This window comes from Podarcis filfolensis (assembly GCF_964270895.1).
Source record: "Podarcis filfolensis genome assembly, chromosome: 13".
Classification (NCBI taxonomy): Eukaryota; Metazoa; Chordata; class Lepidosauria; order Squamata; family Lacertidae; genus Podarcis; species Podarcis filfolensis.
In genome coordinates this window covers 10013920-10275184 of record NC_139615.1, presented here as the reverse complement: position 1 = coordinate 10275184, position 261265 = coordinate 10013920, and the positions used below count along the sequence as shown (strand labels likewise).

The following is a 261265-nucleotide window of genomic DNA, read 5'->3' as shown; positions in this document are numbered from 1 at the left end:
ATCTAGTCCAGCTCCCTGCAATCACATCTAAAGAAACCCTGACAGATCCAATCTCCGTTTAAAAACTTCCAACAAAGCTCACCACCTTCCAAGGGTGTCACAGGCCGGCTTCACCTGATGAACAGCAGCCTGAAGAGGGAGAAGGCGGAGTGACTCCACCTGCAGCTTTCCAGGACTTAGAGGAGAAGGCACTGATGAGAACCAACCGGCTTCAGCCTTCTTAAGCAGAGCTTCCAGCAGCAGTCAGGTCTTGGAAACAACGCTTGCTGTTCCTGGCCCTACCTTGCTGCTTCCTGCTTGTCTTGGCCCTTGACCCCATGATCATTGGATTCTCTGAACCTTGGATTGTCTGACCATGCAGGTTGCTGTTTGCCCAACCTTTGGACTGGACTTTACTTTGGATGCTGATGCTGCCTTCAGGCAAGTACACCTCAGAGACTCTTCTGTTTGGCTGTCCTCCCACTCCACTGACAGCTGCAAATCGAGCCTCAGCAACGAGTCTGTCCCACTGTCAAACGGTCGGAGAGATTTTTCATTTAATCGGAATCTCCTGTCTTGTAATATGAATCCATTGGTTCAGGCCCAACAGCAGAAAGCAAGTTTGCTCCGTCCTCTGTGGCACAGCCCTTCAAATATTTGTAGGTGGCTATCATCACCTTGCCAACAAAGGTCCATATAGTTAAAGCTATGGTTTTCCCAGTAGTGATGTATGGAAGTGAGAGCTGGACCATAAGGAAGGCTGATCGCCGAAGAATTGATGCTTTTGAATTATGGTGCTGGAGGAGACTCTGGAGAGTCCCATGGACTGCAAGAAGATCAAACGTATCCATTCTGAAGGAAATCATCCCTGAGTGCTCACTGGAAGGACAGATCCTGAAGCTGAGGCTCCAATACTTTGGCCACCTCATGAGAAGAGAAGACTCCCTGGAAAAGACCCTGATGTTGGGAAAGATGGAGGGCACAAGGAGAAGGGGACGACAGAGGACGAGATGGTTGGGCAGTGTTCTCGAAGCTACGAACATGAGTTTGACCAAACTGCAGGAGGCAGTGGAAGACAGGAGTGCCTGGTATGCTCTGGTCCATGGGGTCACGAAGAGTCGGACACGACTAAACGACTGAACAACAACAACATCATACCACTCCTCTCGGTCTACTCTTCTGCAGCCTAAACTATACCTAACTCTCTCAACTGTTCCTCTTAAGTGGTTTCCTTTCCAGATACTTTGGCTTAACCAGGTCAAGGACTCTGGCCACTTGCTGGGTTAAGAGCTATGCTTGCCCTGTCCTTCAAAAGGAAGGTGCAGTGAGCATGTCGTTTGTTGGGTCAACATCTTAGCCAATGGTCAGAGATGATGGGAGCTGTAGACGAGCAACATCCCTTGAGGGCCACAGGTTCCCCATCCCTGAACTATTCCGTGATGGCTTCTCCTCTACGCTCCCCTGCTATGGGGCAAAGAGGTTAGTTCTACATATCCCACAATGCATTGTTGCAGTTTATCAGTGCTTTCTGATCCCCCTCCTCTCTCTTATTTACCAAATGACATGGTTTATGCCATTCTAACTTTCTTAATACAGTGGTACCTCAGGTTAAGTACTTAATTCGTTCCGGAGGTCTGTACTTAACCTGAAACTGTTCTTAACCTGAAGCACCACTTTAGCTAATGGGGCCTCCCGCTGCTGCCGCACCGCCGGAGCACAATTTCTGTTCTCATCCTGAAGCAAAGTTCTTAACCTGAAGCACTATTTCTGGGTTAGCGGAGTCTGTAACCTGAAGCGTATGTAACCTGAAGCGTATGTAACCTGAGGTACCACTGTACTGCAATTCCTTAAAAATTCCGGAGCAGTTAACAAATAAGAATATCAGACCAATAAAATGGATTTTCCTTTTGCCTGGCCTAGATATGCTTCAGATCATTCCTTTCCCCCAACTGACCGAATTTTGTTGTTGGCTTTTGATCTGATTTCATCCTGATGTTAATTCTGACCCATTGTTCCATATTTATTAATAAATATTTCCCCATATTTATTTCTTAATGTCCTGATAGGCGCTGGGGATAGAACCTGGGACCTGCTGGTTGCCATTGAGTTACAACCAGGGCTTTTTTTTTCCAGCTGGAATGCAAAAAAAAGCACTAGCTACAACCCTTCTTTGCAATGTGGGGCCTGCTGGAGGTTTTACTTTCTGGCCTTTTTGTGTCCTGATGTTGGCTTGCAGGGGGGCGGAAATGAAGTCATAGCCGATAGAGGAAGCCGTGACAGGGATTCCTTTTCTTTGCATGTTCCCTGCCCTACACAGATCTGCATTTGCAGGCCACTTCCTTGTTGAGGTTTGATCTCTGGTTCTTTAGAACTGCCTATTGTTCTTTTTTTGGAAGAGGAAGAGAGGCTCAGCTGTTCAGGGAGCGACAGCTCCTCTGAACTCCTAAAAAAGAAAAAAAGTAGACCCATCTGCGCTATATGTATAGCTCCTGGGAACTGCGGTTTCCAAGCGTTGATGGTACAGTCATACCTCAGGTTACAGATGCTTTAGGTTGTTTTTTTTGGGGTTATGGACCGCCGAAACCTAGAAGTACCAGAACAGGTTACTTCCGGGTTTCGGCAGTCGTGCACGTGCAGAAGCACGAAATCACAACCCGCGCGTGCGCAGACGCGCAGCTGCAGGTTGCGAACATGCATCCTGTACGGATCAAGTGCGCAACCCAAGCATCCACTGTATAGTGGTTAGCATAGCTGCTTTAAGAGTGCAGGTCAGTTCTGTGTCCAGGGCAGCTGTTTACCAGCTCCATCTGGTACGCCGGCTGAGACCCTACTTGCCCGCAGACCGTCTCGCCAGAGTGGTGCATGCTCTAGTTATCTCCCGCTTGGACTACTGCAATGCGCTCTACATGGGGCTACCTTTGAAGGTGACCCAGAAACCTCAACTAATCCAGAGTATGGCAGCTAGACTGGTGACTGGGAGTGGCCGCCGAGACCATATAACGTTGGTCCTGAAAGACCTACATTGACTCCCATTACGTTTCCGAGCACAATTCAAAGTGTTGATGCTGACCTTTGAAGCCCTAAATAGCCTCGGTCCAGTATACCTGAAGGAGTGTCTCCACCCCCATCATTCAGCCTGGACATTGAGGTCCACCTCTGAGGGCCTTCTGGCGGTTCCCTCACTGTGAGAAGTGAGGTTACAGGGAACCAGGCAGAGGGCCTTCCTGGTAGTGGCACCTGCCCTGTGAAACGCCCTCCCAGCAGATGTCAAGAAACAACTATCTGACTTTTAGAAGACATCTGAAGGCAGCCCTGTTTAGGGAAGTTTTTAATGTTTGTGTTCTCATTTTTTTAATATTCTGCTGGGAGCTGCCCAGAGTGGCTGGGGAAACGCAGCCAGATGGGCGGGGTATAAATAATATATTATTATTAATGTCGTGCGAATAATGCCAAAAGTTGCGGGTTTGATCCCTGTACAGGACAGCTGCATATTCCTGCATTGTGGGGATTGGACCAGATGATCCTCAGGATCCCTTCCAATTCTACAATTCCATGAATGTTTTGTTTCAATGTGTCTTTAGGGCATACGGTTTTATTTACATTTATGTACCACCTGCGCATAGGATGGAGGGGCTGTTTGCAATTAACACAGAGCTTGCCGACCGCATAACTGGCACAAAGAACCCTTGTTATCTCAGTTCGTGGAAGAAGGTGCTGTTTGGTCTCCAGACTACTCCTCGGTCCCAAAATACCTCATCCTCATGCTCTGTCCTTGTATCTCATTACTCTTCCTATATTTAGTACTGTAGAAGTGTGGGTTTGTTTTAATACTTTTGTATCCCACCTTTCCGCCAGGGAGCTCAAGGTGGCATACATAATTCTCCTTCTCCCCATTTTATCCTCGAGACAACCATATGAGGTAGGTTAGGCGGAGAAAGGCAGTGGTTGGTCAACAGTCATCTAGTGAGCCTCACAGCTTAGTGGAGATTTGAACCCTGGTCTCCCAGGCCCTAGCGTGACACTCTAACCACTGTGCCACACTAGCTTTGCCAGTTTGTTCCATCTTTGTTTTTCTCATGACATCAACTGACTCCCTCCCATTCTGACAACCAACTTTTGTTTCCTTGCTTCCCCCCCTCTTTTTCCTTTGCTTCTTGGAGCAAGCAAGGAGCCATGTGGTCGGTCAATGGCTCCCAACCACAAGAAAAACCAAGTGAAATGAATATCTCCAAAAGGGAGACTTTACAGCCTGCATCTTCGCATGATTCTTTTTGTAAGGAAACCCAGTTCTTTCTTTTCAGTCGTTCAGAACCCTTTTTCATCTTTATTTCACCGATGGAGACTTGTTTGCTGCAACGTGAAACTGTGAGCAGAACCTTTTTCTATTTGCTGAGCTAAGTGTCTGTGGTGTATTCTAGCATAAGTATTTTTCTGGGGAACGTTTGTTTAAAGGTGGATGAGGGCAGATGGAAATCTAACCCAAGTTTTATTGTGCTTGGAACGATCGCCATATTGCTATCTCTGCTGCGAGAGAGTACTGAATCTCTCTTCCAAACCTCTCTCTCCAGCAGAGGCAAGCAGGCTTTCGTCTCACAAACGGCAACCGGAGGTCCACACAGCCAGAAAAGTACAGCCTTCAAAATCAGCTTCTCCTTTTCGTGTACAGAAAAAGTAATCTCAAACCACAGCTTACAGCCACATCTGTGTTCGCTAAAACGAAAATTTCCACCAAACATCAGTCACATTTTGAACATCAAGGTGACATTTCAGTTCCCAAGACGCAAGTAACCCCTTCCCAAACTCAAACCCACCCAAAGCTGATATAAAAATCCTGCAAGCAGCTTCCGAGTGAAATGCACCACAGTTAATTTGAAGCCACCAAATGAAAAGCTGTGTTCATAATTATTTTGTAATCAACAACACAGCTACAGTCACAGCAGAGACAGTTCAACAAAGGACAGGCATGAAGCCCACATAGACAGTGTTAATAGCCCTCAATTCAGAAGCTGCAAAATAAGGAGGACCATTTTGCAATCGCATGCATACACTCATTTATCAATGTTCCTCTTAGCCAAAATTAACTAGGGCCAAGTGAGACAAAGGCAGGCAAATAAATGAACACATTCATCGATGCCCCTCATAGACGTGAATTAATCCCGGCCTTCACCTCTCATAATCTGATTTAATCAGCCGTCTTCAAAGGGTTCAAAGCACTTTTTCCCCCTAAGCACTGATGTTCTGTTGCTTCGGATGGTGAGACAGGAAGGGAAGGAAGCATGTGAATCAGAGCATCCTTGGTAACTACCGTGGCAGCAGATGCTCCAAAAGGCATGATTTTTCAGTGCACCTTAGGGGAAATTAAAACAACAGCACAACATCAACATAGAAAGAGATGATAAAGCCGTGATCTTGCGGGAGCCGCTAGGTGACTCGCGAGAGAGCATGGCTCCTAAAAATGGGATGCCCCGCTTAAATCAGGACAGTTGAGGGATATGTGTATGGAGAACCTCTGGCCTGGGGGTCCAGTCTGGCCCTCCAGGTCTCTCTTTCTGGCCCTGGGAGGATCTCTTTAGGCCACACCCCTTTCTCAGCCCTTCATTGTACCCTCCTTGAGGGTTTTTTGCCTGGCTAGAACATACGTTGCTTCTCTCACTTTGGCTTCTAGCCCTGTCCAGTGGGATGGATCCCTACAGAAGGTTAACTGGAGGGAATGTGGTCCTCAGGTGGGAAAGGGTTGCCCATACCTGCTGTAAGGACACTCAGTATTATCCCCCCCGCCGCCACAATATTGCAGATGTTAATTGCTTGGCATGAGATAAAGCAGCCTGCAAGAGAGGCTACCTGGTGAGGCATGACACACGTGAGATTTAAACAAGGATCTGCCTGGTCCCTGGATTTCTGTCTCCCTGATGCAGTGTGACAATTCAGACCAGGCCGTCACTTTGCTGAAATTCCTGGAGGGGATCATATTTGCGCCACCTTGGGTCCCATGTTGGAAGGAAGTTGGGGTGTAATAAATGCATGAAAATAAATCCAAATCAAACAATACATGAATAATAATGATAATAACATGCCTCCTATCTAACTGGGCTGCCCCAGCCACTCTGGATGGCCCCCAACGCAACATTAAAAACACCAAAAGTTAAAAACTTCCCTAAACAGGGCTGCCTTTGCATGTCTTCTAAAAGTCAGGCAGTTGTTAGTTTCCTTGACATCTGATGGGAGGGTGTTCCACAGGGAGGGGGCCACTACCGAGAAGGCCCTTTGCCTGGTTTCCTGTGCTTCGCTCCTCACAATGAGGGGACCGCCAGAAGGCCCTCGGCGCTGGACCTCGGTGTCCGGGCTGAACAATGGTGGTGGAGATGCTCGTTCAGGTATACAAGTGGTCTCTCCCCTTTTGCTCTAACACCCCCAGTCTCTTTGCACACCCCGGCTTCCTTTTCAAGTCTTCTGTGAGGTGGAAAGTGAGGGATTAATTGCTGCCATGTTAGCTGGGTAGCCAGCAGCTTGCCCATCTCTCCATCCTTCTGTTGCCCAAAGTACCCTTTCTCCTCCTCCTCCTCCTCCTCCTCCTCCTCCTTGACCCATTAATGAGCTTAGGCAGGCCAGGATTACCAAAGGGATTTTGTCCTTCCCTTCTGGGCAGCGTCTGCCTAACATGACTCACTGAGAAACCGAAATACGGAACCATCGAGAAGACAGCCTCTTAAGTGGCGCGGAAGGCGAAAGCGAACTGGGGCAAAAGCGTCGGAGGGATTGGATAGAACGCAAAGCCCCATCTCCGTCTCGGCCTGTATAAGCGTGAGCTGGAATCTGATTAATTTCAATATCCGGAGAGGGAATTTACAATCACAGCATGGTTTGGGGCGGGGAGCAGAGAGGAGAAGGTGACAGACAACAGAAGAAATTCTGCCGTGGCAGGTTCATTCCTCTGCATCTTCAGGTTGGGCTGAAAGAGACGCTTGCCTGAAATCCTAGAGCAGGCACCCCCAAACTCGGCCCTCCAGATGTTTTGGGACTACAATTCCCATCATCCCTGACCACTGGTTAGCTAGGGATGATGGGAGTTGTAGTCCGAAAACATCTGGAGGGCCGAGTTTGGGGGTGCCTGTCCTAGGGAGATGCTTCTAAGCAGGGGCAGGTGGACTTCAACCTTGCAAGATCTTATTTGGGCTTATTTCCCCCAAAAACCCTGAGGCTCATCAGCCACAACCAGAGGGGCATGGGCAACCCAGTCAGATGGGTGGGGTATAAATAGTAAAAATATCATCATTATTATGGAATAGGACATCTCTATTTTCATCGGAGAAGTGCTGGAGGGTATGTCTGTCTGTCTGTTTCACTAAGGGTACATTCAGATGTGGGGATATCGGGTTAGTTTTGCTGATTATACTGCTTCCTTTCACAGTGCAGGATGTGTTGTGTTACGTAACTGTGGCTTTTTGACAGATACAGCAGCGCATCATGCTAAATTTCTTTCACACCAGTAGGTGTGGGGGTGGTGTAGCAACAATAAACACCATTGGATGATGTCATTGCTCACCTACGCTTTTCACACATGCGTGTTTCTGTTCCATCATGGTTCCCTCATGAAAACGGCAGGAAAATGGTGTTTGCCGGTATACTGCCCCAAATTTTGTCACTTCATTCCTGTGATTTTTTCCCAATTGAGGGGGCTGCAAATGGATTTTTTTCTGGAATCAGATAACAGAACTGAGTGCTAAATGCGTACAATATACTCTTGGTTTTTCTGGAATGGACATTGACATCAAGTGAAAGCTCACATATAATGTGGAAATTAAGCAGCAGGGAAGCATCAGGGAATTGGAATAAACTGCCAAGTGAAAGCAGACTAACTCAGGCTCATTAATTTCAGCTCACCTTCTCTGAACAGGGCAGAATTAGAGACACTCTCCGTCTTTTTCTTCCCCTCAGAAACTGTTATCAGCCATTTATTGTCTACCTTTGCAAATCTCCCATAAACAATGTAAATGTCTTTTGAGTTGTTCAAAGCCTACCATCAGCAATGCAAATGTTTTGTGTTATAACAAAGCATGCGCGCACTTCTTGTGTGAAAATTTGCCCCCTTTCCATTCTTCCAGAGTCCTTCAAAAGGTTTGCATAGTCCAATGTGCCCGCCTGAATTTGCCCAACAAAAAGGATCATTTACCTAATTCCAGACAAGAAGCTACGCTAGCCTGTTGCGTCAAAAACAGCAGAGCCTTGTGTGACCTGAGAGACTCACAGTGCAATCCTATACACCAGAGTTACATCCACAATGTGTGATTAAAGCACTCTATTGCGTCTTTAAACAGTGATGGCTTCCCCCAAAAGAATTCTGGGAGCTGTAGCTTGTTAAGCACAATGAGAGTAGTTGGTAGACACCAATTCTTCTTACAGAGCTACAATTCCCAGAGTTCACTGGGAATTGAGATTGATACCACTCTATTCTACCTTGGTCAGACCACAACTGGAATACAGTGTCCAGTTCTGGGTGCCACAATTTAAGAAGGATATTGGCAAGCTGGAACGTGTGCAGAGGAGGGCGACTGAGATGATCAAGGGCATGGGTCGGCAAACTAAGGCCCGGGGGCCAGATCCGGCCCAATTGCCTTCTAAATCTGGCCCATGGACGGTCCAGGAATCAGCGTGTTTTTACATGAGTAGAATATGTGCTTTTATTTAAAATGCATCTCTGGGTTATTTGTGGGGCATAGGAATTCGTTCATCCCCCCCAAAAAAAATATATAGTCCAGCCCCCCACAAGGTCTGAGGGACAGTGGACCGGCCCCCTGCTGAAAAAGTTTGCTGACCCCAGATGAAGGGCCTAGAAACCAAGCCTTATGAGGAGCGGTTGAGGGAGTTGGGTATGTTTAGCCTGGAGAAGAGGAGACTGAGAGGAGATATGATAGCCATCTTCCAATATCATAAAGGCTGTCACGTGGAAGATGGAGCAAGCTTGTTTTCTCCTGCTCTGGCAGATAGGACTCGAACCAATGGCTTCAAGTTACAAGAAAATAGTTTACAACTCAACACCAGAACTTGATGTCAGTAAGAGCTGTTTGACAGTGGAACAGACTCCCTCGGTAGGAGGTGAACTCCCTTTCCTTGGCGGATTTTAAGCAGAGACTGGATGACCATCCTGTCCTGGATGCTTTCGTTGAGATTCCTGCATTACAAGGGGCTGGACTGGATGACCTCCAGGGTCCCTTCCAACTCTATGATTCTACTATTGCGAAACTATTCTGGGAAGCATCTGTGAGTCGGGAGATGCGGAGGACATTCAGTGCTATTTGTTACGATGCCTTTTATATACATCCCCTTGACAAAAATTCCTTGATTCCATCCTTTGCTCTCTTTCCAACCAAACTCCTCTTGAGCAAATCTCTATTTTACTGGCTGGCAATAATGCATTTATTACTGCACAGGCTGCAAAATTTGCCTTGGCTGCAAGTAAGTTGAGAGCTAGGCACGAAGACAAGTATCATAAGGGAGAGAGTGAGACGTGGAGTGCTTAACTTATGCAACAGGGATCTTTGCATTTTTGTATGTTTGCTTTGCTGCTGTTGTTCAGTTTTAAATCAATTATTTGTATCCGACGCATTGTGACCAATTGTGATGGCTTAAAGCTTTTACCAATAAAGATTCAGTCGTTCATTCATTCATTCACTCACTATTCTGGGAGTTGTAGCTCCAGCTTAGAGCTTCTTCTTATAGGGAAAAGGCCATAGATCAGTGGCAGAGCATGCAGAAGAAAATCCAGGTTTTATCCCTGGCATATCCAGGTAGGTTTGAGAGAGATCCTTCCCTGAAACCTGAGAAATGGACTGTTGATCTGACTTAGTATCAGACAGCCTTGGGCTCCCTGAATTTGCCGAATCCTCTTCTAAAGCCATCCAAGTAGGAGGCCATCGCTGTTTCCTGCAGCAACGAGTTCCACAGTTCCACCATGCACTTTTACAGCTCCTCCAGACATCAGCAATGTGGTAGCCTTGAGGAAGTGGAGCAGAACAACTAAAAAAAGAAATCAGAATAAATCAAACCACTGGTGCACTGTTGTTCTGTCAAAAACATGTTGCAGAAGACACCGGCGATAAAACGCCGGTGTGGCGTGCCTGTAAAGATGGGAACTGAAAACAAAACAGCCTGGACTGAGCTCTTTCTGACAGATGGCAAGAGGTTTTAGTGGGAGGGGAGAGAAAATCCGCAGTTGCTCTTGCAGGACTGTGTGGGTGGCGAGATCAAGTGCTTCTCCAGGCCGTGGCGGCTGGGCAGGGAGGGGGGAGATGGAAGAGGCCAGATCAAGAAACAGAGTGCAGTTATTTCCGCTGCAAGCGAGTGGCTGCAGAGGCAGCTTCAAAAGCATCCGGAGGCGGGAGAGGCCTTGATCTTCAACAAAGTCTCAAAGGATGCTTCGAAGACCGCCATTTTGGGGAAAGGATTCAGCCACACACTGGCCAATTTGGGCTGTGCAATTAAAGTTGATTGGGAACTCTAGTGCAGCAAACCTGCCTTCCAAAAGAAAAGGAAAATATGGACCTTTTTTTTTTTGCAACGGATGGGGAAAATGTACCAGAAAGCATGGGAGAACAACTGCTTGAGACGATGTTGCATCCTTTGGCAAACAAATTCAGAGTGAAGTCTCTGTAAATCACTGATGTTCTCTAGCTCTCTGCAGACAGGTGGTCTGGGAGCAACCTCAGGTCCAGAAAACCTCTCTCTCCCTCACTCCCGTTGAACTCTATCTCTTTGTCAATACGGGGCTGTGTTTTCCACTAAAATGAGTATGCATTTCTTTATGAAAAGGAAATATCTAGCCTGCCTTCCCACTATAAACAAAGTGGATTCTATCAAAAGTTTAAAGTGCTTAGCCTTAGGGAAGGCTGCATAGCTCAGTGGCAGAGCACCCGCTTTGCATTCGTAAGGTCCTGGGTTCAATCCCCGGCGTCTCCAGGTAGGACTGGGAACGCCCCATGTCTGAAATCCCTGGAGAGCTGCTGCCAGTCAGTGTAGGCAGTACTGAGTGGGATAGACCCGACTGGCTGATTTGTTTGTTATGGGGCAGCTACCTCTGTTTCCTAAGCACAGCAGACTGAAACCACACTACAATGATACAGCACCAGCAGGTGCCGTGGCAATCAGAAAAATCAATAAAAACAGGCACACATGGCTGTTAAGGAAATGTTTGCATTGTGTGGTTAACAAGGAAGGTCTCAGGCATGTCCTTTTCTACAGCGGGAATCATAGAATACTCTCTAAGTTAACTTAAGATTATAGAATCACAGAGTCGGAAGGATAATCTAGTGCAGAGGTTTTCACCCTTTTTGAGTCCATGGCTCCCTTGACCAACAACATTCTTTCTGCGGCACCCTCAGGAGCCCAGCTGTGCAACCCATCACCTGCAGAAGTGACAGCCTCTAGCCCCTTTCTGAACACCCTACCTTGTGGAGTTTTCCCTCAGCCTCCTCTCCTCTCCCCTCTCCTTGGGAGTCCTCCGGGCAGCTGCTGCCCCTGATCTCTGAGCTGCACCCCTCTCCTGCCCCAAAGAGAGATGCCTCCTCTCACTGCCCCACAGGGACCTCGGAAGAGGATATTCCCAACCTTAGTGGCCCAACAGAGACTGGCCAAAGGTGAATGTGAGGCCAGTACTTTACCTTGGGAGGCGGTAGGGTCAAAAGCTGGCACTCAACTTCCAGGCAGGCCTTGCACACAGCAAGCACAAGAAAGGCCAGCAGGGTACCCACTTGCCCGCCTCTCGCTGTTCGCCTTTCCCAACAGCAAGGACTGGCAGACTGGCTGGTGGGGCTCCCTCGCCCGCTTGCTTGCTTGCTTGCTTGCTCACTCTGAGGCCACCTCAGCTCCTGGCAACCAGCACCCCCTGGCCAGCCCCAGAGGCACCATTCGCCTTTGAAGCTTGTAGCCAGAGCTGCTGTAACAAACAGCTGTGCAAGCCTTTGGGAGGCAGAGACATGAGAGGGCATCAGGGGAGGGAAGGAAGGAAGGAAAGAGAGACAGAGGCCAGTGTTGCCCGCGGCACCCCTGACCATCGTTCAAGGCACCTCAGGGTGAAAACCACTGATTTAGTCCATCCTTCTGCAATGCAGGAATCTTTTGACCAAAGCAGGGCTTGATCTCACGACTCTAGCAACCCAAGGTATGTGCTGGGGTTCTTGAAACCTTTCACCACTTGGAAACTGGGGTGTGCCTAAGAAAGCCGCCGTGTTCCTTCCAAAGCTCTCTTCCTAAGTCCCATCTTTGTTATTTCAGCTTTGTTCCAGGCCTCCTTCCCAGCCATGTCGCTGCTTGTGTTGGACGAAACAGCAGGCGATCTGCCAGTGCGAGACACCAATCAGAAGCCCTCCGTGATAGCGGCTATACAAGGTCAAAATTTTGATGGGGAAGAGTGTTTTTTTAGGGCATTTGCTACAATAGTTGTGTTGCTGGCTCTTAAACTTTCATAAACAGAGCTGCGAATGGAATTCAGATTCCGTGTCAAGAAAAGTTTAATTCTGCAACCGGAATAAATTATGTCAATCTGCATCGATTTGATCATTTTGGGTTGTTATTACCACAGTCATGCAAATGGGTAAACTGTGCAGGATACTGAAATTCCACCATTTCTTGACCCATGAATTTCCTGATCTGTCCCCTCTGGTATTTCTCATTCAGTTTTATCATATTTTGACAGTTTATCTTTGCAGCCCAAAAGACTAGCAACTTTTCTTCCTTGCTTCCCCTGCTCAAGGAAGCTTCAATTCCTTAGAGACTACATTCTGACATTTCCACAGTGCAATACCAGAAATTGTAGCGTTGAGTTAGGTGTCCTTCACTGCACAGATAATATTTACAAAGAGTGTGGTGCAATGTGAAACTCAGGTTGAAATTCTCTCAGTTTCACATACAGTCCTGCCTTTCCAAAACTTAATGCAAACTCCCCTCAAGACGTTTGAGCTGCGTGCAAGCAGAGCATGAATATGTAGGTGCATAGTGATGAATTCAGGGCTATAGCTCAGTATGAGAGCATCTGCTTTGCATGCAAAAGGTTCCAGAGTCAAACCCTGGCATCTTTAGGTAGGGCCAGGAGAGACTTCAGTCTGGAACCCGGAAGAGCAGTTGCTGGTCAAGGTAGATAAATGGTGCAATTGTTTGGTTCAGCACAAGGCAGCTTCCTATGTTGCTATGTTTCTAGAATTGGAAGGAAGGTTCTTTGAAAATAGGGCTCAGAAACTCCCTCGTAGCTGGACAGGCTAAGAGGGTATGGCCCTAAAGGGTAAAGGGACCCCTGACCATTAGGTCCAGTCACTGACGACTCTGGGGTTGTGGTGTTCATCTCACTTTATTGGCCAAGGGAGCCAGCGTACAACTTCCAGGTCATGTGGCCAGCATGACTAAGCCGCTTCTGGCGAACCAGAGCAGCGCACAGAAACACCGTTTACCTTCCCGCTGGAGCGGTACCTATTTATCTACTTGCTCGTGCTTTCGAACTGCTAGGTTGGCAGGAGCAGGCACCAAGCAACAGGAGCTCATCCCATCGCAGGGATTTGAACCTCCAACCTTCTGATCGGCAAGCCCTAGTCTCTGTGATTTTAACCCACAGCGCCACCTGCGTTCCTTTCCCTACAGGGTACCCTTATGCAAAAAGAGGGTTGGTAAATAAAGACAAACCCGCTTCCTTTTGTGGCATGCCAAGAAGTATAGCGGGGGGGGAGGGTAGTCTACCGTGCCAGTGGCAGCGCAATACTTTCCTTGCCGTGGCTGCTGGCAACCCACATTACGACACTGTGCCCGCCACCCCCATCTCTGAGCTGTGCAAGATTCCAGGGGTTCCAGTCGCACACCTAGGGTTTGTGTTTCCTCCTGAGAATATGAGGCACAGCGGACCCTGTGGTGTCTTTAGAATATATGGTTTATTTACGTGTAGGTGCAACCTGGGTCTATGTTGTACAGGATCACAGCATCAGCACCACCAAAAAAGATGCTGCTTTTCCCATAGCCCCAAAAGCCTTGGATTCCAGCAGAAATCAGACATGGTTCTCTTGCCTCCACCTTCTAGCTCACGTAACTCAAAACTCCTTTATTTTTCTAACTATCAGCAAGTTGAGGGAGAGAGGCTCCCACCCATTTGTCATCTGGCACAGAGTCGCTTCCTTTGTTATTTTAACAACCCCTATGTAGGTCATTACCTCACCAGGAAGCTAGCCTGGCTATTCCAGGAGTTTGAATCCTTGCTTAGATTACAACACTTGCTGGATCCAGGAATTTGAAGGAGGCCCCCGCATATATCCTACCTGCCTCAAACTCTTAATACTATGTTGTTATGCAGTGGGTTTGTCTGTGCAATTCTTATTTCCTCAGTCTCCCCCTCTCCATGCATAAACCCATGTTCTTTATGCAAGATAAAGATATTGATAATTCTACTCTGTATTGTTTTTAATATTTGGTTGGAAGCTGCCCAGAGTGGCTGGGGAAACCCAGCCAGATGGGCGTGGTATAAATAATAAATTATTATTAAATTATTATATTATTATCTCCATCTCCAAACCCCCTTTCCTCCAGATGTGTCATCTTCTGCTGTCCTCCCTGCCAAATCCCAAGGGTTGAAAACATGGATGAAAGGTAGGCGAGGTCATGAAATTCACTGTCTTTATGCGTCGTATCAAACTTTTCACATAACCACTCCCTCTAATAGCAAACCCCAATGGTACGTGCCAAGAAAAATTGAGATGAAGCAGGACTACTGAGAAACAAGATGGAAGTGTCCACCCGACTGGGGAACTTTGAGGTTTCTAGAAGTACATATTAACTAGGGTTGCCATATCTCAAAAAGTGAAAATCCGGACAACAACATTGTTGAAGCCTTTTTTGGCAAGTTTTTGAACTATTTCTTAAAGAAGGTCACCCAAAACAACTCTGCCAACATGGGTTGCCATACGCCCAGATTTTCCAGGACATTTTCCCGATTTCCACCCGGACACTGCTTCCTACAGCGGTACTCAGGGTATGTTCAGGATATTCCGGACATATGGCAACCCTATATTAACCCTCCCCCAACTGTCCAATGAGAATTAAGCATGGTCAGCTGAGCACAGGATGTTGAGTGTGTTGGAAAAGGAAAAGGGGAAACTGAGGTGACGATGCCCTACTTCAGCTCTTTATCGCTTAGAGTATCATTGAGGAGAACATGGTTGGCCAACAAGAACCTTGTATCCTTATACATAATAATTCCCATGATGAAGAGGGCTAGCATTATGTAGTTAGAGTGTTGGGCTAGGACTGGGGAGACCTAAGTTCAAATCCTCCCACAACCATGAAACTCACTGTGGTCTTAGGCCAGTCACTCTCACCAGAGCCATTTTTTAGGAGCAGGCAGCCTAGGTGGCCACCTGGAGCCCTGGATTCTGCAGGGTGGAGTGCCTGGCCTAGTACAACTAGAGGGTGAAACTTAATTTTTGCAAATGCATTAAAAACCATCAGCTTACAGCCATGTTTGACCTCCACCCAATACATGGTGCTATCCTCCCAAGCTAGTTAACATTTGTAGAATCCTCTCCAATGGCCTGAAGACTGTCATGAATGATGAAATCACGAAATCTGCAAGATTTCTGTATGGGTAGAAACTTCTTCCTTTGTTAACAGACCACATAGAGGATGATGTTCTTCCCAATTCTTTTGCTGCTCCCCAGCATCAGGTTCACTGGCAAGGACTCGGCGCCAGATAAACCGAGTGAACCGCACAGAGCTAGAGGACGGGTTCTTGCGACTTCACGATGAAAATCTCCTGCTCAAAGAGTTTGCCCGGAAGCAAGAGGACAGGATCAAAAGGTAAAAGGGAGTGACAGCTATTAATTAAATTGTTGTCCGTAGTCAGAGTATATTATTGTGTGTTGTCCATTACTCACAATCAACTGGCGGATGGTTCAGTGAATAGGTGTTTAAAATCTAATGTCTTGCAGAAATGACTATAGTAAGCTAGAGTTCACATCTAAGACCAGCTTCAATGTGCCAAACAATAATAAAGAGAATGTTGCTGAGTCTACATAGGTCCCTCACCACTGAGCTATCCCAGCCTGTCATCATAGTTCAGAGTAGTCTATCGTCTCCGTAAACCACATCCCTCTCTCCTCTTCCACTTCCTGACCACCCTAATCTGGGTGGTGGCAGTTGGGTTTTGTGTTATATGTCTAGTTCAGTCAATAGAACTGGAAGTGTTGCATTAATTAAGATCAATTGAGCCGATGCTTTCCTTTGTTCCATGAATGCCTCTGTTCAGTGAAGACTAATGCTACATTCTGCCACCAGGTGTCGCTGTCGTGCTAATTGTGTTCTCTGTGTGCATGATGAAGCCAAGAGCACCATGGAGGCCTCTAGTGGCAGAATGCAAGCATTGCAACACTGCAAATTAAAAAAACAACAACACGGAAGGAAGGGGCTTCAGTCTAATGAGCATTTAAACTAGCCGTCACACAAGTCTTTGCGATAACAGAAAACACATATACAGATTGCACCATCAACACACCGTCTCACATCAGCCATATTTTCCCAAGTCTGCTAATAATAATAATAATTTATTTATACTCCGCCCTTCAGGCTGGGCTTCCCAGCCACTCTGGGCGGCTTCCAACAAAATATTAAAATACAGTAATGCATCAAACATCAAAAGCTTCCCTAAACAGGGCTGCCTTCAGATGTCTTCTAAAAGTCTGGTAGTTGTTGTTTTCTTTGACATCTGGTAGGAGGGTGTTCCACAGGGCAGGCGCCACTATCGAGAAGGCCCTCTATCTGGTTCCCTGTAACTTGGCTATATCTGGTTCTTTCTATCTTTCTTTCTATGACCCCTCTCTGAATCTTTTCCAACATGATTTGGCCTTCTTAAATGGTGCCCAGAACTTGAATCTCAAACATGGTCCTATGAACACCAGTTACAGAGGTTGTATTATTTCTTGAGAATGCCAAAACTGGATCTTTTCCTCCCTTTGCTCCATCAGGATGGGCACTAAACTATCAAGGCTCAGCCACGAGCGAATGCAAGTTGACGGGAGACCCAGGAGCTGGATCCGAAGCTCTGGAAGAAACCTGGACCTGGAGGAGGACCTGGAAGGGACTCGGGAGAGGGTTCGGGAACTGGAGAGACGAAATGAGGGTCTAAGGAACCGCCTGCTCTTCTACAAGCAGCAGCTCCAGCTGCAGAGTTTGGGTCGATACGGCCCTTACGGCTATGTCTCTCCCAGGGTAGATACAGGACTTCGGCGGGCACACACAGCCGCTGGACGAGTGCCTGAGAAAGTACGCAAAGGTAAAAAGAACTTGTGGGGAGGTATTGTGTTCATCGGCAGGGAGGTTCTGGGCTGAGCAATGGTTTTGCAATGCTAAAGGACGCATAATGAGTGTCAGGGACTGGCAGGATGCTGACAGGTGGGCAACAGTTGCACTAATGTACAGAGTATGGGAAAGAAGTAAGACGAATTTGAGTACAGGACAGCAAATATGACCTGGCAGGTGTTACTAAAACTTAGTGGGATGATGCAGAAGTCCCAGCAAAAGAAGAATGGATACAAAAACTTATGGGATATGCAGAAATGGCAAAACTTACTGGAAAAATAAGAAATCAAGATTTTTTATAAAAGAATGGAAATGGTTTATTGAATATTTACAAATAAATTGTAAAGAGGCAGGATTATTGTAATAACCTGCAGTTTTGTAAGAGTATATATTGAAAGTAGATGAATAAATGAACAAATTTAGTTAATTTGGATATGCAGAAAATATTAAAAAATCCATTTAAGGAACTACAGAAAGAGGAAGGAAGCCAAGTTTTGAAATGTTAAAATGATTATAAAATTACTGAAATGTATAAAATGGAAAATTATACATATTTTTTTTAAATAATAATAATAATAATAAAAGAAACTTAGTAGGATGATACTCATAACTGGAATGTAGGAATTGAGAGGTAAATCCTGTTCAAAAGGAATAGATGAAACAGAAAGGGAAGAGGAGTGGCATTATATGTAAAGGATGTGTACACTTGTGAAGACCCAGAGCATGGAAGGCAGGTTGAGAATTTGTGGTTAAATTTGGAGGAGAAGGAAACAACAGTGACTTTGTTGTAGATATCTGCTAAGGACCTCTAAGCCAGGCTGAAGAATTGGATGATGCCTTCTTGAGCAGATGAGCAAACATTCAAAACGGAGAGATGTAGTAGTCATGGGAGACTTCAATGACCTCAGTACCTCTTGTAACTAAAATTAGGCTAAGAATGCCAGGTCTAGCAACCTCTACCACATGTGGTGGACCTGTGGTAGAGTGAAGGGCTTCTGGGAATTAATTTACAATGAACTTAAAAAATCTTTAAGTACACTTTTCCAAAAAACCCCAAAGCCTTTCTACTGGGATTGACAGGGAAGGAAATTAAAAAGAAAGATAAAAATCTCTTTCTGTATGCCACGACGGCTGCAAGAACTATCTTGGCTCACAATTGGAAAACAGATGTAATACCTACCATTATGGAATGGCAGGTTAAAATGATGAATTCCGCAGAACTGGCCAGAGTATCAGGAAAACTACGAGATCAGGACAAACAGAAGTTTCAAGAAAGCTGGAGTATATATTTGGTGTACATAAGAGACGATTGTAAAACCTTAAAGACACTGGCAGGGTTAGAATGACTCTAACAGCGTATGGTAAAAATAAAGTTAAATATACAGAATACGCGATGTTAGAAAATATATGATACTTACCGAAGGGGTGGAGGGAAGTCCGAAGCTCGGCAGAGCTAAAGATAAATATGTGATTTATTTGTATAATGAATGTATGTTTAATGAAAAATTAAAAAAAATTATTGGGGGAAAAAGAAAAAAGAATGCCAGGTCTAACAAATTCCTCCATTCCCTCGCTGACAATTTCATTTCCCAGAAGGGTGGAAGAAGCAACAAGCGACTAGCAGGCTGTTGACTGGGGTGCAGTGGGGATGGGGGGACTCAGGAGAGGGGGGCAGTGAATTGTGGTAAACCGTATGAGCCAGGAGACAAAAGCCGGAGGCAGGGGAAGCATCACAGCTAGAGGTGGGGCGCAGGATGGATCAGAAGAGGCAGTTCAAGCAAGTGGAGGGCCAGGTGCTTCCCCACCCTCTCCTGCACCAATGTCTCCCAGAACCAGGAGGGAGCTGAAGAGAGAAGAGCAGAGGCAGCTTTCACACGGGCACAGCCTCCAGCTGTGTGCGTGCAGCCCATAAACTGAGGGAGAGGGAGTGAGCCCCTGTTGCTACCACAGAGCACAGACCTGGGAATAGTTGCCTAGATGCTAGAGTGGTGTGCATAGAAACAACTGTAAGTGTCTGCTTTTAACAATAAAGAGTTAACTATCTTCCATGTGCATTGCTTTGACCCATGACAGTAGACTTCATTGAAGCTAATTGCACTGGCTTTTCGTGGACCCTACTGGTTTTTCTCTATAGAATGGGTGACCCAACAGGGCGTGGGCTGAGGCGCATGATGTGTTGATCGTAATTATTTATATTGTTTGGCCCAGCAGGAATGCGGGTTCAAGGGCCGGCGATCAGACCAACCCACACAGCTCCTGCCCGCTATGGCGATCACACTCTGGAGGGATCTCGAGTTGAAACGGAGAGACTGTGAGTCTTGCCTGCCCATCCTACCCTCAACCGTTTGGCTACTGCGATTCTTTTCTTTTCTTTTGAAATAATCTTTATTTGGTTTAACAAGTATAAAATTATAACAATACAATCATAAAGGTAAAGGGACCCCTGACCATTAGGTCCAGTCGTGACCGACTCTGGGGTTGCGGCGCTCATCTCGCTTTCTTGGCCAAGGGAGCCAGCGTACAGCTTCCGGGTCATGTGGCCAGCATGACTAAGCTGCTTCTGACGAACCAGAGCAGCACATGGAAATGCCGTTTACCTTCCCGCCGGAGCGGTACCTATTTATCTACTTGCACTTTGACGTGCTTTCGAACTGCTAGGTTGGCAGGAGCAGGGACCGAGCAACAGGAGCTCACCCCGTCGCGGGGATTTGAACTGCCAACCTTCTGTTCGGCAAGCCCTAGGCTCTGTGGTTTAACCCACAGCGCCACCCGCGTCCCTAATACAATCATACACATCCACATTTACAGATTCCTCCGAATCTCTGGACTTCCCATCTCCCCTCCATGGTTCCTATTCTTAAACCTTTTCTCCTGCATCTTTTCCATGTTTTATATAACTCCATTGTCTCCATAGTACTTGCTACATTACAAGTGTTACTGTAATCCTGCTAGTGTTTTCATCTGCTTACAGTATGTCACTGTTTTATATATATGTCATTATATTGTAATTCACTTTGAGATGGGAGTAAAGGTAAAGGTACCCCTGCCCGTACGGGCCAGTCGTGTCCGACTCTAGGGTTGTGCGCCCATCTCACTTAAGAGGCCGGGGGGCCAGTGCTGTCCGGAGACACTTCCGGGTCACGTGGCCAGAGTGATGAAGCTGCTCTGGCGAGCCTGCACCAGCACAGCACACGGAAACGCCGTTTACCTTCCCGCTATAAAGCGGTACCTATTTATCTACTTGCACTTAAGGGTGCTTTCGAACTGCTAGGTGGGCAGGAGCTGGGACCGAAAGATGGGAGCTCACCCCGCCACGGGGATTCGAACCGCCAACCATGCGACCGACAAGCCCTAGGCACTGAGGTTTTACCCACAGTGCCACCTGCGTTTGAGATGGGAAGGAATGACATAAATAAATAAATAAATAATGTTAATGCATGCAAATGTTAATTGGATCCTCTCCTCTTCCCATTTTCCCAGGGACAATGAGCTGGAAACGAAGCAGCTATTTTTGTTTTCTTCCTTTCAGTACCCAGAGCCTGGTCCTTGCAGCGTTGGAGCTGGATCCTGAGTCGCTGAGTTCCACACACGGCAGAGATACGGACCCAGAAAGCGCCCGCTCCCTGCAGCGCCACCTAGAGGTCCGGGAACGCCGGTACAATGCCTGCACAATGCTTCATTCACGTATTATTTGGTCCATGTTAAATCAGTCTCTCTAGCTCTGTTTTAAGGTCTTCTCAACTCTTGTTCCATTTCTCACCAAAACACTTAAATCGAACTTAATCCGTTCCGGAGAGAGCCAGATTCTGGGATGTCAAAGTATATATTTTCCGGCTTGAGTTTAAAACGGGGGAAACCAAACATGACTCATTGATAAGATATAGAGATTTGTAAACTGGGAGTGTTGACATGTGTTTCACTCTGAGTTTTGGCTTGTCATTGATCTTAATTATTTTTTTAATGTTTTAAATAGTTGTTTTTCATGGGTTATTACTGATCATTTTATTGTTTTACTTACTGTAAACAGTTTTGAGATTGGTTGTTTTCCTACACGGTACATGTACCTACGTGGTACATGAATTTTGTAAAATAAATCAAACAAACCTTTATTTTAACTTCTTGCTTCATCAGGAACATAAAAATTCAGATACAGTGGTACCTCGGGTACCACATACCACATACGCTTCAGGTTACATACGCTTCAGGTTACAGACTCCGCTAACCCAGAGATATTACCTCGGGATAAGAACTTTGCTTCAGGATGAGAACAGAAATCATGCTCCGGAGGCGCGGCAGCAGCAGGAGGCCCCATTAGCTAAAGTGGTGCTTCAGGTTAAGAACAGTTTCAGGTTAAGTACGAACCTCTGGAACGAATTAGGTACTTAACCTGAGGTACCACTGTATCTGTATGCAATAGCAGAAATGGCTGGAAAGTATTTTATTACAACCACGCCCCCCCCCCCAAATTTATTAACCTAAAGTAGTTTCCAGCCCTTTTCTTCTCATGAGGGAAGGAGAAAGGAGGGACAGATAAGTGTTGGCAGGTGGGTTTCACATTTAATGCTGGTCTCTTTATCCAACACAGACCTAACAAGACAATCTATTTCTTTTTGATGAGTATTTAAAATCTATTTTTATTAATACAAAGTTCAGTACAAAGTACCTACTTAAAACACACCAGAATAAAAGAAATACTTTTTAAAAAACTAATCTAAAGAGGAACAGGGGCAGAAAGAAGAAAAAAAGGGGGGGAGAAAAAGAAAAAAGAGTGAGAGAAAAAGTAAAGAAAACAGGAAAAGATAAAAAGACTTCCGGTTCTCTGTCCGTCAGCTAAATATAGTATTGACTCATTAACATCCAGCTATTCTATTTTCTATGAGCCAATTTTTTTTCTTCAAATCCAGACATTACAAGCTCATTTTCTCTCCTACGCAAAAAGTCTGCAAGAAGTTCCCAGTCCTTAATAAATGTCAATAATCAGCACCTATTTGTCTGATTTGCTGTTCCAGAGCCGCCATCCAGGAAAACGTGGAGCTGATTCGTCTGCAGAAGCTTCTGAGAGCCAAGAATTCAGAACTGGTGGTAACCAAAGCCCAGTTTGCTGGCTTACAGGAAGTGAGTATTGCAAAATGCGGCCCACTGGGTTTCACTCTCTGGCCCCTGGGCTTCTCCCCAAGCCAAACCATTTCACACAGACATACCGATGATCTTCTGAGCCCTCCCAAGGGATTCAGGCCAGTGGCAACCTGGGGCCGTCAGAGGCAAAAGTGGATGGGATAATGGATGTACATTTTGCCTTTGTGCAGTAGGCTGGTTCCTACACACACACACTCACAAGGCACCTCCCTCTCTTCTCCTTCTAGGCAAGGAAGCGGCATTATCAAAATTCAAGGGCAAAGTCCAGAAAGGCAAAAACACTTGCGGCTGAGGGAGGAAGCAGTGCTAGTGAAGGCCACATTTGAGCCCTAGACCTAAGGTTCCTCATCCTCATCCCTGATCTCAACGGTATTTTCAGTTGTGCTTTACCACAGTTTGTGGTTTTTTGCAGATCCTTTTCAGAGCGTTTTTTAATAGCTGTTTAGATCTAGCCCAAATTATTTAAAAACAGGTCGTGAGGGAAACTGAGGGAACCTGATCCCCACAAACTACTGTTGCACGCACACCACATGACTTCCCCATAAGATTCCTGAGAACTGTTGGACTTCCGGTCCGCTGCGGAGGAGAATGACGGTGTGCTACGTTTCGTCCGCAACACAGAGCCGGCAGAAAGGCTTTGAGGGCAGCGCTAGAGCTCAGTGCACCCCAAAAAAAACCCCTACAGGAGAGTGGTGACCTGAGGGCTCCAGCGGAGCGAAAAATACATTCAATGATTCAATTATTTGACAGTATAGAACAAGGGTCAGCAAACTTTTTCAGCAGGGGGCCGGTCCACTGTCCCTCAGTCCTTGTGAGGGACCGGACTATATTTTTTTGGGGGGGGGAGAAAAGAATTCCGATACCCCACAAATAACCCAGAGATGCGTTTTAAATAAAAGGACACATTCTACTCATGTAAAAATACGCTGATTCCTGGACTGTCTGCGGGCCGGATTTCGAAGGCGATTGGGCCGGATCCGGGCCTTAGTTTGCCTACCCATGGTATAGAGACTCCGTTTTCCTTCTTATATGTGACTTCCGACAAGGAAGGTACTTTTTTCCTCATCCACCCCAATAATCCAGCCCTTTGCTTGCTATTCCTCCAGGCTTACGAGACTCAGCTCCAGCAGGTAACTTTCTCCAGTTCTGTTTGGTGGTGGCAGCATTGGGGGATTGGGACTCCATGGTCCCTCAAGGCTCTAGATCTCACGAATCTTTCCCTTCTTCTTTGCTTCCCCAGAACCAAGAGGCATTGAGGTCAGCTAGCAAGGCCTTGCTAGCTCAGGTTGAAAAGCTGAATGCCCACCTCAGGGAGGAGAGTCAGAAGGTGGCAGCCCTGGAGAGCCAAGTAGAAATCCTTTCTCCACTGCAGGGAATGCTGGAAGATGTAAGTCCTGTCACAAAGAATCCAGAAGAAAATGCTTCTCTCCTAGTTCTCAAACTTCACTCTTTTATTTTTATTGAAACCATTTCTATACTGAGATATACAGTGCTTTTTTTCTATATAAAAAAAGGGAGGGTACTTTCATATTTACTCAAGAAAATCACCATTTTATAGTTCAAATCAGGGAAAATAAATAGAGTAAATGGAGAAAAGTAGAAAGATTCACAAAGTGTTTAGAGGTATGTGTACCCCCAGAAAAAAAGCACTGGAGATATGTGTGATATGCCGCTGAGATGGTGCATTTTTGAATGTTGAAATCTGGACATTGGTTTAATTTCTGTTATAGGAATTCTAAGGTCTCAGATATAGAATAAACGTTGATAATTGCACAAGGAAAACACACACACGGTGCTTTTTTTCTTTAAAAAAATGTTTAGGGGTACTCTCATTTTCCTTCTCGTATTGAAATACTGCCCCTCAATGAGGCCAAACTTAGATTCACAAAATGTTTAGGGGTATGCGCACCCCTACGTCCCCCCAGGAAAAAAAATTGCACAAGTATATAAACCACATGTCTAAACAGTACAGGAGAGCAATCCAAAAACCATCTTGGCTCTCTTAAAGACTCTAAATATTTCCTCTGCCTCCTTAATCCCTCTTGCCTGAGAACACATAGGCAGATAGCAATCGGGGGACGTTCCTGAAGGGATTCCTCTCCTATATCTACGAACCTCCTTCGTATTAGTTGTCATTGAAGATCTGCCTTGCTGTCACTGTATTCTGCCTCCATTCATCTCTGACCGATCATGGACTTAGGAGGACTCCATCCCTTGGGGAATTGGGCAGCAAAAGCCAAACACCCCTATTTTTCTATATCGTTTCCAAAGAAGGATGTCAGTCATATATATGATTTGAGCTTCTTAGCTGCATTTTATGTTTCCTTTATATTTGACAAACCTGGGACCAGCATGTAAAACAGATGGTTTACCACTGAGCCACAGCCCTTCTGCATCCCATGGTTTTGCTCCTCTTGCCCGGCAGAATTATTCTGGTATTCAGAGACATACCTCTTCCAAAACGGAATACAGTGGTACCTCGGGTTAAGTACTTAATTCGTTCTGGAGGTCCGTTCTTAACCTGAAATTGTTCTTCACCTGAAGCACCACTTTAGCTAATGGGGCCTCCTGCTGCCGCCGCACCGCTGGAGCACAATTTCTGTTCCCATCCTGAAGCAAAGTTCTTAACCTGAGGTAATATTTCTGTGTTAGCGGAGTCTGTAACCTGAAGCGTATGTAACCCGAGGTACCACTGTATGGTATACAGTATAGCCATCATGGCTAGAAACCACTGGTAGAGTTATATCCTCTATGCATTCGTTTAAACCCCTTTTGAAGCCATGCAAGCCATTGGCAGAGTCAAAAATAAAAACAGAATATTTGCCCACCTTGTTTCCCATCCAATCTCTGGGCCACCACTGGCAGCTTGGATTCCACAACAAGATCCTGTATTGTGTTCCCTTTTTCAGTTTCAGGATAGAGTCCGGGACCTGGAGAAGGAGCGAGATTTGCTGAAGGAAGATTACGACAAACTGCTGGAGAGGTGAGAGATGGGCTGGCGGGAAAGGATAAGCAACATTCGTGCTGCAGTTGGGAACTTCAGGCACAGGGCCAAATGTGGCCCTTCAATTCTCTCTGTTTGAGCCATAGGACTTTCCAGGTCAAACCCTGTTATGTACTGAAGTTCTCACCCTGGGTCAGCAGGGGGATACTGTGGATAGTTTTCACTCAGGTCTGCATGTGCAAATAAGGAATTGAAAGTGACGTTCAGTGATTGGATAGTTACAGAAAGTTGTTACTGTTGCTTTGTAGTGGAACGCTATTTAAGCAGGTTGGCTGAACCCTTCAGCCCAGTTCTGTTCTGGCCTGTGAATAAACAAGAGCTGTTTGAAGAATTGCTGTGTCGTCTGATATGTTCACCCACAACTTAACAAACCCGTTCCTCAGTGAAGCCCACTTTCCCCACTTATTGAATGTTTTTGTTTTGGCCTGTTTGTTTTAGAATGTGTCTGTGAACTCTGATATTGGTCACATTCACATAATAATAATAAGAAGAATGTGGTACCTCAGGTTACATACGCTTCAGGTTACATACACTTCAGGTTACAGACTCCGCTAACCCAGAAATAGTACCTCAGGTTAAGAACTTGCTTCAGGATGAGAACAGAAATTGTGCAGCAGCGGGAGGCCCCATTAGCTAAAGTGGTGCTTCAGGTTAAGAACGGACCTTCAGAACGAATTAAGTACGTAACCAGAGGTACCACTGTAATAATAATATTTCTGACTCATTTATAGCGTCCCCCCTCCTTGTGTGTAGATCCACCTTGGGTTGCCCCAGTCACTCTGGGTGGCTTCCGACACATATAAAAACATTAAAAAGCATTACAGATTAAAAGGCTTCCCTGTATAGGGAAGCACTGACTAGGATGCCATTCAAAGCACTATGGTATCATTTTAAGCACTTATGGCTTCCCCAAAAGAATTCTGGGAACTGTAGTTTGTTAAGGGTCCTGAGAGTTCTTAGGAGACCCCTCACATTTTTTGCGGTGGTTGAACAATCAACCCCTCTTCGTAGGGAATTCTGGGAATTGTAGCTCTGCGATGGGGGGATACACTCAAGAACCAAAACAAACCGCAGCTCCCAGAATGATTTGAGGGGAGCCATAACTGCTTGAAATGATATCATAGTGCCTTGAATGTATGGTGTGAATATGGCCAATATCTTTGGGTAAACCTGGATGAAAGACAGAGGCGTGTAGAAATAGACGGGCATTTTTGGTATGGAAAAAGGGCTCCTCACTAGAATTTACAGAAACATAGGCAAGGATTTTGTGGCCCTTTTGGATATGCAGCAAATCTATGTGTCTCTTTAGCTGCCTCAGCAATACCCAGCACCCCCTAGACGTGGTTCCCCAGAAGGACAAAGCCCCTTGCTTGGAAGAAGAACTCAGCTCAGCAACTGCAGAGAAGCAGAGACTGCAGGAGAAGCTGGAGAAGGAAAGAGGTGAGGGGGCCAACGGGAGGCTGGCAGGGAAATGACGGAATAGGCAAAACACGTCCCCTTGCATCTCACACGGGTCACTAACAGTGAAGTTCGAAACAAGAGGTGGGGGACCGCAAGCCCAGGAAGCAGATGCGGCCCTCTGCACCTTTCTGTCTGGCCCTCGGGTCAGTGGCGTAGCGTGGGGGGTGCAGGGGGGGCGGGCCGCACCGGGCGCAACATCTGGGGTTAGGGCAAATCCATGGGTTAGGGGGCGCAAATCCACGGGTTAGGGGGCGCAAATCCACGGGTTAGGGGGCGCAAATTACTTGCCTTGCCCCGGGTGCTGACAACCCACGCTACGCCACTGCCTCGGGTCTTTGGTCAAGTTGGACTGCAGCCTATTGCAGAAATGTCGCCTCACTTGCCCCGCCCACTTTTGCCTCTGGCCCCACCCACCACTGGCACGCGGCCCCCAGAAGGCTGCCTGTGAGGGAATGTGGCCCTTGTTCTTGCTGCTGTTGTTTCATTGGCTTTTATAAATACCTTCCCCCTGCTCCAAGCTCAGATGTGGACTGATAATTAGAATTGAGGGTAAAAATAATTGACAAGTTGCAGGAAAGGAACGGTCAGGCCTATTGAGAACAGGTAGCAGGTGGCAACCTTGCAATTCATCTCAAATCCTTGCTTTCCCCCCATAAGCTCTGAACGAGGAACTGAAGCAGGAAGTGAGCCAGCTGCTGCAGGAACGCCCACAGGAAGTCGGCTTCTTGCGGGAGAAGGCGGCCATCTTGGATAACCAGACTAGAGAGGAAGACTTTCCATCCAGTCTAGTAGTTGAGGTAGGCACTGGGTAAAAGCACACACTTAGCAACTGGACCTTAGATACCGGCATTGTACATACAAACACACACATATATGCAGGTAGGCATCAATTTCCATTCCGACCTTTGTTTGTCACACGCAGCTCTGTTTCCATCCTGCTGCTGTTCAGCTTCCTACAAAGACTATGTTATTTCTCTCGCGGTTCATTATGTTACGATTACGTGATTCCACCCTGTTCGTTTCGATGCAAAGAAAGCCCAATGCAAATATGGCAGGAAAGTAATCTGTCATGTATTGTTTGCGAACTGAGAACAACAGCAGCGGTGAATACCAGTTGTGTTTGATGGATTGGTTTCCATTCTGGATATGGGATACACAAGCAAAACACTGGCAATTTCCATTCCCGTTTTTGTTTCTGTCAGAATTCTCCAGTATCCGCACACACGGTATCATAAGCATTGCAAGTCTTCGGCTGCCATTTCCTGGTCTTAATTAAATTGCAAGGAGTTCCAATCTGAACAGGCAGCTGAGCTCTTGCAAGGCTCATCTTGCTTGTGTTAATTGCCAGTGACATTTAGTTTAGAAAATTTTTTTGGGGGGGATAAAATACCTCTCCCTGCACAGATTGGCATTTTATGTAAAAATGACCCGATCCAAGGTAAAGCAGATACCAGCGGATTAAAATGCCGAAGCAATAGAGTGAGCAAGTCGTCAGTGATATAGATCAGCCCAGTTCCATGAAATGGATTTGCTTTTCCTCCATTTTCTGATTTGGCATGGTAGTCACGCACGCACGTCGAGCCCCACACATTTCCTTCCATCTCTCTCCCCCCTCCCCTTTTTTTCCTTGCAGCCCCTCTATGTAGAAGGTCTGGAGAGAGAGTCTGAGAAGGAAGAGATGTTTGCCCAACGGAGTCTAAAGCGAAGGCTTCACGAGACAGAGGCCGCCCATGCTGAGACCGTGCTGGAGCTAGAGAAGACCCGGGACATGCTCATCTTACAACACCGCATCAACCGGGACTACCAGGTGAAGCAAGGAGACTGAGTTGCCCACCTGGGAGATGGAACAAAGGGGGGAGGGTCTTTTTGGAGGACTCGGGGTGTGTGCAAACAAGCATATTCACTGTGTCCTCACCAGGGTCAAGCTCAGTGAAAACTAGTTCTGTGAGTTTGCATTAAGTTGAATGGGTACAGCGCTGATTGGCTAGCGCCCATGATGTCCTCAAGAAACTTCTCTCCACCCCACATCAGTGGAATAGTTTTGCAACTTTTACATTTTTATTTAACGGGAAAGGAATTCAGAATAGCCCAAATGTGCAAGGGCACAATTCACAAAGCATCCAAGGGAAAATGAGGAGATGCAATTTTTAGGTATAGAGAACTCCATTTTATTGGGCCTAACCTGTTCGAATGTGGATACTTTCTGGGGGGATGGCCAAATTCAGTCTTCAACAAATGTATCGATAGAATTCCTTTACTTACATTGGTGCCTTCACACATTTCCTGCAGAAACACAAGGCTTAGGAGGGGCAGGCAAGCAAAGCAGTTTTGCCACCTTATTCCCAGCCACCCACCTTATTCCCACCCTCTGCCTTTCAGCAGCTGCATGGCAGACAGAAATTCTGGATCTGATTCTTGCATGATTTATGTAGCTGTAAGGGAGCATTTGGGCACGATGCACGGTATTTTGTGAATCAATGATGTGCTTTGCCAAGCAGGAGGCTGAAGGAAGGCAGACATCCCTCACTAAAGCTGTATCAAAACGTTATAAGAAAAAACTGCTCCTTTTCCCTTATGGGGTATCCAAGAGCCCATACAGAGTCCTTAAGTAGGTTCCCTATTGGAAGGAGAAAATAAGAGAGGCCTACCAGAGAATATTGATAAGCAAGGCAGCTAGTAAGCCTGATCTTTATTCATCTGTTGCAACCAGGTGCTCACTACCACACACAGGAGGCAGGAGGGACCCAGAACAATGGTGCGCAAGCCCTTGTATAGACTTTTGAAATTGCCCATCCTGTAGCCAGAGACCACCTCCGAAACATCATACATACATCACAGGGGGCAGTCCACCACAAAAATCCTGTCTGCCAGGAAACCTGACAGTGGTCACTGATTGCCTTACCTGGGCAGCCTGGCCATTCTTTTGTGATGGTAAATGCTTTAATTCCTGAATCCAGGTCACAGGCTCACCCAATTCACATGTCCTTAAGATAGGTAAGCATAAGACAATGGAGAAGCTTTCCCATTTCCTTCCTCCTTGCAAAGAAATATTTGAGGTCAATTTGGGAGAGTCAAAATGGCTTCAGGATTGCTCTCCTGTACTATTTCAGATATACTTATGTATGTGTTTGCCTTGTAAATTTATGAACATATGATTGTTAGAATTCCTGCTCCGTGATTGCAGTCATGGGATTGTTGTCTTTCACATGACGGTATATGTTTTGACTCCACAGAGCGGGAAGTGACGGAGACAGGATGTTTGTGCTACTGTGTTCCTGACAATGATTTATATATATATGAGACCTTAGAATTCCTATAACAAAAATGTCCTCCTGTGAGCTTGCTTTCTGGGGTGGAGTTATATTGTTTTGTTACATCGCACTGTATTCTATTGTAGCTTCTCAGTTTCGTTCATTTGGTACATGTGTTTCATCGGCTATTTTTTAAGCCGCTTAAGGGACTAAGCGGTATATAAATAAATAACCTAAAGCAGCTGCAAGTGGAGGAGCAGGGAAACGAGAGTCCTCCTCATCTCTCTCCTGGCTGAGTCTTGAGGCTGACTGTCGGTACCGTACTCTCTTTGGCGGGCATGCCTTGGTTCCAGGCAGAGCTGGACGGGGTGCTGCTGCAGACGGCAAGAGAGAAGCAGGAGCACGAGGAGAAGGAGCAGCAGATGGCCCACCTTCTGGACCTGCGTGGGGCCCGCATCCGCCAACTTGAAGGTAGGCATGTGGACAGGCATACCTCCTCTCCATGCAATCTCTAGCTCCCTATCCACACCATAGATTGAAAGCACTCTTTAGATCCGCACAAGGTGGAACGTGTGCAGAGGAGGGTGAATAAGATGATCAAGGGTCTTGGAAGGAAGCCTTATGAAGGGAGTTGGGTATGTTCAGCCTGGAGAAGAGAAAGCTGGGGGTTGATACGAGAGGCACCTTCGAATACCTGCTGCAGAAGAGGGAGCAAGCTTGTTTTCTGCTGCTCCGGAGTGTAGGAATCCAACCAATGAGTTCAAATTACAAGGAGATTCCAACTAAATGTTTGAAGGAGCTGTTCAGTGGTGGAGCGGACTCCCTCGGGAGGTGGTGGGCATTCAGTGGAGGACGGATGGTCCTCTGTCAGGGATGCTTGAGTTGAGATTCCTGCATTGCTGTCAGGGACCGTGCTGAAGAGAGCTGCACTGAGGAGGAATGGTGGGAGCCTCCCCCTGCTCTTGCTCTACAGCCTGAATCTTCCCAGGAGCAGGAGGACAGTATAGATTTGGAACAGTGGTTTGCAGAGGGACATAGTTCAGAAGGCAGAAGCTGGGAAATACTGGATGGGGAACAGCTAGGAGAAGAGAGACTGGAAGAGAGAGGGTTAACAGATTCACAGTCTCTGGACAGCATTCACCTCCCTTCTCCAAAGTCACGAGAGCTCAGAAAGTGGCAGCACAGAAAGTACAGAGGGTACAAGCTCAGATTACAAAACATAGGTGTGATGTAGATTACAATAGGGACAGAAGGGGGTGCAATCCTTAACTGGGAGCACCGCCATTCTAGGAGATGTGTTCATTGTTCTCTTGCTATGATTATTAAAGTTTCTAACTGGTAAGAAGACTCCTATTACTTTGTTCTGCTTATCTACTGCCACGGGAGAGGAAGCCGATTCCCTGAAGCCTGACAATTGCAGGGGGTTGGCCTAGATGACCCTCGGGGTCCCTTCCGATTCTGTGGTTCTGTGAACAGGTCTTTGTGGCTCTGTCTTGTTTCCCCACCCTCCCACCCCACTCCAGCGCAGTTGAAGGACGTGGCCTACGGAACGAGGGCAGCCCCGTTTCCTCCTAGAGAGGGTGACCTATCCATGGAAGCAGTCCCTGACCAGGCCCCACAGCTGCGGCGCGGAGAGAACCTCTTCGAGCTGCACATCTCGGGCGCGGTGCTGTCGGCCGAGGCGCTGCGTCTGCTGGGGGACCCAGAGCCCCTCACCTTTTGCACGTACTCCTTCTACGACTTCGAGACCCACTGCACGCCAGTGGTGCGTGGCTCCCGCGCCCGCTACGGCTTCACCTCTCAGTATGTGGTGCAGGCCGAGCCGTTTTTCCTGCAATACCTGCAAGGTGCCACGTCCCGCCTCGACCTCCACCTTGCCTCGGCCGTCGAACACGCCACCCTGGCCTCCTGCTGGCTGCGCTTTGGCGAGGTGCTGGGCAGCGGGGAGAAGGTGCACGCCACGGCGGTGCTCCGCGGTAAGGATTGCGCCGCTCCAACTGTGGCAGATGTTTTGGAGTCGGAAAAGACTCAAAGAAGGGCAACCAAAATGATAAAGAGCATAAGAGCCTGCCAGATCAGCCCTGTGGCCCATATATATAGTCTGGCACCCTGTTCTCAGTGTGGCCACCAAGAGGCCCATGGGCAACCTGCAAACAGGATTTGAGCATGAAAGCAATTGCCCCCTGTAGGAATGTTCAGGGAGGCAGGAGAGGATATATTGTTTGTTAATATCCTTCCTAACATGCGCTAGCAAGTTCTATAACTTAGCAGAGTTTTACATTCCCCTTTCTAAACACACAGCGGATAACTGGCTGCAGGCTTGCTTAAGCCTCTTAATATTAGCTTCCTGGTAAGTTCCCTTATATCCCCCTTAAAAGAATAAACATGCCACAATCTTGCTTAAAGTATATAAAAGAAGTTTACAGAGGTATCTCGGGTTACAGACGCTTCAGCTTACAGACGCTTCAGGTTACAGACTCCGCTAACCCAGAAATAGTACCTCAGGTTAAGAACTTTGCTTCAGGATGAGAACAGAAATCGTGCTCCGGTGGCACAGCAGCAGCGGAAGGCCCCTTTAGCTAAAGTTGTGCTTCAGGTTAAGAACAGTTTCAGGTTAAGAACGGACCTCCGAAACGAATTAAGTACATAACCAGAGGTACCACTGTACTCACATCATCAGTTCACAGTTGGATCCTTGAAGGCAGACTTAGTTACAAAATATATACATGTGGATCTACCCCATATGGGGGGTGTTAATCCCAGTGACTGCAGACTGGCAGTCACTGCAGTTCACGCAACGAAAGGAAGATGGAAAAGAAGGAAGTAGGGGGGAGAGGGCTGCATGCCTTGTGCTTTTGTTACCTGCACAGGTAAGGTCACGCTCACCTCTAGTCACATGCAAGAGGAAGTATGTCCCAGGCCAGGAGGGAACACGAAGTTCCGACTGGCTGGACCAAACATCCCCTTGCATGTCCACTCTAGGAAAACAAGGAATGTTGTATTTGACTGCTACCTATGTATCACATCCCACATCCCATGGTTTCCAGCAACTGGTACAGTGGTACCTCAGTTTTCGAAGGTAATCCATTCTGGAAGACCATTCAATTTCCGAAACATTTGGAAACCAAGGTACAAAGGGTGGCCTGCAAATTCAATAGAGAAAATTGGGAAAAAAAACTCAGCAGAAGCCGTTCGACTTCTGAGGCGCATTAAAAAATGGAAGCATTTGCTTCCGGGTTTTCTGCGTTCGAAAACCAAAACGATCAACTTCCGAGACTTTCAGACTGTGGCAGCAAAGCCCTCTCCTCCATGAATTGGTCTAATAATTTGAATAAGGGGATGGAGTGATTCCCCTCTAAGAAAAAGTTGCAGCGTTTGGGGGGGGGGTTAGTTCAGAGACAAAGCAAGCAAGAGGTGGCATGATAGAATTTTATAAAATTGTGCATGGCATGGGTTAAGTGGATAGAGAAAAGTACCACCACCACCCCCGGCCATAACGCCAGCACTTCTGCAATGAAGCTGAATATTGGAAGATTCAGGACACATAAATTAGCATACTTTTTCACGCAGCACAAAGTTAAACGATGGACCAGAATGCAATGGTGGCCACCAATTCATAGAGGATGAGGCTATCAGCAGCTATGGCTCTATTGTCGGACTTTGACAGCACACATTCCTCTCTTGTTTTCCAAAGCAGGTTATGTTCTTACAGAACAGGGATGGAGAACCTCCTTCCCTACATCACTTAATCATCATGCTCGAGCAGCTGGTAGTCGTGGCCGAGTGGTTAAGGCGATGGACTAGAAATCCATTGGGGTCTCCCCGCGCAGGTTCGAATCCTGCCGACTACGTAATCGTGCTTTTGCTTCCGAACGAGGGAGAGTGGCTCTTGGGCTTGAATCCTGCTTCATGGTTTCCCCACATGTTCGGGGCAGCCACTGTGAGATCAGGAGGCTGGGCTAGATGGGCTTGATCCAGGAGGCTGCTCTTAAGTTCTTGGGATGTGGGGAGTCTGTTAGGGCTGGGGGCCACAGACCCCTGCTCCCTCCCTACCCAACTCCGGCAAGCTTCTGGAGGAGGGACTGACGCCTCTCTCTTGTTATTCCCCCAATCCTTACCGCAATCTCCTGCCCACACCCTGGCACCACATAACTCCAGGTTCCAACGGCGAAGATTTCGGCATCCTGGAATATTGGGCGAGGCTTCGCTTTCCGATTGAGCAGATCCTGAGACTCCACCGGCAGCGAACCAAAGCCTTGGGCTACCTGTCTGCGGGGGTCCAGCACGCCATGGTGGCCCATCAGGGCTGGAGGCAGGAAGAGGAGAAGGTGAGGACAGCAGAGCGGGGGGGAGCTGGTGTGTACATTGCCAAATAGCTCCAGTGTTCTAGTCCTCATGAGGATGGGCGAAACGGCAATTATGTAAATATTAATCTGAGATTGAGAGGAGAGGTGATAACCATCTTTAAATATCAGGTTTATTTTCTTCTACCCATCACTGAACAGCACCTTAAGCTTTGGAAAGGGGACTAAGGAAGCCATTTTAATGAACTTGTTACCAGTTCTTTGCAAGAATCCCAGGCCAAACCGAAGATCAAGGGTCTGGAAACCAAGCTTCATGAGGAATGGTTGAGGGAACTGGGCATGTTTAGCCTGGATAAGAGGAGACTGAGAGGAGATATGGTAGCCATCTTCAAATATCTCAAGGGCTGTCATAGAGAGGATGGAACGAGCTTGCTTTCTCCTGCCCTGGAGGGTAGGACTCAAACCAATGGAGATTCTGACTCAACATCAGGAAGAACTTTCTGACAGTAAGAGTTGTTTGACAGTGGAACAAACTCCCTGGGGAAGCTGTGGATTCTCCTTCTCTGGAGGCTTTTAAGCAGAGGTTGGAAGGTCATCTGCCCTGGATGCTTTAGCTGAGATTCCTGCATTGCAGGGGTTGGACTGGATGACCCCTAGGGGTCCCTCCCAACTCTACAATTCTATGATTCTAAGATGTGACGTCTGTTCCTCCATCCCCACCAAAGGCTCAAGGTGGGTAGGGGCACTGAAGAAATGAACCACAATAAGTAGATCCAAACGCATTGTGGGAGTCCTCTGAAGAGCCCCAGGCTCCCTACGTTGCTTTTTCACTCTTCCATCATCACCCTGAGACCTGAAGGAGTGTTGCCACCCCCATCGTTCTGCCCAGACACTGAGGTCCAGCACCGAGGGCCTTCTGGTGGTTCCTTCCATGCGAGAAGTAAGGTTGCAGGGAACCAGGCAGAGGGCCTTCTTGGTGGTGGCGCCCACCCTGTGGAACGCCCTCCCATCAGATGTCAAGGAAATGAACAGCTATCTGACTTTTAGAAGACTCTTGAAGGCAGTCCTGTATCGGGAAATTGTTAATGTCTGGTGTTTTATCATGTTGTTTTATCTGTTTTGAACTGCCCAGAATGGCTGGGGACAACCCAGCCAGATGGGTGGGATATGTATGTATGCATGCATGTATGTATATATAAATAAAATATTAAATTATTATTATTATTATGTATTTATTAGCCTGTCCTCTTTTTCCCCTGTAGCAGGCCCTGGGAGCAGGCTGGAACGAGGTTTGTGTGCGGATCGAAAGCTGCTCCAGCTTGCGCAGCCGCTGGTTGGGCTCTCAGCCCAGCCCCTACGCCATGTACCAGTTCTTCACCTTCCCGGACCACGACACCATCACCATCCCTTCGAGCAACAACCCCCACTTTGGGGACGCCCAGAACTTTGCTCTGCGCATCACGCCCGAGCTGCACCATTACTTGCTCCGGGACAGCCTGCAGGTTTATGTGTTCGACGATGAAGACGAGGAAGCAGGCAGCTACCTGGGAAAGGCCCAGATCCCACTGGTGCCCCTGGCACAAGGGCGTAGCATCGCAGGTGAGATGGGCATATCTCGCGGTGGTGGGATTTCTCTCGGGCTGCAGGTGCATGATACATTTAAGGCGTGTTTCAGGCACGTGACTTCCTCCCAAAGAAGCCTGGAAACTGTAGTTTTCCCCTCACAGATCTGCAATCCCCAGCACCCTTAGCAAACTGCAGGTCACATGATTCTTTGGGGGAAAGTTGTGTGCTTTAAATGAACTTTCTGTGTATGATGTGGATGCTGCCACAGTTTCTCATTTCACATAAATATTATCTCTCTATATAAATAAATAAATAAAAGTGTGGCAGTTTTTATTTATACTTTTCAAGTTTATACATTTCATTAGCTTTGCAATCAATTTAACATTTCAAAATTTGACTTCCCCATCTTTCTGCAGTTCCTTGATTTTTTTAAAAAAAATCTTCTGCATATCCAAATTCATTTAACTTGCTCATTTAATTATCTACTGTAAATATATACTCTTTTGAAACTGCATTTTATTACAATAATCCGGCTAATGTTTTTATCTGTTTACATTTTTGCAAGGAATTCCCCCCGATATAATGCATTTCTGTATGTCATTTTCACTACGATGAGCATCTTTCTAAACATTTTTTTTTTTTTGCTGTTGTAGTGGTTTTAGAGTGTTGAATTAGGACCTGGAAGACCTGTGTTCAAATCTACACTCAGCCATGAAGCTCACTGGGTGACTTGGGCCAGTCTCTATCTCTCAGCCTAATCAACCTCACAGGGTTGTTGGGAGGATAAAACAAAGAGGAAGGGAAATCATGTATGCCACCCTCAGCTCCTTAGAGGAAAGGTGGGAGGGGATTTTCAGTAGGTAAATAAATAAATCGGCTGCCTTATTGTGGAAACTGCACATTTTAAAGTCATCGGTGTCAAACCTGGGTTGCATCATCGTTCAGTGTGACAAAATCATTTCAGCTGAGACCCCAACACAAACCACCTGTGTCGACTCTTCCTCCCTCCTGCAGGAGATTTTGTCCTTATGGATCCAGCAGGGAAACCCAATGGCTCCATCTGCCTACGTCTGGAGTGGAAGCTCCTTTACATGCCCCCGGAGGACTTCCGCCATCAGGCGTCCGCCGACTGGGAGCAACAGCGGCAGTCTTTAGAGCTGCAGATCGAGGAAGAGAAAGCCGAGCTGCGAAGCCAGGTATGTAAAGTCAGTGTCAAGGGGCAGACTGGGCTGCCACGCTTTGCAGCCCCCTTGGCTGTCGCAGAGCAAGCGGGCCAGTAAACCACACAGTCCGAAGATGGAGTTAACTCTCGATTAGCAAAAACCCAGTCTCCACCGACTTGGATGAGTGTCAGGCCAAGTGAGATCAGCTGACGACATTAAAGGTCCCCACCTCCCCACAGCTGTCTGTGTCTCCTCCACTCTAGGGCTTTTCCTGTCTAAAGTCCGTTTTGGAGGCCTAATCCAGCCCCCTGGCTGGTTTAATCCATCCCCTGTGGCAGTTTATTTATTGAGGTCAAATCCTAAAGAAAGCTCAACAACTTTGGCCGGCCCTCACGCATGTTCACTTCATCAAATCTGGTCCTCTTTGAAAAAAGTTTGGGCACCCCTGTCCTAGGCAATCGGAGACTGTGTCTGTATGCACCCAGTCTCCCCTCCACTCTCTTCATGCCTCTCCTGGTTCTAGGAAATTGGGGGAGGGGAGCTTGTTGCAGAAGGAAGGGGAGACACCCATGCCTCTTCACCAACCAGGCTCATCCCTGCCTCTTAGCCTCCCTCCTCCCCTGCTTCAGATTTTCCCTCTGATTTGAATTTCCCTCTGCCATAGACTCTCCCCAGGACTCACTAAGCCCTGTTATCTCTTCAGCTTTTGACGCTTCTTCCCAGGTTTTTCCCTTTGACCACTCTTTGTCGTCCTACTACCAATCCCCTGGGTCTGAGTCGTCTTCCCTTGGGGGTTCATTAGCTGGTTCCTCCCAGCGTTCCTCTGCATCCGACTACGGCGGCTAATGATAGGTGGACCCAACTACTTCTAATTTTGTCCTCACCTGCCTCCCTGCTGAGTTCCACAAGGGCAGCACTGAGACTAAGGAAGAGCAGGCTTTATAGCCAGGGCCATAAATAGCTGGTTATAAGTCAGGCAGAGGGATCTGGCTGAGGGCAGACTAAGGTTGATGGGCCAGCACCCTAATGGATAAGATTCTGCTGCTTAAGGATCTTTGTAGCGGCCTCACCCTGGTTGGGCCATAAGTGTTCATCTGCAGGCATAGGCAAACTCCGGCCCTCCAGATGTTTGGGACTACAATTCCCATCATCCCTGACCACTGGTCCTGTTAGCTAGGGATGATGGGAATTGTAGTCCCAAACATCTGAAGGACCTGAGTTTGCCTATGCCTGATACAGCAAGGAAGAGGCTGTGTCAAGGCTTGAGGCTGCACCACCCAAGTGGAAAGACCCTTACAATCTCTCAGTTCCTTTTAACAAAACAAACTTATGAAAAGGCTTCCCGCCGTCCTCTCTACTTCTGCCATTCAGGCTTTGCATGTCATTTATCGTGTCAGGATGGCCGAGCGGTCTAAGGCGCTGCATTCAAGCCGCAGTCTCCTCTGGAGGCGTGGGTTCGAATCCCACTCCTGGCAAATAGTTGTTTGTTTTCAAATTTTCCACACGTACAAGAAAAAAGGAAAAACGTCAAAAATTAAAGATGAGCTTATCTTACATTGTATATTCTTAGACTGGCATAATCATTACAGTGTACATAATAAAATTGTTGTGAAATCTAAGATACGGTAACTATATAAATACAAATATGTAAATATGATAACATTACCAAGCATAAACGAAAAAAGATAGGGAGAGAGAGAAAAGATGAAAGGAAAAAAGAGAAAGAGAAAGAGAAAAGAAAGAAAAAAAGAAAACAGCAAAACCGAAAAACTATTAAAAAATAAAAGGGCTAGAAATCTACTGGGGTTTCCCTGAGTGCTGGCTTCTCTCTCTCTTTTTTAACAAAAAAAGAGACAATAATTACAGATCTCTTGTGTGTCGTTGTTGCAGTAGATGAGTGGAAAGGAGCAGTAAGCATTAAAATCAGATGAATATTTTAAGTAAAACAACTCTCTGATATGGCCCCTCCACAAAAGCCAGGATGGGCAGATGGAGATCATGAACTCTTTGAGATAAGTATATATGAAAGTTAAGAATGGAAACCAGAGGGTGCCAGATGGCTTAGTTATAGACTCTTCTTCTTTGGCGATCACTCATAGCTGAGTAAGATTGTCTTCCATAAACACAGTTTTAACAATGAGTCCGTAAGTGACTGTGGAGGCCAATTCTGGATCCACATGTCCTTCCACAGTGGGGACATTGTTTTCCAGGCGGGAGGTGGGGGTTATAGACTGGTCCCTCACTTCTGGTTTCTCTTATGCCCGTTCAGGTCTCACGAGAAAGTGGTAGTGAGCGTCTGCCTTCCAGTCTCCAAAGGAAAAAGCCACGTCTCTGTATGTCCGAGGCGGAGAAACGCATTCAGAAACATGCCAAGCCAGAAAATGGAGCCATCCAGCAGGTGAGAGATGAAGACTTTGGCCCCGAGTGCACTATATATTTAAAGCGCTCTTATACCACTTCAAACAGCCATGGCTTTCTCCCAAAGGATTCTGGGAGCTGTTGTTTGCTAAGGGCACTGAAAATTCTTGTTGTTGTTTAGTTGTGTCTGACTCTTTGTGACCCCCCTGGACCAGAACACGCCAGGCACTTCTGTCTTCCACTGCCTCCCGCAGTTTGGTCAAACTCATGTTAGTAGCTTCGAGAACACTGTCCAACCATCTTGTCCTCTGTCGTCCCCTTCTCCTTGTGCCCTCAATCTTTCCCATCATCAGGGTCTTTTCCAGGCAGTCTTCTCTTCTCATGAGGTGGCCAAAGTATTGGAGCCTCAGCTTCAGGATCTGTCCTTCCAGTGAGCACTCAAGGCTGATTTCCTTCAGAATGGATAGGTTTGATCTTCTTGCAGTCCATGGGACTCTCAAGAGTCTCCTCCAGCACCATAATTCAAAAGCATCAATTCTTCGGCGATCAGCCTTCTTTATGGTCCAGCTCTCACTTCCATACATCACTACTGGGAAAACCATAGCTTTAACTATACGGACCTTTTTTGGCAAGGTGATGTCTCTGCTTTTTAAGATGCTGCCTAGGTTTGTCATTGCTTTTCTCCCAAGAAGCAGGCATCTTTCAATTTCATGACTGCTGTCACCATCTGCAGTGATCATTGAGCCCAAGAAAGTAAAATCTCTCATTGCCTCCATTTCATCCCCTTCTATTTGCCAGGAGGTGATGGGACCAGTGGCCATGATCTTAAGTTTTTTTTGATGTTGAGCTTCAGACCATATTTTGCACTCTCCTCTTTCACGCTCAATAAAAGGTTCTTTAATTCCTCCTCACTTTCTGCCATCAAAGTTGTGTCATCTGCATATCTGAGGTTGTTGATATTTCTTCCAGCAATCGTAATTCCGGCTTGGGATTCATTCAGTCCAGCCTTTCGCATGATGAATTCTGCATATAAGTTAAATAAGCAGGGAGACAATATACAGCCTTGCCGTACTCCTTTCCCAATTTTGAACCAGTCAGTTGTTCCATATCCAGTTCTAACTGTAGCTTCTTGTCCCACATAGAGATTTCTCAGGAGACAGATAAGGTGATCAGGCACTCCCATTTCTTTAAGAACTTGCTATAGTTTGCTGTGGTCAACACAGTCAAAGGCTTTTGCGTAGTCAGTGAAGCAGAAGGAGATGTTTTTCTGGAACTCTCCAGCTTTTTCCATAATCCAGTGCATGTTTGCAATTTGGTCTCTGGTTCCTCTGCCCCTTCGAAATCCAGCTTGCACTTCTGGGAGTTCTCGGTCCACATACTGCTTAAGCCTGCCTTGTAGAATTTTAAGTATAACCTTGCTAGCGTGTGAAATGAGCGCAATTGTGCGGTAGTTGGAGCATTCTTTGGCATTGCCCTTCCCCTCTTCCTCTTGGGGCGCTACAATGCCCAGAGTAGTTTTAAAAATCAATCCCCCTTCCCTTTGCTGATGGTCACGTGTATAGCTTTGTTGTTTTTATAGTTTTTTGATGTGCATGGTGCTTAAAGTGCAAGAGAACAAGTCCCTTGCCCTTGCAATCCATAAGGTCTCATACACACTTCCACATTTAGAAGAAGCTAAATTATGGAGAATGTTCAGACCCTCCATATGAAAGCAGATTTGTATACTTGCTTATTTAACACCAGTGTTTCTGTTAGAAGTCAGAGGAGAGAAGCCCTGTTGCTGTGCTGTTCTCAGACCCTGACCTCGGTGGGGTTTGTGTCTGCACAGGTGGCTCTGGAAGGAGTACGAGAGGAAGCGGAGCACAAGGCAGCAGCAGCGGAAGAAGAGATGACAACCGCAAGTCGCCAGGAATCGGAAGGGAAATCAAGCCCACCGGCTGAAGCAGCCGTGCTGAGTGACAATGGTACTTTCACGGAAAGCTTACAATCAGTAGCTCTCCACTTGCTGCTGGACTCCAACTCCCATCAGCACCAGCCGGCATGGCCCAATGGTCAGGGATGATGGGAGATGGAGTCTAGTAACAGCTGGAAGACGCAACATTGGCTCTTTCTGTTATGGGTGATGTCAGGCTACTGTTGCCCCTGGAGCAATGAAACGAAATACGAGGTGCGACCAGAAAGTTCGGTGAATGGTCACAGAAATCAGACAGGGAGAAATATTCAAACATACAATTGGCATCGGTAACCCACAAAATGCTCACAGTTGTGTACAGAGATGAAGCTGCAACTTGACAGACAGTGTATGAGTGGTTTAAGTGTTTCCGCGAAGGGTGGCAAACCATCAAAGGTGACCCTCGGTCTGGCAGACCGTCAATGAGCAGAACGGCGGCAAATGTTGACAGAGTTTGTGAGTTATTGCTGCGGGATCAGCGTTTGTCCGTCCAAATGATGGTGGAAGAATTGCATATTCCCTGTGAAATCGTTACTGAGGGTACTGAATTGTCCTGCCCTCCATTTTCTCCCAATCTGGCCCCACCGGGTTTCTTTCTTTTTCCGAAACTGAAATCTGCACTGAAAGGGCACAGATTTTCCAACATTTCACATGTCCAAGCTGCTGTGACGAGGGAACTGAAAGCAGTACGAAAAGAGGACTTCTCCAGAAGTTTCCAACAGTTCTCTGAATATTGTCAACAGTGCCTTGTATCAGAGGGGGCCCACTTTGAAGGCCTGCAAGGCATGTATGTTCAAATATTTCTTGCTGTCTGATTTCTGTGACCATTCACCGAACTTTCCGGTCACACCTTGTAAATATTAGAACCAAGCCTAAGATCAGTTGTGGCATAAGCTTTCCTGGACTAGGTCTCGTTTTGCCACATCGCGGGGCAGTGAGATTGCAACAGGAGTGGGGGGGAAATAAGGAGGCTGTCTCTTATGTAGCTGTCTCTCGAATCTTGCCTCTAGCCTCAGAGAGACCAGATACTTCCAGTGAAGCCCAGACCACAGAGAGTGATGAAGTGGTGGTGCAATCATCTGGACTCCAGGAGTCTCTGGGACCGGTGGGTACTGGATTTTCTAACATAGTAGGGCGTGTGTTGAAAACATTGACCAAATACAAATTGAGGTGGGCGTATTCAATGCTGTATGTAGTACATGGGTCACGATGTGCCAAGGGGGTCTTCCCTGGGCCCCACAGGGTCTCATGCCAACTGCTGGAATGAGGCGTGACGGAAGTCTTATTTCACCAATAGATAATACATTTTTTTTTACACCTTAATTACAGTGCGGGAGGGACGCGGGTGGCGCTGTGGGTTAAACCACAGAGCCTAGGACTTGCCGATCAGAAGGTCGGCGGTTCAAATCCCCGCGACGGAGTGAGCTCCCGTTGCTCGGTCCCTGTTCCTGCCAACCTAGCAGTTCAAAAGCACATCAAAGTACAAGTAGATAAATAGGTGCCGCTCCGGCGGGAGGGTAAACGGCGTTTCCGTGCGCTGCTCTGGTTCACCAGAAGCGGCTTAGTCATGCTGGCCACATGACCTGGAATCTGTACGCCGGCTCCCTCGACCAATAAAGCGAGATGAGCGCCGCAACCCCAGAGTCGGCCATGACTGGACCTAATGGTCAGGGGTCCCTTTACCTTTACCTTTACCGTGTGGGAACGATTACATTTTGACATTGGGTGATAGGTAGGTGGAGTCACACATCTGATAAACATGGCCATGTGGGTGTAAATATATGGATCTGACCCACCCGCCTTCCTGATCCAGTTCCCCATCTCTCTCTTCTCAGTGAGCATCATTCTACTCAACTGATTAGCCTCTTGGTAAGCAAACGTTTTTGCAAAGATTTTATTCCATTCCTATTCCTCTCCCACCTTGACCGGCAGCCTTCAGACAGGATCCGGGTGGAGGTCATCTCCCTGAGCCTGCACGCAGACAGCCCACCCATTGCTGACGAGAACATCCAGCAGCTGTACGTGGAGTATCGCTTCCCTGGCCTGCTGCTGGAGGAAACCGAGACCCCCTTCTCTTTGCGGAAGCCCCAAGGAAACCAGGAAATCTACTTCCACTTCAGCAAAGGTGAGGAGGCGTGTGTCTGGTTTCCTGGCTGGTTTCCCTGATCAAGGGAAAGAGAAACTCATAAACTTGTAAGAGCTGGCATAGTCTACAAGGCTCTCTGCTATATTGCCAAACCTATATGCCTCTAAGCCAGGGGTGAGGAATTTCAAGCCTGGGGGCCAAATGCAACCCCGCAAGCCACATCTCTCGCTGGCTCTGACTTCACAACTCTCCTTGAGTATTTTTGCCTGGCTGGAATATGCCCTTGAACTCCCAGGCCTCTGATCTGCTGGGCTGGAGTTGAGAGAGAAGTGTGCAACTCCTGTAGCAAATGTGGAAAAATCACACCTGTTGCTCCACCCACTTTTGTATGTAGCCCCGCCCAGGAGTGAATGTTGCCCTCGGGCAGAGAAAGGGTCTATACCAGTGTTTCCCAAACCTGGGCCTCCAGCTGTTTTTGGACTACAACTCCCATCATCCCTAGCCAGCAGGACCAGTGGTCAGGGAAGATGGGGATTGTAGTCCAAACACAGCTGTAGACCCAAGTTTGGGAAACACTCACCTAGTAGCGTGGAACATTTTACAAAAGACCATTGAGGGCCACACTCCATCCAAGATGAACTCTTGGGGGCCACATTATTATTATTAAATTTGTATTCCACCCTATACCCATAGATCTTAGGGGGGTTCACATCGCACAGCAGCCCCCATTTCTTCTCCCACCCCCACCACATGAAATTCAGCTGCCCTATCCTTCTCTAGGTCCTACCACCTGTTTATATCAGAACCTAGTTCCCTCTACTGCTTTCGGATACAATGCTCAATAGCACCATCTAGTGTGCATCTGAAGGGCTCCATGCTAATTTATGCACTACCCTTACTCCCAAGAGTGGGGTGCACAATTCCCTTCCACCACCAAAACCTACCCAATTTTATCCCCACCGTAAAAACGACCCCGTGAGGTGTGTTAGACTGCAAAAGAGACCTGCAGAAGGCTACTTTTCTGTGGCCGTTTTAGAACTCTCCTCCCAGCCCACCCCAGATGCAGCCATTATCCCATGCCAGGTCTCACCAACAAAACCACTCTAAGCTGCCTCCCCAGATTCAAAGGCCAGCATCTCCTATCTTCATTTCCATTCTTGCAGATGGCTACACCATTGCACTACTTACGGGGATGGGGCAAGAGTCAGCTAGAATGTGTTATAAGCCACTGGCCGCCCTCCTAAATTTCTCCCCCTAGACCAGTTTGAGGAACCCATGTTCCACAAGGCCTGTTTCCCAGGCATAAGGCATGGGATGAAGAATTTTAAACCACAGAGCCTAGGACTTGCCAATCAGAAGGTCGGCGGTTCGAATCCCCGCAACAGGGTGAGGTCCCATTGCTCGGTCCCTGCTCCCGCCAACCTAGCAGTTTGAAAGCACATCAAAGTGCAAGTAGATAAATAGGTACCACTCTGGCGGGAAGGTAAACGGCGTTTCCGTGCGCTGCTCTGGTTTTCCAGAAGCGGCTTAGTCATGCTGGCCACATGACCCGGAAGCTGTCCGCCTGCTCCCTCAGCCAATAAAGCGAGATGAGCGCCGCAACCCCAGAGTCGGCCACGACTGGACCTAATGGTCAGTGGTCCTTTATAGCAAAGGACTAATTCCACTGTGGACCTCTCGTTCTGGAGAAGGCGTATTTTAGTATCGACAGCATGGTTTTTGTCGAACGCGTCTGCTTTTATCTGTCTCCCTGCACTCAACATGCCAAGTGCTGTATCAGAGAGCAGCAGCGGCTCCAGTAAATGTCTTCTTGAATCTTCTACTGCAGTGATCAAAGTGGACCCAGACCTAAAGAGCCTTCAGAGGCAGCTGCTCTTTTCTATGTTGGAGGCAGAGGAGCCCCAGCATAATCGGTTAGTATCGTGTTTCCCGTCCCCTGAAACCGCAGGCGAAAAAAGAATGAATGATCCCAGTGCCTGTATTCATGGAGCCCTCTTCCTTGACATAGGCTGCAATTTGCAGTGGTGAGCGAACCACTGCCAGGGACCGGAGGAGAATGCGAAGACGTCGGCTTTGCCTACTTGGACTTGCGGGAGATTCTTCTGACAGGTAGCGATTTGCTGGAGCGAGAACTTGAAGGTAAGAAGCTGGCGACTCGTGACAAAACTGAAGCGGTGTCAGAAGTAGCCTTCAGAGCCCTTCCAAGTGATGTCAGACTACAACTCCCATCAGCACTAGCCACGGATGCTGGGAGTTGCATCCCGACATCTGGAGAGCACCAGGTTTGGGGAAGGCTGGTCTACAACTATGCCAGCTTGCTATGCCACTTGTTCTGGACCCGCCATTTCAAACCAGCCCTAATAGCTGTAATGACAATCTCCTTTGGTTGCTGCATTTTATCGACAGTGGATTGTGCAATATTTAAAAACCATCATTTGCAAATCTCCAAATGGGTCCGAACTTCAATGTCTAAAACTCCTGGTAGAGGACAAGGATCTAGAGATCACGCTAAGGGTGGCCAAATTCTGTGCGACTGCCATAAAACTTAGGGAACAAGCTGTTCTACCAAAATTATTAAGGTTTTAAATGACAATTTAAAGTGATCAAGATTTAATATACAGTGGTACCTCGGGTTAAGTACTTAATTCGTTCCAGAGGTCCGTTCTTAACCTAAAACTGTTCTTAACCTGAAGCACCACTTTAGCTAATGGGGCCTCCCGCTGCTGCCGCACTGCCAGAGCATGATTTCTGTTCTCATCCTGAAGCAAAGTTCTTTACCCAAGGTACTATTTCTGGGTTAGCGGAGTCTGTAACCTGAAGCGTCTGTAACCTGAAGCGTCTGTAACCCGAGGTACCACTGTATATTTTTAACTGCCGCTATATCTGTATTATCTCTGTTATACCCAATTGGAATTCAATGTATTCCTGTTGTGTTTTATGATTTTCCTGATATTGTAAGTGAGCCGGAACAGGTCTGTGACCGTAATAATAAAATTCAAATTCACCAGCATTTGCAGGTTCCCTCATGCACCCATAATAGGAGTGGGTGCTAGAACCTTAGTCCTTGTAAATGAAGACTGAGACTCTCGTGCTTTCTTCAGTAATAACAGACTTGGTCCCACATCTCTTGCACACAAAAAACTATTTTAACCTTGTCATTCTAGTTATCAGTCCTTTTGATCCCGACGCCAACATTGGGAAGCTGAAAGTGTCCATGGAAGCAGCTTCTGCCCTGAGAGCCATTTACTGGGCAGGCAAAAGGAAGAGCAGTGAGGAATGATAAGCTGAACGGGTGAAGACTACAGAAACTTAACAGGATTCCATGACCGAAAAGATGCTTTGGGGCGTTTGACAGAAGACAAGGACGAAGCCAACGAATAAACTTTCCAAATACTTAAAAAAACATTTTTATTGATCAGTTTTTTTCCAAAGTCAAAAATACCGAGAGTGCTAACTGCTACGGGATGGAGGGGGTTGGGGAGAAAGGAATTTTGAGCCTTTCCCTGCCCTCCCATGGGTGGATCATTGACTCCCTCCCTTCCCCACAGGAGAGAAGGGAGGCAGAGGGCAGACAAAGCATTCAACCCCCTACCCCTTGTCCCTAAAACACTTGCTCACTGGAGACCAGACTCTGCAGCCAAGGAAACAGATAAATACAGACAGTGCCTGACGTTTTTGTCTTTTTTAAAAAAGAGACGAGAAAGCAAGAACCTTTGTCGTTCAGTTGCGTTCCCCTGGTCTCCCACCTGTTCAAAAACTCTTGCCCTCTTCTGTGTCACTGTTCCAAGGTGGGATTCCTCTACCACCCGGGGGGGTCTGCTTCAAAAACATGGGACGCAACCACCCTTGCCCCAGCACAAAATACCACAAAAAGTTGCACAGTTCATTTTGCTGAAGTACATGCTCTGGTTCTGGAGTAGATCTCAGGGCAACCTGCGCCTCCCTGCCCCCAATCCGTCCGAGAACATAGACACCGAGTTAGGGAAGAGATGTAAGTGGGAATGGAGAGGCCAAGGGCAGGTGACAGAAAAGGGTAGGTGGGAACAGCAGATCACGGACACCAGATTCCTGAGCCTCCCCCCCCCACACACCTTTCCTCCTCGGCAGAGTTTGCATCCGTGGTTGACGTAACCGCAGGGCCTGGCATTCCCTCGCAGCTGATTGGTCCGTACAAATGGTCAGAGAGGAAAAAAGAGAGACTCAAGGAACAAAAGCAAAATACTCCCCAGAGAAACAGAAAAAAGGGGTGAGGGTGCGTGAGGGAAAGAGGGGAGAAGTTTGTGGGGAGGGGCTGGCTGGCCGCCCCTCGTGCCCTAAACGTTGGCTGCTGGATGAGGCCTTGAAAGCCCAAACCCCCTAAAGATTGGCGGGTGGGAAGGGCTTGTGGTTTACTTCCTCTTCTTCTTGGAGGGGCCTGAGCTTCGGCCGGGGCTGCGACTGTGGGAGCTGCGGTGGTGCCTCGAACTCTGGGACGACGACGGGACCTTCCTCTTCCGGCTGATGGTGCGGCTTCGTTCCTCTTCCTCCTCGTATCGGCTCTCGCGGTCAGCTGCAGAGAGACGCAAAGGACAGGACTCAGTGGTGGTAGGAAAAGAAGATACCTACATTCCTGTAGTCAACTCATGGCTATTTCTCATGGTTGGGTACATATATTATGAGATACTTGCTGTGCGAGGCTAAGCACTTTTACTAATTTACTGAATCTGTATGCCGCCATTCATCCACAGATCACAACTTATTAAAAAAATCACAAAATGCACAGTAAAAGCAACAAACCAATAACCCACACAACACATTTAAAGGGGCATCGGATGTCAATCAGCCAAAGGCATGGTTAAAGAGGAACGTTTTCACCAGGCACCTAAAGGTATATAGCAAAGGTGGCAGGCGAATCTGTCCGGGGAGAACATTCCACAAATGGGGAGCTGTTGCAGAAAAGGCCTGTTCTTGGACCTTTCCTCTGGACCTTTCATGAAGGAGGTGCATGAAGAAGGGCTTCAGAGGATGATCTTGGGATCAGGGTTGGTTCATATGGAGAGAGGCAGTCCTAAAGTGTTTATAGGTCAAGACCAGCACACTGAATTGGGCCCAGAAACTAACTGGCAGCCAGCACAGTTGGACCTTTAGAGGACTACACCCTTACAGCCCTCAGAATGGTGGTGTACTACAAACTCCCATCAACCCTGAACACTAGCCATTGTGGCTGTGGGAGTCCAACACATCTGGAGAAGCACTGGCTTCCAATCCCTGATACAGCTCCCAAAAGTATTTTTTAAAATGTGTAGTGGTCAAGCAGGTGCTGGCGAGAAGCCTGCATTCAGGTCCTGGGTGCAACAGCAGCTTCCCTTGTGGCAGATTCCCCACGAACTGGGGATATATCCTGCCTTTTTGTTTCTTCCTTTGTGGAACCAAAGGTGGCATACATATTCCTCTCAGGCAGGCAGCCATCCAGACGTTGGCTAGAACCAAGGAAGCAGCCCTCATGCACCTCCAGGTCCTACCCTGGGACCCATTGTTGCTCCTGCGAACAGCCTTACAAATGATCAAAGCAGCGAGTCCAGAAGCCGCCCACCTCTGCATCAAGTTGGGCTGAGCAAAGGTTCTCTCACCTTTCCGCGCTTCTTCCTCCAGCTCGTCCCAATCTTTCCCGCTCTCCTCCTCGCTGCCCATGGACTCCTTGGAGTAATCTGCTGAAAGTGGGAGGGGCTCAGAATTAGTTGCTGTGCAGCCAAGGAGGAAGTGGGGTGACGATGGAGACCCTGATAGGGGAGCAACCTGCAGTCCCCCAGGTTTTGCCAGGCTCTGTCTTTGATTTCAGGTTCTCCAGTGATAATAGGATGAAAACAGACCAAGTTAGCGCCACTTAGCTCCCACTTAAAGATCAACGGGGACTTTGGTACCACGTCAGGCATGAGTGTTCGACTAATTTACAGTACAGTAGGATGCCTCTTTACTCAGATGTAAGACTCACTGGGATCAATGGGATTTGCTCTGTGTACCTGCGGTTAGGTTTGCAGCCTTAGAACAGCTCCGGTTCTATGAGTTTCCAAAGACTTTGGGAGTTAGAGTGTGTTGGCACATGTTGCATAAGAGTCAAAGAACAGAGATACTATTTCAAGACATTTCACAAGGGAAGGACTAAATAGCTCTCCCATGAGAAGATTTCTGAAGCTGGATCTGCAGTCGGTGCCCCTGTTTCAGCACATCACTGATCAAAATGTTTTCATACACTACGACACCCCGGGTCAACTTTCTGAGCAATAATGTGAAACTTTTGTTATGCTACAAAACCATGAACAATGCAGGGAAAGGGAGGCAGGCAAGGCAGGGCACAGAGCCCTTTTTGATGCTGCAACAGCATCTAGGACATATTATGCCACACAACTGGATCGCAACCCAAGCAGCTTTCTCTAAGTTTCTATTCAGGTCATGCTGGTGTGTGTGGGACACATACACACACAGTCCTCCATCAGTGACCAGCTCCCAAGGTTTTAAAAGGAAATGGTGATGCTACTGCTTTTATAAAAATGAAGAAAGCAAAGATGAGTGACTTCCCTCGGAAAGGAAGGATGGCCCACACAATGTGGATCGGGAGAACTGGCTGTGCAGAAAAGGTTGCTGGATATGGGTGCTTGAGCAGAACATGTTTAAAGAGCAAGAGGAACAGTGAAATGTGCATCCACACACAGGTAGGGAGTCGAAGTGCTGGAAGAAAACAGCCCAGGAACATCCTGAGTACAGGGTGCTTGTGTGTGTGTACTGAGTGTGCTGAAAAACCAAGACCCAAGGGGAAGCGAGGGCCGCTCTCATTGGGCCTGTGGCTGGCTGTTTCCCCTCACCAGAGTCCTCTGCCTCAGAAGAATAGTCCTCATCGCTGTCCTCCTCCTCATCTTCATACTCTTCCTCAGAAGGGTTGAAGGTCTCATCCTCGATCTCAGATTCTGACTCCCCGGCCTCAGCATCACTTCCCTGCGGGAGAAGGAAGAAGAGTCTTAACTACATTGCTGGAATCCCATGAGTTCCATTCCGCTAACAGAAAGTTTTGGATAGGAATATGAAGTCAAGTTTGTTGGTCCATCCAACTCAGCACTGTCCACCCTCAGCAGCAGTGGGTCTCCCAGGTATCAGAGGTGTTTCAGCCCTACCTGGAGATTCCAGGGATCAAAACAGGGACCTTCCGCCTGCAGAGTAGATGTTCTACCATGGAGCTACGGTCCTTCCCCTGCATTAGGGCTGCTTTCGTTTTTCGTGGGGATGCAAAAGTTGGGCTAATGCAGAATTCTTTATCCCGACACCCGTTTCCTGTTGCACCAGCTTCTGAGCAGGAATTTCCAAAAATCCCCAACTCTTGTACAAACCCATTCAGCCTTTCGAGAAAAGGTAACAACCTAACAGCTAAAGATGAGGTCTTGTTCCCTGTTTTCCGTCTGCCCCTGTACGTGCCTGCTCAACATACCTCTCCTTCGGGCTCGAGGAATGACCAGCCCCCTTGCTCAAAGAAGCCTTCTGGGTCGTCCACAATAGTTTTCATGATTTTGGTCCAGTTAAGGGATTGCACTCCTTCTGTGTACTTAATGTCACAAGAGCTGATGTGGGTGGAGAGGGAGGGAAGAGATGAATGCACAGAGTCAACAGAAAGGTGGGCTCACATCCACATTTCAAAATAGCACTAACTCGCTCTTGTAGCTACTCCCGTAACTTGCTTCCAAAGCTAGTTGACATGAGGGTGGAGTAAATATTCTCCCATAGCTTTTCAATTATGGCAAGTGGGGGAGGGGGAGGATATCTGCAGTTCCATTCTGCATTGCTTGAAGAGGCAATGCAGTCTTCATAGAGGACTCCTGACCCAACTACTTTTGCAGAGGTAAAAAATGGACATGTTCTAATCTGCAGCTGCTAGCACTGTCTCTTTTGAGCACTTTTTGGGGCTGTGATGAGACAGGAGGTAGCAGAAAGCAATTCCGAGGGGCCTTCCAGCAATAACCTAACACAGGAATGCTGCCAGCAGGGTGATCCAAGAACATTCCCAACCCCTAACCCTACCCCCCCGGGCCACTCACTTGAGCCACTCCTTGATGGGGTCGAGTGAAGCCACAGGAATAGCGTTGATCATTGTGACCTTTTTGCTGTAGTCTTTGTAGACGATGACCATGTCAAAGTTCTTCAGGTGGAACTGCACACGCTCAAAATGTATCAGCTCCACCTCATCCAGTGTCACCACAAATGGAGGCTGGAGGCAGAACAGAGAGGAAGTATTAGCTGTCTAAAATCTCCAAATAATTCAGAGGGACAGAAGTGTGCTGGGGTGAGGCAGCTCAATCCACAACCACCTTAAATTTCTGTTCTTGAACCTCCAGTGCTGTTCTGATCTCAACAGACCATGAAGAACAGTAAGCAAATATCACTACAGTGGTACCTCTGGATACAAATTTAATTCCGGGGGTCCGTTCTTACTCTGAAACATTCACATCCAGAGGCGCCTGTTTTGCGCATGCGCGCGCAGCGGAAACCTTTCCGTTACTTCCGGGTTTGCCGCATGCGTAGCCTGAAGGATATGTATCCAGAGATGTGTGCAGCTAGAGGTACCACTGTACTGAGAGCACAAAATAATGTCTGCGTAAAAGAGGGATCTCCTTGCCAGACTTTCGTTAGTAGGCCAACATACCCTCCAACGAAGACCAATCTTAAGGCTCATGGTTTCTTCATAAGTTTATTACATTTATATATTGCTTCCCACTATGAAAAGCCCCAAAGTGACTTACAACCAAAGTTAAGATGTTAAAGATATCTAAGCCTGTTTTTAAAAAGTCAGAATACAAACACCCAGTCACAGGTACTACCCAAATGCCTGGACAACAAAAATGAAAAACAGCTGAGCCTGTAACCATTTTGATTTCCTAGATCCGTTTCAGTCTCATGCAAGAGGGTCAAAATCATGCCAATTTCTGGTAATTAGAGTTTTCATTTTAAAAGGACTCTGTGGTCGAGAGAAAGCTGAGGATATTCCTCCGCCAGGTGTTCAACTTGTGCTCTCCCCAGTCAAACACAAGCTCATACTCACCCACTCAGTGCAATTCACCAGGGCGCTGCTGGTTGGTTGGAGCAGGCAAGTGCTTCTGTAGGGGGCGCCGTTGAACCTGCCGCAACGAATTGGGGATTGGGGGAGAGAGAGAAGAAGAGTGTGAAGCAGCTAGTGCAGGAGAAACTGCCAATTATCTCAACGTTTGCAACCAAGCCGCCCGTTCAAGTAAGGCCTTGAGTGTCTGCGAAGTCAGAATATGAGGGCGTGGAGTTCCTCAGGGACAAAATATGCCCCCAGCAGCTTCTGCTGCCTGATTTAGAAGTTAGGAAAATTCACAAATGTGGTGCATTTCCTCCTCGCCACCACTAGTTCCTATTCCTAGCCATAGTGCTTTCCTGGTTCCCTGAGGCAAAAGGTATGGTGGAAATAGACTGCGTGTATGCATGCACTCTATAGTCCATTTACGTAAGCTGGATATTCCAATGGCACAATTCCTTGCCCCCTGTGTATTTTCTCCTCGTGTAATTCGTCCCCTGATCCCCAGCCATCCCCTCTCCTACTCAGAAGAATCCTGGAAGTTCGGCTCAAACTATACGTGTTTTATTGTCCTGCAAAACAGAAGTTGCCCTGTCACAGGGGTCCTTACCCCAGCTCCCGGAAGGGCACCTCAAATTCCAGTTCCTCCTTGGTCAGAGACTCCACCTTCTCAATGAAATTCTTGAATGCCGTTTTCAGCTTGTGTCTCATCTCACGCTCCATCTGTGCCAAACAGGATCAATCGGGATCGGCCACGCAGCCCAGAGGTAGCTCTGCCGGGATCTGATTTCCGCCCCTGCTCCCCCCTTCCCCGGAACAGGGCCACAAGCAGCCCCCTCTCTCACCTGCTCGGCATAGAGGTCGTCGCGGTCGTGCATGTGCTGGTGCTTGCCCAGGTCGGTGGTGATCTCGCCCACCTCCGTATAAAACTGCACATCGGTGTGGCGCTTCTTGCCAAACATGATGGCATTCTGGGGTGCAGGGAGAGAGAACGGAGTTAAGCAGGGCCGGCACATTTGTGCGCGCCACCAGCAAATAAGCGGAATGCTGTTGCAAGGGCCACATAGGTTTTGCACCAATTAAAAGCTAAGGCCAGCATAAGGGATAAGTTTGCATTTCTGGGGCAGTTATTTTTCACACTTTATTATGCTTATACTGACTTGGGGGGGAGAATTTTAAAAATCAGAAAATTAAAGAATTGCAGAGTTGAAAGGGACCACAAGGGTCATCTAAGTCCAACCCCCTGCAGTGCAGGAGTTTTTTGTCCAACACAGAGCTTGAACCCATGACCCTGAGAGTCTCCTGCTCTACCAACTGAGCTATGTCAGAAGCAGTCACTCTTCTCTCTTCCTTCTTACACCCCCATCCCAAATAACAAAAGTTTTAATTAGCTATGACTTCATCAAAGCAAGCGACACCTACTACAAGCTTATTTCCAAGCTTCTTTTTACAAGGACACAGGTTTTCTGGGGGAAAGCAATTCTGCAGCGAATCCAAATTCTAGGAGCAAGGAAGGAGACCTGCACCTTTGCTTCGAGTAAGACATTGATGGGGGATGATCCACAACAGCCTGGTATAATAACGCCTCTTACGTCCTCCTAACTTAAGCTGGATAGCAGGTAAAGGTAAAGGACCCCTGGACGGTTAGGTCCAGTCAAAGGCGACTATGGGGTTGCGGCGCTCATCTCGCTTTCAGGCCAAGGGAGCCGGCGTTTGTCCACAGACAGCTTTCTGGGTCATGTGGCCAGCATGACTAAACCACTTCTGGTGCAACGGAACACCGTGACGGAAACCAGATCGCACGGAAACACTGTTTACCTTTCCGCTGCAGCAGTGCCTATTTATCTACTTGCAGTGGCGTGCTTTCGAACTGTTAGGTTGGCATGAGCTGGGACAGAGCAACGGGAGCTCACCCCGTCACAGGGATTCAAACCGCCAACCTTCTGATCGGTGAGCCCAAGAGGCTCTGTGGTTTAGACCACAGCACCACCCGCGTCCCTTTTAAGCTGGATAGCTACCTTGAGGTGAAAGTGTAGCACAATGATCATCTCCCCATCGCAGGGCTGAAACACGGCATGCTTGATGTTGTTGTACAGAATGTCCACTTTGTCCCCACGCACCGAGGTGAAGCGGAAACCTGCAAAGAAGGCGTGTCAGAGAAGGAAGCCACTTGCTTCCAGCTGATGGTTGGGCTGGAGTTGCTGGCATGGTGGGTGCTAATTACCGCCCGCCCACCCCCAGCACAAGCGGATGTGAAAGAAGCCGATGGGTAGAGCTGGAATGAACCTAGGTATGGGATCATTTGTGAGAGTTTGGCCAAAATCCCTTACAAAAGAGGTCCTCTCAATGAACTCCTCCTGGCCTCAAGGGTATGAACACTTGTCTGCCTCCAAAAGGCAGTTCTAGGCATCCCACAGACTTCTGTACCATTTACGTGGGCCTCCAGAGACCCCTGCATCCTTTTCTGGGCGATGTTGGGGCGGATGTAAAGGTCCTTCAGCTTGGGATTGCTGCGGTTTAGGTTGATCACTAGAGAGTCTTGCTTGACAATTCCCTGGGGAAACAGAAAACAAACAGCCATGTCAGGGCGGAATTCCCACAGAGCTCCACCAACTCCACCCTCGCCCTCCCCAAGAGCCATCTCCCCAACCCAAGGGGTCCTTTCCATCACTGCAGTTTCTCAACAATTCTTCGGAAAGGTGTGCAAGGAAGCTCCTCTGTGCCTCACCTCCTTCTCCTTCTCCTCAGCCTCACGGGTTTTGTAGCGCTTCTGAACCTCCTTGATGATGCGGAAGGCGTTCTGGAGGTTGAGAGCTGGCACCATCTGCTCCCCAGGTGTTTTTATATTGGATGCCCGATATGTTCTGGGAGGGGGAAGAAGAGCAGAGTTGTGTGGCTACAACACGCAGGCCCAGTTCCTTTTGGATAGAGGGGGAGCTTTGAGAAGACTCACCCAGAACCTGCTACTGGAAGGGCAGAAAGAATGACGGGACTGAAAAATACAAAACTCTACTGAGGCCTTTTAGATGCGGTTTAGGAGGCAGCCTTATACAGAATCAGACCACAGGCCCACCTGGCTCACTGACAAGCAGCCGTTTCAGACCCTACCTAGATATACCAGCATCGAGCCTGGAACCCTGTGTAGGCAAATCAGGTGCTCTGACAGCTGAAATGCATCATGCTCATCAGGCAAAGCTAAAGGAAAAGGAAGGTCATTGACCTCCATTGCATAAATGGGATGAGCCACTGGGCGTGCTCCCCAGACCCACAGCGATGAATCTGCAGAGCAAGACGTACAGACACCAAATCTCAAGCCTCGCAAAAATGCAAGAGGTGACTCATAAAGAGGTGTGGGGCTCGCAGGGCAATGAGGCTTCTTGACCAGACCCTGCGGTTGGTGCGGACTATGCAAGAGCGACTCACATTTCTTTCACAAAGGTGGCTTCTGGGTTGGGGAAGATGTTGCCTTCGTTGCGACCCAAAGCACTGCCCGGGCAGTAGAAGTTGATTCTCAGGTAGGTGTAGTCGCCCTCCACTGACATACTGATGTTCTGTAAGGAAGGGGAGGGGGTTTAATTGTTTATTGATTTGAGAATCGCCTTTCACATATGTATACCCCCGCCATGCAAAGCCCACTCCTGTCCCTGCCCCGAGCGCCTTTTCTACACACAAATCAGAGTTGCAACGACAACTTTGCGAAGAAGAGTGCCAGTGCATTTTCTTTGGGGAAGGTTTCGTTGGCTGCTAATCCCCATTTCAAAGCCATTCCGTCACCCAACTCAACTGTTGAGCTGGCGACCGGCATTTATCCCAAGACGCAGCAGGCATCGAGGCCCCCAGTTGCTGCAGCTGCCGTACCTTGATGGTGGCAATGTGGAAAGGGGTGGCGATGCCAAAGACAGGCATGATGACAGTCTCGTACTTCTTGTCAATGTAGATCTTCATCTCCCGGATGTGAGGCTCCTTTGGCATCAGAGACGGGTTTTTGTAGGAGACGTTCGACTTACGAGCCCTGCAAGGGACCAGAAAGGTGAAGAAACCTGACCCAAGCAGCGGGGGCTTCTAGGCAGCTACTCCTGACCTTGCCAGAAGGTAGCCACTTTACAAGCAACGGAAGCCCGCATCGCTTCTACTCACTTCTGGATCTGCTGCTCCCCCTTTTGTTCCGTCAGCCTCCTCCGGGCTTCTTCGTTTAGCTGGGCAGCCAGCTCCTTCTGGTGTGCCCGACGTTTCTCCTCAGCTGTCAGTTCATTCTGGACCGGAGGAAGGAAGACAGCAAGTCTATTATTTGCCCACATACCATTTGCCAGACACCCCCCTCTTCAAGCTGAACACAGGCAGCTTCCCTCCTTGAGGCACCCTGAAGACCTTTTCTCAGCCCTTGAATACTTAACCTCACCCCGCACCCATCCACTCAAGCCTTCTATACCCGAGTTCTTTCTGGCAGCAGAGCTGCCCTGGAACCACGGCCAAGCAGTATTCCCTCCGTATCGTCTTCTTCCTCCTCCTCCTCTTCATCCTCTTTCTAGAATAAAAAAGCAGAACTTAGAAACTATACCCACATAAACACATACACTTGTTTTGCCTTCCTCAAGCTAGGCTTTCGTTCCCAAACTTAATCCACAATATGCTTGTTCATAAATTTCCTTCAAAATGTTTTATTTAGCAGTTAAAAACAAGAAGAAATTACAACACTGGGCACCTCTTTTTGTTCTAAATTGCCTACATGTTATTTTCATGCTCAAAACAAAACCACGTCCTCAACAATGAGGGTTAGAAGCTTAAGAGAACTTATCAGGACTTCAAAATACCAATAGGTAACAACTCTACTCCTGCTCTCATCACAAGTTTTTCAAAAGTATCATGCTTTTTCCTGACCATACCACAGAGAAAAGCACACGTCAAGTGCCTAAGACTTGCCCCAGGACTTACCTTGAGTAAAATACTGACATTCTTGACCTTCTTCTTGACAGAAGTCAGGAGAGTAGCAGGACCATCCTGGAGGAGGAACAACAACAGTATCATCACAGACGATGTGAGCATAGAGCTCCCCGCCATCCTGGATGTTTAGGTGAGGGAGGTGTACTCAGGGGCTTAGAATCTAAATATTGGTCACCTGCAGATGGGGCGCATAGTGCGAGGAGAAACAGAGCAAGTCAGCTGGAACTCTGGGAATGAACAGGGGGCAAATGAGACAGGATGTCCCAAGCTATGTATGTCTGGCAGGACTCCATGGACTCTTTGTTTGTAGCTGAGGAAGGTGTGACCAGCCCCTATGCAACTTCCTTTCTCAGCTAAGCAAGAGTGCAGGGAACTAGGAAAGAGCAAAGTCTGGGAGAAGAATGAACGGAAAGGGGGTTGGGTGGGGTTGCTGATAATGCTCTCACAGTGCAGGCCTACTGAGAGCATTGAAGAGACAATGGCTTCTTTTCAAAGGCAGAAACAGAACTGAATATAGGAGGCGTCATCTCCCTGGATGAGACGTCACACTTTCTGAAGGTCTTGCTCCCTCTTGTCCACTGTGGTCTTTCCACCATGACTCACGTTCTTCCCACCTCCCCTTCCTTCTTCGTGCCCCTCGTACCTCTTCCACCAGCACCGTGTCCCCGATGAACAATGCGTACGTTTTCTCCTCCGGCTTCTTTCCTTCTTTGTTGGTGAGGTCTGAGAACCCTACGTTGAGGCTGAAAACCATTCCTGCATCAGACAGAACACAGCTTCAGAGGAGAGCGAGCCTCCGCAAATCTTTTCATGAGCAGAACTGAGCTACTCACTTCCAAAACGTAAATGAACTCTGGACAGTATAGATACTAATGAACTAATTAAGCAGGGCATCCTTGCCGCTGTGTTCCTGCTCTACAATCCTTTCTTTTTAAGTCGGGAGGAGGGATGTTCTCACCTTTTTTGAGCCGATACTGGTTTTTGCTATTGATCACGAGCGAACTCTCTCTGAACTCGATGCCCATGGCAAACCTGGGAAAGAAGAGCAGGGAAAACACTGAACCCTCCAACCAAACCACTCATGAGCCTGTAAACTGGCAGGAAGGATGCCTCTGTTCCAACGGAGAGCCTTTTTTTACCCCAAGTTCTTGGTGATTTTGCTCAAGAGCTCTGGCTTTTGCTTCTTCACCATATCCATGACAGCAGCGTAGACCTCACACAGCTTTACACCTAGGATAAGCAGAGAGGGAGGAGGAAGTTAAGGAGGGAAAGAGCAAGCTGGGTCCTACTTGAAAAATAAATGCTTCAACAGGTTTTGCCCCCTGCCCTGCCCCAGCCTACTCCAACCATCACTCACACCCAAACAGTAAAAAGGTAAAGGACCCCTGGATGGTTAAGTCTAGTCAAAGGCAACTATGGGGTTGTGGCGCTCATCTCGCTTTCAGGCCGAGGGAGCCAGCGTTTGTCCACAGACAGCTTTTGATTCATGTGGCCAGCATGACTAAACCACTTCTGGCACAATGGAGCACAGTGATGGAAACCAGAGCACATGGAAACACAGTTTACTTTTACCTTCCCGCTGCAGCGGTACCTGTTTATCTACTTGCACTGACATGCTTTCAAACTGACATGCACAAGCTGGGACAGAGCAACAGGAGCTCACTCCTTCTCGGGGATTCGAACCACCGACCTTCTTATCGGCAAGCCCAAGAGGCTCAGTGGTTTAGACCACAGTGCCACCCGCATCCCTTCACGCCCAAGCACCCCATTTCTGCCACTCACCGTGCCGCAGTTCTTTGAGCATCTCCTCCTGCAACTGCAGCAGGAAGGTGTAGTTGTCCTGGGTGTCCTGGGGCGGGTCAACCATGAGTGTGCGTACCAGGTTGGAGCAGTAGGATTTGTAGCGGATGCCCATGGCACAAGTGACGGTACCAAAATGCATGTAGCCCTTCTCACTGGGGACAAAGAGCAGATAGCTATATGGAGAGGCCAACTGGCAAGCCACACACAGGCAGCTTCAAACACAAACAATTGGCACTCCCATGCAGAACTTTTGCCTCCAACAAATCTCATCCTTTATTTAATTAGGAAAAAAGATCCACATATGCTGCTCTGAGCTTCCTGGAGGATGATGGGATAAAAATGTACTGAAAGAGATATAGAGTGGCAAACTGGAATCTATTAAGTTTCATCATTCTCTACTGTCCTGTTTCTTAATATATATTATCATAAAAATGCCAAATGAAAGGAGGCTGCATGACCAGAGGTTTTAGGATACAATCCTAAGTAAGCTGCATTTGAATGGAAACCAGTACAATAAAATCAAACCATTAGTAACTAACTAAGAGTGCCCGCTCATTCAGGAAGTGCATGAATTACAAACCGGGAAACATTTTCCCTTGGCGATCTGAAAACAGTCTGCACTACCCCCATGGAAATTTGCCTACCTGACAACGCTAAACTTGAGGTTGTAATTTCCTCCACTCTGGATAATGGGAGGGTAGCACATTTCCACAGTGGAGGGATCAGCTCCGGACAGGTATTTTTTCTCCTCGATGGCCTTCTCTACAGACTCTGCCAACTTGCTGTGCCGCACTTTCTGCCGGAGGACAGAGAGGATTCAGAGGTCAGTAGAGACTTGAGGATTTGGGGGGGGGGTAGGGGCTCAAGTGCCTAAAGGAGAATTATAACCCCAGAGGGTTGACACACATACACAGCCATCGCAAGACCAACACGCCAGTTTTCCCAATTCTTTTGCTGAAGAGGGGCATGCGCCTAGGGCACCATAGCAATGTGGTTTCTGCAGCGGATCTCTCTTCTCTGACCCTTAAATATTTATTTCCACTGACACAAAGAGAGCATGCACACACAGCCCATATACCTCAACTTTCTCTCTTCTCCCAAGGCAGCATTGCTATCCTAGCAATGAGTCCCATATTAAATGGACCAGGAGAGACAGGGAGAATGTGTTGGTGTCAAACTGCCCAGTATGCAGGAGGAGAAAGCAGCAAATAGGCCTGTTAGCCAGAGGCCAAACTGCTTGTGAAAACCCACTGATCCAAGAGAGAAAATGGGCCAAAGTCAGAGATGGTGGCCCTGTGGCCCCTCATTTGTTATTGGACTACAACTCCCATCACCCCTGGCCATGCTAGCTGGGATTGATGGGAACTTAGGAGTTCACAACCTCTGGATTCCCAACAGGTTTCTCATCCCCAGCCTAGGTAAAATAGCCTACCTGCCCCACTTTACTCAAGGCCTATATGTAATGCCAGCCTAGACAGCATTCTCCTTACACCCAAGCTAAGATTTCAAACTCATAGCCAGGCTCCTTCCTCACCTCATCAGCATCTACTATCTCCATGACACGCTCCTTCAAGAACTTGGTGAAGACCTCTGAAGTGATGGCGGCTGCTTTGCGCATCAGGGCTAGCTCCCCATCCTCTTTGACGGCAATCGTGTAGGCCACCACCGCACTGATGTCCACCTGCACCAGGTCAGAGGAGGATCAGCAAGAGCAGCATTCAACCCACCTTCCTAAACTCACAGCCGGAGCTGGTGCTCCTCACCTTCTCAAAGCCTTCCTTGCTTAGAGCATCATTCCAGCTGTTCATGAAGTCCCCGGGGAACTTGTCCTTGCTAAAGATCCCAATGCGTTTGCCATTCTTGCTGCCCTTTAGGGCTTCTATCATCTTGTCAAAGTTCCCCTTGTTGCTTTCATTCTGGAGTCGGGAGAACAAAGAGGAAACAGGGGGGAGTGTTAGCAGTTTCTAGACGTTTCAGCCCCAAAGCTCCCTCCTTCCATATTACCTGCAACTCTGGACAGGGCTAAAAACAGGCCCACTCACCTTCTCCCGCACAAGCAATGTGATAGCCGGCACCCCGTTGGTGCTTTCGTTGCTCTTGCTGTTTGCAATCTGCTTGAGAAACTCCACTTTCTTCTTGCTGGCCATGAAGAGGATCTTGTCCTCGCAGAAAACCATGATCGTGTCGGTGAGTTCGTAGCCAAACAGCCATGTCTGCAAGGGAAAGGGGATTCCAAGAGGAGCAAAGATACTCTTTTCTTTTCTGCCTAATAGTTACGTCACTTTGAGGCAGGAGCACGCCTCACCCCCGCTCACCTGCAAGGCAGTGGACTTGGCATAGACAATCTCTTCATCTACTCCAACTGAGACCACAATAGCATCAATGGTGGCATATTCGTCTTCTCCTTTCTGCAAGAGAACAAAGCCTCATATAGTGCTGTGCATACGAATTTGTACTAAACCCAGCCCAAGTGAATTTCGCCTCTCAGCTGTTGTCACATGAGAAGGATCTGATCTCCTCCCAACAACAGTAGTAGATTACAATTCCTAAGAAGAAACAAGACAGAAAAATGGGAAACAGCTGACCATTGTCTTCTGACAATGGAGCAGTTTCCAGCTTTAGCACCTTGTTATTTCCCTAGATCCTTCCCCCAACAGTCACCAAACACCATTACTTCTTCGGCACAGCCTTTTCTACCCCCACAGCTACTCTGGGGAAAATGTCACCAGTAATTCTGCTTTTGTCATTTCATTACGTATGTGAATCTCTTAAAGAAGCTACACCAAATAAAGCATATGCCTTATCACAGTAGAACACTTCCTGAAGGACTACCGCCTGAACTCGGAGAATGGGACCTGCAACAAAGTATTGCAGTATTGAGTGCTGTCATTCAGGATTCCAGCTATTCTTGTCCCCTCCTCCTATCCCTGCCCCCACTTTTCATACTTCTGAAAACCATTAGGGCTGCCCAAGCCAGCACAAACCTCAGACTTGTGTGTGGGTAGTTCTTTTTGGCCACATAAGCAAGAGCATGCACATCAGAAATGGGAGAACCAATGATAACTATATATTGAATTATAACACAATGTTCCCCAACCTGTTGCTCTCCAGATGCTTAAGACAGCAACTCCAATCACCCTCAGTCATCACGCTCAATGGTCAAGGATAATGGGAGCCTAACCTCCAAACATCTGGAGGGAACCAAGCTGAGGAGGGTTGTTATAAGGGGTAACACCATTTTCCTGTTTGGGTCCTGAATGTGCTTCTGGGAAAGGTAAAGAAATGCACCATGAACCAAATTTCCTTGTCCCGGCACCAAAAGGAAAGCTTTCAACAGCTAGACACGCTGTCTCAAAAAGACACAATTATCAAATGTGGGAGAAATCCCACTACCAAGATAGGACACAGCATCCAGGAGGGAGGTGAAGACAGGAAGTGAATGGAGAAGCTTGCTACTAGTATTTTTGGGATCAACATCCCTGGGAACAATCTGCAATCTGAAGCTGGAATGTCCAAGTACTCCCAGCTCATAAAAGAATTCTACATCAACAGGCAAGCAGGAATAGTGCTCTATGTCAAGACTTTCTCCCTTAAGCTGGAAAGATTCCATCACTCTCTGTAATTTGGCATCATACCAAATTTGGCTAGTCCAACAAACTACGCTTAAGAGCTACATATAAAGAATTTTGTACAGCTGAAAGCCACGTCCACTGTTTGATCTGCTGCTTATTGCCTTTCCTCCAAAAGTTCCTGCTTTCTCCCCAAATGATTATTCACTAACCCCTGCCTTGGCCCCAGTATTGATTACTGCTACCAACTTTTCTGAGTTGCCCCAACAGCAGGTTGGGAGGGCAATCTTATATTTTGCTGCCCCTTTCTAGAACAGCCCCAGCACCATACTATTGTTACATTTGATATTATGCTATTGTTTTATTATTCCTGTTACTATGAAATTGTTCTTGTGATGGTTGATCTTGATGCGTATTGCTGTTCTCCTTGCTAAGCTACTTTGGGCACAATTTTTGGGAAAGACAGCATACAAATAGTGATAATCATACTAGGAAATCTGGCTCATAAGTCAGTTTTGGCTACCTGTGTCCTACATGATAACTTGCAAGGTGTTTCTCCTGTGAAGCTTCCAATCACTGTGATTGGGTTTCACCTGCTGCACAGGCAATTTCTCCAAAACAGCCTAGAAGTGCTCTTCCGGGTACTCTATAAATTGACCCACATGGACCCGTTTGGCATTTCTATGTCCTGGAAGCAACGAATCCTACTTTTCATTTTAGGATGGTGAGAGTGGTAAAATAACAGGAACTGGGGGATAGGAAGAAATTCAACACTGTTATCGTTGCAAATTCTGCGTCAAAATGCAGCATCTCCACCCTGGGCACTCTTGCATTTTTGTCCAGAACAGCTGCAAGAGATTCTCCAACACTAGCTTGGTATCTTCTGCCAGTGTTACAAAAACGATTTGCAAGTTACATGCTAGTCACATGGAGCTAGATAGAAAATACGCACACTGCTACCTCCTGCAACTAATGTATTTTCAATGGAGTCGCTTAATGCTGATTAGCGGCCCATTAACATGCACTGCCCAACCACACTCACAATCAGGATAGCAGAAGGTGATGAGCAAAACAACAGCTGCAATCTGCACGGTCATATACTACGACACAATCACATGGTGAGTTAACAGGCAACACAGCAATAGAATGGCATATTGGAAAAGTAGCAAAACGTGTATAGTAAGCTCTCACATTACACACATGCACAGGGGGGTAGTTATGATCAGGAAATGCCGCCTAAAGCCAAAATTGCACATAGTCAATATATATTTGGTGCAATGACAGATGGGATTGCCAGTTTTTTCTCCCTTTGGACAGCTGCCCCCTTTCTAACTTTTTTTTATTTGGTTTGCCAAGCACGTAAATCTGAGTAAGATCACTGCACATTCAACTAAAGCCATACATTGGGATGGGGAAGCGGCAACCCTTCAGACGCTGTTGGACAACAACTGTCGTCATCCTTGATGATTGGCCATACTAGTTGAGGCTGATCTAGGAACCAACATTTGGATGGCTACAAGTTTCCATTCCTCCTGCTATACAGGATTATCAGTTACAATGGAAGCTACTTTTACAATGCAGAGCAAGAAATCTTACATTATGTACAAGTTAACTGGATATAGATAATTACTGGACATTACAGAGAGGGGAGACTGCAAAAGAAATGCAAAAATGTGACAACAGAGCAAAAGGAAGTGGAATTTTTTTAAAAAACGGGTTTATGGCAACAGTGAGAGGATTATTAGTAAGATAGACACTACCTAGTGTCTCTAGGCAAATCACTCCCTCAGTTAAAGACAGCAGCCACAATTGGACAAAAGCAACGTTTCTGAGCACTGTGCTATTGTAAGGGGACCAGAAATAGTTGAAAGGGAAGCCAAAATTAATTAATTATAATGCATGCCCCCCCACACTTTCAACTGTTCAACTAAACATTTTACATGTATTACCTTATTTATATCACTACAAGCACCTTGCAAGGGAGATCAGTGTTATTACCCGCCCCCCTACTTAGTCTCAGGACGCTAAGAGAGAAAGCGGCTTCTTAAAGCAAACCCTACGGAGAGTTCAGAGCAGAAGCACAGTGTTACAACACCTGTACTGCCCTCAACCTATTTTTTATTTTTTTTAATGCTTACATTCACTATCCCTGACCAAACCGGGGGTGGGAGGGGAGCCACTCGTGAGGGAATATTAAAGAGAAATGGCATTTGACAAACCGTAGAAGGGAAAGGAGGGAGGGGGACACACCATGAGATGCCAAGGAAGCGGGGCGAGGAAGGAAACGGAAATGCAAATATGTATTTTTAAGCTTTTTCTCGCTCCCCGCCCCCTTTCGTTACCGGGCACATTGGAACTTTTGCAAAGGTGCAATACCGGCGCCCTTATTTATTTATTTATTTATTTTGCTTAAAAGCGCGTGCAAGATAGGAATCCATCCCTCCTGCTTCCTTGGCGTCCATGGGGCACAAGGGGAGGGTCCGGTCCCCCTTTCATCCCCCCACCCCACCCGAGGTATGTGGTGGTGGTGAGGGGGGTCCCTCAGTCGGCCCAGCCTCCCGCCCGCCTCGCTCTCTCCCTCCGCCCCACCCCCGCCGCCCTCACCTGCCAGTTGCTGTAGAGGCGCTTGACGCGGCGGTAGTAGGCCTCGCGGTCCAGACTCAGCGCCATGGAAGCGGCTCCTCCGCGCCCTCCGCAAGCCCCGCCTCCTCGCACGCTCGCGCCCCGCCGCCGCGACCTCCCCGACCCCGGAAGTGAACGCTTCCCTCGGCCAACCCCCGCGGCCCCTTCCCTCACGCGGCCCTTTGACCCAGGACGCAACTTCCTGTTGTTGCTTATTTAGCGTATCCTTTAATGTTATTATTTGTTTATTTTGTTTATTTATTTACTTATTAAAAAACAACAACATAGGACGTCGTAAATAAAACCTGTGTGCCCATATCTAAATATAAGGAATATTGGTTTTACACCTAATAATAGTTTTGTATTTTTTTTTAAATTAAATTATATCTATAAACTGTGTAACAGCAGCAACGTTGACCTAATTGCTCCGTCACAGGGTTTCCTCCCCGCTCCTCCCCCACCACACTTTAAAGTGGGGCAGCCGCGCATGCGCCTCGCTTCAGCCCCGCCCCCAGCCAACGTCGCGCGCCTGCCTCAAAGAAGCGCGCGAGCCTTTACGGCGTCACGTGAGCCGGGCCCGCCTGCCTCCACTCAGGGAGCTCTGCCAGCGTTCTTCGCGGATTTCGCGCCCTCCGGCGCCAACCGGGCACGTGACCAAGAGAGCAGCTCGCTCCCTCCCTCCCTCCGCCCCCCTATCTTAGTAGCGGAGGTCGCGTAAGCCTTTCCCAAGCCCCGCCCCCGTTGCTCCTCTCGATCCCTTAGAGATAAGAGTATAAAGTGACACATCTGCTTGAACTTCCGAGGTCGATATGACTTCCCCCAATCTTCCGTGCTACCTACAGATAGCAATGAATTATTTTAGGATTTTGATGTAGCTATGATTGGGTCAGCAGCAACTTCCCTATTCAACCCCTCCACCCAAAACAAACAAACGCCAAAAGGCGGAAGCCAAGACAAGCTCCTACCACCCAGGATGATCCATTCATTATATTATAAATAACAGTTTATAAATTCCATCAAGTTTCCCTGCAAGCCAATGAAGCGACCGAATGCTGGACCTGGGGTCCTGTAGAGAAGCCGCTGCTAAAACTTAATTTTGCTGCAATCTTACGGGGTGTCACAATGGGTGACCTTTTGGCTAGAATAACCTGTAATATTAAAAGTGGACTGCACTGCAGGGTCCGTCTTTTGCAAGCCGAGAGGTAGGTAAGGCAAGAGCTATGCGGGCCATAGATCTGACTCAGTATAAGTTCTGGGCTTCTTGGGTCCCGCAACTAAGACTGCGGCCGAATTCGGAATTTGTCCACCGCTTCCTATAAGCGGCTACCATTTCCTCTCGCGGGGTGCTGCTTAAAAATGGCTTCTCTCATGTGAACCCGGAAGTTCCATATCCAGACAGCGAGATGGCTTGCTACAATTTCGTGGCTCTCTGATCAGCTTGACACAATCAAATCACCGCGCGGGTTTCAGGTCCCACCAGCTGGCCATTTGGCCGGAAGAGCGCATGCGCAGGAGCACAACCGTGAAGAGCGCTCAGCATTGCAAATAGTACACGACCAGTTAACCTCATTTGCTCTCCAGTTACGTCATCGTGGCCTTCATTACACGGTTGCTCCTTTCCAAGTGTTGTACAGCGATTCCATAGAATCATAGAATCATAGAATCATAGAGTTGGAAGAGACCACAAGGGCCATCGAGTCCAACCCCCTGCCAAGCAGGAAACACCATCAGAGCACTCCTGACATATGGTTGTCAAGCCTCTGCTTAAAGACCTCCAAAGAAGGAGACTCCACCACACTCCTTGGCAGCAAATTCCACTGTCGAACAGCTCTTACTGTCAGGAAGTTCTTCCTAATGTTTAGGTGGAATCTTCTTTCTTGTAGTTTGGATCCATTGCTCCGTGTCCGCTTCTCTGGAGCAGCAGAAAACAACCTTTCTCCCTCCTCTATGTGACATCCTTTTATATATTTGAACATGGCTATCATATCACCCCTTAACCTCCTCTTCTCCAGGCTAAACATGCCCAGCTCCCTTAGCCGTTCCTCATAAGGCATCGTTTCCAGGCCTTTGACCATTTTGGTTGCCCTCCTCTGGACACGTTCCAGTTTGTCAGTGTCCTTCTTGAACTGTGGTGCCCAGAACTGGACACAGTACTCCAGGTGAGGTCTGACCAGAGCAGAATACAGTGGCACTATTACTTCCCTTGATCTAGATGCTATACTCCTATTGATGCAGCCCAGAATTGCATTGGCTTTTTTAGCTGCCGCGTCACACTGTTGGCTCATGTCAAGTTTGTGGTCAACCAAGACTCCTAGATCCTTTTCACATGTACTGCTCTCAAGCCAGGTGTCACCCATCTTGTATTTGTGCCTCTCATTTTTTTTGCCCAAGTGCAATACTTTACATTTCTCCCTGTTAAAATTCATCTTGTTTGTTTTGGCCCAGTTCTCTAATCTGTCAAGGTCGTTTTGAAGTGTGATCCTGTCCTCTGGGGTGTTAGCCACCCCTCCCAGTTTGGTGTCATCTGCAAATTTGATCAGGATGCCCTTGAGTCCATCATCCAAGTCGTTGATAAAGATGTTGAATAAGACCGGGCCCAAGACAGAACCCTGTGGCACCCCACTAGTCACTCTTCTCCAGGATGAAGAGGAACCATTGATGAGCACCCTTTGGGTTCGGTCAGTCAGCCAGTTACAAATCCACTGAGTGGTAGCATAGTCAAGACCGCATTTTACCAGCTTCTTTACAAGAATATCATGGGGCACCTTGTCAAATGCCTTGCTGAAATCAAGGTAGGCTACATCCACTGCGTTCCCTTCATCTACCAGGCTTGTAATTCTGTCAAAAAACGAGATCAGGTTCGTCTGACATGACTTATTTTTCAGAAATCCATGCTGACTATTGGTGATCACAGCATTCCTTTCTAGGTGCTCACAGACTGTTTGCTTAATGATCTGCTCCAGAATCTTCCCTGGTATTGATGTCAGACTGACTGGGCGGTAATTATTTGGGTCCTCTCTTTTCCCCTTTTTGAAAATAGGGACAACATTTGCCCTCCTCCAGTCTGCCGGGACTTCGCCTGTTCTCCAGGAATTCTCAAAGATGACTGCCAGTGGTTCTGAAATCACATCTGCCAGTTCTTTTAATACTCTTGGATGCAGTTCATCTGGCCCTGGTTCATACCTGTCAACATCTCGCAGATAAAAATAGGGACATCCTTCTGTAATAATAATAATAATAATAATAATAATAATAATAATAATAATTTGATTATTTGTACTCTGCCCATCTGACGAGTTTGCCCCAGCCACTCTGAACATCCTCCAGAATTTACAAAAAGGTAATAAAGCATTAAACAATTTCCCTATGCAGGGTTTTTTAGTTACTTATCTCCTTGGTTTGGGGTCGGAGAACACCATATCCTCCAGCATTTATCCGATGAAAATAGGGATGCCCTACCATGCCCTCCTGGGGACACGGGTGGCGCTGTGGGTTAAACCACAGAGCCTAGGACTTGCCGATCAGGTCAGTGGTTCAAATCCCCGCAATGGGGTGAGCTCCCGTTGCTCGGTCCCTGCTCCTGCCAACCTAGCAGTTCAAAAGCACGTCAAAGTGCAAGTAGATAAGTAGGTACCGCTCCGGCGGGAAGGTAAACGGCGTTTCCGTGCGCTGCTCTGGTTCGCCAAAGTGGCTTAGTCATGCTGGCCACATGACCCGGAAGCTGTACGCCGGCTCCCTCGGCCAGTAAAGCGAGATGAGTGCCGCAACGCCAGAGTCGGTCACGACTGGACCTAATGGTCAGGGGTCCCTTTACCTTTATAATGCCCTCCAGCATTTCTCTGATGAAAATGGGGATGTACTAAGGAAAAGTGGGACACTCCAGGATCAAAGCAGAAACTGGGATGGCATTTGTAAATCCAGGACTGTCCCTGGAAAATAGGGATACTTGGAGGGTTTGTGTTTCCAGGTGGCAAAGCAGAACAAGGGGAGAGAGATTTGCACCTCTGGGACACTACAAAGCCTTTTGCAAGGGGAGCAATATTTTAAAAACTGCCTGCACGGCTGTCTCCAAAAAGCATTAGCGATCATAACCATTTGGTTACGGTGCCAAGGGAAAGAAGAGGGAGGTAAAGCAGTGCGAATGCCAGTTGCTCGAAATTGCGGGAGGGGAAGAGTGCTGTGGTGCTCAGGTCCTGTTTATGGTCCTGCCAAAGGCATCTGGTTGCCCACTGGGAGAACAGGATGCTGGAATAGATGGGCTTTTGGCTTGAGCCAGCAGGCTTTTCTTGAGAACACAGGCCACTCCTACTGGATCAGGCCAATGGGCCATCTATTCCCGCACGAGTCAAGCACAAGAGCACTCTCCTTCCCTTCTGCGCTTCCCAGCAACTGGTATTCAGAAGCATTGGTGGCTCTGAATGATGGCAGAGTGTTATGTACTGAAGTTCTCACCCTGGGCCAGCAGGGGAATACTGTAGATAGTTTTCACTCAGCTCCACATATGCAAATAAGGAATTGAAAGTGACATTCAGTGAATGGATAGTTACAGAAAGTTGTTACTGTTGCCTTGTAGTTGAGCTCTATATAAATAGGTTGGCTGAACCCTTCAGCCCAGTTCTGTTCTGGCCTGTGAATAAATAAGAGCTGTCTGAAGAATTGCTGTGTCGTCTGATATGTTCACCCACAACTTAACGCAGAGCGTAGCCCTCTCCTCCGTGAATTCATCTAGCCTTCTTTTAAAGCTGTGTAAATTGGTGGCCATCACTGCCTTCCGTGGGAGTGAGTTCTATCATTTCTATGCGCGACAATGTCCTTTCTTTTGCCCGTCCTGAATCTTCCAACATTTAGTGTCATCGAATGTCAAGTTCTAGTATAAAAGAGGGAGAAAAAGGTCTCTATCCACTTTCAACATGGCATGCACAAATTTTATAAACTTCTACCACCTCTTAATCGTTTGGCTACGAGATTGTCTTAAAATATTGTTTTGTTTTGACCTACAAATGTAAAGGAAGAAGCAAACATCTGAGTAAAGTAGAGCAGAAGAGGTAGATTGGGTGGCGGAAACTCATTGCTCACTTTACATCAGGTGTAGGGAACTTCTGACCTTCCAGCTGTTGCTGAATTACAGCTCCCATCATCCCTGGCCACTGGCCAGGCTACTTGGGACTGATGGGAAGTGTAATTCAGCTACAGGAAGAAGGCCAACCATTTCTCCAAACCTGCTTTACAGGAACTGCTAGATATCCTACAAAACCAGTGGTACCCAAATGAAATCTGGGCCAAAGTTTCTACCATTGGAAGACTTTAGCCTATAACTTCTCTTCAAGAAAATTCTGTCAACGGTGTCCAAAAAGCTGCCAGCACTAGCCCAGGAAAAGTTCAAGCTGTTGGCTGCAGTTGACAGAGCTGACGGTTAAGACACCCACAGGAGAGTTCTTCAAAACAAAATTTGCCTTCAAAATAAGAGCAAGCATGACAAAAACAGAAGTAAAATGAAGTCTATGCACAAGAGCCTATGGCTGGTTGACGAAAAGCTTGCCACATTCCATCTCTGTAAGAACGTGTAGTGAAAGAAAAAAGGAGGCTATGCTCTGGTTTTGGCAGATGATTAGGTCCCTAGCCTAGATAAAAATTGGCTACAAGCACACCCAAGGCAATAATAATGCTCCTGATGTAAAAACTGGGGTTTGGCTTTTGCTGCCAAATTCCTCCTGGGACTCTTGAGTCCCTTAAGTCCATGATCGGTCGGAGAAGAATGGATGGAGGCAGGATCCAGTAGAAAACAAGGCAGATATTTTTCTGTTTCCTCAGAATTCCCTCCCGTCCTTCCAAGGAGGGAAGAGACCATGAACAAAAGTGTGCAGGAACCTTTAAAGATTTTTGACATTGTCCAACCCCCTTAGTCAAAGAACACCACAAAACAATCCATCTATCACAGGAAGCTGGTCTACAGCAGAAATCCTGTCTGCTAGGATACCTAAAAATGGTCGCTGATTGCATTACCTGGCCATTTTTTTGTGGTTGATACTTTAGCTCCTGAATCCAGGTCACAGGCTCACCCTATTCATACACAAATATGCCGTTAAAACAGGATTTGTAAGTGAAAAGACAATGGGAAGGCTTTCCCCATTTGCCTCCCTTACTGCAGAGGAATATTTGGGGTCATTGGGAGAGTCAAAACGGCTTCAGGATTGCTCTCCTATTTCAGACACATGATTTATATATTTAGATGTGTGTGCATTTATGAATATTTATTCTATATTTGAGACCTTAGAATTCTTATAACACTCCTTTGTCCGTTAAAAGCCAGTGCTTAGTGTGTGTACAAAGTGCCATAATTTTTATTTTTAGTCCACGGCACCTGTTGTGTTTGTTCTGGCACCCACAGCTCTTTTTATCAAGCGATGAACGCTGGCACCTCATTTTTAACCAAACGAAATCACCAATGTATTTGCTGCTTGAACTTTGAAAAGCAGAGACATCACCTTGCCAACAAAGGTCCATATAGTTAAAGCCATGGTTTTCCCGGTAGTGATGTATGGAAGTGAGAGCTGGACCATAAAGAAGGCTGATCGCCGAAGAATTGATGCTTTTGAATTATGGTGCTGGAGGAGACTCTTGAGAGCCCCATGGACTGCAAGAAGATCAAACGTATCCATTCTGAAGGAAATCAGCCCTGAGTGCTCACTGGAAGGACAGATCCTGAAGCTGAGGCTCCAATACTTTGGCCACCTCATGAGAAGAGAAGACTCCCTGGAAAAGACCCTGATGTTGGGAAAGATTGAGGGCACAAGGAGAAGGGGACAACAGAGGACGAGATGGTTGAACAGTGTTCTCGAAGCTACAAACATGAGTCTGACCAAACTGCGGGAGGCAGTGGAAGACAGGAGTGCCTGGCGTGCTCTGGTCCATGGGGTCACGAAGAGTCGGACACGACTAAACGACTAAACAACAACAACAGGGTCTAGCTGATTCCGTTAGAAGCGTTATGCTAGCTAGCTCTTAAAGGCAGATCAGGGCTTGGGGTGGGGCAGGGTGGGAAAATAAAAGTGTTAAGCTCAAATCTAGCTGCCCTAGTAAGGCAGCTCTCCACCACTGCCTATAGCGACTGTCAGTTTCTCTCCACAATTTCAGATGGGGGTCTTTCCCCCAGCCCTACATGGAGATGCCAGGGACTGAACCAGTAATGAGCAACAACTATAAGCCATAATATTTGGACTCTGCATGCGAGATCCTGGGCTCAAATAGCTGATCACACGTTTTGGCTCAGGGTCCCTTCTTTCAAGGTGCTTTATGCCTGAACTGGTGCAGGTAGCCAGCAAAAGGAGGGATGGATAAATATTCTGTCTTGAATCCAAGCCATTGTTCCAAACAAACCATCATATTTGACAGCTAAAGTTTCAAAGAGGATCAGATAAATCTATGGAAGACTCACACTTCTAGCCACAATAGCTGTGTTTCACCACAGCTGTCAAGAGGCAGCGTGCCTCTGAATGCCAGCTGCAGAGAATCACAAGAGCCGAGAATGCCGTTGTGCTCCTATAGGCAACTGCTTGGCCACTGTGAGAACAGGATGCTTTGGCCTGATGCCACAGGGCTCTCAAGTTCACACCTTACAGTAACTTGCAAAAAAGAGGCAGCATGGGAAAATTGCTTGGCTGAGAAATCATCCTTGCAGCTTGTTTGTTTTCTAAAGGGAGAAGCAGCCTGGATAGCTCAGTTGCTTAGAGTATTGCTGCTGCTAACACCACGGCTGCAGGTTCGATCGCCATATGGGACAGCTGCATGTTCCTGAATTGCAGGGGGTTGAACTAGATGACCCTCAGCCCCCCCCACCTTTACAATTCCAATTCTCAGTGGGAGAGCTACAATCCATCTATTGGAACACAGGAAGTCATACTGAGTCAGACCACTGGTCCATCAAACTCGATATTGTTGACACTGGCTGGCACTGGGTCTTCAAGGTTCCCAGCAGACATCTCTCCCAACCCCACTTGGAGATGTAGGCAATTGAACCTGGGACATTCTACACACAAAGCAGATGCTCCTCTGCTGAGCTGTGGCCCTTCTGATGGAGGGTAGGCATTTCAGGATCAGAGCAAAAACAGGGCACTGTGAAGTATGCTCCTAGGCACATGTGCTGAAGGACACAGTGGACATTATTGCCTGGAAAACATGCCAACAAATTGGTAGGGAGAGTTTGAGGGTATGAAATAATAATTAAAAAAAGGTTGTTACAACACAGGAGGCTAACTTACACCAAATCAGACTGCTGGACAGTCTAGCTCTGTATTGTATACTGCCTGGCAGCACTTTCCCTCGGTTTGAAAGAGGATCTTCCTTCTCCGAGCCTTTGACTGAAATTGGGACCTTTAGTGTACAAAGCATGAGTTCTGCTACTAAAACAGGTATGAGTTGTCCCAAACAGATATATAGTGGTACCTCGGGTTACAGACGCTTCAGGTTACAGACTCCACTAACCCAGAAATAGTACCTCGGGTTAAGAACTTTGCTTCAGTATGAGAACAGAAATTGTGTGGCAGCAGCAGGAGGGCCCATTAGCTAAAGTGGTACCTCAGGTTAAGAACAGTTTCAGGTTAAGAACAGACCTCCAGAACGAATTAGGTTCTTAACCCGAGGTACCACTGTACTATCTCTTAGGAAGTGGGGGCGCTGTCTAGATCCTAAGTCTTTACTTCAGTGGTGTCCAAACTTTTTACAAAGAGGGCCAGGTTTGATGAAATGAAGGGCCGTGAGGGCTGACCAAAGGGCCAACCAAAGTTGTTGACCTTTTCTTTTTTAAGGATTGAAGTTGTAGAGATTTTTTGGTGGGATTTTACCCCAGGAAATAAACTGCTACAGGGGTCGGATTAAACTGACTGGCAGGCCGGATTAGGCCCCCGAAACGGACTTTGGACATGCCTGCTTTACTTGGACTTCGCATGACTCTTTATTTGCAAGGACGAAGAGAGAGAGAAACACACACTAGACAACACAGATGCACGTCCCAATTCTCAGGAAGATTTTTATGCAATTGATACAACAGCATGGAGGAGTAGGATGGGGGGGGGGTGGAATTGGTTTTTTTCTCTCCCGTGTGTGTGTGCATTTTGTTCCTTTTATTAAAAAATGAAAGAAAAAAGGAGAAATCCAGCTACAGGAAGCTCTACCTTCTCTTCCCCCCACAGCCCCTTGCCACCCCACCCCCCAAAAACCCACCCTCCGTGACTTGACTCCCCCACAAGTTCAACCCCACAGCCTCGGCCATATTACACAAGACATATTACATATTTATAAATATAAACCCCACCCACATGGAGACAGGGGGACGGAGGAAAGGGGGAGGCCCCACCCTCTTTTCGCATTTATGTTACAGCACATGAACCTGGGGTGGGGGGGAGAGGGAGGGGGAGGGAAGGAAGGGCAGGAGAGAAATGGAACAGGCTGTGGGGGGAGAGCCAAAAGGGGAGTGGGGCAGGGGGAGAAGAGGAGCTGCTAACTATACCCAGATCGTCTCGACTAGACAGGGCTCCCGCTGTGGTCTTGCTGCCCAGGCAGACCAAGACTGCAGCTCACAAGAACAGTTTCACAATGGATACCAAATGCCGGCAGGGCTCGCCAACCAAACCAACAGCCATATTTTGTTAAAAAAAAGAAAAACAGTAAGCCACGCAAGGAGAGCGGTTGCCTAACCGGACCTTCCCGGGCTGGAAGGAACCTCTTTGTTTTTTGCCCTTCCCGCAAGCCACGTGTGTGTCGGAACGAGGGAGAACCCAACTGGCCTGTCCCTGGGCCTGTCAAATTCAACAATGAGGAGACGGCTAAGTCCCAGCCAACTGGACCCTGTTTTGCGTCCTGCCCATTTGCGGGCGCGAAAAATTCTCAGTCGTCGCCTTCCTCGTCGCCCTCCTCGCTGGAGTCGGAGTTGGCCGGCATCATGGGGTCGTCGTCGAGCAAGGAGAAGTCCCGCTCCGAGCTGGCGTAGCCCTGAGACAAGTCGTCCATCTCGTCTTCCTCGTCGTCCTCGTCCACGGCCTGTGGGTGGCCCAGGTGCAAGGCACCCGTGGCGTAGCCGGGGTGGCCCAGGCCGGGGTGGAGCAGGGCTGCGGCAGCGGAGGACGAGGCGGCGGAGGCGGAGGCGGCAGCGGCGGCAGTCGAAAAGGGCATGTACTGTAAGGGAGAGCCGTGGGCCGTGCTGGCCTGGAAGTGGGCGTGGTGCAAGGAGAGGGGCCCCGCGGCGCCCAGCTGGACCCGCCCGGCACCCATCAGAGCCATCATGTTAGAAAACTCCATGGGGGTCTGGCGGCCCCGCTTCTGGGCACTCTCGGCCCCAACTGATCCGGGAAGGAGGCGGTTCATGGTGGGATCGGGCAGGAAGCTCTAGGGAGAAAGAGAATACAACATTGCGTTGCAGAGGGTGGAACTAGGGGGCCCTTTGCATACCTTCCAACTCCACAGTTCTATGATTCTAACACTTGGATGAAGCAAAATCTAGTAGCTATTCTCTTCCCTTTCATCTTTATTGCCTGCCTCAAACTGTCTTCATGCGTGCCATTTGTAGGGCATGTCTCTATACAGATCACCAGGGAGAATGCAAAACTTCCTCATACTGGTATTTATTTTTATTTTTTTAAAAAAGCATAAAGCAAAACTGTGAAGGGCATGAGTTTTTTCAGCTGCCATTTTTAACAGCAAATAAAATCAAGACTCAAAACTGAGAGTATAGAGAAGCTCAATTTTAAGTGACCAGTGTTTCAAGAGATCAATCGTTATCTGTTTGGACTATACGTTGGCCTCACATTATTACCGAACGGCTATAGAAAGAAACCAGAAGCCTTTTTTGCTAGCTATAATAGGACAGGAAATTCCAGATAATGCAATAAAGAAACCAGTGGTTGTTTAAATTAATAGAGTATGCTGAACTTGCCATTATGATGGCCAAAGAAATACAGAAAGACAGTGATAAGTGAGTGGGAACAACTAGAAAGGTATTTAAAACGGAGTGGTATAAATATAAATCTACAAGCAGGGATTGATTTATGAGCACCAGCAAACAAAACAGATTTAAGAATAGAGGGGGAAAAAGGGGGAATTCCAAGGAGTTGTAGCAAACCGAAGAGGGTAAGATAGGATGCCAAGATAGGTTGGGAAGTCCATGAATAGTCAGAGAGGAGAGGATGAATGTATGAAAACAAATCTAATCAAATGTGATCAAAAACTGCATGCATGCATAAATAATATAGAAAGAAGTTTAATGCACCCGTACACATTTGTTTTTGGCTCTTGCAAGTGCAGCATGACAGTGTCTTGCATGAGGGTCAGGTTCTGGGGGTAGCGCATATACACAAAGCTGCGTATATAAGCAACCTTACCTTCCTGAGTTCTGTGCTGAGTGGGCATTGCCCACCAAGTATCCCAGAGTATCTCTGGTAAGCGAGGTGGAGAGCTTAAAAGCTACTTCCACGCCTGCGCAAAAAGTGCTTTTAAGCTCGCCGCCTTCTGTGCATTTGTGTGATTTCAACCGCGTAAGCATGCCCAAGTTGCAATTGCACTGCACATGCTGAAAGCTTCGAGAATCAGCAACTTGCTTTTGCTTGGCTCGAGAAGCTGACTGGGCCACTGCAAAGAGCGAGAGGGAACACCTGTAGTTTAATCACCTTCTTGCCGTTAGCGGAGATGCTGGCTGCCTGCATCCGCTCCAGACCCATCAGGCAGGCCGGCTCTATCGGAACAGGCTTGGGAAAGCGAGGCCACCTGTGCTTCCGCCGCTCCTCCATGTACTGGCGAGAGGAAAAAAGAGATAAGAGTTAGTCACTGTCCCGTGGAGCAAGGGTGGGCAGTGTGTCTCTGAACCCTAGAGATCCAGAAAAGGTTTGTTTCAGTTGTTTTGTACAAAATCAGGCTCTCCTGTACAGACTGCTATCAGAAAGAGGGCATTGTAAACCGGGATCCTCTATGCTGACGGGAAGCAGAGGCACAGAGAGCACAAATTACTTGGATCAACAGGGAAATCTCAAGGAGTTCAAATCAATGAGCATCGGGACAGTCTTAACATCTCAACCTACCTAAAAAAGGTCACAGTGAGGATAAAATGGGAGCAAAGGAGAGAACAGCCACTTGTGCTACCCTGAGATTATTAGAAGATATAAATGATAATACAGTCGTACCTTGGAAGCCAAGTGCCTTGCGAGTCGAACGTTTTGGCTCCCAAACGCCACAAACCCAGAAGTGAATGCTCCGGTTTGCGAATGTTCTTTGGAAGCCGAACATCTGACGCGGCTTCTGATTGCGTGCAGGAAGCTCCTGCAGCCAATGGGAAGTCGCGCCTTGGTTATCCAACGTTTTGGAAGTCAAACGGAATTCCAGAATGGATTCTGTTTAGCTTCCAAGGTACAACTCTAATAAGTGAGTAAATATTCCAGTCAAGGAAACCAAGAAATGGACATGCCGAATGTTGTCTTGGGGGCCTGGCACCCGAAGTTGGAATGAAAAGGTGTCTGAGAGGCTTAACATCCAAGGAGGCCTACCTAGGGCCATAGTTCAGCTGCAGAGCAAAAGGTGCCAGGTTCAATCCTCGGTATCCCCAGGTAGACTGGGAGAAACTCCTGTCTGAAACCGTGGAGAGCTGTTGCCAGTCAGTGTGGACAAAGCTGAATGAGATGGAGCAAGGGTCTGGACTTGGTAAAAGGCGGAAGCTTGCTATGTTCCTGGAGTTCTTAGTACTATCATTTGGGCACCAGATAGACAATTTTCCCCGGCTTTTAAGAACTGTTAACGAAAGCATTCTTTCATTGATGAAAATCCTCTTTGATTTTACCATGTATTCACAATACCTGCTGCTGTTGAATTTGCATGCATTGTTGTTTTTATCAATGGTCCTTTTTGTTTCTTACTACTGCCATGCCACTCTTGGGGACAGAAAACTATGTTGAGCGTGGAACAAATGGGAACATAGGAAGCTGCCTTTGACCAGGGACCACTGGGATCCTCCAGTTCAGTACAATCCATACTAATTGGCAGCGGCTGCCCAGGAATTCAAGACAGGGGGGATCTCTACCTGGAAATGATGGGTACTGAACCTGTGACTTCTGTGTGCAAGGCAGATGCCCTACCACTCAGCTAGGGGGCCCTCCCTTGTTCACTGGGGCAGGGAACGTGAAGGTCTGAAAAACCCGGAAGCAGGAGGAGGAGGAGGAGGTGGGTCTGCAAACACTCACCGCCAAGAAGCGAGGGTCGACAGCGTACTCTGGGTGGGCCTGCAGCCACACCTCAAGGTCAGCTCGCCGGGGGGCTGCGTCACCCACCAAAAGTGTCCCGTCAGTCTTGTTCACCACTGGGATACGGGCCTCGAGGTCAATATCGGGGCCTCTCAGCGCCTCCAGACACTGCAGCTCCAGCTGAGACCCGAGAGAGACGGTAAGATGGGAAAGAAAAAGGGAGGGTGCCCCACCAAAACATTTCCCCCCACTCCCCGTGCTCTGGAGGCTCCCATCTCTTACCTCCACCATCTTTTTGCTGCTCTTCTTTTGAGTGAGAGCGGGGCGGTCGCGCATAGTGCCGTTGGGGACCAGCTTGTGCTTCTGGAAGGTCAGCTTGATTCCCTCTTCCTAGGGACAGCATGAGAGGTTAGGCCAAGGATGGGGAAATGCTGAATGGAGGATGAAACTGATGGACTATGCAGAATTAGATAAACTAACAAGAAGGATTCGCAACCTGCGGGACCAGAGATTCTCAGAAGACGGGAGTAAATTTACGGACTATTTGAAAAGTAACTGTGATGAACAGATCATGCTAGTAGGTTTGCAAGAAGTTTTGTAAGGTGAATTATTTGAAAATAATTATTTGAATTATTTGAATTATTATTTGAATTATTTGAAATATTGCAAAAAAGACAATGAGAATTATTAGTTAAGGATAATTAAAGGTAATATGAAATTAAGAAATGCAATGGGTTGGCGCCATTGTTTAATGGCGGATTCCCTCCGAGCTCCGGGGGGAATCGGCTCCGTAGCGTCTGGGTCTGGCCGCTGAGGTGAAGCGGAGACCCTTAAAATCACAGGCGCGGATGCCTGTGAACACAGAGACTCGGCGGGCACCATTTGCGCCCCCCCAATCCGCGACGGAGCCTTTTTAAAGGCTTCGGAACGGAGGCAGGGTGGGGCGTGGTGCTGAGAGTACTTCCTCGCCTACGGAGTGAAGCCGCAAGCCATTGACAGAGAGCGCCAACTTCTTCCAAGACCGATTGGACTCTAAAATATAAACCCGTGAGTAATACGAGATTGGAATCTTAAAAATTTTTAATTTTGGATTTGGAACGAGCGGGAAGGGGCTAAAAAGGAAGTCCACCCCCCCTCTTTGTAAACAATTTAAAGCAAAGGACTGGGCAGCTAAGGTCGAGAGAATTTGTTTCTTGTTTCTTTTTAATGAAAGATCCTGACTTCACGGTTTTGACACTATAAGAAGATTTACTGGAGGATAAAAAGAATTTTGGGAGCTGAAATTTCACCCCCCCCCCCCCGAGACCTGGGAACGTCCTATGAGAAAGCCTGTTGTATTGAGGATTTTGACAGCTGTCAAGTGAGCTGTCAGCTGGAAAAAGAGAACATTGTTTCTGCTGTTTTTGCTGGTTTATTTGGTACAACTTGTTGAAAATAAGGAGGGCTGATAAAAAATAACTGGACTTTTGGTTTTGAGCCGAAAGGAACATTAAGGAACTAAAATCCCCCTAGAGGGGTAATAGGGACACTACACCACAAAAATGGCTGGAGTATGTAAAATCCAAGCAGAATTGGACAGAGCACTCGTTCTCTTGGGAAATTTGCAAGATGAATACAATGCTTTGTCTACAGAGGTATCATTACTACACTGGACAGTAAACAACAGTTTTGAGCCTGATAAGGACTTGAAACAGGAAGCCTATTCAACTGAACAAATAAATGAAACTGAAAGTGTAGATATGATGGAGCAATATGTTGTTTTTGAAGAAAATGAAGGAGGAGCAGGAGATTTGCAGGAGTCAAAGGAGAGTTACAATATGAGGCCTGACACGATGATAAAAAAGGACAATAAAAATTGGATGTGGAAAGCCTGGTCTGAATGGGACTTTGGAAAATGGAGAGATCCCCTTTGGAGGAGATCTGAAGACCTGAGGATTACAAATTTGTTGAAGGTGAAAGCTGGAGCTTTGGGGACATATGGATCTGAAAGAAATTTGAAACAAGAGTTGGAGTACCCCATAGGCTTGGTTTTTAGGTATGGAGGACTGGCTGGAAGCAACATGGAGTCTGTTGGGCCGGAGCCCCTCCGAGACTTGGGGCTTAACATCAAGGACTATCAAAGAGACCGGCAGAAAGGAACTGAGAGAGATATAAGGGCCTCGGACGTGAGATCTCCAGGCTAAATAAATAACATAAAGACTGATGGATATTGGTTGGGGACTGGAACCGGGAGAAGGGTGGGTGGAGGTTGGGAATCCAAAGGGTACATAAGGATAATTTGCTTTTTATATTTTGTTAGTGGTAAGGAAATTGGGTAAATCGTGGAAGGGAAATTTTGGTCGACTTTAGGAAAAAGGCTTAAGAAAAATTAATGAGGTATAAGTTGAAGTGTGATTTTAATAAGGTAAAATTGGTTTTTTCTTTCTAAATTAATTGAAAATAAGGCTGTTAGAAATAAATTGAGGAAATGGAAAAAAGAAGTAAAGTAAAACAATCGTATGTTAGAACAAATGTTTAAGTTAAGGTAAAGAAATAAGTTAAGGACTTGCTGAACTGACAATTTAAATTGGAATACAAGAAGGGGAGGTGTGAGGAGGTCTGAGAAACAAGGTTAAGAATAATAAGTATCAGAAATTTTATGTGGTTTTTTTTATTTTTTTTTATTTGTTTAGTTTTGAATATTATGTATTTTTGTGTTTTTTTTCCCTCTGTTTTGTTTTGTGTATCTTTTGTTTCTGTTTGTTGTGTGTTTCTTGAAAATGCCAATAAATATTTAATAAAAAAAATAAGTGATAAAGTACGGGAAATCATCAGAGGCGTTGACAGAAGTCCAAAAATATTGTATAAGATGAGAAGTTATGTTGTATGAACACAGGAATTAATATGTTAAAAAATTAATAAAAATGTATATATAAAAAAAGGATGGGGAAATGCTTTTGACCCAAGGACGGCACTTACGATGGGGGCAGGTATGGGACTAAATCTGCTTTAAGGAAAAGGGAGGCAGGCAAAGACAACCTCACAGCTTACTCTGCAGTAAGACTGTCTCCTCCATCCCTATCTCCTGGCCACCTGTGGGAAGGATCCTGATGCTTCTTACACTTTGCGACTGCAATCTTACGAATGCATTTCAACGTAGCCTGTAAGCAACCTTGCAAGAATTGGGATCCCTGTATGAGACAGCTGTATATTCCTGCATTGCAGGAGGCTGGATTAGATGAGCCCCAGGGTTCCTTCCAACTCTTTAATTCTTTGATTACAGGAAGTACTTCCACCCACCACCCGAAATTCCCATCTATACTGAGCCTCAACAGAAAGCAAGGCTATTTCTCCGTCGCTTCCTCCACTGATGCTTGCCTAAAATTGAGTACCTTTGAGCATTAGATCAGAGGGAATTGACACAGCTCCCCAAAAATATTAAGTATGAAGAAAACTGGCCACTTCAGTTTCGTATATTGTGAAATCAACCAAGAAAACCTCTCCTGCGTTTGACATTTCCGGACTGCAAAGGAGGGCTTCGCTACATCTTCAGCCTTGGCAAACCCCCTGGGAAGAGACTGATAACGGCTCCTTTTTCAAGTGGGAAAGCAAGGCCAAAATAGTATGAGGCCCAAGGCAGAGACCAGGGCAAAAGCAAGGCCTGCTTCCCTAAAGGAGCTTCCCCAACCTGGCGCCCTCCCAGATGCTGCTGAACAGCATCTCCCACCAGGTCACGGAGAATGGGAGTTATTGTAGACCAGTGTTTCCCAAACGTGCATCTCCAGCTGTTGTTGGACTACAACTCCCATCATCCCTAGCTAGCAAGACAAGTGGTCAAGGATGATGAGAATTGTAGTCCGAAAACAGCTGGAGACCAGTTTGAGAAACACTGCCGTAGACTAACATCTGGAGAGCACTAGGTTGGCAAAGCATCTGTTTACTGTATTTTAATTTTTTTAAAAATCTGATTTCAATATTTCACTTCTCTTTCATTCCACTGATCCTTAACCAACAGGGTTGTTTTTTTAAAAAAAAGGCCGTACAACGGAGGTGCCTCAGTGCAAAAAAGTGAAATTGCTTCATCCATCTCCGGACCAAAGCCTCGGCTCTGATCAGGGGAGATTCGGTATTAGCATGGCAAGTCATCACAGGCAAATCTCCCTGGTGTATGTCACCAGCCTGAACATCAGGCGGATGGACACTGGCTGCTCTGCCACCCTCAGCCCAGCTGTCACTCACATCTTTGATCTGCACGGTAAACTCCTTCTCTTGCCCACTGTGCCGGAGGCGGGTGAAGGAGGCGGCCCCTTCTTCTTGCGACGCCAGGGGGCAGATGTGGGGGATGGGAGAGCTGGTGTACTCCCCGTGCAGGCGGGGGAGGCCTTCTCCCTGCATGAGGCAGGATCCCACCTGGCCCTGCTGCGCTGTCGGCCATTTCCCAGAGAGCACGGCTTGACATACCAAGTCGATGCGATTGATGAGCACTCGGTCCTGGCAGAAGGAAGGGAACAAGAGGTTGTCAGGACTGACCACAGGCAGAGCACATCCTCCAGGTTCACTTTGGCACTCTTCCATCTGGAAACTGGGTCATCCCAAACCCCCTCCCTTCCCCTTTTAGGGACAGAAGCCCATTTAAATAATTATCTGGTGGATAAGGGTTCATCAATAAGACCTGGTTATGTTTAGAATGATACCGCATAGGGAAATGTTCCTTGATACCAAGATGAGGGATTCTATGGAATGATGATAGAGAGAATTGATAAGAATAATGATCTGTTGTGACCTTGACAGAAGTGTACAATAGACAAGCCTTCTTGTGTTTTCACTCATTTTCCTCTCTCCCCCCCTTTCTTTTTCTGTCTCCCCCCCTTCTTTCCTTTTTCTTTTTTCTTTTCCCTAATGGCTTATGTTCTATGCCATGTACTTTGATATTTTTTGTAGTTTTTTTTTAGCTTTTTCCATTATTATTCTTAAAGATTTTTCTTTTGTAATTTTGGTTGTTTATATTTATCTGTATTTGTTTAAAGCAAAATAAAAGTATTTTTTTTTAAGTAAAAAAACCCCATTTCTTATTACTGAGCTGTATTTTCTTATCGTGCCTCGTTGCTGATCTTCGCAAGCCGCTCTGGAATCAGTCTGTGGATAATTTTTTCTTACAGGAACTATGCAAACATCGGTTTCATTCACAACCTTAGAGCAGCTTCCGGAGAACGGCAGATTATTAGGCACTGGCAGACTTGGGAGGGCTATGTACGAACTGTGCTGAAGGAAACCCAAATCTGCTTGGCAGGGGATAGAATTTGTGAAACGGGGGTGCCACCACTCAGGAGGCCCTCTTTCTCGTAACCAGTTGCTGCATCTCAGACTCAGGCTCACGAAACAAAGGTTTTAAAAAGAGAGGTCTGCTGACTGGGGGTCCCCAATAGAATGCCAAACAAACACGGGCTTTAAGTGAAAACTAGGCCTTTGTTGCTACAAGTGGACGCAGGGACAGTTTCCTGAAAAATGAGAAGACAACTGCAACGGCGTACAAATAAGCTGCACTCTTGTACAAGTCTGGTCACAAGAATGCATTCTATAGCAGTTACAACCCACTTCAACAAATCTAAGACAATCGGCAATCTTTTCGCTCCTCTGAATCGCGCTCCCCAACTTTCACATTTTAGTAATGTATTACTGAACTTAAGGACAATGAAGAATAACTCTTTAGTAAGCATGCATTCATCAACATCTTCATTCATTAGCTGTCTACATTGTTCAGTCCACCCTTATTCAATAGTTTAAGATTAAATGTAACTGCAATGCCTAGCTGAGTTCTTGCATTCCTCCAGGGCGCCAGAGTACTGGTTGCTATGGTTATTATCTTTAAACTGAGTCCCCCCTCCCCACGGGGAAGGGTTAGTGCAAGTTCACACAGTTATGTTAAGATAAAAACTACCAAGAAAATGGAGTCTTTGAGAAAATGCGGCTTTTGAGTTTTCTCCTTCACATGGACAAGCTGGGACAGAGGCAGGTGTTCCCTTTGATACCCTGACCCTAAGTCATGTAGGACAAATGTGGGGAACCTTTAGCCTGCCAGATGTTGCTGAACTACACTCTCTGGGCCACTGACCATGCTTCTTGGGGCTGATGGGAGTTGTAGTTTAGCAACATCTGGGAGGACGGAAGGTTCCCCACTCCTTGGCATAAGGTTTTGAAAAGACAAATGCCAGTCCTTTGAACTGGGAACCACTGAAAAAGATGTGCGAGCATTCAGTTAGATACTTTCCCACTGACTGGTCCACTTCCAACAGCCTAAAAAACAGCCATGACCAGATAGTTCAGTTGGTTAAGAGTTGGGTGCTGGTAACACCAAGGTGTTTGAATTATGGTGCTGGAGGAGACTCTTGAGAGTCCCATGGACTGCAAGAAGATCAAACCGATCCATTCTGAAGGAGATCAGCTCTGAGTGCTCACTGGAAGGACAGATCGTGAAGCTGAGGCTCCAATACTTTGGCCACCTCATGAGAAGAGAAGACTCCCTGGAAAAGACCCTGATGTTGGGAAAGATGGAGGGCACGAGGAGAAGGGGACGACAGAGGACGAGATGGTTGGACAGTGTTCTTGAAGCTACCAGCATGAGATTGACCAAACTGCGGGAGGAGGTGGAAGACAGAAGTGCCTGGCATGCTCTGGTCCATGGGGTCACGAAGAGTCGGAAACGACTAAACAACAACAACAAGACCAAGGTTGCAGGTTCAATCCCCACGAGGGACAGCTGCATATTCTCACATTTCAGTGGGTTGGACTAGCCTATGCTAGTTCCTACACCCCCTCACTTCCCCCCCACACTCTGATTTTTTCAGCCAGGCAAGCAGGAAAACAATGCTAGAGTCCAAAGACACATTCCAGCCAGGGAAAAGACACTTAAAAGAGGATGTGAGCTGGGGAAGAGTCCCTATGGGCCAGAGAAGAGGGGCCTGGAGTGCTGTACAGCTTGGCTCTTCGGCCTGAGATTCCCTCATCCGTGCCCTGGACCCCTGGCGATCCAATTCGGGATGCACTTAGATGGAGCTTGCCCCCCACTCCAGCACAACTTAAAGGTAAAGGCAAAGGGACACCTGACCATTAGGTCCAGTCGTGGCCGACTTTGGGGTTGCGGTGCTCATCTCGCTTTACTGGCCGAGGGAGCAGGCGTACAGCTTCCAGGTCATGTGGCCAGCATGACTAAGCCGCCTCTGGCGAACCAGAGCAGCGCACGGAAACGCCGTTTACCTTCCCGCCGGAGCGGTACCTATTTATCTACTTGCACTTTGAGGTGCTTTCAAACTGCTAGGTTGCCAGGAGCTGGGACAGAGCAACGGGAGCTCACCTCGTCGCGGGGATTTGAACCGCCGACCTTCTGATCGGCAAATCCTAGGCTCTGTGGTTTAACCCACAGCGACACTCCAGCACAACTTACAGAGCCACAAAGCACCTCCCTCTGCTCAGCCTGTTACCTTTGGCCACTCGTGGGCCCGCTGGCGCTCCTGCAACAGCAGGTCAGAGGCGCTGGGCTGTGGGGAGTTGCCCTCGTGGGAGGTGGGCAGAGAGAGAAGCGACGACTCTTCCTCCTCAAACAGCTTCGCACCGCAAGAGGCCTCTTCGCCTGGCAGGGAAGAAGACCGGGGGGGAGGGGGAGAAAGAGCCTGAGAGGTGCCGCCGTGGAGAAACACATAATGAAAACAGGCAGAGATGTCAACCTACACAAAGCCTGGTTGAGGGGCTTTTTTTTGTGCTGCCTGAAGATGGGAACGCTCTTTACCTAGTGGAGACAGTGCAATAGCTGGAATGAAAAAGCATGGGGCCACCCCCAGCAAGGCATGCCATTTTAGTGGGATAAACGTTAACCTTTGCACATTTCCTCAGCGAGCGGTCTTTCAAATATGTTTTGGGGTGTGGGGAATTCAAATCTGCTATTATTTTTGTGACTGGACAATGTTTAGCTTGGTATGCCTGCATTTGATGAAGAAGCACATAAAACTGCTTTTGGAAAACCAAAGAATGTTAATTTGACCTTCTGAAGAACTCAGGTGATAATAAAAATAATTTTAATATTGTAACTGCAAGTACTTGGCAATTGTAATGTACAAATTGTACATTTGTAATGATTCACACACGTCTTACTTGCCAAGCAAAACTAAATTATCTTCATTTAGCCAAAATATATTTTGAATACCCAAGTTGTGCTTCCCGATTTTTAGCACCCCTCGTTTTGGAAATTTGAGAGTAGGAAAATCCGACATGCCGTAACGCCCCAGGAAGGACGCATGCAGGGCGACTGTGGCGTGCAATCGTTTCTGAAAGGGCATGGCTCTGAGTGCAAATAAGAAGCCACCTTTGCTGGTCTGTGCCTAAACAGGACACCACTGGGGACCCTTCTGTACACCCATCTTGATTTCCACAATGGAAGACCAGGTGGGGATTCACATCTTCCAGTGGAGAGGTCAGAGGATAAAAGGGGGGGGGGCAGAAAACCCCTTGGGAAAATTCCTCACCGTCACTATCATCTGAGCACCCCGAAGTAGAAGAGCAAGACGAAGAAGCGGAGATCTTGCTGAGGTCCAGCTCCGAGTCCGAGTCGTCCACCGATTCAACTTTAATGGGGAGGGCTGTGGGCTGCTGTCGCGGAGTGGGGAGCTCATGCAAGGGCGGCGGCAAGAGCAGGGGGGCAGGAGGAGCGGCCGCTGTCACCACGGCAGCCCCGGAAAGAGGCAGCCCCAAAGGCTGTGGCGGGGGAGGCGGCGGGGGTGGCGGCGGCAGCGTCCCTGTGCTCCCCGCCCGACTGTGCATGTGGTTGAGTCGAGCGGCCAAGAAGGAGAAGTCCGGGTCCTGCATGATGGTGGCGTCGGTCTGGCTGAGGCCGTGGCGGGCCACGCCACGCAGCAGCTCTCCGTCGTGGCGCCCGCATTGCCACCAGGGAGGCATCTCGGGGCCTGGGGGCTGGCAGAGGGCGAGGCGCTCTTCCAAGAGCGGGTGGCACAGGACTTGCTCCCGCAGGCGCCGCAGGAGGTCAATGCGGTACAGGGTGCGCGAGGCCCTCTCCTCCGTGATGGGCTCAATGAACAGTGTCGGGTCTGGAGACTCTGGGAGGGAGAAGGGGGAAGGATGCATTACTTAACAAGAGGGAGGCACATGGACAGATGCTCCCTCCAGCTCATGCTAAAGTAGGGATTACATGACTTCATTTTATTGTATTTTATGTATGGCGTACATGTGCTAAAAAACCAATGGAATTGAGATTTAACCTTTTTGTTTTATCCACCTGGCAATTCAAGACATTGGCATTTACTGTTGTATTTTCTTCTCCAAATACAGTGGTACCTTGGTTCCTGAACAGCTTGGCTCCCGGACAAATCGGCTCCCGAATGTCGCAAACCCGGAAGTGTTCTGGTTTGCGAACTTTTTTGGAAACCGAATGTCTGTTTCGGCTGTTGGCATTGTTTCTGGGGCCAATCAGCCAATCGGAAGCCGTGCCTTGGTTTGCGAACGTTTTGAAAGTCAAACGGACTTCCAGAACGGATTGAGTTAGGGAACCAAGGTACCACTGTAGGTGAAAACTCAAAAAGGGAAAGGAAAAAAGGAGGGGTAGTCAGCTGAGTCCAGAGAGTAGCATGCCAGAAGTGCCTGCAGCTCAGCAGGAGAGCATCTGCCTCGCATGCAGAAGGGTCCAGGTTCAACCCCAGCTTCTCCAGGTAGGGCTGGGGTTTCCCCTGCATTAAATCCTAGGGAGCCAGGCCACTGTGTAATAATAATAAATAATAATAATAATAATAATAATAATAATAATAATAATAATAATAATTATTTATTATTTATAACCCGCCCATCTGGCTGGGTTTCCCCAGCCCCTCTGGGTGGCTTCCAACAGAACACTAAAATACAATAACCTATTAAACATTGAAAGCTTCCCTAAACAGGGCTGCCTTCAGATGTCTTCTAAAAGTTTGGTAGTTATTTTTCTCTTTGACATCTGGTGGGAGGGCATTCCACAGGGCGGGTGCCACTACCGAGAAGGCCCTCTGCCTGGTTCCCTGTAACTTGGCTTCTCGTAGCAAGGGAACCGCCAGAAGGCCCTTGGCGCTGGACCTCAGTGTCCAAGCAGAACGATGGAGGTGGAGACGCTCCTTCAGGTATACTGGACCAACAATAATGATGTATACTGGACCAACAATAATGATGTGTGTGTGTATATATATATATATATATATATATATATATATATATATATATATACATACATACACACACACACACACACACACACACACTCTGATATATACAGTACCAACAATACTGATCTGACTCGGTGTAAGACAGTTTCCAATGTTGCTATGGAAGCCCTAGTTGGGGATGGAGGTGGGTAGGCAACACAAACCGGCAAGGACTATTATTTGAAGGAGCTGGAAGGAAGAAGAGACTATACCCATGGCTGACCTCCCGCTCACCATCCACAGAAACAACTGCACATTCCTGTAGGCCAAGAGATGGCAAGGAAGGCAGATCAAACTCTATAGTTTACATCTCCATCTTGTGCCTTCTGGGTGTCTTTGGAACTCCAACTCCTATCAGCCTTGGCCAGCCTGGTCAATGGCCAGGGGTACTGGGAGTTGTAGCCCATCTGGTTGTGGAGGGTTGGACACTTCCCACCCACCGTGGCCCCCAGGTACTAACCATCGCTTGCTGCGGGAGGCAGCCGGCACACTTGCCGGCACATGGCCACGAAGCCGTGGAAATACTTGGCGAGGCTCTCGTCCGTCTTCTTCTCCAGCCGGGCCATGGCCCGGAAGCGGCCCCAGTGGAAGCGCATGGTGTCTGGGTCGTACTCCACCCCGAACGTGGAGACGACGCGGTAGAAGTCAGATTGCTCTCGCCGTGTCCACCTTTGGAGGAGAGGCAGGGTTGGGGAAGAGCAAACCCGTTAGATGTCTCCGTAGGAAAACCTCTAACCAAACCGATCCCAAGTCTCCATCCCCCTCCTAAGCCACTGGCTGGCTGATGCAGAGGCGGTGCTAAGCAACCACTTCCTGGTTCACAAATCAGGAAGATCAGCCCACACTGGCAGGTACCAGGGACAAGTGTCCCCCCCCCCAAAAAAAAATTCACATTGGTGATCCCACACTTTTAGAGCTCCCATCCTGTGAGTTCCATTCTGCCCCCATGCTCTCCCCATTTTGACAAAGGGCACTGAAAACGTCTCTCTCTTCTAGTATTTTTACTGAATATTATTTTTATGAATAATCCCTACTGGTTTTCAACAGTTCATCCTGGAGCACGCTTGAGGGTTTTTGAAAAATAAAAATAACAATGGGTGGATTTGGTATTTTAAAAACTTTTTTACTGTTTTATGTCTTTTTTCTTGTTGCCTTGGAAAGATTGGCACCCTAAAAAGTAGAATAGAAAGTAAAGGGTTATAGCCAAGGTTAACCCTACTCAGAGTTGACCCATTGAAATTAATGCGTAGGTCTACTCACGAGTAGGGTTTCCCTGGCCAAGAATATAACCCAAAGGTATACCGCCCAATTCTGATTTTTATTTTTTTGCTTATATGCAAATCCATCCAATCAACCAACCAACCAACCGACTCTCTAGCAGGGTAACCCTAAACATGATTATTCAGAAGCAAGTCCCAGCCAACTCAATGGTACCTACTCCTTGGTATATGTGCTTGGCACTGAACCTTAAGATTTACTTAATTGGGTGTGGCAGTCCTATTAAACACAATGTCCCCATCATCTTCATGAAGTAACGCTACGCCTGTTTCAGGGGCCCTGAGCATTTCTGGCTCCGGAACTGGGGGTCATCTCAGCCCAGGCTACTGTGAAGACGTGCCCCTCGGCGGCCTTGCAGCCAAGCCCAGAGCTTTTACCTCTGTTGCTTCTCTCGCCGCACCATCTCCTTCAGCTTGAATGCGGCCTCACAGCGCCGCCGCCGCCGGTCCCCTCGTTCCGCCGCCTCCATCTTGAGCTGCTCGCGTTTGTAGCTCCGCTGGAAGGCGGTGATCAGCCTTCGCAAGCGAGCCGTGATGGCCGAGGCTGGGGGCCAGAACAGGTTCCCCGGCTGACCTGAAGGGAAGGCGCAAGCTGCGTCACGGCGATTCCTGTCCCCCCTGGCACCACAGCCAACACACAGCTAGTACCCTGCCTACCCCCCCAAAAAAGCACTGTTTCCATCGCCTCCTTTGACAAGCACTTTCAGCCAGCAAGTATTTACCTTCTTCACCGTCCACCACAGAGATTTCCTCATCCATCATCATCAGTGGGTCACCCTGCGGCAGAGAGACTGGTGTCAGAAATAAGGGCAATTATTCTGACTAGATACTCCAACCATAGAGGGGCCACACCCAGAACATTCCACCAAAATGAAAAAGAGACCCCCCCTCCCCTAAAAATATATATTCCTTTTTTAAAATCAAGCTCCTAATACAAATTCTGGGTGGCCTTCCATCAACAGGCAAAATCTGTTGCATTTTAATGTCTGACCTACTGGGCTGATTTGTTTGGTATGTGCTATTCTGCATTCGAACCAGTATTTCCAGTTTAATTTTGCTGCCATTTCCCCCTGCTCTTATCTGATTTTGTGGTCATATTGCTTACTTGTTTGTAATCTTTTAAATTTTTATTCTGGATTTTATTGCCATTAGGTGCATTGGGTGTATAATACATGTAACCAATAACTTAATATTAGCTTAATATCTATAAAATATACATGGGAGGGAAATATTTTTATTTTTTATTTTTTTAAAAGTCTGTGGGCACATCGAGATTTTTGAACACCAACACCACTGGTCATTCCTCTCCTCCCCGAAGGAGAAGAAAGTGAACCCTGAAATGGACTTTCTTTTTCAAAAGAAGGACCCAGTAGAGTTAATTTGAGCCCTGAAAAGCACATAGAGCTGAAAGAGGAAGTGGGGCAGAGTGCCACTCTTCCCACTTCCCCTCTAGGAGAAATAGGCAGCCACCATCACCAGTTTAAGACTAACGGGGCTGTAGAGCTCAGAGCCTTTGCGAGAAGCTGGGAACCAGGTGAAGGGGGCGACATGGAGCAACGTTTGTGGCTCCCATACTGTGCTGGCTCAGGATCTCACCTCATCATCCGGCTCCTTGGCGGGGCCTCCCACTGGTTTGTACTCCGGGTCCTCGCAGTCCTTGTCGAAATCAACCCTGCCAGCAAAAGAGGGGAGAGAACTGGTTCGTCATTTCCGCTGCAGTCTCAGCTCTCCTCCAATCCCCTTCACACAGACACACCTCAGGTCTTCCTGCGAGAAGCAAGCTGAACTCACGGACACCCAGTGCCTCGGTATTAGCATGGCAAGTCATCATGGGTGTGCTTCTTCAGCCCCCCCTCCCCCCGCACCAGCTACTCACCCCTCTCCCACATCCAGGCGATGCTCGGCGGCGATGGCCTTTTCGTCAGGGCGACCAGCCTTCTCCAGGAAGCAGAGCGCAGGATCCGCTCGCATGGTGTTGTACTTCTCGTAGCCTGAAAGGGGTGCCAGAGGGATGAGAGATTTCGGGGTTTGCCTGCACCCAATCTCAGAGAAGATCCACGGACCTTAGATTCAATACTGTCATCTTTATTTAATCATATTAAATAAAGTGTATAAGACTAGGCTTTTTTCCTAAAAAATAATGTCAAAAATTAGGGGGCGTCTTATACATGGGGGCATCTCATAGACAGAAAAATACAGTACTTGAAACGTGCAATTATTTTGATGGATCTCCTCCAAGTATCACTAATGTTGAGAGTTACCCGTATATTTCGTATGATCATAGAATCGAAGAGTTGGAAGGGAACCAAACGTACAACTCCCTACCCAACCTATTGGTTCTCAAGTCGTACAGCACTTGCTCATCACTCCATAAACACTGAATTACTTTCCCTTGGTATAACAGGGTTCATGTTTTGTAACCTTGTCTTGTTTAACCGTCATGTCTATGTTATGAATAGTTCCAGCTGCTACCTTCCATGCGTTCAAATACCTGTGGTTTGTTTATTTCGATGTTATTTTATGTCTCTGATTGACAGTGATATATCATTGCATATGAACTATGTCACCAGATCCTGTTTGGTTTTGCAGAATCTTGCATAACCTTTTCTTTTTTGAAAATTAATAAAAATGAAAAACAAATGCCACACGCCAACTCTGAAAGGAAGGACGTGGCCTATAGAATTTTAATGGAGGGGGCGAGACTGCTGGGAATTAACCTGCTATCAGGCAAGACACTGAAGGGCTGTAGCAGAACTGTAGAGCATAATCCTAACCTGAACATCTAAATAAATGAGGGCTATAGTTTAGTGGTAGAGCATCTGTTCAATTTCTGCCATCTCCAGGTAGGGCTGTTTCAACCATACTGATCTAAATGAACCTATCGTCTTGACAAGGCAGCCTTCATATGCTACTGTGAGCGCAGCTCAAAACAGGATGTGACCTCAGATTCCTTCCCCAGAATGGTACTGCAGCAGCACCTACCATGTTTGAAGACCCCAAGGAGCAAAGACTTGTCAGCTTCTGTATCCCACCAGGCTGTGGGGACCTCTGCTTGGTCCACCAGTGGGAACCACATGTCGATTTCACTGCAGGATTGAACAACATTTGGAAAGGGGGTGCAGCAAAGGCAGGAGGGAAGAGGAAGAGAAAAAAACACGAGAGAGAGAAAACAAAGCGTCAGAGGCAGCCGAGTTCACGGAAGTGTAATGTCTATGGGAACAGATACAATTAGAAGTTCATAGAGAACAGGAAGTGGGGTGGATGTGAACATAAAAGCATTGGCTTTAAGAGGGATGTGACATTTTGTTTTTACAGGTAAATTCATGGAGGGTAAGGCTATCACTAGCTACCACAATGGGAATCCCAAGAAGAGAGAGTGCTTTTGCACTCAGTTTGTTGCTTGTAGGCATCCCATGGTTGGTGACTGGGAGAATGAGATGCTGTACTAGATGGCCATGGGTTCAAGCCTCAAGTTGGGCAAAAGATTCCTGCATTGCAGGGGGTTGGACTAGATGACCCTTGGGTCCCTCTTCCAGCTCTACAATTCTATTCTTCTTCTTATCTGCTTGTACTCCTATCTGTAAACAAGGATGCTAGGAAGCCACAGCTCTCATTTCAGGGATGAGTTTCAGCCATGAAACTCACTAGGGGATCATCTTTCAGCCTGGCCTGCCTCACAGAGCTGTTGTATGAGGATAAGCACAGTTGCGGAAGACACATGCAGGCTACTCTAAAAGCTGCTTAAGAGGAAAGGCAGGGTTTTTTAAAAAAAAAACCACACACACAGCCCAATGCAACTTATAAGTAAATGAAATATTACCTGGAAATAGTGCCTGCCAAAACTTTCTCGGCTTGGTCCCCAATCACCTCCTGGCGCAGGTAATACAGCATACGGACACGTAGGAGAACTCTGGGGAGAGAACAAGGACTTTAAGTGGGGAAAGATGGAGGAAAGAACTGTGCACCCTTTGCTAGCTATACCTGACAATATCAAAGACTCTGCCCTTGTTCTCTCTCTCCTAGGGAACTGGAAGAGGACAGTGATAATCTTTTTGTTGTTGTTCCAGTCTGAACACATATGGATTGCAGTCTGGTGGCAGGGAGGAGGAATACACATGCTAAAGATTGGAGAAAACCCGTAAGCTATCTCATTTGACATTTTTCTTTCTGCAGGCAGAAAAAAAAATCAGAAGAGAAAGGGCAATGGGGACAGCATTACCACTAATACTCATTAGATTTATTCATCGTCTTCCTCAGAAAAAAAGTCTGAAAGTGCCCAGCAGAGCCATAAAAGTATACCTAACTCACATTCGAAAAGCAAAGCAAGGAAGAAATACAATATAGCGGAAGTATTTACTAAAAGCACTCATCATACCAATGCTATAAAAAGGGCAAATCCTACACACACCTGTTTAAAAGATGGACACTGCAAACAGGGTGGAAATTAACCACCAAATGTCTGGGGAAACAGGAATGTCTTAGGCTGCCACCTAAAAGCTGATTGCGAAGGCACCATGTGCATTTTCCCTAGAGGGGAGCATCCCTTGAGAAATCATGTCATGTTACCACTCCAACTTAAATCTACAGTTGTACCTTGGATCCCGAACGCCCTGGAACTCGGACGTTTTGGCTGCCGAATGCCGCAAACCCAGAAGTGAGTGTTCTGGTTTGCGAACGTTCTTTTGGAAGCCGAACGTCCGATGGGGCTTCTGTGGCTTCAGATTGGCTGCAGGAGCTTCCTGCAGCCAATCAGAAGCCGCGATTTGGTTTTCAAACATTTTGGAAGTCAAACGGACTTCTGGAATGGATTCCATTCGATTTCCAAGGTACGACTGTATGCAATTGTGGTTTTTTGGATGGACTGCAGCCAGCCACGCCCTGAGAAACCAAGCAGTTTGCAAAGCTATAGCTTTGGGGATGGGAGCAAAGCACCTGCAACTATTTCTCTACTACAGTGGCGCTGTGATGGGGCTTCTCTCTATTCCGAAGGAACAGTTGGAATGGGTTTGAGAGTTAAAGTGGGGGGGAGGGACCTGCTCTTGCTAGCTGTACCAGTGTGTCAAAATAAGATCCCTTTGCATTGCATCCCATCCTTACTTGTTGCATTGGTGCTTGAGGTGCTTCTTGTAGCCCTCATCCTGGAAGAGGGTGTCGGGGTTGTACTTGCGGATCCACTCGGCTTTCTGGACGTCGAAAGTAGTCTGGGACTTGACCTTCTTCCCTTTGCGGCCTCGTGGGACTGGGATGGACAGGCCTGCCCGAGGAACAGGAAGTGAGCTCAGAGCAGGGGCATGGCTCTCTAGGTATAACATGGAACCAGTGCAATAGGGATTAGGGTCACCCCAGATTTTCCATCGTATCTTGTGCTCAAACATATTTTAAAAAAAGAACCCATGCACACTGCCACCCAAGCAGCAGTTTAAGAGGCTGCAGAAACAGAAAGAGCCTCCCACACTCCCGCAAAGCCATCCATATCCCCCTTCCCCAAGAGTCCCGCCATCTTGAATTTGCCAACATGCTTGAATTTGCTTCCCCCCTCGCCCGAACAACCCACATCTTGCGATATCCCAAGATAGTGGCAATGTAAAATGGCAGGCCCAGCTTGGCCAAGCCCTTCACGACAACGGAGAGAGAAATTAAGGGAGGCTTACCGGAGTGGTTCTGAAGTTCCTTGGCTTTGCCGTTCTCAACCGGGCTGATGAGATCCCAGATGAACCCCTTGATGTTCTCATCGCCCCGGTAGTGCATCAGGCAGTAGACGAGGATGGCCCGGCAGATGGTCTCCACGTCCCGTTCAGACATGCGTCTCTTGAACCGTCCATGCGACAGGATTTCCCGCCAGCGGCCCCAGCTGTCAGGAAAAATTGGCAAAGTCAGAGCCATTCCCTTGCTTTGTCTTTTGTCATGACTAAGGATGAGCAAGTAAAATCCTCAATGATACGTTGGGCAATAGATACTGGTCATAATATACACATGGGAAGCATGGGAACAATTGTGGAATATGGATATAAAATTTACAGCATGTTACAGTCTGAGAGAAAATTATATGAAAATGTTATCTTGATGATATCTAACACCAAGTAAATTGGCAAAAATGTATAAATCTAAATCACGTAAGTGTTGAAAATGTAAAGAGAAAGAAGGCTCTTTTTATCATATGTGGTGGTCTTGTAGTAAGGTTAAAGCTTACTGGGAAATGATACATAATAAATGAAAAGGGTGTTTAAAATAACCTTTGTAAAAAAACAACAACCCAGAAGCTTTTCTTTTGGGAATTATAGGGATAGAACTACCTAAAAAGTATAGAAACTTATTCATATATGCTGCCTACAGAGGCAAGAATGCTACTTGCCCCAAAATGGAAAGAAGCAGAAGTCCCAGCAAAGGAAGAATGGATACAAAAACTTATGGAATACGCAGAAATAAAGAAACTTACCAGAAGAAAAAGTAATCAAGATAATAAACTTTTTATAAAAGAATGGAAATGGTTTATTGGATATTTACAGATAAATTGTAAACAGATAAGATCATTGGCAGGATTATTGTAATAACCTGCAATTTTATAAGAGTATATATTGAAAGTAGATGAATAAATGAGCAAATTAAGTTAATTTGGATATGCAGAGGATATTAACAATGAATTTAAGGAACCGCAGAAAGAGGGAGAAGGAAGTCAAGCTTTGAAATGTTGAAAAGATTGTAAAATTAGTGAAATGTACAAAACTAGTGAAATGTATAAACTTGAAAAGTATAAATAAAATTTGAAAAACTGGGGGGGGGGGAGAGAGAGAAAGGAAGAGTTCCCTTGCTCGCCAGGAACAGCAAACCTATGCATGCTGACTTGAGATTAAGTCCTGTAGGACACAGCGGCACTTACTCCTGAATAAGCACGCAGAGAACTGCCCTGTGTTGTAAACCGATCGCTGCTTCTAAAGTGGATTTATAAAAGAGTCCACCTGCCCCGCAAGCCCTGGAAACACATTGCCCGTACGCTGGCGAGTTTGCACCCACAACCAACAAAATCTTCCCCGTGCCACATACCCATAGACTAGCAGTTGTTTCTCCACCTGGAAGCAGTCCGTGCGCCCGTAGGAGTGGTGGAGCGGGTGGTGGTGGCGGTCATGGCGTCGCGAGCGCGGCCGGTCATCGTCGTCGCTCTCCAGGTCGGAGAACTCCACCAGGTCGTCGTCCTTCAGGGTGCTGAAGTGGCGCGTCTGCTTGCGCACACGGGGGGTGTCAATCACCAGGTTGTTCTGCGGAGGGGAGAGAGGAGGCGGCCTTAGGGTGGTCTACCAAAGCACCAACCCCTCCCACAAGGCAATGTCCAAATGTAAAACCATCCCCTGCCTTCATCAAGATATGTGAAGGCTGGACCACCTTCTTTTATTGTGGACGAGGCAGGGAACATTAATTTCATTACATCTGCTTAACAACCAACGCTAATTTCTCCCACTCTTATTTCAAAGCTATTTTTGCCTTTTTATCAAAAAGGCACCTGGCCCAATTTGGTTGCCGATAAATATTGCTGCAGACCTTTGTGAGATCACGGTCTTTCCAATGAGTGGCTCCGGTCCAGGTTTGTAAATTGTCTTCCTTTAAATGTTGTGAGGATCCTACGCCCTTTAAGATGTGGGTTTTTGGGTTGTTTTTATTTTGATTATGCATTTTATGGTTTTATATTTTGATTTTATTCTGTGAACCACCCTGAGACTTTCAGGTTTGGGTGTAATAATAATAATAATAATAATAATAATAATAATAATAATAATTTAAGGCAGGCTGAGGGTTGGGGAAGGAAATACAACTCACTTTTTTATTAAAAAAAAGTACACCATGCCTCAGAATGTGAAGTGTGTTGTCAAGTCCTCATGTTACTAATGCAGCCAATCAAAGCCTGAATTAACGATGGGGGCAGGATCCTTCCCCTCCCAAGCCCATTCCTCAACACACCTTGCTGTTGAGCATATCCAGGTCCAAGTCTGCCTTCTTGGCCCACTTCTGCCAGAAGTTGGGGTCGTCCAAGGCGATGTCCGTCCTATTTTCTGAGGCCACAAAGCTCGCCTGGGAGAGGAGAACATATATATATATATTTAAAAACAAGAATAATATTTTTTAATTTCTTCCATACAGAAAGTTACATTTGTTAAGCCAACAATTATATTCCAGTTGAGAGGAGAATAATTTTTTTAAAGGATTTATGGGGGTAGGGTTGGCTGTCCTACTGTAACATGACATGCACCCTTAGTGAGCATAACATCTCTACTATGGAACCTGGCAGGTTTGGTTTAGTTTTAACAAAGCAAATGGGTTTCTATGCTTCATGGCTTGGGTGGGAGTGAGTCAGCCAGGAACACACAATGTAAAACATTAAGAGCCTCCTGGATCAGATTATTAAGTTCAGCACCCTGTTCTCAAAAGTGGCCAGCCAGATACCCGAAGAAAACCCACAAGCAAGAAGAATCTGAGTACAAACAAGCGAATTATGATGATGATGATGTGCCCTTTACCCTCCAGTGGTTTCCAGCAACTGGAAGACGCTTTCCTTTTCACTTCTTCAGCAAAGCCTCCCCTCCACCAATCTCCAATTCCCCTAAACGAAAAAGGAGGAGGAGGTAGCTAAAGAGCAATTACCTTGGCGAAGGTGGAGCCCTTCCCTTCGCTCTCAATGGTGATAGTGGTTGTCCGCCGCAGCAGAATCTGGTCAATGTCCTCTTCGCAGAACTTGGAGCCCTCGTCGTCCTCTTCCATGATGGCAGCATAGGCTCCCTTCCGCAGCAGGTCTTCGATCTCCTTCTTTGAAAACTGCTGGATCTGAGAGGGGAACAGGAGGCAACGACAAGGGGGGCGGGGAGATTAGAAGACCATCTTCTCTGACCTGCTTTGGAATGGAAGCAGGAATTATTCTATCAGGCTCTGCTGAAAAGCTCGACTCAGATCAGAAGGAGCCACCTTCCCCTGAAAAGTTTCCATTCCAGCTGGTCATGATTAAGAATCACTATGCAACTTCAGGAATTGGAGTCTGAGGTTGAACCCCGCCTTGCCTTCCTCTCCCCTTTTCCCTGTGTGCCGTGCCTTTTAGACTATAAGCCTATGGGTAGCAAAGGTTTTGCTTTATTGTACGCAAAGTGCTCTGAAAGCCTTTCTGGCAGAAGCATGAGATGCAAATGCTCTAAACTTTGTACTGCTTTTGATATTTTCTTATATTGCTGTACTTGCAAACGTGCAATGGGTTTTTCTTTTTTAAATCAGAGGATGGTGTACATAAATGTTTATGACTGAATGAAGAAATATACAATATTATGCAAAGCCACCAGAGCAGAATATGGACAATTTTGATACTCGGCTCTTCACCATCATCACCCATCATCCAGTCTAAAAAGCAGAGTGGGATGATGCACAGAAATGGAAATTAAGTTTCCAACGAAGGAGGAATGGCTTTAAAAAGTTATGGACTACGCGGAAATGCAAAAGCTGACAGCAATATTAAGAGATCAAAATGACAAACTTTTTATACAATGAAAGGAGGCCTTTTCTGGACTATTTGGAAAAGCACCTGGAACAAATGAAATTGCAGGCAGAATTTCAGATAGCAGCAGCAGGATAAAAATGATAAAGGGGATGAGTGGGGGGATTTTGGTAATAGAAGAGAATCTAATATATAACGCAGAAGAAAAGAGTTTGAATAAAAACACTGTGGGGGTGGGAAGTCAGTACATGAAGCAATGCAACTAAACAGTTGAAGTCAGTTTGTAAAAAATGGGAAATTCAATAAAAACGATATTGGAAAAAAGCAGTGTGATGCAACTAGCTAGAATAGATGCTTCTTCAGGGTGGGAGGAGAGGAAGGTGGGCAGGGGGAAGGCTCCCAATTGGGCACACATTCCTAGAGAAACTTCAGCCTAGATCTGGAAATCCCCACATTTGCAAGTTCACCCAAGACTGCCTCTCCACCCACTGTCACTGACGTTATTTACCCCGGCAATGCTGCCCTCTCTCCCGCTCATGGACTGCAGGACGGCCTTGTCCAGCCCCAGCTTGAGGCTGGCTTTGTCAAACATCTCTCGCTCGTAGGAGTTACGGGTGATGAGGCGGTAGACCTTCACTGCCTTGCTCTGCCCGATACGATGGCAGCGTGCCTGGGCCTGGAAGGAAGAGGAGATGAGAGCAGGAGAAGGCAACTGAGCATGTGAGAGATACACCCACTGCACAGACCCCTCTTGGGACAGAGAAAATTGTGGTTTTCTTCAAAAGAACGCTCCTCTTAGTGGCCAGAAACAGGAGCAAGGAGAGTTAAAGTTTAGGCCCTTGGGAGGCAGTAAGTAATATTCATTGCAATTATAAAGATTGATTTTACATTTATGGAAAAAGTAGGCATACATACATATATAGCATTATTTTCGTAATTCCATTTCTGACCTCTTTATTAAAAAGTAAAATTGCAAGTCATAACGTAACCAGATAATACATCATAAAACAAATTACTACAATGCTACTGCCTTTGGAACAACATTCCGTTTTATGCTACCAAGGTTTTTGAAAAACGGAAATGGATAAATGCAAAATGTTCGGCGGAGGGCAATGATTTTCAAGATCGCTAGCTTAACCAATCCTCAACTGCTTTGTATTTTATATATCAACTGTGTATATGGAAATAAAAGTCACAACCAGTAACTGTGTTTCAGTTTGGGTATTTTTTAAAGTATCTTGCTGAGCACTCATGGAAAATCTAACTATTTTAAGATGCACTAAACAGAGAGGTGGGGAAAAGGCAGGGCTGTGGGTATAACACCTGCATCTTAGGAGCTGGAAGGCTGCCTCTACGTGTGTGCTATTATTCAGATCATTCCTGACCCTTCACCAGCAGGTCCTAGGACGGGTTACAACAATTCAAAATTAGAAACAGTTAAATTACAGCTGTAAGGAATAGCATTTCTTCAAAACACACACCTGAGACATCACACACCAAAGGGAAGAGTAGGGGAGGGACCCCAAGGGACTGACCCCCCAACCATCCAGTAACAGAAAGGTCCTAGGATGCCCAATGTCCTCCCATTTCAAAAACTAAACATGTCTGGTTGGGAGGCAGATAGAAAGGGTTCTTGGGAAAAGCAGATGGGTGCCAAATTATGACACAAAGAGGTAGCTTGGATACAGGTGATGGTAAAGGACCCTTGGATGGTTAAGCCCAGTCAAAGGCGACTATGGGGTTGCGGCACTCATCTTGCTTTTGGGCCGACAAGAGCCGGCGTTTGTCCACAGACAGCTTTCCGGGTCATGTAGCCAGCATGACTAAACTGCTTCTGGTGCAATGAAACACCTTGATGGAAACCAGAGCACAAGGAAATGCTGTTTATCTTCCCGCCCCAGCAGTACCTATTTATTTACTCACACTGGTGTGCTTTCGAACTGCTAGGTTGGCAGGAGCTGGGCCAGAGCAACAGGAGCTCACTCCATTGCGGGGATTTGAACCGCCAACCTTCTGATTGGCAAGCCCAAGGCGCTCAGTGATTTAGATCACAGCACCACCTGCGTTCCAATGCTTGGATACAAGGAGGAAAGGGTGTGTGTGTGTACTGCTCAGTATCTGTGCATTGCTCAATAGGTAGAATATGAAACTCTTAATCTCAAAGTCATGGGTTTGAGCCCCACGTTGGTGCAACAGATTCTTCTATTGCGGGGGGTTGGACTAGACTAGATGAATCTTGTGGTCCTTTCCAACTCTACAATTCATCACAGTTGTAGCCTGTCCTGTCTTGCCCAGGATGGCATCCATAAGGTGATCCCATCTGATTCTCACAACAAACTTACAAGGTAGGTTAGGCCATGAGAGAAAAAAGGTGGGCCTGAAGTTACTTGGTAGGCAAAGGAGGGGGGGGAATACATGTTTTCACTCAGCAGACTTCAGAGCTTTGCCTGTGGACAACACCCAGCCCCCCAAGCCTACCCCCCTTGGCAGAAGACTGCCTCTTCCCACTCTGAAGGTGTGCCTGCTTGCTGTACCTGCAGGTCGTTCTGGGGGTTCCAATCCGAATCAAAGATGATGCAAGTGTCGGCAGCCGTCAGGTTGATGCCCAGCCCTCCCGCCCGCGTGCAGAGCAGGAAGACGAAGCGGTCCGAGTCAGGCTTGCTGAAGCGATCGATGGCCGCCTGCCGCAAGTTCCCCCGCACTCGCCCGTCAATGCGCTCGTAGAGATACCTGCGTGGAGGGGCAAGGTAATTAGGGAACACGGAGTCTGAACGAGAGGTGGCACCCCATACAGGTGCCACAGGGAGTCACAAGAGTTAAGAACTTCCTGGCAGGAAGGCAAGAGGCTAATGGACCTAGGCATGGCATGCTGCAAAGCCAGGCTGGTGCGTCTGTCTTGAATTTTCCATCCCCAGTGGGCCGGAGACTTTTTGCAAGAACGTGCAAATACAGTGGAACCTTGGTTTCCAAACTTCATCCATTTTAGAAGACTGTTCGGCTTCCAAAAAGTTTGAAAACTGAGGATCAATGAGCTGGCTGCAAAGTCAATGGGAAAAAATGATAAACGCAACTCGGAAGCCATTCAGCTTCCAAAAATCGTTCAAAAACTGGAGCATTCACTTTCGGGTTGTCGCCAAATTGTTTGGATTCTGAAGGGTTGGACAACCGAGGTTCCACTGTACATGATTTTTCCCGCTCCCCTTTCAGATAAGACGACGAGTCAGTGAATGGCCCAAGGTGACCCAATGAGCTCCACGGCCAAGTGGGGATTTGTTTGTTTTCATTTTTTTATAGAAAGCATTTCAGCTGACCAAAATAATGTAAAAAGAAAGAGTCCCTAAAAATAAAAAGGGGGGAAAGTATAATATATCACTACACATGCAAAGAACTACAAATTCATACATGCTTATCCAATATATAGATATGTGTGTGTGTTAATGTTATCCAAATACATATAGGGTTATTTATAAATGACATTAAAAAAAATTTTTTTTTTTAAGTGTGTTCCAAATATCATTGTACTTTGATTTGAACCCTAGTTTCCCAGGTCTCTTCTTGGCACAAGCCCTCACCTCTTCTGGATGAGGTAGTCCTCCAGGATGTCAAGGCAACGGACCATTTGGGAGAAGATCAGCACCTTGTGCCCGCCGGCCTTCAACTTGGGGAGCAGCTTATCAATCAGCACCAGTTTCCCAGAGGAGCGCACCATGGCCTGCAAGGGAAAATCATGGGGCAGGTGGTGGTGGCAGGAATCCCGAAACTCGGTCAGGATCTTCTCCTCGGCACCTGATTCGGCAGAGGGGGCAGAGCAAGAGAGAGAGGGCATGTCAGAATAGACTCACAGGGTCCCTGAAGCCAAAAGGCAAAGAGCCTGAAAGCACTGAAACTATACCGCAAACCACTCCCCCAATGTAATGAGAACTAGGGACCTGCTTTTAAAAACCAGCCCTGCCCTATTTCTACTGATTCAACATATCAGAAATTCTGTCTCTGAAATGATCTCCACCCCCTCCTGCCCACCCGGCTAACTTGCCGTTGATGAATAAATCATTTATGTATGCGACCACAGGTGCTCGGATGTTATTGGACCAGAGATGGAAAGAAGATAAAGTCCAGACCAGAGAATAATGGCAGATTAAGTTGATGGATTATGCCAAAACAGCAAAAACGACCGGAAGAATCAGAAATCAGGAAGACCCAAATTCTAATAAAGAATGGGGGAAATTTATAATTTATCTTAAAAACCATTGTAAACAGTTAAAATTGTTAGTAGGATTGGAATAACACCTGTAGTTTAATGGTGAATTTTGGATATAACGGAGATGTAAAAGATTTGGATTATGATAAAAGATGCAGGAGGAAATGACTAACAATAGGTCCCACAAAGGGGAGGAGGGAAGTCCAGGAGATTCTTTGGAGTCTTGTCTTTACATTGTATGTTGGATATGTCACTGTAAAACTGTACAGTCGTACCTCGGAAGTCGAACAGAATCTGTTCCGGAAGTCCGTTCGACTTCTGAAACGTTCGACTTCCAAAGCGCGGCTTCTGATTGGCTGCAGGAAGCTCCTGCAGCCAATCAGAAGCCCCATTGGAGGTTCGAAAACTGGAACAGTCACTTCTGGTTTTTGATTGTTCAGGAGCTGGAACGTTCGACTCCCAAGGCGTTTAGGAGCTGAGGTGCAACTGTACCTTGAAAAACCAATATAGATATATTAATATATATATTAAAAAAAACCACTTGCCGTTGATGAGGTAGGGATGGTTGCAACACTTGCGTAGCTCCATCATGGTGTTGAGGAGGTTGGGCATGTTGCTGTGCCCTGCCCCTTTGGACAGGAAGTTGAAGTTCTTCTCCAGGATGGCCCGGTAGTACTTCTTCTGGATGTTGGTAAGCTCCACCTCGATGATGGTTTCCTGCTTGGGGGCCAAGTTCTTCTCCACATCCTCCTTCAGCCGCCGAAGCATCATGGGCTTCAGGATGGCCTGCAGTTTCTGCACCTAGGAGGGTGAACAGAGAAGAGATTCTTTTAACGGCTGGGCCTATCTGGGAGGAAGGGCCAAGATGGAGGAGGAACTCAAGGTCAGTGTCCGAAAAAAGTTTCCCATGTGGTTCTTCTCATCTCCTTGGGTTGTGCGTGTATATCTCACTATATAATAAGACTGCCATGCCGTTGTCATGCTATAGTTCATGGCAGCCATGGCAACCCTAATGTGACGACGGACCAGCAGGCAGGCTAGCAAGTAAGCAGTTCGGGTAGCAAGCAGCCCAGGTGAGCTGTTTAAAGGTGAGTGGGCAGTGCCTCCCCCTCTGTAATAAACAAAGCAGGAGTGGGGTTTAAAGCAGTGGTGCTGCTGCAGAAAATGGTCTGCCAAGCTGCCTCCCATCCTCCTTGAAAAGGGCTGAGGCAAGCTTTGAGGTGGTGGGCGAGGTGTAAAGGGAGGAGGGAAGGGAGGTTGGCAAAGGAGTTGGTGGGTTGATAAGTGGAGAGAGCATAGGCAGCAGTTGTGTGTGTGTGTGTGTGTGTGTGTATAAGGAGGTGGAGAGAGACAGACACACAGAGAATTAACCACGTAGTGTTTATTGGAATGGTTTGAGAGCAAGAAGTGGTGTAGTAGGTGAGATGGTCAGGACGCAGGAACCAGGACTCCTGGGTTCTATGTCTGCTGGGCGAGGGACAGCGGGATACAAGGCATTAAAGAGAAAGGAGACCCGCCCTCTACAGAAAGAAAGAAAGAAAGAGAGAGAGAGAAAAACGGATGGATAGAGTATGTTAAATTGGGAGAGTAATGCGGAATCTGACTGCCCTGGAAGGAAAATTGGTGGAAGTCGCCACATTGGGATCAGTTTCAATTGCTGCAGGCTGATGAGGTAGACACTCATGTGGTGAGGCTGATTCCCACCTACCATGGCTTTTAAAATCTAGTAGGAATGGCAATTACAAGAGGGAGTTATGCCCACTGCCTTGAAAGAGGAACGGTGGTGAAGCCCACCCGCCACCCTTGGAAAGGCCCTCTGTGGATCCAGAGCTACTGTGCAGTCTCTGAAATTTCTTTTATGGGAAGTGAAGCTGAGGGAGAAGCCAGCGGAGGAAGGATGAGGGCCAAGTACCGCTGCTTACCTGCTCCTCAGTTTTGAGGTCACCAAAGTCCTTGAGGAACTCTGATTCTGAGGGGAACTGGGAGGGCTCGAGGAAATGCAGGAGGCTGAAGAGTTCCTCCACTGTGTTCTGGAGGGGGGTGCCAGTCAGTAACACTTTGTGCTCCTAGAAAAAGGGGGAAGGCAAAGGGAAGTGTCAATACACAAGCTCGGGCCTGCCCCATAGATGAAATGTGTGCATGTGAGTGTATGTGAGCAACTGCAAAAGAAGTCAGGCCCTCCAATAAGCCCCAAGGTTTTAGGTAACAGGAGAACAGAGAGACTGGCACTTACGCAAACAGACTCGTTTGCAGGTCTATTTGAGGTTTGAGGATAGGGAAGTTGAGCCTTGCTAACCAACCCCCACCTACAAGCGGCAAATCAAACAACTGCACATATATGTCCCAAAAACTTTGATATCATTATTTCTGTTAGATGTGGGGAGGAGAGAAAAGGCAAAGCTCTATGGGGCTATGCTGAACCCTTCAGCACCGGAGACATCATGTAGTTTGGCCTATGAACTTCTACTGGGGCGTCTAATCTGACTCATGAATCCCTTTCCCCAAAAACCTCTCTTTTGTTTTAGCAGGGGATTCTGTTGCAACCCCCTCCCTGCTTCAGAAAGGGGCCTGCATCCCACCCCTTGCTAAAATGAAGGGGTGGGGGAAACCCCATTGCTTTTCAAAGAATCTGGCACTTGACATGACTGAGATGCCAGGTGATTGACAGGTGGGTGGTCTGCAGAGCACCAAAAGGCTTCCCACTCCTGCTTGACAATCTTAAGGGCTAGAAACTCTTTTTCCCAAAGTTGTGTACTTCGTCTCACCCTTGTAAGCTAGAAACAAGGTTCGACTCCTGACACCGGGGAAGGCGGGAAAGCAAAAAATAGGGTTCCCTTACCAGGTCCATGTGCTTAAGACTGTCCAGCAGTTTACAGTTGCGGTTCTTAAGGCGATGGGCTTCGTCAATGATGACGCAACGCCACTCTATTTCCCTCAGCTCGGGGCAGTCCGACAGGATCATCTCAAAAGTAGTGATCAGGGCATCAAACTTGTATGCGCCTGGAATCAGGCGGCCCTGTTGGGGGACAGAAGAGGAGGCATTCAGATCGTATACGAGCATTAAGTTACTCAAGGTTTTTGCTTTCTCCCCCAACATATGCATTTCTATTTATTAAGTTGCTAGGTCTTGTTGTTGTTATTAATCCAAAGGCAAATGATCAGAAACCGTAAAGGGGCAGATGAGGTTGTGAAGATGCAATCAAATCCACCCCCTCTACAAAAAAGTAGGAATGCTGCGAACTGTAGCTTTGCAATCAGTTCAGAATGATGGGCTGAATCCCCAAACTTGCACTTTACAGAACTATAACTCCCAGATACCTTTGGGCGGGGATGACTGTGTAAGCAGACATGGCACTGGAACAAAATTCTTCATCTCAACCATCACCCAATGCTCACTTTGGTTGTTACCTCCCCCCCCCCCACCCCCAGGTCATGATAAACCTGACTGCTGAAATGTCATAATCCATTGGTAAAGGTAAAGGTACCCCTGACCATTAGGTCCAGTTGTGGCCGACTCTGGGGTTGCAGCGCTCATCTCGCTCCATTGGCTGAGGGAGCCGGCGTACAGCTTCCGAGTCATGTGGCCAGCATGACTAAGTCGCTTCTGGCGAAACCAGAGCAGCGCACGGAAACGCTGTTTACCTTCCCGCCGGAGCGGTACCTATTTATCTACTTGCATTTTGACGTGCTTTCGAACTGCTAGGTTGGCAGGAGCATCCATTGGTAGTAACATTCCAATCCCCAGAGGATGTGTTCAGGAAGGCAGGGACAAGTGCAATACCCAAGAATCCCTTTTTCTTCCATCTCTGCACTACTTCAGAGCCCCCTTCCCAAGCAAAGATCGTGCGTTAAAGACAGAGCTTTTCCCAGCGAAAAGCTATTTTGTAGACCTCTTGATATGGACAAATAGGGGACTACCTGCTCATTGACAAATTGGGAAATCAAACGAGAAGACCCAGGAGGATCAGAGTCAAGCCAGTTTCTCATCTGGATACCTGTGTTCCATTCCTCTGGCTCATAAGCTCGGAGCCATCCTACCCAGGCACGAAATCGTTTTGTTTAATTAAGAACACAAGAGCAGCTCTGCTCTGGATTAGACCAATTTGGCCCATCTGATGGGATGTGCTTGGATTCTTGTAAACTGCTTTTTGGGGGAAATACCATACCCGGGAATCTTTGCAGTACATCTCGTATTGCTGGATCATTTGGCGAGAGGCAAGGCTGCCGTGGTAGACGATGGTGTTCATCTCGGTCCAGGTGTTGAACTCCCGCTCCCAGTTGGTGATGGTGGAGAGAGGGGCGATGACCAGGAAGGGCCCCCGGATGCCCACGTTGTAAACCTCCTGCAGGAAGGCAATCGACTGGATGGTTTTGCCCAGGCCCATTTCGTCGGCCAGGATGCAGTTTTGCCTGAAGAGGAAGACAGGGCAGACTCAGCGGTCGTTCTTTCTGGGGGCTTTCAGGAGCCGGTTGGTCTATTAAATAGCTGGGATATTCAGGATCTAAGGCTGCAAACCCTAAACAAATCCAATAGGGACTAAATATCATCACCTCTTGAGACTACATGCGTACGATTGCACTGAAAGCAGTACTGTGCCCGTTGGACCAAGGAAGTGCAGGATTTTGAACCGGACGGACAATGCACTACCCAAATAATTTCAGATTTATTTTGCCTTGAAGTAAGCAAGTTTTTAGCCCTCAAGGGTGTGAAGGGAAGCTTGAAAGTTTGTGGGGGGTAGGGAGGGACAGACACTACACCTGCTGCAACCTTAAGAAGCTGGAGGGGAGCTGCTAACAATTACTGGAAAAGACTCCCGTGGGAGATAGAGGACTCTCCTTTGCTGGAGGCTTTGAAGCAGAGGTTGGATGGTCATCTGTCATGGATGCTTTAGTTGAGATTCCTGCATTGCAGGGGGTTGGACTAGATGACCCTCGGGGTCCCTTCCAACTCTTAAAATTCTATTACGGTGGTACCTCGGGTTAAGTACTTAATTCGTTCCGGAGGTCCGTTCTTAACCTGAAACTGTTCTTAACCTGAAGCATCACTTTAGCTAATGGGGCCTCCTGCTGCCGCCGCACCGCCGATTTCTGTTCTCATCCTGAAGCAAAGTTCTTAACCTGAGGTACTATTTCTGGATTAGCGGAGTCTGTAACCTGAAGCGTATGTAACCCAAGGTACCACTGTATTCTAATTCCCAGATAGATGGGAGTGGGTGTTTCACTGCTCTATCCAGCTCTTTGACCCTGTATATATACAGATGAGAGAACCCATCATACCTTTAATTCCCCAATTTAGCACCCAGGATACAAATGCGGATGACAGCAGAGTGTTCTGCTCTTCTCCTCTCCTTCCCTTGGGCTCACCTGTTGTACCAATTGAACAGCAACCAATTCACACCCTCCAGCTGATACTCTCGCAGTTGGTTGCCGTTCTTGTATTCATGAGACAGCTCTAATTTCTTCCAGGAACCAGCCTGGGGACGGGCCTGAAAGGAGAAAAGTATAGAGCTTTGCACCTCAGGAATCAAGAGCTGCAGAACCTGTGGGACTCGGGATACTGTGGGACTCCAACTCCCATGAGCCCTAATTCAGCACGACCCAAGGTCAGGGGTGAAAGGAAGGCCACCAATTCTCCATCCTTGCAGATAGAACAACCTCTAAAGATTTCTCATTAACGTGTCAGGACCGGAATTTATTCAAGAAGATTTCAATATCCCCTTCCTTCCCTCACCCCCATATAAAAAATCCAGGTCAGTTAGCAAGAAATACAATGGACAGGCGTCTTGCCAAATGCAAGGTGGTTCTTTTAATGAGATTCAGAAGCAATGCAAACACAAGTGAGCGAGAAGATTAAAGACTTTATTCTAAACAGCAAGCATTATATAAATTACCAAGCAAGCACTTTGATCGGCCACTGGGAAGCCCTCAAGAAGCGGCAAAGTAACCCCCAGGTAGCCTCAGGTTGCACGGCCCTGCGGCCATCAGTCCGTGCATGAGTTACTCAGAACTATGCCCCAAAACCATCCGATTTACAGACAGCTAACTTGTTAGCCTACATGCCTTGCCTGACTAGCTAGTGCAGATTACTATTAATTAGCTAGCCCCCTCTTCCAATACCACACATTCCTCCAATGAATGTCTAACATCAAAGAGGGTCAGAAGGTACCCTGTATTATCACTTACTTCCAACAGATTAAAGGCTGTTCTCAGCCATCAAAGACCAGAACAAGAGATAGAGAGGGAAAGTAAACAGAGGCAGGAAGACATGACCATGTCAGATCACTAAACTCCTCGAAATACAAATATCTTCCGGAAACGATTGCCCATACAACACGAATATACAGTGAGCATTAAAACCTTTTTTAAAAAAAAATCAGAACCACAACCAACAGGAGAAAACCCAAAACACCCAAACCAAAGACCCATTGAAATAACCAAATTACTCATTTATGAATTGCCTTCCTTCCTGTTTTTTTCCCTTTTTTAAAAAGTCACATTTAAGGATGCTCAAATATTAAAAGATTAAAAAAAAATTGTCTTGATCACAGTTTATAACCAAAAAATCATATAAATATAAATATAAATCATATAAATATATGGAAAAACCAGTGGGGTGCAAAGCCTCACACAGATGCAAGCATCCTCACTTGCAAAAAAGTAAATAAAACGAAATCCTGATTTTTAAAGCAAAAATTAAAAGGGGATAGGAAAAATTAAAATTTATTACATTTATATCTCATTTTCCTCTTAAGCACACATGGTTCTGTCCCACTCTCTTTTAGCCTTACAACAATAAAGTAAAATAGGCTAAAAGCAATGTTGGGGGGGGGGATACATTTATTGGAGCAAAGAATCAGGTGTTCCAACATGATCAAGAGCCAAAATTGCAACAGCAAACCCCACAGAAGATAAATCCGCGTAGCAGAGAAGTCCACGTATCAAGAATTCTGGGGGAAGGGGAAATGCTGGGGTGTCACTCACCACGCGCTTCAGCTCCGGGTGCCTAGACTGGATGCGTTTGAACTCCCGGACCTTCCCCTCATCCACGTCCTCTTTGAGTTCCCATGTACTGTCCTCATAGGGGAGCGAACACCACTTCACCAAGTAATAGATCACCGGCTGCAGAGTGTTCAAGAGACATGTGCATGCTTAGGGTCCGTTTGCAAGCTACAATAGCCTCTTTATTTAGTCAATAGATTTTTTTTTTTGCTCTGCCTGCTCTGTACAGCTATATTCAGAGCTGCTTAAGAACAAGCAAACCTTTTTCTTTAAAAAGGAGATAAAAGGTAAAGGTAAAGGACCCCTGACAGTTAAGTCCAGTCGTGAACGACTCTGGGGTTGCGGGCATTCTTCTCGCTTTACTGGCCGAGGGAGCCGGCGTTTGTCCGCAGTTTTTCTGGGTCATGTAGCCAGCATGACTAAGCCGCTTCTGGCGAAACCAGAGCAGCGCACAGAAATGTTTACCTTCCTGCCGGAGCGGTACCTATTTATCTACTTGCACTCTGACATGCTTTCAAACTGCTAGGTTGGCAGGAGCTGGGACCGAGCAACGGGAGCTCACACCGTTGCAGGGATTTGAACCACCAACCTTCCGATCAGCCAGCCCAAGAGGCTCAGTGGTTTAGACCACAGTGCCCAATAAATAACAAGATGACAAATAATAATAGTAATTATTATTAAAAGATGATCCAAAAAGAACTCCCTTAAGAGAATCTAGTCTTTTTGTCTTAAGACAGTCTTTAAAAGAATCTTTCCCCAAAAATATTTCTTTTAAATAATTCCATAAAGACCAACTAAGTATAAGCCTTCTAGATATGAGCTTTCGTGTGTATACACACTTCTTCAGATACTCTGAAGTAGAGGTCGCTACAACCTTTTATTGCTATCAATAAAAAGTGCCATGAAAACAGAAAAAGTCTAAGAGTAAACAGTGTATGCATGTCTATCCATTTCAAAAGCAGCAGTATAAGTAGGTTTAAAAAAGTAGGTTAAAAATTTGGGCTCGTCTTATACACGGATAGCGCACAGGGGGTACGTTGCAGCGCAGGTCAGGCTGGTGAGCGATATTTGCCAATCGCCCCTAAAAAGAGCTCAACAACTGTGGGCAATCACCCCCATTTTCTTAATTTGGAGTCCCCCAAAATAGGGGGCGTGTTATACACGGAAAAATACGGTAAGTAGTCATCAATGTAAAGCCCCTCGAAACAGATACGTCTTTAACATTAATGGGAAGGAGTTAGGACCTGACCGATCTTTCCCAGGACAGGAGTTCTACAATTCTGGCGCTACCACCAAGAAGTCTCTGCCTCTTGTGCCCGCCTGTCAAAGCTCCAGACGTGGTGGGACATAGGAAAGAGCCTCTGAAGCCGATTGACAGACTTGGGGGGCAGGCTGAAAAAGGAGCTGGCTGTTTTTGAAAGCACCCAATACTTCGCCACGAGGAATCCGGTCACGATCTGCAACAAACCCTCCTGCAGTGCCCCCAACCTCCTCCAAGACACCAACACACCTCCCCATTGTCCTTGTCAATGCTGTGCGACTCGTCCAGGATGCGGTCAACCTCCACGTAGTCTGGATTGAAGGGCTCCTCGTCCTACGGAGACAAAACACAGGAGGTGTGGGCAAGACCTGGGTGTGCACTCCATGGAAGGAATCTGGGAGCTGGGCTTGCTGAGGACCTCAGCTTTCTTTCCTCTTGAAAAAGTTTCTAGTCCCTTAGGTACCTCGTGAAAGAAGTGTCTCATCTGGGCCATTTTGGTCTTAAAGCGCTTGAGCTTCTGGTGGATCCGCTTGTCTTTCTCCAGCTGAGCGATGGTGGCCCATTCGCAATGCAAGTAGGAGCTTGGGGAAGACGCAGAGGCAGGATGTGGTTTGGGGTAGGAAGCAAGGGAGAAAGAGAATAATAATACATTGAAAATCTCTAGGGTGACCATAAAAAGGGGTACCTAACAGGAAGGGGAAAGACTCCCTGTGCGGCATGCGCAATCTATCAATTCATAAGCAGGTTGGATGGCCATCTGCCATGGAGGCTTTAGTTGAGATTTCTGCATTGCAGGGGATTGAACTAGATGACTCTTGGGGTCCCTTCCAACTCTACAGTTTGATGGTTCTACGGAAGCCCCAAAGCCCACCTCAGGTTCCCTCTGGAAAAAAGTGCTTGGATTTTATCACCAGCCAGGGATAAGCTGCCAGTCTTCACTCTAACACACCCCTAGTTATATATGCCTGCGTGCAGATTGTAAAATTTGTCAGTGGTAGCTGAACTGTCTGTTTTCATCCCATCCCCAGTTGCCTATCTTACTTACAAGAGGGTGGCATTGGCTGTTGGTCAGTTTCTCCTTAATCTCAGTGTTGCCTCTTTAGAACTGAGCAGAAGTCCGCCAGCCATTTGCTCTGGCTCCTCCTAGTGTTGTCCTCCCTGCCTCTCCCCCTACTACAGTGGTACCTTGGTTCTTGAACAGCTTAGTTGTTGAACAAATTGGCTTCTGAGCGCCGCAAAGCCGGAAGTGTTCCGGTTTGTGAACGTTTTTCGGAAGCCGAACGCCCGACGCGGCTTCCGCTTGTGTGCAGGAAGTTCCTTCAGGCAACCGGAAGCTGCGCCTTGGTTTTCGAATGGTTTCGGGAGTCGAACCGACTCCCGGAATGGATTAAGTTCGAGAACCAAGGCAACTGTAGTTCCAACAGGCATCATCCCATGCAATAGGCCTCACCTTTGTCCTCACAATCCCAGTGGGAGGGAAGTTAGGCTGAGAGATTGTGATTGGCCCAAGGTCACACAGAGTGGGGCTTTGACCCCTGATCTCCCAGGTACTAGTGCAGCACTCTAGCTGCTACAGCACAGGCCCTCACAAGAAGCCACGTCCTACTCACTAGTTCTTGTATTTCACGAAGAATTCTTCCGCTTCTGTAAACTGTCCGGTAGGAAGCTGTAAACGGGAGAGGGTGGAAAGTGAAATCAGAGAGCCAAAGAAAAGGAAACAGGGATGTAATAGTTGTGGCAGGGTTGGATTTAGGTTTGATGAGGCCCTAAGCTACTGACGATAATGGGGCCCTTTATATGTCCAGCTGTCCTTTGTCAACAACAAATTGCCACTGTTTTTTTGTGTTGAATATATGCTATACGGGAAGTTATGGACCTAATACAGGCTTCCTCAACCTCGGCCCTCCAGGTGTTTTTGGCCTACAACTCCCATGATCCCTAGCTAGCAGGACCAGTGGTCAAGGATGATGGGAATTGTGGTCTCAAAACATCTGGAGGGCTGAGGTTGAGGAAGCCTGACCTTAATAGGTATTTAAAGCCCTTTGCACATGTTCCCATGCAACCAATCCATGCAGAATGTAGCCACCCTATATATAGAAATGAGCAAACCAGTGATATTTTAGGGAGCAGGCTAGCAGGCGGGGCCCATTACTTACCTCACAGGAGCCTACACAACACAAAACACTGTTGCGGTATTAAGTTTTATTTATTTGGTTTTTATCTTATATTTTGGAAATGTACATCCAGATTTTTTTCCTTAATTTTTTGGGGGGCCCCCAAGAGAACAGAGCCCTATGCTATAGCTTGGTTAGCTTATAAATAAACCCGGCACTGGTTTTGTGGAGGGTAGAAGGAAGGAAATGCGCACGGAACAGAAATGATGCGCAAAATGTTGCCTCTGGCTATCAGCCTCTGATGCGTCTGGGCTCACAAACGATCACATACAAATATATACATACAAAATTACCCCCATCCTCAAGCTTTGTCAGCTGATTTCTCATGGAGTGCTCTTCCCCCACCCCAATACCATTCTTTCGCTTTACCACTTGAAGTGGTTCTACTATAAGCCAAGGATGAGGAACCTTCAACCCAGAGGCTTAATTTGGCCCATGAGACCATTTTCTCCTGCTTGGCCTACACCTGAGCCATGGGTCATGAGGCGCGGGGCAGGTAAGGTTGTGTCCACGAAGGAATGACCAGGAGCCTCATAACTGCACTTTCGATTGCTTTACAGAACGTGAGCCCTGCATTCAGCACATCTTCGCACTCCGCAAGTAGAACTGATCCCTGCAGAAAGCAGGGCTTGTGATCAGCTAAGGGCAAACCCTGCTTTTTGGCAGGAGTCTTTGCTCTGATTTCAAGCCGCAGCTGCAAAGGAAGCATTAGGAGTACCCTTTGCGTGTATTCCCAGATTGTCTGCTGAAGTATGAACTACTTGATGCCAAGCTCCAGGGAGGGCTGGATTTGCTTCTCTACCACTGCTATAAGGTAAAGATAAAGGGACCCCTGACCATTAGGTCCAGTCATGACCGACTCTGGGGTTGCGGTGCTCATCTCGCTTTATTGGCCGAGGGAGCTGGCGTACAGCTTCCAAGTCATGTGGCCAGCATGACTAAGCCGCTTCTGGCGAACCAGAGCAGCGCACGGAAACGCCGTTTACCTTCCCGCCGGAGTGGTACCTATTTATCTACTTGCACTTCGTGCTTTCGAACTGCTAGGTTGGCAGGAGCAGGGACCAAGCAACGGGAGCTTACCCCATTGCGGGGATTCGAACCGCCAACCTTCTGATCGGCAAGTCCTAGGCTCTGTGGTTTAGCCCACAGTGCCACCCGCGTCCCTCCTATAAACAGTGTTTGTATAAAGTGGTGTTTATAGCACCACTGCTATAAACAGATAAAAAAGCACTGGGGTACACAATGGAGTTAACTATGCAGCTAGTCTTCACGGGGTAACGCCAAGTCTGTTTTGAAACAATACTGCCAAAAGGCGGCACTATTGCCTTAGAGAGCTGCGGTGTTGTGTAAACTGGAAGAACAAGTCTCTATAGGGGAATCATAATAAAAAAGGGTAGGAGCTAGCATGCTGCAGGAAGCTCATCTCTTCTCACTCCCCTGTAGCCGATTAAATGTTCTCACCTCCTTCTTCACTACCCGCATGGATAGAACTTTGTCCACTATAGCAGCGTCTTCCTCACTGGGGTTTTCCTTTGGAACAGAAAGGATAGAGAGAGGCAATTAAATAAGGAAGAGAAAGGCAGCCTTGATGGGCTATCTGACCTTGCATCCTATTTCCGGTAGCGGTTAACCAGAAACCTCTGGGGAGCCTGCCAAGCAGGAACAATCCTCCATCATTGATTTGCCCCCTTGGCACCTGATAAGAGGCACACTGCTTCTGAACATGGAGGCTCTACTTAACAAGCACAGCTAATCGTCACTGATGGAGCTCCACTACACGAATAATAATAATAATAATAATAATAATAATAATAATAATAATAATAAATTTTATTTATATCCCGCCCTCCCCAGCCGAAGCCGGGCTCAGGGCAGCTAACAACAATAAAACAGTACAACAGTACAACACAACACAACACAACACAACACTCTAAAATCATCCATTATAAAATTCATTCAAATCAAACCACTGGCAACCACTGGGCCAGAGCTCCGCGAAGATTGCCGAGGGAGGGAGTCAGGCTGTGCCCTGGCCAAAGGCCTGGTGGAACAGCTGTGTCTTGCAGGCCCTGCAGAAAGATGTCAAGTCCCGCAGGGCCCTAGTCTTTTGTGACAGAGTGTTCCACCAGATCGGAGCCACAGCCGAAAAAGCCCTGCTCTAGTTGAGGCCAGCCCAACCTCTCTGTGGCCTGGGACCTTCAAGATGTTTTTATTTGAAGACCGTAAGTTTCTCTGTGGGACATACCAGGAGAGGCGGTCGCGTAGGTACGAGGGTCCTAGGCCGTATAGGGCTTTAAAGGTTAAAACCAGCACCTTAAACCTGATCCTGTACTCCACCGGGAGCCAGTGCAGCTGGTATAGCACCGGGTGGTATATACGAACCAGTATATAAGCTTATTCCACAGCAAGGATGGGGAAGCCCAACGAAGCCACCCTGAAAAGAAGCTGGTCTGGGAAGGAGAGGACCAGACAAGAGGCCTCACCACAAAAAACTGCATGGAAGGCAGCGTCTCCCCCTCGGGAATCGGCTCCGGAGCAGGTGGTTCGGGGGCTGGCGGCTGCTCGGCCTTGACGGGCCCCGTCACATCCAGCTCCTCGTCGTCCTCGTCATCCGTGATCTTGATGTCCAGGTCCTCGGTGTATTTCTTCCGCTTCACCTGACGGTTCGAGCGCCGCTTCTGCAGAGAAATAAAGAGCACATCAATACAGTGGTACCTTGGTTCTCAAACGCCTTGGTACTCAAACAACTTGGAACCCAAACACTGCAAGCCTGGAAGTAAGTGTTCTGGGTTGCAAACTTTTTTTGGAAGCCAAACATGCTCCGTTTTGAGTGTTACGCTTCAGATTTGAGTGTCACACTTCCATTTTGGGTGTTATGCTGAGGTCTGTGTTTTTGTTATTTATTTTGTGTTTTTGTTTTTGCGGCTTTTTTGTTTTGATTTTAGTGACTGTGTGGAGCCCAGTTCAGCAATTGATTGATTCTGTGACTGCAGTACATTGATTATTGCTTTCATTTTATGGATCAATGGTCTCGTTAGATAGTAAAATTCATGCTAAATTGCTGTTTTAGGGGTTGCTTTTAAAAGTCTGGAACGGATTAATCCGTTTTCCATTACTTTCTGTGGGAAAGCGGCTTTGGTTTTGGAACGGATTTCCGGAACGGATTAAGTTTGAGAACCAAGGTACCCCTGTATGGAGGATGGAGCTCTGTGGATGACCTTGTTTGTGAGAGCTGAAGACAAAACAGTCCCCGCTTTCACAAAACAAAAGATTCCAGAGCTGAGAGAACGCAGCTGGGGTTAAGACAAACATTCACTTTGTGATAACTAATTTTTACTGAAACTTAGGAAGAACACTACAAATTTATTTTACTTATTTATCTCATTAAATGTATACACTGGTTGGTTGTTAAAAACAAAACAAAACCCTCAAAGTGGTTTACAGATATGAAAAAAACAAAAACATTCTCAATAAGATAAATTAAAAACACTATGTTTTAAACTTTTGAAGTTAAAATAATAGATTTTAAACAGATTAAAAAAATCACACCAGCTTTCTACATTTAAAAACAAACCTTAATTTTCTGTGTAATACATATAGGCGAGGTCTGGGTTGAGCGTTTGAACTTATTTGGAGCCAAAAACATGGAATGATAAAGAAACAACTATGCAAACCCTTTTAAATGCTGCAAGTACGGTATAATCCAGGGGTAAACAACATGGTGGCCTCCAACTCCATGAGCCTCAGCTAGCATAATCAATAGTCTGGGGTGATGGGAGCTGAAGTCCCCAACATCTGAAGGGCACCACATGGGCTACCATTGGTCTATGCCTTCTCACAACTCAACCCAAGAAGCATGGGGGATCGAGAAGTCAAGCCAGGAAGACTTGACCTTTGCAATAATTTTGCAAACAATTAATGCCAGCCTCCTGTGCAGGGGTGCTGGAAAGATTACGGAGTGTGATGGGAATGTTGAGTAACTCGGGATGCTAAGCCTCAATAAAACCAGACCTGTTCCTCATGCACACCAATACATCACTTCCCCCAGACATGCTCCCTGCCCGGCCTCACCTGCACGCTGCTCTCCTCCTCCTCGCGGGGGGACTGCGCTGGCATGACCTCAGCGTCCGAGTTGTCCGAGGAAGCGTTCCGTTTCCGCTTCTTCCCTACGACTGGCGTGATGGTGCTGCGAAGAAGGAGAGAGAGAGAATGAATGAGAAACAGGCTCACCTCTAGAGGGAAAGGGAGGCGGAACGGAGGATCCTGCCCTATCTCCTTTCTCACCTGGGCTTCCCTCTTCCTTTGCTCTTCCCCGATCCCCCCTGGCCCCTGCCCTTGCGCGGCCGCTCTTCCTTGGGGACGCGGTCGCCTCCGCCTTTCCGGCGACGCTTGCGCTCTCCCGTCTCCTCGGGGCGCACGCTGGGAAGCTCATCCTCGTTCAGCACGCGGGGGATGTTCTGCTCGCCCCGGGCCCGAGCCCGGGCGATGGCCTCCGCCACAATCCGGTTGGCCTTCTCCTGCTTCTTCTGGTGCTCCAGCTTGCGGGATTCGTCCGAGCTGCTCCGCGCCGTCCCACTGGAGGAGGGGAGGGCGGCCACCTCGCTACTGCTCAGCACCTTCACAACGGAGAGCCCAGAGGAGCTGCCTTGCGATGAGCTGGCCTGCGGGCGGGGTGGGGAAGTGTTACAAAAACATGTGCACATTACATCCAGGCAACAGCACCCTGGTCCGGGCAGAAGGCCAGGCTGACAAAAACTGCACTAACAAAGGACCAGCATATCCTACAATAAGGATGGGGAACCTGCAAGCTTCCAGATATTCAATAATGGCTTTGGCCCTGTAACACTGGAGGAGCGTCTCCCATCATTCAGCCCTGACACTGAGGTCCAGCTCCGAGGGCCTTCTGGTGGTTCCCTCACTGCGAGAAGTGAAGTTGAAGGGAACCAGGCAGAGGGCCTTCTTGGTAGTGGCACCCGCCCTCCTGTCAGATGTCAAAGATGTAAATCATTACAGTGGTACCTCGGTTTAAGAACAGTCCTGTTTAAAAACGATTCGGTTTACGAACTCCGCAAAACTGAAGTAGTGTCCTGGTTTGCGAACTTTACCTTGGTCTAAGAACGGAACCTGAACGGTGGAAGGCCTCATTAGGGAAAGCGCGCCTCAGTTTAAGAACGATTTTGGTTTAAGAACGAACTTCCAGAACAGATTAAGTTTGTAAACCGAGCTGCCACTGTATACAATACAACCTTTCGTAGACACCTGAAGGCAGCCCTGTCTCAGGAAACTTTGAAAGTCAGACGTTCTGCTGTATTTTTGTATATTCTGTTGGAAGCTGCCCAGAGTGGCTGGAGTAACCCGTGTCAGATGCGTGGTGTAGAAAAATGAATAACTACTACTGCTACCACAAGTCCCATCATCCCTCAGCAATTCCTTTGCTGACTGGGACTGATGGGAGTTGAAGTCCAAAAACGTTCCTTAGGTTTTCCACCTATCAGTTGCTAGGTGGATTTCAGCAGCATATGAACAACAGGATTCAATACGACCTTCAAGCTAACAAAATGAATTTCAACAGGGACAAATGTAAGGTTCCACACTTAGGCATGAATAACCAGATGAGCAAATATAGGATGGAGGACACCTGGCTTGCCAGTAGTACAGGTGAAAAGGATCTAAGGGGTCGTAATAGACCACAAGCTTAACAGGAGTCAACAGGGTGATGCAGCAGCAAAAAAAGCTAGTGCTATTCTAGGTGGCATCAAAGAAAGACATAGTGCTGCTTAGGCAGCATTGGTCAGACCAAAACTGGAATATTGTGTCTCCATATCCCCCACAGCAGAGCTCAAGGTGGCTTAACAAAAAGCATTCTTTAAAAAAAATACAGCACGATAAAAAAAGTTGAGTAAAGGTAGCCAACGAAAAACAATTTCATTAAGACATACTCCAGCACTTTAAAAATTATTAATTTAAAAACTGAACACACTTATGCCCCAAAGGCTTTTGGAGGCAAATAGCAAGTTTGGTGTGTACCAGTTTTCTTAAAAAAAAATTAAGAAAACCTAGGTGGTTTTATTTTTTTTAATGCCAGGGGTAGGTAAATGCTACCTACAATCACTTTCCGTTATCTACCTGCTTCTGTTGTTTCCATGATTTATTACTCATGATCTCCGTGCTAAAGCAACTACAATCTGGCAGGCAGGGAATCCCATTTCCACACAAAACAAGTCCATGTTCAGTTCCGCATCACGTATGAATTGCAAAACTGCAACAGCGTTTCCCCCACAATTTTGTCGCTGCATGCAGTTTATTCTGGTTTTGCCGTTCACCAGAATGCAGTGGCCCCTCATTCAGTTGGTGGCATACGTCTGTCTCTGGAGACAATGGAGGGGTGCAACCTTTGGGGATGAGGTCAAACTGTTAGAAGGTTTCAGTGCCTGCTGTGGCTGTCGAGACCGATGCGAGAGAGACATGCTTTGTTGCAGCCAGGGCAGATGAACGGCCAAGCTGTGACAAAGCATGTCTTATTCAGTTAACGCTCTGGATTTGGAGATCTCTGCAAACATTGTCCACACATTTCCAAAACTATCATGAGAGCTAGAAAATTGCCTCTTCCTTTTTTTTTCCAAGCTAAGGCAGAGATTCCCAGGGAGTTGGATTGTGGCTCTGCTAACATGACCAGAGCTCCACACCCCAGCACTCCCAAGGGAATTGAGGCCCCTGCACCGCCCATCATGATTTTCACTAGGCGCGCTATAGCTGTCGTATACAAAGACACCCCCAAAGCAGACTGAGCGTGGCAGAAACGCTGCCCTTACCTGCGGCTGCAACACGACTTTGAGGGGAACTGTCACTCTCTGCCCCGAACCGCTCACCACCTGGGCTTGCTGTACGGAGGACACACCCAACGTCCCTTGCTGGCCGGAGGAGGTGGGTGGGGGCTGCTGCAGAAGCTGGATCTTCTGGGTCCCAGGCTGGCCGCCAAGTTGCTGCTGTCCGGGCTGCTGAACTTGGAGCTGGATGGTGACCACCTTGGCTGGCTGCCCTGGCGCGCCCTTGGCCTGGCTCAGGGCCGCCAACTGGTTGCCCTGGAGTACAATCTTGCCCGGCAGGCTGCCCAGAACCACGTGGCGCTGCCCTGGGGCGCCTCCACCCGCCGGGGGCTGCTGGAGGACCAAGGTGATGCGTTTCGACTCTCCCTGTAGGGAGGAAAAGGGGATTCAAGAGCCGGAAAAATATCTCAGCACCTAATGCATTAAGAAGCTGCCACTCCCAATTAAGGAAGGTTACTCCGATATACCATTACAGTGGAAAGATTGTTATATACGAAGATGGAAAGATTCAGCCCTACCCACTAGATGGACCCACTGTTCAATTCTCAGTATAAGGCAGATTCCTATGTTCCCCACACCTGGCCTAGAGGCTCCTGAATTCCTGGTGACCCCTAGCCTAAGAGACAAGATATCCAGAATAATTATATAAAGGAGCTGCCTTGTATTGTTCCATCATCGGTCAATATCGTGTGGTGCTGTTTGAACAGCTCCTCTCTCAGGGGAACCTCTCTCAAGGGTAGCAGTTCCCTCTGTTGTTGGACCACAACCCCCATCATCCGTGAACACTGGTCCCGCTAGCTAGGGATGATGGGAGTTGTAGTCCAACAACAGCTGGAGGCCAGAGTTTGAAAAACACTGGGTTAAGATGAGAGGTGGGAACTGGCCCAAGGTCACCCAGGGGGCTTCGTGGCAGAGTGGGGATTCAAACCCTGGTCTCCCATGTCCTAGTCTAACCCCGCCATGCTGCCTGGATCAGTATCCCACCCGAGCCGGCCGTCCCAACACACCTGACCGCTTTCTGCTTGCTCACCTGTGCTGGAGTAGAGGTCAGAGTGACGGCAGGCTTGAGGGGCGTGGCTCCAGTGCTGCCCCCTGGCTGGCTCTTAATGGGCTGGAGCACCAGCTGCTTGACGGGCCGGCCAGGCTGCACCAGGCGGTGGAGTGTGGCTGGGGCCCCCGCTCCAGGGGACACTTTGGTGGCCAGCACCGCATTGCCCGAGACGATGGAGACCCCCGGCCGCAGTGGGGTGCCTGTCAGCACCTTGGCGAATGTCACTTTGCCCCCGTTGGCGGCCCCGATGGGCTGGGCTTGGATCTGGGCCACGTGGGCCCCCGTCACTGAGCTACCTGCCGGCGCCTTCAAGATGACAATCTTCGGGGCGGCAGGTGGGGCCGCCGTGACAGTGGCGCCTTGCTGCCCTCCGGCAGATGAAGACGGCACTGCAACTGTCGTGGTGGTGGCAGAGGAGACGCCCATGAAGGGGTTGCCCTGGCTGAGGACTTCCTGGTCCTGAGGGGCCTGCAGGAGCCCCGGCTGATCCTGCTGCGGCAGTTCAGGCACAGCCTCGGGCTGCGCGTCCGAGAGGGGCAGGGCCTGCGGCTGGGGAGGCTCCAGCTGTGCAGGGGCTGGCTGCTCTTTGGCGCCCCCTGCCAGGGAGTCCAAGGCACCGCCTGGCAGCCCCAGGGCCTCCTCAATGGGGTCTGGGGCCCCCTGGCTGAAGCTCTCATCCGTCAATGAGTCCAGGCCGAAGAGGTTGGGGTCATCGAAGAGGTCCATTATGGGGTCAGCCATGGCAGAAGAGAGAGGTTCGGCTGCTGGCTGAGGGAGGGGGCTGTCCGGAGGGGCCCCTCCCCAACTGCAGCGGTCCAAGGGTCACAATCAGGTGGGGTTGAGCCTCATGAAGCAAGAAGAAGGCGGTCTAGAGCTGGCTGGAAAGGAGGAAAGTGTAGGGCTTTAAGTAAGAAGCAACACAGCAGATTTCAATATCCTAGAATGCCCAAAGGCCACTAACAAAATACAGCTTTTTACACCTGTTCCAGTCCCAGAACCTCTCTGCTTTGTTCTCTCTCCCCGCCCCACCACACATTAAACACACAACAGCTCTATCAGATTACATTTCAGTAGCACCCATCAGTAGAAGCACACACCTCTCTATGCCCCCCAAGCCCGCCAATCGCTCTTCCCATCTCCTCTTCCAAGTTCGAAAATTCCTAGGAACTGGAAGTATCTGGTTAATTCATTTAGAAAGGAGCAAAAAACCAGGAAAATCCAACTCTTAAAACCACCAGGCATGCATAGAGAGGGGATAAGCCAAGCGTTTGCATGGGCCACATCTGAGCACTGCCCTCCTTAGGAATATCCTGTGGAACAAACAATGACCTTCTAGAATCCCAGGGCTCAAATGGTCCCCAGCTTTACATGCAGAAGGTCCCATGTTCAATTTCTGCTTTCTCCCAGTAGGAAGGCCCCTGTTTGAAGCCCCAGAAAGCCACTGCCAGTTCGTGGACACAATACTGGGCTAGAAGTGGGAACAGACGAGCCTGTTGGATCAGGCCAACAGCCCGTCTAGCCCAGCATCCTGTTCTCACAGTGACCAAGCAGATACGCCAATGGGAAGCCTGGAAGCAGGACCTGAGTTCAAGAGCACAACATCACTCTCCCCTCCTGTGGTTTCCAGCAACTGGTCTTCAGAACATTGCTGCCTCTAACTAGGGAGGCAGAACATAGCTAGCAGTTGGAATAAGGTAGCTTCCTATGTTCCCATTTACTTGAAACTCATTTTTAATAAGATATGCAGATGATTTAACGAACACGGGAGAGTGACCGTTTCCAATTCAAATAACAGACCCCCAGAAGGCGGCTACAGACTTTCAATCATCTGAGGTGCAACTCAACGGCTTCTCCTGTCTATCAACAGGCACCATCTTCAAGGCATTCCATTACCACCCACTCATTTTTGCTAGAGCATATCTGGGCTCTTTATTTGGGAAAGATTGAGGCATCAAGCGGCAGCACTGAGAGCATGTGTAAATGAGCCAACAGCTCAAATTAAGCATATTGGGTGCAATGCCAGCCCTACTGAAGTTAATAGATATGACTAACTTAAATTCATTCATTTCATTGGGTCTCCTCCGAGTCGGACTTAGTTGGGCGACAAGCCTGAAACATTTTAAATGGTGGAGAACCTGCGTAAGGATCTAAGCCGGGGTCCCCAAACTAAGGGGACTCATTTATCCGGCCTCCGGCAACCCCCGCCGCCCACTCTTACCGGTGCTGCGCGGCTGCCCACTTCTGGGTCGGAGGAGCACTGGAAATAGCTTGTGCGCATGTGCAAATATTCTTTGCGCATGCACAAGCGTTATTTCCGGTGCACATCCGGGGAGGGGGGAGGCCCATTGCACATGAGCACAAGCTATTTCCGGTGCTCCTCTGACCCGGAAGTGTGCCAGAAATAGAGCGTGCGCACGCATATGGAACACGCTCCCCCACCCTCCACGCGATCGGCACTGGAGACACCGGCCCGAGGTTCAGTAAGTTTGCTGACCCCTGATCTAAGCCATGGGCAAGGGACCTGTGGCCCCCCAGGCGTTGCTGAACTCAAACTGCCATCAGTCCCAGCCAACCTGGTCAACAGTGAGGAGCAATGGGAGCTGCATCTACAGGACCACAGGTTTCCCAGCGCTGATCTAACTAGAGAAACTAACAACCCATTGCTGAGAACAGTGCAGGAAATTCTTCAGAAAGAATTACAGAGTACCATAGGAAGTGCTTACACAAAAAGGACTCAAGAGCTTTGCTCTTAAGCCCACTTCTGGCAGTGACTCCCTAGAGCAGGGTTGAGGAACCTGTGGCCCACCAGGTGATGCTGGGCTATGACTCCTTGGACACTGGTCCATAGAAGTTGGGAGTCCCAAGAACATCTGGAGGACCACAGGACCCTGGTTTAGCCCACAGAAGTAGCAGCTGAGTCCATATCATTAGTCTGGAGATACCAGATTGACCCATGCATCTTCTTGCATTCAAATGATGTGCTCCACCATAGAGCTATGGCCTCCAGTTTCCTAGAGTGGATGGGGGGGGGGGTGTCACTTACTCAGTTTATGCAGTGGCTTCTCATTTGGGATCACCAAACCCAGAAAGGCTTGGAAATCTACAGCAAGCATCGTCATTTAGCAGTCACCTGAAGGCTTTCAGGGCTACACGTCAACACAATGCCCTCCAAACAGAGCCATGTTCATAATGGGATTCCTGCCTAATTGGCACTGAGAATATGCGACACACGATTTTTCAAAAATAATAACGAATCACCCAATGCAGAACAGAAATAAAGAATTCATTTCAAGCATCCAAGCGCAACGAAGGGCAGAGAAGAATTTTGGAATAATGTCTTCCAGGATAGAAAGCGCTGCCTAGAGTGCCCTTAGGGGAAAAGGTGTAGCTCATTGGTGCAGCAGGTCCAATCTGCAGCCTCCTCAGGTAAGCCTGGGAAAACACTCCTCTTTGAAATACTGCAGAGCTGCCAGTCAGTGGAAACAGCGCTGAGATAGAGGAACCAATTTTTTGACTCAATATAAAGCAATTTCCTGTTGTTGTTGTTGTTATATCAAATAATTAAATAATTTTATCAGCTGTCCTTGTCCTTTGTAAAAACCAAAGCACACTCTTCTGTAAGTGTTCTCCCAGAATAACAAAGTGAAGCATGGAAAAATCGCTAGCAGGTCTAGGAACTAAAGGTCTCACAGTCTCCCAACAGCCCATTATATCTTTTCATGTGCAGAGAATTCTTTTGCACGGGAAGGCAATGAAAAAATGCACGCTCTGCCCCCCATGTGCCCTCTTCCACCACATCCATCTGCAAAATTAGCACTGCTACAGGTGCCACTCGTTCTGCAGTTGTAAGAAATTGATCTTTTCGTGTGGCAGCACCTGAACTTTGGAACTCCCCACCTGTGGACATCAGGCAAGATGCCTTTGCTGAACTCTTTTTGGCACCCATTGAAAAACATTTTCATTTATGCAAACCTATCTGGATGTGTGAATGTCAAAGGGTTCTGATCTTTTTCTAGGTTACCGACAATGTTAATTGGTTTTAAACTTTCAGTGGTGGTTTTAATATTTCTTGCAAAAAGCTTTAGAGGTTTTACTGCAATCAAGTGGTATATAAATGTTGTTAAATAAATGTACAGTGGTACCTCTTGTTGTGAACGCCTCTGGTTGCGCACGCTCCAGGTTACCAGGTCCGCTAACCCAGAAGTAGCTGATCCTGGCTGCGAACTTTGCCCCAGGATGCAAATGGAAATCACACACCAGAAGCGTACGCGCAGAGGGAGACACCATTAGTGAAAGCGCACCTCATGTTATGAGTGATTTCCGGTTATAAATGGACCTCCAGACCCGATTCCATTCATAACCAGAGGTACCACTGTATGTTCTAAAGTGCAAAGACCAGCAATTCCCCCACCCCCAAAACCATGCTTATGTTATTTCTGACATATGAATGGGTCCTAGGAGAAAAGATTGTGTGAGGAAGGACAATTAACAGGTTCTTCTCTTAAAATCATTATTAATAGTTAGCAACAATGCACTCTCTACCCCGAACAGTTAGTGGAGGAGAAATTTGCCTCTCCAGGGATGTCTATACCTCTTGCCAAAGTAACCACACCCCCTCCAGGGAAATGAGAACAGGACCTTGAGTCAGCTTTGCACCAGCCTCCTTATGGAGAGAATGTGTTCCTGTTCTTAGAACAAGTGTGGATGAGCCTGACGACAGCTGCAGAAACATAGCTACTTCCAGGGAAATATTATCTACAGATTTTCCCTTACAAGGATTGCCAAAAAGCACCATCTATTCTAAAAATCCCTAAGCCAGATGCAAAAAAAATGCAACATTAAGGTATATTCCAAACTGTCCTGTGATACTTGGATGAAGGGCGGTATAGAAATTAATTAAACAAACACAATACAACTTTTTTTTAAAAAAAAAAAGCCCAAATAAGAGTTTCATTAAAACAGGATTATAGAAATAAAAATTTAGCAACAACAGGGCCCCATCTTATGGGCCTGGCAAAATGAGATGCCTCTTTAAAAATTGCTTCTGAAGCAACTGGTGGATGATGGTCCGCTAGTGGCACAATTTCTGGTGAGGAGGAGGATGCAAAAATAAAGCAAAGAAGTTGTGGTTGCTTCTGTGCATAGCAGGCTATTCCAGGGTTAAACTCAAAGCCAAAATGTGTTTCTGCATATCTGATCTTTAACCAGTAGGGTTGGGTTTTGTTTTATTTTTAATTAGCCAGAATGCATTGGACAGGTGCTTGTTAGATTCTCTGCAATTTTGGAATCTTTTCACCTTACTCCTTAATTCCAAGGACACAAGAGTTGCTTGTCCTGGAAAATCCAGACAGAGACCACATCACCTATGGGTGCCCTTCAACACAGGTGGGTGCCATAGTGCCCTCCAGAGGTGGGAAAACCTCCATGAACCCTGAGAATCAGCCATGCCCGCTGAGGCTGATGGGAGCCTGGAGACTGACCACCTTTGGAGAGACACAGTTTGAGATCCTGCTCTAAAAGATAGGAATGTCAATTGACCAGTCGGCTAAGGTGTATCTTCTGCCTTTCAACCGACCAATGAGCTGATTTAATTTAATTTGCATATTATCAAAAAACCAAAGAAGCGGTCTTGTAAGGGGGTGGGGAGAAAGGCAAGAAGGAAATCTGAGGATGCACAACACCTGAAAGTTAGCAAGTCATTGTCGGGAGGAAGTACTCTTTTCTGTGTTCCCTTGTTCATGCCCTAGGTCAGGTGTAGCTAAACTCTGGCCCTCTAGATGCTGACAGACTCCAACTCCCATCAGAATCAGGGTGAAGGGAGTTCTAGTCCAGCAGCAACCACCCCTGACCCTTCCAGTCAAGACACCCGGACCAAAAACAGCCTCAAGAGAAAAAACAAAACGGAACAAGTGGGTCTTTTAACTTGAAACTATGAATTTCCACTCCCCCTGCTTTCCTTGGCTGTTTTACGGATTTAAACAGCCCCCACTAAAACAACATCCATCCCCTTTCCCCCCTGCACACCCTTTTTCTTGGAGGGGAGCATCCTTGTACCCCACTTCCTATCCTCCTCACACCCCTCTAGTTATTTCAAGGGCTTTCTCCCATCACTTCGCATCTGCCAACAAACCCAATTTTGGACCCCTGCACACCTCTGAACTGAATCCCCTGGCCTCTCAACACTTCCTTCTCTCCCCCCTGCCTTGCTAGCCTCACACCAGGGCCCCTTCTTCTCCCTCCAGCCCACCTGGCGGTTGTTTCTCCTCCATCCATTTGCACCCACCTGCCCCAACATCCTCCCTCCACCCAGCCTGGGCTTATCCATCCTCCCCCCAAAGCCTTGCCCTCCGCCTGTCTGCACACCTCTGCCTTCCCAGCCCCCTAACGCACCCCATTCTCTGCACGCTGCAACCCGGCATGCCTCCCCCCACCCTCTTCCATCCCCACGGAACTCCCTACATAGCCTCCATGCCTAAACCCAAATCCACCCCCAGCCGTGAACCCCGGCACCTCTTGAACCCACCATTTTTCTGCAGCCCCGGCGTTCCTTCCGCCCGGCAGCCAAGCCACCCCTCCCCTTACAAGCTCCACATCGTGCCCCCCCTCTTTACCTCCTCATCCGAGTGCCAGCTCCCTCCTTCCTTCGCCTCCTTCCACCTTAACCCCCAAACCTGCAAGCCCCAGTCTTCCCCAACCCCCCACCCCGCCTCCCTGCTGTCTCCAGTTTCGTTGCCCGTCCCTAAGCCACCCCACCCCGCTTACCTCCTGCTACCCACAATCCGCCTCCCCTCCCCCCCCCTCCTCGCTGGAAGCTGCCTTTCCCCCTCCACCCCAAGGTCTCCCCATCTGATCCCCGGATCCTACCCAGCCCCAGAGCAGCGGCAACAGCTCCTCCTCCAAACCTCCGGCATCTCCTTCCTTCCTTCCGTGTGCAGGGAGGGAGGGGGAGCCAGGCCCAGCCGCTCTCTCTTCCCACTCCCCCCTTCAGCTCCCCCCCCCTTTCAGCTAGCCAGACATAGAGTGCCAGCCAGCCTCTTTCCTCTGCTTCACTGCAGAGAGAAAGAGGGGCTGCCCCCCTCCCCTGTCACTGCTCATTTGCATCCCTGCATCTCATGTGTGGCTGTGGAGGGGCAGAAATACATCCCATCAGCTCAGCGGAGCATTTTGATATAATGCACAAACGAATGGCACAAAAAACGACACCTCGCCCCCCCCCCCAATTTCTATGTGCATGCATATACACTCAAACACCTATCATAGGCCTGTGCATACATATATAGGTGCATTTATCCTGGCTGCTTCCTCTCCCACCCCAAACCGCTGGGGTATCCATTTTTGAAGGTGGGGAGCCCCACCACACCAGTACTTACGTGCACTGTGATTATTCAGCGGCACACTTTAAAATAAAATAATAATAATAATAATAATAATAATAATAATAATAATAATAATAATAAAATTCTCCATCCACTTGGGTGCATTGCATGTATTATGTGTACTGTTTCAAGGGCTCAAAAAGTAATTAAAATAATTTTAACCGGTCACTTGTATGAGCGGCTGATTGATCTCTCAAATTTTGCTTATCAGTAAAGGCAACCATTCTGAAGCAAGAAACTTACTTTTTTTAAAAAAAACCAAGTCTACAACCGAAAGTCTACAACCAGCGATGCATACAAGCTAGAGACATCACCTAAGAAGAAGCATTCCTTCCTCCCTGTCGGAAAAGAGACAATAACTCTATCCGCAGTTTCATTAAGCGCTTTTATTAAAAACACTGCCCTCCGTAACTTTTCTCCATTTAATTGAGGACTCTCTTGGCCAATTCAACTGAAAGATGAAAAACTACCACCCGTATCAGTCATACAAATTAAAAACTACTCCTTCAAAACCCCCAAACAACAGTGTTCATACACATGTATGGATGCCAAACACTTTGCCCCACAACAGAGGGGGAAGGATCCTACTGGGGCATTTGCCACAAGAGGAGCCCTCCCCTTCCTGTTTCGCCTTTGGATATATTGTTTGTTCAAGTACATGCATTTCCCCCCTCCTAAATATATTGTAACATTAACACCAGCATTTTTAAATATTTTTTTAAGGCGGCTTGGATTTGGCTCACAAGAGGGAGATGTGATGATATAGGGCTGGGGAGATGAGGACATTTATTGCTCCCCTGCTACATAAATTCACATGACTTGCTCAATTCAGACCACCCTCCTTGCCAAAGAAACACACACAGTGCAAACGTCTGGGTGCCTCAAATCACTGACCAGGTCCAGAATCTATGTCACAGAGTTCTGCAAGCCAATCCCCTCCCCTAGATAGATAGATGTAGAAAAAAAATCAGCCCCAAATAGGTAGTCTCCCTTATATCTACAGTTCACATGGACGAGCAAGTTCTGTTCACGGATAAGTTAACCAAACAGCACATTTCCAGCAAGCACGGAAGCTTCCTGCACAATGGGAGTTTCGCAACGCACACCATGCAAAGCCTTTCCAAACCAGGAGGATATATCCTATCTGCAAACACCCACCAAAGAGTCCCTCTTCAGAGAGAGAGAACCTTCAAACTATGTTCTCAGTGCATTGAAGCAACAACCTAGGCATCCCAAATGCAGTGGCAGCTTGGAACGATTTCTGATCACATTTAGTTTCACATCCCCTGGTTTCCAAGCACAGTTCAATTGCCAAAGCCCTAAAACAGGAATGGGGAACCTGTGGCCCTGCAGGTGTTGCTAGACTACAACTCCCATCATCCTTGAGCGTTGGCGATGCTGACTTGGGCTACTAGGAATTAAAGAGTCTAGACCATGACTTTAAAGCAATCTCATACCACTTCAACAGTCAGGGCTTCTCCTGGGAACTACAGTTAAGGGTGCTGGGAATTGTAGCTCAGTGTATGGCGAACTACAGTTTCTTCTGACTGTTAAAGTGGTATAAGTGTTTTAAATGTACAATGTAGATGTCACTCTAATTCTTGCCAGCCCCAATCAGCATACTCAATGGTCAGGGATGATGAGACTAAACTAAGGACTACGTCTCTTAATGTCACATGCTGGCATCACAAGCAGGTCTTTGGCCTGATCCAGGACACCTCGCCTTCTTATGTTCTTATGGTTTTTATTACTGGGTGGTTCTTGCTGCTTGGTAAGCTGCTGTAAGGAGAACATTTTTTAATGGTGAAAAGCAGCATGTAAATGGCGAACGACACACACAAGTTTTAGTTACGCCTTAACAACCTGGAAACATCCCAGGTAACTCAAGGTTGAATTTGGCAGTTACAAGACAGCTGGAAGTTACGTTCAAGCTTTGCTTTAACCACTCTGTGGTTGATACCATGAGGCTTACGGCCCAGGAAAATGCTGGATTTCCATTTCAAGTTCAGAGCAGCAATAATAAGGAGTCAGGGAGTCCCATATTTCAAGCAGCACCTCAGCAACAAACTTATCCGACAGCTTTCAGCTGTTTTCTTAGCCTAGCAACTTTTGCAAGGTGCAAACACAAGTGGCCTACCTTGCAGGGATATTGTCAGGATTACAGTTATAGTAGCGACAAAATGCTCTGAACGATCTAATGGTGTTCTATATTGGGGTGGCTAATCTGTGGCCCACCAGATATCCTTGGGCCCCAACCTACCCAACTTTGGGAAGGTGGTGCAAGGGCTCAGGCAACATCCCAGATCCTTCCCGCCTTGAAGGAGGTGCAAGGTCTCCCGCAGGGTCCTAGAGCCCTTAATTCTTCTTCCCAAAGTCCTGTAAGAGCTTGCCTGGCTGTGGAAAGGAGGACTCTAGGACCCTGCCACAGCCCTCACGCCTCCTTCCCCGGCTGGGAATGCTACCAGAGCCCTAGTACCACCTTCCCTAAGCCTTACCAGATACAATACATGCATGCATGGGTGTTAATAAATAAATAGACATTTACTTATTTCCTCCCCCTGCTCAAAGCTGCAATCTAGTAAGTTAAATAAGCGTAAGATGCGAACTATCCGTAGTATTTTTGATGCCTGTTCACACCGGGGTTTTTTTTTTGTTAGGTAAGCTCACCCAGACGTGTAAATTTTATCATGCACATTTGTTTTCAAAATCTGCTGATTTTTATCTATATTTGTAATTTTATTCTGCCTATTTTAAGCAAGCATTTTATAACGCGAGCAGGATTTGAAATATGAGCACCGGCATCAATTATTAAGATAAACAGGTTAAAATGGGTGTATTGGATGTTATACATGAAATCTGCAGCATTTAAGGGTAAATATGGAAAGCACGGCAGGGATGGAAAGTCAACGGATAATGGTCTACATCAAAATCTGTAAAGTTTTATTTATTTATTTTTGGTGGGAAAATAAATTGAAAATATAAATAAACAAACAAGCATTTTATAACGCTTTGTGTAAACCGCTTATGAGGGTTTTTTTAATTAAGTGGTACACAAATCTTACTAAATAAATATGTTTGGAGCCACCCCCCTGCTTGTTGGCGTGCATACCACCCCCTCAAAATAAAAAAAGAAAGATGGGTAGATCACTGCCAGTTGTTTTATGCTGGGAGTACATTGCAGCCTCTAAGGAGTTGGACGTGGCTGCACTAGAGGAAGACATCTAGAAAGATACCTGTGGGATAAATTCACTTTTAGTCACAGAGTCGCATAAGTCAAAGGAACTGAGAAAGGCATGTGTTCGTGTTTTCTCCCTCACTACCTGGACACGTTCTGGTTAAATCTGTGATGAAAATGTAACTTGTGAACAGCGATAATATGCATTACCAGCGCCACCAGGTAAGACTGTCTAAAGTTAAAGCACTTTAAAATGCACCTCTGACTGGGGAGAAAGTGGCTTATTCTGGCATGAGACTGCATATAGAGTTGTTAATTAGTTTTCCCCCACTTAAATCAATGAACTTAAAAGGTGCCTAGTGTCAACTGGATTAGGCCCGTTCCCCTTAAGGAGAGACAGAGAGCTGTCTGCCTTGTGACAGACTAAAACACAACTTGTCTTCTGGAATCTGGCCTACTAGCCACAATAGCCATTAAAACGTCAATGTTTCAAAAGCTCTGATCACCAGATGCTGAGGATTAGCAGGAGGGGATGGATATTCCCATCATGCCCTGCTCCTGAACCTCCCGGAGGCATCTGACTGGCCACCGCCAGCAGACACTGAGCAGCCTTGATAGTCCAGCGGTTTGAACTCACTTGGTGATTAGCCAAATCCAGTTCAAAGCTCAGCTTCCTTTGACACTTGGCTATCACCAGGTCACGGGACACGAATCCTTCAGAATGTGGCCTGAAACCATCGAAACTTCATTGAAGCAGGATAGAAGATGCAGATTAATTCTAGATTCCGACGGGTCCAGTGCTTGCATGCAGACCAGGAACATGCAGGACGTGAACCATTTCCTAATCCATTTTCGTCAACTTTCCAAGTCAACTCTGTGCAGTGGGATAAAGAGAGCAGGCAACAGAAGTGAGGGGAGTGGGTGTGTTTCATTCCATCTTAATCTCAAAGAGAGAGGGGGGGAGGAATTGGATGACCTTGAAAACAATCCTTGGGTTACAAGGCATGCCTGCTGAGCAGAGGATGCAAAGTAGGATTCTAATCCCGTGTGAAATTCTGTAAAACCAGGCGTGGTAGTTATGCCAGGCTACAATCCCACACAGGAAGTGTATCACTTCTCTAAGAGGAAGGGAAATGGCTCTGAAGTCGGATCGCAGCTCAGAATGCAACACACAGATGCCCCTCATTCACTTTCTTCTCCGTTTTAAAAACTTCAGCTTATTCCTTTCATTCCTACCACCAGCAAACATTGACGCAAGTCGCCTCCCCCCACCTCAATTTGCTCTATATTGCTACATCAGCATCTTTGCCCCTGAATCTAAAGAGGAAGACTGGGACTGGCCTCATTTCTTTCCCCTGCTTTGGAGAAGAAAAGGGGACAAACAATGAAAGACATCAACAGCTCTACTCACACACGTATGCAAGAACAAAACCCCACTTTAAAAATTACTCTAGCATTTTGAAGGCAGTTGTGTTCCCCATTCTCTCTCCACCAACATTTTAAATCGCTGCTTCCCATTTTAGGCTATTTAGCAAAGACTGATGCCGCTAATATTAGTATTAAGGGGCTGCCGTGAGCCAGCATATTTCCTTCAAGCAGCCATTATATGAGACCCACCCCCACAAGCTACCTATTTGCAGAAGGCTCCCGGGGGGGGGGGGGACTTGTCAGTTTACCAAATGTGCAGAAAACTTAAGTCCCACTAGGATGGGCCAGAGATTTTGCCATGCACCCACAATTTCTTGTCAGAAATTACTGTTGGCATTAACTTTGTTTTGGCAAAATCCTTGATATGTGCAGAAGTTCATGGACTTTTAAGCGATATTCCTGCGGTGCAAGGATGAACAGATGGACAATGAAAGTGGATCCCGTGAGTCCTTGTAGTTGCCAAGAGACTTTCACTTACACAAGGCTAGGAAAATAAAGCACCCATCATCCACTATTTACTGCCCTTTCGATGCTTAACCATGTGTCTTACAAATGCAAAGCTTGTTTGGCTATCTATTTGGACATATAATGCTTGTGTTAATGTATATTTAAGTCAAGAAAAAGTATATATGTGTTGGTGGGTGGGTTACTTTATATCTGAAGGCCAATTCTGCAGATTTCCTGCCAGCAGTGTGACACAAAATGACACCAACTTTACCCATGTAAAATACTTTATTCTAAGTATGTTGATGACAATGTGATGGAGTTTACTGCACTGCGCTCCCAAGAACTACCTTGCTGACGGATCACTGTGAAGAGAGACAGAAAGCTAGCTAAGCCACCCTCCTGCAAAACTACATGCTACCTATCAGGGAACAGCACAAAATAGCTCATCGGTGACCCTGTCTACAATTAGTACAGGAGCAAACCCCCGCACAAGTTCTTCACAGGAATGACAGAACAGTAATGACAAATCACAGTTCTACACAGTAATGATCCCACTTTGCATTTATGCAAACTGACACTAGGTAGACCAGGCAAGTGGCTTATTTGCAAGCCCATATTAACACAGCCCGCTTTCCTTCCAGCAAACCAAGAAAGCAAGATGCTCCTGCTGAGTTAGGGGTGGACCACCTATTCCAGCCCCCTGCCCCCAAGGCAGGAGCAACTTTGTCACATGCCAGTCACCTTGTTCAACACTTATTTATTGCATCTATATCCTGCCCTTTCTCCCAAAGGAGCGGCAATGCAGCGAACACGTCACAATGGAAATACGACAAATGAACCCCTTCCATCTGCACTGCCCAGTCACTTTACCTCTCCAAGCAGACAAATAGTGACCATATTGCAGAGATTAAACATCCTTCTCCCTCTTGCCTTGCACTCTCCTTCTGGACAGTTGGTCTGGACTGGGCGCAAGAGAAGAGGACAAGCAAAAAGAGCAGTGGCCACAACAGCAAGGAGGTGGTGTGCCCAGCTAGAACATTTCATCCAAATAATAACAATAATAATAATGTAATTATTATTTATACTCCACCCATCTGGCTGGGTTGCCCTAGCCACTCTGGGAGACTTCCAACACATATAAAAACATAATAAAACACTAAACATTAAGAACTTCCTAATACAGGGCTGTCTTCAGGTGTCTTCTACAAGTCATATAGTTATTTATTTCCTTGACAGATGATGCGAGGGCATTTCACAGGATGGGTGCCATTGCTCAGAAGGCCCTCTGCCTGGTTCTCTGTAAGTTCACTTCTCACAGTGAGGGAACTGCACCAGAAAACCCTTGGAGCTGGACCTTAGGGTCTGGGCTGAACAATGTGGGTGGAGATGCTCCTTCAGTTATACCGGCCCAAGGCTTTTAGGGCTTTATAGGTCAGCACCAACACTTTGAATTGTGCTTGGAAACATACTGGGAGGTCCACCAAACATGAAGCCAGTCTTGGATGGAACTTGCCATCCCCAAACCAGGACTGGGGAACCATTGGACCGCCAGATGCTGGTCCAAATCCCTCGTCATCCCTGACCATTGGGCTGTACTGGCTGGGACTGATCTGAGCTGTAGTCTAGCAACATCTAGAGAGGACTAGGTTCCCACCCCTGGTTTAAGGTCATGGGAGCTCAAAAGAGCACATCTTTGTGGGAGACATATTAGGATAGTCCTCACTCAAAGCCTGATGAATCCTGGTTGGTGTTTGTGGAGGCTTTGGGGATTTCCTGCTGGCCTTTTTGAAGTTGCAGTCAGCTTTTGTAGTGGGTAAATGTCCCAGGAACTTGATGCCCTTGCTTGCCTACAAAAGCCCAGCTGGCTCCCCAGTTTGCCAAACAGCTGTGGGAAATAAATTATCAGGGACTATTAGGGCACGTGGAGAAGACCAAATGACAACTCTGATCAATGATGGGCTAAAGCTCGCCTCCTCTCCCCTTACGAACCAAACCAGACCCTGTGTTCCTCATCTGAGCTCCTTCTCAGTGAGCCTTCTCGGAGGAAAATCTGGATGGTGGAAACACAAGACCAGGCCATTTCAGCGGTGGCTCCCCACTTAAGGAATGCTCTGGCCAGGGTGGCATGCTAGGCACCATCACTAGCTACTTCTAGGCACCAGGGGGAAACTTCTTTTTTTTTAAAGCCAAGCTTTTGGTCTTTAACTTTTTGACACTGTAGCCTCTTTCAGTGGGCGGGATTTGTTATGACTGCTTTTTATGTATCTCAAGATTTTTAACTTTTAGTTTATTTTTAACTTTATATTATTTGAATTTTTGCTTTCCATTATATCGCAATTAGCTTTGAACTTAAATTAAGGTGTTTTTTTAAAAAAAAGACTAATGAGTCCAATAAATAAGGAGGTTGGGAGCAACATGTGGCCCTCAATATGTTGTCAGACTAAAATTCCCATTAGCATGGCCAGTGGAATCAGGGAAGATGGGAGTTGCAGCCTTGCAACATTGGGAAGGGGCACAGGTTGCCCATCCCTGCCCTATACCACCCATGGCAGATACCTGCCCAATTGTTGCAACATTCTCTGGCTTCTCCGTTACGTTGAAGCCAATGCCGTCCACAGACCAACCCATCTCAAAGAGCAGAAGCACCATTACCAGTCCTTGGCTACAGAGAGAAAGTGAGGTTTTCAAAACATTAAATGCTGAAAATATTCAGCTCAAAAGCTGGCTGAGGGAGAAAATGTGTATAGTAGGATGCCCAGGATTGACTGACCTCTGGTGGGTCTCTAGGACTGCCTATAAAAAAATGATTCTCCCCTTCCCTCAAACTAAAAAATACATGAACGCCAAGTGTACATTTTCCTCATCCCAGCTTATGCACACCTTTAGACAGTATAATATATTCCACCCACCCAGACACCTCATGTTAATTGTTCCATAACAACAACCACTCCCCGGCTCCGTAACAACTAGAGCAGATTATAATCCTTATTTCACCATATGCAGTATGACTGGGGGCAGGGCAAAGGGATGCATTCTTTCACCATTTTTTTAACCATACTAACTCTCAGAACATGAGAGTGGAAGTCAAAAGCTAAAGCACTGGCATTAAGCGACTCAATATGCATTCAAAGATATTATGGGGAAAAGTTAAATGGATGTAATCTTATACCCACTTACTTGGGACTAAGTCCCACTCAAACTGGGACTTGCTTTTGAGGAGTCATGTACAAGATTGCACTGAAATCAGTTATTAGAATTCCTGAAACTGAAAAGGCCATTCTCAGCTGAAATCATTGTTCAGTTCCACTGCTTCCTTTTCCCTCCACAAACCATCTTTGACAATGTGGGCTGATCAATATTAGCTCAACCCTCAAACACATGCAAAGGCTTGAAGCCTTCCTAGTTGCCCTTTCCCCAACATACATTTTCTTCCACCCCTATTGTAAGCTACACTTACCTGAGAGTAAATCCCATTGATTCCAACAGAATTTACTTCCAAGTAAATAGCGTAGGGTTGCAGCTGCCTTCTAAAGAGGAGGGGGAAAGAGAAAGAAACACAGATCAACAAGACTAGAAATATATCAGGTATTCAGCTACTTGTGTGCCTAACAAATCAAATGTTGATTCTCAGGAACCTTGAAAATGTTTCCAAGTCTGCATGGGGCAAGAGACTAAAACATCTGATGAACACTGCAGAAAATCTCCCCTCCACACCCATGTCTCAGGACTGCGGTTTAACTCTCAATACATCAGAATATTTTCCTAAACAATCTGTGAACTACAGATCACACCTCTTCCTTCCCAATCACTGGTCCAAACAACACAATAAAACACACTTTCACATGTCCCACCCTAAGATCATCTTTCTGTCTGAGAGAATGGCGATAAAAAAATTAGCTGCATGCAAATCTCTCTAGCCCAGGTATCATTCCAGCCCACCCCTCTGCCGTTTTTTTCACTATCCCCACTTCCACTCTCCAAAGAAACTGAAACTGTTAGGAAAAGAGCCTTTGCATCAACAATTGTGCATAAACATTGAAGCAACAGGGGAAAGGAGTGAATGGGCAAATTCTTCCTAGCATAGGTGGAAACTGACTAGACTCTCCTCTGACCTTGTCAGTATCACCAGAGAACAGAGGAGACATCTGCACTGCTTTCCTCCTATACTTTTGTGATAAAACATATGAAAGCCATTCCCAGACGCAGATGTGTAGAAATGAAAAAAAGATGCCATGTGGAAGGCTGAAATTTCTGTCTACGAGAACACATCCATTGACAAGTCCCCCTCGCACACAAATTGCTAGGAAGCTGACAAGCACTTGTAGATCCACTTTCTCACCTGGCCACTCATTGATTTCAAAACCCGACACATCTGCATTTAAAGCCTTTCCCACGTGCAAGCTCTAAAACATGTGAACTACCAAGTTACAGCCTGCTCCAAGATGGGCAGCCCTACAAATATACAATAAAACCGTGTAAGAAACTGGTCCCCAAATGCACACTCAGGTTCCAGGTGCGTCTGGAGCTGACAATGTTGAAGACTGCTGCTGTTTGGCAGTACATCAGGGAACCCTACCACCCACTCCGTGCCAAACTCCATGTGGCAACAAGGGACTCACTCTTCCCACCCCATCACAACTTCTGAACAGAACGACCCACACGCGCAAAAGGTCCATGCAGTGCAGGAGAGCCATCCTCTCTGCACACAGGTTGCTCTCGACAAACGTTCACCGAAATTCCCCTTCCTGGATGCAACATCCACCCACCACCCAGATCTCGGCCTCCTCCTTTTTCTCCCCAAATCCAGCTCCCTTCTTTTCACCCAAGCTCAATCCACCTCCTTTTCCTCTCCTCCTCCGATGCGGCCTGTGCGTGCAAGGGCTTTAGCAAGGGTGCAATCCTTCCTTCCCAACCTTTACTAGAAACCGGATGGCGATGAAAACACACACAAAATAAAAGAGCCGACAGGGACGGGGGAGAGAGAGAAATGCACAAGAGAGAATGCGACATGGATTTTTTTTTTTGGAGGGGGGTGGAGGGAGGAAATACACCCAGGCAGCCTTTTCTTCCTTCCCCCTCTGCAAAAGCTGGGTTTGGCTTCTCCCTCCCACCTTTCCCATTAAGCGAACCCCGGAGGGCGGAAAGCGAAGGGCCCTCCCCCTCCCTTCAGAAATGGTCCCTCTCACTCGCCGTAGGAGAGCGGCGGCGGCGGCGGGGAGGGAGGGAGGGGGAGGGGAACGTCCCCGCATCGGGCCTGCATCGTGAAGAGGGCCATCCCATAATAATCCTCCCCCCTCTTCCTCCCCCCCCCCGCGCTCGTGTGGGTTTGTGAAGAGAAAGAGGAAAAGGCCTTTTTATATTTGAAAAAATATAATAGCACCTCCTTACCTGAGGGCCTGGTCCCCTCCCCCCACGCGGACTCACCCTCTAAGGAGCCACTTCTCCCGCCCCCCTCCCCTCTCCTAAGGAGAGAGAAGAGAGAACAAGGCAGCCGAGCATGGACGGTGCAACTTAACTTCTCTCGGGGGCCCTCCAAGCCACGCCCACCGCTCCTCCGCCAGGCTACGGCCGCCGCCGAAGGACCCGGGAGGCCTGGGGGCGGGGCCAGGCAGCACGTTAGGTTGAGAGAACCTTCCAGGAAGTCAGTCTCTCTCTCTCTCTCTCTCTCTCCGGAGTGGGGCGGGGGAGGGGGAGAAGGGAAGCGGGAGCGGGGGAAGCGGGCCTCCAGCTCGTGGAGAGGCTGTCTAAGGAAGTCGCCTGATTTATTCCGTGCCACCAGTACAAATAAAAGTAATATACAGTATTGTTGAAGGGCTGTTGTTTTTAAACCATGGGGGCCTGTGGAGAGGTGGCAATATCATCTTGCCGCGGCCCGCGCCCCGGCAGACGGGCAATGCGTTAGGCACCTATATGGGGAAGCCATCTTGGGAGGGATGGAGAGGCGTGGGGGGCCAGATATGTGGCCCCATTGCAAAAGCATCCTTGCTTGTGATATATGCATACGCTTTTGCCCTTTATTTGTTTGCCCTTTACAACAGTCCTGCAGGGCATGCCACTGTGGTTAGTTTCCCATTTCACAGAGGAGGAAAACTGAGCCTGAGCAGTTTGGGACATGGAACTGATTCCACGCCTGTCTGGTCCATTTTCCGTCTCTTGGTCCATATGATGATGCTGATCCGTATAATAATAAAAGCTAGTAAATCTGACTTAGAGAGCCAGTGTGGTGCAGTGGTTAAGAGTGGCAGTCTCGTAATCTGGGGAACCGGGTTCGCGTCTCCGCTCCTCCACATGCAGCTGCTGGGTGACCTTGGGCCAGTCACACTTCTCTGAAGTCTCTCAGCCCCACTCACCTCACAGAGTGTTTGTTGTGGGGGAGGAAGGGAAAGGAGAATGTTAGCCACTTTGAGGCTCCTGAAGGGGAGTGAAAGGCGGGATATCAAATCCAAACTCTTCTTCTTCTTTGCCCTCAAGTAGTGAAACCATATGGTATTTCGTACTTCATCTCAAGGAAGTGGGATTTGACTTGCAGGCTCCGTGATTCATTCATGGCCTTGAGACATTGAAGACGGCTATCATATATCCTCTCAGCATCCCCTTATCCAGACTAAACATACCCAGATCATCTTTTTCCAAGATGATGAAGGACCATTAGGGTTGCCATATTTCAAAAAGTGACAGTCCAGAGGACACAAGTTGTTAAGTTGTTGAGCCTTTAAAAAAAAAGTTGAGTATTGAGCTTTTTTTACTGAGCACTCTTTCGGGGGTTTATCAGAAATAAATCCTAATGTGCTCAATGTGGCTTACTTCTAGGGAAGGATGCATAAAAATTGTAGAGCTGGGATGGACCCTTATAATCCACAGTCTTAATCTTGACCCTAAACAAATGCCCATGCAGGAGCACCTCTGAATGCGTTTTTGGCATTCTGCAGACTGTGTCACTCCCACCCCTTTGAAATACATCATTCTTCCATCAAAGAAAGGACTACCCCTGCATTTAATCACCCACAGATCTCCCCTTTCAGTTTAATAAATTGCAGAACAGGCAATGGTTGCATATACACCTTCCATTTCAAGCACACACACACTCCACCATGAATTGTGGGGACTGTAGTTTACCCCTCACAGATCTATAATTCCCAGCACCCTTAAGCTACAGCTCGCATTATTAACCCCCCCCCCCAAGTATGTGTGCTTTAAATGTATGGCATGTATGCATCCTCACCCCACTATAACTCAGTGGAAGAGCACATGCCTTGCATTTTGTAGGTTGCCACATTCAGTTCCTCGCATCTCAAGTTTAAAAGGATCAGCAGCAGGATGAACATAAGTCCTACTGGATCAGGCCAAAGCTCCTCTAGTCCAGCACCCTGTTCTCACAAAGGCCAAACAGGTGCCCATGGGGCGCTCACAAGCAGGATCTGGGTGTAAACAGCATTCTCCCCACCTGAGATTCCCATCAGCTGGGATACTCCCTCTGAAACCTACACAGACATGTGGAACATTAGTGTGTTTTATAATGTGTTTTAAGTGCATTGCTGATTTTGGGAGAAGTTTTACATAGTTGTTTTAAACTGTTTTTACTGCAGTGCTTTTGTCTTATTCTCTTTGTAAACTGCTTTGAGGATTTTACAATCCAGAAATGTATACATTGTATGTATATTCTAAAAACCTCTGCCTAGGCACAAAGTAGATTCCTTTGTTTACTCCAATAGCCAGAGATACTATCTCTTGCCCGCAAAGAGGATGTCACTGCGCTCAAAGAAAGTGGTTTTGATGCTTGTTGGTAGCTTCTGTTATGGAGCTGCCATGGCAGGATGCAAAACAGTCAAGTCCATTCAATATATCAATTTTTCCTTCCTTCTCCCAGTATATAAATACATGCCAGAGATATCATTAGTTTCATTGGACTGGTCATGTGGTCTGGATGCCTGATTATCGTCTTCCAAAACAACTACTCTATTCCCATCTTAAGAACAGAAAGCAAAATACCAGTGGACAACAAAAGAGATTTAAAGTCGCTCTCAAGGCAAACCTTAAAAAATGCAGTATAAGCACGGAAAACTGGGAAACACTGGCCTACCAGTGCTCCAGTTGGAGAACAGCCTTTTGAAGAGGCACAAACTCAGGATGAAAGGGAGAAATGCGCTAAGAGGAAGGCATGCTTGGCAAACCCTCCCCATGATTAACTCCCGCCCGGAAACCTATGTCCCCACTGTGGAAGGATGTGTGGATCCAGAATTGGCCTCCACAGTCACTTACGGACTCACTGTTAAGACCGTGTTCATGGAAGACAATTTTACTTGGTCACGAGTGATCACCAAAGAAGACGAAGAAGAAGACATGTCAGAGAATAATGTCAAACATGGAAATATTTAATACAAAGCTGAAACAACAGTGCAGTAGAGCTTAAAATCTAAATCTGGTTAGACTGGCCTGGATTACACTCTCCCCAGCTCCTCTGCCAAGGCGTCTGTGAACCCAAAGTGTGGGCAATGGAAAGCTCCAACATTAGAAGAGGAAACTGCTGGAGGAAAGGCACAGATTGGTGGAGGAGGGAACCTGGAAGCACCATTCGCCTACGAGGGAGTGAAGAGAGGTCCTCAAATGGGAGGCTTTTGGAAGAGTTACTACTAGCACCCCAACAGCCACCGGCCAAAATCAACTCTAGGTCTAGGATGGCAACATTTGGAGGGCAGAGATAGGGTGTAACAAGGTCGAGGGAAGGTGAGCTTGAAGGATTCCTGCCCCCAGTGTTGTGCCTGAAACCGAAAGAGAGAAAGAGAGCATGACACGGAAGAGGCATCTTCCCGTGTGTTCCCCAGCCTGGATGGACTTCAGGGGAAATTCAGCAACAACCTGACCGGTCTCCAGAGGCCTGACGACCGTGGCCAGCGGAGGATCTTCCTGTGGGTTCCTGGGGGCCAATCCTGATGCCGTTTCCCTGCAGGTGGAGAAATAAAAGGGCTTAGTTAACAATAATACGAAGGAAAGCCAGGACTGCTTTGACCACTTTAATGATACCATCTGTGACCGCCCAAGCCCATTTTGGCAAGCCGCAGAAAGAGGCGGTCCCTCTAGGCCAGAAGTAGCCAATCTTGTTCCCTCCAGATGTTGATAGGAGTTGTGGACCAGCAATATCTGGAGGGCGAAGCATTGACTACCCTTGCTCTGTTTCCTCCAAGAGACTCCTTCAACCGAGTCTTTTAAAAGTCTGAAACTGGGTTTCTGTAGTTTCCAGCATTGCTGCCTCCATCTGTGGAGATAGAACATAGCCACCATGGCTAGGAGCCATCAATAGCCTCCATTAATTTGTATAATCCTCTAATCTAAACCTTGGTTTAGTGCTGCGTGAATGAACTTTGCCTCCTTCCAGCCGGTACATTCCCTGCTCTCCTTCTCTGCGTGAGCAGGAGGAATCTGGAAGCATTTACCTTCTTTTAAACACAGTTTATTGTTTGTCTCAGCTGAGGAACATGATTTAACCCTATGTTTTGTTTCAACCAGCACATGGTTTGATGTAGGTGTTTTAACAAACAAAAACAAAAACCACAGTTCATGTTCAAACCATAATCTTGGTTTGCATTTAAGCAACAAGTTACATTTAAGCTGGGAAGCTTTTGCTTTCTCTATCTTCTCCTAGCCATGTGAAAGGCGACGACAGGAAAGCATGACCTGAGCAGGAGCCTAGGCTTGTTCATGTAGCATTAAGCAATGGTTTATCACTACAGTCCAATGTGACTATCGTCTGAGCTGGTATAAGGCCGCTCTCGATGTTCGCTAGGGACGTGGGTGGCACTGTGGTCTAAACCACTGAGCCTCCTGGGCTTGCTGATCGGAAGGTTGGCAGTTCAAATCCGCACAACGGGGTGAGCTCCTGTTGCTCTGTCCCAGCTTCTGTCAACCTAGCAGTTCAAAAGCATACCAGTGCAAGTAGATAAATAGGTTCCACTCTGGTGGGAAGGTAAATGGCATTTCTGTGTGTTCTGGCTTCCGTCACTGTGTTCCGTTGTGCCAGAAGTGGTTTAGTCATGCTGGCCCCATGACCCGGAAAGCTGTCTGTATACAAACACCAGCTCCCTCAGCCTGAAAAGCGAGATGAGCGGCGCACCACATAGTCGCCTTTGACTGGACTTAACCGTCCAGAGGTCCTTTACCTTTACTTTTTACCTATGTTCGCTAGTATCTTAATATACAAAATCAAGTTTTATTGCGTTAAAATTTAATACAAATCACTTTTCAAATCTGAGAACTACTTGTACTGACACACATAGCCATTAGCCAATCCCCACCCCAGCCCCATCACAAAATTTTGAGCTACAGGTTTGATGGGCCATCAAGGGAGGCCGCTAGGTCTGACTTGCCTCGTTGTTAACATCAAAATGGCCTTGCTGGATCTTTTTATAGATGGATTTAGCTGTGTGGAGAAAGGCCTGGAAGGAGTAGATAGAAGGGGGAAAGTTTTTTTAAGAAACAAGCAAGATGGGTAAAATAATACAGCAATAAAGGCAAGTTCCTATCCTGCACATCAAAATGGGACACAGAAATGGGTCTGGCACTAGTACAGAGGGGGATGTATTTTCCCTCTTCCAGGGCACTGCATTCCATACTATCTACCCATCCCGTTTTTCTGTTTTCCTCCTCCAAATCCACAGTCAGCATTCTGTCCCTGCTAAGCTTGCTCAGTCCCCACCAGAGGGAACGATGCATGCCAAAATATATGCAGGCAAACCATTCTAATAATGAAGGCTGTACAGGATGAACTCTCCAGCAGCTGTTGGGTATCACAGATAGCTGCCAGCTAGCCGTGGCAGGAAGATGGACCTGAGCATCAGCAAATCCCCTCTTGTCTGAGCCCTTATTGTCCGTATAATACACGATTGGGCTTGTAAACAGTTACTTCATGTGTCACCTGAATTACCTTCAAGCAATCAGGCAAAGAAGCTTTTCTAAACTGTATGAGAGCTGGGTTCTTCCCCCACCTCTCCGCACCCCCTCCCAACCATATCCCACAAATAATCATCTAGATATGGTGTGGTAAGGAGGCTAGCAGGCTCCCCCCATCCCACTCCACATCAGCTACATTTCCCCCCCCAACCTAATTGGAAAACTGCAGAGTTAAATGGACCTGGGAGAATCCAGGAACCTCTGTATGCTTCCAATACCAGTCATACAAGTCTAAATGGGGACTTCTGTTTCCATTTAAAGTTTCTGGTCCTCATGACAGCTAAGATGGGCATGAAATTGTATGGATGGGGATTGTCAAAACCTCAGAAGCCAGGGCAGTGCAGGACTTCCAAGGAGCAGGCTTTCAGACCTTCAGACCTTCCCATCTGTAGCTCAGTGACAGAACATGCGTCTTGCATACACAAGGTCAATTCCCAGCATTTCTGGGGAGCACTGGGAGAGAACTCTGTTGGAAGTTCTGAAAAGCCACCTTCAGTCCATGCAGGCCAGAGGTTTTCAACCTTTTTGAGTCCATGGCTCCCTTGGCCAATTACATTCTTTCCGCGGCACCCCTGTGGGACTCAGGAGCCAGATATGTCACCCCTTGCCTGCAGAGCTGGCAGCCCCTCGGCCTTTTTCAAACACCCTTGTGGAGTGTTCCCTCAGCTTCCTCTCCTCTCCCCTCTGCTTGGGAGTCCTCTGGGCAGCCGCTGCCACTGCCCCTGGTCTCTGATCTGCCCCCAAGGAGAAGTGCCTCCTCACACTGCCCACCAGGGCCTGGGAAGAGGATACACCCAGCCTTAGTGTCCCAACGGAGACTGGCCAAAGGTGAATGTGAGGCCAGCACCTTACCTTGGGAGGCAGCAGGCGCAGCAGCGGGCACTCAGCTTCCAGGCAGGCCTTGCACACAGCAAGCACAAAAAAGGCCAGCGCAGTACCCGCTTGCCTGGCCTCTCACTAGTCTCCATTCCCAACAGCTGGTGGACTGGCTGGCTGGTCTCCCTCGCCCACTTGCTTGCTTGCTTACTCCGAGGCCGCCTTAGTTCCTGGCAACCAGCACCCCCTGGCCAGCCCCAGAAGCACCATTTGCCTGTGGAGCTTGTAGCCAGGGCAGCTGCAACAAACAGCTGTGCAAGCCTTTGGGAGGCAGAGACGTGAGACGGCATCAGAGGAGGGAGGGAAGGAAAGAGGGACAGAGGCCAGTGTTGCCCACAGCACCCCTGATCATCGTTCAAGGCACCCCAGGGTGCCACGGCACACTGGTTGAAAACCACCGGTGTAGACAATACTGAGCTTGATGGACAAGTGTTCTGATTCAGTATAAGAAATATAAGCAGTATATGATCTCCTGCATGCGGTAAGCAGGATAAGTTATGTGAATGCTTTTCCTGGCCCAAAAGGAAACAAAGACTGGCACGGGGCGGGGGCGGGGGGGGGCGGGGATACGCAAACACCCAGGACTTTCTTCACCTCTTCTACGTTGGATGCTGTCTTTGCAGAGGTCTCCATGAAAACCATGCCGTGTTCCCGGGCAAAAGCCTCACCTTCTTCCTTCCGTACAGCTCGCCGATTCTCCAAGTCACTGAGGGATGAGAGAGGCAAGAAAGATGAATTAATAATAATAATTTAATTTATGAATCACTCCCTACGAAGCACCTTGAAGCGATTTCACAATACAGTGCAAACATGTACGAAAACAAATGCACGTATATTCTTGTTCTTATTTATTCCACTTCATTTACTAATCAGCTAAACCACCACCTCAAGGTGATTTACACATAAAATAATATACAAACATCCCAATTCACTATTATCTACCCCAGGGGTCAGCAGACTGTTCCAGCAGGGGGCCGGTCCACTGTCCCTCAGACCTTGTGGGGGGCCGGACTATATTTTGGAGGGAATAAATGAACGAATTCCTATGCCCCACAAATAACTCAGAGATGCATTTTAAATAAAAGGACACATTCTATTCATGTAAAAACACCAGGCAGGCCCCACAAATAACCCAGAGATGCATTTTAAATAAAAGGACACATTCTATTCATGTAAAAACATGCTGATTCCCGGACCATCCGCGGGCTGGATTGAGAAGGAGATTAGTTTGCCTACCCATGATCTACCCCGAGTCCTTGGCTGGTGGGGGTGGGGGAGCAGGTGAGTTAGGAAGCAGAAGAGGACCGGATACCTCTTATTGCCGATGAGCATGACCACCATGTGGGAGCTGGAATGCTGCCGCGCGTCTTCTAGCCAGGTGTACAAATGGTTGAAGCTTTCCCGTCTGCACAGAGCAAGAAAGGTAGGTCAGGGTGTGCAGTGGGAGGAATGGGAGCCTAGCAAGTTCCACCACTCATCTGGGCCAGCAGTGAGCAGAACATAAAGTCCCTGTCCCCTCCCCCAAGTGCAGTACTCTGTGCAGTACATTCTCAGCCATGCGGACCCTAAGATCCACGGTCTGACGTCATAAGAAGAGCCTGCTGGATCAGGCCAATGGCCCATCAAGTCCAGCATCCTGTTCACACAGCGGCCAACCAAATCCCTGTGGGAAACCCACAGGCAGGATTTGAGCACAAGAGTACCCTCCTCTCCTGGGTAATTTCCAGAATTACTCCAGCCGTGGAGGCAGAGCATAGCCGTCATGGGTAGTAGCCATTGAGAGCCTTGTCCTCACCTGGTGATGTCATACACCAACAGAGCTCCGGCGGCCCCTCTGTAGTACGAGCGAGTGATGGAGCGGAAGGATTCCTGGCCAGCCTTTGGAGTGGGAGAGAACCAATCAGGAAGCACAAAAAAAAACGGAGCTGTCTAAACTACTAGCTAAGCATGCCCACACCTATAGCACTCATCCCCTTTCCATCCCTCCTCCCAGGAAACCCTGGGCATTTTAACTGGAATAGAGGCCTCCTAACTGTTTTAGAGGGACACGGGTGGCGCTGTGGGGACATGGGTGGCGCTGTGGGTTAAACCACAGAGCCTAGGGCTTGCTGATCAAAAGGCCGGCGGTTCGAATCCCCACGACGGGGTGAGCTCCCGTTGCTCGGTCCCGGCTCCTGCCAACCTAGCAGTTCGAAAGCACATCAAAGTGCAACTAGATAAATAGGTACCGCTCTGGTGGGAAGGTAAACGGCGTTTCCATGTGCTGCTCTGGTTCGCCAGAAGCGGCTTAGTCATGCTGGCCACATGACTCCCTCAGCCAATAAAGCGAGATGAGCGCCGCAACCCCAGAGTCGGCCACAACTGGACCTAATGGTCAGGGGTCCCTTTACCTTTTAACTGTTTTAGGGCATATCTGTACCATACATTTAAAGTACTTTACCACTTTAACAATCATGGCTTCCTCCGAAGATCCCTGAGAATTATAGTTTGTTACGAGTGCTGAGAGCTGCAAGGAGACCCTTATTCCCCTCAGAAAGCAACAATTCCCAGAGCGCTTTATCAATCCATCTTTCCAGGGAACTCTGGGAATTGTAGTTGTTGTAGCAGAACCCTTAACAAACTACATTCCCCAGGATTCTTGGAGCAGTGGGGGGCCACGACTGTTAAACTGATGTAAGAGTGCTTTAAATGTATGGTGTAAATGTGCCCCGGTATCCTTAGCCCTCAATCCCCCTCCCAGCTCCACTTTCCAAAATTCGGACCCACAACCCCCTCCTGAAATTCCAGCCTCTCTATTCTCCTAATTTGTTCCTTTCTTCTTCCTTCCAACTCTGCAGCCCTGGAGCAGTTGGTTAAACAGGGCTGGAGGAATAATTTCCTGCCTGTCAACACTTAATTAAAACAAAACTAAACAGGTTGGAACACTGGCTGGGAGCAGATGCCCAAGATGGGGGTAGACAACCAACTAAAACAAAAGGATCCCTGTGAAGCTAAAATGCCCTTGCTCTGTTTTGGCACTCCAGTCCCCAAGATTGTTCCTTCGCATTTGCAAAGGGTCAAGGCTTCAAGGGGAGCTCACCGTGTCCCAAATTTGCAGCTTGATCTTTTTGTTGTCAATGGTGACCATCCGTGCACCAAACTCTACACCTGGTGGAGAAATGGAAGAGCAGGAGAAACCTCAGAGGGGAGGAACTCTCCACAACCACAACCCGCCATATCATTCAACCCATGTATCTCATTATAACCCAGCCTGTGAAATACGCTCCCCCAACTCCTTCCAGTTCTACCACCTTCAGCCAACCAAAGGTCTTCTGCTCCTATAAGCGACCCATTCTCCCTCACTGGTCCTTAGACATGAAACTCCTGGCTTGGACACATATGTGGCATCTTTTCTCTCCTTCCCGTTGTCCTCAAATCCAGCAGCAGAGCAAGCCGATCAGGCACCTGGGGCAGCGAATGGCCTGCACCCAGGGGCGGGGCCAGCCAGGGCAGGACGCTCTGTGGGGCCTCTGAGGAGTCAGTTTGCCTCCTCCCACTCAGCTGCCCTACAGCTGAGGGGGAGGTGGCAGGCAGACCGTTTGGGGTAGCATGGAGCCTGCGGGCGCCCAAGCCACTGTGCCACTCCAAGAAGAGATGTGTGGTTCGGGCGCACTGTAAGCCCCGTGGTGAGTGCCGCCTGGCATTTTATCACACCCTCAGTGGTGACACCTAGGGCGGCCTGCCCCCACCGCACGCCCCTTCCTCCGCCCCTGCTCAAATCCCCCTTTATCCTCATGGGTTATCTTCTTCCTCCTGATTCCCACCTGCTATCCAAACTGCTAAGCATGTGTCTTTGGTCTTAACCACATTCATTCCTCCAGGCTTTTCCCATCATCTCTCTGTGTCACTCTTTTATTTTAAATTGCAGGCTCCTGGAGAGTGGAGACCCTTTTTGCCTATGTGGCTCTCGTGTGTATGTACATACATACTTACTTACATATACAGACACACACACACACACAGAGAGAGAGAGAGAGAGACCTTACTGTATGCTTGTGAAACATGGACCACTTAAAAATGCCATCTCCAACTCCTCGAAAGATTCCATCAATGGTGTCTCCGAAAAATTTTACACATCACTTGGGAAGACAGGCGAACAAATGCCAGTGTATTGGAAGAAGCAAATATTACCAGTGTTGAAGCGATAACTCTTCAACATCAACTTCGTTGGACTGGCCATGTTGTGAGGATGGCTGATATCATTTCCCAAAACAACTACTCTATTCCGAACTTAAAAATGGAAAGCGTAATGCCGGTGGTCAACAAAAGAGGTTTAAAGACTCTCTCAAGGCAAATCTTAAAAAAAATGTAGTATAAACACTGACAACTGGGAAACACTGGCCTATGAGTGCTCCAGTTGGAGAACAGCCTTTACCAAAGGTGTTGTGGGCTTTGAAGATGCTCAAACTCAGGGTGAAAGGGAGAAACGTGCTAAGAGGAAGGCACGCTTGGCAAACCCTTACTGTGATTAACTCCTGTCTGGAAACCTATGTCCCCACTGTGGAAGGATGTGTGGATCCAGAATAGGCCTCCAGAGTCACTTACGGACTCACTGTTAAGACTGTGTTCATGGAAGACAATCTTAGTCGGTCATGAGTGATTGCCAAAGAAGAACACACACACACGAGAGAGAGAGAGAGAGAGATATGATGCTATTGTTATGGACTGCATTTCTGTACATGCTGAAAAAGAGCCTCTGTGCTCCCCTGTTCTCTCCCTACCACCCAGCTGTAGGGCATTGTGTCTCCCCAGCTTTGTTCCTCCAGTCCAAATACATGCAACAACACCCCCTCGTTTGGAACCCTGCTTAAATAATACCCAAGGCCCATTGGGGACTCACCTATGGTCAAGTCATGGACTGCTGTGAACCGCTTATCTGTGAACTGTAACAAGAGGCAGGATTTTCCAACACCTTTGGAGAAAAAAAATAGAAAATAAATTCAGAACCTGTTGTACAAAAAAAAAAAAAAAAAAAAGACATCCTGTGATCAATGGCGGCTGGTGCCCATTGAGACCCATAGGATGGAAGGAGAAAGGCCCACAAATGCCAGTGTTGAGCAGACACACCTAACTCTAGCTTTGCTCCCAGCTGAGTTCTACAAAGGCAACACCTGCAACAAGGAGGAAGCCCACAGGCAGTACTCTCCTGGTGGAGGCTGGCAGAGGGCCAACTGATGTTTATTTTTGTTTTAATTTTATTTATTTATTAAATTTATATACTGCCCTTTATCCAAAGATTCCAGGGCAGTATACAACATTAGGAACTTAATTTACGCGGCGTAATAATAAAAAAACATAAGACACCGCATAATCATCAGACAATTGTAATAACAGCCCCCCCATTTAACAGGCCATAGATTGTTTAATGGCCAAAGGCCTGAGTAAAGAGGACTGTTTTCACCTGGCATCTAATGTCATGTTATGATGGCGCTGGGCGAACCTCTCTGGGGAGAGCATTCCACCACATAAAAGGCTCATTCTCATGTTGCCATCCTCTGAACCTCTCGGGGAATGGGGACATAGAGAAGAGCTTTGGATGACAAGTAGAGGGTCTGAGTCAGTTCATATGGGGAGAGGCGGTTCTTAAGGTATTGAGATCCTGAAGCTTTGTAGGTCAAAACCAGCATTTTGAATTGGTTGGTGGGGCGGGGCCTTCTTTGCCCTATGGAGCGGCCTTGCTGCCTGCGAGTTGTACAAGTTACATGGAAGCCTCTGCAAACATACTGAGAGAATTTCCACACTTTCTCTTGAGACTTCATTTATTCGCCATATATACAGTAGTTCCTCCTTTATACAGCCATCATGCTCCCTTTTATGTGGCTCTTACACTGGCTTTATCAATGTTGTTTTTAAATGTATGTTTTGCTATTTTTTCCATTTGTTTTATATTTGTAATTTTGTAACACTGCCCAGAAACAACATGATCCATAATTCGGGAAGAAAAGGCAAGTACGCAAGGCTAAACAAGAATGTCTTTGCTCTTCACTAATGTGAAGGACCTCTGGAAGTGAGAGCTGGACCATAAAGAAGGCTGATCGCCGAAGAATTGATGCTTTTGAATTATGGTGCTGGAGGAGACTCTTGAGAGTCCCATGGACTGCAAGAAGATCAAACCTCTCCATTCTTAAGGAAATCAGCCCTGAGTGCTCACTGGAAGGACAGATCCTGAAGCTGAGGCTCCAATACTTTGGCCACCTCATGAGAAGAGAAGATTCCGTGGAAAAGACCCTGATGTTGGGAAAGATTGAGGGCACAAGGAGAAGGGGACGACAGAGGACGAGATGGCTGAACAGTGTTCGCGAAGCTACCAGCATGAGTTTGACCAAACTGCGGGAGGCAGTGGAAGACAGGAGTGCCTGGCATGCTCTGGTCCATGGGGTTACGAAGAGTCAGACACGACTAAACAGCAACAATGTGAAGGACCATTTAAGGCAGAGTTGGAGAACCCATGAGCCTCCAGATATTGCTGGACTCCATCTTCCATCAGCCCCAGAAAAAAGCAAGGACAATATTCAGGGAGGATGGGAGTTGTGGTCCAGCAACACCTGCAGTGTCCCAAGCTCCCCATCCCTTTAAGGCTTTGTAGGTAATAACTCATACTGTCTTGTAGAGAAAAAGAGACCCTTTATTTCACTTCCACAATTTGGTTAGCAGATGTGAAACCACTCCCATCTTCCATTGCTTTGATCAACAGCACAATTGAATCTCACCATCTCTCTGTTCTATATTGGCAGGTAAAAAGGTAAAAGTAAAGGCGCCCTGGACGGTTAAGTCGAGTCAAGCTTAGCTATAGGGTGTGGCGCTCATCTTGTTTCAGGCTGAGGGAGCTGGCGTTTGTCCTCAGACAGCTTTCTGGGTCTTGTGGCCAGCATGACTAAACCGCTTATGGAGTCTCAGTGTTTGAGAGACTTGTAAGATTATATGTAAGAAATAGTATGGTTGGTCTGCGGGGACTTTGCAGGATCTTGGCTTCTGAGCTTAGACCATCTTACCCAAACCTTGTGTATGGTTGGTGAGGGTGGGACTGGGCATTAAGATTACTGTGTATAATTGATAATATTACTGCTGTTCAGCCTACTCAAAGATCTACATTAGAATACTGAAGAGAGCCAGCGGAGACAAGGCATCAGTTGAGGGAGACCCTTTTGTTCATGACACCTTGCCTCTGCAACTCCCTATTTGTGTCCACTTCCCAGCTTTCCTCTCAGATTACAGTCACGTTCGCAACCCGAGGTATGACTGTACTGTATCTCTTTGTAAAAGAAACAAACTGAAAATGCTTCTTTTTGCCCTGTCCACTTCCAGCTTTCAACAGGGTTTGAAATCTGCTGTTGTTACTATTACTATACTATTATTGCAACATAATGCAACAATTCTCCTGAACTGTAGTAACCTGTCATCATGGGTTATATGTGTTTAGACAGTGATTTTTTTTACAGCAGCGATTTTATACCTGTGCATCATCAGCTGGGTCCAAGATCCCTGCGATTAAGAAGTACAGGGAGGAGGAATTAAAAAAAACCAAAAATGTAAGGCAGACCTATCCAAGCCTTTCCGTGGTCCCCACACTGACAGCCCAATTCTATGCATGTTTACTCAGAAGTAAACAGAGTTCAGTGGTGCTTACTCCCAAGCAGATGTTGTGTTTTGCTAGTTAAAACTGTGCTTTGTTCTGTCCTTTTAATTCTAGTGTGATTTTAGGAAACGTCACGCATTCTTGGGTGGGCTGTGCCAAAAAAAAGGGGGGTCTATAAATAATGTCACAAACGAAACAAAACAAACGTGCACAGGATTTGTAGCCTTGTGTTGGGGAACCCAGAGCAAGGAAGTGGTCCTTTCACACAGTGTCAGATGGTCAATATCTACAAAATGGGATCAACGGTGTCACAGGGTTGTTGTAAGGTCGCACACTCTATATAGTGACATCTCTCTCTCTATATATATGTGTGTGTATATGTATATACATGGTGACCAAAGTGCACATTATTTGCCTTAAATAAGAATATCCCCGCCCCCACAGTCCCCTCCCCCGACCCGAGGCTGAAACTCCCTCATTTTCCCCGCCCATACCGGTGTCCCCGATGATGACGTATTTGAAGAGATAGGCGTAGGACATGGCTCTGAAGCCCCCCTAAACCCCAGCCCCGGCCTGGAGGTTCTCCAGGGGCCACTCTAGCTCACTCAACAGCCGCCACGTCTATTGCTCTCACGCTCCCTGTCCTTCCTCTCCCTCCCTCCCTCGTCCAGTGACGCTCTGGATTTCCTTTTCCGGCACCTTTTCCAGCAAGCCGGTGGCTACAGAGCTCACCGGTCCTTTCCGCGGCCGCTCTGGCCCGTCCCTCGTTGGCCGGAGCCACGTTTCCTGCGTCGCTCTAGGCACCCTGCAGGTTTAACGTCATAGCCCCTCCTCCTCCTGCAAAAACAAACGAACAACCCGAACCGTTAGGCGGTTTGCCGAACCGGCCGTTTTACGTCACATCCGCTGGTCTACTACCCTCTCCCGACGTGTGCGTAGGGACGCTCTAGCAACTGCCCTTCCTCCTGCCCCGCACTACGCTCTAGCCTCCCCCTCGACTCGGCTCTATCCTCTCCTCCTCAACGGCTCAGGCGGGCGTGTTCAGAGAAAGAGCCGCGGCCGTCCGATAGTGTGGGGCTGAGTGGGAAGGAAATTTGCCGCAATAGTTCCCCTCAGAGGAGTGATAAATAGCAGCGGAGGGAAGGCCGGGCGGAAGTGACGCGCGTTCCCGGCCTGAGGTCGGGTGGGCGGAAGGGCTTTCCGGTTCCGGTTGAGGAGCTGGGGAAGAAAGACGGGGGGGAGGGGGAGAGTGCGGCGGGGTCTCCCCCTCTCTTCGGCGAGGCTCTGAGGCTGCGGCCATGGAGGTAAGGGAGCCTAACTGGCAGTAGGGACCCTGGGACAACCACGTTGGGGGTGGGTGGGTGACGGTGGGTCCCCCATGCCTTTTAAAAAGGGTCCCCATGGGATTGGCTCTGTGGACGGAAAGGGCATAATATGGGGCTGGGGAGGAAGGGGATGGGATGGGGCTGAGGTTATCAGGGGGTGCAGTGTATCTCCCCCCCCGCATTGTGTGTTTGGTACCTTCCAACGTTTCCTTATGGAGCCCAGCTGAAGGCAAAAGAGGGGAGGGGTGCGGGGTTCAGCAGTTGCCTTGGGCCCAACTTGGCCTCTCCTAGCTTGTCCATCTTCCTAACTTCTTACCCCCCCAATCTCTTTTCGCCTCTTCTTGGCATTTGAGTGGATGTGGAGGACCCCTCTAGCTCTTTTGGCTAATAGCCACTGGCCGGGTCATCCCCTGTGGGTTGAACCCCACACCAGAGATATGACACAGTTGGGGACGTTTGAGGAAGGGTGTGGGGAGAAAGGGGATGTCCTTGCGGGGAAGGGGATGCCTTGGAAGTGGGGGTGAGAGTTCCACCAGGAAGCAAGTTAATATTTAATGGAGTTCATTCCGGGGCACAAAGGTGAAAGTTCAGTCCTTTGATTGTGCTTGGTTAGAGTGGAATAAGTTCAGCTTGCATCTTGTACTAATGCCAGCTGTGGATTCCCACCCCCCATTGTGGGTGCTTCACTCCTAGTAACGTGGATAAATGTGGCATGGATTGCTCATGGGGAGCTCTTTGCAGATTGACCTACCTTACATGTGCACAAAAATGGCATTTGTTCTCTAAAAGCCTGTGATCTTCTTTTTGTGTTTCTTCTCCACATCACATGCACACATCTTAAATACCCCCGAAATGGCAATAAAATGTTGATCAGAATATACTTGAGTCCATATAAGTTTGTTTTGGGGAGGAAATCAGTTGAATGGCATTTGTTCAGTCTTGATCTCTCCAGGAAAGAATATCTACCCATCCCAGGATAGATTGGGTAGGAACTAATTTTGCATATAGCTGTTCTCCTATAGTTTGGTCTGTATGGTCCATCTGATGTTACCTCCATGAGCACCTTGGCGTTGCACACTTGTAACCGCTTGCACGTCATCCTTTTGACATTTGTTAGTCCCATTGGTGTGGCTTGAGTGTAAGATGTACCCTGCTTGGCTGGGACAGACAGTTGGATCCAATGACCTCTGGGTTCTTCCGAACCTGAAGTTGTGTGCCAACTACACATGCCTTTGCCAACCTATTTACCTTCAGATGGTTTGCACTATGACTCCCATCAGCCCCAGCTAGCCTGGCCATGCTGGCTGGGAGTGATGGGAGTATAGTCCAAAACATCTTGAGGGAATCAAATTGGTGAAGGCTGCCCTACCCCTTGTTGTATCCGGTCTGATCATGTTAGCTTGGAATACGGTTGAGCTGCATGATGACTATAGATGTTTCCTCTCATAGTATGCTCAGTTGCCCTTTATAGTCTTTCAAAACTGTGTGAGGCAGTGATGTCATTGTTCATCTTGGGCAGGGCACCTTGGGACTACCTGCATCCAAGGAGTGCCTTGGAGCATGTGCTTGGATGAAGGTCAAAGTACCACTCATTTAGCTCACTGACGCTGCTTATTACAAGGTGCCTCTGCATGAAATGGTTACCTGACCTTAAAATTGACAACAGGTAGTCGTCCTTGCAACAGAATTGCTTACAACATATGGACCTGTGTTTAGGGGACTGTAAATCAGGGAGTCTGAAGTGGCAGGAAGGCTCAAGCAGTTCTAAATTCACATTTGTGCTTGGCTCTATGTGTGTGTTCAGAAGCACTGAATAGGAATTTCACCGTGTTTTATTATTTTTTAACTCTCTGCTCTGTTAGAGAGTAGGGAACTGTCTTATACTGAGTCAGACCACTGGTCCATCTTGCTCAATGTTGCCCACACTTGACTGGCAGTCACTCTCCATAGTTTCAGGCAGGGAACAATCCCAACCCTACCTGGAGATGCTGAGGACTGGACCTGGGACCTTCTACCAGGAAACAGTTTCCTCTGTCTCTGAGCTGTAGTCAGTTCAAATGTTACTTGTCAGGAGTAGGATTTGAACGCATAACTCAGGGGAGATGGTGACTTTGTAGGCACCTCAGCCGTCCTGGCTGCTTAAATCATAGTGGCTCCACTGGGGCTCAAACACACAACCCTCTGTGTTTAAGCAGATATTACAATCATGGAATCCACATGTTGTGCCCTTGCCATGAGAAGAGGCTGAGGATCTCCTTGTGCGGTTGCTAGGCAACTGCAGCATACTTCCTCCCACACCCATTAAGATTATGGTTATCCAGGACCTGGAGCATTGGGGCAGGAATGTTTAGCAGTGAGTTTTGATGCTTGTGCACACAAACCCCAGTCTGGCCCTCTGCATAGAAACCAGGCCTGTCCAACAGAGGAGGGCGGGAACTCTGAAAATGCTAGAGTCCCTTTCAGCCGTGTCTCTTCCATTCATTCATTCATTCATTCATTCATTCATTCATTGATTTGGTATGGGGGACATGAATATACAAAGCTGCCTTTTACTGAGTCGAATGATAAACCCATCTAGTTTTCTACTCTGACTGGCAGCAACTCTCGAGGGATGCAGCAGCACCCCCCCCAAATCATTATACAATAACTGCACAGCACCAGGGGTTCAGAGCGTAGCAATTGGGTAGGGTGATGGATTGGGCTGTTAAGCTTCTTGGCTTCTGCTTCAGTAAGATTACTGGCTTCTGCTGCTGTGCTTTCTTAAACAGCTGCTCGATTTGCAGACATTAGCAGTAGAAAATGCTGGTCTCAGTGCTGCGGAAAGCTTTTTGTGTGCTGATGCCTGCTAAAGGCTCAGCAGTAGTTTGAATGTTTAATTTTTTTTTGTGGGCTGGTGACACTCTCTGCTTTGGACCTTGGATGAGGGCAGTGGGTGAAAGCATGGAGACAGCCTTGGCACCATAGATGACATTTTCATTCGCCCGCTACTTGGTGATGTACCTATATATCATTCGGAATGGGTTTGATGTCCATATTGTGATAATCAGTTTCATAATTTTTGACCTGGCAATATATCGCGAATCATGAGGTATATCTGCGTGTTCGATGCAAAAATCACACTGTGGGGGAAACCATGAAGCTAGCTAGTGCCTCTACATGGCTCCATCCTTATTTCAGACATCTTGACCTATCAGTATATTGTGAAGTTTAGCTGGTGATATATCGCGATGTTGAAAAGCAGATATCGCCCAGCCTTACCACTTGGCTGGAAGACACTGCACTGGTGACTTTTAAAGCAGCATTATTTTCAGTGTGGTAGCGTGGCAAGGCTAGGCCCAGGGAGGCCCAGGTTGAAATTCATTTGCCGCTCAACCACAAAGCTGTATTAGGTGACCCTGGGCAATTTTACTGTCTCTCGGCCTAACTTAACTCAAAGGGTGGATTTCGTTTGCATTCAGTAAAACTGAATGTTGGGTAAAAGACAGCACTTCTTCACACAGCACGTAATTAAACTATGGAACTTGCTGCCACTGGAGGCAGTGATGGCCACCGACTTTTGAAAGGGAGTTGAACAAATTCATGGGAGAAGAAGAGAGAGAAGTGTTTGGATTTGATATCCCGCTTTATCACTACCCTAAGGAGTCTCAAAGCGGCTAACATTCTCCTTTCCCTTCCTCCCCCACAACAAACACTCTGTGAGGTGAGTGGGGCTGAGAGACTCCAGAGAAGTGTGACTAGCCCAAGGTCACCCAGCAGCTGCATGTGGAGGAGCGGAGACGCGAACCTGGTTCACCAGATTACAAGACTACCGCTCTTAACCACTACACCACACTGGTTACTAGCCACAATGTCTGTGCTCTGCCTTCACAATTGGAGGAATCAGTGCTTCTGAATATCAGTTGCTGAAAACCACGGGAGGGGAGAGGGATCTTTTGCTTGGGTCCTGCTTGCGGGCTTCCTACAGGCATCTCATTGGCCACTGTGAGAACAGGCTGCTGGACTAGATGAGCTGTTTGCCTGATCCAGCAGGGCTCTTCTTATGTGTTCTTATCCTGAGGTAGGGCTGGGAGAAACTCCTGTCTGAAGCCACAGAGAACAGCTGCTAGTCAGTGTAGACCAGGGGTAAAGGTAAAGGGACCCCTGACCGTTAGGTCCAGTTGCTGACGACTCTGGAGTTGCGGCACTCATCTTGCTTTACTGGCCGAGGGAGCAGGCGTACAGCTTCTGGGTCATGTGGCTAGCATGACTAAGCCGCTTCTGGCGAACCACAGCAGCACACGGAAACACCGTTTACCTTCCTGCCAGAGCGGTACCTATTTATCTACTTGCACTGCTTGCTTTCAAACTGCTAGGTTGGCAGGAGCAGGGACCGAGCAATGGGAGCTCACCCTGTCGTGGGGATTCGAACCACTGAGCTTCTGATCGGCAAGCCCTAGGCTCTGTTGTTTAACCCACAGCGCCACCCGCTTCCCAGACCAGGGGTAGTCAACCTTTTTATACCTACCGCCCACTAATGCATCTTTCTTGATGGTAAAATTTCCTTAAGGCCCACCAGTGCTCAATAGAAGGAGGATTCAGCTTGTGCTGTAGAACCCCCTACATCCCACCTAGAATCCTGAAATGCCCACTAGTGGGCGGTAGGGACCAGGTTGACAACCCCTGGTGTAGACAGTACTGACCTAGATAGACCAGTGGTGTGACTCCTTTTAAGGTGGCTTCCTTCGTTCCTATTCAGTATCAACTCCTGACTAATGAGCTGTTTAAGACTGCAGAAGTGAAGGTCACAAGTGATGGTTTTACGAGTTCCCGAAGTGTGAGTGGCGCTACACCATGGATTTGTCTGGTTATATTGGACTTGGGGTGAGGCTGCATTTGTGGTGGAGGGAAAAGTAAATAAAAAGGATTGCTAATGTTTCCCCTTTCCCCCCTAAGTTCCCTGGAGGAAATGAGAATTACCTGGCTATCACCGGGACAGCGCACCCCTTTTTGTCAGGGGCCGAGGTGAGTTTGGCTGCTTGCAGGGGCTTGAATGTGCAGGGCAGTTGGCGGTGGAGAGCGTGGAATGCAAGTGCTGGATGGCAGGAACTGGGGAGATGTTGCCACCTGCAGCTCGCAGCAGACCAAATGCTTTGTTGTGCACAAGGCTCCTGGTTCAGTTCCTGGTGCCTCCAGTTTCAAGGGACTGTCCTCTTGTCTGAGACCCTGGAGAATGAAAACAAGGGGGAGATCAAGCTTCGGTGCTTACCAGAGGCAAGACTTTTTGTTCTGTGTGTTCCTCTTTGAAGCTTAAAAAGCTTGCAAATTGAGAATCGCCTTGTTCTGAAAATCAGAGCCTAATAATAATAATAATAATAATAATAATAATAATAATAATAATAAAAAATATTTTTATTTATATCCCGCCCTCCCCAGCCGAAGCAGGGCTCAGAGTGGCTAACAACACAGTAACACAGTTTACATAAAATCACAATTAATTGAAATACAGTCTAAAATCAATTCATTCTAAAATCAATTCAAAATCAAATTAATGGCAACCATTGGGCTAGAGTTCTGAGGATTACTGAAGGAGGGGGTCAGACTGTGCCTTGGCCAAAGGCCTGGTGGAACAGCTCTGTCTTGCAGGCCCTGCGGAAAGATGTCTAGTCCCGCAGGGCCCTAGTCTCTTGTGACAGAGTGCTCCACCAGATCGGGGGCCACGGCCGAAAAAGCCCTGGCTGTGGTTGAGGCTAGCCTTACCTCCCTGTGGCTTGGGATCTCCAAGCTGTTTTTATTTGAAGACTGTAAGGTCCTCCATACCAGGAGAGGCAGTCCCGTAGGTACGAGGGTCCCTGGCCGTATAGGGCTTTAAGGGTTAAGAAGCATCCTTAAATAAGTGTCACTTTTTATTATTTATTTTTGCTTTCACATCCCACCTTTCCTCCAAGGAGGTTAAGGTGTCACATATGGTTCTTTCCCCCTCTCCACAACAACCCTGTGAGGTACATTAAGCTGAGAGGCGGTGACTGGCTCAGCGTCACCCAGCGAGGTTCACAGCCGAGTGGGGGATTTGAACTCGGGTCTCCCAGGTCCTAGTCAGACACCCTAACCGCTACACCAGCAGAGACCCTAAAGGGCCTCTTTGCTCAGAATAGACCATGGACAACATCTGATCTAGTGTAGTGTGCCTTTCCTAAGTTTGTACATCTGCATCAAAGTCTCTCTTTCTCTCTTTTCCTCCCTCCCTTTTGCTCAGACCTTCCACACGCCAAGCCTGGGGGATGAAGAGTTCGAGATCCCGCCCATCACGCTGGACGCTGACCCCTCCCTGGCCGTTTCTGACGTGGTTGGCCACTTTGAGGACCTGGGCGACCCCGTGACTGCCCCAGACACTACTTTTTCTGCCCAGTATGGGGTGCAGGCGCTTGACATACCTGTGGGCATCAGCCCTGGTCTCATGGAGCAAGGTGGGGGACTGCTGAGCGGGGGGCTGGCCATGGTGAGTACCCTGCCTTACATAGTTTTGAGAGTGCATGCAGTCGTCATATGACTCCCCTGGTGGGCAGCGCAGAATCTTCTGGGGCTAAATCCGGTTTGTGGGTTATTGTGTGTTAGCTTTCGATTTGCCCGTACCCTTCGAGGGATTCTTCCAGGCCAGGGCAAGTTGGTTCAATTCCTAGCCGTCATGGAGGAGAACTGCCCCACCTTCTCATGGAGGTGGGGAAGAAAATGCCAGAAGCGTCCAAGCTGTTTCCCCCAACACAATTCCAGAAATCATCTTTGTGCCATTCTGGCTGCAGCAAACATTGGTGTGTGAGAGAGGGGCGATTTCTGTCAGTGCTGTGATTCACTTCAGCTGCTTGCCATTCGCCACATTGCGTGATTCCGTGTAGAAGTCATCAGTTTGTTAGTTTGTTGTTTTCACAGCCCCCCTTTCCCTCCAAGGAGCCCAAGGTGGCGTGCATGGTTCTTCCCACAACAGCCCTGCAAGGTAGGATAGAGTGCAAGGCAGTGACTGGCCCAAGGTCACCCAGTGAGTTTCAAGGCTAAGTCGAGGATTTGAACCCTGGTCTCTCCTGGATCTTAGCCTGACAATCTATCCACAACACCACACTGGCTCTGTGTTCCATTCCTCAGTTGCTTCCCAAAAAATATCTGAGCAATTTTGCAATGAAAATATCAGCGGCAAAAACAACCGTCTGATTTCATATGTCGTATATATACACCGTATTTTTTGCTCTATAAGACTCACTTTTTCCCTCCTAAAAAGTAAGGGGAAATGTGTGTGCGTCTTATGGAGCGAATGCAGGCTGCACAGCTATCACAGAAGCCAGAACAGCAAGAGGGATTGCTGCTTTCACTCTTTCTCTTGCTGTTCTGGCTTCTGAGATTCAGAATTTTTTTTTCTTGTCTTCCTCCTCCAAAAACTAGGTGTGTCTTGTGGTCTGGTGCGTCTTATAGAGCGAAAAATATGGTATATAAAATAATTCTAACAGTTAAAAAAAAATACTTCCATGTGTAAAAGCAAGTTCACATCCAGTACAGATGCAGGCTTAGATACAGATCACACTTAAAAGACTTGCTAAAAAAAGGAGGGTCTTCAGTGGAGCTGTAGCTCAGTGGAAGATCATCTGCCTTGCATGCAGAAAGGTCCCAGGTTCAATCCCTGTCATCTCCCAGTAGGGCTGGGAAAGATGACTTGCCTGCAACCCTGGAGAGCTGCTGCCAATCAGTGTCGATGATACTGAGCTAGGTGGGCCAATGGCCTGGCTCAATAGAAAGTTGCTAAGCACCAAAAAGACACCAGAGACAGACAGGAGGAGGAGGAGTATTTCTAAGTGGGACCTGCAACAAAATGTTGCAGCGTATTCTTCCTCTTAGTGGGAGTGCTCCTATTCCAGTTTCCAGCCAGCCATTCCTTCCAAGCACGGCATTTCACTCTTCCCCCACTTCCCAGTTTCCCGGTTTTCTGTTCCTATTGAGATGCAGCATTCTGTGGTCACTGAGGAACATTCTCAGCCTTCCTTTGTTTTTGGCTGGGGTCTGTGCATGCCTGAGAGTTGTACTTTTGCCAACTTTGGGCTTCTCCCAAATGAGAGCATCCTAGAAGATACCACAGCTGGCTGAAATCCTGAACATCTGCCATCTGTGTCCTGTCGCCAAACCCCATTGGAGCTTTTCAGTCAGCTTCATTGTGCAATTAAACATTCTATTAATTCACACACCCATTTAAAAACATGTAAGAAATTAGGCTCCAATAATAAACGGATTCAGGCTGGTCAGGGTCGTTAGCTCAGGGGCCGAATTTCCTTCTTTCACCAGCGTCTTCCTTTAACAGCAGGAAATGGCAGGAGTCTGGTGTGCTGCTGTTATCAGCAAACAAGATAAGCTCCTGGTTCTCCCCCAAACCCTCTGACAAGCACAGAGGGCTTTGGCCGAGCCGTGCGCTGCTCTCTACACTTCAGCCCAAGTGAAACAAGAGAGGATACACAACGCAAGGGACTCCTTGCAGGAGAAGGCTATCAATGGCTGCTATGTTCTGCTTCCATGGCCAGAGGCAGTAATGCTGCAGGTGGAGAGAGGGATCTTGTTTCTGGTTAGCCACTGTGAGAACAGGATGCTGGACTGGTTAGGCCATTGGCCTGTTCCAGGAAACACTTCTTAGGTTGCTACTGTTTGGTTTTTTTCCCAAATCGGAGGGGACAGGAGCTGTTGGGCATCTTTCTCACCGGAGGGCCAGACCGTCACACAGATTTCTGCCTTTCTATAACCATTGACACGGCCCTGAATTCTCCCTCTCCCTCTGCAGGATTTGGACCACCCCATGGGGACGCAATACAGCGCCAACCCGCCCGTCACCATCGATGTGCCCATGGCGGACATCAGCTCCGGTTTGATGGGGCATGGCCAGCTGACCACCATTGACCAGTCGGAGCTCAGTTCGCAGCTGGGCCTCAGCCTGGGGGGCAGCGCCATCCTGCCCCCCGCAGCCCAGTCGCCTGAGGAGCGGCTCTCACCCACCCCCTCGCCCACCAGTTCCATGCATGAGGAAGAGACGGAAGAGATCCGGCGGGTGAGTCTTGGCTTGATGGCATTCAGGGGCGTCCCAGCCTGAACGGCTGGTGTCCAGAGTCGGTTTGCGCATGTGCAGAATCCTCTTGTTTTTGCATGGATGGAACATAAGCGCCATTGCTCTGCTTGCTTTGCCTCTGGCCCTGGCCTCCCATCACTGATATGCGGCCCCTGGAAGCTTCCTCCACCAGAACATGTTGCTTCAGGGCTACAGCAAAAGGAGAAAAGCTACCCACTTTGGGGCTAGAGTGTCAGACTGGGATGGCACGAGGTCCAGATCCCCTGCCATGAGACTCCCCAGGTGATCTTTGATCTGTCACTGCCCTGTCCTACTTCACAGGGGGATTGCCAAGATAAAAGGAGAGGGGAGGGGAGCATGTACACTGCCCTGAACTACTTGGGAGGAGGGCAAGGTTAAAAAACAAACGCCATAAGTCAGCCTCCCCCATTCCATTTCCAATTTTAAGCAGAAATTGGATGGCCATCTTTCATGGATGCGTTTACAGTGGTACCTCGGGTTACATAATCTTCAGGTTACAGACGCTTCAGGTTACAGACTCCGCTAACCCAGAAACAGTACCTCGGGTTAAGAACTTTGCTTCAGGATGAGAACAGAAATTGTGCTCCGGCAGCAGCGGGAGGCCCCATTAGCTAAAGTGGTGCTTCAGGTTAAGAACAGTTTCAGGTTGAGAACGGACCTCTGGAATGAATTAAGTATGTAACCAGAGGTACCACTGTAGTTGAGATTCCTGCATTGCAGGGCGCCCGGACCAGATGCCCCTCAGGGTCATTTTCAGCTCTAAAATTCTATGATTCCATGACCGTCTGGGTCAGGTGAGCAGGTGGTGAATTCAATCCACCTGTTGCCCCATGAAGGCTCTCGGTTATTTTGGTTTGGGGGCTATTGCCCAGGACATCTTGCTGCGCTTAACCCAGGACCCTCCCAGTGTGGCTAGGCTCCAACTCCCCGCAGCCTCAATGGTGAGAGAAAGAGAGTGGGCTGGGCTGGCAGTTGTCCAGCAACCTCTTGACGACTGCAGGTTTCCCCATCCGTTTTAAAAGCGAGGGCCTCTCCATTCCATTTTTTCTTTCAAACGCCCGTTGTTTCATGCAAAAGTGGCCCACTTCCTCTCCTGCGCTGTGGTTAGGCCATTTCCTTTCAATTGCTTTGAATGCTGCCAGCCCAGCTTAGCTGCCGTTTGCCTGCCTGCCTTTTCCGTCCATTCCTTATCATCCTTGATGAGATCCGGGTGGGGGGAACGGTTTGGGATTATGCACTGAGCAAAGCGGAATTGGTTCTGTACCCGCCCCCCATGGGCGAATCCCCCCAGCTGCTGCCACCGCCGTGCCCTCTGCCCCGTGGAGCCCGTTTCCGACCCTCTCCCTCTCTGTCCTTGCAGCAAGTTTCCGTCGCCAAGCCGGCGGTGATGGCCCTGGCGGCCCCTGCGCCGGTCGTGGCGCCCGTGGTGGCGGTGGACGCGGGGAAGAAGCAGAAGCCGGCCAAGAAGCAGAAGAAGAAAAAGGACCCCAACGAGCCCCAGAAGCCCGTTTCGGCCTATGCTCTCTTCTTCCGCGACACGCAGGCGGCCATCAAGGGGCAGAACCCCAAAGCCACCTTCGGCGAGGTCTCCAAGATCGTCGCCTCGATGTGGGACAGCTTGGGGGAGGAGCAGAAGCAAGTGCGTGCCAAGGGGGTTGGGCAGCGGGGAGGGAGGGTGAAGTGGGAGGGGCCGGGAAGGGTGTTTTTTTTTGGGGGGGGGTGGACAGCATCGCTGAGGGGTTGAGGAGGAGGCTGTAGCTGCAAAGGAGCATAGCAGAAACATTGGGGAGATCGTGAACGTGCAGCGTTGCCCTTACAGAGGGATGGGGAGCTGTTTCGGATTGTGGCCCCAGCCAGTAGCATCTGACAGCCACATAGGTTTGCTCGCCCCTGCTGTTGTTGTAGATTTTGCATTGCATAGAGACCTCCAAGGTCCTGTCCAACTTTGTGCTTCTAAAGAGAGCACTTTTTAAAAAAGAGAATGCAAACTGCAGGGTTCATCTTTGAAAAGTCTTCCCCGTAGGAAGGAATTCCTCTTCTTCCATTTCTTTTTTAAAAATATCAGCAATACACATTTTCTTTTAGAAATCTGCAGACTGAGTAATTGCAAGACGTTTTATTTGGTTGATCACATGCTTCTTTTGACGGAATGGAATGAGCAGCCCGGATAGCTCAGTTGGTTAGAGCGTGGTGCTGATAACGCCAAGGTTTCAGGTTTGATCCCCATAGGGGACGGCTGCATATTTCTACATTGCAGGGGGTTGGACAATATGATCCTCAGAGACCCTTCCATCTCTGTAATTCTTGATCTTTGCAGGCTTTCTGCTAAGCAATGCCTGTGGTTTGCCTGTCCTCACTGCAGTCTGTAGTTCTGCTTTCCCTAACAGTTTGGGGTGCGTCAGGGGTGCGGCAAAGCAGCATGGTTTAAACAAGGAGCTTCTGCCACAGCCTGCCTTCCTCTCTCCCTGCCAGGTGTACAAGCGGAAAACGGAGGCAGCAAAGAAGGAGTACCTGAAAGCGCTGGCGGCCTACCGTGACAACCAGGAGTGCCAGGTAAGAGAGATGAGCCTTCTTGCCTCTGCCGTTCCCAGGACTGCAGGGGTGTGAAGCTGTCCTTCCCTCTCCTTTCCTGCCTCAATGGACACAGCAAGAAACCTAGAAAACTACTCTTCTTCCAGACAGAACAGCCTTTGCCAAGCTGGTGCCTTTGGATTCCTTTGGACTACAACTCCCATCAGCCCCAGCCATGCTGTCTGATGGGAGTTGTTCTCCAAATTTAAGGTACCAGGATTGCAAAGGCTATAAAAGCCTGGGCTGGAAAGCCACTGCTACCCAGCGTAGAAAGTAGTGAGCTAGCTCAATGTTTCCCAGACTTGGGTCTCCAGCTGTTTTTGGACTACAGCTCCTATCATCCCTAGCTAGCAAGACCAGTGGTCAAAGATGATGGGAATGGTAGTCCCCAAACAACTGGAGACCAAAGTTTGGGGAAAACTAAGCTAGATGGACCAGTGGGTGTGGCCAGTTCCTATGTTCCTGTCACCTGTTCCCTGGAGACTCCAAGCATCGAAGGCGGGACTTCCTGCATGGGCTCTGCTGCTGATGTGCATCTCCTCTGGCGGTCCAATCGGTGGTGTAACTAGAGACCCCTTCGTCGGTGCCTGCAGAGAAGTAGAGGAGAAAACACAACACTCCTGGCTTGCCCACCCTTCTCTTAACTGGATTGGGTCAGGAGCAGCTATTTACTCCCTCCCAGTGTGGTGTAGTGGTTAAGAGCAGTAGTCTCGTAATCTGGGGAACCGGGTTCGTGTCTGCACTCCTCCACATGCAGCTGCTGGTTGCCCTTGGGCTAGTCACACTTCTTTGAAATCTCTCAGCCCCACTCACCTCACAGAGTGTTTGTTGTGGGGGAGGAAGGGAAAGGAGAATGTTAGCCGCTTTGAGACTCCTTTGGGTAGTGATAAAGCGGGATGTCAAATCCAAACTCTTCTTCTTCCCTGGGGAAGGGACCTTTTCGTGATGCTTCTTTGGGGGCAGAATGGGAAGTGCAAGATCAGCTGCCCCCAATAATGGGGGAGCTTTCTGTGCCTTCCCCTTTTCCTTTCCTTGACTTCTCTTTTCTTTTGGAACCAGTCGCCACCTGCATTGCGACCCCAAAAGCCCCCCTAGATTGTTTTCCCCCCAGCTTCCTGACTCTTCTCTTCCCCTCCACTCCGCAGACGGTTGTAGAAACGGTGGAACTGGACCCCATCTCCTCGCCTTCCGAGCAGCCAGCCCCCACCGTGGAGTCCGCCTCCCCCCCGGCCCCGATGCCGCCCACCCCGCCGGCCCTGGAGAGCCCCCCTCCTGCCCCGACCGTCGTCTCGACGCAGCCCACCGTGGTGGTGACCTCGGGGGGCGGGCCCCAGGCGGGGGGCCAGACCAGCATCACCAAGATCATCATCCCCAAGCAGATGCTGCCGTCCTCCCTGGCCGTCACCTCGCAGGGCGGCGTGGTGACGGTCATCCCCGCCACCATGGTCACGTCGCGCGGCATCCAGCTGGGGCAGCTGCAGGCCGGCACGGGCACCACCCAGATCGTCACCCGCTCGGTGCTGGCGGCAGCGGCGGCGGCCACTTCCATGCACTTGCCGCGGCTCCAGCCCCCACCTCTGCAGCAGATGCCCCAGCAGCCGCCGGCCCAGCCGGTTGCCATCCTGCAGCAGCCGCCCCCCCTGCAGGCCATGCAGCAGCCGCCCCTGCAGCAGAAGGTGCGCCTCAACCTGCAGCAGCCGCCGCCGCCCTTGCAGATCAAGATCCTGCCCCCACCCGCCCTGCAGATCCAGCCCATCGCCCTGCGGACGGAAGAAGGCAGCCCCGAGAGGCCCAGCGCCGAACTCCAAGCTTCCCCAGAGCCCGTAGACGTGGTGCCGGAGGTGAGGAGCGCTGGGTGGGTGGGTGCTTGCTTGCTTGCTTGCTTGCATGTAGGAAACTTTTATTTATTTGGTTTTTCAGATTAAAGTTTTACAGTCCATATCCAACATACAACACAGAAACGAGATTCCAGAGAATCTCCTGGACTTCCCTCCTCCCCTTTGTGGGTCCTATTGTTCATCGTTGCCTGCTGCATCTTTTATAGTCATCCAAATCTTTTATCTCTCCGTTATGTCCAAAGTTCACCATTAAACTACAAGTGTTATTCCGACCCTACTAACAATTTTGATTGGTTACAATGGTTTTTTAGAGAAATAATTAATTTTCCCTATTCCTTATTAAAATTTTGGCCTTCCCGGTTTCTGATTCTCAGTCGTTTTACCCATTTTGGCATAATCCAGCAACTTGATCTGCCATTCTTCTCTGGTAGGGACTTTTATCTTCTTTCCATCTCTGGGCCAATAACATCGGAGCATCCGTGGTTGCATACATAAATATGTATGCGTGCCAGAAACTCTTATAATCGAGTTTCTGGGTCAATCCAAGAGGACCCCTGAGCATCTTAATTTGTTTTTACTTCATGGGACTTACGGACTTATTAATTATAGGAGGAAACGTCTCAATTTAATTTAATTAGATTTATTTATCTTCTCAAAGTCGTATGATTGTTTATCTCTGACAACTGATGGGAGGATGTCCCACGGGGCAGGTGCCACCACCGAGAAGGCCCTCTGCCTGGTTCCCTGTAACTTCATTTATCTCAGTGAGGGAACCTCCAGAAGGTCCTCGGAACTGGACCAGGGTGCAAGTGAGCCTACACACACACACACACACAAGAAAAGCCTGGCTGCTGGATCAGGCCAAGGGCCCGTCTGAGTCCTGCATCCCATTCTCACATTGGCCTGAGAACAATAGCACAGAAGGGGGAGGAAAATGGGACTCTTTGCTATGTATGTTTCTCTTCTGATTGCTTGGAATCGAGGTTTACTTGCCCCAGGCGCACGACTGACTAAATCCAACAAGGCACATAGTTACTTTAGTTTTTTTCCCCCCCGCCCCAGGTGGAGTCTCCGACACCGATGCACGTGGAGCTAGTGTCTGAATCGCCTGTGGCCTTGTCCCCGCACCCTCGCTGCGTCCGCGCAGGCTGCGATAACCCTCCGGTGGCCAACAGCGAATGGGACAACGAGTATTGCAGCAACGAGTGTGTGGTTAAACATTGCAGGTGGGTGGGCAGCCAGGCCTGCCAAATAATAATAATAATACCCCGCCCATCTTGGCTGGGTTTCCCCAGCCACTCTGGGCAGCTCCCAACAGAATGTTTAAAAAGCGATAAAACATCAAACATTAAAAACTTCCCTAAACAGGACTGCCTTCAGATGTCTTCTAAAAGTCAGATAGTTGTTTCTTTCCTTGACATTTGATGGGAGGGCGTTCCACAGGGTGGGCGCCACTACCGAGAAGGCCCTCTGCCTGGTTCCCTGTAACCACTTCTCGCAGGGAGGGAACCGCCAGAAGACCCTTGGAGCTGGACCTCAGTGTCTGGGCTGAACAATAGGTTTTCAAGTCTGATAGCAGAGGGTGTACAGTCTATCCTCTTCCTCTGTGAGGACTAGACACTTGGCAGACAAATGAGGGAGCACTACAAATGCACACACACACACACACACCGGTCCTACTTGAATACACAGAGTAAATAGTTTCAGCTGCCTCAGCAAAGCCAAGCCACGTCGTTTGGGAGCAGGGAACGAAGATGTGCAAGCCAGTCAGGTCAGGGAGAAGCACCCGCCAGGTCTTCATTATTGAACATCCAGTTCAGCAATGTACTGCAAATGGCGCACAGCAAGACACACTGCTGCCATTGCTTCTTCGTAATGGCAAGCTCAGGTTATGAGGGCGGACCGAGACTGAACCCAAGCACAGGCTGCTGTGAAAAAAGGAGGGCCGCTGCCAGCTCGCTTGGGGGCGGGGGGACATGAAATAAAGTGCATTTTTAAATATATATATATCTCCCAGTCAGTGCTAGGCAAGATACTGGAGGTTCACCGGCTCCCCACTCCAGTTGTGCAAGTTGTTAGAGTAAGGATCTTTGCACCTGCAGGAACTGATGCTGCATATACTTCCTGCCTCTTGACTAAACCTCTGCTTTTGTCTGTCTGTCTCATTCACAGGGATGTGTTTCTAGCTTGGCTGGCCTCCCGCAATTCCAACAACAACGTTGTCTTTGTGAAATAACCCCCGGCCCTTTTGCGGCGGAAGCAGCAGGGGCGGGGGTGGGGAAACGACAGTTTCGCGTTCCTACGTACACTTTTTTTCCAAGGACGATCAAAAACATAAAAAACACAAATCGCCATGCTACTGTGGGATGGGGCTGGGCGGGCAGGATTCGCGCCATCGGCCGAAGACCATTGACAAGCGAAGACGCCATCCCGGTTGGGTGCTGCGGACTCCCCTTCCTCCCTTCCCCCTTTATTATTATTTTTTTCTATACACTATCCCTTGGTATGTTTCTGTTGATGGAGCCAATTAAAGCTGGAAGAGGGATATTGGCCAGGGCCTGCTATGTGCTGTTTTGCAGGAGGAGGCGGCGGGCGGAGATAGGAGCCGTCCTTCCGCCCCGGGTGAGCAAATAGAAAGCCTCTACAATTTAGGAACGTCCTCCCACCAAATGGATTGGAAAGGGGTGGGCAGTGTCTTGCCCCAAAGCTGGGCGTCTTGTTTTGCTTGGCATGAGCGTAGAAGTGCAACAGCCCTCTACCTTCAGACTCCAGCTCCTTGCAGAAGCACATAGGGGCCTCCTTCTGTGCCTGAAATCTGGAACCTTCTGCATGCAAAACACATTCATTCCCACTGAGCTGCGCTCCATTCATTGCCTCCTCTCGGTGACTGGGATCCAGCACCGTAGAGCCACAGCAACCAGCCTGCTTCACATGAGAGGGAAAGGAGCAGCAGGAGCTCATCTTCACCTTGTGTGGAATTTCCCCCTGCCCTGAAGGGAGGAGTGGGTAGGAGCAAGAGGCCAGCCCCTCATCTCATGCAGCCTTTCAGTGGGACAATCCAAAGTCCAGGAGCAAGGTCTTACCCATCCCCTCTCCTGTGCCCAGAAGCTTCTCCTTGCTGGTGAGCTGCTTCCAAGACCCACCAGCAAGGAATACAGGCAGAATAATGGGTGGGTTAGGATCGAGGGAGTTGCAGCCTTCTACCTATCAATCAATCACCAAGTGCCTCTAGGGGACTAAACAGCATCTTCCACAGGAACTGGGCTCTCGATTCTACGTCCCGCATTCTTCCCAAGTCTTGGCTATGGAGAAAGAATCCATTTTGTTTTTTTATTTTAGAAAAAACAACAACCCTATATTAGAATACAATCCATTGCTTTTGCCAGCACCCCCTGCAAAACACCCCCTTTGGTCCATTGCGCTAAAATCTCCCCTTGTCTCCCCTCTACATATTCTTGGGCTTGGAGATGATTCCGTCTGGGTAACGTTGTTTGAACTGAGCCACCACATCTGGATCCAGCAGGTGGATTCCGTCCAGCTGGTTACCAAGCGTGATCCTAAGACGTGAGAGAGAGAGAGGATGGATTAAGGGGAGGGTGGAGGGAATGAGGAAAGGGTCTATATAAAACCTGTGTTGTGGTTCCAGTGTGAGGCTGAGTGAAGGACTGGTTAAAGGGCACTGGTGGAAAACTTTTGATTATCAGCTGCTGAGATCTGTAAGTGGGAAGAGAATGCCAAGGTATCTTTGGCTGAGCTCAGGCTCCTCACTCAGCCACAAATTGGCTGCATCCTAACCCAACTCATTCCCGTGGACAGGATTACCCCCTAAATAATAGTAGCAATAACAGTATCTGCCACCTACGCCGATCAGATCACCAGATCTCTGTCTATTTATTTAGAGTTGCCACCAAGCGTAATGTTGCATCTTTAAGCAAAACCTCATTTGACGGCCACCAACTTGGATGGTTTTCCAAGAGGATTGGACAAATTCAGGGAAGAGAAGGCCATCGAGGTGCTAATAGTGACATTGGCTATGCTCTGCCTCCACAACCAGAGGCAGTAATGTTTCTGAATCCCAGTTGCTGAAACCACAGAAGGGGAGATGGCGCCTGTGCTCCAATTCTGCTTGCTGGTTTCCCACTGGGGCATCAGGTTAGCCGCAGTGAGAACTGGATGCTCGATTAGATGGACCTTTGGTCTGAGAACGCTCTTCTCCCACCTTCAGTTCCCAGGCAGACTTGCTCCCCTCAAGCTGAGCCCTGACCTGGCTGACTGCAAATGCTGCATAGGGGTCACAGCTCACATGTTTCCAGCAGCTGAGGCTCTTTGAAGCAGGGATGCTCTTGCCAAACTACAGTGCCTGGAATTCTTTGGTTAGGGAAGCCACAAGTGTTGGTATGGTATTAAAGGAGACGTAATTCAGCAGGTTTAAGAGAGAGATGCAAACTTTGATTTGTGTAGGGCAGGAGTAGCTAACATGCTCTCCACATGCAGCTCCACATCTGGGGCTGATGGGAGAGGGTAACAACATCTGGATGGCTACCCCTGTCTTAAACCTTTCCAAAGACTACTTGGGGTTGCTTTTCTTATAAAAAAAAAACCCATGTAGGGTGACTTCTTAATCTGGCACTAAGAGGAGCTCATTGACGTGTCTGTATACTCTCAGCAACATCCTTTAAACAGCACAAACAAATTCTGAAATTTACTCGGAAGTTTGAAAATCCGTCGAGCGATCTGAACGGACTTAAGATTCTAAAGCTAAATTTTCAAGTGGGTCCCAGAAAGGGCATAAAAATAATTCCCTTTCCTCGCATGGCTTGGGCTGGATTGGGAACAGCAAAGGATGCCAAGTCAGCCCATTGATCAATCTAGCTCAGTACTGACTGGCAGCAGCTCTCCTGGGCTGCAGATGGGATATTCCCAGTCCTACTTGGGAGATCCCAGGGATCGAACCATGGACCACATTTCTAAATTCTGTCAAAGCTGACATGAGAACCATGGGCTTTGCCGCAGAGTTCAAATCTTAAAGAGAGAGTTGAGAGGTCATTCAACAGTTCGGGGTCAAAAGGGATGGGTGACGCTCACCAGTTGGGCTGGACGTTATGAGGTCGCCCAAAGAGCTCTATTTTGCGGGTCCCGGGTGAGAGCCGCTCGATCATGCCGTAGATCTCGTCTGGCTTGTGACTGGTGGAGCGTACCTGCGGGACAGTAAATGTCACAGGTGGTAAATATTGTGGGGGGAAATTTCCGCCGCCCCTGGATCCAATCTTGGGCTGACCCAACTCTCTGCCTTACCTCTGCCACAATGACGTCGCAGTCGAGACCTCGGTTGAAGCCCTGGGGGTTTCCTTTCACCCCGACCTGCCCGCAAGAAAAGATGGTTCAGGCACAATCGGGCTCCTCCAAAACTTGTGCCCATTTACATGCAATGCTTTGCGTCCTCTATTGCAGGGCTCCTCAAAAGAAGGGGTGAGGCATTACCTGCCCCTCTAAGGTGAAGCTGCTAAGAGCAGCTTTTGCAAAGATAGTGTTGGGACTACATCTCCTATCATCTCTTCAGGGTTGGGGCTGATGGGAGTTGGAGTCCAACAACATTTGGAGGGCACGATGTTGGCTATCCCTGAGCTATCCGTTGCAGTGAATTGGCACTGTTATCACTTGCAATATTGCTCAGACCAAGCGTTCTAAAGAAATAGGAGACCCAGGAAAGGTGTTTTGACAGGCTCCCCACGCCAGGCGAGGCAGAGAAGTACAGGCCACAGGCTAGGCATTCCAGTGGGCTTAGTGAAGCCCACAAAACAATGAGCAGTGGGCCAGGATTTATCCCCCCCCCCCCGCTGTAATCTAGTGTTCTCAATAATCTTGGTGTTCAGCTGTTTTCAACCAGGGAAAGCCAGGGGGATGGAAAAGGCATGGGGTATCTCTTGGTTCTTTTCAACAGCCATGAGGACTAGTAGTTTGCTTTTTTAAAATCTCTCCAGCATGCCCAAGTTCTGCACTTGAGGGATTATACATGGACGAGCCAACATGCTGAATATACATTGCCTGTGTCTCACTCCACCCAAAAATAACCAGGACTCCTGTATGCTTTCCGTTTCCATGGGATTCCTAACCTAATTTCTCTCTCTCCCCATCCCAATTACCAAGCAGTGCTCTTTGCCATGGTTGAGCCAGTGGCCTGTCCGCCCCGTCCGGATAATGCGCTGGAGCTGGTTTGTTTTCACCCAGATTATCTCATCTACTCGCTCGTACCTAGAAAGCAGAGGGGGAGGGGAGGACAGCAGTGAGACTGAGCCGGAAGAAGAGGGGTCACGGAAAGGAGAAGACCCTCCATTGGCTGTAAGAATGCACTTACCCCCAGAGATTCAGGCACTCCCGGCCGAGTTCCATGGCCCTTGCGGTTGCAACGGAGAGAGAAAATAGCAATATGAATGGTGAAGGAATCATGGCTGCTCATGAGTGGGGAAGAGAGAGACCCTTTCCACCCCTGTCTCTTGCTGCCCCACAGTTGACTGGGTTGAGGCTGCTAACACTCTTCCCCACTCCAGAACAAGCTTGATCCTACCTCGCAGGTGGGAGAATCTCAATGTGGCCCTCTGGCCTCTTTTAACTGGCCCCCAGGCCCCACAGGCCCTACTTCACAGCCTCCGTATTTTGGCTGCGCTTGACCTCTGAGAATGCCTCTTGTTTGCCTGAATGGAGGCCAGAGTTCTGTGTGTACAGACCGTAGCCTACAGTACAAGGGCAGCATTTAGATTCATTGTTCCATCTGCTTTTTCCTCTGGTTCCACCCCTTCCTGGCCCCGAAAAGGTTACTTAGACCTAACATGGATCTATCTACTGCTCTAAGAAGCCAGGTTCTTCCTGGTTCTCTGTCGCCCTCTGGAGGCGACTCTGGGTCTTGCCAAGATGGCGGTACGTGGGAGAATCTGTTCCTGCCAGGCGTTTCTCAGCCACAGATCCCCTCCTGAGCCATGCTGCCTGGGGGCTGATGGGAGTTCAGAGCACAAGAATATTGGGAGGGCTGTAGGGTGGGGAATACCTGGTGTAGTGGTTAGACTGCTGGACCAGGGTTCAAATCCCGTCTCGGCCACCAAACTCACTGGGTGATGCTATCCCTCTGCCTGCCCTACCTGCCAGGGTCGTCGTGAGCATGAAGGGGAAAGGGGAGATCCCCAGAGGAAGAACAAGCTGGGTTAATGTCCCATACCGGCCGGTGACCCACAGAAAGAGGAACCCCTCATCCTGCAGGACGGGGATGTTGAGGCGCCTCATCTCGTCGTCCGTGAGGGTCCCGTACGGAAGCTCCATGTGGATGTCCCAAGGCGGGTCGGCCATCACGACAGCAAACTTGCCCAGGATGCTGACGTCAAGGTAGCGGATGTCGCAGCAAATCCACTGGGGGCAAAGAGAGGAAACGGGGAAGGGAATGCCTTAGAGAACATGGAGAAGTGCTTCAAAAAACAAAAACAAAATACAGTGGACCCTCTGGATACGGATTTACCGTATTTTTTGCTCTCTAAGACTCACTTTTTCCCTCCAAAAAATAAGGGGAAATGTGTGTGCGTCTTATGGAGCGAATGCAGGCTGCGCAGCGATCCCTCTTGTTGTTCTGGCTTCTGAGATTCAGAATATTTTTTTCTTGTTTTCCTCCTCCAAAAACTAGGTGTGTCTTGTGGTCTGGTGCATCTTATAGAGCGAAAAATACGGTAATTCGTTCCAGGGGTCTCTGCGCACCCCAAAAATCCGTAACCAGAGGCGCCACTTCTGTGCACGGCTGATAGAGCACTTCTGTGCATGCGCGAGCAGCGAAACCTGGAAAAATACTTCCGGGTTTGCTGCTTTTGCAACCCGAAGACTACATATCCAGATAGGGACGTAACCTGAGGTACCGCTGTAATTAAGGCGGCATCCACAGGAAGTTGCCTCGTACCAAGTCATGGATGCCTCCCCGCCTCCCCACCGCTGCAGATATCCGCTGCGGCCAGCCCTGGGTACCTGCGGAGGGAAAAGGCGGTCCACGCTGGAGTCCCTCCCCACCGCCTGGGGCAGCGCCAGCTCCTGGCCCGAGCTCAGCTCCCGCCCGCAAGGGGCGTCCAGGTCGGCACAGGCGTCGATTTCGTAGTGGACGTACTTGCAGGTGTCCATGTGAAAGCAGGTGTTGAGGAAGGAGCAGTCCCCCAGAGACTCGTCCGTGTGCTTGTTGATGATGCGGCTGCAAGGAGAAGGGGTGGCTGGCTGCTTCTCTAGATTTTACCTTGCTTCACGTCCACCTTGGACTGTTTCATATGAAGCCTCTGACACACACACACACCCTGACTGCTCGACTGGATGCGATTTTAACAGGATTCACATATTTCTGGGTTTGGGCTTTACGATACGTGACTTCGAAAGGCCCGTGCGAAAGGCAACCTATCTTAATAATTAGAAATAAACTGGTGGTTCTCTAAAGCAGTGGAATCAGTGATGGGATTATCTGGTGGTGGGAGCTAAGAGGCAAGGGGTTGGCAGCGGGGGCACTGTAGTTGTGAATGACTATCGGACTTTGAAAAGCTGGCATCACTGGATCAAATTCATCAGTTTTGTTCGATTAATTCAACTAAACCATTTTAGCTGGATTTTGAATAAATGTGCAATTAATTGTTGCTGTTTTGAATTTTGTTATCATTATTAATTAAATTTCTCTACCTTTGTCAGAGGATCGCCGGGCAGTTTACAGTATGAAAACACAAAAATGTGTAACACAGTGCCAAACAAAACAATAACACCCCACCACCCACACAATTTAAAAGGATATAGATCTATATATCCATGGTTCCCACAGGGGGGCAATTTGATTTTTAAGGGGGGCAATTTGAGAATGAGTTATTAACAGTTAACGGCCTTTTAGGTTTCCTCCACTTGAATAGGAGTTCACTTTTTTAATAATAAGAATTACCGTATTTTTTAAACTATAGGACTCACTTTTTCCCTCCTAAAAAGTAAGGGGAAATGTGTGTGCGTCTTATGGAGCGAAAGCAGGCTGCGCAGCTATCACAGAAGCCAGAACACCAAGAGGGATTGCTGCTTTCACTGCACAGCGATCCCTCTTGCTGTTCTGGCTTCTGAGATTCAGAATATTTTTTTTCTTGTTTTCCTCCTCCAAAAACTAGGTGTGTCTTGTGGTCTGGTGCGTCTTATAGAGCGAAAAATATGGTATATGTCACGGGAGGGTGGGGAGAATCAGGATTTTCGAGATGCTTAGGTGGGACATGGCCAAAAAAAAAAAAGGTTGGGAACCATAGATGGTTGAATTAGCCAAAATCCTGATTATAGAGGAATGGTTTCTCCTGGCACCTAAAGATATATAGTGAAGCTCTCCAAGGGAGAGCATTCCAAAAGCGGGGAGCCACTGCAGAAAAGGCCCGTTTTCATGTTGCCACATTCTGGACCTCACATGGAAGGGGCCTCAGCTGATCAATGCAGGGTCTGGATCAGTGCATACGGTGGGAGCCTGCCCTTGAGGTAGAGTGGTACCTCGGGTTAAGAACTTAATTCGTTCTGGAGGTCCGTTCTTAACCTGAAACTGTTCTTAACCTGAAGCACCACTTTAGCTAATGGGGCCTCCAGCTGCCGCTGCACGATCTCTGTTCTCATCCTGAAGCAAAGTTCTTAACCTGAGGTACTATTTCTGGGTTAGCAAAGTCTGTAACCTGAAGTGTCTGTAACCCGAGGTACCACTGTATTGCGGTCTGGGTCCTTTTAGGCTTTATAGGTCAAAGCCAACCTTTTGAATTGGGCCCAGAAATTAATTGGCAGTCGGTGCAGCCGGGCCAGGATTGCCGTTATATGCTTAAAACTATCTTGCCCCATGGGTGAGCAACCTGGCAGCCAAGTTCTGCACCAGCTGGAGTTTCCGAACCGTCTTCAGAAACTAGGTCACCTGCATCAGTCTGATTCATTGGGGCTGGTTTTATAAAGCAAGGCCAAGACACGGCATGGAGAAAGACCCCGGCCCTCGGTCACAAAGCCTGACTTCCAAGATCCTGCTCTAAAAGTTTCTGGAAGTCCTGCAGCATTTCCAAAACTGTTTCGGGGCTCACTGAAGCCCAGAGGCTCACCGGAAGTGGAGCTTTCGGCACGGCCGGTCGGCGTCGCTGGCCTTCATGCACTCCTCTTTGGTTCCGTAGTCGCAAAACTCTTGCACCTGCGCCCGGCCCCGTGAGCGGAACTTCTCCACGATGGACTGCTCCTTGGCCGTCGTCGTGTTCAGCAGCTCCAAGATCTCCTGGCTCACCTGGGGAGGCAAGGAGGCCGAGACCAGGTCAGTGGAAAGAAAGACAAAAAAATAATAATTGCCTGGGCTTCCAGTCTTCATGGTTCCAACTGGAATTAATTTTCATTTCTGGTCTCCATCCACATTGCTTGCTAAGAGGGCAGGTCTTTGGGGGGGGCGGGCGGCTTTTTTTCTTTTTAAGGGGAGGTATATGTCGTCGTATCGGGAGCTCCCACTTGCAGCCAATCCTTCCTGAAAGCAGGGCTTGCCGTTTGCAGCTAAATGACTGCAAGCCCCACTCGTTTCCTGGGTTGAGTTTGAGCCAGGATGCAAAGGCGAAAACGCTCCTTTGCAGTCACAGTTTGAAGCCATGCCTGAAATGGAAAGAATCAAGGATTCTCTTCGTTGAAGTTGCAATGCTTCATGTCATTGTGATATCAGCTGACTGACAGGTGTGCGGACACACCCACCTGTAAAAGTGGCCCACAGTGGGGGGGGGGTTGCTCAACATCCTCCCTGCTGGCCAGATCCTGTCCCCCACCCCTAGGGTGCACCATCCAACTGACCAGCCACGGAGAAAGCACACTAGGAAAATTATGGACTCTAGGCCCCAAGCATGCAGACCTATTGCAATCTGCAGTGATGCCCTGCTGGCCATTTCAGCCACCCAGTGCAGTTCGTGGGGCAGCAGTACACAAGACAGCCTTCTCTGTGGTGGCCCCCCAAGCGGTGGAATGTTTCCCATTCCAAGGTGCATCTGGCCTTCTCACTACAGTCGTACCTTGGATCACGAACGCCTTGGTACTTGGACGCTTCGGCTCCTGAATGCCACAAACTCGGAAGTGAGTGAGTTTCCTGCAGCCAATCAGAAGCCACGCTTTGATTTCCGGATGTCTTGGAAGTAAAACAGACTTCCGGAACGGATTCCGTTCGACTTCCAAGTTACGACTGTGTATACATTTCAACATCAGATCAATAACGCCTTTTTCTGTACAGGTCTTTGAGGGGTGAAGCATGAGATCAGAATACACCTCCAGTATAAATGTCCAGGTATTGCGCTGAGATGTACATAACCCACTTTGGGACTGCATAATGAAAGGAAGGCTGTAAATGCCTCATCCTAAAATAAAACAAATCTTGCCAAGGCTGGCTGGTGCTCATTGGGTGGAAAGCAGAGATGCCAACAGCAGGTGGCGCCAGAGCCAATGACAGCTGGAGCCAACTAATTCTCTTTATGCTGTCATTTTCCTCCCTGCTGACGTCTTCAAGGGCAACACTTAGTGTAAAAAGGAGGTTATTGTAAAGCATCTTTACAATAAGCTAGTTGATTGGATAACTGATGATGCTATTCTTGCCAAAGAGCAAGCAGGATTTAGACAAGGCAGATCAGCTACAGATCACTGCTTTGTACTAGCCCATTTTATAGATAAGTATGTTAAGAAACCAGGTAGTGTGCTCTATGCAGCTTTCATTGACCTGAAAGCTGCATTCGATTCAATCTCTTGAATAAGACTGTTGGGATAAGTTGAACGCTTCAAGTATAGACAAAAGATTATTGTTCTTGATTAAATGCCTATATGAATACACTGTGCTGAAAGTGCGTTGCTCTACAAATGGGAAGCTCACAGGATACGTGCCAGGCACAAAGGGAGTTAAGCAAAGTTGTATCCTAGCTCCCACATTGTTTAATTTTACATATAAATGATATTGTATTACCATGCGTTTATTTATATTGTATAGATCTAATATCAGCTGAGAAAGCCCTTCAGGGTGAAACAAGGGAGATATCAGAAAACCTTGTTCTGCCCAAGTTAGCAGTTTGTACCTGCACCAGCCAGCTTATGCCAGCAGCCTACATCAGCTGTGTTGCTCTCGTTACCTTGAAGACTTTTCTATTTTTACCTAAGGATTGTGTTACACAGGAACTCACAAGAAGAAACAGATAAGAAAAGAATAAATGTATTATCATAGGTTATATACCGTATATATAAACTGCGTATGTTGCACATACTGGGCTAGACCTTTACGTTAGGAAATAACCAATAAAATGTTCACTGTTATGATTATTCAGCCTGTTGCGCTTTGTGTATTGTGATTACTTTATTTCTGTCTTAAACAAAAGTGGGCCTGAAAAGACTGGTGACTGGGAGCGGCCGCCGAGACCATATAACACTGGTCCTGAAAGACCTACACTGGCTGCCAGTATGTTTCCGAGCACAATTCAAAGTGTTGGTGCTGACCTTTAAAGCCCTAAACGGCCTCGGTCCAGTATACCTGAAGGAGCGTCTCCACCTCCATCTTTCTGCCTGAGGTCCAGTGCCGAGGGCCTTTTGGCGGTTCCCTCACTGCGAGAAGCCAAGTTACAGGGAACCAGGCAGAGGGCCTTCTCGGTAGTGGCACCTGCCCTGTGGAACGCCCTCCCACCAGGTGTCAAAGAGAAAAATAACTACCAAACTTTTAGAAGACATCTGAAGGCAGCTCTGTTTACGGAAGCTTTTAATGTTTACTAGGTTATTGTATTTTAGTGTTCTGTTGGAAGCCGCCCAGAGTGGCTGGGGAAACCCAGCCAGATGGGCAGGGTATAAATAATAAATTATTATTATTATTATTATTGATGAGGGCATTCTCAGGATACTGCCAAAGGGAACAGCTGGCTGTGAACTACAAGAAAACTTGAGGAGGAAGCTGGCAGGCAGTGGCCTCCTCAGGATCAGACGGGCAAGTGAGGGCTGGCCGAGGGTGGGCTGGGCTTGGTGAGGTAGGGCGCCATTTGCCCTCAGGAACCAGCCTCCACTGGTTTTTCACGACCACCCTGGGATTTAGCAGCCGTCCCTCCCTCCCTCCCCTGCCTTCTTTTTTTTTTTTACTTTTATTTTGCTTTAAACAGGTACATATAAATATAGACAACCAAAATTACAAAGGAAAATTCCTTAATAGTAATGAAAAAAAACTTAAAAAAATAAAAAAAATATCGAAGTACATGACACAGAACATAAGCAACTATGGGAAAGATAAAAGAAAAGAAAAAAGAAAAATAGGGTAAAAAAGAAAAAGAAAAAGGAAGATGAGCCAAAGCAGGAAAGCTCATCTATTGTACACTTCCGTCAAGCTCACAACAGATCATTATTCTTATCAATTATCTCTATCTGCATTCCAAAAGAATCCCTCATCTTGGTATCTGGGAACATTTCTCTATGCAGTATCATTCTAAACATCGCCAGATCTTTCTTGCTGAGCCCTTGTCCCCTAAATAATTATTTAAACATTCCCATTCTTCTTTCACCAATTTTTTAGGTTTATCTCTTATTGCATCTGTCAGCTTTGCGAGCTCCAAGTACTCGCACAATTTGACTACCCATTCCCCTCCCCTACCTTCTTGCTCTGCTGCTCCTTCGTCGACTGCTGGCTGAGCAGGCTCTCGATCTCCAGGTCCAGGTCCGAGGCCTGCTTGCGAGACTTCTTGGGGGGCTCCTTGAGCACCTCGGAAGACGCCAAGGCAGAGGGAGCGGCCCCAGACGCAGAGGTGGGGACCCCGGCGTCCTGCTCCCCGGCTCTCCTCTTTGGCCCTCCGGGCCCGACCCCTTCCCCGGCGTCCTTCTTCTCGGCCACGGCACCCATCATGGCGGAGAGCTTGGAGTGGTCAGCGTAGGTGACCAGCATGGGCTGGTCGTCATCCTGGAGGAGGCCCCGTTTGACCTCGATGAGCTCCTGCGCCGCAAACTTCTGCAAGAGGCTTTCCACGCTCCGCTGAGTGGCGGGGGCTTTGGGCTGCGGGACAAGGAGTAAGCCAATCAGAGGAGGTTGAGGAGGTGTGGACCGGCAGCATCAGACAACAGGGGAGTGGAAGAGCTGTGGCTCAGTGGCAAAGCATCTGCCTTGCATGCAGAAGGTTCTGGGTTCGATCCCCACCATCTCCAGGTAGGGCTGGGAGACACCAGTCTGAAGCCATGGAGACTGCCAGTCAGTGTAGAGAATACTGAGATAGATGACTCAACGGTCAGACACCTTCCTATGTTTCTATGAGACCAGCCTGTCACAATCAAAACAGCAACAGACTAAGCAAAGCAGCAACAAATGAACTGCTTAACCTCACCGAGTTTTTATGGAACGTGTAGGCGCTGTGGGTTAAACCACAGAGCCTAGGACTTGCCGATCAGAAGGTCGGCGGTTAGAATCCCTGCGGCGGGGTGAGCTCCCATTGCTCAGTCCCTGCTCCTGCCAGCCTAGCAGTTCGAAAGCTCATCAAAGTACAAGTAGATAAATAGGTACCGCTCCAGCGGGAAGGTAAATGGTGTTTCCGTGTGCTGCTCTGGTTCGCCAGAAGCGGCTTAGTCATGCTGGCCACATGACCCGGAAGCTGTACGCCAGCTCCCTTGGCCAATAAAGTGAGATGAGTGCCGCAACCCCAGAGTCGGCCACGACTGGACCTAATGGTCAGGGGTCCCTTTACCTTTAAGCTTTTGCTCTGCTCTGGAGAGAGAGGGGAAATTGCTACAGCAAATGGAGAGAAGGGAGGCAGGGATGGTCCCTTGGCTCTGCTGAGATATCAGCCTGCTTTTTTGTCTCTTCCTTTCTCTCATGTGGTAATGGCTGTTCCATCAAACTACCAGAACAGTTTCCATCTCATCTGGTCATGATAAGAAAGCTAATTTTAAAAACTGGTGCCCAGGCAACCTTTTCCCTCCCCACTCCCCATCCTTGTCTTCCTTTCATGTCTTTTAAATTACGGCCATACCTCGGAAGTCGAACAGAATCCGTCCCAGAAATCCGTTCGACTTCCAAAACATTCGAAAACCAAAGCGCGGCTTCTGATTGGTTGCAGGAAGCTCCTGCAGCCAATCAGAAGCCCTGTAAGCCCCGTTGGACATTCGGCTTCTGAAAGAACATTCGAAAACCGGAATACTCACTTCCAGGTTTTGGTCGTTCGGGAGCCGATTTGTTTGGGAGCCAAGGTGTTTGAGATCCAAGGTATGACTGTATAAGCCTGGATACAGACTGTTTTGATTTTAATGATCTGCAAGGCCCCTCTGGGAGCCTCTGCCACCGAAGAGTGGCATTTGGGGGTGCATCTGGGGACAGAAAATCATACTGAAAGACCCCTGACTTTTGGGTGCCCTGATGGGGAGGAAGCATAGTTAATGCCATTCTGTTTTTATTGTAATTATTTGTAAGTTTTAAACTGGCTTTACATATGTATAGTTTTAATTCTATTAATATCTTATATTTTATTATTTCCCCCCCCCCCATGTTTTTTAGTGATTTTTGTTTTTATCTGTAAGCCACCTCGAGTCCCGTCAGGGAAAAAGGTGGGAGTTTAAATAAATTAATAATAAAGCTTTAGTTGTTTTTCTTTGCAACAAAGTGGACCAAGTCCTGCTCACTTTTTAAAGAATAATCAAGACTCCTAGGATCCTGCAGAGGCTATTATTGTAATAACCTGCAGTTTCATGAGAGTATATATTTAAAGAAGATGAATCAAAGAGCAAATTAGGTTAATTTGGATATGCAGAAGATATTAAAAATAAAGTTAAGGAGGGGGAAGGAAGTCAAGTTTTGAAATGTCAGAATGATTGTAAAATTAATGAAATGTTCAAAAGTAGTGAAATGTAAAAACTTGAAAAGTATAAATAATTTTTAATAATAATAATAATAATGATAATGGATCCTGCAGAGGATGTGCCGACTCCCAAATAAACCTGGGGGTCCCTAAAAGTGAACAGACCAATGGGAAGAATGTAGACCTTGCCTAGGAGAGGGCAAGTCAGGGGAGAAGCAGACAATGACATCCAGTCAGATTTATTGCTTTGATGCTCACCGTGGAAATGGCATGGCAGATAGACAAGGCGTCTGTGGGGAGGGCCAGTCCTAAGTCAGAGAGGTGATGTAGGAGCTTCTTCTCAAGCTCAGGATCAGCCACGAGATCCCCTGGCTCAGTGGCGGTGCTGGGCGTGACGGACGAAGGAACCGGACTGTCGCTTCGAAAGGGAGGGCTGAGGGCCAGGTCCGGATTCCTCAGGTCTAATGTAAGGCGAGATGAGGTTATTAAAGAAGAGCTCCACAGCTGGATCAGGCCCAAAGGTCCATCCAGTCTAGTTTTCTGCTCCCACAGCTGCTTGCTAAAGGAAGCCTGAAAACAGAACCTGAATATCACAGCACTGTCTGCATTTGCAATTCCCAGCAAGTGGAACTCAAAGGCATCCTATGCCTCTTATGTTCTGCTATGAAGCTTGCTATGAACTTTTGGAAACACGGTGTTGGTTCCTTTTAAAACCGATTTTTTCATGGAGGAAGACAAGCAACTAAAAGAAAGAAGAGTAAAGAACAGAACAGCTCTCGCTGGATCAGCTCACATTAAAAATACAGTAACCGTGGATACATCCATCTTAGGCTAAGCATATATGCCCTCCAAATGCCCTCCGAAGGCAGGCTTCGCAGCCATTGCGTGATGTAGGCCAATGTCAATTAATAAATGAAAACAACAACGGATACAAAAGCTTTATGGAATACGCAGAAACGGCGAAACTTACCGGAAAAAATAAGAAATCGAGATAATAAGAAATCAAGAATGGAAATGGTTTATTGAATATTTACAAACTGTAAACAGTTAAGAACATTGGGAGGATTATTGTAACAGCCTGCAGTTCTATAAGAGCAGGCTTCCTCAACCTCGGCCCGCCAGATGTTTTTGGCCTACAACTCCCATGATCCCTAGCTAGCAGGACCAGTGGTCAGGGATGATGGGAATTGTAGTCTGAAAAAACATCTGGAGGGCTGAGGTTGAGAAAGCCTGTATAAGAGTATACATTTAAAGCAGATTAATAAATGATTAAGTTAATTTGGAATACGCAGAAAATATTTTTTTAAAAAATTAAGGAACCACTGAAAGAGGGGGAAGGAAGTCGCGTTTGGAAGTGTTAAAATGATTTGTAACATTATGGAAATGTATAAAATTGAAAAATAAATGAAAGCAACTAGATGATGCACAGACGGGCACCCACGCAATGACGATGTTGCCCAGAAGATGTATTCAGGCGCAGCGAGGATACTGGATCCGATTCACCGGGGCTCTTTAAAAAAATAGGTTCTGGACCTGTTCTTGGGGTGGTTCGGCAACCAACCCTCCTTCCTAGGGAACTCTGGGAACTGTAGCTCCGTGAGGAGAATAGGAGTGTCTCCTGACAAGCTACAATTCTCAGGATTTGGGAAACCAAAACTCTTCAAAGTGGCATGGTAACGCTTTAATTGTATGGTGCAAACCGGAGCCTCAGCCATACTTAAGAGGAGAATGGACTTCTGCTATTCGCGCCTAGCCTAGGTCCATTCATACCAATGGGTCTACTCTGAGCAGGACTTACTTGGATGCAGCCCTGTCCTGGTGCTTCCTAGCATCCTATCCTATCCTATCCACACACCCCTGCGCTTCCTTCGCCTGCTTCCCTTACCCAGGGGGTCCTGCTTGCGCCTCCGCTGCAGCCGCTCCCGCAGCGAGTCCAGCTGCTTCTTGTGAGCCTGGATCGAGCTCCATGTGTCCGACATCGCCCCCGGTTAGCCGGGCAGCGGCTGTCCCGGCAGAGGGGAGGGCCGGGTTGAGAAGGACCGGAAGTACCCCGTGGGGGACGGAGATAAGGGAAGCACACTTCCCGTCGCGTGCCCGTAGTTCGAAGCTGAAACCGGGCAGCCGGTGGGGAGCCGCCATCTTCGCTTAAGGCGGCGAAGCTCAAGGGGCCATTTTTGTAGTGGGTTCCAGTCTACACCACCGACGTAAGAAAGTACTGTACAGTATTAGGAGGATAGTGTTTTTGTCCGGAGGCTGGGACTGATGAGAGCTGAGGAGAGCCGCAGCCATTGGATCACACACACACACAGTGCTTTTTTTCTTAAAAAAATGTTTAGGGGGTACTCTCATTTTTATTCAAGAAAAATCACCATTTTATAGTTCAAATTGGGGGAAATAAATATATTAAACGGACAAAAGTACAAAGATTCGCAAAATGTTTAGGGTATGCGTACCCCCCAGAAAAAAGCACTGTATTTTTATAACAAAAAATTTTTTTCCCTTCCAGTAGCACCTTAAAGACCAACTAAGTTAGTTCTTGGTATGAGCTTTCATTTTCTTTTCGCGTGCATGCACACGAAAGCTCATACCAAGAACTAACTTAGTTGGTCTTTAAGGTGCTACTGGAAGGAAAAAAAATTTTTTTGTTTTGACTATGGCAGACCAACACGGCTACCTATCTGTAACTGTATTTTTATAATTTTTATATAAATATTTGGGCAGCATTATGTCCTACCCAATCTCCAAATAGAGTAGAAACCAATCCAGGCCTTCTTTCGGGTGCAGGAAATCTGATCTTGTTTAAAAATTGTACTTTAAGAACAAAACAAAAAAGCACACACACAACCGTACTCTTAATTAGCGAAGGCCAAAGTTTCCAGGGACGCGGGTGGCGCTGTGGGTAAAACCTCAGCGCCTAGGACTTGCCGATCGATCGTATGGTCAGCGGTTTGAATACCCACAGCGGGGTGAGCTCCCGTCGTTCGGTCCAGCTGCTGCCCACCTAGCAGTTCGAAAGCACCCTTAAGTGCAAGTAGATAAATAGGTACCGCTTTATAGCGGGAAGGTAAACGGCGTTTCCGTGTGCTGCGCTGGTGCAGGCTCGCCAGAGCAGCTTCGTCACGCTGGCCACGTGACCCGGAAGTGTCTCCGGACAGCGCTGGCCCCCGGCCTCTTAAGCGAGATGGGCGCGCAACCCCAGAGTCGGTCACGACTGGCCCGTACGGGCAGGGGTACCTTTACCTTTACCTAAAGTTTCCAGAACAGGAGACGAGTGTCACTCTATTGTGGCAAAACCACATCTATCGTGGCATAACCTTTCATGGACTGGAGCTCACCTTGGCCAGATCCTGAGTTACACATGATTTAGGGAGACCAAAGTGTGAACTGCTAAATTGCAATACTGGTAGAGATTCAGTGCCATCTCTGGCAGTCAATTTCAAGCATATTATATGTATTAATCAGCATACCAGTGCCAGGATGGCTGTGTTATTGATGTGTTATTGATGTGTTATTGATGTGTTATTGATGGCTGTCCTAAATTTTCTGCAGTTCATTTCTCTCTGAATTCACAGTTTACGATTCCCACCCAAACTCCCAACAGTGTGTTTGTTGCAATTCAATATAGCACTTTGTCCATCTGATGGACTGGAGCGAAAGCTTATGCCACCATAAATTTGCTAGTCTCTTGCAGCAGAAAGGAGTCTCCTGGTACCTTGAAAGACTTAGGCAGCTTCCCCTCTGGAATTTGCAGGATGAATAAGAGCAAAAGATGTTGAGGATGGTAAATGGGGATGGGTGGGGAGGATTAGTTCTGAGAAGGAAGTGCTCCCTCTCCTTTGGACGGCTGCCAGGTTGAAGCTGCAACAAAGGAAGAGCTTGAGCTCATAAGCCGCTAAATAGCATTATCCGTAACCGATGGGAAGGGGAGGGGAAGAGAATCGGATGCTGCAAGCCACTTCCTTGACACATGGAAAGAGGTTTCTAAGCTTGATGCAAAGGTGCTTAACCAGCACTGCAGATTATTATTATGTTTTTCAGTTGTCGACCAAAGATGGATGTCAATGTCCCATTTCTAAAATATTTTTTTTATTAGTATTTGTTACTTATTTACCAAAAAAAAAAAAAAAAATGGTACCCAAAGGAGTCCAGGGCTGCAAACAACAAACTGAGAAAGCATCTTAGGAGCGATTCCAATACAGATGCATACTGGGGAAGATCTCAAAAGGCTTGTAGGAAGACGAAGGTCTTCAGTAGGTGACAAGCAGACAGCAGAGATGGCACCAGCCTAACATTCAAGGGGAAGAAGTTCCATACAGTGGGTGCCACAGCAATGAAGGCTGGAGCGGTATATTGTATTGGATGGGCGCAGAGATTGATTGGGTATGGGGTGAGAGATTCTTTCAGGTGATTATTTATGAATCAGGTGATTGACAGTTGTATCAGGGACCACATGAACCCTTATATCCCAGCTTGGTCACTGAGATCGTCCGCAGAAGCATCGCTGGTCGTTCCCCAAGTTGACAAAAGCTCACCCGGCAACAAGAGACCGAGCCTTTTAGTGTTACCGGCCCAGTATTGTGGAATAGTGCAACAGTGACTCCGCAAGTGCCTTTCATTTAAAACTTGAAACATCTGCTGGAAACTTTTCTATTCCATCAGGTTCATGCTTCATCATTTAATCAGGTATTATTCTTCTTTTAACGTTAACTCTTTTTAATACAAATACTTATGAAAACAGCCCTAGAAGCAGCTCCCCATCCTGGCTAAGAGGAAATGTCTTTTTCTAAAGCAAAGAGTGCACCACTCTTTAACTCAAGAGTAGACCCCTTGAATTGAATATAGACCTTTTAACCATGCCCATTAAGCTCAATGGGCCCATCCCAAGTAAGACTAATTTTTTCCCCTCAGAATTATCTTTATTCATATGCAAATGCTAAATATTAAAATGCATACAATTGAGTTAAGATATATTTTGTCAGGAGGCAGCCCTTATTTAGAGAAAGACATAAATATTCCAGATAAATGGGGTGGGGGTGGATGGGGGAGAAATGCATTTGGTGGGGGGGGGTCAGACTCTCTTTCCCTCTGACTCCCCTGTACTCATCACTGCCTCCTGCTGGACAGACTGCTATGTACCGGTAACTCGTATCTTGCAGGGAGGTTACATACTGAGGGTCCACATGTATACAGTGGTACCTTGGTTTGCATACGTTTTGGATTACAAACACGTCAAACCCGAAAGTGTGTGTCCCGGTTTGCAATTTTTTGGGGGGATTACAACCATTTTTTTTATTATTATGAACAATTTCTTTTTGAAGGCCCCACTGGCGAAAGCGTGCCTTGGGCTACCACCTGTTTTGGTTTACAAACGGACCTCCGGAACGGATTATGGTTGTAAACCAAGGTACCGCTGTACTAAAAAAATGTATAAAGCCAGGAACCCAGGGAACTGCCCCCACCCCTTGCAAGGTGGAGGGCTGTTAACCAAAGTTTGAGTTTCCTCCGCTCTCCATTCATTTATCTATTCCACCCCACCCGTGCAATCGTGCAAGTTAAATGTGTGTGAGTTGTGAGTTACACACAGCTGTGAGTTACCTGTATTTGAAGTGTACGTGAAGAGAGACCCTTTTGGCTTGCATCAATTGCAGTGTGTGTGTGTGTGTGTGTGTGTGTGTTGGGGGTCAACATCAGGGGGCTAAACCAGGTGCCCCTCCAGCTCTTTGTAGAAATAAAGAGCCAAAGACTTGGTAGTTCTGTCAAACTGCTTTTATTGGGGAGCTCAAGATGTCCTTCCCTTCGCTTGAATGAACCGTCCGGCATCCTTGCCCTAATCTAAATGAGACACACTTTCACTTCCTTTTTCTTCTCCCCATGGGTGCAGGGTGTTTGCCGTGCGTCCCTGACCCGCGACAGGATCCTGCCTTTCGGCCGACGGACATCCAAGCTACATTTTAAAAGTAAAAGACTAAAATGTTGCTAAAATTAAGACCGGAGCCACTTCTCTTCTTGCGGGACTGCACTTGGGGAAAGGGGGGGGGCGCGTCCCCGCCAGCTGGGGTATCGCTAAAACAGTTCCGCCTGGAAAAGATAGGAAAGGAAAAGAAAAAAGTTGGTTCTGGAACTGGAATATTAATAGATAACGTGTAAAACATGCAGGGGTAAGCAAGGAAATAATAAAAGAATCAATTGAATAATTATTAAACTACAACAACACAACAAGATGGAAGACGTTAGAAAAATATATTGAAATCACACATGGGTAAAGGGAAGTGGGGAATTTATAAAAATTTCTAATATAATATTTCTAATTGCGTTGCATTTATATATAGCAAAGGGAAGTCTATAGCGATTAGGTGTATTTTAATCTAGTCAACTATGTAATAGGTTTATGTTACAAAACTAATACGGATTTTGAATTTGATGTTTGTAATTCTTTTTCGGTTTTGGAATAACGTTTAAAAAAAAAGAAAAGAAAAAAATTAGGGAAAAAGAAACCACACTCACTCACCCTGTGGTCTAGCTCCTTGCAAATCACTACTTTGACACCCGCCTCGCAAAAACATGACTGCTTTGTTCACGGCAAAGCATCCTGCAAAGTCGATCCAGAGAGTGGATGACCAAACTTTCCAAAATCTGCTCATCGTTATGAACTCTGTAACACTGAAGAACTGGTGCATGTGTTTGCTTGCTTTCCTCTTCCCTCCTCACCCCTTTTTCCTTAAGTGTTCTATCTCTTAGACCGCAAGCGGAGATGTGACTCATTGTTGCTATTTGTAAGCTATTCAAGGAGCCTTTCGGGGCTGAGGAAAAATCTAGAAATGCCTTAAATGTGCAGGGAACTAAAAATAGGGTCTTCTGCACCTTTTAACAGGTTTCTTGGAGACATCCAATTGGATACCTTTGGGAACAGGATGCTGGGCAAACATTCAAAAGACAGCCATTCCCAGGCTAGCAGCAACACGCTGTGCTCCCTTCCCTCCTTCAGCCCAACAGTCCCCATCAATTTCCTCTCGCCTCTCCTTGCTAACTCTGGAAGTTTTGACAGGGTTGCCATATTTCAAAAAGTGAAAAACTGGAGACAAAAGTTGTTGAGCTTTCTTTTGCAAAATCTCAAAAAAAAGAGAGAAGTTTCTGAGCTATTTTAAAGGAAATTTGCCAAAATCTACGCTTTCGACATGTGTTGCAATACGTCTGGATTTTCCTGGACATTGAAGAGTTTTCTGACGAATCCTGGCTACGTCTGCGAAATTCCAGACGTATGGCAACCCTAGTTTTACATTGGGAGGATAAAGAATATGCAAACCATGCCTGTATTTGCTGCCGCTTCAGAATGTCTCTACCTTGCCCTGAGCGTAGGGATAGAGGAAGCTGTCTTTTCCTGGAGGCTGCTGGGTCCATCTTAGCTCAGTATTGTCTACACTGACTGGGCAGCAGTTCTCCAGGTCTTTTTAAGCAGGGGGCATTCCCAGCTGTACATAGCGATGCCAAGGGACCTGGGACCTTCTGCATGCAAATTAGATGCCGTGGTAATGAGCTACAGCCCACTTTATAAAGCAGAGTCCTCCCCAATCACATCCGAGCCATCATCTCCCCCCACACAAGGACCATCTAGTGAGAGGGAGAAGAGGAATGTTCTCTGCACTTTGCACCTTTTAAAGCTGCTTCCATGGGCGAAATCAGGAGTGTGGAACCTGTGGCGACCCCAATATTGCTGGACTCCCCACTCCCATTAACCCCAGCCAGCATAGCCAGTGGTCAGGGATGATGGGGGGTGGTTGTTCAGCAACATCTAGAGGGCAGCAGATCTGCCCCACCACCACACGATCTCAAAGTAGGACCCTCGTACCTACGGGACCGTCTCTCCCGGTATGCCCCATGGAGAACCTTAAGGTCCATAAATAGCAACACCCTAGATGTCCCGGGCCCTAAGGAAGTTAGATTAGCCTCAACCAGAGCCATGGCTTTTTCAACACTGGCTCCGGCCTGGTGGAATGCTCTGTCTCATGAGACCAGGGCCCTGCAGGATCTGATTTCTTTCCGCAGGGCCTGTAAAACAGAGTTGTTCTGCCTTGCCTTTGGCTTGGAACCAGCCTGATCCCATCTCCCTCTTTCTTTTTTCCATTCTCCTCCTGTGATGAGGCTGCATTTTAATGTTTCAATGTTGTATTTTAATCTTGTTTTTAAGTTGTATTCATTCAACTTGTTTTTATTATTGCTTGTTAGCTGCCCTGAGCCCGGCGTTGGCTGGGGAGGGCGGGGTATAAATAAAAATTATTATTATTGTTGTTGAAGTGGCTTCCAGCAGCAGATACACTGGGCAGAACAGCAATGGGTTGGATTGCTCAAGGCAGTGACGGCATACATAGCAAACCACCAAGGGCACTGCTCGTAACAGCCTTCACCCAAGCCCATACACCTGGGTCCCATGAATCCAAACCTCCCTTTGCCGCGAATCACAAATCGTATCACCGGTCAGATTTCAGAATTTCATAGAATTACAAATCCCACTTCTGGCTGAGCTTTGGCCAGCAAATTCCGTGTCGCAAAGTTGCACAGCAGCTGGAAATGGACAGACAGGTTGTGCACCCACAGCAGTGACCACAGGAGAAATGGCCCAGAAAGAAGAAGAGTTTGGATTTGATATCCTGCTTTATCACTACCCGAAGGGGTCTCAAAGCGGCCAACATTCTCCTTTCCCTTCCTCCCCCACAACAAACACTCTGTGAGGTGAGTGGGGCTAAGAGACGTCAAAGAAGTGTGACTAGCCCAAGGTCACCCAGCAGCTGCATGTGGAGGAGCGGGGAAGCGAACCCGGTTCACCAGATTATGAGTCTACTGCTCTTAACCACTACACCACACTCTGCCGTGGTGTATCTGCAGAGGCACAAAGGGATGCCTCCATCTGCCCCAACTGCAACAAAACATGTCTCTCCTACATTGACCCCTGCAGCCACAGCAGGCGCTGTGACTCTCCAACAGCTTGACTTCACTTCTCCATTGTCCCTTGAGACAGATGCCAACCCAACCCACTGGGGTCCAGCTTCCAATTCCACCAGGCAAGAGTTGCAGCTGCAATGGGTCTCCTCCACCTTGCCTTACCTGACGGAGGCGCTACGTCAGGATGACGTTACTTCTCCCCCTTTCCTTGGTTTTCAGGGATGACCTCCGGGGCTGGGGCTGGGGGCGGTGGAGGAAGCAGCAGCAGAGACCCCACCGGCGGCTTCTCCTTGGCCTCGCTGGGAGCCACCTTCCCGGGGGTGACGCTGGATCCGAAGAGGCCGTGGGTGCCCGCGTTGGATGCCGAAAAAGAGGAGGAGGAGGAAGAAGCGACGCCACTACCCCCACCGTGAGCTGGCTTGGTCGGGAGGCCTCCAGAAAGGAAGGCCGTGTACTGGTTCCAGAAAGAGAGGGGTCCCACCCCCACGAGCTGGGCTGGGATGTCACGCCCCAGGAAGTCCTGGAGCTTGACCTGGCCCCCTGACAACACCGGTACGGGGCCTTCTAGGGGCAGGCGCCTCCCTCGGCGGGCCTGGTTGCTGCTCCACACGTGGCCACTGAGATTAACCTGTCAGAGAAAGACGAAAGACATGGGCATTTAAAACAGGCGGTGCCCTGAGCCGACGCTCCCATTAATAATAATTTATAATTTATCCCCCCACCCATCTGGCTGGGTTTCCCCAACCACTCTGTGCAGCTCCCAAGAGAATATTAAAAACACAATAAAACATCAAACATTAAAAACTTCCCTAAACAGGGCTGCCTTCAGATGTCTTCTAAAAGTCCTTGACATCTGATGGGAAGGCATTCCACAGGGTGGGCGCCACCACTGAGAAGGCCTTCTGCCTCGTTCCCTGTAACCTCACTTCTCGCAGTGAGGGAACCGCCAGAAGGCCCTCGGTGCTGGACCTCAGTGTCTGGGCAGAATGATGGCAGTGGAGATGCTCCTTCAGGTATACTGGGCCAAGGCCATTTAGGGCTTTAAAGGTCAGAACCAACACTTTGAATTGTGCTCGGAAACGTACTGGGAGTCAATGTAAGTCTTTAAGGACAAGTGTTAAAATGGTCCGGGTGGCCACAAGGGGAGGAATGCTGCTGGTTTGACCCAGAAGACAGGAAGCTTCTTCATATCGAGTTCACCTAGCTCAGTATTGTCTACACTAACTGGTAGCAGCTCCATACCCTCCAACATTTCTCTGACAAAAATAGGGATGCCCCATTCTATAAGGATAATTTTACTGTTTATACCCCACACATCTTACTGGGCGGCTTCCAACATATTAAAAAACATAATAAAACATTTTTTAAAAGCTTCTGTATACAGGATTGCCTTCAGATGACGTGTGTGTGTGTGTGTGAGAGAGAGATAACTCCGTAGCCTCCAACATTTCTCCAATGAAAATAGGGTCCTCCTAAGGAAAGGTGAGGGACGCGGGTGGTGCTGTGGTGTAAACCACTGAGCCTTGGGCTTGCCAATTGGAAGGTTGGCGGTTTGAATCCCCGCAACGAGGTGAGCTCCCGTTGCTGGGTCCCTGCTCCTGCCAACCTAGCAGTTCGAAAGCACGTCAAAGTGCAAGTAGATAAATAGGTACTGCTCCAGCGGGAAGACAAACGGTGTTTCCGTGCACTGCTCTGGTTTCGGTGTTGCATTGCACCAGAAGCGGCTTAGTCATGCTGGCCACATGACCTGGAAAAACTGTCTGTGGACAAACGTCGGCTCCCTTGGCCTGTAAAGCGATATGAACGCCGCAACCCCAGAGTCATTCGTGACTGGACTTAACTGTCAGGGGTCCTTTACCTTTAAGGAAAAGTGGGACATTCCAGGATGAAATCAGAAACCGGAATGGCTTCTCTAAATCAGGGATGTCCCCTGGAAAATAGGCACACTTGGAGGGTCAGCAGCTCTCCAGGAATTTCAGGCAGGGGGCATTCCTAGGCCTACCTGTAGATGCCGGGAACTGAACCGGGGAACTTCTGCATGCAAGGCAGATGCTCTGCCGCTGAGCTATGGCCCTGTCCCATTTCTATCATTCGCCATGGCTTCTAAGCATGCTTCCCAATGGAAGCAACACCACCTTAAATGGTGCCCACCATAGCTGTCAACTTTTCCCTTTTCTTGCGAGGAATCCTATTCGGAATAAGGGAATTTCCCTTAAAAAAAGGGAAACGTTGACAGCTATGGTGCCCGCATGTGCAATGTCAAACATCAAAATATAGGCGGCTGCCTATATTCTGCTGTTTCAAAGACTTTTGATCCACAGCTGCCACCAAAATTATTCAACTCCCACTGCAAATCAGGTTTATTATAAGAATTCCCAGACTTTCAGCTGTTTGCAATGCGCCAATCAAACAAAGGAAATGAAATAGCTAGGCGCAAAGGATGCTTCAAGCGGGTTCCCCCAAATTCAGCTGAAATTGCAACTTGTACTGGCTCTTTGCTGGTCCTGCTAGCTAGGGATGATGGGAGTTGTAGTCCAACAACAGTGGAAGAACTAAGTTTGGGAAGTACTGCGAGAGAGACGAAGCAGAGTGGCGATAGCAGCACAGGCCTCTGACCAAGAAAAATACGGTCTAGCGACCGTGGTACAGGCCTTCAGCCAAAAATCCTTTCTCCCCTTTCCTTTACGTTAATGTTAATGTAATCGTGCTTTCACACAATTCAGGTTTCTGTGTGTCTCTGTGTGTGTATTGAGGAGGTTGTTACAGGTTGATATCTGTTTTGTTGCTTTCAGGATTATAGCTATTTTTTAAAAAAACAAACGGTTTCTTTAAATTTTCTGGTAATTTCCTTAATATATTTAGTTTACTGCATGCATGCTTTATGCCACTTTCATTTCCTTTTCGGGGAAAAACATTTATTTTAAAATAAATAACAAACACCAACAAGCTACGCCACATGGGGACAGGAAGCTGCAAGCCTGTGTAAGGCCTAGGGTAATCAAACTGGGCTGCTGCTGTACTGCCAAGATGCATTTTAAACCTTCGGGCTTCAATAAATATGCGTTTACAGGGATTCTATCACTACAGACTTTTATTTTGTTGCTTCTAAATAAATATATCATGAACTTCCATGTGATCTTAACCTGACAGGTGGTCCAAGTGGAAGAAACAAAAATTATAAGGCTATAAAGATGTTTTGCCACACTCCAGAACTGTGAGGCAACGTGGTATCGTATTCCCTACAACGGTGCCCTTTGTGCCCCAGTTCTGCCTCTAGAGGGGGGCAGAGAGCGCACCAAGTGCAACCAGCTTCCTGTGTCAATACTGTGCAAGGGAGATGTACTTCCTGTAACGGTGCCTTGCACTCCCCAGCTCTGCCTCTAGAGGGGGACAGACAGCACGCCAAGTGAAGCCAACCTCCTGAGTCAATAAAGCGATGGAGAAGGAAATCGCAAGGGAAAAGGGGATAGGCAGAACACTTACTATAATAGGAGACACTGAGAAGGAGCAACGGTCTCTCCCTTACCTGGTGGTGGGCAGCCAGTGCATGCTTGCGCAATGCGGCCCTGTCGGGAAAGGCCTGCTTGCAAATCCCACAAACCAGCGTCGGCCCCTCTTTGGCTTGACTGCCCTCTTGCTTCTCCGATGGGCCTTCCCCGCCGGTTTCCTGTTCCTCCTCCTGTTCTTGTGGCATTGCCCCTCCTGCCTTTTCCCCCTCCGCCTTCTCTTCCCCTTCCTGCATGGGCCGCTGAGGGCTTCCTGGCCCTGATGGCAAGGCAGCATTGGTGCCACCGTCTTCCTCTTCCGCCTGCACCGCTTCTCCCCCTTCCTTGGTGAGGCCCGGAGCTTCCTGTTCCGGGCTGGAGGGCCCCTCGGCCTTCTCCCCTCCACTTTCCAGGGAGTCTTCGTCGGTGGGTTCTTCTTCCTCCTCCTCCGACAGTTCCTCGTCTTGCGGAGGGGCCTGTTGCTGCGGTTGCTGCTGCTTCTCGCCTTCCCCCAAGGTGGCCCCTTCCGAAGTCGGGGTCTCAGGGAGGAGCCCCCCGTTGGGGATCTGCCCGCCCAGGTGCATGCGGACGTGCTGCTGGAGGCTAACGGCGTTGGTGAACTTCTTCTGGCAGATGGGGCAAGAGTTCTGGGCCCGGGCGGCCGAGCTGGTTTTGTGGCCCACAAAGTGAGCGCGCAGGTTCCCCCGGGTGGAGAAGGCCCGCCCGCACACCTTGCACTTGAAAGGCCTCTCCCCTCCGTGCTGCCCGTAGTGGAGCTGCAGGGCTCGAGGGCAGCTCAGGACCCGCAAGCAGATCACGCACTGGTTGGGCCCCGAAGAAGCGGGCAGGGAAGAGGAGGAGGAGGACCCAGCCACAGCTTGGGTGGCTGTGACGGGAGCAGAGCAAGATGACGACGACGGAGACCCCTGGCGGTCAATCTTCTCCACCAGCTGCTGCAGCTTGGAAGTCTCCGAGGGGGACGCTTCCAGCACGTAGGGGAAAGGCCCCACCGCTGTGCCCGCCTTGAAGTGATTGGCTAGCAAGGCCCAGCTGGGGAGAGATCCCACCAGCTTCCCCAGCTGAAGCCGGGCACCTTCCGTCTCCCTTTCTGGCGGGGTGTTCTCGTCCCCCTTCCCTTTTGCCTCCACTGCCTTCATCAGAACCAGCTTGTTGAAGCCAGGCAAGGCCTGGGCTGCTGCCGACGGCGAGGCCCCGGACAGCAGGGTGAGGCTCTCGGTGGCGCTCAGGGCCTTGCGCTCGGCGGTGGGCGGAGGGGTGGTTTCCTCTCCGGGCTCTGCCTTCTCGGGCGGCACCGACATGCCGTAAGGTAGCCCCGAGGTGGTGAGGACGTAGTCCAGGTGCTCGGGGACGGGATGGGGGTTCATCTGGACGTGGGGGTATTTCTCCCGGTGGCGGTGGAAGTGCACCTTGAGGTTGCCGCGGGTGGTGAAGCGGTTGCCGCAGATGTTGCACTTGTAAGGGCGCTCGCCCGTATGGGAGCGCAGGTGGATCTGCAGGGCGCTGTCGCTGCCAAAGACCTTGCCGCAGAAGCGGCATTTGTGGCGCCCTCCAGGCTTCTCCTCCAGCCTGCTTTCTAACCCTCCTCCTCCTCCTCCCCCCGCTCCTCCCCCGTTCTTCTGCCGCAGGAGCCCCGGAGACGTCGCCTGCTCCAAACCCCGGGCGGTGCCCAAGCACTGGGCGGCCAGGATGCCCGTAGCTGTGGGGAAGGCCGGAGCCAGGAGCTGCTCGGCCTTGGGCACTCGGGCGCCTCCGGGGAAAGGGTGGTAGAGGTGGAAGAAAGCAGGCTTGGGGACCTCAGGGGAGCTGGACGCCTGGGTCCTCCCTGGCTCTGTTTTGATGGAGAAGACCGGCAAGGGGGGCTTGGGAGGAAGAGACGCTCCCGGGGCCGGCTCGGAGGAAGGGGTCGGGGAGCCCACCTGCCCCAGGGACCCCAGCAGCAGCACCTGGCGGCAGATCTGCTCGGTCATCTGCATTTGGTGCAGCTGGCGTTGCTGCAGGACCCGGAGCTCTTCCAAGATGAGGGGGATGTTGAGGTGCCCGGCGGGGACAGAGGCGGAGGAGGCGGGCAGTGTTGGGGGAGGCGGGGGAGGGGGCCGGGGAAGGGCCGCTTCTTGGGTTGGGTCGGACAGCAGCGTCCCCGATTCGACGTCCATGCTCTGAGGGCTCTCGGGACGGACTTCCACCGAGGAAGAGGAAGATGAGGAGGAGAGGCTGGAGTGGTCCTGACCAGCGGCGGCTGTAGCTGCCGCCGCAGAGGAGCAGGTGGGCTGCTCCGAGCAGCAGGAATCCACGTGAGCGGACAACTCGGAGGGATCCTTGAAGTTGGTATGGCAGGCAGGGCAGGATAATGGGGCTGTCTCGTCCCCAGTATCTCCTGCAGAGAAAGGGAGACAGAGAGAAAGGGGGTGCGGTTATTTTGGATCAGCAATCTATTTCTTTCATCACATTCATATATCCCATACTTTCCTCCAAGATGGTGTCCGTAGTTCTCCTCTTCCCCATTTAATCCCCAGGTAGGTTAGGCTGAGGGAGCAACTCACCCCAAGTCACCCAGTGAGCTTTAGGGCCGAGTGGGGATTTGAACCCTGGTCTCCCAATTCCTAATCCGACACTCTAACCCAGTGTTTCTCAAACTTGGGTCCCTAGTTGTTGTTGGACTCCAACTCCCATCATCCCAGCTAGCAGGGATGATGGGAGTTGTAGTCCAACAACAGCTGGAGACCCAAGCTTGAGATACAGTGGTACCTAAGGTTAAGAACTTAATTCATTCTTAACCTGAAACTGTTCTTAACCTGAAGCACCACTTTAGCTAATGGGGCCTCCCGCTGCCGCCGCGCAATTTCTGTTCTCATCCTGAAGCAAAGTTCTTAACCCAAGGTACCATTTCTAGGTTAGCGGAGTCTGTAACCTGAAGCATCTGTAACCCGAGGTACCACTGTACTCTGCTCCAACCACTACAGCACTCTGGCAACCAAGCCCACCTTATCTTTAACCAAAAAGATGCACAGGACAACTGCCGATCAGATAGAAGCTAGTGGCAACACTCAGATTTTAGTGAAGGGAAACAGGATGCAGGAGGTCCCAGCTTCAATCTCTGACATCTACATGAAGGACGTGGCTATCAGTGGCTATTGGCCATGATGGCTCTGCTCTGCTTCCGTGGTCAGAGGCAGTTATGCTTCTGAATACCAGCGGCCGGAAGCCACCAGAGAGGAGAGTGTGCCTGTGCTCGGGTCTTGTTTGCTAGCTTTCCACAAACATCTGGTTGACCACTGTGAAAACAGGATACAGTGGTACCTCAGGTTACATACGCTTCAGGTTACAGACTCCGCTAACCCAGAAATAGTGCTTCAGGTTAAGAACTTTGCTTCAGGATGAGAACAGAAATTGCGCGGCAGCAGCAGGAGGCCCCATTAGCTAAAGTGGTGCTTCAGGTTAAGAACAGTTTCAGGTTAAGAACGGACCTCCGGAATGAATTAAGTACTTAATCCGAGGTACCACTGTATTAGACAGCACACACCACTGGCCTGATCCAGAAGGTTCTTCTTATGGCTGGAAACAAGCGTTCAAATTTCGCCATGCACATTTTGCACCTGGCTATCGGTCACTTGTGACCAAGTGAAGATGTCCGGGCGTCAGGATGGTGCCTTGACGTCTCCACCATCTGGAGGTGCATGCCTGTGGATCCTTGGATCCGGGCTGTTTTCACACACTAGCAAGACATCCTGCAGAATTCTATCCATTATATTTAATCTGCATCATTGGAATCAATTTCTGGAACCAAAAAGTCGTATTGAAAAGTACACGACTTTCAAGCCATCTGGCCCCAAAATGGCAACTAGGCATTCCGTTTTGGCAAACTTAAACCCTGGTTTAAGGAGCCATATGGTGCATAGCTTATATAACTGAGTATCTAACACTGGCTGGAAATGTCCCTTGCCGGTCAGTGTAGACAATACTGAGTTAGGCAGACCAAAAGTACAGTGGTACCTCGGGTTAAGAACTTAATTTGTTCCGGAGGTCCATTCTTAACCTGAAACCATTCTTAACCTGAGGTACCACTTTAGCTAATGGGGCTTCCCGCTGCCGCCATGCCACCAGCGCGCGATTTCTGTCCTCATCCTGAGGTAAAGTTCTTAACCCGAGGTACTACTTCCGGGTTAGCGGAGTCTGTAACCCGAGTTGTCTGTAACCTGAGGTACCACTGTATAAGGAAGCTGGCCCATTTAATGCTCACAACTAGGTACGTCCTCCAGCTTGTGTTACAACCCTCTCTCTGCTCAGGATCTGCCAATATTTTGATGTAAACATACAGAACATACACCTCAGATTAAGTACATAATTCATTCCGGAGGTCCGTACTTAACCTGAAACTGTTCTTAACCTGAAGCACCACCTTAGCTAATGGGGCCTCCTGCTGCTGCCACGCCGCCAGAGCACGATTTTTGTTCTTATCCTGAAGCAAAGTTCTTAACCTGAAGCACTATTTCTGGGTTAGCGGAGTCTGTAACCTGAAGCATATGTAACCTGAAGCGTATGTAACCTGAGGCACCACTGTATACTGTATTATATTAATTATATTATACATCTAGTTAATGCAGCATTTGTCAAGCTTCGATTCCCAGATGGTGTTGCACTACAAGTCCCAGAATCCCCAGGCAGCTTAGCCAATGGTGAGGATTGACTGACAGCCGCTTTTTTGGACCTCTGGTCCTTCCATTGGAGGTTCTTTAAGCTGGAGGTGTTGTACAGTGAGCCCAGCAGCTTCTCCATGCAAAAGCAGGTGCCTTGCTGTAGCCCCTCCCCTAACACACTTCCCACCAGCAAGAACCTGTTTTTGCAAATACTTTAAAAAGAAAAAAATGAAAGACCATAAGACAAGCCCCAGTGGCTCGTCTAAGTCCAGCATCCTGTTCTCACAGCGGCCAACCAAATGCCTATGGGAAACTGGCAAGCAGGATTCGATCACAAGAGCTCTCTCCCTTCCTGCAGTTTCTAGTACGTTTCTGGTATTCAGAAGCATCACCTCCTTCAACTGTGGAGGCACAGCACAGTCATCAAGGCTAGTAAGCCACCGAAAGCCTTAACCTGCATAATTTTTTTCTAATCCACTCTTAAAGACATCGAAGTTGGTGGCCATCGCTGCCTCCTCTGGCAGTGAGTTCCATAGTTTAACTACGCACTACGTGAAAATGTATTTCCTCGCCACAGGGTGTCCCCCCGTCCTAAGAGGGAGAAAAACTTTTCTCTGTTTCCTCCATATGTCAAAAGCAAGCAATGTTTCTACTTCTCATTGCCATCCTGTTATACAAACAAACCTGCCAGCCCAGAAAACGTGGCAGGCATGCCAAAGACATCGTTCTACCCGGACACTGAGATCCAGCGCCGAGGGCCTTCTGGCGGTTCCCTCACTGCGAGAAGCCAAGTTACAGGGAACCAGGCAGAGGGCCTTCTTGGTAGTGGCACCTGCCCTATGGAACACCCTCCCATCAGATGTCAAGGAAATAAACAAATATCTGACTTTTAGAAGACATCTGAAGGGAGCCCTGTTTAGGGAAGCTTTTAATGTTTGAGGCATTACAGTATTTTAATATTTTGTTCGAAGCTGCCCAGAGTGGCTGGGGAAGCCCTACCAGATGGTCGGGATATAAATAAATTATTATTATTATTATTATTATTATTATTATTATTATTATTATTATTATTAAAATGGAAGGAAACAAAAATATAGAAGAACCTCCTTCCTTGGAGATTTTTAAGCAGAGGTTGGGTGGCCATCTGCCATGGATGCTTTAGCTGAGATTCCTGCATTGCATGGGGTTGGACTAGATGACCCCTAGGGGTCCCTCCCCACTCCAAAAGCCTATCATTCTACGAAATGGTAAGGCAGACAAACAGATGCAATTTTAAGAATGGAAAATAAAGATTGGGATCACCATGGCAAAAATATATATTTTTTTAATTACCGAAAAGCCCAACCCACATCCAACTAATTTGCAAGCCCCCTTCTCCAGCAACCCACCTTTGCAAGGTTTTGCCCATTCATACATCGTTCTCTCTAGAAAGGAAGGAAGGAAGGAAGGAAGGAAGGCAGAAAAGAAGGAAGCACACCTGAAACTTATCCACCATATTCCTACAGAACAGCTAACAGGGGGTTCTGACTTCTGGATGGAGACAATGGGGACGGAAAGGCTCAAACAGGGCATGGCAAATCAAACTGGAACCTGGCTGGCTGTTTGGCTGGGTGGCGGGAGGGAAGGGCCAGGATAAACTACTAGGATGGATGGATGCGTAAATGGGTTGATGGCAATGCAGGAGCGCGTGGGGAGAGATGGGCGCCTGGAGGGAGATCTCTGGGCCCGGCTGCTTCCCCTCCAGCCCTTGCTAGGAGGCCACGGCCGCCAGGTCGCCCCCTCTCCCCTTCCCCAGCCGGCTGGACCAGCCACAGGGGCGAGGAGCCCACCTGCGGCCTCGCCCATCCTGCAGTCGCCGCCGGCGCCCGCGGCTCCGTCGCCCGACGCCGCCACCTCCTCCGGCTGCTGCTGCTGCTCTCCGTGCGCTCGGGAGCCGCTCATCTCGGCCCGCCCGGCCGCCTCCGATCCCGGAGGATGGAGGAAGAGGAGGAGGCAAGCGGCGGCCAGACGAGCGGTGGGCTGCCGAGAGCGGCTCCCACCCGGCCGCAGCAGGGACCTCTGGTGTCGGGAGGGCGGCTGCCGCCGACGGAAGGAAAGGGCGCTGCGCCCCCGTGCGCCCTGGCTCCGGAGCGCACCTGGAGACGGAGGGATGGAGAGCCAGGAAGGAGGAGGGAGGCAAGCGGGCCAAGCCAGGACGAAGGAGGAGCCCTGCTTTTAGGAGCCTCCCCCCTCAAAAAACCGGGACCTTTTGCAAACCGACACATTTCAATTTTTTAAAAAATGTTGCATTTATATTAGCCCACCTTTTGTCCAAGGAGCAAGGCAGTGTACAATTAATTTTTAAAAATATATATATTGCATTTATATTGATCTGCCCTCCGATCAATAATAATCAATAAAAATACATAGCAAACTGAGGTTCTGCCCTTCCAACAAAAGGCCTGCCCCCCCACAAAATTTCTGGCTACACCCATGTTTATATCCCAATTTTCCGCACCCCAAGGACCTCACCGTACCTGGTTCTTCCCCACCACATTTAATAATAGAATCGTAGAGTTGGAGGAGACCCTGAGGATCATCTAGTCCAACCCCCTGCAATGCAGGAATATGCAGCTGCCCCGTATGGGAATCCCCACAACAATATATATATTTATTTAAATGTTGCAGTTATATTATTCCACCTTTCCTCCAAGGAGCTCAAGGCAGTGTACTTTTCATCTATGCTCTTAATTTTATTTCTTGCATTTATATCCTAACTCCCCCGCCCCCAAGGAGCTCAAGGTGGCATATCTGGTTCTTCCCCATCACACTTAATCCCCACAACTACCTTGTGAGGTAGGTAAGGTTGAGAGACAATGACTGGCCCCCAAGGTCACCCAGGGTGTTTCAGGGCCAAGTAGAGTTTTGAACTCTGGTCTCCTAGGTCCAGCACTCTACCCATAGCATCATACAGTGGTACCTCAGGGTCAGGGTTAGCGGAGTCTGTAACCTGAAGCGTCTGTTACCTGAAGCATCTGTAACCCGAGGTACCACTGTACTAACTTTCCCTGAAAGGTGGGTTAGAAATCTGTAACAATCTTAAAGGTAATGGGACCCCTGACCATTAGGTCCAGTCGTGGGGTTGCGGCGCTCATCTCGCTCTATGGGTCGAGGGAGCCGGCGTTTGTCCGCAGACAGCTTCTGGGTCATGTGGCCAGCATGACTAAGCCGCTTCTGGTGAACCAGAGCAGCGCACGGAAACGCCGTTTACCTTCCCGCCAGAGCGGTTCCTATTTATCTACTAGGACTTTGACGTGATTTCGAACTGCTAGGTTGGCAGGAGCAGGGACCGAGCAACGGGAGCTCACCCCGTCGTGGGGATTTGAACCACCGACCTTCTGATCAGCAAGTCCTAGGCTCTGTGGTTTAACCCACAGCGCCACCCGCGTCCCTTCGTAACAATCTTAATCAGAATCTATTTTTAAGGAGAGGGGCTCCCCTTAGATGGATTCCCCTCATTCCAAACAGAGTTGCCCATCTATGTTATCACCTTCTAGATATGTGCCTTTGAAACTGTGGGAACAAACACAAGATGCTGTCTTATCCCAAGTCAAATTGTTGGTCCATCTAACACAACATGATTTTAGCCAGGATTTTAGACAGGGTTTCTCTCCCAGTTCTGTTGCTAGGGATTGACCTGTTCTACCACAGAGCTACAATCCTTATTATCAGACTTAACACAGGACCAAGGTGACCTCCTAGCCCCAGTTCTTAATTTCATACAGAACTGCAACCTGAAAGTAACTGAAGCTTATTTTATTATTTTTATTTTTATTATTATTATTTTAAAAATACTAAATTTATATGCTGCCCTATACATGCAGGTCTCAGGATGGTTCGCAGGATAAAATCAGAATATAAAATCACAAAATCAGAAAACAAAAACAACCCAATAAAACCCCAACCCAATAAACTCCCTGTTGCATATAATATAAAAATATATTATATTATTGCATTTCTGTTCCCACTTTCCTCCAAGGTGTTCAAGGCAGCGTACCTGCTTCTCATTTTATCCCCATAGTAACCCTGTGAGGTAGGCTAGGCTGAGAGAAAGTTGACTGACCCAAAGTTGCCTAGTGAGCTTCGTGGCTGAGGGGGGATTTGAACTCCAACCTTCCGGGTCCTAATCTGGCACTCTGACCACTAGACCACACAGTCTTACACACTTCAGAACATGGTGTTACTATTGGTTCATACAACCCACCCTTCAGGGCTTTTTTCCCCAGCCAGAACTCACTGGAACTCAGTTCCGGCACCTCTCAGGTGGGAGCCATTGCCATTCTAGGAGAACAAGGTTCATGGGGAGTTTTGGCCCCTATTTTTCCAGAAAAACAGCACTACCACCCTTGCTCTTGTGAGAGCCTAGGACACATCAAGAAAAAGAAAAAATCCATTACTGAAAACACAAGTAAAATCCCACTGCATTATTATTATTATTATTATTATTATTATTATTATTATTATTTATATACCGCCCTATACCTGGAGGTCTCAGGGCGGTTCAAAGAAAAGATCAACATAAAAACACAATATATATACAGTGGTACCTCGGGTTACAAACGCTTCAGGTTACAGATGCTTCAGGTTACACACTCCGCTAACCCAGAAATAGTGCTTCAGGTTAAGAACTTTGCTTCAGGATGAGAACAGAATTCGTGCTCCGGCGGCGTGGCGGCAGCAGGAGGCCCTATTAGCTAAAGTGGTACTTCAGGTTAAGAACAGTTTCAGGTTAAGAACGGACCTCCGGAACGAATTAAGTACTTAACCCGAGGTACCACTGTATATATAATCAAAATAAAAACAACAACCCAATACCCCCCCCCCAAAAAAATAGAGCCACATTTTAAAAGGGCATAGGATGCCAATCAGATCAACCAAAGGCCTGGTTAAAAAGGAACGTTTTTGCCTGGCGCCTAAAGGTGTATAATGAAGGCCCCAGGCAAACTTCCCTGGGGAGAGCATTCCACAGATGGGGAGCCACTGCAAAGAAGTCCCTGTTCTCGTGTTGCCACCCTCCGCACCTCTCCAGGAGGAGGCACACGAAGAAGGGCCTCAGAAGAAGCAAATCTACCAAAACAGTCAACAGCAATGTGCAAAGACAACCAGTTACAATGCATCCTAAAGGCCTGCAAAAACAGGTACATTTTCATCCGTTGCCTAAATGTAAACAAGTGGATAAACAGATCTCTACAGGGAGGGAGCTTCATAGCTGAGATGCCACCATGGAGAAGGCCCTGCTTCATGCAATAACCTCATTGACTGAACTTAGTGAAGTTCCCACGAGCTGGGCCCCTCCTGCAGATCTTACCAAATAGGAATCTGCCTTAAATTGCATCATACCATTGGTCCATTTAGCTTAGTGTTGTCTTCACTGATTGGCAGCAGCTCATCAGAGTTCCAGACAGGGAACTTTGGGGAGGTAGCAAAGATTGAACCCAGGACCTTCTGCGTGCAAAACAGATGAGTTACTGGGTTGGCCGTTGCCAGGGAAGGCATTCTTCAGATATGTAGGGAGTGTTGGACTTTCCACCTAGCGTATATAGTCAAACCTCGGCTCCCAAACGCCTGTTATCGTACGTTTTGGCTCCCGAACATCAAAACCCTGTAAGTAACTACTCCAGTTTTCAAATAATTTTTGGAAGCCGAACGGTTTCCGGAGAGTGTTTTTCTTTTTTCTCTATTGACTTTGCTGACCGCCCTTTGATCCTTAGTTGTCGAACGTTTCAGAAGTCGAACGGTCTTCCGGAACATATTACGTTCGACAACCGAGGTTTGACTGTACCACCAGAAGCAAAGGACTCTTCCTTTTGAGAGATGCACCAGCAGGTTCTCAGGTTTCTTGCAACCTGTTTTATCACATTTAGGAATAAGAAGTCATGCAGCTACACGTTTGTGGGGTCTTTGCAACAGACTTGCTCTCTCAAGTGAATTGAAATCTATATAATTTGCAATCAGAGCATAGGAACTCTGCAAGTTTGGTACCTGGATGAGCTTAACATAGTTACAGTGGTACCTCGGGTTAAGTACTTAATTCGTTCCGGAGGTCCGTTCTTAACCTGAAACTGTTCTTAACCTGAAGCACCACTTTAGCTAATGGGGCCTCCAGCTGCCGCTGCACGATCTCTGTTCTCATCCTGAAGCAAAGTTCTTAACCCGAGGTACTATTTCTGGGTTAGCGGAGTCTGTAACCTGAAGCGTATGTAACCCGAGGTACCACTGTACATTGGGTTCAACCTATATGTGGGGTTGCGCTTTTGCAGCTTAATGTATGCTTCACAAGAGGTTGGTTGCTGGAATCTAGAAATATAGAATATGAAAGCAAGTCTTAAAAACTGACGTGTCATCGAACTCCAGCTTCCAGCAGCACCTTTTCTCTCCCATGTGCAGACAACATCAACGACATCAGAAGCAGCAAATACTTTACGAAATCTAACATCTTTCCTCTAACACAGACGTAGGTAAGCAATTGCTCACAAGGAGTTATCGGCTCTGCAGTGAGCACAGAACTGGACCTTTGAGGTTTCTTTCAACACTAAAATTCATCACAACTATTAAGGTAGGGTTGCCATACGTCTGGAATTTCCTGTATGTAGCCGGCAATTGGCCTGTCCAGATTTTCATTTTTTGAAATATAGCAACCCTACTATAAGGTAGTGGAACCCATCACATCTTAGAACCAAGATCTCCAAAAGATTGCCCCATCCCCTATATTCCCAACCAATCACTGTGTTCTGATGGAGCAGGATTCTGACAGATACCACCTGGGTGAATTTACTTAGAAGCACCAGGTTGGAGTGCACACCGTATATTTGCGAAAGCAAAAAATTGTCCGATGATGTTTGCTTGTGCAGGATGATAAACCAGGCTGAGACCCTACCTGCCTGCAGACTGTCTCGCCAGAGTGGTGCATGCTCTGGTTATCTCCCACTTGGACTACTGCAATGCGCTCTGCATGGGGCTACCTTTGAAGGTGACCTGGAAACTTCAACTAATCCAGAATGCGGCAGCTAGACAGGTGACTAGGAGTGGCCGTTGAGACCACATAACACCAGTCCTGAGAGACCTACACTGGCTCCCAGTACGTTTCTGGGCACAATTCAAAGTGTTGGTGCTGACTTTTAAAGCCCTAAACGGCCTTGGTCCAGTATACCTGAAAGAGCATCTCCACCCCCATCATTCTGCCTGGACAGAGGTTCAGTGCTGAGGGCCTTCTGGCGGTTCCCTCACTGCGAGAAGTGAGGCTACAGGGATTCAGGCAGAGGGCCTTTTCGATGGTGGCGCCCGCCCTGTGGAACGCCCACCCACGAGATGTCAAGCAAATAAACAACTATCTGACTTTTAGAAGACATCTAAAGGCAGCCCTGTTTAGGGAAGTTTTTAATGTTTGATGTTTTATTGTGTTTTTAATATTCTGTTGGGAGCCGCCCAGAGTGGCTGGGGAATAGTTAATATATTATTATTATATTGTTGTTGTTGTTGTTCTTTCAGGAATCCATGCTGAACTGTGCTCAGATTTCCTTTAAATAAACCCTTCCCAAAGGGACCATAAACTTTCCTGCATCTCACCAGCTTGAATTTACTCCTTTTGGAGATGAGCTAAAGGATGCATCTAATCGGCTCCTTTTCTCCACCAGCCTCCATCCTGATTTCTCGCTCCAGCACAGATTCTTAGAGGAAGCTGGAGTCAATCCAGTCCAGTTGCCACAAGCAAAGGACTGAAAAGGGGCGGTGGGGGGGGGGAGAGTGAGATGGGGTGGGTGATGGGGAACCAGGGGGATGGGGGGAAGAGAGACCTCACTTAACACAAGAGAGACTATCTAGGACTCTGCGAGTTACTTAGCAACAGCACAAAGAGCAAAGAGAGCAGGAGAGAAAAGAAGCAGTGTGTGGCAAAAATATGTGTGTGAGGAAGTGTGACAGAATGCATATGTGTGTGACCGTCTCTTCCTGGCTCTCTGGGGTGAGGGGAGTCAAACACACACACACACACACACACACACACACACACACACGAGAGATGTCGAGGAAAGCACGCGGAAAGACTGTGCCATAGTCACATCACACTTTCAAAGCGCTATGATGCTACGTTAAACAGTCATGGCTTCCCCCACCCCACCCAAAGAATTCTGGGAGCTGCAGTTTGTGGAGGTTGCCGAGAGTTGTTAGGAAACCCCTCTACTCCCTTCTTGGGGCTACGATTCCCCCAGTAGTTCAAGCCTTCTTCCCAGGGAATTCTGGGAATTGTAGCTCTGTGAGGGGAATAGTGATGTATCAATAGGGGGATGCCTGGGAAACTTTGGGAATTATAGCTCTGCAGGGAGAATAGTGGTGTATCAGTCCCTCTTCCCAGGGAATTCTGGGAACTGTCGCTCTGTGAAGGGAATATTGGCCTTATAACAACTCTTGGCACCCTTAACAAAGTGCAGTTCCCAGAATTCTTTGGGGGGGGGGAGCCATGACTGTTTAAACTGGGAAAGGACAAGGTGAAAGTGGCCTGTGGCAGCGATGGCATGGAAGGGCATGTATCCCACACATGTGTAACAGAGGGTGAGACAGGCTATGTCATGGTACCAGGATGTGGGCCTGAGAGGGAAGGTGCAGAAAAATGCATGTGAGAGCAGCATAGCAATTGGGGGGGGGGGCAGGATCAAGGCACATTTGTGGAAACGATGCTCCAGTGGGTGCCATGGATTGGCTGTGTATGAACGAGGGAGGGTATAGGTGGCCACATCCTTGCACGCTGTCTGTATGCCATGCTCAAAATCAGTATGCCATGCTCAAAATCAATGCACAACCCCATCCTAGTCTTGTTTTACTTGGAAGAAAGCCACACTGTGTTCAGGTGGAGGCTTACTCCCAAGTAAATATGTGCCAGGTTGCAGCCTTTGCGTGCAAGGGAAACAAGAATGTGGGCAGGCATGTAACAAAATGGTGCTAGTCATAGTATGTAAGGCTGCAGTCCTGAAGACTAGGGAATAAGACTCACTGGGCACAGTGGAACTCATATCCGACTAAATGTGCCTAGGACTGGGCTGTAGATAATGAAAGAAATTGCTTGGGTTGTGGTCATGCTGATTATTCCACATCCGTCAGCTTGGGTGGTGGCTCCTCCTTCTCGTTCCATTTTCCTGATCAATGCAGCTTGACTCACTTCTTTGAGTCACCTGAAGTTGTCATGCTCTACCAAGACCTTTCTACAAGGAGCCTGAACTCTTCTTGTAGCGGACTGAGGCCTAGTTTGGCATGGGCTCAGGACTGCAATGCCTCAAGGTCTGTGTCCCCCCGATATGAACTGACCAGGACCCTGGAGTCATCATCCGAGGTGCTTCCTCTGTGAGACGTTTGGCAGAATGGGAATGGGCCTTTTCTGTGGTGGCTCCAGGGAGGCTTGCTTGGCAAAAACATTCCTTATTTCTCAGACCTTTGGCTAATTAAACAATATGGCCTTTTAAACTGGGTTTGTGTGGTGGGGTTTATTGTTTTTGTTTGTAACTAGGTTATGCATTTTTGTGTTTTATATTGTAAACTGCCATGTGATTTACACCTGTGCAAATTTACACTCCGTGAAGGGTGGTATAGTTATAGCAGCAGCAACAAAAACAACAACAACACAACAGCAACAACAATGTATATCTGTGGGGCAGTGGGAGCTAAAGGATGGAAATCTCTGGGTCACAAATGGGGCTCAGAGGTGGGGTATAGTGGCAAGCTGAGATCTAACCCGGAAAGGCCTTCAGTCACCAACCCATTAGATGTCCTTATGTGAACCAATTTTCTCTCGCTCTAAGTTCTGCCCACCCAGTAGGTAAAATGAGCACGAGTGAGTTTAACTGGCCTACCTGACAGGGTTCTTGGAAGGTTTATGATCATTTCATTTATATTGCATCACTCATGTACACAACGCTTCCTTGCCCCCTAAAGAATGGGAGGATCGGCCCTCACCTCCAAGGGACCCACCGTGTAGATATTGACACACGGATGATTCCTGGGATAATTTTTGTGGAGCGGTCAGAAATGGCATGCATTTTGGGAGTCAGTTGATCTTTGGGGCCTTGAAAACCCAGTGAATGTGCTGGTAACTGCATCTAAGCTTTTAAATCTCATCGCCCATCCTTCCTGTAGAGGCCATTATGTTAGTGGATGCTTGGTTGCTGATGGTAAGTCAGAGAGAGAGAGAGAGAAAGAAAACGAGGATGGAAAGAAAGTTCTTATGTGACTTCAGTACTAACAGACAAAATGCATGTGTATCTAAGCATGGCACCTTTATGCAATCAGAATTTATGCTCCTAGATAGATGTGTTTTGAGCGTGTCAGTAAACCGTAGAGAGACCCAAACCCTGAACATACAGGCAACCGGCTAGTTACAAAGCATACTTTCGGAGTTTCCTAACAACTTCCTTCCAGTTTGGAAACAAAACTTTCTTTCTCTTTCGCCTCCTTCTCACCCCTTCCTTGCCACCCAGCTCCTGGTGTGCCCCCACCCCATGACGCACCCTTTCCCACACTGTTGCCATCCCCCATCCCCATGGCACCTGCCAGCTCTCCTTGACACCCCCCCCACAAAAGAAAACACCCTCCCCTCCAGAAACCCACCGTTCTCAGAGGCTGTGGAACCTTCACAGTCGGAGATGAGCTGTTGGGGGTTCCGCTGTTTTCTCCGAGACATCCCTGCGGAGGGGCTGGGGGGCTGGGGAGGGGACCCCAAGTCTCTCTCTCTCTTTGGTGGGGAGCCAGTGGGCACCTGATCCCTCTCTCTCTCAGGAATGGGATCTCTCCAGCAACCCCCCCCAAACCCAAGCCCCCTCCTCTTCCACACTCACACATACTTAAGGGACACGCCTCCTGCTTTTGTGAACCTCATTGTAAAAGCAAAACTCTTAATCTTTCTGAACACTCTTTTTCTTTTGTACTAGCAGGGATTGAAAGGGGGGGTGGGAAGAGAGAGAGGGAGAGGGCAAAATTAACTCCTTCTTTGCCTGCAGCTATCCCAGTCCTCTGCAATTTTAAAAAAAAACCACCACATAGGAGAGCATCTGCTTTTTAACGCTGAAATGCAGCCACCTCTGTGGTGCGAGGCCAGACTCCCTGCTAGAGGTGAAATTTATTTGATGGCGCCCAAAGAATTTATGCCAGTTCAAATGCGGTTTGCATGCACGGAGATTTACAGTTCACTAATATTATGTGTCCAACAGGCTGGATCTGCTTCAATGAAGCTTGTCTTCCTAAATACTTGGTTATGTTACCTTTCAGAAAAATTCCCACGAGTTTTCTTGGGGCAGATGTTAAGCCAACTGGCCTGTAGTTCCCATTTGGATCCCTTTTGAAAAATTGGTGCTACAGTAGACATTTTATAGTCCTTGGGTAAGGAGGCTGGACTGAGGGACATATGTTTTTGTTAGAAGACCAGCAATTTCACTTTTGAGTTCTCTCAGGTGGATGCCATCCAGATGCGGCAATTGGTCAGTTTTTATTTCCTTATTAGGCCTATAAGCTCATCACTCAGCACTACCCTCTGCCTCTGCACCTCAGACTCCCATCCTGCTAAAAAAGTTAGTTTAGGCCAGGGGTAGGCAACCTAAGGCCCAGGGGCCGGATGTGGCCCAATCGCCTTCTCAATCTGGCCCGCGGACCGTCCGGGAACCAGCGTGTTTTTACATGAGTAGAATGTGTGCTTTTATTTAAAATGTATCTCTAGGTTATTTGTGGGGCATAGGAATTTGTTCATTCCCCCCCCAAAAAATATAGTCTGGCCCACCACATGGTCTGAGGGATGGTGGACCGGCCTCCTGCTGAAAAAGGTTGCTGACCCCTGGTTCAGGCACTAGAATCTGCCCTATATCTGCCACTTTAAAGGAAGATCTCTCACTTGGTTGTGAGTCATTAAGTGAGCCCGGAAGACTGGGTATCAGACTTTTAAGAGAAATGCGATCATGTGCTTGAGTGGCTGGTGCTCAGATCTGGGGTGCAGGATACTGCACTTCAACCCCATCCAAGCTATGGGTTTCTTAAATTGTCTTGGATAAGGTGGCAGCTGAGCCTCCATTTTCCCCATCTGTGAAATGGGCAAGACGGCAATAGTAAGTGCAAATTAAATTGCCGGAGCAAGCTAAATAAGGAGGAGATAATCCAAGATGAGGAAGAGATCATTAAAGGGGTGCTGAGATTTTATGGGGTTCCGGAACATTTATGGGATAGTAGTGTAGGGTCTGAAATTTGTCAGCCCTTCCTCACTTGTATTTGTGTTGCATTGGTTGTCCATAAAATATGGACAAATTGAAGAGTGGAATGGTGGAGCCCACAATCACCAGTGGTCCGTTTCTGATCTAGAATGAGCAGAAAAACCTGGGATTTTTATTTACTTATTATTCCATTTATTTCCCAACCCTCCTTTGAGGCACTTATGTTCAAGACACAAGGTACACGGTTCTCCTCTCTCCAGTTTATCTTCACAACAACCCTATGAGGTAGGCTAGGCCAAGAGAAGGTTTAAGCAATTGAACCCTGGTCTTCTAGGTCCTCCGCGGGTGGCGCTGTGGGTTAATCCACAGAGCCTAGGACTTGCTGATTGGAAGGTCAGCGGTTCGAATCCCCGCGACGGGGTGAGCTCCCGTTGTTCGGTCCCAGCTCCTGCCAACCTAGCAGTTCGAAAGCACCTCAAAGTGCAAGTAGATAAATAGGGACCGCTCTCCGGCGGGAAGGTAAACGGCGTTTCCGTGTGCTGCTCTGGTTCGCCAGCAGCGGCTTAGTCATGCTGGCCACATGACCCGGAAGCTGTCTGCGGACAAGCGCCGGCTCCCAGCCTCTTGAGCGAGATGAGCGCACAACCCCAGAGTTGGTCACGACTGGACCTGATGGTCAGGGGTCCCTTTACCTTTAACCTTCCAGGTCCTCATTGGAGAATAAGAAGCTTTATCACTGACTGTGCTCCTTGAAGCTCATAAAATGGAAAGCAGAAAACAAAGAGAGGGACCCTCAAGCACATGATACCCACACCTTTCTTTGGTAGACATTGGCCGATGGAGGAATCTCCTGAACCGTGTGATGTGCTCCACGAACGCTACTGCTTTTGGGGGATCTTTCCAGATTCCATCGCTGGGTGTTCCGTCAAACTAAATCAGTGCATGGAATGACTTCTGCAAACCTCTGCAGCAGGAATTTCCTCTTCTCCCCTGCCCACCCCCAGATCTGCTCTGGGGATTCCCCCAAGCCTACAGAGCACATTTGGGATTGGTGCACCCAGGGAAATCAGGGCAGGAGACGGAGGAGGGACGTTCTGCTGCACTTGTGGAAAGTTGCGCTTGCAGACGTTGCCACGCACAAGTCATTACTGGGTTGGAGGCAACCTTTGTGAGGCCGAAGCTTCCAACTTTGTTTATTTATTTTTCTGCTGATTTTGTTGTTGTTATACTTGTTTGTGGCTTTTCGCAAAAAAAAAAAGAGATGTCCCAAAGCTTTAAAAGAGGACAAGACAAATTCATGGAGGATGTTGCTATCAGTGTTTATATCAGCCATGATGACTATTTTCATAAGAACATGCATGAAAGTGGCCTCCCAATTTTTCTCACAGGCCCATATAAGTTCAGCACAAACAGTTGGGCCTGGTGAGCATTTAAGGTCCCCAACCCGAATTTGCGGGTTGCCATCTGATTGGATTTTATTCTGATCCTGATCTGATTTGAGGATGTATTTTAACTGATTGTCTGATTTTATGTGAATGTGTTATACATTTGATGTTATCCCTGACAGCCGCTCTGAGCCCGGCTTCAGCTGGGGAGGGCGAGATATAAATAAAATTTATTGTTGTTGTTGTTGTTGTTGTTGTTGTTGTTGTTGTTGTTGTTGTTGTTGTTGTTGTTGTTGTTCTACCTTCCCTGTTAGAGACAGTAATGCTTCTGAATACAGTACCAGTTTCAGGGAATCACAAGTAGGGAAAGCGACACGTTCTATTCTTGTTCTTTGGGTATGTTCCTTCCTTCATTTCCCATAAAACCCTTCCTTCCTTCCTTCCTTCCTTCCTTCCTTCCTTCCTTCCTTCCTTCTGTCCCCATACTCCTAGGCACCACCTCACCATTCTCTCTCCATCTGTCCTATGCACCTCCTTCAGTCTCCATCCTTCTCTCCCATCCCCCTTTGAAAGCCAACATCTTTGACTCCCCCCCCATCCGCCTCTCAATTTTTTTTCTTTTTTGCCCCACACCATCCCTGCCTCCTTTTTACCTCTTCCCTGTGGCCTTTTGACCTCCCCCCAGAGCTACAAAAGTAAAATCCTCAGAGAAGCTCGCCACGGGAATGTTAATGAATCCCCAGCACAAAGGCGCAAAGACTTTTACTTCAGTGGTTCTGGGGGGAGGTAGAAAACGGGCCCCTTTGTGAGACGATATTTCTGTGTGTGGCGGAGTGGAGAGGATTTTGAGAGGGGGTGGAGAAGGGATCTCTGTCGTGTCTCCGAAAGCGCCAAGAAAATTAGGAAGAGTGGAGAAGGCTCCTTTCTTTCTTTTCATCCCTTCCTTTTCCACTATCCCTCTTTCGTCTTATTGTATCGGTTGGTAAGTTCAGTCACCTGAACCCCTGAGGGTCAGAATTAAATGTAAGCAGAGACTCAGCCTTTGCCTTTCCAAAGACAAATAAAGCAAACTCTAATTTTCCAGTGCTTTTTCATTATCATTATTTCTTTTAATCTCCCTTGCACCTCTGGGTCCAGAGATGTTAGCAATTCAGTCCAATTAAAAAACAAAACAAAACAAAAAACCCCAAACCAAACTGCCATTGTTATTAACCCCAAAAGAGGATTAATTGATTGAATAATAATTCTTCCATTTCCATTCTTACCACGTAGCTCTGAGCACATCTTACTTGGAGATGAGTTCAACAGGTAAGTCACTCTTATGTTAATGAATGAAGAAAGTAATTAGCAAAAAGTTATGGCTCATGCTTCAATAGTAAAAAGGAGTTCAGCTGACAATTAAAAGCAAAGTTTATCTGTTGGGTTGAAAATGATAAACTAACAAATGGCAGTGACAACGGCCAACATCAAAAACCATTTTAAACTCCTCTTCCCAGCCACACACACATATCAGCATATCAGAGAACGTTGAAAAAAATTGCCTGGCAGCAAAAATATTATTATTGATTTGTTAAGTGCCTTCTAATCCAGCAACAGTTCAAGGCGGTTACACAAAAGATAACTAAAAACAGTTGAAAACATAGAAACAACATATGGACTAAAATCCTAACAAGTGGGCCCTTGTGGCAGAGGCCCATTTATCCAGCTTGGAGGGTCTGTACATAAAAAAATATAATAATATATGAGTGCCAGCAGAGTCTCTGAATTCCAAGGGCACCACCACCAAGAAGTCCCTGTTTCAGTCACCTCCCAATTCATCTCAGATGGTCGTGCTGTGGCTTCAATAGCATGGTTTGTCAAAAGCTGGGATTCCCCCCACCCCCGTTGCTACCAGCCTCACTGCTGCTTACCTGGACACGGGCTGGACTCAGTGTGTGTGTGTGTGTGTGTGTGTGTGTGTGGTTAGGTTGTGCAGTTGCATCTATAGCAACTCTGAGGACAATCTCAAGAGGTTCGGTGGAGGGGAAATGCATGCACTTATGCTTCTCTGAACATCACCTTGAAAGATTCATGCAACAAACTTGATTCTTCCTGACTCAGGCTGCCTTGATTTACCCGGTTTTACAGTCCTTATCTTGTCTGGAAGTGCCCAGCGTTTCATTTGAACAGGGAAGCCTGAATTTTGCAAAGCCCCAAATGTGCCTTATGTGCGGTCGTGGGATCTGACTCCCTCTGAACCTGAATCCTGAGAGGAGTAACTCAACTGTGCACACGCCATATATTTAAAACATACCCCTCCCACACAAACAAAAAAATGAATCCTGGGAACTGTAACTCTTTGAGGAACACAGTACAGTGGTACCTTGGTTGACGAACGCCTCGCAACTCGAACGCTTTGGCTCCCGAACGCCGCAAACCCAGAAGTCAGCGCTCTGGTTTGCGAACGTTCTTTGGAACCCGAACGTCCAACGCTGGTTCTGCAGCTTCCTGCAGCCAATCAGAAGCCGCGCTTTGGCTGTTGAATGTTTTTGGAAGTCGAGCGGACTTCCGGAATGGATTCCGTTTGACAACCAAGGTACGATTGTAGAGATCTCCGGATTTTTCCTGGGGCTGGGGTGATACGTTATAAATGTGCTTTGAATGAACGTTGTATACGCAGCCTAAACTCTTCCTCTTCCCTTGCTACTACTACTCTGTTTTCTATTACCACATCCCTTTATTTCTCTCTCTTTCCTTTCCCCCCTCTTGCTCTGGAGCTGACCCATCCCTTTTAGCAACCGCTGGTTTCCTGGGGCCATACAAATTGGCCATATCCATCTTCGCCGCATGCAACTGGAGTTGGCAAGAGATGTGAGCTGAAGCCACCCCCCCTCTCTCTCTCCCCTCCCATCCTCCCCCTCCCCCTCGCTTTGGCTGGAGTCCCCCATACCCCACCACCAAGGCCACCCCATCCTCGCTTCCCCCGGCTCACTCTCCCTCCCCAAGGCATTGTCTCCTACACAAGCCCCTTTTCTTTCCGTGTTGCACAGGATTCTGACATGGAGGAGCTGAAAGGGGGACAGGAGGTGGCTGCACGGGAGGTGAATGAGTGTGGCGGATAAAAGCATTGACTCTTTTTACATGCGGGGGGGGGGAGAAGAGGAGGAGGAGGACTGGGAGAGGAAGCGGGCAAGGCGGGCCCACAGCTGGGACGTCAACATGGGGGAGATCGCTGGCGTCCATGTGTGTGTTCTGCATGCCAAGATTGCGGCAGCAATCTTTGCCCTTCGTTGGTGCCTGAAAAATAAATAAATTTAAAGACAGCGACTTTGCAAGCCATAGAGAGAAGTCAGCAACTTCGGATGGGGGTGTTCCTTTTTCTTGTAGTTAACTGATGTTTCCTTTAGTTAGCTGTTTGCTGGAAACCTCAAGAGGAGATCGTGCTCATTTAGGTCCTGCTTTTTGGGTTTCCCATAAAGGGCATCTCTCTATATTTAGGGCATTTTGCGATTGACCTTGCTATGCCATCATGTGTCGTCTGTTGTTGGGACAGGGGCACGGCAGGAATTTCCCCAACTTGGCTGACTGGCTGTTGCCATTTGGGTTTCACCTGCCACGTAGCAAATCGTCGCAACTTGTAAGGTGGCGGATAGGCGCTGGTTCAGGTGATAGGGATGGGAGAACAGTCTCGCCATCCCTATGTGAAGGGTATTCCGTTAAAGGAATCCAGGGACTCAGCTTGGTTTGGTCAACCCCCAAGAGCGGGTTGTGCCCGTGGCTGAGTCCAGGGGAGCATCTGGGGAGTGGACATAGTCCGCTCCTGGACTTTCCACCAACCTCAGGTGTTCATCCTTGGCTGACCTATGATAGAGCTCTGGGTCAGCGCTACCTGCATGGCAGGGAGCTAGTCAAACCAGAACCTATGCAACCACTCACTTTCTGTAATCAATAAAGTTGTGGCCTAACTTCTGCCAAAAACCAAAACTAAAATTTGAGTCAAATGTGTGTTTATTTAGGGGGGAGGTCTCTGGGTCTGAACACGCAAAGGGCCACTGTGAGAACAGGATGGTGGGCTAGATGGGCCCGATCCTGCTATGCTCTTCTCATGTCCTTCTTATTTATATTGCTTTTTATTCATGTGCTGGTGGCTGTTTTGATCTGCTTTCTGAGTATGAAAGCCAAGGACACATTCTGGCCAGGTGAAAACATGTAAGGATATACAGTGGTACCTCGGGTTACATACGCTTCAGGTTACAGACTCTGCTAACCCAGAAATAGTACCTTGGGTTAAGAACTTTGCTTCAGGATGAGAACAGAAATCGTGCTCCGGCGGCAGCAGGAGGCCCCATTAGCTAAAGTGGTGCTTCAGGTTAAGAACAGTTTCAGGTTAAGAACGGACCTCCGGAACGAATTATGTACCGTAAGTACTTAACCCGAGGTACCACTGTAATTGTCTCTTTCTCACTTATTTATTTATTTATTTATTTATTTATTTATTTATTTATTTATTTATTTATTGTGTCCCCGGATTCATTGGAAAAAATCTGGTAACCTTATAATCTAAATGCCAGTGTGCACATGAATTCCTCCAGAGGAATATCATCCGTTAAGAGTCACCCCTTCCATCTCCACAGCACATCGTTTCTTCTGCAACGTTTGCCAGACCGTTATGTTAAAACCATCCACCAGAGGGACACAACCATAAGGTACAAAGGTAAGCATGGTAGCCTTTTACTCCCTCAAGTTTTGGGGCTTCTCACCTCAGTGGAGAGAAGAGAACCAGATTTATAGGTTCAGCCATGAAACGATAGAGAAAAAGAGAGAGAAAGAGAGAGAATAGAAGGCAACTATCTCGGTTTCCGCCTTACAGTTCTTGACAATTCCTCATTCAACTGATTACCAGAACTGAATTGTGGATTGTTCTTGCTTGCTGATATTAAACCTTTTACTTTAATATCTTATTTTTTATTTTTTTAAAAATCATTTTCACTTTTAACAATTAGCATCATATATAAGTCACAATCATTTTACAAATAGGATTGTCCCATACAGAACAACGAAATTGAAAATCTACACCAGACATTCAAAAACCAACAAGCCTGCTATCCCAGCTATCCCAGCCTGGTTAGCCCCCTAAAATCTCTGATACCCCATAATTAAATACAATATACTCACATAGAGACTACCTTACACTGCGTTTAAAGCCAAAATCGCATTTGAATAGAAACTGTTTCTCAGGTGGCTAGTCCTAGTCTTTATAACCCTGTCCCTTCTTCCAGAAGGCAGAAGCTGAAAGAAATCATTTTTGGACGTCTGGTAACCTTACTTTAACAGCCCCCAGAGCATCCTGGGAACTGCAGTTTGTTAAGGCTGCTGAGAGCTGTTAAGATACCTGTGTTCCCCTTTCAGAGCTGCAATTGCCCGAGTTTCCTGAGAGAAGGGATGGATCGCTAAACTACTCTTGGAATTGAAATTCTCAGCTTCCTGTTCACTTTGAGATGTGCTAGGCTAAGGGGTTGGAGAAGAAGAAGAAGAAGAAGAGTTTGGATTTGATATCCCGCTTTATCACTACCCGAAGGAGTCTCAAAGCGGCTAACATTCTCCTTTCCCTTCCTCCCCACAACAAACACTCTGTGAGGTGAGTGAGGCTGAGAGACTTCAAAGAAGTGTGACTAGCCCAAGGTCACCCAGCAGCCGCATGTGGAGGAGCAGGGAATCAAACCCGGTTCACCAGATTACGAGTCCACCGCTCTTAACCACTACACCACACTGGCTCTAAATGACCTCCAAGTTACCTTCCAGCTTCAAATTCTCAGGTGCGACCCACACATTGCATTTAATGCACATTCATACCGCCGTAACAGTCGTGGCTCCCCTGAAATATTCCTAGGGAGCGTAGCTCCCCCCCCCAAGAGAGCTGCAATTTCATAGAATCATAGAATCTTAGATTTGGAAGGGACCCAAGGATCATCTAGTCCAACCGCCTGCAATGCAGAAACCTCAGCTAAAGCATCTCTGACAGATGGCCACCCAACCATTGCCTAAAAACCTCCAGGGAAGGAAGAGTTCACCACCTCTCACGGACGTCTGTTCCGCTGCCGAACAGCTCTTACTGCCAGAAAGTTTTTCTGAATGTTGAGTCAGAATCTGCTTTCTTGCAACTTGAAGCCATTGCCTGAAGTCCTATTCTCAAGAGCAGGAGAAAACAAGCACGCCAAAGTTCCCAGGAGATATATATATATATATATTGGGGGGGACACTATGTGATTTAAATGTACAACGTGAGTATGACCTACATCTCTATGCAGGCAGAGGCAAGCCAGTTTTTTTAAGCCCCTGTTTCTCATCCATAGGAAGAAAGGAAGAAAAAGGCGGGGAGACAGAAATGAAAACGTGTTCATGTACCCAATGTGTGTGAACCAGAGGAAGGCATGAAACGCTTTCTAACGCTAGTGGAAGACCAAAGTAAAAAAAAAAAGAGCAACTTCCTAAGCAAATATTGTAGGGTTGTATTTGTAAGTTAAGAAAGGAAGTGGTTTCTATCTTTCCTGAGTTTCATCCGCAGTATACACCCCCCCGACCCCTTGTGATGTGGAACCTTCTTCTCAACTTCTACCTAGAGGAGCTAAGCGTTTGTGAGATTTATTGCTGAAGTAGAACTCTGCATTGAACTATGAAGTTTTCTCCCGCTGCACTCTTTCTCCTAGGTAAGAACAATCACATCTACTTTTCTCTCGCCTTGTCACTTGTACAGGTGGCACAAGGAGAATCATGAAGGAAAACAAGATGACAATGGAAGGATGATAAGGCCAGCTTTTGGAAACGTTGCTCATAGATAAACTAACCTATAATTTGTGTGTTATCAGAGATCAGGAAGACATAGGATCATAGGCTCAATTATTATCAATTGGCAGGATGGACCAGCGATGACAGAGTCTCCTCACATGCAATATTGTGGAGAAACTGGTGGAGGAACCTTTGAGAGACTTTGCAAGAGAAATTTGGATGTATTGTTTTTTCTGGATTGACTTGGAGTCTCTGGGCTGGGATATAATTGCATGCAGCAATGATGTCCTGATACTCTGATGCTGTCATGGGAAAATAAGCAGTGCTTTTGTCAGGTTCATATTCCTCTCTCTCTCTCTCTGTTGTCTGTTGCTCAAATACAATAATGAAATAAGCTGAAAAAAAGAAAAACTTCAGAAACAAAATGCTAAAAGATGGTTAAGTGTACTCACTTCCCGAATTGGTGGTGGGTAAACTTCTGCCCATTCAGAAAGATGATGATGATAATGATGATGATGATGATGAAGAAGAAGGTGATGATGATGATGATGATGATAATAATAATCCAAAAGGGAGAACTTGATCCAGGGAGAGAAATTGGTATTAGGCTCCGAATGTCCAAAGTTATCCAATGTCTGGGAAGACATTACAGAAAGTCTTCAATGAACTACTTTTTCTAGGATCCATATTATTTCTCCACTAAATCTGCTAGGAAGGTGTGCAAAGTTTCTGCCTCTTTACAGCTTTGGATGGTATCAGAATTTGAGCCAAGGGGAACCAATCTCTCTCTCCCACGGGTGGTTTAAGAGGCAATAACTACCTTTAAATACCTTTCAGAAAATGCCTTTCAAATGTGAACCGAATCAAATTCCTCTCCTATCTCTATTTGGAAGGACCTCTATGTTTCTTTGGTTTTTTGTTGCATTTATACAGCACCTTTTTATCCAAGGAGTTGCATGCATGGTCCTCCTCTTCCTTACGAACCCCCACAACAACCCTGTGAGGAAGGTTAGGCTGAGAAGCAGTGACTGGCCTGAAGTTGCCCAGTGAGCTCCATGACTGAGTTGGGGATTTGAACCCTTCTCTCAGTCCTTCAATCACTATACCACTCTGATTCTTAATTCTAAAACTTTTCTATTTCTTTTTGCACACTGCTCAGCTTCGTCTACAATATATAAATGTAGATACATGGGGTGTATGAATTTGCATTCGCTCCAATACTTTGGCCACCTCATGAGAAGAGAAGACTCCCTGGAAAAGACCCTGATGTTGGGAAAGATGGAGGGCACAAGGAGAAGGGGACGACAGAGGGCGAGATGGTTGGACAGTGTTCTTGAAGCTACCAGCATGAGTTTGACCAAACTGCGGGAGGCAGTGGAAGACAGGACTGCCTGGCGTGCTCTGGTCCATGGGGTCACGAAGAGTCGGACACGACTAAATGACTAAACAACAACAACAGGAAAAATGATGCTGATCTTTACTATATTTATACAGACAGACAGACAGACAGACATAGGGCTAGAAGAGTAAAGCATAAGAAAGGCAGAGATGTGTGGAAGAGGAGAAAGAGAGGAATCTAAGACTGTGTGTGCTTTTTATCCTGGTGGATAGGTACAAAATTCTAAGCTACTGAAAATCATTTCTACGCACCCTCCCAGTAACTCTAAAGTGTGTCACCTTTGGAAAAGAACCAGCATGGTGCAGTTTTTAGTGTGTTGGACTAGGGACTATATAAATGTACTTTCACTCAGCTCAGTTTTTTCCTGGGGTGTATGAATTTCCATTCGCTCCCCTCACGACACTTCTCTGCCTCCCTCTGCAGTTGCTCACAGATGGGTCTCCTCCCAAGTTCTCCAGCCTCCGCAGCTTGCCTTGGTGGAAGGAAAGCAACTCCTGATTTCTTGCCAGCAGAACATCACATCTCATAACACGATGTCTTGGTACAAACAGGCACCAGAGGCTCAGGGGGCTGTGGCTACTTTAGGGTCCAGCTACACGGGCTCAATTTCCATTGGAGAGTTCGTCATGGACGTGGATCCGGCCTCACGAACAACCCGCCTAACCAAGGTAACAGCAGCACTGAGTGACTCTGGCATCTACTATTGTGCCGTGAGTGACACAGTGAGAGGAAGACGGGAGCTGGCTGCAGAAAAAGCTGCTTGCAGAGTTTCCTGCCACTGTGGTTTCAGTCTGTACCTTGCTGGTTTTACTTGGCCTTTGGCCTTCATGACTCAGGGTGCTTCCAGACCGTTTCTGTTTTTAGGTGCTATTTGATCACGTAGAGGCAACTACGGGCTGTGCAATTAAAATTGATATACAGTCATACCTTGGGTCCTAAACGCCTTGTGAGTTGAACGTTGTGGCTCCCGAACGCTGCAAACCCAGAAGTGAGTGTTCCAGTTTGCAAACGTTCTTTGGAAGCCAAACATCTGACACAGCTTCCACGGCTTCCGATTGGCTGTAGGAGATTCCTGCAGCCAATCGGAAGCTGCTCCTCGATTTCTGAAAGTTTTGGAAGTCGAACGGACTTCCGGAACGGATTCTGTTTGACTTCTGAGGTACAACTGTATAGCACTCCTGTGTAACAAACTTACTCCTCCAACACACTGGACTTTTTTTGTCATTCAGGAGACAGGGAAATGCACTGGAAAGTGTGGGATAATGATGGCATAATGTGACCCTGTCTAACCTCTCTACAAACAATTTGGAATGAATGCTCAGTAAGTAGTTGACATAAATAGCTCCCCGTGGACTTGGTGCAAATGTGCTTAATAAAAAGGCTCATCCAGAAGCGACCTGTATTTGGCAAGTCCCTCTTTATTCATCAAAACAAAAAAAAATTTTTTCTTTCCAGTAGCACCTTAAAGACCAACTAAGTTAGTTCTTGGTATGAGCTTTCGTGTGCATGCACACTTCGTCAGATACAAATTTTTTTTTTTAATTTTTTTGTTTTGACTATGGCAGACCAACACGGCTACCTATCTGTTTATTCATCAAGCAAAGCATTCTCTGCTGCTTTAAATTTCTGTACGGGCTGCTTGCAGAGGCGTAGGAAGGTCAAGTGGTACCCGGTGCGGAAAATTTCTTGTCACCCCCAACACACACATTGGCATTTTTATTTTTATTTTTTGCCTGCAAAAATAGTTTTACATTATTTCATATTTTCTTACAAAGGAATGTGGATTATGGGACTCGGATAACAAGGAGGCGACTGTGGACAGATACTTAAATCTACAGGATGGATTGTGTTTTGGCTCCACTGAATTGAAATTTCAGCCTTCACGACATATGAAAACGGCTAAGCAAACAGTTATTTTCGTCGAGGAGGGTCAATATATTAACTGATATGCATGAAATTTCAGATATAGCTATATAACCCCTAGTGTAGTAAGATAAGACCTTTGGAGCAGGCATTTTTTTAAAAAAAAGTTTTTTATGAACTGGCCTAGTAAGGCAGTAATTGTTCCTTTTTGATACCCCCCTCTGCGATGGAACCCGGGGCGTCTTGCCCCCCCTTCCCACGCCCTTGGCTGCTTGTCAGCTACTGAGTTGGGATCAAGGTGTTGCTGTTGACATTTAAAGCCCTGAAACTATCTCAGGTTCAGGAGAACTAGCTGACTGGTGATGTTTGTATTTTACTTACTATGTAGGGTTTGGTGTCAGCGCTGCTTGTGTAGGTTCTTTGCTGTTTGCTTGTATTCCTTTAGTGGTGAGAGAGGTTGGTGTTGGCCTAGGGTATGGTTATTCATTTGTGGTTGGCTGTGGTGGTCTTTGTTTTCATGTGTGAGTGGAACGGGTGGGTGTTTTGGACCGGGTTAGCCATATTGATTTGTATGCTGTTGGTGGATTTTTGTCGGTCTGGCTGTGTATGTGATAAAGGGGAATTCCAATGTATAGTTAGCAGAGTAAAAACTTAAAACACATTGCAGGATCCCCCTAAAATAGACCAGAGGCATTTCATCCAGCAGAGCTTTACTGCTACTGAAGGCAAATGAGCATAATGGTCACAAATCCAATACATTCCGGATTGGTACTGTTGGTAAGAAGTCCAGTTGCAGCAGACTTATAATAACTTATAATAAGACTAAACTTAACACTACATACAGAACACCACACCAGAATGAGAAAAGAGAGAGAGAGAGAGAGAACGAAACCCAGGCTCCTTGAATTAATCAGAATAGGAAAAATCTCTACACATCAGATCAATACTTTCTGTACTAAGAAATGCAAACTGATTCCCAGTAACTGGAATACAGCAGTGGATGTGGAACACAGACTTCATGACAAGTAGCCATGGATAGTTTTATCTTCCGCAAATTTGTCCAATCCCTCTAAAAAGACACCCAAGTTGTTTGTTGTCACTATATCCTCTGACAGCGAGTTCCATAGTTTTACTCGTGAGCCTTGTGAAGCTATAATTCAAACCTCAACTCATAACCTTGAAGGAGCAACAGGCAACTGGCTAACCAACAGGACCCTAGGAAAGAAAAGAAACTCATTTATTTATTTTTAAAGAAAGGGAACTCTTGCAGTCTGTTCACCAACTTGCCTTGCTTCAGAATCCACTGCCTACAGCAGGACGTGAATGCTTCTTGGTTAGGTTGCTAATAATAATTAATAATAATAATTTTATTATTTATACCCCGCCCATCTGGCTGGGCTTCCCCAGCCACTCTGGGCGGCTTCCAAAAATATTAAAATAATGTAATACATCAAATATTAAAAGCTTCCCTAAACAGGGCTGCCTTCAGATGTCTTCTAAAAGTCTGGTAGTTGTTGTTCTCTTTGACATCTGGTGGGAGGGCGTTCCACAGGGAGGGCGCCACTACCGAGAAGGCCCTCTGCCTGGTTCCCCGTAACTTGGCTTCTTGCAGTGAGGGAACCGCCAGAAGGCCCTCGGTGCTGGACCTCAGTGTCCAGGCAGAACGATGGGGGTGGAGACGCTCCTTCAGATATACTGGACCGAGGCCGTTTAGGGCTTTAAAGGTCAGCACCAACACTTTGAATTGTGCCCAGAAACGTACTGGGGGCCAATGTAGGTCTTTCAAGACCGGTGTTATATGGTTTCGGCGGCCACTCCCAGTCACCAGTCTGGTTGCCAACTTTTCAACTGACCTCTGTAGCTGTGCCATTTATTAGTAGAGCGGTCTGCATTAATGAGCAGCACAGCACAAAGGCTGATTAAAAAAAATAAAATCACAACCCTCTGTACCACAGGTAGAGAAAGGCTTTCATGGAGGCCTGGCCAAGTGGTCTTTTATGGGCAAATAAATGTTCCTATATCCACACCTGAAGTATTGGAGGGGAAAGTAAGCAAGCAAGCCCATAAGCATGTACAGAGTTATTTCACCTTTACCACAAAGTTTTATGTCTGGCATTAGGCCCATGGATATTCATTCAAAAAGTATAATGGAAGTCAAGTAGAATAAAACTCCCCCATGAAAAATCATCATTTGATTTATTTACTGAATTTTATATCCCACTTTTCCTCCAAGAGCTCACAATAGCCTCTGTTATGGGTCTGTACCTTCCAGAAACAATACATTTTATTCTTCAGCTGCTACCAAAGTCTGCCTAAGACCTTTTGCACATGTGGAAACCTTCAGAATAACAAACACCCAAGCCCCTTGGTGAATTAATTAGTCTGAGGAGCTTAGATCTCCCAAGATCTTCTTCTTCTGCCTCCATTGTCTTCCAAGATGTCACACCGAGTTCTTGCAAGAAAAATAAACAAACCTTCAACCTTCATATATAATTGAAAGAAGGAAAATCTCAGAGGTGGATCCAAAAGGACTCTGGGTAAGCAACGAGCTTGAAGGGGAGATCATAACAAAGAGGTAGGATCAAGTCATGAAGACCTTGTCACAATCGCTTTCTTTCTTGACCCTTTCAGGTAAATATTTGCTACTTCGACAAGGACAGAACAGGTTGTGTCCACTGCTAGGGCTACTCAGAGTTAGCCCCATTGAAGTTAGTGGACATGACTAACTTAGGTTCATTAATTTCAGCGGGTCTCCTCTGAGTAGGGCTACCATTGGATACAAACCAATGGAGATAATATAAGTTTGAAATGGTGGGTGAATCTATCAGTTTCAGAAGCTCATTTTTTCACTTTTAACTTGCAGTCTTCCACATTTCTATACGCGTTTGTAATTTAGTTTTGCGAGTCCTTTTGAAAACCACCAGCACTTTGGGACTTTCTCCTAACCTGTACCTCATTGCATGCCATTTTGCCTGGTACACACATTTTTGCAAGGCAATTTTTCCTACTAAGAGGCATTTTTGTGTGTTATTTTTGATTATGCACATTTATGTGTACTCTAATACACATGCATGCACAGATGCATGCACGCGCACACACAATTATTTGACTGGAGAACTGTACTGCAAAATTCAGAGAAGTGTGTTTTTCGAAAGATAGCTGGGTCCAGAGCTGATTTATGGGGCACGGAGTGTGTGGAGTGGGAAGGGAGGAGAGGAGAGGAGAGGGAAAGAAGGTGCTATTGTATGCGTATACCTCTTTCCATACACAACAACTTAGCTGAATGCCGTCAGTAGATATGTGACAAGATTACTTGTGAGAGAGAGACTAGGAAGGAAGGAATATGGGCATGGCAGATGAAAGAGAGCAAAGTAAGGACTGCAATAAAACATTCCCCTGGTTTAGCCCAAGCCAGTAATATCTTGCGCTCTTCTGAAGTATCCTTCTTAACAGGGCGGGTCTAACATGAGGCAGAGTAAGGCAGCTGCCTCAGGCAGCAGATCTTGAGGGGCAGCGAGTGGTAGGGATGTAATCTAATTCTTCAGTCAGTCAAATCTTTACCACAGCCATAGACCAGCATAAGTAGGGTGGGGTACAATAATTTAAAATCTATAAAACGTTTCAGAAAGCTAAAATTATTTAAAAAGAAGGTATATATAAAAGAATATAAGAATCTAAAAGAAGCTAAAACAAGGGTTAGGAGCATTAAACGAATGTGGAAGAGCATAAAAGGTTAGTATATAATCAATTCATTATATATCTTATTCATTATAATGTAATTCTTGCCAAAATTGGTTTGGATTAGGATTCGGTGAACTTATCACCTGGACCATTTTGCTTCAGTTCTCACTTTACTAAATGTAACTATCCCCAATCTGGTCTTTTAGCTTTTTGAAAACAATGTTACTGTTTACTTTTTTAATGGCCAGTTCAGAGCTGGTTGAAAATCCAGTGAGCCTGTAATTGCCCAATGAAGTATGCATGAAGTAGGCATCTTGCCTCAGCGAGAATGAAGAGGTAATAGACTTGCTCCTTCTCCACAGCTACTGTTCTTTTCCATTTTTTCCCCTTGACAGCTAGCCAGCATATTACCAACTTATTGTTGTTGTTTAGTCATTTAGTCGTATCCGACTCTTCGTGACCCCATGGACCAGAGCACGCCAGGCAGTCCTGTCTTCCACTTCCTCCCGCAGTTTGGTCAAACTCATGCTGGTAGCTTTGAGAACACTGTCCAACCATCTTGTCCTCTGTTGTCCCCTTCTCCTTGTGCCCTCCTTCTTTCCCAACATCAGGGTCTTTTCCAGGGAGTCTTCTCTTCTCATGAGGTGGCCAAAGTCTTGGAGCCTCAGCTTCAGGATCTGTCCTTCCAGTGAGCACTCAGGGCTGATTTCCTTAAGAATGGATAGGTTTGATCTTCTTGCAGTTCATGGGACTCTTAAGAGTCTCCTCCAGACCATAATGCAAAAGCATCAATTCTTTGGCGATCAGCCTTCTTTATGGTCCAGCTATCACTTCCATACATCACTACAGTGGTACCTGGGGTTACAGACAATTCAGGTTACAGACGCTTCAGGTTACAGACTCTGCTAACCCAGAAATAGTACATCAGGTCAAGAACTTTGCTTCAGGATGAGAACAGAAATCGCGCAGCAGCGGTATGGTGGCAGTGGGAGGCCCCATTAGCTAAAGTAGTGCTTTCAGGTTAAAAACAGTTTCAGGTTAAGAACAGACCTCCAAAACAAATTAAGTTCTTAACCCAAGGTACCACTGTACTGGGAAAACCGTAGCTTTAACTATACGGACCTTTGTTGGCAAGGTGATGTCTCTGCTATTTAAGATGCTGTCTAGGTTTGTCATCGCTTTTCTCCCAAGAAGCAGGCGTCTTTTAATTTCGTGGCTGCTGTCATCATCTGCAGCAAATGTGTGACCCATTTCATTGATTTTGCAAAACGCCCATCCCACCCACTTGCTCCTCCAGTACAGAGACAGACTTCTCCTTGAGAAAGACACCTGAGGTTTTCTGAGCCGAGGTGAGGTCAAAGGAGATCTAATCATGTTTAGATGTTCATTCATCAGGATGTCCATATGGACCCCCTACAGCCCATCCACACAGTTTGCCCAGGAAAAAGAAAACAACAACAAAACACAGTTTGCATTTTTGCACGGATTAATAATGAAACGTAATAAGTTTAAACAGAATGATAGCAGCAGTCAGTTAGCAGACAGTTAAAACCAAGGGTAGATGATGACAGCAGCTGACTAAATTAAATTATCATTAAATTGTATCAAAGCAAATATTGTCCTATCCGAAAAAATTCTAAACAACGACCACAACCAGTACAGTACAGGGAAATCTGCAGAATGTTTCTGCAGGCAAGGCTGCCTTGCAAAGAGATAGGACCAGGAGATTAAGGGCCAGTTGGATGCATGCAGTGAATTTTGCTACTGTCCCTAGTGTGTGTGTTTACATGTGTTTGTGTTGGCTTCTGCAGACTGCCTATTTATTGAGCGTTCACCCTGATTTGCTTGCAAAACACTTATGCAAAAGTTAGATTATATTTTGCATTTATTAAGCATTTGTTCTGATTTACTTGCAGAAATTTTATAAGAAAATGAGCATCTATCCTGCTCAATGCTCACCCCCCAAATGTTTTGGGGTACTCTCAAGAAAATCACCATTTTATAGTTCAAATCAGGAAAAATAAATACAGTAAATGGACAAAAGTACAAAGATTCACAAAATGTTTAGGGGTATGTGTGCCCCTGTGTCCCCCCAGAAAAAAAGCACGGATCCTGCTTTCATTTGGATTTGCATATAGCGTGTTTATACAGCTTTCCATTAAGCATTTGATCATTCTATATTTTTTAATGCACTTCCCTGCCACTTTCTTAACCAGAAAAGCGTCAACAGAGCACTTTAAGCCACTTCTTATTACTACTAATAATCTACTCATTATTAGGCACTTGAATACCTCCCACAAAATACTGACAGTCTGGAGGCACATTGTGTTTGTGTGTTTGTTTGTGCATGTGTGTGTGTCTAAGCTAGCCTGTTGCCCTCCAGCGCAGTGGAGGAGACTGAGGTAAGGCTGTGTACACACCATACATTAAAAGCACATGACTTCTCCCAATCATGGGAGCTGTAGTTTACACCCCGCAGAACTACAATTCCCAGTACCCTTAACAAACCACTGTTCCCAGGATTCTTTTGTGGGGAAGTAATCTGACATACCCTCCAACATTTCTTGGATGAAAATAGGGATGTTCTGAATAATAATAATAATAATAATAATAATAATAGTATTTATACTCTGCCCATCTGACTGGGTTGCCCCAGTCACTCTGGGCAACTTACAACATATATAAGAACATAATAAAACATTAAACAACTTCCCTATCCAGGGCTGCCTTCAGTTGTCTTCTAAAATTGTATAGTCACTTATCTCCTTGTTTGGGGGGGGGTGTCACGTAACTTCATACCCTCCAATAAAAATAGGGACGTCCTACTATACCCTCCAACATTTCTCCGATGAACATAGGGACTTCCTAAGGAAAAGCGGGATGTTCCAGGATCAAATCAGAAACCGGGATGGCTTCTGTAAATCCAGCACTGTCCATGGAAAATAGGGACACTTGGAGGGTCTGATATGAATGTAGGATTCTAGTCCAGCATCCTGTTTTCACACCCAGATGCCTGTGGGAAACCCACAAGCGGCAACCCAGTACAAAAGCTTCTCCTCTCCTGCCATTTCCAGCAACTGGTATTCAGAAGCCTATTGCCTCAAGCTCAGAAAGCAGAGCATAAACATCACGGCTAGTAGCTGATAAAGCCTTCTCCATGAATTAGTCTGCTCTTCTCTTAAAGCTATCCAAGTTGGTGAGCATCACGGCCTCCAGTGGGAGTGAGTTCCATAGTTTAACCATGCACCGTATGGAAAAAAAGTGCTTTCTTTTATATGTCTTTAATCTTCCAACATTCAGCTACATTGTGTGCCCACGAGTTGCAGTGTTATGAGAGAAGGGGGAAACCTTTCTGTACCCATTTTCTCAGCATCATGCATACCGTGTATAAGACAATGCTTTTTGCTAAGCAAAATTAGGCAAAAATTGGGTGTTGTCTTATACAGGCATAGTGAATGCAGAGGGGGGACGTGTGATTAATGGCAGCAGCAAGCGGGAGATTGGCAGTGGCAATTGGGCGGGTGATTGGTGGCTGCGGCAAGGCCTGCTGGCGATTGGCTGTGGCTGTGGCAATTGGACAGGCGATTGGCAGCTGCGGCAAGTGGGCGGGTGGGCTGTTGGTGGTGGTGAGCAGGCAGACAATTGGCAGCTGTGGCGAGGCGTACGATTGGCAGTGGTTGAGGCAAGCAATCGGCAGTGGTGGGCAGGTGGGTGAGCAATTGGCGGAAGTGACCTCCCCCCGCCCAAAGCTAAACAACTTAATTTCTTAAATTCGGGTTAAAAAAATAGGAGTCGTTTTATATATGGGGGCATCTTATACACAGAAAAATACGGTAATTGTCTGCACCTCTATCATGTGCCCTTTTACTCACTTTTTCTCTAAACTATTGCAGCAGCCTTCATGCTGTGAATGTGCTTTAAATGTACCGTCTGCATGCAGCCTTATATACAATGGCAGCTCTGGCACTTTTGTACATGGAATGTGGGAAGGAAGTATCTTTTCCCTTTGCCTCAGTAACCAAAAGGGCTCCGGCCAGCTTTGCCTAGTGTCCAGCCTCTGAGGAAACAGTCAGTGATGTAGGATGTACAATATAAATTACTGCATTGGCCAGAATATAAGCCGCACCTGCAAATAAGCCGCACCTTTAAAATTCAAGGTGGGGGGAAGAAAAAAAGACAATACCCGAATATAAGCTGCTCCCTTAAAATTGGGTTACAGGCTGAAAAATCGCAGCAGTTGGTAGAATTGTAACTCTGAGCCAACTTAAGCCTTTGATCTTGCAAGCCCGCAAAAGTTACCGCACGATCGCTAAAATCGCAAACTGCTATTCAGTTGCTACAGTTCCACAGGCACTCACACCCTAAATGGCAAATGTAGAAGAAAATCCTACGGGTTAATTGCACAACAGTCTCAAGCTTGCAAATCGGCAAGGAAACATTTTTTTGTTCCATTTTGCCATATGTCTGCTTCAGCAGCGATATCGTAAAAACCAATTTTTGTAAGGTCGAAAATTTAAGCCGCCCTTTAACTTTTCACGGTCAGAATTTGGGGAAAAAGTGTGGCTTATATTCGGGACAATACAGTATTGTGTTTTATCAACAAATATATAGACAATCTGTGCTTTCCCCCTCTGTGTTCAGGTTCGCCTCATGGACCTCCCTCTGCTCTGTTTAAATGGATAGTCTAAACCACACCACAGTGACCCATTTTGTGTTCTTGGGGTTGACTGGCAACCGGCGGCGACTTGAGCTGGCTTTGTTTGCTATCTTCTCTGTCATCTACCTGCTCATCCTAGCAGGTAACTTCCTCATCATGGTGACTGTGGTTTGCGACCGGAGTCTCCACACCCCCATGTACTTCTTCCTGGGCAACCTCTCTTTCATCGACATCTGCCATTCCTCCGTCACCGCGCCAAAGATGCTCCACGACTTCCTGTTTGCCCGGAAGACCATCTCTTTTGGCGGCTGCATAGCCCAGCTCTTCTTCCTCCACCTCAGTGCCTGTGCCGAGATCTTCCTCCTCACCATCATGGCCTACGACCGCTATGTTGCCATTTGCCACCCGCTACAGTACATGTCCATCATGAGCCTGAAGGTCTGCGTCTGGTTGGTGGGTGCCCTTTGGGTGGGAGCCATGGTCCATTCCCTTGTGCAGACTGTCCTCACCATCCACCTCCCGTATTGCGGCCCTAATGTCATAGACAGCTTTTTCTGTGATGTTCCCCCGGTCATCAAGTTGGCCTGCACTGACACTTACTTGACAGGGCTACTGATTGTGTCCAATAGCGGCATGATCTCCTTGGTTTGTTTCTTGGCCCTCCTGGCTTCCTACATCATCATCCTGGTATCGCTAAGAGGGAGGACCGCCGAGGGGAGGCGCAAGGCCCTCTCCACCTGTGCTGCCCACCTCCTTGTCGTGGTGCTGTTCCTGGGGCCTTGCCTCGTCCTCTACACCCGCCCTGTCTCGAACTTCTCCATGGAGAAAGTGGTGGCTGTCTTCTACACCGTGGTGACTCCCGTGCTTAACCCGGTCATCTACACGCTGAGAAATGAAGAGGTGAAGCACGCCATGAAGAAACTCAGGGACCGGAAGGTCTTCTCTTTGAGGAAATGAGTGGCTGTTATCCTCAGGCGGGGAAAGATTGGCAGATGGTACAGATGGCGAATCTGTCAGTTTTGCTTTCTCTCAGCTTACTGTTTTTCCTCCAGGTAGGGTTGGGAGAGGTTCCCTGCCTGATACCTTAGACAGCCCTTGTGTAGACAATATTGAGCTAGGTGGACCTATGGTAGAAGAGAACTAGGACCTGGGAGACCACAGGGAGGGCGCCATGAAACTCACTGGATGTTGTGGCCCAGTCAACACCTTTCAGCCTAGCCTACCTCACAGAGTTTTTGTGGGGTTTAGTGAGGAGGGGAAGAACCATGTAAGCCACGTTGAGCTCCCTGGAGGAAAAGGTGGGGTGTAAAGGTAAGCGATGAATAAATAATAAATGAAATATTGTTTGTTTGTTTGTTTATTCCATAAACAAATGTTTGCTTCTCTAGGGCAGCCTGTAAGCTGGGATGTTAGGGTGAAGGGCAGACTAGCATCAACAACATGATATCAAATACGAATGATACATGATATGACATCAAATACAACATGATATCAATGCGAATACTAAACTGAACCTTCTAGGTCAGCACTGGACTTTCCCCCAAGCTTATCACACCAGAATTCAATCTCCCCCCCTCAAATGAATGTGCAATTTCAAAAGTAGCAACAAATGGAAGGATTGCCTCTGACCATGCACAGAGAATTTCCCTCTATTTACTAGGTGTTCTTCCCTTCCAAAGACTGAGGTAAAACTTCCCAGGTCAAACTAGACTCTCCACAGCATCTCTGTTTGGGACTCAACAACTTGAGACGGTCTCATTAGGATGGCAGGGACATTAAATTCAAAACAAAACAAAACAAAACAGATTGCAAGGTTTATTCCTTCCCCAATATAACGCTTTAAGCGGATCTCCCCACCCCACTCCCGCTCCTTCTTCACAGTCTTTTATGAAGTTTCTCCTGCACTTTTGCCCATCGCTCTTCCACCTCACGAAAACCTCTGTCTTCGTTTAATTAAAACCTTAGAAAGTTGCTGGTGAAGTTTCATCATCCACCGTTCCTCATCAAAGAAACTTTTAATAGGTTCCAGGGGGAGTTGATTAGAGCAAAGAAGACTTCCTTTTTCTTTTCTTGCTGTGGGACGACATGATGCAGGCAGGGGCCAAATGATCTCTCGATGTAAAGAATTGCAAGGATCGTGTGTGTGTGTGAGAGAGAGGAATATCCCTTTTTTACTAATGAAAGCTGAACAGGAAGGGTGGGATGAGCCAGCAAAAAGAGTTGGTGTTTTAGTGGGTGTTTTAGTCGGGGGTGCAGATGCTTTGTATACGCAAGAGGTCTTGGGTTCAAACCCTGGCATTTCTAGGTAGGGTTGGAGGAGATCTCAGTCCACTAGCAGTCAGTGTAGGCTAGAGAAGGGAAACCTTAGGGCGGAGGGAGGGACAAATGTGGCCCCTGGACAACTGTATCTGGCCCTTGGGATACTCTGCAGGCCACTCCCCCTATTCAGCCACACCCCAACTCCCCAGATCACTCTCACCACTGACCTTACTTTACTCTCCTAGGTGGAATCTAGACACATACAAAAAAACGCTGCGAAAATGCTAAAAAAAAGAAGTTTTGAAAAATATATTGAATTTGCCATAAGCCCACCATCACCATCTAGTGTCACATTTGTATAATACACTTAAAGCACACTTAAAACGTTATATTTGCAGCTGTATAGCTGCGTCCCTAGAGTGGTTTTTACCTGGCAAGAGTGTCACTCTATGATGCCTCTGGTTTGCCTGGATAGAGAGGGGCATGTAGAGAACAGGGAACATTTATATTCAATGCCCCACCCACTTTTGCCTCTGGCTCCGCCCACCTCTGGCATATGGCCCCCAGAAGGCAATTGTGTGCTGAAAATTTTTCCCTATCCCTCATCTACATGGAACCAGGGATGGTTCTGGTCTCCTCATAACACTGTCTCTAAGATAAGCTACATGCAAACATTACAAAGGCCTCAATGTTTTGTTTACAGTACGATCGTGTCTTGCGCAGGGGTTACATTCCGGAGATGGCACAAAGGTGCAGAAACGTGTACACTCAAATCCAGTGGCGTAGCGTGGGTTGCCAGCACCCGGGGCAAGGCAAGTAATTTGCGCCCCCTAACCCGTGGATTTGCGCCCCCTAACCCATGGATTTGCGCCCCCTAACCCTAACCCCCAGATGTTGCACCCGGTGTGGCCGGCCCCCCTACACCCCCCACGCTACGCCACTGCTCAAATCACCCCCTTGGAACCGCAACCAAAACCAGAAAGGGACATAAGATAACGGCAATGCTTTGCAGCTTCCTTTGGAGACATCTTTTCCCTTCACCCAGAAGAGCAATATCCAGCCACTTTTGATTGATGGGGTCTGTGTAGAAAGGGTAACAACGTTCAGATTTTTGGGCATTGAATTACAAGAGGATCTGTCCTGGTGTGTCAACACAAGGGGGCTTGTGAAGAAGGCGCAGCAGAGACTGTACTTTTTGAGAATTCTAAGGAAAAACCATCTTCCGCAGAAACTGCTGCTTGCCTTCTATCACTGTGCCATTGAGAGCGTGCTCACTTATGGCTTATGTGTGTGGTACGGAAGCTGTACTACCCAGGACAGGATGGGGTTGTGCAGAGTTGTTAAGGCAGCAGAGAGCATTGTTGGCTGCCCACTCTCCACCTTAGAGCAGATTTATGCCACAAGGTGCCATAGGAAGGCACTGGACATAGTAAAAGATCCATCGCATCCTGGTCACTGTCTCTTCGAGCTCCTGCCGTCGGGACGGAGATACAGGACGATGAAGACAAGAACGAGCCGTCTTAAGAACAGCTTCTTCTCCAGAGCGATCTCAGCCCTGAATGGGAAGCCTGGACTTTGAAAGTCATCTAATCTTCCTTGCTGTACTATACTGTATTGTTTTAATTAGTGTTTTTATGGAGCAGTCAAGTAATTTCGTTGTCCCTGAGAGGGGGCAATGACAATAAAGATATTATTATTATTATTATTATTATTATTATTATTATTATTATTATTATTTGTGGGTCCATTGTGTTCCAAAGCCCAAAGCAACCTTTGACTCTTTAGCAATACCAACAGTGAGCAGCGAGTGGGTGTTAAGGTTTTCGGTTTTCATCAACCAAGGGTTGTGTGGCGAGTTCCCGCCTCCCCCCAGCAGAAATAAAGACACGACACACTGAATATAAGGTTAAATGGGCAAATTAGGCCACAACTTTATTGATTACTGGAATGAGTGGTATTGGCCTCAGGCATTGGTCCTATCGACTAGCCGGCTTCAGCCCAATTGCGTGAATTGCAAGGGTTAACCACCAGTAGGGGGAGTCCCGCTGAGGCACGTCAACTAGGAGCTCCCTCGGGGTCACCGCTTGGCTTAGGCCCACACCTCCATAGGCTTCGGACAGGGCAACGCCCCCCGGAGTCCTTTATCGGACTACCCTTTGTTGTGGGGGGAGGCGATGGCACTTCCTCCCCCCCTTCCAATACTCTTAACCCTCCCTAACCAATGCCTAGCCGCCAAACCGGGAGTTGTGACGAGTTGCTACGAGGTAGGCGAAAAACCAAATGGCTAAAATTGCCAAGTGGGAAAAATTCCTACCAGGCCCCTTGCGGCGACCAACATACGTCCATAGCAATGTCAAGGAGCCTGCCTAAAGGGAGGGAGGGTGGGAAACGGAGTCAGCTGGCGTGGTGAAAAGAGGGCGAGCCTCGGCCGCGCCGGCCCTAAATAGGGCAGGCCACACCCCCCAGCCACCCGATTGGATGGCTGGGTGGGTGATGCGGCCGAGGATTCCCCTAGGTCTTGCGGGGGCTGGGAGCAGCCCCCGAGCATGTGGGGTGGGCGTGAAGCCCACAACCCCACCTCCTCCCAAGCTCGGAAGTGGCTGAAGTGGTGGTGAGAGTTGCAGGCCATCTGAAGGGCCACAGGTTCCCCAGGCTTGACCTCCAACTCCCAAGATATTTGGCTCCCTTGGATGCACCACACAGGCTCGTGGAAATAGGACTGCTATAGTCTTTGGGCAAAAGGGGCTCACTTGTCTTCCTCCAGATGTTGATGGATTACTACTAGGACTGCCATACTAGAAGTTTTCCTGGACATGTCCGGAAATCGCATTGTTGAAATGGTGTCTGAATTGGCAAAAACCTGGACGTATGGCAACTAGGGTGACTTTTAAAGAAGAATGCATCAAAAATACCCCCAAAGCCCGAAGACAAACATCTTCCTCAAAAAAGCTCAACTTTGTGTGGCCCCCTAAGAAAAAAGGTCAACAATGTTGTCTGGCAAACCCTAATTACTACCCCATAAGTCCTGACCACCAACTATTTAGAGTGGGGTTGATGGGAGTTGGGATGTTCAAATAATATGTGGAGGAGAGCCTGTTGGCTACCTACTTGACCAATGAGTTACATGCCTCCCCTCTGTGTATGTGTGTGTGTGTGTGTGTGTGTGTGTGTGTGTCTGTGTCTGTCTGTCTGTCTGTCTATCTATCTATCTATCTATCTATCTCAACATGTGCCTTCAGGATTTGCCTTTGCTGCAACAGGCACCATCCCTGAGCAACCAGCCCCTCCAAAATCTGAGCGTCAAGAGTCCTGGTAACTCTAGTGGCAAGTGTAGTATCCAAGGCCTGAGTGAAACTGGCATCTTCTATGCCATGAAGAAGATTATTTGAGCCATCCCTCCACCTTTGTTTAGAAACTTCTCAACTCATGGCATGAAGGCTGAAGCAGGGTTTGAAGCCTTCAGGACCTGGCCTGCCGTGATGATGTCATCACAATGCACCTGAACCTGGATGTGCCTGGTGTGCCAGAGGGCCACATTCCAGTGGTGGTGGGAAGAGCCAGAGGCATAATGCGGACCCTCCAACATCCCTCAGATGAAAATAGGGACATTTCTCACTCTACCCCAACTGACCCTCCTCAACCACCCATTTTTTGCCCACCCGCCCTGGCAGAGCATTTCCTATCAGAAGAAGGGCGAGCATCCATCATCCTGAGAAAACCCCTTCACCCCGATTTTATTTTATTCTTCAGTAGATTTACAAAAACAAAAACAAGGCACGAATAAATAAATATTAGGAAAGGGCACAATTAACAAAGCATTTTTAAAATAAAAATAAAAATCAAGACTCCTTGTGCTCCACTCCTCCTTTCTTCCCACCCAGGACGGCTCTGCCCTCTGCTTGCCCCTCAGAGCCAGTTCCTCATGTGAAATATACTCAGAGTCGCAAAGTGATTTCATGCTCTTTATTCAGCTCATAGTGGTGAGGAGGAATGAATGAATGTCCCCTCAAAGTATCTGCTTTATATACATTATTTACACAATGGGCTGCACATGATTGGCTAATTCCGGAATTCTACTGTAAGCCAATCAGGTTGTGGATTCACTTCTATCTGGAGCATGATTGGGTGGTTCCTGCCAACCAATCATACTGCTGCATTGTTCTAGGACCAATCAGACTGCTGCTTCTGAATCCTATTGTTCTAGGACCAATCAGACTGCTGCCTTTTGGATCCTATTGTTCTAGGACCAATCAGACTGCTGCAGTTTGGATCCTATTCAACTCAGTACATAACATCATGGTTCCTCATGGTCCTTGGTGGCAGCGGTCTCTTCTCCTCCTCACCTACTCTCCAGCAACTGCTAGGAGCTGTCCGAGAAAGGAGGCCGGCAGTGGCAGCCCTGGAAGGGCAACAGGAGGCTCCCTCACAGCTGCTGAGGACAAGCAACAGGTCATTCTCCTCCCTGAGCTCAGCAGCAGCAGCAGCAGGGGGAAATGAAATAAGGACATTCCAGGATCACATCAGAAGCTGGGATGGCTTTTGTAATTCCAGGACTGTCCCTGGAAAATCGGGACACTTGGAGGGTTTGATAATGGGCCAAGCAACATAGGTTGAATTTTAGCTTGCTACATTGGGCTGCTTTCTGCAGATGCTTTCACACCCCTCACTGGTCTCCAACCAGGCATTATCCTCTGATAATTTCAAGGACAAATTCCAGCAAGACAAAACCACTCAAGGATAGTGCGAAGTAGGAAAGGTGAAGGCCATGGCCTGAGGAGAGAGGAATGGCTGAAGAGGGATTATGGCCTGGGAAGAGACTCACAGGCCAGGCAGAGAGGTTTGGAGGGCCACATTAGGCCCCTGGGTTTTATGGTCCCAACCCCTCCATCTATAAAAGTTTGATACAAGTCCATCATGGAGCAGGCACAGATTGTAAGCGCACCTTGGATTAAAAACATATTTATACCACTTTAACAGCCACAACTTTCCCCCAAAGAATCCTGGGAAGTGTAGTTTGTTGAGAGACCCCTCGCAGAGCTATCATTCCCAGAAGTCTTAAGAAACTACAGTTCCCAAGATTCTTTGAGAAAAGCCACAAGGGTTAAAGTGGGGCAAGTCTGCTTTAAATATATGGTGCGGATGTGGCTGCAGACTCTGAAGGGCATTTCATCGATTGACTTCATGAAAATTATATACTGCTTGATTTTAAGAAACCTCCTCAAAGCATTTTGAGGAATAAAATAATGAAATCAGTTAAAAACAACAACAATGGTTAAAAACAACTATTTAACACATTCAAAAAATAACTAAAATCAACAAGCTAAAAACCAGATTAAAGAACATGTCAACATTCTACATGTCTAGATAGGCTTGCCTGAAACATTAGCAAATGTTGAAAAGAGTACAGTGAAGGGACCTGCTTGATGTCAGGGAGTTCCAAAGATCAGTAGGGAGCCTGCACTGAAATAAATCCAGTAAAACCAAGGTTTCAAATCCACTGCTGAATTCTGGGGTATACCCGAGTTCAATATGACATATTGTTTGCTGACTGTGGTCAAAAGCTGTTCCTTCTTACTAGTTTGCAAATGATGTTCGAAATAAAGCAGCTTTGCACTTTTATGAATGAATGAATGCACCATTTCATCCCTCTTCCTCCTAATGCCCTTTGCCTTCCAGATTGACCTGTCGGCCTCGCAGCTTGTTCAGGGCATTCAGCATGTCCTCGTTCCGCAGGGTGTAGATGACCGGGTTGAGCAGGGGGGTGACCGCCGTGAAGAAGATAGAAACCACCTTGTCCGCAGCCAAACTCTTGGCCGGTCTGAGGTAGATGAAGATGCAGTGGCCCAGGAATAAGGTGACCACCGTTAGGTGAGCAGCGCAAGTCGACAGAGCCTTCCTCCGCCCTTCAGAGAAGCGGTTCCTCAAGGAAACAAGGATGACCACGTAGGAGACCACCAGAACAACAAAGCAGACGACCGAGATCACCCCCGAGTTGGAGACGATGAGGATTTCGAAGACGTAAGTGTTGGCGCAGGCCAGTTTGATGACCAAAGGGACGTCGCAGAAGAAGTTGTCGATGCTGTTGGGGCCGCAGTAGGGCACATTGAGCGTCAACAGTGTCAGGGCTATGGAGTGCACCAAACCACCCAGCCACATGGCCACAGCCAACTGGAGGCAGACCCGGCGGCTCATGATGGTGCCGTAATGGAGGGGATTGCATATGGCGGCGTAGCGGTCGTAGGCCATGATGGTGAGGAGGAAGATCTCCGTGCAAGCAAAGAGGTGGAGGAAGAACATCTGGGCTATGCATTCCCCAAAGGAGATGGTCTTCGTCTCCGCTAGGAAGTCGGCGAGCATTTTGGGCATGACCACGGAAGAATGGCAGACGTCGATGAAAGAGAGGTTGCTGAGGAAGAAGTACATGGGGGTGTGAAGATGTTGGTCGTAGATGATGGTGACGACGATGAGAACGTTGCCAACTAGGATCAGGGAGTAGATAGCTGTGAAGAAAACGAAGAGCACCAGTTCGGTGCTGTGGCTAGTGGTCAAGCCTGACAGGACAAATGTCTTCACCGTAGTGACATTCTCTGGTACTGCATCCATCTCTGTGCTGGAGGCTGGAAGGGATGGAGGATAGAAACAGGGAGGATGAGAAACTGAAATTCTGATTGGCCTGGAGTCTCTTTGGGTGAAAACAGACAGAACCACCCCAAATACACAGGCAAAGGAGAGGGGACCTGATTTGTTTTTTCAAAGGAAAAGGAAGTTGAAATCTACTTCCACCTGTGATTAGTGTTACATGGCATTCAGAAACCTTGATTCTTTTTTTTTTTTAAGCTAAAAAACCAGCCGCAGACTCCCAGCAAAGGGAGAATGGATACAAAAGCTTACGGAATATGAAGAAATGGTGAAACTTACCGGAAGAATAAGAAATCAAGATAACAAACTTTTGATAAAAGAATGGAAATGGTTTATTGAATATTTACAGTAAACAGATAAAAACACTGGCAGGATTATTGTAATAACCTGCAGTTACGTAAGACTATATATTGAAAGAAAATAAATAAACAAGTAAGTTAAGTGAATTTGGATATGCAGAAGATATGAAAAATAAATTTAAGGAACCGCAGAAAGAGGGGGAAGGAAGTCAAGTTTTAAAACAGGGGTCAGCAAACTTTTTCAGCAGATCTTTCCCTTAGACCTTGTGAGGGGCTGGACTATATTTTGGAAAAAAGAAACAAAAAATGAATGAATTCCTATGCCCCACAAATAACCCAGAGATGCATTTTAAATAAAAGCACACATTCAATTCATGTAAAAACACGCTGATTCCCGGACCATCCGCAGGCCAGATTTAGAAGGCGATTGGGCTGGATCCGGCCCCCGGGCCTTAGTTTGCCTACCCATGTTTTAAAATGTCAAAATGATTCAGTGGCGTAGCGTGGGTTGTCAGCACCCGGGGCAAGGCAAGCAATTTGCGCCCCCTAACCCGTGGATTTGCACCCCCTAACCCTAACCCCCAGATGTTGCGCCCGGTGCCGCCGGCCCCCCTGCACCCCCCACGCTACGCCACTGAAATGATTGTAAAATCAGTGAAATGTATATATCTGAAAAGTGTAAATAATAATAATTTAAAAAACCAGCCGCAGATCTAGTTTGGGGCTGAGGCAGTGGGAGAGAGGAGGGTTAATTCCATCCTCTCTGCCATGTCTCTACTATGAGGAGGGGGAAAAGATATATGGTACTTCTTTCTATTGATAGATTTATGGATACGCCACCTTTTGAGTCATAGCTTGCCCGAGGAGGCTCAGAAACAAAAAAAAGGCAGCATCCACTTTGGCCATGATTAAGAAGGCCAGATAAAAACAAATAACAGGGGCGAAGGGGCAGTCCTATGGCGAGAGCTGCTGGGATGAGTAGCTTAAGATGCAGAGGATCTCCACCTCAGCTGGCTGATTCCCAACCTGGGTTCAGCCAGAGATACACTGGCATAATTTCCCGGCTCAACTGGCTAAGCTGGGGCTGGTGTAAGTGCCCAAAGGGGGGTCTTTGTGGAGCGTGGTGGGATCAGAGAGTGGGGAACCTAGGCTGGATCCTAAGAAAATTCTGCTCAATCATGTAACCGGGCAATCTGGTGTAAACTACTGTTTTAAAGGCTTGTTTCCCCTCTGCTAGGTGGAGACAGACCTGCAGCAGGAACCCAGTTGCTGAACAGGAGTTGGATCTGGTGTAACTTTAGGCCGGCTTAATTTACACCAACCAGCTCCTTGTGCATAGGATTGCTCCCTAGCAATCCTAAAAAAACCACAAAATCCCCGAAACTTTAAAACAGCAGTAGCCCATGAAAAGGACACTACAACAAATGACAGAACAGAAAGAGCAAAAGAGAGAGGAAGGAAGGAAGGAGGGAGGGAGGGAGGGAGGGAGGAAAGGAGGGAAGTGTACCCCTCAAGATGGCAATAGTTCAGTCTAATGATGGATGAATCGCTCAATTTCAGTTTCTCTCAGTTTCTCCATTTTTTGAGTCCTAAATTCATTTCTCCACATTTCTGGATCGGTTCATGATTTTTTTTTCCTTTACGAAAAGGTCCCTGCAAAAAGTCACCAGCATTTTTGTGCAAATTTCTCCTAACATACACAATTTTGTGTGCTATTTTGCCTACATGTTATTCTCATTATGCTGGATCTCATTTCTGCATTTGGGTAGTGCAAATGAAGAATACACACGGCTCCCTTGATGAACAATGCATTGACACCCATTTAAAAATTAACAACTGCTAGGACTTGGCTAATTTGTCCCAGTTTTGGACCTCAGTGACAGGTGTGATTTCGAGTATGTTTCCATATAGAATTTCAACAGAGAAGTTTTGTTCATTTAAGATCTGGTCAAATCCATAGGATAGATGTAAAGCACATCCAGAGCACATTGAAAGCACAGGACTTCCCCAACAAATTCTAGAAACTGTAGTTTCCCTCTTGCACAGCTGGAATTCCCAGCATCCTTAACAAATGGCGGTTCCCAGGATTCTTTGGGGGGGAGGAATTAATGCACTTTAAATGTGCATTATATGTGCTTTCAGGGAATGCTGTGCACCCCAACCCTCCCTTCTGCAACTGAATGAATAAAATGTCACTTACATTTCTTTCTGGAGGTGCTGGAGATTCTTAGGGTGGAGATATTTTTGGACAAGCGTCTAATGTTCAATTTATAAACAGTTTCTTCTGACTGCCTCTGAAGGCCATGCAGATCAGCTCAAGGGAATCAGAGAGAAGAACTTGTAATTTCAATACTCTCTTCAAAGCGCATTTTCATCCTTCCAGGCTGCCTTTCTAAGACAGTCCTAGCTGAATTTGCTTTGTATAAAATTGCTACTATAAAGTGTAGTCTTGGGCCAAATGAATAATCCTGCATATAAATTGCCTCTAAACCAATGTGAAGTTTAGATCCAGATCAGGTCTCTACATTTTGGTTTTCCTTTGGCATAATTCAAATATAGAAAGAATCCAAGTCTTCAGTTTCGTTCAAGTTTTGTTTCTTGAGAGACCTAAGGAGTTGTGGTTAAAGTAAGGACTACCCAACCCATAAGTAAGGGAAGCAAAAAGACTCATGACATGTTTCTTTGTCTCCTCTCGTTGCCAACTCTGGAGATCCTTTATGCTTTTCCTCCCTCAATATGCTTCTTATTCTGTCATAGCCAAGAATGTGTAACCCCGATAGGAGCATCAAAGTGAGGATTGCAAGTTGAAGTTCTCACAATTAAGTCACAGGGGAGGTCTTATGCAAGCTGCCCCAAAGTTTTAGAAATGTCAAAGTTAAGCCTGGCGTTGCTTAACAAGCCCTCTTAGGTTTTGAGGAATCGTGTGTCAATTTGGACAGAGAACAACACAACAATTGCCCATAATTGCACAACGGAAACTCATCCAGTGTAACTCCATTAATAGCACAGGTCTAGAACAGGTGATGCAGTGAGGATCACTAGCTAGATAATTTTAACCAAAGGTGGGTGGATTAGGCCAAAAGCCCATCTTCTTCAATATCCCATTCTCACAGGTAACTTATCAGATGCTTCCAAGAAGCTAGTGTGTATGTGATAATAGATCTATAGAATCTTTACAACATATACTATTCTGTTGTTCACTACATTCAGTTTCTCGGATCAGATTCTTGTCCCCTTTATTATCGGAAATCCCAGGTGACTCCTTGGAAACACAGCTAATATATTTATTGCAAGATTCTGATCCGAGTAGGTCCCTTTCTGTTGCCAGATTTCTGATAACAGTATTAGCTTATAAGAGGAAAAATGGATTACTCTATGATTATTGATTTTGCTCAAATAATATTGATATATATTGATAATTTGATATTTTAAGTGCTATATTGTTCTTATTTTAATGGAATTTAGAAACTTACGGTTTGAGATGTACCTGATTTTAACGTATTTTAATTTATTAATTTTATCTTGTTATACCTGTTTTGCTGTATGATGTATTGAATATGGGCCTATGGCCGTAATAAACTAAACTAACTAACTTCCAAGAAGCCTGCAAGCAGGACTTGAGAATCACAGTGCTCTCCCCACTTGGGATTCCCAAGAACTGGTTTTCAGAGGCAGAATAAAAGCCTGAAAGGAAATGAAGTATGGCTGGGAGATCCAGCAATGTTTGAGTTTGGCTGACCCTCTACTGGTCACCCAGTCTATACATGAACATGAAATTTATTATGGTCATAGACCAGCTTGAGAAACACAAATGACACTACAATCCCAAAAGCAAAACAAACATTCAAAACAATATACAACAATGGATTTTAAGTTTAAAAGCGTGATAGGCATATAAACACATAAAAACTTTAAAATAGACTACCTTAGAGAAATAACCCAAAGTCACCTGTGGATCCGGGTTTGGGAATTTTCTTAACAAACTAGATTGAATCGAGGGATGGTCTGTGTCTACAGATCTGTGCGCAGAATCTGGCGACAATCCGGGTTGTCTTGTGGTCTTTGCCTAACAGGAGAAGATCAAATTTTTGCTTTACCGGGAGGTCAGCAAGCCTCACCAGCAGGGGGTCAATGGTTTCTCTATGTGCCTCATCGTAAAAGGGACATCTAAAAAATATGTGTTCAGGGCTTCCTATCTCCCCCAAAGGACAGGCGCAAATTCTCTGGTCATATGGGACTTTTTTAAAGGATCCTTCCAAGACCGGCGAGGGCAGAGCCGAGCTTCTGGCAAGTGTAAAAGCCCTTCTTGCATTTCTGGATACAAAAAAAAAAAAAAAAAAAAAGAAAGAAAGAAAGAGATATATAGCTGGTGCAGCTATATATCTCTCGATTTCTACAATTTTGTAGTCGGGGCACCTTAAGCAGTCCTGTTGTCTCTCGGTGTCTATAATTCTTTGTCTAACCATTGCTTTTGCTTGGCCCAAAGTATGGTTGGGAGACCCAGCAATGTTTGAGTTTGGCTGACCCTTTTCTGGTCACCCAGTCTATACCACTTCAGACTGCAGGTCCTCTATAGGGGGAAAGTCCATGCATGCAGAAAGCTAGAACATGATGCAGGATATACCTGCAAAAAATAAATAAATGCTGTTCTGGAATAACCTTTCTTTCTATGGGGTGGGCACATTTACAAGTGCCACATTGCCAAGTGCCTGTTTCACACTTAATGAAGGCTCAATCTTTAGTGTGCCTGTTCTCTGGAACTCCCTGCCACTAGTAACATAATGAGGATAAGTCTTTTGTGATTGCAGGAGTTCGAAATTTGATCAGGGGGATCAGGAAACTGTCTTAACTCATGTACCCAAGTTGAAAAGCTCTGAGTGCCAGGTTCTCCTCTATGTTCCAAACCCCACATTTTCATGGTGAACCCATGGAAGATGTGCAGTGCTTGAGATCCATAGGGTTCCATGCCTGCTTGCCTGATTTCACCCTGGCTGTGGTGACATTTCACTTGGGCCCTTCTCCCCACCTTCCCTCTGTACCTCCTCATAGGTACAGTCAGACCCTCACTTTTTCTCCGCTGTCACCTTCCTGCCAAACAGTTTGTTGAGTGCCTGCTTCATGTCCTCGTTCCTCAGCGTGTAGATGATGGGGTTGAGCAGAGGGGTGACGGCAGTGAAGAAGACCGACACCACCTTGTCCTCCGAGAAGCTGGTGGAGGGGCGGGAATAAATGAAGATGCAATGCCCCAGGAAGAGGGTCACCACCGTGAGGTGGGCCGCGCATGTGGAGAGTGCCTTGCGCCGGCCTTCCACAAAGCGTTTGCGGAGGGAGACCAGGATGATGCCATAGGAGACCACCAGGACCACGAAGCAGACCACAGAGATCAGCCCCGAGTTGGAAACAATGAGGATCTCAATGACGTAGGTGTCTGTGCATGCAAGCCTGATGACCGGGGGGACGTCACAGAAGAAGTTGTCGACCTTCTGGGGCCCACAGTAGGGTAGCTTGATGGTCATGCCAGTCAAGGCGAGAGAGTGCACTGTGCCACCCAACCAGATCGTGCCGGCCAGCAGGAGGCAGACCTTCTGGTTCATGATGGTGAGGTAATGCATCGGGTTGCAGATGGCCACATAGCGGTCATAGGCCATGACGGTGAGGAGGAAGATCTCAGTGCAGGCAAAGAGGTGGAGGAAGAACATCTGGGCCACGCAGCCCCCGAAGGAGATGGTCTTTGCAGTTGAGAGGAAGTCAGCCAGCATCTTGGGCACAGTGACTGTGGCGTGGCAGATGTCGATGAAGGAGAGGTTGCTCAGGAAGAAGTACATGGGAGTGTGCAGCCCCTGGTTGTGGATGATGGTGACCACAATGAGAATATTGCCAGCCAAGGTGAGCAGGTAGACCACCAGGAAGACCACAAAGAGCACCAGCTGCGTCCCAGGGTCATTGGACAGCCCCACGAGGATGAACTCGGTCACCGAGGTCTGGTTTGGGGCTACCACAGTCCAGTTTGGAACCACACGTTCTTCCATTTCTGTTCTAGAGAAAGGGAAAGGGCAGAAGAACATTTTGAGTGACCTAGAAGGTCCTTTATTTATTATTTCATACACTCTACATACTGTTTGATTGAAAAGAGAAACCCTCAGAGCTGTTTACAGATTGAAGATATCTGATTTATACAAACTTGCAACATATGAACAGCTTGCATATGAACGCAGACTTGCCGTGGACAAATTCAATGATATTTGGAATCCATTCTTACAAATACTGTAACAGGTGAAGATCTTCATATTATACAACTTTGTAAAGTACAGTCATACCTCTGGTTGCGTTCGCTTCATGTTGTGGATTTTTGGGTTGCGAACGCAGCAAACCCGGAAGTATATACTTCTGGGTTTCGCCATGCGCGCACAGAAGTGATCTGCGTGCTTCACACATGCGCAGAACCACTCTATTGTGCTTCACGCACGTGCAGTAGCGACGCTTTACTTATGGACTTTTTGGGGTGCAAACGGACTTTGGGGGAAGCTCACAGAGAGGGCATGAAAGCAATGGCCCATTCCTACTATTGGCTCCCTAGAAATTGTCCTCTAATGGCATAATTGCCTTTGACCATGGAGGTTCTATATAGCTATCATGGTCAGTGTGTGGAGAGGTTACTGGTTTGTTTCTGATTATGCATTTTGTGTTTTTATATTGTAATTTTATATTGTGAACCGGCCTAAGACCTGTGGGTACAGGGCAATATGCAAATTTAAATAATAATAATAATGATATGCATTATACATTTAAAGTACTGTAGTACCACACCATGTTTTCAAGCAAGTCATGGCTTCCCATGAAGAATCCTGGGAACTGTAGTTTGTAAAGGGCAGTGAGCATTATTGGGAACTCCCTATTCCCACCATACAGCTGCAATTCTCAGAATTCCCCGGGAAGAGGGATTGACTGTTAAGACTTGAAACAAGAGGCAGGATCCGAGTTTAAGGGGACATTCTAGCCTGACAAAATCACTCAGGTCGGCTGCAGAGGAAGGGCTAGGAATGGGTTTGGTTGGGGAAGGGTGCATGGCCCATGGAAAACCCTGAGGGCCACACAAAGAGGCTTGGAGAACCACCTTCAGCCACCAGCCCTGAGGTTCTGCACCACAACCTGCCTCTTCTGACCAGCAGTGGGTCTTCAGGGCTTCACTTTCCCAGTCCTACCTGGAGATGCCAGGAGCTGAATCTGGAACCTTCTGCATGTAAATATCTATTCTTCAGCACTGTGGTGCTGAACAGGGTGGATTTGATTTAAATCAAATCGATTTAAATCACTAGTCAGTAAGACTTGATTTAAATCATTTTTTTTGTACAGATAGACTCATTCTTGCTGCTATAATCTTAATATTTACAACCAGATGAAGGTTTCATTTTTGGAATTATAAATTTTCAGAGTAGTTTTTACCAAAAATTACTGATTTGGTTATACTCTTAGAAATACATAGATAATTATGAAATTTTTGTGAGGTTTAATAAGTTAACTGTTTATGTTTGGACAACTTTTCTTCTGTATCTTATTGGAAGGAGAAAAATAATCATTTTCATAATAACAATTTAAGCAATTTATTTAACTAAAACAGTAACATTACACCATATGTATCCATGTTTGTTAACTGATGTGGTTAAACATTTTTTTAAAAAAACACCTTAGACTGAGTTTTAGCACACATATAAAACTTGAAACAAATCCTTATTTGTTTCCTAATTTGAAACAAATCCTTATTTGTTTCTAATTTCCTGGGGGAAATTCGTGGAATATCTGGAATGTATAAGTAATGCTCAGATAACGCTAAGGGGATTTAAAGAAGCACTGTGAAAAATCAAGGGATATTGGCTAAAGGGAACAAATAGAAAGATATAAAGAATGTCAATATAAAACTAAGAAATGCGTAACTTATTTGATAGCTACGAATGATTTACGGAATAACTGAAGGAAGTCTAAAATAAGAGTAAGATGTGAAACAATTGATGTGAATTAATGTATTTATTGTTTTTGATGTAAATTAATAAAAATTATTTCAAAAAAAAAACCAAACAAAAACAAATCCTTATTTCCTGATGAATCCTTTGGACTATAATGTAACTTAAATAGAAAACTATATTTAGAAAGATTTTTCCTCCAAAAGCATTTTATTTTAAAAACCCCAATTTAAATTAAAAAAAATCCAATTTTTAAAAAAGAAAATCCTATTTAAATTTTTAAAATCCATTTTTTAATTTTTTTTAAAAAAACACATTGATTTTTTAAAAAAAATCATAGATTTTTATCCATCCTGGTGCTGAATAACCCTGAAGCCTGTTCTGCTTCTCCATATGGGTCAAATCTTTGACACAATGATCTTCCTATCCACCCATGTATTCTGTCCCCTGTACACCCATACCACCAACTTTTAGGTAAAGGTAAAGGAACCCTGACAGTTAAGCCCAGTCGCAAACGACTCTGGGGTTGCGGCGCTAATCTCGCTTTACTGGCCGAGGGAGCCGGTGTTTGTCCGCAGACAGTTTTTCCGGGTCATGTGGCCAGCATGACTAAGCCGCTTCTGGTGAAACCAGAGGAGTGCATGGAAACGCCAGTTACCTTCCCACCGCAGTGGTACCTATTTATCTACGTACTTGCACTTTGATGTGGTTTCGAACTGCTAGGTTGGCAGGAGCAGGGACCGAACAATGGGAGCTCGCCCCGTCGCGGAGATTCGAACAGCTGACCTTCCAATTGGCAAATCCTAGGCTCAGTGGTTTAACCCACAGTGCCACCCGCATCCCCTACCACCAACTCTTAGTTAACCATATATGTGGCATCTCACCCTCGGGATTGTGGGTGCCCACTGCCACAATGTGGACATGTGATGTCACACACACACACAACTCTTCCTCCACTTCTGAGCTCCCCTCTCTGGAAAAGGGTGCCTTGCTCACTGGCTGTGGAGGACAGAGCTGAACTGCTTCTCTCTCGGAATTACGATTCTCTCCGCACAGAACTACAATTCCCAGAGTTCCATGTGAAGAAGAACTGGCCATTCTGATAATTTTAGCTCCGTGAGGGGAACAGGGGGCTCCTAATAGCTCTCAGCACCTCTTAAGAAATTACATTTTCTTCCTGGGATTCTTTGGGAGAATCCCCCTTCTTTGAGAGAGGAGAAGAGAAGAAGGATTGTAAAGAGTAGTAAAGAAATAAGGCAATGCAGCCAGATTGCTTTCAAATGAAATATAGATAATTGTTGCTATAGCTTCACTATGGTAACCATACAGGGACCATACAAGTACACCTTAATTCAGAGGTGGTAAGGGATGTGGGAGAGATTTGATTCAGGCCACGTTTAAAGATGAACCTATTAACTTCGCTCTTTCTGAAACAATATAAGCATCGACACACAGCCATCCATCAAAACCCACACTTATCTAAATCTTGCAGTGAAGGTCTCCGGCCAACGAAGCTTTACAAAAATGCATATATTAGGGGAATGAACATAACAGTAGAAATAACATACAAAAATGCGTTACGTTAGGAGCAAGTGCTCGCAAAAATGTTTACTCTAGTCAAAACCGCATACAAAATCTGTTTCTTCAGAGAAATTCTCACTGTTTAGCCCTTGCCATCCTTGAGATTTCCCCTATCAAAATCACACACAAACACGCACACACACACAGAGCTGCTGTTAATTTTGCTGGAGAAAAATGAATCCAGATTTTTTTCGTACATTGGGGCAAATGCAATAGGAGCTTTGGTGTGCGTGTGTGTGATTTTGATCAGAAAAACTGCTTTGGGGAGCATTAAACACCTCTTTTCCCTGGTCTGAACTGCCTTCACACCCACATCCTTGCTTAAGATTTATCTTAAAAGAAGCAGAAGAAGAGGAGCAGGAGAAACTGATAAGGAGTCTTATTTCAAACCTCTAAGAAAGTTATTTTAGCATCAACCAACCCCTCAATCTTTTCAAGTGATCCATGCTTTCAAATGATAAATAAAAAAAAAAAGACCTGCAAGGTTGCAGTGGCCTCGGGATTATAGCTGCCGTTCTCCACTGTTGTCTTCTGAAAAGTTTAAGAACCAGGTTGCAGCATTGCTTCTCTCAGGGTATATAACCTTCTGCTGTTTTGCATCAATCCAGGCTCTTGCCAACTTCACTTTGTAGCAAGTCAGCCCCTCAGAGATCAGAAGTCCTGACAGGCACCACAAGGGAGATAGTACGTTCAAAACTTCCACGATGTTTTCGAACATTTGTACAGCATCACTGTTTTCTGCAAAGGGAAGGAAAAAACGACTTTATTCTTTAATTTGGATTCTCTGCTGTTCTGATACAATGTGATGTGCTTTTGTGCTGCCCGGTGAGATGAGATATGAAGGAGCCCTTGAATAATGGTGGTGAGGAGGAGACAAGAGCCCACAAGCCTGACTCCCCCCCAATTTCAGCCTATTCATGCCCCTCCCTGAGATGTGGAAGCTCTGGCCCTGCAGTTGTTGCTGGACTTGAACTCCCACCATCCCCTGCTATTCTGCTTGGGACTGATAGGAGTTTGAGTTCAGTGACATCTGGAAGAAGAAGAAGAGTTTGGATTTGATATCCCGCCTTTCACTCCCCTTCAGGAGTCTCAAAGCGGCTAACATTCTCCTTTCCCTTCCTCCCCCACAACAAACACTCTGTGAGGTGAGTGGGGCTGAGAGACTTCAAAGAAGTGTGGCTGGCCCAAGGTCACCCAGCAGCTGCATGTGGAGGAGCGGAGACGCGAACCCGGTTCCCCAGATTACGAGACTACCGCTCTTAACCACTACACCACACTGGAGAACTAGAGGGGTCCAGGGCAGCCTCATACAAAGTGTGCCAGGGGTGGCATCTCACTCTCAGGCCCGTGGGTGCCCACTGCCACAGTGCAGACATGTGATGTCACACACACACAAAACTCCCTACCTGGAAAAGGGTGCCTTTCTCACTGGCTGCCGAAAACAGAGCTGAACTGCTTTTCTCTTGGAACAACAATTCTCTCCGCACAGAACTACAATTCCCAGAGTTCCATGTCAAGAAGAACTGGCCATTCTGATAATTTTAGCTCTGTGAGGGGAACAGGGGTCCCCTAACAGCTCTCAGCACCTCTTAACAAACATTTATCTATTTATTTATTGAATTTATATATCGCCCTATACCTGGAGTCTCAGGGCGGTTCACAGAACAAAATCAAAATATAAAACCACAAAATATATATAAGCAAAATAAAAACAACCCCCCAACTCCCATATTTTAAAAGGGCATAGGATGTAAATTGGATCAACCAAAGGCCTGATTAAAAAGAATCGTTTTTGCCTGGTGTCTAAAGGTGTGTAATGAAGGAGCCAGGCAAACTTCCCTGGGGAGAGCATTCCACCGATGGGGAGCCACTGCAGAGAAGGCCCTGTTCTCGTGTTGCCACCCTCCGGATCTCTTGAAGAGGGGGCTCACGAAGAAGGGCCAAAGAAGATGATCTCAGGGTCCGGGTAGGTTCATATGGAAAGAGGTGGTGCTTGAGGCATTGTGGTCCTGAGCTGTTTCAAGGTTTTAGAGGTCAAAACCAGCACTTTGAATTGTGCACAAAAACTGATGAGTAGCCAGTCCAGTTGGACCAGGATTGGTGTAATATGCTCAAACTGTTTTGCTCTGGTGAGCAACCTGGCTGCTGAATTCTGCACTAGCTGAAGTTTCCGAACCATCTTCATAGGCAGCCCTACGTATAATGCATTGCAGTAATCTAACCTTGAGGTTACCAGAGCATAGACAGCAGTAGTTAGGCTATCCCTGTCCAGATAGGGGCGTAGCTGGGCCACCAGGTGAAGCTGATGGAAGGCACTGAGGCCACCTGAGCCTTGATAGATAGCAAAGGATCCAGGAGTACCCCCAAGCTATGAACCTGCTCCTTCATAGGAAGTAAAACCCTATCAAGAACTACATCAAGAACCCATCAAGGAACTATAGTTCCTTCCCAGGATTCTTTGGGGGAAGCCATAACTTTTCAAAATGATATCATACTGCTTTAAATGTGTGGTGCAGATGGGGCCTAACAGTGAATGCTTGTGAATGTTTACGTAGCCAACCAGCAGCATCTACACAAAAGTGGCATGTATAATTAGGCTTGTTTGAAATAAAAAGGTGATGGGTGGGGAACCCAGCGAAGCTCAGTGAGGACTTAGCATGCTCAGAAGGCACAGAAAGCTGACTCTTCTTCTTTGGCGATAACTCATACCTGCCTCCCATAAACATGGTTTTAACAGTGAGTCCATAAGTGACTGTGGAGGCCAATTCTGGATCCACACATCCTTCCACAGTGGGAACATAGGCTTCCGGGCGGGAGTTGATCATGGTGTGGATTTGCCAAGTGTGTCTTCCTCTTAGCACGTTTCTCCCCTTTGTCCTGAGTTCAAGCGTCTTCAAAGCCCATGACACCTTTGGTAAAGGCTGTTCTCCAACTGGAGCACTCGTAGGCCAGTGTTTCCCAGTTGTCTGTGTTTATACTACATTTTTTAAAGGTATGCCTTGAGAGATTCTTTAAACCTCTTTTGTTGACCACCAACATTACACTTTCCATTTTTAAGTTCGGAATGGAGTAGTTGCTTTGGAAGACGATAATTAGGCATCCAAATAACATGACCAGTCCAACGAAGTTGATGTTGAAGAATCATTGTGGCTGGGGGAAGCAATGCCTCTATATGCTTGTTGCCAGAAACCTCAGGTGGGGAGAAGGATATTGTGCTTGGGGACTGCTTGAGGGGGATGCGGGTGGTGCTGTGGTCTACACCACAGAGCCTAGGGCTTTCCGATCAGAAGGTCGGCGGTTTGAATCCCCGCGACAGGGTGAGCTCCTGTTGCTCGGTCCCAGCTCCTGCCCACCTAGCAGTTTGAAAGCACATCAAGTGCAAGTAGACAAATAGGTACCACTCCGACAGGAAGGTAAATGGCATTTCCGTGCACTGCTCTGGTTCACCAGAAGCAGCTTAGTCATGCTGGCCACATGACCCAGAAGCTGTCTGCGGACAAACACCAGCTCCCTTGGCCTATAGAGCGAGATGAGCGCCGCAACCCCAGAGTCGTCTGCGAATGGACCTAATGGTCAGGGGTACCTTTACCTTTTTACTGCTTGAGGATTCCCACAGGCATCTGGTTGGCCACTGTGAGAACAGGATGCCGGACTAGATGGCTGATCCAGCAGGTCCTTCTTATGTTTTTAAAGAAGGAAGATACAAGTAGAGAGAGGAGGTGTTTATATTCACCCCCAACATCGGTTTCAAATTTTAGGTAAGCTTGGAGAATGACAAAAGTGACCACTAGGGGTCAGAAAACAACCAGGAATGATCAATGCCTTTTAAAATTTTGTGATAAGGAAGGATAAAATTCTGGAAAAAAAGGAGGACGAAGAGGAGATGAAGGTGTGATTGAAATAGAATGAGAGGCTTCTGATCTCATTAGAGGGCCTGCCAGTGTCCCAACATCAAATTACATCATGGAAATCACAGCCCATGACAATGAGAAATGTACGTCTTCTTCATGTTTCATGTATCTGTTTCTGATGATAACTTCCCTAGCTATTCTCTGTCTCACACATTGGATCTAGAAGAGCAAGAGGTTGTGTTATCAGCAAGTTACAGCAACTGAAGGTACAGGCACCCCCTTTAATTGATTGTTAAACCACTCTTAGCACCCTTAACAAAGTCCAGCACCCAGGTATTTTGGGGGGATGCCTTGTCCATTTAAAGTGATATGATATTGTTTTAAATGTGTGGCCAACTTCTACTCTTCTTGACTTTAAAGGGACAGCTTTCTCTTTTCCACATGTTACACAACTGAAGCAGGGTGCTCCCTATGCACAAGGGGCTACAGATATCATAGGAGCAGTGCTATTAGGGGTGTGGGGTTGTTTAACCCTTTCATCCGTACTGTTTCCCTGTTTTAAGTTACACCCCCCCCGCACCTGCTATATAAGAAAACTACAACAGATTCCACAATTGGTCATGAGTTGTACGTAGAATGTTCTGGATTGTTCCTATTTTCAGCTTTAAGAAGGGGAAACAGGGTGAAAACAAAGCATCGGTCTGTGGTGGTGGTTTGTGGTGTGCCGAGATCAGTAGGCTTTTCAGAGCGATACAGGAAACTCCCTTTCTGTCATAATGTGGTGAACTTTTGACAGAAGGATCTGTTAAGAGCTAGGGGCCACCAGACACCCTCTTCATTTCAGCAGAACAGCTACTCTTCAGCTTTGAGCCGAAAGATGTTCCTGGCCCTGCTCTTCACAATTGGTGAGCTTGCTATTTGCTCTTGATGTCTAGCTTATCCTGTGAACTGTTGTTTGTTAAGGATGCTGAATGTCATTAGGAGACACTTATTCCCCTCAGATATACAATTACTACAATGGTTTAACTATCAATCCTCTTTCACAGGGAAGTCTGAGAACTGTAGTTCTGTGAGGTGAATAGGGAGCTGCCCATCAACATTCAGCACCCTTAACAAATTACAGCACCCAGAATTCTTCAGGGGAAGCCATGACTGTTTCAAGTGCTATCATAGTGCTTTCAGTGTACGGTGTGGCCCGAGTCAAACCATATGTCCATCTAGCCTCGGACTAGGCAATGTGCTGTCCTCCAGATATTGTTGGTCCTCAACTCCCATCATTTCTGATCAGGCAGAGGGCCTTCTTGGTAGTGGCGCCCACCCCGTGGAATGCCCTCCCATCAAATGTCAAGGAGATAAGTAACTACACAACCTTTAGAAGACACCTGAAGGCAGCCCTGTATTGGGAGGTTTTTAATGTTTAATGTTTTATTATGTTTTTGTATATGCTGAGAGTTGCTCAGAGTGGCTGGGGCAACCCAGTCAGATGGGCAGAGTACAAATAATACTATTATTATTATTATTATGATTCATGCTGGCTGGGGCTGATGGGAGTTGTGGTCCAGGAACAACTCTGGGGGGCGCCATGTAAGCTAAGCCTGATCTAGTCTAATAATCTGACCAGCAGTAGCTTTCTAGGGTCTTAGACAGAGATTGTTCCAGTCCATCTAGCTCCATATTGTCTACATCAACTGGCAGAGGCTCTCCAGGATTTCAGACAGAATGTCTCTCCCAGTCCTACCTGTAGATGCTGTGAGAGATTGAACCTGGGACTTTCTGCACCCCCAGTGAGTTACAGCCCTTCCTTCAGCACCCTCTTCCTATAATCACCGTCTCTTTCCACATAGTGGCTCAGTGCTTTGCCTTTGGCCAAGTCATGCAACCTGAGAAAGTCTTCTCCTTGGAAGGAGGCAAGATCCTGATTGACTGTACTCAAAACCTAAGCGCGACCCACGACACGATGTATTGGTACAAGCAGACTGGGAGCACAATGTCCTACTTGGGACACGGCTATGATGGAAAGTCTGTTGCAGCTGCCAAGGAGTTCACACTAGACGTGATCAAAGAATCTCGCCGCACCACGCTGAAAAAAGATGTGGCAAGACTGAGCGACGCTGCTGTATACTTCTGTGCCATGAGTAGCACAGTGGAAGGAAGCCAGGCGCCATCTGCCCAAAAGCTACCAGCCTGCTCAGTGTTGCTCTTGGAGCAGAATCTCAGCACAGTGCCCTGCCGTGGATACCATTGACAGGATCCTAGAATTGAAAGGGCCCTCAGACGTCTTCCAGTCCACCCTCCTGTCAGTAAACAGCTGCTACAGCATCCCGGATAGGCGGACAGTCAACTTCTAATGGAGAAGAGTCTATTCCTTTCCAAGACACTCTGATCCACTGTCAAACAGAAGGATGTAAGAAGAGGTTGCTGGATCAGATGAAAGTTCTGTCTGGTCCAGCATTCTGGGTTCCATCCAATGCTTACTTCAGCGTAGACCCACTGAAGTTAATGAACATGACTTTTTGGACTACTTAAAGAAATGCTACCATATGATGAACTCATGAGCAGGATTTGAGCCATGAGCAACGTAAGTAATTAGATTATAATATTGAGGTTATTATTTAGTAGATAGAAGATAGGGCAGCAGAAGTGAAGAAACAGCAATTCCATGGAAAATTGGGTGGGAAATCAACAAAAATAAGCAAAAAGATGTACCGTATTTTTCGCACCATAGGGCGCACCGGACCATAGGGCGCACCCAGTTTTTTTGGGGGGAAATAAAGGGGAAAAATTATTTCCCCCCCAGGCGCGGGGCTGGGGCGGGGGAAGCTTGAGCTTCCCCCGACCCCAGCCCCCAAACAGGCAGCTCTCTGCAAGCCGTGGGAGCGCTCCCACTGCTTGCGGAGAGGTCCGCGAAGCCTGGGCGCGCTGATCTCAGCGCGCGCAGGCTTCCGCATGCTGGCAACTCTCTGCAAGCAGCGGGACCGCTCCCGCTGTTTGCGGAGAGGTCCGCGAAGCCTGGGCGCGCTGATCTCAGCGCCCGCAGGCTTCGGCATGCTGGCAACTCTCTGCAAGCAGCGGGACCGCTCCCGCTGTTTGCGGAGAGGTCCGCGAAGCCTGGGCGCGCTGATCTCAGCGCGCGCAGGCTTCCGCATGCTGGCAACTCTCCGCAAGCAGCGGGAGCGCTCCCGCTGTTTGCGGAGAGGTCCGCGAAGCCTGGGCGCGCTGATCTCAGCGCCCCAGACTTCGGCATGCTGGCAACTCTCCGCAAGCAGCGGGAGCGCTCCCGCTGTTTGCGGAGAGGTCCGCGAAGCCTGGGCGCGCTGATCTCAGCGCGCGCAGGCTTCGGCATGCTGGCAACTCTCTGCAAGCAGCGGGACCGCTCCCGCTGTTTGCGGAGAGGTCCGCGAAGCCTGGGCGCGCTGATCTCAGCGCGCGCAGGCTTCGGCATGCTGGCAACTCTCTGCAAGCAGCGGGAGCGCTCCCGCTGTTTGCGGAGAGGTCCGCGAAGCCTGGGCGCGCTGATCTCAGCGCCCCAGACTTCGGCATGCTGGCAACTCTCCGCAAGCAGCGGGAGCGCTCCCGCTGTTTGCGGAGAGGTCCGCGAAGCCTGGGCGCGCTGAGTTCAGCGCGCGCAGGCTTCGGCATGCAGGCAAGTCTCCGCAAGCAGCGGGAGCCCAGCGCTGGGCTCCGCTGCTTGCAGAGAGGTGTGCGAAGCCTGGAGAGCGTGAGGGGTCGGTGCGCACCGACCTCTTTCACTCTCCAGGCTTCAGCGAAAGCCTGCATTCGCACCATAGGACGCACACACATTTCCCCTTCATTTTTGGAGGGGAAAAAGTGCGTCCTATGGTGCGAAAAATACGGTAATTGTGTTTTGATTGTACAGTGGATGCTCGGGTTGCATGTTCGCAACCCACAGCTTTCGCAACCCGTGTCTGTGCATGTGCGGGTTGCAATTTGGTGCTTCTGTGCATGCGCAAAGTGTGATTTAGTGCTTCTGCGCATGCGCAATTGGCGAAACCTGGAAGTAACCCGTTCTGGTACTTCCGGGTTTCAGTGGTCCGTAACCCAAAAAAAAGCAGCCTGAAGCGGCTGTAACCTGAGGTATGACTGAATATGTTATGTTGAAACTTAATAAAATGTAGTTGGAAAAAAGAAGTTAATGAACATGATTAAGTCCATGAATTTCAGTGGGCCTACTCTGAATAAGACTTAGTTGGATAGAACCCTTTGTTCCCACAGTCCAGATGGCTACTTCAAGGGCAAAAGGTAAAAGGCAAAGGACCCCTGGATGGTTGCCAAATCAAAGGTCACTATGGGGTGCGGCGCTCATCTTGCTTTCAGTCCAAGGGAGTTTGTGTTTGTCCACAGACAGCTTTCTGGGTCATGTGGCCAGCATGACTAAACCGCTTCTGATGCAATTGGACACTGTGACGGAAACCAGAGCACACGGAAACGCCATTTACCTTCCCACTACAGTGGTACCTATTTATCTATTTGCACTAGTGTGCTTTTGAAGTGCTAGGTTGGCAGGAGCTGGAGGAATGGGAGCTCACTCAGTCGCAGGGATTCAAACTGCTGACCTTCTGATCAGCAAGCCCAAGAGCCTCAGTGGTTTAGACCACAGCGCCACTCGCGTCCACTCCAAGGGTAGCCAATGAAGGGCACACCAGATGCTGTTGGACTGCAGCTCCCATCTGGTCTGGCATACTTTTCTCACAGTGGCCAACCAGATGCCTATAGGAAGCCTGCAAGGAGGGCAGGAGTTCAGCAGTGCTCTCCACAATTCTGATTCCAAGCAACAGGTTTTCAGAGCCATACTGCCTGTGACATTGGAGGGGGAACATAGCCATCATGGCCTTTGTGCATTCTTCACAACCTTTAGAGGTCACATG

At 47.5% G+C, this 261265-nt stretch overlaps 10 protein-coding genes across 18 annotated transcripts; 3 read left to right on the top strand and 7 right to left on the bottom strand.

The window, feature by feature from the left end:
* The first annotated feature begins 6691 nt into the window (after positions 1–6691).
* On the top strand, positions 6692–46981 carry RPGRIP1 (RPGR interacting protein 1). Of its 2 annotated transcripts, XM_083581359.1 has the most exons (26): positions 6692–6780; positions 12247–12360; positions 14536–14595; positions 15663–15801; positions 16965–17272; positions 19507–19609; positions 20828–20953; positions 22308–22413; positions 23541–23564; positions 23675–23821; positions 25344–25417; positions 26748–26878; positions 27557–27696; positions 28533–28706; positions 30504–30621; positions 31674–32126; positions 34309–34478; positions 35720–36053; positions 37035–37216; positions 39453–39581; positions 41370–41505; positions 42503–42597; positions 43425–43617; positions 45407–45491; positions 45587–45717; positions 46743–46981. In XM_083581359.1, exons 2-26 carry the CDS (start codon positions 12273–12275, stop codon positions 46856–46858), a joined length of 3762 nt encoding a protein of 1253 aa, XP_083437485.1. In that variant the 5' UTR covers positions 6692–6780; positions 12247–12272; the 3' UTR covers positions 46859–46981. The 2 variants fall into 2 exon arrangements, with proteins under 2 accessions (XP_083437485.1, XP_083437486.1); XM_083581360.1 differs by lacking the exons at positions 6692–6780; positions 12247–12360; positions 23541–23564 and having other exon boundaries at positions 12541–14595; positions 19510–19609.
* Positions 46970–66318, bottom strand: SUPT16H (SPT16 homolog, facilitates chromatin remodeling subunit). 2 transcript variants are annotated; one of them, XM_083581384.1, is made up of 26 exons: positions 65554–66318; positions 61696–61788; positions 61423–61593; positions 61144–61296; positions 60915–61061; positions 60025–60176; positions 59360–59532; positions 58717–58807; positions 58536–58609; positions 58221–58333; positions 57569–57634; positions 57066–57161; positions 56774–56889; positions 56495–56648; positions 56060–56187; positions 55365–55500; positions 55064–55190; positions 54655–54773; positions 53482–53607; positions 53247–53359; positions 52640–52715; positions 51639–51808; positions 51035–51164; positions 50418–50547; positions 49188–49268; positions 46970–48127 (listed from the first exon to the last, which is right to left on the bottom strand). In XM_083581384.1, the coding sequence occupies exons 1-26, from the start codon at positions 65617–65619 to the stop codon at positions 47967–47969; spliced, it is 3162 nt and encodes a 1053-aa protein (XP_083437510.1). In that variant the 5' UTR covers positions 65620–66318; the 3' UTR covers positions 46970–47966. The 2 variants fall into 2 exon arrangements, with proteins under 2 accessions (XP_083437510.1, XP_083437511.1); XM_083581385.1 differs by having other exon boundaries at positions 49188–49265; positions 65554–66282.
* Positions 66319–74582: 8264 nt separating this feature from the next.
* On the bottom strand, positions 74583–140239 carry CHD8 (chromodomain helicase DNA binding protein 8). Of its 5 annotated transcripts, none has more exons than XM_083581347.1 (39): positions 140103–140238; positions 138136–138205; positions 122232–123130; positions 121187–121567; positions 118659–119035; positions 118446–118560; positions 116858–117052; positions 115836–115904; positions 113811–113866; positions 112664–112781; positions 112450–112533; positions 110922–111059; positions 109305–109426; positions 108107–108350; positions 106780–106956; positions 105863–106006; positions 104486–104741; positions 103315–103528; positions 102277–102472; positions 100251–100418; positions 98908–99087; positions 98227–98337; positions 97318–97529; positions 95928–96127; positions 95374–95575; positions 94097–94186; positions 93259–93362; positions 92153–92267; positions 91873–91948; positions 90999–91053; positions 90655–90850; positions 89460–89668; positions 87284–87871; positions 86246–86394; positions 83007–83258; positions 79071–79178; positions 78789–78968; positions 77229–77351; positions 74583–75951 (listed from the first exon to the last, which is right to left on the bottom strand). In XM_083581347.1, exons 3-39 carry the CDS (start codon positions 122991–122993, stop codon positions 75454–75456), a joined length of 7464 nt encoding a protein of 2487 aa, XP_083437473.1. In that variant the 5' UTR covers positions 122994–123130; positions 138136–138205; positions 140103–140238; the 3' UTR covers positions 74583–75453. The 5 variants fall into 5 exon arrangements, with proteins under 5 accessions (XP_083437473.1, XP_083437474.1, XP_083437472.1 ...); XM_083581348.1 differs by having other exon boundaries at positions 140067–140236; XM_083581346.1 differs by lacking the exon at positions 138136–138205 and having other exon boundaries at positions 140103–140239.
* A 2790-nt stretch (positions 140240–143029) lies between these two features.
* Positions 143030–154831, bottom strand: RAB2B (RAB2B, member RAS oncogene family). The gene is made up of 8 exons (XM_083581536.1): positions 154608–154831; positions 151378–151449; positions 149578–149645; positions 148294–148376; positions 147811–147903; positions 147093–147204; positions 145040–145108; positions 143030–143619 (listed from the first exon to the last, which is right to left on the bottom strand). Exons 1-8 carry the CDS (start codon positions 154651–154653, stop codon positions 143524–143526), a joined length of 639 nt encoding a protein of 212 aa, XP_083437662.1. The 5' UTR covers positions 154654–154831; the 3' UTR covers positions 143030–143523.
* Positions 154832–154970: 139 nt separating this feature from the next.
* TOX4 (TOX high mobility group box family member 4) lies at positions 154971–171485 on the top strand. The gene is made up of 9 exons (XM_083581428.1): positions 154971–155417; positions 160371–160439; positions 161671–161913; positions 164224–164487; positions 165887–166165; positions 166999–167079; positions 168243–168938; positions 169998–170161; positions 171108–171485. Exons 1-9 carry the CDS (start codon positions 155412–155414, stop codon positions 171169–171171), a joined length of 1866 nt encoding a protein of 621 aa, XP_083437554.1. The 5' UTR covers positions 154971–155411; the 3' UTR covers positions 171172–171485.
* Positions 171486–172246: 761 nt separating this feature from the next.
* On the bottom strand, positions 172247–186793 carry METTL3 (methyltransferase 3, N6-adenosine-methyltransferase complex catalytic subunit). The gene is made up of 11 exons (XM_083581431.1): positions 186633–186793; positions 185006–185208; positions 182563–182958; positions 179036–179211; positions 176934–177150; positions 176146–176333; positions 175291–175329; positions 175079–175187; positions 174231–174296; positions 174021–174133; positions 172247–172492 (listed from the first exon to the last, which is right to left on the bottom strand). The coding sequence occupies exons 1-11, from the start codon at positions 186724–186726 to the stop codon at positions 172381–172383; spliced, it is 1713 nt and encodes a 570-aa protein (XP_083437557.1). The 5' UTR covers positions 186727–186793; the 3' UTR covers positions 172247–172380.
* Positions 186794–190498: 3705 nt separating this feature from the next.
* On the bottom strand, positions 190499–212587 carry SALL2 (spalt like transcription factor 2). 3 transcript variants are annotated; one of them, XM_083581386.1, is made up of 5 exons: positions 203654–203854; positions 203213–203248; positions 197211–199564; positions 193847–194312; positions 190499–190825 (listed from the first exon to the last, which is right to left on the bottom strand). In XM_083581386.1, exons 1-4 carry the CDS (start codon positions 203763–203765, stop codon positions 193875–193877), a joined length of 2940 nt encoding a protein of 979 aa, XP_083437512.1. In that variant the 5' UTR covers positions 203766–203854; the 3' UTR covers positions 190499–190825; positions 193847–193874. The 3 variants fall into 3 exon arrangements, with proteins under 3 accessions (XP_083437512.1, XP_083437514.1, XP_083437513.1); XM_083581388.1 differs by lacking the exons at positions 203213–203248; positions 203654–203854 and adding an exon at positions 212457–212587; XM_083581387.1 differs by lacking the exon at positions 203213–203248 and having other exon boundaries at positions 203654–203927.
* Positions 212588–233810: 21223 nt separating this feature from the next.
* On the top strand, positions 233811–234749 carry LOC310747149 (olfactory receptor 4E2-like; the record flags this gene model as incomplete). The annotated part of the gene is made up of 1 exon (XM_083581501.1): positions 233811–234749. One exon carries the CDS (start codon positions 233811–233813, stop codon positions 234747–234749), a length of 939 nt encoding a protein of 312 aa, XP_083437627.1.
* Positions 234750–241690: 6941 nt separating this feature from the next.
* On the bottom strand, positions 241691–245238 carry LOC310747140 (olfactory receptor 4E1-like). The gene is made up of 2 exons (XM_083581491.1): positions 245190–245238; positions 241691–242668 (listed from the first exon to the last, which is right to left on the bottom strand). Exon 2 carries the CDS (start codon positions 242652–242654, stop codon positions 241707–241709), a length of 948 nt encoding a protein of 315 aa, XP_083437617.1. The 5' UTR covers positions 242655–242668; positions 245190–245238; the 3' UTR covers positions 241691–241706.
* Positions 245239–247767: 2529 nt separating this feature from the next.
* LOC310747134 (olfactory receptor 4E1-like) lies at positions 247768–253108 on the bottom strand. The gene is made up of 2 exons (XM_083581485.1): positions 253006–253108; positions 247768–249025 (listed from the first exon to the last, which is right to left on the bottom strand). The coding sequence occupies exon 2, from the start codon at positions 249016–249018 to the stop codon at positions 248053–248055; it is 966 nt and encodes a 321-aa protein (XP_083437611.1). The 5' UTR covers positions 249019–249025; positions 253006–253108; the 3' UTR covers positions 247768–248052.
* Positions 253109–261265: the final 8157 nt, after the last annotated feature.

Bases quoted from the DNA above. Each gene is read 5' to 3' on its own strand.
- RPGRIP1 (XM_083581359.1), top strand. From the start codon at position 12,273: ATGTCGCTGCTTGTGTTGGACGAAACAGCAGGCGATCTGCCAGTGCGA. The intron at 20,954-22,307 runs GTACAATGCCTG...TTGCTGTTCCAG, and splicing joins CTAGAGGTCCGGGAACGCCG to AGCCGCCATCCAGGAAAACG. The intron at 37,217-39,452 runs GTATGTAAAGTC...ATGCCCGTTCAG, and splicing joins AAGCCGAGCTGCGAAGCCAG to GTCTCACGAGAAAGTGGTAG.
- SUPT16H (XM_083581384.1), bottom strand. From the start codon at position 65,619: ATGGCGCTGAGTCTGGACCGCGAGGCCTACTACCGCCGCGTCAAGCGC. The intron at 55,501-56,059 runs GTGAGTCGCTCT...TCCCCCTCCCAG, and splicing joins GCCACCTTTGTGAAAGAAAT to AACATATCGGGCATCCAATA. The intron at 48,128-49,187 runs GTGAGAGAACCT...GTCTCTCTGCAG, and splicing joins GGAGGAAGAAGCGCGGAAAG to CTGACCGCGAGAGCCGATAC.
- CHD8 (XM_083581346.1), bottom strand. From the start codon at position 122,993: ATGGCTGACCCCATAATGGACCTCTTCGATGACCCCAACCTCTTCGGC. The intron at 92,268-93,258 runs GTAGGTGCTGCT...CACCCCTTTCAG, and splicing joins CCTTGGGGTCTTCAAACATG to GCTACGAGAAGTACAACACC. The intron at 77,352-78,788 runs GTGAGTGTTTGC...TCCTCTCGCCAG, and splicing joins TCGACCCTCGCTTCTTGGCG to TACATGGAGGAGCGGCGGAA.
- RAB2B (XM_083581536.1), bottom strand. From the start codon at position 154,653: ATGTCCTACGCCTATCTCTTCAAATACGTCATCATCGGGGACACCG. The intron at 147,904-148,293 runs GTGAGGACAAGG...TGCTCTGTGCAG, and splicing joins TTGGTGTATGACATCACCAG to ACGGGAAAGCTTCAACCATT. The intron at 143,620-145,039 runs GCAAGTCAGACC...CTCCACCTGCAG, and splicing joins ATTTTGATGTTAACAACGAG to GGAAACGGCATCAGGATTGG.
- TOX4 (XM_083581428.1), top strand. The intron at 161,914-164,223 runs GTGAGTACCCTG...CTCCCTCTGCAG, and splicing joins TGAGCGGGGGGCTGGCCATG to GATTTGGACCACCCCATGGG. The intron at 168,939-169,997 runs GTGAGGAGCGCT...CCCCCGCCCCAG, and splicing joins CCGTAGACGTGGTGCCGGAG to GTGGAGTCTCCGACACCGAT.
- METTL3 (XM_083581431.1), bottom strand. From the start codon at position 186,726: ATGTCGGACACATGGAGCTCGATCCAGGCTCACAAGAAGCAGCTGGAC. The intron at 175,188-175,290 runs GTAAGTGCATTC...TCTGCTTTCTAG, and splicing joins GAGTGCCTGAATCTCTGGGG to GTACGAGCGAGTAGATGAGA. The intron at 174,134-174,230 runs GTAAGGCAGAGA...ACTGTCCCGCAG, and splicing joins GCGACGTCATTGTGGCAGAG to GTACGCTCCACCAGTCACAA.
- SALL2 (XM_083581386.1), bottom strand. From the start codon at position 203,765: ATGAGCGGCTCCCGAGCGCACGGAGAGCAGCAGCAGCAGCCGGAGGAG. The intron at 199,565-203,212 runs GTGGGTTGCTGG...CTTTCTCTGCAG, and splicing joins ATGGGCAAAACCTTGCAAAG to GAGATACTGGGGACGAGACA. The intron at 194,313-197,210 runs GTAAGGGAGAGA...TTTCTCTGACAG, and splicing joins CACTGGCTGCCCACCACCAG to GTTAATCTCAGTGGCCACGT.
- LOC310747140 (XM_083581491.1), bottom strand. From the start codon at position 242,654: ATGGATGCAGTACCAGAGAATGTCACTACGGTGAAGACATTTGTCCTG.
- LOC310747134 (XM_083581485.1), bottom strand. From the start codon at position 249,018: ATGGAAGAACGTGTGGTTCCAAACTGGACTGTGGTAGCCCCAAACCAG.